Here is a 288,358-nt window from a genome sequence, read left to right as displayed (position 1 = left end):
AAGAGAGCTCCATCAGTGCGAGGGTCGTTACTGATTGAAGGAATTGATTCTGACTTTTTAGATGTTTATTTTTCCCTGTTGTCATCAATTTTAATTACATTCTCTTTATGGATTTCTCGTCAGGTGGTTCTGTCATTTGGGTTTCAGGATGCTTTGTAATCTCTGATATTTAATCATTTCTGTTCACAGGCATTTTTCCCTTTAAGACTGCCTTCACAATGGGCTGTGCTGTTCAGAAAACTACAAGTTTATTAAACAAACAGGGATCTCAGGGGACAAAAGAAACACTGCAGCTGCTGGCTATCATGTTCAGAGTATACATTTCCTATTGCGGCTCATTGGAAATGCAGCATGGGCTGAAACTCATCACTATCATTTGAGGAATACAATATGCAGCAGAGCAATTGAAGCCACCAGTGCTGACAGGCTCAGCAAAAAGGGAGCACTGAATTCCTCGAGGCTCTGGAGCTCTCCTCACAGGTTTGATTTCCAGCTCTGCACTGGGACACCAGCAAGCAATTTCCCAGTTCTCTGGACTCTGCTAGAGGACAAAACCAATGGACTTTGATGGTGGTTCCATCATCATGTCTGGAAGACTCCTGGGTCTAGAAATCAGTTCAACTCATCCCCAAAACAATGCCATGCTTATAAAGCACAGAAATGCTCGGAGGACTTCCATCACTGGTTCCCTTGTTTTGGAGGTGGAGGGAGACTCTGAGCTCTGCTAATGCGACTTTTTCTGCACTGTCTGGAGTATTAAATTGCCAGTCCTGACCCTGCTTGCTTGCTTTTTTTTTTTTTTTTTTTCAGTCCCATTACGGTGAAATCAGATTGCACAGTTTCATTTTAAATCCATTCCTGACCCAGCAGCTCAGCACAACCATTGATTACACCAGTGCTTTTTTATTTTTTGCTTTTTTTTTTTTTCCAAATAGGATGAAAACCTTTTCTATTCATAAAACATATGGGCTTTGTTTGGCTTTGTTTAACAAAGCTTAAATTTGAAGCTGCAGACTACCCAGTGCCTTCCCACAGCATACGCAGGCTGCACGTGTCCCTTGCTGGCAACTCATTCAGATCAGACATTGTTTGCCAAGAGATTATTCATCCAATATGCCCATTATTCACAGCATAATTTTCCTATTATTCATCAAATTCTGCCAGCCAAATTCCCAAACCTAGCAATACTTTCTGCTCTTCAGCATCAGAGTGAACTAGTCCATCTCCATGCATCACCCGAAGCGTCTCAGTCACTGATAGCTCCACCAAGGCCACCGGAGACCTTCCTTGCAGGTTCAAGAGGGCAAAGTCCATTGAAACAGCCCCATCCTTTGCCATTTGCTCACATCCTCACCCCAGTAGTGGCAGAGTGGTGCTGCTGATGACCACAAGCTCAGAAATGCCATATGATGCCCCATTGTTCCCATCATTGAGACCCAGTTCAGGTGTGGCCCAGTGCTGCAGAAGGGATCCTTCTTGTTGGGACCCTCAGTACATGGTGAGGAGAGCTGAGAGCTCTTCACCGCTTGACTTGGACAAACTGTGTTACATCCCAGATGCTTCCTGTCATTTCTTTCATAAGATATTAGCTAGTATTAAACCTAACCCGATTTCCTACATTAAAGCAGTTGCTGGCAGAGGTTATTTTATTAACACTTTATTTTTACATCTTAATTCTCAGATTTATTTCTTGATTCATTTAGGAGCACAATTGTCATGCAGCTAATGAAATAAGTAATATTTTCTCATTCCAAGAAATCTCATTAAGCTAATTAGCATGCTCCACCGGCAGGCGAGTTTGATTATACTCTTTTAAATGTGTATGTTATTTATTTCTTTGCTCTCTAGGCCCTGCCTTCTCCCTCCCCATCTGAAACTAAAGAAGGGCTGAGGCAATGATCTGTGTCACCCCCGAAGAAGTGCCACCAGTGCCTGGCACAGGCTGGCCAATGTTCACCTAGGGCAGGGGAACCTCCTGCATCAGCAGGTGAGCATCTCTGCTTCTGTAATAAGGCACTGCTGGAGCCCATCTCAGAAGCTCCCCTGTTAAACATGAGAGACAGAAGGGACGCAGTTCAGTGTCACTTCTTCAGCTCCATGCCATCTTTCTTGCACACACTGTTGGTGCTGTAGCAGTCTGTGCTTGGGGTGAGGTGCTCACTCCTTGGGGGTTCTGTAATGTGAGGACAGCTGGTCCAGTGCCATTTCTGATAGAATGAACTGCTTGTGCCTGTCCTTCCTTGTGGGTCCAGGCAGAAACCAGGACCAGATGAAGTGCAAGCATGTTGTTAAACCATGCAAAACTCTGTCTAGACATCCTCATTTCTGTTTGATTGTAATTCAACCAAGATCAGCTACTGATAGACTGACACTAAATCAAACAAAAAAAAACCCTGGATGCTGCTTCCTCCACCTATAAATTGAAGTCAGTGAATCAATCATGACAGTCACTCATGGAGAGCTCAGAACGTCCTGGAATTTCATTCCAAGCTTCAGGGTCCTCCAAGGACCAATTTGCAAAAGGGGTTGCAGGAGCTGGACAGCATTTTGATTCATTTATTCCAGCAAGATGCAACTGTGTCAAATGCATGAGAAAAACTGATAGGTGCCACAAGCACTATGTTACCCAAGCTGTGGTTTGACCAGTCAAATTCAGAGGTTAGAACTAGTGCTAACAAAAAGAACCAAACAGACCGGGTAGACTGGGGTTCACACCTGTGTGTGGCATAGGGAGGTGCAGAAATGGCTCTGTGTTTGGAGCAGAACTGGATGCCAAGCCATAAATGTGCTATGAAACAGACAGACCCAAAGCAGAGGAGCTGTGTGGAAACAGTTCTTTTGGCTTTGGAACCAACCACTCAATTCCCATTGGGTAACCTAAGAGTTTGGCATTCAGTACCACAGCCAGGACACGGGCAAGGCCTCGAGCAATCCAAGCACTGTTCTCATCATAGAATCACAGAATCTTTTGAGTTGGAATGGACTCCAAAGGCCATCTGGTCCAACTTCCCTGCAACGAGCAGGGACACTTACAGCTCCATCAGGTGCTCAGAGTGCTGTCCAGACTGACCTTGAATGTCTCCAAATCCTTTACATTTCTACCCTGAGAGCTTCCTTAAGGTCTTTTACACCCCGCATTGGGACAGATTACAGCTTCAGTTCCTTTCCTAAGGCAATCTGAAATGTCCTGTTTTTCGATAAACCTGATCAGGACATCCTGAACAGCAGCAGACCAGGATATTCTTTCTGCATCCTCTGGTTTTCACCATCTCGGTGCCCTTCTGACTAGAACATCCTTTTACAGTGCTTTAAGTTGTGGGATTGCAGCAGTTTTGCCATTCCTGGAGTTGCAAAATTTCCTTCTTGGAAATGATCAGCCCCTTGGCCTCACATCAGTTCATATAACATTGTTTAATGGGAGCTAATTACCAGTTTCTGCTGTGTTCTGCCCATCATCCTGACTGCAGCTTCTGGATATATGTCACATGGACCCTTTGGTCCCTTACAGCACAGACCACGGCATGTTCAAGGGGAGGAGATGTTTCTAGAAGCCCAGTCCACCAGAGGAGGTGAAGATTTGATAGAGAGCAGCTCCTGCCAGGCGGCAACCAGCAGAGAAATGCTGTTTGACAGGATTCTGAGCTGGTTTGATACTAACCAGCCCCATGTGAATAAAGAATTGAAACAATCTGACATAGGTCAAATACTCTATTCCCAGCCCAAGGGAAAATTGAATGTCTTTTAAGAAAAAAAAATGAAAATAGCTATTGGAAAAGGGGGAATGGCATCTCCCAAAGGAAAAATAATTGACAACATTCCTGAATGTGTCCTGCAAGAGGCTCAGTAGAGTCCAGCCAGGGAAATGGAACGTAGCTCCAAAGTCACAGGAAGGGCAAGCTCCCACCTGTGGGCAGCAGCATCCAGCTCTGCTCTGCTAAGTGCTTTGCTGCTGGCCATTTCCATTGGAAGCCTTGCCAGCACCCACTGCTGGATCTTGCATAAAAGAGCATAATGGCCTTTGTGCTTTCTTATCAGGAGAAAAATAAGTGATAACATAAAGAGCATTCCATCATTTGTCAAAGAGAATGCAGGTTCCCCATCAAACCCTCTGATGGATATGCTGGAGGAGCAGTGGATGAGTGTCCCTTCATTTCATGCTAGGAAGAAATGATGCTTGCCAAGTGGCTTCATAATTAACTTGTTTCTCCGTGCAGGTGGTGAATGCACTGTGCAGCTCACTCATGAGGCCAGATGGAAACCACATGTGTTTTGCTCCCAAGCAGAACACATTCCTCCCTTTGGGTTTCATTAAAAGGTGAGTGATGTTCTTGTAGGAGATCAGTGTGGAGAGTAATGAGGCCCCAAGGAACACATTTCCTGCAGGGCATTTTTTTTTAAGCTGAAGCTTAAGGTTTTCCATTTATCATGATTCTAAAAAGAGCTCTTGATTCCTGGTGATTTGCTCTAACAGGGGTGGTGGTATTGAAGCACAGATACCTGTACAAGGTGATTCAAAGGCAGAGGATTGCTTCAGCAGATATAACCACAAAAGGGCACTGGAGGGGGCTTCTAAGGGATATATTAATGTTTGCACTTACAAAACTGCATGTCATCTGCTACAAAACATAACAGAAGGACTGTGTCCTAAGAGAAGCACATCTATTCCTTACTGATCAGCAAGGAGAGGTGTTTTGTAAACACATGCTCTCTATCTAGAGACAGGACATCCATCCTCCAGTTACCTTCAGATGCATTAAGCTCTGCTGTGACAATATAAGGAAGGATGGGTTCTTGCGTGCTCAAGAATAAGACACAGCAGTGAGGCTAAATCACATGCAAGGAGTCAAAGATAGATTTACCATTCCATTATAAGATATATATTTGCACTTTCTCTCTTGAACATGCCACTATTATCAGTCCTTGCAGAGCTGTTACACCACTGCCTGTGCTTGGGAAGACCAAAGCCAGAATGAATGATTTCCTTTCAGTCCCTGGTTGCTCACACTTTAGGAACCAACCACTGATGTTTAAGCACAGATTCTTTAGAACAAATTTACTGCTTTGCTCTGCCCAGGACAGCAAGTTTAGGTTGGCTGCCACAATGAAAAAAATAAAAATTGTGGAATTACAAAGTCATTTTAGTTGGAAAAGACTTTTAAGATCATCAACCTGACCTAACAAGTCCCTTCTCTAAATTATGTTCCTTAGTGCCATGGCCATGTGTCTCTCGAATACATCCCAGGATAGGAACTGCCTCCTGGACAGCCCTTTTTAAATGCTTGGCACCACCCTCTCCATGAAAAATGTTCCTGATATCCCATCTAAACTTCTCCTAGTGCAACTTGAGAACATTTCCTTATACACTGAGTCCCCACACTCGGTTTCACCAATGCTTTCACCAGCAATAATTTGATCTGCAAGGCCCACGCTTCTGATGGCTCTTGGTAAAGACAAGACACTAAAAGTAAGTCAGGGTGCTGGAGGAAGGATCTGCCAATATTCCTGTTTCCAGATTGAAATAGAAGATGGAGTAGAATGCAAAGTAAAAGTAATAAGAAGAAACAAAAGTTTTCAGCTTGGATTGAGATCTGAGATCAGTATTTCTAGGAGAGTTCACGGAAAGGTGGCCCTCCAAATGCAAGGCTCATCCATCAGTCCTGCTGTGGAGACGTTCAGGATTAGTATAAGACCAACATGTAAAAGCTTAGCCAAAATTCTCCTTGTCCATTTTAATAATCAAGGAAAAGATGAGACAGGTCTGACTGAAGGTGATAGGATGGTTGGAGCACGTGTGATTGTCAGTCCAGCATGGCATTTGATATGAGTCCTCCAGACAGAGGAGCAAGTTCTGTAACACTGGAGAGATTAGACCCTGGTTTGTGATATAGAAAGAGCACGGGCAGCCTGTGTCCCACTGAGTCACTAATGCTGAGCCAACCTGGGCAGGGCAGCTGAAGAAGACATTGGTCACAGTAGGTGCCTTGCATGTCCTGGTCAGGAGGATATGCATACAGAACAGTGTGTTATTTTTTACATAAGGTCTTGTATAAATCAACGATCTTTTGCCAACAAAGCTCCTTTTCTGCTATTTATAAATGTGTTATTATACTGGAGCTATAGAGAGGGCAGCAGTAATGAGGGAGTGTGCCTGTTTTCTGACACAGGGCACTGAGATGCTTCCTGTTACAAACCTGACCACAGTGAGTCCTTATAAGGCTGAGGTGGAAGCTCTGTTTACTCTGGTACACACTCCATCATCATCTGTCATTAATTAATCTAGCGTTTCTGCAAAGTGTTAGCGATCCTTGCCCTGCCAAAATGCATTTCTCCCTCAGCTACTCTTTAGCCAGTGTAAGCAGAATCATATTGGCATGGTGATTAAGGATTATGAAGAGGAGACATTATCATCTCTGAATAATTTAATGAATGCACACTTAACATGAATTGTAGCTGTAAAATCAGACTGGCTGCATGTCAGGAAAGAATTCTTTGTTAACACATTTATGGCTTCTTTACTGCTTTCTGATAGCTCCAGGTAGGGCTATCGTAAAGGCTTAAGAATATTATCATAATTCACCACCAAAAAGTGTCATTAATGCAGATTTAGTGACACTCCTCCTGTGCTGCTCTGCCTGTTCAGGCACAGACTGCAAACAGAAGCAATGGACCCCAGCCCCCTCCTCTCACACCTCCCTGCTCCTGGGACAGAGATGCAGCTGGAGCTGCAGGTAGAGCTGTAGCTCTGTGAAGCATTCATTTTATGATTCATTGATCAAACAGAGACCAACTGCACTCACTAATAAATAATTATTCCTAGCCCAGCCAAAGCAAGACAAATCCAAACTTTTTTTCTACTGTGTAAGAGATGGAAAAAAACAGGAAAAGAGGAATCTCTGTGGCTTAGCTAATATTTTTTTGTCTCCTCTGGCTATGAAATAATGCATTTAGGTTTTGATTTTAAAATCTCAGAACAAAGTCTGTTTTACAGAGTGGTTTGGCTCAAAATCCTAATGGTCTCTTGTTGCTGGGAGCATTTGTAGGTGGTGCAGTCCAGTATGATCTGGAGAGAGGCACTGGGATGTACACAAATGATATGGAGCATACAGAGGTCCTGTGCCTTGTGCAGAGTGAAATACTGGGCTAGATTCTATTGCCAGTAAACAGTCTCAAAGAGCATGTGTTTCTTTCAAAGGATGTGTCCCCTTTGAACATCAGAACTGCTAAGAACAAGTTCTTGAAATCCAGCTCAGGTTGCATCTGTACAAGCCTCAAAGAACTCTCAAATGTTGCAGCATGCTGTGTGTCCTGGCATATTGGTCATCTCTTCTAATTCCTCAGTTCCAATGCTCACCAGCACACAGGAATCTCTTCCTGACACTCCACGTGGTGTAATGTGGTATAAAAGGAAATGAGAGCTCAGATTCCCAGCAGGAATGCATCCTTATTTAGCTGTCTTCATAATGTTTGCTCCCAAAGCTAAATTCATACATCTGACAATTCCACCAGCCCCTCTTCCCTGTCCTCCCCTGCTTTACAGACAACCTATACAGCCGACTTTACTGCCAGTTTTCCCACACTGCTGATTTATTTTTCATTTTGTTCTGCCTATTTCTATTTTTGTATGCTCTAACAACTGTTTTCCTCTTGTCCACCTCTTCAAAGCAAAACCCCCAATGCAAAGCTCATCTCCTTCAAAGCCTTCTCCCCATGGATGGCCACAGATGGTGTCTGACAACGAACAACAGCTTTCCTCCATCCATATTACCTGTGTGAATCCCTGAAGGTGACTGGGAAAATCAGGAGCTGCTGCCAGCAGGCACTTCCCATGCATAATAAAGCACAGGAGACTTTTTTCTGTAAGCATCATCACAGAGTCCTCAGCACTGCTTGTGTGCAGCGGGCAGGAAAGCTGGCAGCTTGGAGGCTCTGGAAATGTTTGTCTTGATTATCAATGTGGGCAGACACATGGGGCTTTTAGCAATAGGATGCTATCTGTCACATGGATCAACTTAAGGCAAATAAAGACTTAAGAAGATAAGAGTTAAAAGCTCTTCCCTTCTTACGTGCTTCCTTGGAATGTCTGCCTGCTTGCACTGCAATTAGAGCCACACCAGTTGGCTTTGGGATGTGATTTTTCCATTTGGGCTGTCAGTGTCCTGGTTATTCTCTGTGGCCCCTGCTCGCTCTGGTGTCACTCCATGGAAGATGACAGTGGCACCTTGTCCAGCTGGCACGCAGGGCTGGGAGCACATCCACTGCCAGCTCACACAGAGGTGTCACTGCTCACACAGAAAAATGAATGAACTCATGAGGAAAATTAGCAATTACCCCATGATGTCTTCCTTATGTCTCTGCTTCAGATTTCTCTCCGTGTGACACATGGCTTGCTAGGTTCATCAGGAATAAGAGGCTGTCGTAGTGCTCCAGCCAGCCACTGCAGCAACTCAAATACACAGCGGCACCAGCTCTGTGAAAATCCTGCCTGGACCCCAGAGAAAGCAGCAGTGGACACAACAGCATCAGGTTCGTACAACTCGCCAAGAGCTGGATTTGTTTCTTACCTGACAACTCCATTTATTAACGTCTCTTTTCAGGGAAGGCTGCAGCAGGTTGCTCTGTGATGAGCATGAGCTAAAGGACAGGTCTGCAGTGACTGCAGTACAGTATATGCAGGAGTTTCGTCGTGGTGTGAAGGCCTACGGCATTCAAGCTATGCTGCTGCAGCCCAAAAGAAATGTACTGGAGGAGAATCTCATGAGAGGAAACCCCCAGGCAAAATGACAGCAGGATTGGATAGCCCAGCGAAAGAGCTGCATGCATTCATTTGGTTATCAGTATCTTTACTGTGGCCTATGTAAGGAGTACTTTCCTGAAAACCTTGATATAACGATTGATAAATGTAAGAGCTTCATGTAATTCTTTGTTTTATCAGAGAAATCAACCAGGACTGATTCCAGCCAAAGCCTCTCCTGTCAAGGGCAGTCCAAACCTTGAGAACCTCCCAATCCTCACTGCACTGAGCAATAATCACATTTATGAAGGTCTTTTTCCATGGCTACACTAGAAATACTCAAAAGCCTATAAGATATACATAGTACAGACCACAGAAATGAACTCTTCTGGGAACTTAGGGAGGTTTGCATGTAGGATCAGCAGATGATCCTAAGACAGGGTCAAATGGAAACATGGTTTCGTATTTTGCAGACATTTAAGGAACCTGAGTCCATAATTTTTATTTGGATTTCTTCCAAGTATTTACTGGAACAAGAAAACCTTTAGAGATTCTTCCATCACTAATAGGTTTTCAACTGAATTGACATGAACTCAAGGAGCAAAGATACTGTATTCATAAAATTTAATAGCCCTTGTAATTAAAAATACAGAAAATATGCTTTTTTAAAAAAAGAAAAGAGGATAAGATCGCCCCTATAAATAAAGGTGTTGCTGTAAATCGTTAGCCTGAATCAAGGGCTGATGCCCAGCAGTTCAGCTGCACTGCCTTAACATTCTGAGCACTCACTTAACACTCTGCCCTCAGGTGCCCCACAGAGCAGCTGCAGAACCTCAGTAATGGCCAGAGAGATGCAGACTAAAGCCAGCTCCGTCCTCTGCAGCCAGCAGCCCTCAGGGCATCGCTGTCAGCCTGCATTTCTGAAGCATGCTTTAATGAATTTAGTATTTAGCATTTAGTGCAGCCACTTGACACCCAGACTTTCATATCCCCAGCTAACAGGGAAGGAGCTCAGGACATCTATGCTACGACTGTACTGCTCCGCCTACCACATAAATTTTGTGAGAAGGGAATTTTTATCTAGTAAATGTTGTCATTACAACTTATTATTATCATCCATCAATATCTTTCCTCCATAAATAACCTTCACAAACTTCTCCCTTCCATTCTTCAGAGCCTGAGAAGTTATGCAACTTCTGTGAGCCTCTGACAGGTAATTATACAGTGCCTTCATATTTATTGCAATAGGAAAGAAACAATCAGATCTGTCGTTCTTGAGGCTTTTGTACAGAATGTAGCTCCAGAGAGAGCCAATTCCTTAAAGCTGCTGTAGTGTGGAGCGGCTGTGCCATTCCCTTCAGTGCTGATCATGGAGCTCCCATCTCCCTTTGCAGAGGGGTGGAGGTAGAACCTTGGTACCAAGGCATATCCACCTGAATGAGTGTATTTGTGTCTCTTTCCAGCAGCCCCATCTCCACAGTGGATAGAAAGGCTTCAGCCACTTCCTTTCTTCCTTGAAGCATGTAACAATGCTAAGTTTAAGAAGCAGGGACACACAGTTCTCTTGTTCTGTTGCCATCAGCAGAGCAGAGGCATTCACGGCTGTGGCAGCAAGTGTCCATCACAGACTCACCATTGTGTCAAAGTGAAATGTTTGTGGCAACATCCCCATTCCAGTGACATTTGATAGGAACAGACTTTCTGATTTCATTGCAACACTGATGAAATACTCGTTCTTAATGATTTCTTTGGGTTGTCTTTTTATTTATTTATTTATTTTGAGCCTTTCTGCTTAAATATGAGTTATCAATATATTCTCTGCCCTAACACTGTTGAAAGAAAACATTTATGTCTTGATAGAGGAAGAAATTTTAATTACAACTGGTGGAAACATTTAACAAAACACATTTCCACAAAACCATACTGCCAGCCTGCTCTGTGGGAACATATTGGCTTGAGCATAGTTTTGGCAGAGGGTTTCTGAGTTTCAAGGTTCCCTTAGTGAAGAAACTCAGACTGAAACCCCTTCACTTCCCCTTCGCAGATGAATATTCAAGCAAATGCCATCAGCATGAAAATGCTGAAAGGTTTGGAGGTATTTTGTTTTTGTTTCCCCTTCATTACAATGTAAACAAAAATTTTGAAGCACAGAACACAATACCCATGTTCTATTGGTAAATTTTCTGTTATTGAAACATGGCAATTTGGCCGGTTCACTTTGGTGCAATCTTTTCTTTTAAAAGCCAGAAGACAAGAGAAGCAATGTAAGGGCACTGGTGAGCTGCCCATGATGCATAGGCATCCTATGAGAATGGAAAGCTTTCAGGGCCAATGCCCTGGTTGGAGAGTCCCAGCCATTCCCAGTTTTGCATGATCTGGTGCTGGCCCAGGGAAAGCTACTTCAATCTGCAAGGCTGAGAAAGGATGCAATGAAATGGGTTTAGACAGATCCCCAAAGGCTCTTCAAAGCTGAGCAAGCAACCAAGCCCTTATATTCCATTTAGACAACTTACAAAATGGAAAAAGACCAATGTGCACAGAGGAGGAAGGTCTGCACTTGGCTCAGTAGGAATTACGTAAAGGTTGATGGCTGCAAGCCAAGCTTACCTGTGAACCTTCACATGTGTGGCTGCCATCCCAGGCTGAGGGCAGTCGTGCACTTCTCAGAGCCCATGGAGGGGCAGTGGGAAGTGGGAAGAGGCAAAGGAAGCAGTGAAATCTGTCTGACTGTACCCCCGAAGCAGGATATGGAACTGAATGAGCACAGTAGGGGACCAGCAGAAACTAGATAGAGAAGAAACATCTCTTGTCTTCAATTTCTGGTTCCGTTTCTGATTAAAAATATTCCTCTTAGAAACTATTCCCGAGCAGTGATGGCAGTATTTTTGAGTTTTTTAGTATTTTTCAGTATCTTTGTAGGAGCAAAAGAGCCAGCAAAGTCCACCGCAGTGTAAACACTGTATTTCAAAGAGGAAAGCTACATAGAAACAAGGAAATTTGTTTAGAGGAAACTAAAAGGAACAGCTTAAGGACAAAAATATGCAGAATGAAATATAGCAGATTGAAAAGTGCTTAAAGACACTGGGTGAAAGGCCCAGAGGAAAAATATATCACTTACCATGTACACCAAAAACTGCAATATGGACAAAGAGCGTTGAAGTTTTCAAAAGCCAGGAAATAGTAGGGCTCTTGCAAGAGCCAAGAATAGCCTTTGAGGAACAACTTGCTAAAGGCATTATAAACTGCTAATAAATCCCTTTTAAATTCATAAAGAACTGAAAGCCAGCCAGGAAATGTAGCACCAATAGCAGACCCAAGTATTAACGCATCAAGGAAGAGAAAGGAACAGCAGAAAAACTAAATGAAGGTGCTTAGAGATGTGCTCATCCATCTTCATGGTGGATGAAGAAGAGGAGCTTTTTTGGACTTTTGGATCGGTAGAAGAGGCTTTGAACAATTCAGTAAGATAAACGGCGATAGATCAGGAGAAACGGGAACAATTTGCCCAGCAAACTGCTGAATTACTAACCAGGGAGTGGAGCATCCTGCAAAAAGTTTCCTTGGTACAAGAAGCAAAGTCAGTCATAAATGCTCTATCATCTCTTTGAAAATGATACGTCTCAGATGTGGGAAGCTGCAGATCAGTATGTTTGATCTCCACAGAGCAGAATTAGCAAAGAAGTGATAAACATGATATGATGAAAAAGAGCTTCATTGCAGAGAAATCCACCGGAGGATTTGGGAGGAATCAATGAATAATCGAACAAGAACAGGGATTTTCGAGAAACTTTTAACAAGCTGCTTCACTGAAGCATTGGGATAAGAAGGAAATCCCTTGCATGAACTAAGAACTCATTAAAAGGGGAAGCAGCGGGCCGGAAAAAATGAAAGGCAGTCCCAGGGCTCTGTGCAGTGACTTGTACTCTTCAGCATATTCATAACTGATTTGGAGAAGGGACTGCATAATAAGGGACCATAGCCTGCAGATATTTCATTATTCATGGGAGTAGAAAGGAAAATTGTCTAAAAGCAGTTGTAGAAGGACCTCATTGTAGTGAATGACTGTGCAGTAAGGTAGCATGTGAAGCTCAAGCAGTTGCACAGAAGGACGTGCAAAGGGGGAAAAGAAAAGTGGTGGGCTTTGAACCCATCACCAAGAACAGACAGCTGGGAGTCAAACACCTCAGAGAGCTACTGTGGGCCAAAAAAAATACTGAATGTGAATAATTATCCAGAAAGAGAGAAAGAAGCAGAAAATACTGACCTGTTTCTACGTATATCGAGAGTGCTCCCCATTCTGGTGTACACTTCTGACTGCCTGGCCACAAAAAGGCATGGCAGAAGTGGAAATTGTTCAGAACAAGGATGAGCAGAAGGGATCCACATTGGTAGTTTAAGTCAAAGCGACTAAAATCTTCACAGTCATGGAATCATAGAATGACTTGTGTTGGAAGGGACTCAAAGATCATCTGGTTCCAACCCCCTGCCGTGGGTAGGGTTGCTATAAATGTATGGGCAGAGATTACACAAAGTGAGAAGGCATATGGAAAGGAAAGACTCATTGAGCATTTCTCAGCAAGAAGGTGTACTGGGGGAAGGTGGTTTCTGTTTGTTTTTAGTTTCTCACTGTTCTGGTCTGTTAGTAACAGGCTGATAGTTCATCACATTGATCCTCCCTATGCTGACTCTGTTTTGCCTGTGGTGATAACTGGTGAGTGATCTGCCTGCCCTTATCTCAAGCCTTGAGCCCTTCTCCATCGTATTTTCTCCCCGTTTCTTTGAGAAGGGGCAATGTGAGAGAGGTGTGGTGGAGCTGAGCTGCCCATCAGGGTGAAACCAGCACAGATTCATGGGAGGAAAAGGTTTCAGGAACTTAATCACAAAGATCAGCTACTGAAGTTTCTGAACCCCAGTTCACTGGAACTGGAACATAGGAAAGAAGCATGGCTGGCTACTTTCTTTGTTTTTCCACTTCTCAGTAATATTATCTATCCAACGGGTTTGGTATAGGAAGGATTTCTTTCTGATTCACTGCAGCCAGTCCTATCTTCAGAGAGCAAGGCACAGGTGTGAGATGATCCTCGAGGTTCTGTGCTGCCCTGCAGCAAGGTCCTGTGTACATCCTCTGCAGCACTGACCCTAAGTCTAGCTACCAACAGGGGATTCAGGCAGTAGGGCTGTGCCCTACCTGCATCCACCCAAACTCCATACCAAACCATTACTATATGCCCACTGTGTTGCCATTCATGTGCCAGCTACATGACGTCTGAAGTTGAAACGTCCCTTGTTCTCCTTGGTGTTGCTTTTTGTTTAAGTGTAGTTCCAATACAACGATCCTAGCATGAAACACAGCTGCTGTCTGGGCTGACTGTGCATGTGTGTGCATGGAAAAACAGAAGATCTGATAGAATAAGGCCAGAGCATCTGTGACTTAGTGCAGAGTAGATCTGATTCAGCAGGGCTAATCTTAAATTTAGTGGGCGCTGGAGCCAGCTCAATACTCCATCTATTTATCTGGGAAGGTTCTCTTCTTAATAGGTCATTTGCCCATTTTAGCAAGAAAAGCATCAAATTTATGCTGTGGTGTGCTGTTTCTTCTGGGTGACCGCCACACTGTAGTGAGAATCTCAGTAAATCACTTTTCCATTTCATTGGGCAAGGCAGCTTTTCGGATATGATAATCACTTTGTTCCTCCCACACAGCACGTTTAGAGGGCTGGGAAGAGCTCTGGGGGACACACAGCAATGTAACCTTGAGGCAGGCTGTGGAGTCAATGCCTAGCACTCTGCTTGCTGAGCATGATGACGTTCACATCATGCTCTCACCTAAGAAGAGACAAAAATCCCACGCTGGGCATTGTATGGAGCAGGACCTGGACGTGTGACAGTAGCAAAAAGCAGGGTGAGATGTGGAAGCTGGAAGCCAAGTCCTAACAGAGCTTAGAAACAAGTTCTAGAGAAGCTACTTTACCAGCCAGTCATGGAATAGGCAGGCAATAAATCACGGATTATTTGAAATTCCTTTAATACAAGATGTTAAAAGCTCTAACCTTCATGAAGAAGTGACTCTTAAGGCTTTCTGGTCACTTGTGAAGGTCAGATGAGATAACACAACCTGCCATCACTGTTCCTGTGCTATGGAGTTGTCTGTATGTTCAGGAGTCTGTGAGCAGAGCAGGTACAGAGCTGTCTTACTCAGTGAGAATCATCCTTTCTGCTGTTCTGCAGTTCACATGCTGACTGCATGAGGTTTTTTGTTTTCATTTGCTAACCTGTCGTTCTACAAACCCAAATGGATGCACACTTGGATATCTCTTTTTATTTCAGTCTTTGTTGCTCCGTGGGCCTGTGACTTCCAGACCCATTCTCCATGCCTGAGCCAGTCTGACTGCTGCTTTATTCTTGACCCTCCATAACCCAACTGCAGGACTCTCTCGTTGAGACCACTAACAGCTCGTCACACTCCCAGCTCCATGGGTGGCTCCACGCATTGCAAACAACAGCAAGCAGAATAGGAAAAGCAAGAAGCCAAGCTGATATCCTAATAAGCTTCAAATGGAAGGGCCACAGAGTCACGATAATGGGCAGAGGGCTGGAGTGCAATCCTCTCCATATTCGCAGGGTCATTCTTCCAGTTGGCACCACACCAACAGGAGAAAACCATTCCCTCTTCAGTGCCTCTGTTTTCAAATAACAACTAAGAATGCAGGAACAGGACCACTGCATCACAGCCAAGTAGTAAAGCACTGAGTAACTGAATTCACCTGCTGGCCATCAGAGCCACAGCCTGGGAATGTGGGGCTGGACCTCCACTTTTTGTCTGCCAAGGAGCAAGGGAGCACTGCTGTGGATCTGAACCACTAATAACTACACTTTGTGCGGCTCTTTCTTACAGAAGTTCTGCATTAGCTCCCAGGGCAGTTCTCTGGCATGAAGTAATGAGATGTTTGCATATGGAAATGGGGGCAAAGGAGCAGAAAGGGCATTTCCTCTCTCTGGAGCAGCAGTGGTGCTGACTGTACTGTTCTCATCTATATCTGGCACTTACTGTTCAGGAGGGAAGATGAAAACACAGAAAGAGTGCCTACAGAGCCATAACAGGATGTGACTGCTGGACAAAAAGTGCTGGAGTGATGTGAAGCACTCAGTCTGACTTGCTTTTAGAAAACAGACTGAAAGTTGTCTTAATGAAGGATAAAGTTACCTTACGGAGAGAAAACTCTGAGTGCTAATGGAATTTTTGGTCTTGAAAGGCAAAGCCTAAATACATGTCTGGAAGCTAAAGCTAGCAAATTCAAACTGAAAGCCAGGCACATGGCCTCACAGCAAGAGGGACAAGATAAGGAACAAACCACGGATGGAGTAAGATATTCTTTTTGCTGGTATCTTCAAATCCTGATGGACCTTCATCTGGTTAGATATTCCCAGGGCTGCAGAGTCCCTTTGGTCCAATCTCTGAGTGCTACCCCGAAGGATTTCCCATGCTGAGTGTTCTGTTGTGTTAATGAGGATTTTGGCACTAGACTGGTGGGAAGACAGGATATCCACATGATGACAGCCCTGTGCTGGGATCCAGGACTGCTGAATGGTAGCTCTGACTCCCGTTGATGACCAGTGCCCCTGCAGTACAGTTTTATGTCCAGCTCCAGTCCTCAGGCTTACTCTGTAGTCAAAGGGACAGATTTACCCCGATCTTTGATATATTTTTATATATCTCACATTTCCTCCTTTAAGAGTTTCTACGTTCTACTGGTTGGTGTTGGACCTGAAACACTTCTCTGTTTAGGCAGAAGTTCACAGTAACACCCATCCACGTGTCTTCTCTGTCTCTTTGGGTGCAGCCTCTGTGAAAGCCCAACCCTGCTTGCTTTGCAAATGCACTTCAGCTCTTCTCACTGCCACCTTCCATGCTCCCTCTTTCCTCTGAGCAGACCTCCTTTCTCCAGGACTCTCACTTCCTATGTGTTATCCAGGCCAGGGACTGATGGAGTCCAGGCTGGCTGCCAACACTCCTAGATGTGGGAGCTGCTGATCCAGTGGCCTCCAGGCTAAAAAGGTGGGTGAAATCCACAAGAATGATCTTGAGAGTGAAGTCTGAACAAGCCAGGAATGTTGGTAAGAAGATGAAAGTCTCCTGCACAGGAAGGCAGAAGGTCTTTTTGGCTTTCCTTGGAAGAAGACAGGCAGAAAGGCAGTTCCAGGCTGAATGTGAAGGCACTATCTTGTGGTGAGGTCAGGCTGTGTGGTAGTTATGTGCCTGTCACCAGAGACCTGCAGGTCAGGCTAGACAAGCATCTGTCAGGGGTAGCCCTGAGAGGCTGGTCTCATCCTACCCTTCTGACCTGCAGAACTTTCAAACTGGCAATTAGCAATCACCATCAGCCAGCCCCTGCACAGAGCAGTACATCTGATGGCAGCTGTCACCAGCCATAGCATTGAAGAAAATAATACAAAACATTAAAAAAAAAAAAAAGGCAGAGCTTTCAGGGGAAGCTCCTGGACCCCATTAAACATCAGCAGCAGTGGGGGTGGAGGGAGATGTGTCCTTCAGCACAAAAATTAGAAGCTTCCTAAAATGCTTTCATGTGCCAAACATTTTGTTCAGACAAACCCATGGGTGCTGCTGCCGGGGACTCTCAGCTCGCTTTGGGTGGTTGAGTCAGCAGAGGTGAACCAGGTCGTAACATCATGACCCAGTGCCAGCAAAGTGCATCATGAAAACTTCATTATCAGTGAGCTTGTGCCAACTGCAAGGCCTCTCCCAGCCTGCTGCAATACAGCTGTCTCTGAGCTGAGTGCAGGGGATGGGCAGAGCCCAGCATGCAGCTCTCATCTCCAAGAGGCAGAATGCTGGGGTCAGGTCAGTGCCTGGCTGCCTACTTCTGCTCTGCCAGGAGTCCTTTGTAAGTCCATGCACAGGATTTTACCTGTCCCAGGCAGTTTGTGCCCTATGGGATAAGAGTTAAAGCACAGTGAGATGATGCCATTCTAGTGCATCATTGGATAGCCCTGGACAGTGATCCTCCTCTCACCTGCTGTTCTGACCATGGCCCAGAACTGGCACTCAGTTACTGACTGGGCAGTGCAACTGTTCTATCTAGCCCTTGAATATCTCAGCAAGCAAAGGATCCTGCACATCTGCTCTGAAACTGGCAGGCACATGGCACATGTTACATGGCTCTCCTCTCTGCCTGAAAAGACAGGATTCAGAGGAAGGTCTCTCCTCGGGGACACTCTGCTGTCTTGGAGCCCCCAGTGCAGGGCTGAGACCTTGTAGGTACTCTTTGGTCTGCTGCACTGAATTTGAAAGAAATCTGCAAGACAGATTCCCAGTCATTCCCATGTAGAAGGCAGTTTTAGACTATAGGAATCCAGAGGACAAGAGGGAAAGACAAGCTAGGAGACAACTGTGCTTCAGATCCTCCTTTCTGCAGGACTGCAGGCCCATCACCAGACCCAGCCAGATCTTTACCCTCCTTTGGGATTCTGCAGCTCTGAAGCAGCCAGAGAGCACTCAGTGCCTGGGCTGCAAAAGGTTAAGAGAAAACTGGGGCTCTATCACTCTACATATAAACCACAGGGGAGTTCTTTGTCCTCCACCCTCTGCTCTTTTTGCCTCAAACTTGCTTATTTTTCCATTGCTGGCCAGTAGAAATTAAGCACCACTGTACAGAAAAGTCTGAACTTCTACAGCAAGTGCTGACCAACCTGCTGTGTGCTTTGAGACTGACAGTACAGACTGTCTGTGCTTTTGTGCTGGAGTGTCCTGGAAAGGCTGTACCTAAGTCCGTTTGCATCTCTGTCTCCAGTCCTTCCACAGCATCCATCTTTACCTCCTAAAGCACTCTCCCACAAGGTTTTTGTCAGCTCAGGATGGAGTTGAAAACATAACAAGAAGGAGCATGCATGACACAGTCAGAGTGCAGTTTTCTGCAGCCCCAGTGAGGCTCAGGGCTGGGACGAGAAAAGACTTCGGGCTCTGTCCAAGGCAGAAATGTGTTTTGATGTAACCATGAAAATATGGTGTTTCTTGTATTGGATGTTTTTGTTTGGATTTGGTACTGACATCCTGCACTGCTCTGTCTTTGTCTGTCGGTGTCCTGGTCAATACCTTCTGGGTCTTGTTCACAGCAACACAGTTATAGACATTTATCCCCTAAAGAGCTATTAGAAACTGATTTTTCTTTCCTTCTGGATCTGCATTAACAGCCCTACACCAGCCTATAGGAACAACTACATCAAGCCTTGCATGAGACCATCTATTCTAGCACGGCATCCTGCTATTCACTCTTCATTGCAAAGGTGGCACTAGGTGCTCATTTTCTTGCTATCCTCTTCTAGCTCAACACAGACTGAATTTTATTTCCCCCCCTTATTTTACCCAGTAAGAAAGTCAGGAGCAGTTTTCAGTTGTGCTTGTTAGGGATGGGAAGCCATCCTTTCATCCTCCAGCAAGACCATGTGTGTTAATGATTCCCTAGCTAGTTCAAGGCACGTTCTGCATAATGAAATCAAGTTGCTGGGATGCTCTGCATACACATGCTCATACAATTTCATTAGCTTTTGGGCATAAAATGACAACATGCCCTCAAAAATACAAAACTCAGAACCTTAAAAACATGAGAATCCTTCAGTTGCACATTACAAAATACGTTTGAATCATGCTTTCTTGCTAGGAGATGCTCTGCATCCTATATTCCATGACTTCTGACCCTTGAGATCTTTCTGGGACCACGAACAAATCGTAGAATCAGAGAAGCATTTGAGTTGGAAGGGACCCTTAAAGGTCATGGAGTGCAACTCCCCTGAAATGAACAGCTCGACTGGGATGCTCAGAGCCCATCCAGCCTGACGCTGAGTGTCTCCAAGTATGAGGCTTTTGCTCTGGGCAACTTTTTCCAGTGTCTCAACACTCTTACTGTAAAAAAACCTTCTGTTTGTATCCCTTATAAATCTCTTTTAGTTTTAAACTACTCCCCTTTGCCCTATCACACCAGACTCTACTAAAAAGTCTGCCCCTTTCTCTCTTACATCCTTTTAGATACTGATAGGCTGCTCTCAGGTCTTTTCCAGGCTGAAATGCTCTCAGCCTGTCCTCATAGGTGAGGTGCTCCCCTATGAAGATAAGGATGAACTGTGATGTCAAGAACTCCAGCAAGTTTGTACTGCACCTTTGCATTGATAGACATCACTCATGGTATCACCTGCATCTCCTGGGACCTTCATTTAAGCTTGCCTGTGGCTCATGCCTGCACTGTGTTGATGGATGCCCCACTAATCCCCAGCCTGCCTCAAGGCTGACTCTGGGTCTGCCTTATCACCAGGGGCTTGTCCAGGTCTCTTGACTGGCCCTGATCCCTGTCCCAGCTGGTCACCTATTTTGGACACTACAGGATTGCCATACAAGGACACAGTCCTGCCTGCTTGCTGTCCTGATAGCAGCCCTTCCCCAGAGGAACCCACTCTGTGCACAGATGGCACAGAGGAGGCAGAGGAGCTCTGTGCTTACACCCAGCTGGCAGGGCGGGAGGAGGGGAGGATGCAGATTTTCCACAGCTTTGCCCCAGATTGCAGCTCACCCCAACTCAGGCAGCTGCAAAGGAGACTGGGCAGAAATGCGCCCCCTCCCATCTGCTTGGATGTCACAGTTGGGGGAGGCTCTTGCAGATGGGCTCTGTGCTGTGCAGTCCTCTGCACAGCTTTCTCATGGGAAAGCCTACTGCGTGCCGAAGGAGGCAGAGGGACCTGGGGAGAAATGGGTTATTGCCATGATGTGAAAAGCTGGAAAGACCCTTGCCAGGCTGCAGGCCAACACAGCGCTCAGCCCGCTCCTGCCTGTATGTGAGAGGGGATTTTGTAGGCATCTTTGACTCTTCTAATGCAACTTACACTGTGCATAATAACAAATAGCACAAAGGGACTGAGGTAAACTTTCACCTGGTTACAGTATTTATGGCCATTATTTACGGCAGCTCTGCACAGCCACAAGGAGACAGCGTGTGTGACAGATGCACAGTGCTTTCTGCTGTGCTTTGTCAATAGTAAACTGACTTTTGAACTATGTGTTTTTCCTGCAGGAGGCTGAGTGATTCATATTTGTTTCAGCCCATGTTAACCTTCAGTGGCCTCTGCACAGACTGCACGCAGGAGGCTGCAGCTGGCAATCATGTCCTTTTCCTGCAGCAAAGCTGTGGTTAATTAGTCCAGAGCTACCTCCCTGCCCTACTTTGGAAGTGACATTTACTCCTCGAGTCTCTTTGGCTGCTGATCTTTAGCTCTAATTAATTTCCACGCCACTCACAATGACCTGAGCTCTGTGCAGTGGTTGCTGCCTGCCATTGCTGGGGGAGCCTTCGCCACCCACTGTGCCCTTCCTGGGTGGTAAAGGCACAGCCATCCTCTTGCCCTTCCCATAATAGATGCGCTGTTAATTGGCCTGGCTCCCTTTGTCACTTCCAGAAGATTTTTTCTTCCTCGTCTGCAAAGCTTTAAGCAATAGGAAATGTTAATGGGCAAGTGATGAAGCAATGGGAGTTTCCTCCAGGATGCTGCTTAGACACCAACTGCTGCTGACTAATAGAGTCAGGCACTGCCCTTCCAGTGCAGGGCACTTGCTGACACTTCCCAATCTGCCAGAGAGATGCTGAACGCTCATCATTCATGAATGCTTTTAATTGCTGAAGATATCAGATCAAGGCACTAATGACCATGTTGTTTCTGCACATCTCAGGGCAGCTCTGATTTGGGAGAACTGAGAGGCTGGCAAGAAAAATCCCCTGTAGTAGAGGATGTACCCTGGAGAGAATCCCAGACCTTCAAAAGCGAATGCCAGTGATTCATCCAGCGGCGTGTGCTGCTTGGCTTTAAAGCTCTCCACAGTGTTTGGTGCTGTTATCATGTCCCGAAGATAAAAAGCGGGGAAATCAAATCTCCAGCAAAGGGAAATGAATGGTCCTCCTCCAGAAGAACCTGAGCTGCCTGCATCAAAGCCATCAGCACTTATTTTACTGGCTTTGAATGTACCTCTGCCGCTCACACTTGGTCCTCGATTCAGCTGCCTTCAGCAGGTGTGCTGCTTTACATCTTATTGATGCCCAATGGTATTTTATGGGGAAGGAGAGGGAATCTCCCACAGATTTTGAGCAGTGGATGAACCAAAGGCTCCGCTCAATCACCCATAAAGCAGAAGGGAAGTGTGCAGGGAATGCTGACACAGATCTCTGGGGCTGCCATGTTCCACTGCACTGAATGCATTGTGTTTAATTAACAGCTATGCTTTTGTTTCTGTGGGCTGCGTCTTTAAATCTTCACCATCTCTCTGAGACACTCCTGGATGAGACAGGGATCTCTTGGAAAGAGTCCAGCGGAGGGCCACGAAGATGGTGAGGGGCCTGGAGCATCTCTGCTATGAGGAAAGGCTGAGTGAACTGGGTCTGTTCAGCCTTGAGAAAAGAAGACCGAGAGGGGACCTGATCCAGGTCTATAAATATCTGAGGTGGGGGGGGCAGAATGGCGAGGCCAGACTGTTTTCAGTGGTGAGTGGAGACAGGACAAGGGGAAACGGACAGAAACTGCAGCATAGGAAGTTCTGCACCAATGTGCGAAGGAACTTCTTTACAGTGAGGTGAGGAGCACTGGAACAGGCTGCCCAGGGAGGTGGTGGAGTCTCCTTCTCTGGAGATGTTCAAGACCTGCCTGGATGCCGACCTGTGCAAGCTGGTGTAGGGAACCTGCTTTGGCAGGGGGTTGGACTCGATGAGCTCTGGAGGTCCCTTCCAACCCCTACAATTCTGTGATTCTGTGATTTCCAGCTGTTTTGAGCCACAGAAATGAGGAGGTGCAGGTCCTGCACAAGGAGATAGGCTCTGACTGGAGGGAGTTCTGGCTGCCTCTTCCTGCTGGCTGTGTGAGCCTTCATTCATAGCCCTGCTGAACTTGTGTGCAACCAACTCAGAAACCCCCTGAATGGCAGAGGAATGCACAGGTAGCAAAGGAGCAGGGCTCATCTCCTGCAGCACAACCTGGCAGAGCTCCAGCAGGTCGTGGTTTTGGTGTCAGCATCCCAAATTCATGATTTCACTACCTTAAAGGCTCAGGGAAGGGTTCTGCATGGAGGAGATTCCCCGTCTTCCTGCAGGCTTCATATGGTGACATGTCTGTGAAGCAGCCACCCAGCCCCATGGTCTCAGCTCTACCTGTGTCCCCTCAGGGCCTTGAATCTTAGCAGCTTCCAGATAAAAATGGACAATTGTTCAGGGAAGATTTTTTTCTCTACCTCTAGGGTTTCAGAATACTTGAAATCACTCGGATATGGAGGTCAGGTTTGTCAAACAACTGGGACAATGAAAAAAAATATATATTTTATTATTTTTTGCCAAAGGCTGTATGTTTCTCTTCTTGAAATGTTCCTAAATCAATTTTCTAAAGTTGATTAAAAAATCCAACTGGAAAACTTCAAGAACTGTTTCTGAGATTTCAGAATACAAATGGTCTGCAATTTGGGCATGGGGATAGGAGATTAATTTTCTACAGCCAGAAGAATGAAACCCAGCACTTAAAGCTGTACTGCCAACTAAATCCCATCCTACCCTCTGCATTCCCTCCTGGAGCTGCATCTTGCAGTACAGACCTGGGTCACAGGATGAGCAGCAGGAGGATGAGCAGCAAAACCTCCCCCATGGAAAAACCCTCCACACAAAGGGATGTGGTGCAGTTGATACAACAGAAGGAAGGGATGCCATCCAGAGGGATCAGGACAGGCTTCAGAAGTGGGCCCACGTGAACCTAATGAGGTTCAACGAGGCCAAGTGTTGCAGTCGGGTCAGGGCAATCCTAGACATGACTACAAACTGGGAGAACTTGAGAGCGGCCCTGCAGAGAAGGTTCTGGTGGATGAAAAGCTGTACCTGAGTCAGTATTGTGTGCTTGTGGCCCAGAAGACCAATGGTATCCTGGGCTGCATCAACAGAGGGCTGGCAGTGGGCAGGGAGGGGATTGTTCCTCTCTGCCCTGCTTTCGTGAGGCCGCATCTGGCCATCAGCAGAGAGACGTGGAGCTGTTGGAGCTGGTCTGGAGGAGGATCACTAAATGTTCAAAGGGCTGGAGCAGCTCTGCTGTAGAAAAATGTTGAGGGAACTCAGAGTGTTCAGCCTGGAGGAGAGAAGGCTCCAGGGAGACCTAACTGCAGCCGTCCAGTACTTGAAGGAAGCTTATAAAGAAGCTATGGGTGCCCCAACCCTGGAGCTGCCCAAGGCCAGGCTGGATGGGGCTCTGGGCAGCCTGAGCTGGAGGGCGCAACCAGCCCACGACAAGGGTCGGAATGAGAGAAGTTCAAAGATCCTTTCCAACTCAATCCATGCTGAGATTCTATGATTCTACGAAAGGTGGCATCTCCTCTCCTCACTTCTCTTTCACCATCTCCAGCCTTTGCAGCAAACCAGCTCCCTCCAGCCAGCACCAGATCTGTCACTGCAGGTACCAGCATGAAGCAGGGCTGGAGCAGGGCCAGGCTGCCCGCTAGCAGTGAGTTGGAGCTCCCTGAGCTTTGTGTGGGTTTCTCCCAGCACACGCTCCTGCAGCGAGGAGCAGACAGGAAGGCTCCTTTGTGCTGACTCCCGCACCGCCAAGCCAGCCTGCAGTCATTCTTTTTACTGCTGATGCTGCTTCCTATGGAAACAATTTAGTGCTAATAAGCTCCATTTACAATAGTAAGAAATGGTTCGGTGGAATAATTGTCACTAAATACCATTCAAGGCTTTGTTGCTTTTCCTGCATGTTGCTAATTATTCCGCATCTGAAATAGCACCCAGAGAAACCACTGAATGCCAGTGAATAGGGTTCTCAGCACTGAAAGAGGCTGAGGCAGGGTATGATTAGAAATATCAAGGCCCTAATCCACCAGACAATGCCTTCCTTACTGTATGTGTTTCTGCAAAATCATAGCCTTTGCAAAAGCTGGGGGAATGCAATGTCCTCCACTGAACCTCAGGGCCCAGCAAGCTCCTGTCCAAAGGAGCTGTGCTGCAGGATGGAAAAATGGGGACAAAGCAGCAGTAGGAGCAAGGAGGTTGGGCCTTTCTGAGGGTCTCACAGGACCACTAAGATCACCTAGTCCAACTGTCCACCAGTATTGCCCACTGTCGATGTCCCTAAGTACTACATCCACCCCCTGAATACCTCCAGGGACTGTGACTCCACCACCTCCCTGTGCAGCCTGTGCCAATGCATCACCACTCTTTCTGAGAAGTTCTTCCTAACACCCAACCTGAACCACCTGGTGCAACTTGAAGCCGTTCCCTCCTGTCCTGTCATGTTAAGGCTGGTGTTCCACTTTGTTTAATGCATTTATCAGTAGGCCACAGTCAATATGTGTGTCATGTGTGTAAATGAATCCACAATCTCTACTGTGCTGACAAAGGCAGCTGTGCTGTCATCATGGGGCTCTGAAACCTAGGTGACTCCTGTTTATCCTTTCAGTGGCGCCAGACTTAAAAAGCAGCAAAGGAAGTATTAGGAAATACTGTGCTAAAATAACGTCCATCTCCATGGTTTGGCACTTGGCCATCACTGGCATCAAGTCCTGGTTAGGTGCTGGTTTTAGGGCAAGACACTGGGAGATGAGGGAAAGGGAGAAGCCCCAGTGTTGAACACAAAGGCAGCATTTACGGGTTTAGCTGTCTGCACTCATGGGTAGCTCACTGATAGCTATTTGAGAAACTTTATCAGCTTTGGACCTCTTCAGGAAAAAAACTGGCTCAACTGAAACCTCATCAGGGCCTCCTCCTCCTCGTGGGACCTGTTCTACACCTCGGTTCTCATAGGATCACAGCATGGTTGGCTTGGAACGGACCACAAAGCCCATCCAGTTCCAACCCCTGCTGTGAACTGGTTGCCCCCCACCTGATCATGTTGCCCAGGGCCCCATCCAGACTGAGTTTTCACTGGGCTGCATTACACACCAGCAGAACAGTCCCTCCATATCGGCCATCTGCAATAAAGTCTTCTCCACCAGTGAAATCACTGCATGGCAGCCTGAGCACCTCTGGTACCAGTCCAGGACTGACATGCACTGGGTGAGAGCCCCAATCAATCAGAGGGGACCATCACAGGCTGTCAGATCATAATCAACACCCTGCAAGCTGGGGAGCTCTGCAGAGCTAAAACACACCCCAGTGGTGAAATGTCCCTCATGGGCTGCTCCCTTCTTGAACCAGACAAACTTGAGCTCTGGAAATTGAAACCTGAGCCTTCTTCATCCCACGCATGGTCAAGTTTATCTCATCCGACCCTCAGGCACAGTTGATTTGTGCAGACTTTAAGGTTTAATTCTCAGTAGGCTGTCAAAGGTATTTGCCATTTGACTTGCAGGCTCTTATCAGCGTAAGGAGCTGGGACTGGCTCCAGCATGCACTTACTGGTGAGGAAACAGACAACAGACAACTTCTCTTCGAAGTTGTATCCATGTATCACTATGGTAACTTCATAATTGACATTTCTGGGGTATTAAAGAGCCTGAAAGTCATAAACTTAATGAAAGTATGTTTTTATTGCACTTCAGCTTCATCTCTGATTAAATCAAATTTGCATAATGGAAAGTTATTACATTTCCATGTTTCTAATTTCCCTTTTTTTTTTCCCCTCTCCTTTTCACTCCTTTTGCTAAGGATGCGTAAGGCTTTGTTTATGGTGGAGGCTGCTGAAGGAGGCCGTGCTTTTTTATCTGAGAAATGTTTTTAATAATTTGTGTCAGAGGAGCCCGGGAAGCGAACCCCTGAGAGCGGGTTATGCTGTGGTTCTTTGAAACATCTCTCTTTCTTCCTTGTAATGAGAGAACTGCAGTGCCCGTACCTTATTAAGTGGTTGTTGCAAGAGAGAGGTGCTGGAAGCACTGTGAAAGGTAATTTATCAAGGAGAGATGAAGCGTTCCGCTCTTCCCCAGCCTTGCCCTCATGCCACCTTTGCCAAGCATTTTAAGCAGCGTGTATGTTTTTATTTTCAATAAACAAAAGCTCTGTTAGTGATAACGTGTTCCTTGCAGGACTGAGTGACGGCTGTTCCTAAACACCAGTTAATCAGAACAGCCCTGGAAGCTTTGCTCTCCTTGTGTTCTCCGGCACTGGGCAGCAAACAGCTCTCCATGCAGAAAAGACACTGCAGGGTCCCGGTGTCACGGGGCTGGGCTCAGTGAGGGTCTTGCTTCTGCTTTGTTCACCAGTGGTATCACAATGGCTTTACCTCGCTACTGCAAGTCTTAAGGTGGGCTCAGGCAGGCTGTGAGAGTTTGAGGGCAAATGTAGTCTCTCCAAGTGAAGTTGCAGAGTTTAGGTTCATCCTGGGCTGGCAGTCATTGCTCATCCTTCATGGCTGTTTCAACAGGATGAGATGGAGGGCAGCCATCCAAGGTGTTCGTGTGAAATCAGATCTCCACCATGAAACCCCTGATCCTCCAGCTGCTTTCTTCCCAAATGATATCTCATGATGTTCAACAGGTCACCCTCTGAGCAAGACGGAACATCTTCAAGCAACCTGAGCTGCTCTGCTCTATAGGAAGGCACTGGAGGGGAAAAAGAGATCTCATCTGCAAGAACAGAAAGATCTGCTAATGATCCAGCACTGCCCGATGTGACAAGCAACAGATCTCTGGCCCATCACCTGAGGATCAGACATCCTGCTACCTACCAGCACACTCCCAGTAATCACAGAATCAGAGAATGGCTTGGGTTGGAAGGGACCTCAAGGACAATCAGTTCTAATCCTCCTGCCACAAGAAGGGTTGCCAGCTGCAAGATCATGTACTATATCAAGTTGCCCAGAGCCCCATCCAAACTGGCCATGAACACCTTCAGGGATGGGGCATCCACAGCCTACCTCTCTGGGCAGGCCGTTCCAGAACTTCACCACTCTCTCAGTGAAAATCTTCCCCTGACATCTAATCTAAATCTCCCTCCTTTAGTTTAAAACCATGTTCCCTTGTCCCATCACTACCTACCTATGTAAGAAATTGATTTTCTACTTGTTTATTATCTCCTTTTAAATACTGGAAGGCCATAATGAAGTCTCCCTGCAACCTTCTCTTATGTCTTACCACATATTTTATGTTTTATTACATTTTTTTTATATTGACAGTATCAATCTGAATTGAGCCCACAGTTCTCCATTGTGCCTCGGGAGGACACAAGAAGTGGCAGAAGAGACTTTTAATCCCTTGGAACCTTCAATTATAGTCATGTTTTCCTTCCCAACCCTGAGCTGTTGCTTCAAAGGCAAGAAGAAATGCCTGGAATAGGTGAGATTGAAGGGAGAATTAACATAGCTATTGGCCAAACAGATGCAGCTCCCTCATTCTCACTTGTGTATTATGCCACAGAAGAGTCCTGTTTCAGGGTTGCTCTGAAGGGCTGTGAGTCTTCAAGATTCATAGAACCATAGGATGTATTGGATTGGAAGGGCCCTTAAAACCCACCCAGCCCCAACCCATGCCATGGGCTGGCTGCCCCCCATCAGCTCAGGCTGCCCAGGGCCCATCCTTGGGCACCTCCAGGGTTGGGGCACCTCAGCTTCTCTGAGCAGCAGTCCCAGTGTCTCTCCACCCTCTTGAGTAAAGAATTTCCTCCTACTATGTAATATCTAAAACTTGGAACACATCATTCAGGACTCCACCTCTTGTCCTGTTGAGCCCAAGCTTGCCATGCAGCACAGAGCACAGTCAGTGCCTTCCCTCTAACATCTCCACTGTGGCACAACTTCTCTCAGGTTTTTCTGTAGAAAACTTCACCTCTAGAGAATTCAACTGGGCCATTTGCTCTAGGGTTAAATGCAATTACAGGTCAAATGCCTAGGAGGTAGCAAGAAAAGCACGTCCACAGATGTCCAAGTCAATGAGTTGCACCCAATCAGGGCCACTTGGCCCCAAGTGATGCCCAAGCCTAAGTAGGTAAGCTGGGGTCCTGAGCTCTGACACTTGGCCTGGCAAATGCTGGCATTGCTTGTAGAGCCCAGTGCTTTCTGACAGGTCTTTATTTGCTGTCACCATAGGTGAGGCCCTTTTAATGACCTCTTAGAGATAACTTCACTTCCATGAAGAGGAAAACTGCAGAAGATCCCCTGGGTATCCCAGAGTTTGTCAGTGCTGCTGTTTCATTAACCCAGGGCACATTGATTTCTGCATACACAAATGTATTTGGACTTTGTGCAGGCATCAAGCTTCCAGGAGCTCAGAGAGCATTGCTGTCCAGGATGGAGCAAGCCATGCATTCATCACATCTGTCTCAACTTCTCTGTCTGTGCAGCTCTGTGTCTTTCCAAGCACACCTGGCTGTTATGGGATGGCCTGACACATTAATGCTGCCTCAGTGATGTTTGATCCCTTTCTCAAGCACAACAGGCTGACAGGTACGAAATCCAGGAGATGCACGAGCACCATGTTTTAGCAGAAGGAAGACTCATAAGAGGTTCATCTTGACCACTGTCTTGGAAGGTGGCCCTTGGCCAACCCATGGACTCCTTTGGCCCTGGACCCCACATAGATCTCCACACAGGTGAAAGTCACAGGTTATCCTCCCAAGAAGGCCCTATATATGTTGAGATCTTCTGGAAATTCCAGGCCAAATGCCTGGAATTTCTGTGCTTTGGATAGCAGTGTACTGACTCTGGGTAGCCTGGCATTAGATGCATTCCCCTGCAGCCCTTCATGGGCATAGCGCATGCAGAATGCAGCACAGCCTTGATAAGGGCGTGGTGGGAATAGCAGATGAGACCTGCCTGCTGGCATCCCTTTTCCTGACCATTAACAGCCTCATTTCTCCCTCAACGAGGCAGCACCTGGAGCACAGAGGCACTCTCTCTCAGAGGGACCGTGCGCTTGATCCCAGCCTTGCCCCAGCTTAATGAGGAGCATTTACTGAAGCAGCAGTAAATGATGTGCTGTGGGGTCACGGTGTGGGGAAGGCTGCCACTTGCTCACAGCAGAGCATGACAGCACTTGCCTTGGTCATAAAAATGAAAATCAATAAAACTGGAGCAGTGAAAAACCAAGGCTCATGCTTGACAGAGCAGGGCAAATCAGACATTGGGCTGACACCATGGGGGGAGAAGGCAGCTTTACTGGGCAGAAGTTAATGATCCAATTGAGCCCCACAGAGGACAAGGGCTGGGGCTATTGTTCCCTTGCTGGTGTCTGCAGCCTAGGGAAGGATAGCACTGGAGAGAGCAGCAGCACCAGTAAGGAAACATTCTGAACACAACCAAGCAACAAACACAGCCTGGGTTCCTGCTCTCAGTATGAAGAGATGAGAGCCTTTGTCCCGTGGCAGGGAGGACAGGTCCTTTGGAAAGAGTTTGAGCAGAGCCCAGTACCAAGAGCATCCAGCAAACAGCACTGCATCTGGCTCTGGGGCAGGAGAAGGGATGAGAGCTGCTTGAGCCATTTCTCAGCCAGTCCTAGCAAGGGGCTGGGCTGTGCTCATTGTTGCTGAATCTAAAATGAAAAGTGCATGAAAGTGATATTTCTTCATCCATTGTGATCTGCTAATGGTCAGAGAGATCTATCACTTATAACTGAAAATACAAACAGTAATTGCCCTGCATGTCCCAGTCCATTTCTAACGCTGCTAGGCAGATGAGCTCAATTTCTTAAAAAGGCATTTTTAATAACAATGATAAGAGTCAGAAACTGTCCATCACAAAGCTGGTGCAACTTCTGTAAGTGATATTGCTCAGGTGGAGGACTGAGGTGAGGGTCAACACTTTTTGTTGAAGTCTGTGTTGCCATGTGGTTCTATCCAGGATGCTTTGACCTCCAATGGGGACATGGAGCAAATGTGCAGCTGGAACCAAGGAATGTGATGTTGCTGACACAGCACCTTGCAAATGCCACAGTCTTAGAAGCAGCACATGGCAGGTTCAAGCTTCAGCGATTTGAACCCTAGCAGAAGCGTGACATGAAAATACAAGGTCAGGAGGAGGATTCAGATACCAAAACAGGTGCAGCTGAGATGCCTGTGCAGCTGAGATGCCATGCAGTGTTCCTTTTGGTACCCTGCTGCCATGCCAGGAAAATGTGGGCCTCCTGCAGGCCTCCCTTCATATATGACATCACTGTGGAAAGACCCTTGCACACCCTGGGTATCTCAGTGCCAGACACTGGTCTGGGTGACTGAATTCAGCCCTATGTGTCATATTTTGGTTTCTTCCTGCCACACCTGAGTGGTGTTACAAGTTCAGCATCTCCCACAGAGCCTCTCAGTAACATGCACCATGGGAAGAAGTGACCAAACCAGAAATGTCAAATTTGAAGGCATTCCATTTCTTGTAATTCCAAACCCATTCCTGGAGCCCATGCAAAGCTCAGCATCACCAGACCCATTGTGCTAAAGCACTTTTGTGCCAGTGACCTGGAAATCACCCCTTGCACTAATAAAAGAGAGCTGTGCTTATATTTCCTCATCTCACAGATCAGTTCCCAGAAGTTTCTTTCTACTCCGTCTGGCTGTCAGGGTGCTTACACAGCCAGGATCCAGCACTTGCAGTGAACCTGCCTCTCTAGTGCTGCTTTTGTCTATGATGGTAATTTGGACATGAGTATGCCTGGGTATCATAGACTCTGCTTTGATTCTCATCCTGTGGCCATAGAGGAGTCAGGCAGCCCAGTTCTTCTTAAGAATCAATTGAATTCTTCCATCTATCTTTAGATATTGCCTATGGGTAAGAAAAGGAGAGTTATCTCCCGTCTAGATATTAAAAAGAATCCGGTAAAAGGACCCCTGATACTTAACTGCAAGCATATCAGCAGCCCATGAGAGGGAAATGGTGGAAGGTAGAGGTCCATAGAGGAAGAGTTGTACAAATAGTAGACATAGAACACAAAGATATACCAACAGTCTGGGGGTGATGGCAGTTTGGGTAATGCACTGACAACTCGGGGCGCCAGAGAATGATCACAATCCAGAATAAGCCTTTTAGGGGCAGTCATCTCTTCATATCTGAAGAAACAAGGGCTGGTATGTTGCCCTCCGTGAGCGATCTGGTGTACCATAAAATAGCTTAGCTGTTCTCCTGTGACCTCAAGGAAGGTTTGTGGTGTTTGTGTGAAGAATGATGACACGTTGGACTAGACTGTCTGTGCTGGGCATGGTTCTGTGACAGCCCCTGACCGTGCATGCTCTGTTGTCAGCTAGGAATTGCCCCTTTTCGGTGTCCCCAGCGTGGGTGTTTGTGCACAGACACAGCAGACAATATGAGAAGGAACCAAAAGACTTGTCTGTTCTTTACCCCCACTAACATTGCTCACAGTTCCCATTTTCAGTCATTTCCCATCCCCAACACTGTTTGCCCATGGTTTTCACCTATGCATTCTTCAGATCATCAACCAAGTGGCTTGCCACCACTTGGACCCAAGGTGCCTGTGTCTCCGGGCTCTGGGCTAGACACAGGCAACGCTGGCTGCACTGCTGAGCTGCAGATCCCCTGACCCAGTGTGAGTTTTGCTCCCTTTCCTCAGAAGTCAGAATCAGAACAGGCTGTGGGTGATGGTAGAACCTGCCACCGTTTCTCATGCTGTGAGCATCTTCTCCATGCTGGGAGCACCGACAGGCCTGTAGGCTGCAAGGGAAACACCTACATATCACTTTGGGTTTACTTAATTAAAAGGTTATACGTTGTTAATAGATGTTGAAGGATTTTCAATGTGAAGCATTTCCACAGGGTTTCAGTGACTCAGAGTTGGATCTGTGTCCCTCTTCCTTCCTTCCAGAGCCTTGAGAAGTGATCCCATAACTCATCCTTCACAACATCAACTGTGTCTCCTCTGCTGCGACATCGGCAGCTCGTTGGGAAGGACCCTGGTCTATGTAGGAGCCTGCACATGGGAGAGAAGGTGCTGCTGGCTAGATGGGCCCAGGACCTCAGTGCAACAAGCCTGATCTCAGCTGTTTGAGACACAAATATAGGCAGGAAGTTGTGCTCAAAGCAAGAGAAGGCTGTGAAGTTGGGCCTCTGGGGATGAAGGAGTCCTGTGCTCCAGGCAGTTTCCCTCACTTGCTTTTCATGAAGAGAAGCAGACAGAACATCTGTCACATTTGTGGTCCACCAGGACTGAGGCAATGCATGAAACTGGTCTAATTTTGCTGGGAATGCATTTGGCTCTGCTTGGCTGCGTGGGGTGGGACTCAGTCACCCACACACAATGATGCCCACAGCGCTCTGACGAATCCATGCAGGGTAAACAGCTGTGACACAACAGTGGAGGAAGATCAATGAACCACAATAGGCCACAAAGATGATCAGGGTTCTGGAGCACCTCCCCTACGAGGACAGGCTGAGGGAGCTGGGCTTGTTCAGCATGGAGAAGAGAAGGCTGCGGGGTGAGCTCATTGCAGCCTTCAGTACCTAAAGGGAGCCTACAGACAGGAGGGGAGTCAACTCTTTGAAGAAGTAGATAACAGCAGGACAAGGGAAAATGGTTTTAAGTTGAGGGAGGGAAGATCGAGGTTGGATGTCAGGGGGAAGTTCTTAACAGAGAGAGTGGTGAGGAGCTGGAACAGCTGCCCAGAGAGGCTGTGGATGCCCCGTCCTTGGAGGTGTCCAAGGCCAGGCTGGATGGGGAGCTGGGCAGCCTGGTCTGGTGTTAAATGTGGAGGTTGGTGGCCCTGCGTGTGGCAGGGCGTTGGAGCTTGATGATCCTTGAGGCCCCTTCCAACCCAAGCCATTCAATGAGTCTGTGATTCCAAACAATTTGCGAAGGAGAGATTCACGTGGAGACGTGCAGTTTTTATTTTCCCAGCTCTATCGCCGCCACAAAGGGCAGTCGGTGAACGATGAGGGGTGATAACGATGCAGGCCCAGCCCGGTGCCCAAAGGCACGCAGCCCTGCGCTGTGAGCTCACCGGCCAAGGCGCTGTGACAGCAGCGGAGATGGCTGTGAGCTCACGGAGCCTCTCTGCAGAACCCGGGGCGCGGCAGAGCCCGGCATCACTCGTGCCCGGACTCCGGTCGAGCGCGGCAGCGAGACTCGGAGGCGCGAACGAGAGACTCGGTTTGGGCCGTGCTGCGGGGCTGCCGGCGGCAGCTCCCGGCGCTCAGCCCGCGGCATCGCCAGCGTTCCCCCGGCCCTGCCCGGCTCGGGCGGCCGGGGCCCCGCGGGGTGCGCTCGCGGCAGCGGAGGTGAGCGGTGCGGGGACGCGGCCCCGGGGCGGGCGGCGGGGAGCGGGGCCGGGGCTTCGTGCGGACGGAGCGGGGCGTCGCCCGGGGACGGCGAGTGACCGCGGCCTCTTCTCTTTCGCAGCTCTGACGGCTCCGGCCCGCCGCGGCGCCGCCGAGCGGAGCGGCTTTCCCGGCTCGGCTCTCCCCGGCCCACCGCACGCCCGGGGCCATGGAGCTGCCCTCGGACTGGACCTGCCCCGTCTGTGGGCGGAACCGGGCCGAGGCGGCCTACGTGACGCCCTGCCGGCACCAGCTCTGCTTGGGCTGTGCGCTGCGCTGGGCGAAGCAGCATCGCACCTGCGCCGTGTGCAAGGAGAACATCGAGGCCGTCCGGTACGCGGTGCAGGCGGAGGAGGATTTCCTCGCGTGCCCCATCCCGCAGCCTGCAGGGCGCTCCGAGGACGAGCAGGAGGACGAGCAGGAGGAGGAGCAGGGCTCTGCAGAGCCGCAGCTCGAGGCTCCCGAGCACAGCTTCCCAGCCGAGACCTGGGCGGACTTCTTCCGAGGAGATCCGGGGGACCTCGAGCCGCTGCTCCAGTGGCTCCAGCAGGAGCTCGAGGACATCATCGGAGAGGAGTGGTGGACAGTGGCTGCGGCGCGGGCTGATATCATGCACCTGCTGTGCCTGTTCGGGCTCAGCGAGGACACCCTGAGCCTGAACTTGGAGTCGTACCTGCAACACCACACAAGTCGTGTGTTCGTGGCGGGGCTCATCGACACCGTTACGGCCCTGTACGGCCCAGAGCTCCGCCGGCAGCAGGACAACCAGGCTGCCCGTGAAACAGGAGGGCAGGACGGCCCCGCGGCCACCCCCAGCCCCGCCACCTCCCCGCAGGAGCCTCCTGCCCCCAGCCCGAGCCGCTCCAGCAGCCCTGCAAGCCCCGGCGCCGAGCGGCTCCCCGGCGTCCCTCACGGGGGGCCCGAGCCCCGACCCGCCGCCCCCGTGTCCCCGCAGGAGCCGCAGGAGCAGCCGGGGCAGGCGGCGGCAGCGGGCCCCTCCGCCCAGGGCACGGACCAGCAGCCTGGGGGGCCCCGACGCCCCCCGAGGAGGAGGGCCAGCAGCTGCCCCCCGGATTTGCCCCCGTCCCCCAAGAGGCGGCGCTAGGCCGGCACTCACTGCGGTGCTGAGCACGGCTCGCGGCTTGGGAGGCCATCAGTGATCTTGGACTGCTTTTATAGACAATAAATTATTTCAAAAAAATGCAAATGTCTCCATGTTATTGATGGTGAAGTTGTGTTTGCTGTCTCTCCCCACGTCGGTTTCTCCCTCTCCTGATGCTGGGGGAGGACACAGAATCTTAACTTCCATGTTCAGAAACCAGGAGAGAGTGCTCCTGTTTGCAGCTCACACTGAGGTGGGTGAATGGGATTAACGGCAACTTTTTGCTCATTCGCTGATACCAAGCTCCAAACACCAACCTGCGTCTCCTACTGAAAAAAAACTAAAATGAAAGAATCTCCACAGTCACAGAAACGTAGGGGCAGGAAGGGACCTGAGGAAATCCCCCCCGTCCAGACCCCTGCTAAGGCCACCTCGTGAAACGCGGTAGGCAGGAAAGCACAGCAAGCAGCCTGCCGTGCAGTGTGCAGTGCTGCAGAAAGGAACCCAGGCGGAGGCACCGCCCCCACTTGGTGCTGCTTGTGAACCAGAAGGCTGGCTCAAAAAGAATCCAAGTGTCAGAAAGTGTAAACCTGTGGAACGAAGGGGTGCCATTCAGAGGGACCTCAACAGACTTGAAAGGCGAGCCCGGGAGAATCTAATGAGGTCCAATGCAGCAAAGTGCCAGCTTTTGCACTAAGCGTATTTCCAGATGGAAAGGAACAGTCCTTGGGAGCAGCCCTGCAGAGAAAGACCTGGGGGTCTGGTGGAGGAAAAACTTAACGTGAGCCACGTGTTAAGCACATGGTGTCCCAGGCTGCATCAGAAGAGGGGTGGCAGCAGGGACAAGGAGGTGATTGTCCCTCTCTACTGTGCCTTGTGAGGCCCCAGCTGGAGTCCAGGCCTGGAGTCCCCAGTAGAAGAAAGACAGGGTGCTGTTGGAGGGGGTCCAGAGGAGAGCCACGAAGATGAAGAGGGTGCTGGAGCACCTCCCCTACGAGGACAGGCTGAGGGAGCTGGGCTTGTTCAGCATGGAGAAGAGAAGGCTGCAGGGTGAGCTCATTGCAGCCTTCAGTACATAAAGGGAGCCTACAGACAGGAGGGGAGTCAACTCTTTGAAAGGGTAGATAACAGCAGGACAAGGGAAAATGGTTTTAAGTTGAGGGAAGGAAGATTGAGGTTGGATGTCAGGGGGAAGTTTTTCACAGAGGGAGTGGTGAGGAGCTGGAACAGCTGCCCAGAGAGGCTGTGGATGCCCCGTCCTTGGAGGTGTTCAAAGCCAGGCCGGATGGGGAGCTGGGCAGCCTGGTCTGGTGTTAAATGTGGAGGTTGGTGGCCCTGCCTGTGGCAGGGGGTTGGAGATCTTGATCCTTAAGGTCCCTTCCAACCCTGGCCATTCTGCAATTCTGTGATTCTGTGATTCTGTGAATGTCTTTCTCAAAGGGTGATGGGAGGATTGTTGCTATTCTTGCATGCAATGACAATGGGCACTTCTGTTTGGTTAAAATATGACACATACACACAAGAAAAGCTGGGAACGTGGGGTGAGCCCCTGTTAGGATACGTTGTGTGTGAGCAGCCACTGCCAGGAACAGTGCAGCTGCAGGAATTTGCACTAAAACCTTGCTGTTACCGGCAGAAGCTCTTTGAAACCCAGATTCCATCTGTGAATTTGATGTGATCCTTTAAGAGTTAACCAAAACAGTGACTACTGTCTTTTAAATAAAAGTGCCTTTAATCAAGTTTTTTTTTCCCCCCTAGGTACATGTTAATGTGTTTTCATATAGTTTTCTCATTTTTTATGTTTTGGGAGTATTTGGAATATGAGGTTTTAAAATGTTCCAGCAAGCAGAAATCCAATATTGACTGGAGGGTGGATTACCAGGGCTGAGATTCCTCTGCGTGCCCCAAAGACTGTGCAAACATCACCGATGTAAGGGAGCAGATGGCAGCAGTGCTCAGATGCAGGTGCACATTGCAAAGACTCATGAGAGGCAATCAGGGCATTTTTTTAAGAGGATCTGATGAGAATTCACTGTCCCCAGACCCTGCATGCTGCATTATCTCTACAAACTTTTATCAAATTGATGCCAACCCACAGCACCACGTGGGAACAGGTCAGTCAGTTCTGTGGGCTCCTGCCTGGGGTAAAAGCAGCTGGATTCTTCCCAAAGCTGCCCCAAGACCCACACTGAGTGGTGCTGAGAGCACAGCATTAGGTCTCTCAATAGCTGACACCTCAACCTTGGTCTTTCAAGCCACTTGTGTTCCCTCCTGCATGTTTCAGAGACGTGATTATAACGGTCAGTATTTACATGACTGCACAGCTGTGTGGATTCTCAGGATGGTGGGATGTCACATCCATAGCCATACGATGTACTCATGCTTCATATACATACGTACATGTATACAGAAGATGTGTCACAGTTCAGGTTGGTCAATAACTTCAGGCTGAAGCTATCTTGTCTCAGTCAGTGTCCCTGAGCAGCAGACTGTGGGCACAGCCCCAAGAAGCCCACCTTTATCCCAGTGGCTCGATGTCCTCATCTCCCAAGGAGTGCTCTATCTGCAGTGCTTTGAGATCGAGGATTTGGATGCACTTTCCTACAACATGCAGTGCAAAGCTGCCTCCAGCTGCTGTAATGTCAGCATTCTGCATTTCTCTGTGAGCATCTTCCATAGCTCACTGATGGGACAAACCCACAGCAGCAGCTATGGGCAAAAGAACAATGCGAAAAGGCACGTTATGTGGCTCTTCATGGGGGCATTTCTCAAAGCCAGCAGCCACTTTCCAGACTGGGGAGGTGTTTGTCTATGAGGGTGCAGTGGGCAGGCAGGGCTGTCCAAAGCAGACAAGGAAACCCTCACTGTGTGGGACCAGTGCCCAGTGGCAGCCACTCTCTCCCTGGTACCCTGCTGAGTCTGGAGTGAGTCCAAGGCACCCGGACCTCACTGGCATCAGGAGATGCAAGCAGGGAGTGTGTGAAGCTCCAAGATAGGAGTGATGGAGAGAGACCAAACACCAGGGAGCTCCAGCAGGAAGAGAAGCAGTAATCCCTTGGCTGCTTGACAGGGATGTGTCAGTCTTGCAGCAAGCAACGTTTCCAGCCTGCAGCGCAGGATAGGATTGTCCTGGAGAATCAGGTTTCCAACAGAAAATTCCCATTTCTCTGCCTTTTGGCTACAACACACAGCACCCCATCACACCCCGTGCTGAGGACAAGCTTTTGCTTCCACCAGCACTACCCAGAGAGCAGAGTTGGGTGGTGGAGCAGACATTTGTGTATCCAGAGAGGAGCCTCATGAGTTCACTGCAGCATAGGAAGTACAGGAAGACACTGGAATTGGGGTTGAACACCCTCAAAATGTCTTAAAAAAACATTCTGGGAAGTAGATCCAGCCACCTCTGCCTGCTTTGGAGACTGATGGGACTTGTTAGCATCAGATTCTTCCCGGTGCAGGAAAGGAAAGTCCTTAAGACATCAGAGCTGTTTGCATGAGGGACAACATTCTCTGCTCAGCTTCATCACTGCAAGCACCACGGGAGCTGGGCACTGAGGTGTGCCAGCACCATGGGAAAAGTTGGTATCATAGCAGCAGCGGCCTCCCAGATATTCAAGGGCATCCTGCTCCCAAGTGTTTGTATACACACGGCTTTCATCACAGCTTTTGTTTCAGGAGCTTTAAGAGCATATTTGAGTGTGGCTCAGTTTCCCTGCTTGTTTCTGGAGGGCTGTGATCCTGGTGCTGTGGGATGCAGTCTGATCAAGAGCAATGGGTGGAAATCATGACAGTGGCTGCACATGGGGATGCTCCAGCTCCCAATGTGGACAACAGTAGTGGCTGGCCATACCTAGCACCAAGGCATGCGTGCATCCTGAACCACGCGGCGCCATGCTGAGCCACGCAGCACCATGCTGAGCAGTGCTGTACCATGCTGTGCCATGCAGCACCATGTGGTCCCACGCTGTGCCATTCTGTGCCATGTCAAAAGGCACCGTGCTGTGCCGTGCAGCACCGTGCCGTGCCGAGCAGTGCCGCGCTGTGCCATGCGTTAGCAAGCCGTTCAATGCAGAACCACGCCGTGCCGTACCGTGCCGGCTCCGCGCCGCCCGGCGGTCCATCCCTGCCCTCTAGCGGTTCCTCCTCCCGCTGCTCCGGGCGCTGCCATTCCGCCAGAGCGTTTCAACCCGTGGACCCATCTGTGGGTCGTGCCTTACGGTGATATCTTGGGTTGTCCGGTTCCCCCGGGCTTTACGGTGGACAAAACGCGCAGAGGAGAAGAGAGGATCCACTGCCGCTATCACGCACGGAGCAGAGCTGCTACCTGACTCCAGCTGCTCTGAGATTTGTGGCCACGTCATCATTTTTTTTTTTTTTTTTCATATCAAAACAGGAAATTGGACAAATGGACAGCAGCAATGGATGGGTGCTGCTGCTGAGAATGACAGCAAAAGCCTTAGGCCAGGTATGCCCCTGACAGACGGGACTGGAAGAGGAGCTCGGGGAGATAATGGCTGAGCCCTGTTTTCAACGAGAGCATATCTCAGCAATTCAGGTCGCAGTTTCCCCCCTCAAATCTGTTTGCTGAATGAGATGGGAATGGGGCAGGACAATGAGTTTCATTCAGGAACAAGTGTTTCCTGAGCTGAATATGTTCTGCAGATAACTGCTGTGCTGCCAGCATCTGTGTGTGCCACAAAGCCCGGCTGGGAGCGGGCTGGAAATGAAAGTAACACGAAATGTATCGGAGCTGTATGCAGTCTTCCTGTAAGGAGAGGCACTTTCAGAGAGAAATGATTCTGGTATGTTAAAATATACAGTGAAATCAAAGGGGAGCCAGAAGGAGGTACAAAATAGATTGTAGGGATATGGAGGAACAGCTGGAGTACATTAAGTTAGGTAATTGGAGCAGGATAAGGTAGGTGAGCAGCAAAGCTGGAAGGAGCTATTCTTAGTACATGCATTTACCCATCAACAAATGCAATCCTCTTTCTGGCTTGTGGGTGGCCACTGTGCAGTTTGCCATTGGGCTGGGCCTGCTCTGCTCCAGGACTGGTGGAGACACTGGGAGGGGAACACAGACAGTGACTGGGAAGGTCCTTGGGTGCTCTGCGGGGGATGCAAGGAAAAGCACAGCTCTCCTGTGCCATGCAGGAGGTAACAGCCCCGTTATGGGGTGCTGTGGCCTAGAGGATGTGTTTAGCCTTGTTTGGACCAAAAGCTGTCAGGGTCTTGAACCAAATTCAGCAGCTTCAGTCCTGCAAGCAGAGGCACTGCCTCAGCTGGGACAACCATTCAGACCAGCTAAGCCTCCTCCATTTGATATAAAATGTCAATTGCTATAAATCGTTGGAATGAAATAGCATGCTGCAGCCTCTTCTTATCCCTCAACAGTAGAAGAAAATCCCAGCAAACAATTTAGAGTAAATACCGTCATTAAACACTTTAAGTGAAGCAGTTAGGATTACAACACATCTGTAAACAGGGGAACAAACACACTGATATAATCTCATACCAGAACAAAGCAAATGCCAAGGGGACAAATCCCTGCGCGCAGCCAAGGGAGCTCTCTAATAAATAGCTGATAAGTAAATAATAATAGGAAGGACTAATTCATAAATGTCAAGGCCTTGAAACTGCACAGGGTTTCCACTGATGTTGTGAGCAGAGAGAGCACAGGGAGCTGCTGGGGACAGAACCCAAAGAGCCACATGTGGGCACTGGGATGGATGGAAGCCTCCATGCATCACCCAGCAGCTGCCTTGTCCTCACCTTCCTCACTGTCCCAAATCCACCTGGGCTGGATGTGATGGTCAAAGTCCCCACGCCCATCTCAGAATGGCTTCTGGGTGGTTCATCCTCAGCATAACGTCACCTGGTCACGAGGTGGTGCAGCTCCAGTAGAGGTGAATCATCATAGCCTTGGACTTGACCAGCAGCAACATGTGCTCACCAGATCTCTGCAGCCTCCAGTGAGACCAATCCAGTAAGGTCTTGCTGCAAGGAGAGTGAGAGACATCTATCGGAGGGGGGGGAAGAGGGCTCTGTCACTCATTGCCTGCCCAAGGACCCGGGGTCATGGGGCACCTCTTTCATACTTGGTTCTCTTGCCCACTCACCCAAGCTTGTCTCTGATCCTCTCTGGACCAAACAGGAAACTCTGGGACTGGAAACTCTAAATACAAAGGGGAAGATGGGCAGGAACATATGTGCATGTGTGTGTGCATCCCCAAACACCCCCTCCATGCATCCCTTGCCTCCCTCCTCCAGCCCCACATGGCAGCAGCAGAGCTGGGACAGCTGCTGGCAAGCTGCTGCGAGCAAATGAACTTCATAAATCAATTTACTGCCTCTCCTGTTCCCCGGAGAACACCCTGCAAAATGAATGTACCTCCTTAAAATGTAAAGAAATAAATAAATGAAGGCAGCCTGGTGTGAGGCTGAGCCTCAGGGAGGAAGGATGGAGGAGAAAAGATATCTTGGGACTTGGAAGCAGAACTTTAAATGTTTTGAGATTGTTGTTTGTTTCTCTGTTTTGCTGGGGGGGGAAATAGGCTAAAGAGACCATCATTGTCCTGGAGTCAACAGAACAGAACTACCTGTTGTTGTGCACCATGTGAAATCTGGCTGGTTAACTTCTGTGTGGGGAGGGAGGTTCCTGCTTGCTTTTCTGACAAGAATCATATTGCCAGCATTTTGTCTCTGCAAGTCAGCCCTCAACTGATCACTCCATCAAAAGATTACTCCAATAGCTGTGGGGCTGAATAATATTTACTGCTAGTCCTGTTCTGCTTGTAAGTGCAAGGAGTGGGCAATGCCTATCAGCACCTCTCTGGCCCCCCTCACCCCGAGTAAAGTTTTGCTATTTTTCCAGAAAAAGGATTTGTCAGAAGAGGTTGCAGCTTTATTCCTGCAACTGATGGACTGGAAAGAAAAGGCCAAGCATCCAGATGACTTACCTGTGACACGGGGCTTGTCAGGCCTGGCACAAAGAGCTCCAAATCCCGAGCAGCACTGGCAATGATTCATCTCAGAATATCATGTCTAATGGTTTGTCCTCCGTGGCCTCTTGTTGGATCTCATTAAAAAGAACTAACAGCCAATGGGAATTTTCATCCAAAGAACTTCATTAAGGTGATGTTAGGGTTGTGAGCACCTAGAAATTATTTGCTGTCTGCAGGTCTGGCTTTCAATTAACAAAGAATGAGAGCACAGATGCAGGAAGCTCCCAGAGCTTTTGGGTGAATCTGAGCCAAGCTGGGGCTCTCCATTCTGCCATGGCTTTGTCTGACAGCCTCTTAACTCCACCTGCATTCCTCGTAGCAGTGGTTCTCCACCAACACCATGTCCAAGACACGTTTCTATTTGGATTCTGACATACTCATTTTTTCCCCTGCCAGCTTTTCAATGCAGAGCAAACCTATAGAAATTTCAGCACAAAGCACCCTTTTTTCCCCTAACAGATAAAATGGTTGGTGCTGGTTGGCTGAATCACAACAAAGGTGTGAAGACTTCTACGTGCTGCTGCTTGCAGCTTGCTCATGAGAAAACTAACTCTCCATCCCTGCTGGGCAAGGGCCTGTCTCTTGGGGTGGCTTTAGGTTGATACTTCCCGCAGGCTCTGTGCCAAGCTCTGCACAGACTGACATTTAGTCTGTCCCTTTGACTACCCTTGACTACCATTTTCCATTAATTTTGACAACCAGCAAAGTTTTGCAGCTGAAAAGAGTCAACAAAGCTCCTCCACCTTCAACTCCAGCTGCCATCCTTTGCATTTCTGGCCCTCCTCACCTCCTCTGACAGGTGGGTATCTCTGGGACTGCAATGCCAGATGGGGATAAACAAAGCTCCCATCGATCCCCAACTCCCACCTCCTCCCACTTTGTTTAGGAAACATCAAAAAACCTTGGGAAGCTTCTGAGGCTGCCAGGCACTCAGATCTTCCCCTCAGACAAAAATAAATAAATAAATAAAAATGGGGGGTGTCGGAGGGGGGTGGTTCTTTCTTTGTTGTTGCTAAAAAACAGGAGGTCTGGGAGGACATTTTGACCCTTTTTCTGAGAAACCAAGTCTCAGAAAATGCTTCTGAAACCCTACAAAGGAGAGCAGAGTTTTATTTTTGTGATTTCATACTCCAGTTTCATCAGTTCCATCAAAAAAGGGGTGTTAGAGCCTAGCCAGACTTCAGACCAGGTGATTACAATTCAACCAACCTAAAATTCTACCCCAGTGTCACTTAAATGTTTTATGTTTTTGTCTTTTGCTACCTATGCTCACTGAATCAAAAGTGTCCCAAGCAGTGTGGACTCTTCATCATTTTGCTCTCCTTCCAAGCTGGGCAAAGAAATGATCTCTACTGATCCCATGCGATGCTACACCTGGAGGTCCTTGGATAGAAAGCTGCTGCAGAAGCACAATGGATCATGGTGAGATGAAGGCTGTAGAGCTGTAACCCACCCACGTTTTCACCAAGACAAAATCCAGCCCCTTTCCCCCCTGATGCACAGGGCATGTTCTCTGTAAGCAGGGCAAAAATCCTTGGTGTGGATTTTGTTTTCACGTTCTGTGATGATGAGAGGAGATCCAGAACATGATCAGCTGAATCCCCGATGGAGTCTCCCCATTACACTACCTGTACATCACAGCAGGCCAGTGGTGCACTGTGGGAAGGAGCCTTTTCTCCCCAGTGCTTTTCTGTAGTCTCAGAGTCTCTGACTGAGGGTGTTGATAACTTATAAAAATAAACAGCCTTGAAGAGACAGGCAAGCTACCGGCTACCATGTGGCTTCCAGCCACTCCACTCCCACTCTGCCATATGTCACACAGGGACCTGAAAGCAGCATCTCCATGCTGTCGGGGAGAGGCACCACCAGCAGCAAGGCCTGTGGGCTCTCTCCTTGCATGCAGCTGCTGAGAGAGTACACTGGGCTGCTGCAGGCATGCGGACCTCAGGCTGGATCTTCATTCCCTCTGTGAGGATGTCCTGGGACCTGCTGAGCATCATAAGGGCAGGGACCTGAAGCTGCTGCTTCTCAGTCTCTCCTCCAGTAACTGCCCCCTCCTGTCTCTGAGATGCTGTTCTCATGGGGCCATGCGCTGGTAGAAGCAAGGTGGGGATCAAGCATGGTCAGCACACAGGAAGAACAGGGGAGCAAAAACATCTCTGCCTTGTTGCCTGTGCCTTATGAAACTCCTGCACAGAGGCCCACTGAGTCTCCCCTCTGCTTTTCAGCTCCCACTCTGCTCCCCTCCCTGCCATCCTCCATCTTGCCTGCACACTCAGAGGATGGCAGGAGCCTCCTTAGGCTGGGCATTGTGTTGAGGAGTGTTCCATGCCCACGACAGGATAAAAAGACCATTTTTTTATGCAGCCTATTAAGAAAAGCTATTTTGCTGCTGTACCCCATCAGTGCTGCTTTATATTAAGTGCTTTGCTGACTTGCATCTGCTGTAGTAAATTCAAGATCTTCTTGATCTCTACTTGCAATGTCCTGTATGTGTTTGCAAGAGCCGCCCTTCATGCTTCCTCTGTTGCTCTGTTGATCCTCCTTTTGCCTCCCTGGATGCCCCCTGCTCCTGAGCGGGGCGATGCTGTTTGATGGAGACAGCTGCTCTTGTCTGTTTGTCTCCTTGCTTTATGGTGTGTGTGAGCCAGGAGCAGGCAGGTCACAGGTTTGCAGATTTGCACATGATTTGTGTCAGCGCAGGGGTCAGTGGCGTTCAGATGGCATCTCCTCTTTCTTCCCTTGCCAAGATCAGGAGCAGCATCGCTGAGCATTGCCCTGCATCTCCTCCTGCTCCTGTGGGTGAGCTCTGGGGCCTGGTGCTCCTCCTAGGGAGTACAATTCTTCCTTCAATCTGGTATGACTCTGCATTTGCCTCTATGCTGTTGCCCATAGGTTTGGGTCTCCTTGCCCTTGCCATTACCTTTAGGCAGTAGCTCACCCCATGCTGTATGTGTGGCAGCCCTGAGTCCTGCACTCTTGCTGTAATACCTAACTTTGTTCCACGAAGATTCACCCGGTGTAAACACAGGAGTTCTGCTCTGCATCCTTAGCAGAACCACTGGGGGCTTGAAGCACCAGATGCCAGACTGCAGATTCCCCTGAGCTTCACATCTGGGATATAACCAAAAGCTATTTCCCAGGAGAAAAAATACCGCAGGGACCTTCTGTTTGGATGCAACCCCCCCACCTTTTGCTGCAAGCCTCAGAAATTCGGTCAAGCCCTGTGCTACTTCTCAGCGTGGAGCACAGAGGAAGACAGGCAGAGCCTGCACCAGCTCCTCCCTGCCCATCTGCAGGGAAGGGAACCAGGCCTTGCCTTTCCACATGCATGCAGGCTCCTGACTGGGGATATTTCAGTGCTGAAAAGTGAATTGAAAAAGTTCTGTCTTTTCTGTAATTGCATCAATGAGAAGGGGAAAAAAAAAAAAAAAAAAAGTAAATAAGAATTTTAATAAAAGCGTAACGGTAACCAGATCTAATCTCTAACCTTTTGAAATATAAAGAGGCTGCTTTATCTTCGAGGCAGCGCAATCTTTCCGCAGCCGCGATGGGAATTTGTGGGAGTTAAATTAACTGAGGCAGTGCTCCCCTCTTGCTCGTTGAATGTAAGCGAAACATATTGAGGATTATTGCAAAGGAAGAATTAATAAAAACTGAGTGGGGAAGTTCCAAAGTCCAAGCAGGTTTGCTCACAGCTCCCCACGCACAGGCGCACTGCATGGGGGGAGCAGCCTGCTTCAAGTCTGCTTCCACTGGGAAAGGGGGAGAAGCAGCGGGAGGATACAAACTGTGGGCTCTGCACTCCGAACACGCAGCTGCTGGAGTGACTGATCCAAAGCCTGGGGCTTTCGGCCCTCTAGCCCTGGAAATGTCTCCATTGTATGTTATGCCTGCCTGCAGTCATGCAGAGTGAGTGCAGGTTGACCCCAACCTGCTGCAGCTGGGGGCTGGGCAGAGGAGAGCAGTGTAAGACCCTCTGCAATGAATACTGAGCATGGAGCCAAGCAGGGCATGGATGCTCCTGTCATTGGAGAGGCATGACCAGTTCCACCCATCTGCAGTCTGACAGCACAGCTATGACTCCAAATTCCCCCTCCTTCATGTCCAGGACTCTGCTGTGCTCTTGGCCATGCAGTTCATGAATCCTTCACCTTTCCACACAGCTTCCAGTTTCCATCACTTGCCATCAGGTTTATCTCTCCAGTCCCTCTCTTCTCATGCCATACTGGCTGGGTGGCTGTTGAGGACAGTGCAGATTATGCTGTTGGCAGTGGGGCAGCCATGCCCGATGCTCTTTACGTTTGTTCAGCACATCATTGCTGTGCAGCCGCTTTCGAGTCAGACACAGTTTGGCAAAAAATGCCCTTGAAGCATGTGGGTGTTCCCAGGAATACCTCCACAGCATCCTGCCACCACACAGCCATGATTTGTGCCCATTTCCACAGCACACACCCTGCAAAACATGCAGGGAGAGAAAGGGAATTTCCAATAAAAAGCCCATGCTGCACTCACCCACACACAACAACACAAATGCAGCTTTCCTTTCATTCCACAGCAGCAGAGCACTCCTGGCATCAGCCTGTGGCTGCACATCCAACAGAAGTGGCAGCAGCATAAAGATTTAAGGCAGAGGTTCCCATCTAGCCCCGGGGATGTAGTGGTAGAGGCACTGCCTGAGCAGCTGTGCTCTGTGACTTGACATTGCTCACCTGCAGGGTGATGGTTATCCAGCCCTGCCATGCAAGCAGCGTTCCCATCCCTCTGTCTTTTCTGAATTTTGCAAGCCTGGGGCTTGGCTTTCTTTGGTCTTGCTCACAGCCTTAGAAAACATCCTCAACTCAGAGTGCTTCAGGCTCTCTTCATTATCAGCCACTTGCTTGGCCTATGGATAACCAGGGAGAATGGACTCATGTCTGAGGATTTCAGAAAAGGTATAAAATTCATCTGTGTAGAGAAACAGAGGGACTTACAGAGACAAGGATAGGATGTATCACACTGCCTGAAGGCACTGCCACGCCTGATGCCTGATGCACAGATCTCCCCTACAGACAGCCTGGCTGCAAAGAGGGGGATTGACCACCCAACGGGCTGTTCTCCTGAGCTACAGCTACCTTCTTTAAAGACAGCAATGAGAAGACCTGCCAAGGAAGGTATATTATTTCATATGAAATGATCTCCATATGAAAGCTGGGTCACATCACACCACCAGCAGTGTGGGAGCAGAGGAAACCCCTTCAGGACAGTTTTATGCCCCCCATCCTCCCCAGCACACCTGGAGGAAGCTCTGGGGAGAACTCAGAGGCTCACCAAAGCTCTGCTCTGTGCTGTGAATCAGGCAGCAGGAATGGCTTCTGGTCACAGCAAGGGGACAGGCAAGCTTCCAGCACAAGGCCTGTGCTGCAGCTGTGCACCGGTCAGATTTGGGGCCAGTATTCCTGCCCCGTCTCTTCCTGTGGTCTCTGACTCAGCCACAGGGCTCAGCAGGATGGGAACAAGCCCCAGCAGTCACCATCCGTGTTACACCCACTGGAATGACCTCAGGCTTTATTTTTCCCAGCACCTGAGTTTCTCCTTAAAGAGCTACTGCAGATCTGCTTCACAGCCTCCCCATCTCTGTGTTCTGACTGCAAAGCAATCCTGATAGGCTAGGCATCAATTACAGGAATTCCATTGTTTTGGCAAGCTGCAGACTCCATTTTAGCACCTAGTCCCAAAATACCCATGGCCTGGTCTACTTCTTCTGAACAACTGCTCTGTTTTTTAACCTATCTTATACCATCCCATTTCTTAGCTGTACCATCTTACGCTACACCCACCACTGTAGCTTCTGTGCATCCTCTATCATCTGTCAAACAGGATTCCTTACTGACCAGAAGTGATAGAAAGTCTGAACCGTGACCTCTGCAACTGAGAAACCGAAATGAACAGAGAAAGCAATGGCAATCCTACCCTAGAGGAGGTGCACAGTAGTTGTGCATGCGACCTTCCTTCTGATCAGGCTGAACTCTCTCTGTGAACCTCATGTGTAATTTGTTGGGAGTGGAAGGCCTTCAGGATTACAACTAAATAATGGATTTTTCTTCTGACAGCAGCTGGGAGTACCCTGCCCACAGCTCTCCTGAGATGCTGCCAGCCCAAGGCAGCATCTGTCTGGGTTGTTCTCAGGTTTAAGGATGGAGCTGAAGGCTTCCTGCAAATCTGAGACCAGACAGGTGGGATAGGTGGCGAGGAACTGGTGCTCTATGAGGACACGAGGTCTGAGAGAACACAGACAAACCCTCCACTTGGAAGTGCACCTTTCTGCAGCACTTCAGCCTCTGGATTTTACTATTAAATGAATACATCCAGATAAAACTCTCATAGCTGAAGATCCACCCTTAGAGGTGATGCTTGGAGAAAAGAAAGATGCCTGTTCACATCATCTTGAGGCTCTTCTGACCCTGTACTGTCATTCAGTATCCTGGGAAGTATGGAGACAGGGCTTTCAGAGTTTTAAAGCCAGAACAGCATCCAGGAGGGGAAGCTGCCTGAGATCTATGATCACCAACACCGGGGTTAATAATTCTCATTTTGAGTTATCATCTGCATCTGACCCATGGCTGGGAAATGACCGTGTAAGGTCTGCCATGTGTTGAGTCTGGTTCCTTCCATCTGCTTCTCTGCAGACTTGGACAGTTTCTGACAGTTTCTCCTGGCTCGGACTGGTTGGTGATGAAGGTTACTGAGCACGAGTGGAAGAACAGCTGCCAGCTCCAGTGGGACAATCTGATCCGTTGGATGTTCACAGAGCTGCTGGGAGGAGCAGGAGGAATCTGCTCTCGTGTTAGTGAGCTGTGCAGGCATTATCACTGTTCCATACAGGACACAGAGCATTTCTGGAGCAATCTAGGGGTCTGGTTGGTCAGCTCTGTGCCAGAGCTTCTTCCATGGGAATGCACCCAGCTGGCTTCTGTTCACGTCAGGACCTTGGGGTTTGCAGAAGTGCAGCCCTAGGAGCATTTTCTGAAGCCTTCCCTGTAAGTAAACCTGGATGATTAATGATGAATCAATCATTTGCTAAGAGGTTTTACCTCTGCTTACAGGCAGCCCATGTGGACTTTCCAAGTGAGTGCAGTGACAAGCTGCTGAGCCAAAGCTCTGGTGCTGGGACCTCAGGATGCACAGGGTCTGGAGAACTGCGTGCACATCTGCCAATGGCTTTGGCAGTCACTGCTCCCTCACCCCTCACTGAGACAGAAAACTCAGTGTGAGCGCTGGGAATGCTCTGCAGACAGACACAGACATCACTGTGTGTGGCATCACAGCCTGCGGCGCTCGCTGCCACAGTGGTTGGGTGGATGGACGGCAAGAAGGCCGTGTCATTTCTCGTGTCATTAGTGATAGGAGCAGAGGGAATGGCTTCAAGCTACAGCAGGGGAGATTCAGGCTGGACATGAGGAAGTATTACTTTTCAGAAAGGGTGGTCAGGCATTGGAATGGATGCCCAGGGAGGTGGTGGAGTCACCGAGCCTGGGGGTGTTCAAGGAAAGGCAGGATGTTGTGTTGAGGGACATGGTTTAGTGGAAGCTATTGGGAATAGGTGAACAGTTGGACTGGATGATCTTGAAGGTCTTTCCAACCTTGGTGATTCTATGATTCTATGATTCTATGATTCTAAGAAGGCGAGAGAAGCAAGATGTTCCCATGGGCAAAGGCAGCCAACGTTCCTCAAACTGCAGAAAACCATATAAAGCACAGGCTCCAGGGAATAAAACAGCCACTACAGGTTGATGGATTGCCCCCTTTCTGAGCTAGTTTGTCCCTGCTTCAGGATGCTGCAGAAGGAATGTATCTCACCTGGCACTGCCAATGTTGTGCCTGTGAGCCAACATCTGCTTTTGTTCCCCACACTTTTCCCTGACTGGTTTCTGTTCACTATCTGTTCTGCAGCTGAAACTGAGCAGCTTTCCAATTAAAACAGACCTAAGATCCACTCCCTATCTCACTACAGTCATAAAGCAAGCCTATACTGAGTCAAGCAAGGAAAAAAAAAGCTTCATAGAAATAATCCCCCAAACTCCTGTTACTGGCTTTTTGTAGCTACATTAATTTTAGAAGAAAAAATTAGGTTCAAAGTGCCGAGCCCATTTTAATAAAGATTCACGGTCACAACTGAATCCCCTGGTGGGGAAGAATCAGCTTTTGAGCACATCAGACTCATTACAAACTCCTCACAAAGTCACCAGAGTCCAACAAGTGGTGGCAGAGAAAAGAGGCGAAAGGTGAGCAGATCTGGGTACCGTTTAACAGAAGGCACTGAAACTGCACTTCCCCTCACTGCCAGCAGCCGCCGGATTTCCAGGAGAGAGATGAAAGCACCCAGCACAGCAGATAAACAAGGCAGCAGCTCTGAACCGTGCACGCCGATCAAAACAACCCGGGAGGATGGGATGTGAGATAAAAGCGCTGGAGATTTCGTAGTGACTTCTAGGTGGGAAGGCAGTCCTGCTCTGCTGCGAGCATCTCAGCTGCTGTCCCCCGCTTCTGCAGCAGCAATGCAGCTGCAAGCGCAGAAAAGTTCCAGAAATCAGATATAGCTCCTCAGGGACTGTTTCCTTCCTTCTGCAACACCTTTAGCTCTTTCCATCCCAATATTTTGGCTAAGGGAGAGGCAACGGGGTTATGAAGGAGATCTGTGGAGGCTTTGTTCTTCTTTAGCATGCTCATGGATAAATGGAGCAGGAGGAGGGAGAGGTGTCTGGGTATCTCATTGCCTCCATACAGTCTAAGCAGTACCACCCCAGCAAGTGGAGCCCAAATCTAAGCCAGTGCTGGAGTTCTGTCCAGGTGCACTAAAAAGGTAATTTTCTGACCCAAAATATTCTGTAGGGCAGAATACTTACTGCTCAGTGCTCTTCTCCAGGGGATGTTGTTTCACAAGACAATTTCTATGTCACTGTAACACTTGGCATAAGGACAGAGGAGTGTCAATAGAGTTTATGTCTCGAGAAGATAAGATCTCAACAAGTTCCTGACTGCCTCAGGCAGGGAGCTTTGCCCAAGAGTGTGAGGATGCTGGGTTTCCCCTGCAGCAGCAATTCTCCTCCCTAGAGGAGTTGCCCAAGGAGGCTGTGGATGCCCCATCCCTGCAGGCATTCAAGGCCAGGCTGGATGTGGCTCTAGGCAGCCTGGTCTGCTGGTTGGCGACCTGCACGTAGCAGGGGGTTGGAACTGGATGAGCACTGTGGTCCTTTTCAACCCAGGCCATTCTGTGATTCTATGATTCTAAAGCAATGCCTCTCTGCAGTCTTCAGTTCCTGCCCAAGAGAGCAGAAAGATATCAGATGTGGGGAAGATTTGAGCATCCTGGCCTTGCTTCCTCCATGGAGGATGAGGAGGAAGGAATATGCTTTGCAGTCTTTCCAATAAAGTTTTGTGAGACAACTAAAGCATCATCTCCAGAGGGAGGGATGTGAGCTGGGCTCATGGGAGGCAGAGTTCAGGAGGGTGGATGCGTTAAACCAGCTCAACCAGCTGCCAGCTCACCACTGAGACCTGGTCATGTCCCTGCACTCCTGGAGCTATTGGAGTGGATTGAGGAGGTGGCAGGGGGTTGGGAACTTGATGATCTTTGAGGTCCCTTCCAACCCAAACCATTCTATGCTTCCCCAATCATCCTCAGCACTGGAGTAGATGTAGATGGCAGAGCTGAAGTTTGCCTTGCCAACCTCATCACCCATGGGCTCTCCTTAGAGTGACACAAAGCGTGTTCAACCGTGAGCTGTGGGCACTTAAACCTATGTAGTCTCAGGCAATGATTCACTGTTGAGAGGTCCAGGGGAGGAGATTTTGGGGGTGGTATCCCTTCCCACTGCACTGCTCCCTCTCTCCCTGTTCCACCTTTCACTCCCCATGTCCATGACAACTGCTTGCCTACAGCCACAGGGTGTTATCATGGAATCACAGCACAGCTTAGGTTGGAGGGGATCTTAAAGACCATCGAGTTCCAGCCTCCATGCTGTGGGCAGGGTTGCCATCCACCAGATCAGGCTTTCCAGGGCCCATCCAACCTGGCTCAGCATGTGGCTGCAAAAATAGTTACTGGTTCAGCTTACCTTGATCATCCTGGGGTTTCTGCAGCCCACAGCTGGCTTTACCATCTTCTCTACCCCTCTAGTATTTCAGATTCGAGAGATGATTTCTGTAAGACAAAAACCTGGGCCTCCACAGCTTTATAACTTGTTCGATACATCTCTGCCTAAAAGCAGCACAGAGCTTTCTGGTGTATACAAGAGCTGAAGACGCAGAGAGAGAAAAAATGGCCTGTTCTCCTTCCTCCCCATGGCACCAACAACTGGGGCTGCCTGATGACTTAGCTGCCCTTTACAAGTATTTATAGCACAGAAAGTTGCTCCAGTAAAATCTCAAATCCTAGATACATAACCATATCTTTATTCACCTGTGTGTTTCCTTTTTGATACACATCATCCTCCTCTTCCTAGGAAGCTCGGTAAACTGACAGTCATATGCATGTTGTTCTTTAGTTTCTATACCAGGAGAATGACATCCATGTATTGCAATAACACTGAGGCTCCCTGTGAAGTCTCCTTCTTTCATATCTACAATTTCTTAGTTAATTGGCTTCTTCCCATCCAATCTTCTGCATTCTCCCCCCCAGAGGTGAACATCACCTGACTTGCCACCTGCAGAAATATTCAGAAGAAAGCATCCTTCAGACCTAGTACCATTGACTACCTATGCTGCTCCTCTAGAGCTGTTAGCAAGTACAAGGATTTGTTACTACCAGCTGTATTTCCTGTGGGATCTGATTCATTGCTCTTAGATACTTTTCTAACCTGTAACCCTTCCCATTTGGTTTCTTGACTGGCAACACAGCAGTATTATTTTTAGTTTACTAACAAGCCAAATTTTCTTAGAGAGTCTGCCTAACCTCTAGTTTGATTGTATGTTGCTTCTGCCTTGCTGCTTCAGCTCCAGGTTTCAAGATTATCTTTAGTGGCAAAGCTCACTTTGAGCATCCTGGGACTTCATCTAAACTCAGTATTTTCTCCGCCTGGCTTCTCCGAAACCTCTCTGTATGTCCATGATAAATCATCTCTTTCTGTGCTCGGCTGTCCCAAACTTGGACTAACTTCACTGTTTTTCTCTGCCTGCGTGCTGCTCCTCGCTGCGATTCCTCTCTGTCCTCTGTGTGTCCTTACAGCTGGCAGTGCCTTTTATGTCTTCGGGAAATGTTTATAAAGGCTTTCCTTCAGTTTGCAGTGGGACATGGGGGAAGCACCGGGACTTTGGACACCTGCCCAGCACTGCGTTGTATTGGGACCACTGTCCTGGGACAGAACTTCTGGAGGAGGTAATGGAGCTCTGCTCCTTGGTTGCCCAGCTCATAAACCTTGGCATCTCACACCTGATTGCACAGTCTCACACCAAACCTGCCTGCATTTATAGGTCACTCACACCATCCACACGGACCATACATCCCACTGTCGGGGAACATAACCAGCATACATCCACAGGGTCCTTAAAACCGATACACACCTACAAGGTCTTCATAGCCCCCCAAATCCACAGGGACCACCATAAGCCCCGCACACACTTACAGAGGCTGTAACTTCACACACGACCTCACGTGCAGTGCATACACACAGTGACTGCACAGCCCGCACAGCTACAGCCACCATACCCCCTCCCCACTGTCCCCCGACTCCTGGTCTGTACAGCCAGCTCTCCCAATGGGACCGCATCCCCCGTAAGGATCACACCCCACGCCTAGGGGCACCACGCATCACTGTAGGGACCAAACCCTCGCACAGCTCGATAGGGACGGCGGCCCCACGCTCCACATCCCGCACGCACCGGCGGGGACCACGCCCCCCGCGCTCCGCTATAGGGCCCTACGGGCTCCAGCCCGCGCAGCCCTTCGGGGCCGGCCGGACAGGCGGGACGGGGAGGCGGCGGCGGGCGGGGCTCGCTGCCCCAGACGGGCCGGGGGGCTCCGGGGTACCACGGCCCGGGCCGACCCGGCGGCGGAGCGGCGCCCCGCGTGCGGTGACGCCGGCCCCGAGTGATGTAAGGAGCGGGTCGGCGACGGGGGGCGGGCCTTACCGGAGCGCCCGGCGCGGCGCGGCTTTGCTCGGCGCCCGCCCCTGCTCCGCGCCCGGCTCCGCGCCGCTCCGCCCCCGCCTCCGCGAGGAGCGCGGGCAGCCCGCCTGCTCCGCGGCCGCGCTGCAGTCCCGCTCCGGCATGGTAAGGCCGTGGGTGGGGGACGGGAGGCGGGGGCGGGCCGGGGTGCCCGGGGCGCCGCGCTCTGACCCTCTCCCCGTCTCTCGCAGCCCCTCGCCGGAGGAGCGCCGGCCGGCACGGGACTCCGCCGCCTCGACCCGCACTCCGCCGGGCTCCGCCGCTCGCCGGCATGAAGCGCCCGGCGCCGGGCGGCCGCCGCTGAGGATCCCCGCGGCACGGGACCCGCGCCCCATGGGGCAGCACCGCGGCCGCTGAGCTCCGCGTCGCCGCCCGCCGCCCCCCACCCCGCGCCGGCCGCCCCGCGGCCCCCGCCTCGCCCCGCTATGGGGCCGCGGCACCTGCTGCTGCCGCTGCTCCTGCTCTCCTTGCAGCTCCTGGCCCTGCTGCCGGCCGCGCAGGCGGCCGGGCCCCCCCGCGCCAAGGGCAACCGGACCCAGGTGGCGGCGGCTCCGCGGCGGACCCCCAAGCCGGGCAAGGAGCTCCTGAACCAGACGCTGGCGGGCCCGGGGGCGGCCGCCCCCACGGCGCTGCCCGGGCGAGGGAAGGGCGCGGGGGGCGGCAAGACGCCCTCCGGAGGCGGAGGCGGCGGCGGGAGCTCGGCACCGGCGCACGAGACGTGCTGGGGGTACTACGACGTGAGCGGGCAGTGGGACAAGGAGTTCGAGTGCAACAACAGCCTTACGGGCTTCCGCTACTGCTGCGGCACCTGCTTCTACCGCTTCTGCTGCAACAAGCGCGCCGAGAAGCTCAACCAGAGCCTGTGCCGCAACTACAAGAGCCCCGAGTGGGCCCACCCCACCACAGCCAGCGGCGCGCTGCCCGCCGACGGCAGCAACGGCGCCGACGGGGACGCCAACAAGTACGACCCAGACAAGGACAGCACCAACGCCACCGTCTACATCTCGTGCGGGGCCATCGCCTTTGTGCTCATCGCCGGTGTCTTTGCTAAGGTGGCCTACGACAAGGCGCGGCGCCCGCCGCGGGAGATGAACATACACAGGTGCGATCCTCCCCCTTTGGTCTAGGGACACCCTGCTGTCTGAAGTTCCCCCGTTGCTCTGATCGCCTGATGAGCTTTCCCTTTGCGTTTCTGTCCAAGGGTTCCCCCAGCGCACTTCCCATCCCAAGAGTCCTCCTTTCAGCCAGCCATCCAAGGGCCCGTCAAAGAGTTTCCTCTTTGCACAACCTGTCCAAACATTTCCCTTTTCAACTGGCTGCCCAGATGTTCCCCTTTTTGCACCATCTGTCCAGGGGTTCCCCCGCTGCACTCCTGTTCAGGGGGCTGCCATGTGAACTACCCATCTAAGGTTTTGCTTTAAGTGTCTGGATGAGTTTCCTCTTTGCAGCACCCTTCCAGGCATTTCTTCTTTACACTGGCTACGAGCTTCTCTTTTGCACCAAGAGTCCAAATGATCTTCCACCGCACAACCACTTTGAGAGATCCTCCCCTTGAACCACTCACCCAAAGGTTTTCACCTTTGCGTCCAAGAATTCCATTCTTGCAGCACCCATCAAACGATTTTAAATTTCACCACTCATCCAAAGGTTCCCCCCTTGCTCCAGGGACGACACTGTCTCTTGTAACACCCCCTTTCTGCTCCCCGGCCCGGTGCCCAGCTCAGCCCTTCTTCCCCTTCCCTGCGCTGCACCCCGCGCATGGGGCAGGTGAGGCCGTGCTTTCAGCACCACGGTGGCGGACAGCTCCGGGCTCTGCGCAGCGCCGACCCCCAGGAATCGCAGCCGGCCTGGGGCGACCGCAGGAGCAGCCAGAAGTTTAAAAAGTGCTTTGTGTCCTGCAGGCAGGTGTCCTTGCCTTATAATCCTGAGGGGTATTAGAGAAAGCAGTGTTGGTTTCCTTTCCTTTCCTTTTTTTTTTTTTTTCTCTCTCTCTTTTCCCTTCTAAATCCAGATAACTGAAGCTCGTAGTCCTTGCTGGCTGCGTGCTAGGGAGGCAGTTTGAAATCCTTGTCTCAGTGGTTTTACACATTGCTGTTTTAACGAGAAAGCACTTCTGATGTGTCAAAGGGAATCCTGTTTAAAAGCAAAAGCTCAGGCTTCCATAATGCTCCTCCTTTTGGATAAATGCTTGTACACTCTCAGATCATGTTTATATTTGGTGGAAAAGTCCCTTCAAATTATGTGTGCTGGGAATGGAAGAGGTTCCCATTCTGAACATAGAAATTAGCAAGGAGCTTCTTTATAAGAACAGCTGTGAGCACATGAGTGGGAGAAGCTCTTACATCTTCCAGATACTTCACAGAAGTTATTTTAATGAAGAAATTTTAATCAATACCAGTAAAACCCTAGACAGCATTTTTGAAGTTGAACTTCAAATGCGGTCGACCGAGTCTGGGGGGGAAGAGTTTTATCTTTTTACACAGGAAAAAAGGTGAATGACGCAGTTTTTATTTATTTGGGATGATGTGCTTTATTTAGACTCCTTCCTACATAAGACTACACGCACAGAAGTGCTGGCTGGTGTAAACTGCCATTTCTTCAATGAGGCCAAGAAGTAATGCTGCTTTACGGTTGCTGAGGGTCGGTCCCACGCATTCCATTGCAAAGCCCATCTCTGCAAGAAAATAACTGTGAGGTGTTAGCAATATTGTGGTATCTCTTAGGTCACCTGTGTCTGTCCAGTGGAGAGTCCTGGAAGCAGCTTAGTCAGGAAATAGGCTCTTTGTAACATTTCCCAAACTAAGGGCTGGTTCCCAACAGCCCAGCTCGTTTGGCTTCAAGGCAGCTGAATTTGGAAAGCTGACTTGGCTGTCCATGTGTTACTTTTGCTGTAGCTCCGGAGCGTTACAGTGCTGGATCCTACGCCCTTTGAAATCAGAGACAGTGTTGCCAGACTTGTCTGAATTATTCCTGATGTTTTCATTTCTTTGATGCTTGCTTTTCTTTATTTAGATAAGTTCTGGTGAAATGATTCACCTGTGTGTAGAAGTATGAATGGCAGATTGAGTGCTTGGAAAGCTTGACTTTCGGTGCATTTTAAGGGATTGATTGACTTCTATAATATGGTAGCTGGTAAAAGATTATACCTTTCAGAGCTCTGTTACCTGAACTTGATCAACACTGCACGATGGTTTAAATATTATGAAGTGCATCTCCAGCAGACAGGATCTGCATCTGTCTGAGGAATTGTGCTATCTGCGCTCTAAGCAGAATGTAAATATGTGGAGTGGGGTGGTTTGTCTTTGTTTGCCTCAGAGAACTGCTGCTGAGTAACAGGGAGGGAGCAGGATGTAGTCAGATATTTATATCTATTTGAAGCGGTGTCAATGGGAGTTAAGTGTAACATCAGAAAAATTCACTGTAGTAATGGCACGTGTGCTAAATCTCCGCGTGCACCTCGCCAAAAGCTGCGGAGAAAGAGCACCAGTTCCAACACTGCTGTCCTCGAAACAAGCCATCGTGAGTGGTATCCTGCACCCAGGGAGCACCGAGCCATCTCCCTGCACGTCAGTGTGAGCAAGATCCTGCTTTAGAACGTATGCCCTCATCAGCGGTCTGTTAGCAGCACTGCGTGTAGATGCTGTTGCTCTGCTACCTTCTCATCCAGCTCTTACAGAAAATCCTTATTAACTCGGTTAGAAGCAACGTTTTGATGGAGGGCGGGCTCGTTTTCTGCCTTTTCATAGAAAGGAGGGTTTACAAATTCACAGGAGAGCTGTCACTCTCATGTGAAATGAAAGGCTGACTGTGCTCTGCGATATGCGTGTGCATTTCAGAGCTGAAAATGGGGGCTTGTTTTCAAGCATCACCACACACCTTTCAAGCAGAAGCACTGCTGTGATGCTGGGCTGAGCAGAGCCAGTAGCTGGTGCTTGGGTTCGTTTACGAGAGCAGTAAGTGGAAGTGCTTTGAAAAACAGGAGCTCTAATATTCATATTCTACAAAAAGCACTTGTAATATTTTATACCCAGCTGATTTTGTAATGATTAGAAGATCTTTCAGCCCGGCCAAACGTGGATGCTTCTTGCTTGGATCTTGGTGTGGAGTTACGCAGGCAGAACTGATGCATGCTGGGCTCCAGGTAGAGATGGGCTGATTTCTGAGAGTCACACCTAGCAGCGTTTCGCCCGTGCTTTCATCTGATTGCTTTTGTGATTTCATTTCAGTTTGTTTTCATCAGTTTGCTCAAGCGTTTCTTAAGTGAGCTGAGTGTTTGCTTTATTCTCAGCACAAAAAGGAGTTAGAGAATCTTTGGCAGCAAAGGAGGGATAACAGCTATTTGTTTTCAAAGCTGGTTATGTTCTTCAGCAGCGAGGAGGGGTGACCCGGAATATTTTCCACCGGTGCTCACGACCCTAAATCCCCGTGCCACAGTCCATAAATAATTCACTGCTCGTAGTATCACTCCGTGACCCCTGTTTAGCTCTCAGCAGCGGGAACCATCGCGCTCACTGCTCAGTTAGGGATGCACAAATTAGAAAGCTGCTTATAGTTTGCAGCTCGGGTTGGAAATGCTGCCTCTCGCTTGCTGCACGGGCAGCCGGAGCCTTTGCTCATCACCATGGAGAGGTGGTGGCATGGGCGGCCCCGGGGCAGCGGTGGGAGCCCAGCTGTTCTCACCAAGCTGTGAGAAGCAGCGCCGGGATTTTTCCCAGCAGATGAGCCGTGTGCTCTGCTAAAAGGCTCCGTCCAAGCACGGCGTGTGTGCCGATGAATGTTTTGGCTGCTGGGAGGGAGGAGGGACACAGGTGCCTTCTGCTTGGGTGCCCCGCTGCCGGGGAGGCTTTGTGCTGTGAAGAGGGATGGTGTTTGTGCTCTTCTTCAGTCCCTGCCCGCGCATCCTCTGCTCTGTGAATAACAACAGGGAGGTCTTTATTAATGAACATCCTTTTCCCAAGTAGGGCCCCGGTGAAACTGATCCGTTCCTTACCATTCTCTGAATTTCCACAGGAACTGGAGGCAGCGGAGCTGTTTGCCCACAGCTGCGTGCACTGCTCTGCACCGTGCTGGCTTAAAGCACGGGAGTTTCCCCTTCCTTCAGGCTGCACTCAGCACATCTCCTGCACCCCATGGCTGCTGGGGGGCTCACAGGAGGGCAGCTGGTTTCAGCTCTCTGTACCGAGGCGTGGGTCACCACCACCCACCCCCTGATGTGGTTATGTGAGCCATGATCCCAGCCGGCTCATTCAGCTCTTCTCTCTGCTGCTGTGCATTGCTTGGGCCAAACAGTCCAACTTTATAACTCTCCAGCACACACCTGGCCATGGGATCCATGCAGAAAATTTTCTTTCTCAGGTTTCACCATCGTTTTCTTTCTCTTTCTGCTGTTTTTTTTTATACTCTGCTTATTTTTACTCCACTCTGTCTCATTCACCCAACACTCGCATGCCTTTCAGCTGCTCCTTGCCCTGCTTCCTATCACGATCCCTGGTGGCTTCTGAGTGTTGTGTTGCCTCAGATCATTTGCCCATGAGTTGGTTCTTCTGCCTCCCACCAACACAGCTCCAGACTCCCAGTCCAGGAGAGCCCTGAGCCCTGTCCTGCTTTGCTTGATGAATCTCCCACTCCCAGCTGGCCCAGCTATAGCAGGGTGTGTGTCTGTGTGCATACACCAGGACAAATCTGCTTCAATTCCACATCCTGGGCTCAGTCTGAAGCTCTGATCCCAGTTTGGTTTTTGGGGTTTTTGCTGTGCTTCCCACTCAATCTGTTTTGTGCAACCTCTGCCTTTGGTAACAGCACAGATTCTGGCTGCTCCTCAGTTTTCTCCTTTCTTTTTGAACTTCTCCCAGTAAAAGGCAGCACACACAAACTGCTCTCCCTCCACTAAATCCTTTCAGTGTCTCCGCTTGCACACATTTGATATTTTTCTGCTTTCTAATTAACTTGCTCTTTTAGCAACCCTCCATCACAAAGGTGTCAAGGGATTCCAGCCCAGCTCTGAACTTCTGTTTTCTTTTCGCCTCATATCCTTAACTACCAGTTGATCTCTGTGCCTTTGGAGATCAGAAGCTTTTTAAAACTTCTGTTTCACATAAGAAGATCTGAACCTTATCAGGAAAACAAGATCGTGGTGTTTTTATGCCTGCCTTTGCCCCTACTCACATGGGCAATCTGTGTTTCCTTAGATCTGGGTGCTCTGTATTGTGCAGAGGTCTCAAACGTCTCATTACCCGGGCAGATAAGCCTAGAACTCTTTCACAACAAATAATTTGTTGTAGTTTAGCCCTTGCCAGATCTCCTTTGTTGCAACAGTAGGGCTCTTTGGAGAAAGTAGATTTTGCATCAGTTAGTGTAAAGCACTGTAATTATACCTGCAGCATAGGCTTTGGTGCAAAAGATACCTTGTGCATGAGTCTGCTTCTGTGTGCAGCTCACCCACGTGCTTTACAAAGTAATTCGTATCCACCAACTGCTCTCGCTGGCTTTGTGCACTGAGGCACACGAGCACAAAGCCATGCACTGCACGCTGGAAAGCTGCACCAGCCGAGCTCCGAGCGCAACCCCTGCGGCTTTTCACGCTTCTGAAGGATCTGCTTTTCCTAATTCTTCCTCTTTCCCCAACCAGGACGAAGTCTCGTTGCCTCCCCGGTCCTCCCGTGCTCTCCACACTCCCTGCCCCGCTCCCCCTGCGCGCTGCCAGGGCTCCGGCGTACAGCAGGTGGCAGCCGGAGCGCTGCCGGCGCGCTGGGTGCGGTGCAGGGGGCTCCGATGGGCTGCTGCCCTGGGCTGAGCCCGTCCCTGCTGGCCTGTCGCCTTGTTACCCTTCTGGTGCCCCATCCCTGGAAGTGCCCGAGGCCATGGATGGGCCGCGGGCAGCCTGAGCTGACAGCCAGCACGCAGCACAGGGTGCGGAAGGCTTTAAGGTCCCTTCCAAGCCAACCATGCTGTGGTTCTGCTCAGGGTAATTTTGCTGGCAAGCATCACTTGAGAAGCTTTAGCTTTTACTTTTTGAGGAGGAAATCATTGCGTGGAAATCTCCTTCTCTTTGGATGCGATGTGCTGCTTTCCAAAGATATTCATGTTTCCCACTGTTCAGTGATTTTAGCAAGTTCCTTTCCCACGTCACAGCAAGAATTAGAGACTTAATCAGTGTGTATATGAAGTATGTAAACTGCTTGAGTCTGAGCCTGAGCACTGCTGGCAATTTGTAGAACCATAGAAGCTCAGAATGGCTCAGGTTGGAGGAGACCTTTGAGATCATGTAGTTCTTGCCATGGGCAGGGTTGCCACCCACTGGACCATACTGCCCATCCAACCTGGCCTTGAATGCCTCCAGCAATGGGGCACCCATAACCTCTCTGGGCAACCAATTCCAGTGCCTCAGCACCCTCTGAGTAAAACATTTCTTCCTGAAAGAAGACTGTCCTCTATTGTCTTTGATATAAAGAACCTGTCCCAAAGATAAGAACTTGGTTTTCCTGAGGTTGATTCCACTGCACCTTAATGTGTTGAGCTCATAGTGCAATTTGTTTTCTTGTTTTGGTACAACTCCTATAATGCCACGTCTGCTTCAGCTGAAATGTGAGTTCCACATACATACATCCATACCTATAGGATAGTTATGCCACCTGTGTGCTTGTTTTATTTATCTTCACTAGGAATGGTGGTTTAGGAACATTTCCAGCCTCATTCTGTAGCAGTCTTGGCTAAGGATCCCTCAGTATGCCCATAGTTTTCAGTGAAATCTGTTCTTAAAGCTGCACTAAATTCCAGGAGCTTCATAGGTAATTCTTTCTTTGATGACATCTGACCTTTCCTTGTAGCATTTATTTTCAAGAAAGAAAATTTCCTCAGTTTTGCTGGCTGTGGGAACACAATTGCTTCATGCTTAGAAGGGTGTCCTCACGCTTAGTCCCTTTTCCTTTTTAGCTCCATGTGTGCAGTCACCCATTCCCATGCACACACACACACACGTGCATCCTCAGGCACCCCGTGTGTCCCCCAGGTTACTGCAGCGACCATTTCCAGAGCTGCTCCTCCCCAGAAACCCAGCTCTGAAGTTGCAGACGTTTCCATTTCTCACTGCAGGATCGTTACCTCTTTTGGTGTTGGGTGCCTCCAGCTGCTGCCCAGCCCCTGCACCTTCAGAACAGCGTCTGCTGTGGGAGAATCACATCCAGCCCCATTCAGCCCCATTCAGCTTCTGGTGCTGAGAGCAGAGCTCTCCTGTCCCTTGGGGTGAGCTGGTTCACTGCTGGATAAATCACCTCTCACGGCCGAACTGCCTTTCTGTCTGGTTAGTAAGAGGGCATAGGGGAGTCTTTAACCTCACTCTTTTTTTTTAAGGACTTGTAGTGAAATCCTGGCCGTGCTGAAGTCAGTTGGAGTTGTGCCACAGGCTCCATCAGTGCTATGCTATTAGCAGGCTTTTAGCTCAGGCAGACGCTGCTCTTTTGATTGTGCTCTGCCAGATCCATTTGGTCATTCTTTTTCTATTCTTCCCCAAACTCACAGGGACTTTGGAACAGGCCTTTCTGTTTTCTAACACTCTCCTCCTTACCCCACACACGAGGAAGTCAGATCCCCACGAGCTGGGACTCTCAGAAGGTACTACTGCAATGAATTTGTGTGTTCTCTCTCCCTGTTTGATTTCATGCAGACATCCTGCCTTTTGGAGTGCCAGCTCTGTCTGGTGCCTTCCAGAGCTCATTGCAGTGGCAAATGCCAGTGTATGTGGCAAACTCACTTCTTAAAATACGCATTCCTCGCTATTTCAGCTTTTTACTTCTCCCTGACTACCCAGGATCTGTTTAGTTTTATTTTTTATTTTTTTATTTTTTTTATCTCTACCCTGAAAGGAGAGGGTTATACATGGACTGGAGACATCCCATTAAAAACAGTCCTTCCCCTTTGCCCATATGGTCTTTGCCAGCCCTGGGATGCTGATGTTCTGTATTACTATAGATATATCCTATGGAAAGCTGTCAGGCACACAGGGATAGCAGGGATATGCTTATCTGAGTGCAGCATCCTTGGCTGGTGGAGAGGGCACTGGGCTGGTGCTGTGGTTCGTGGTGATCCCAGCCACATCTCAAGCTGAGAGACCACGATGGGATCAGTGTACAGGATCCTGAAGGATCAGTTTCCTGATGAGAATTCTCTCTGCTGTGTTTTGAGCCCATTTCTTTGTGGTATCATGGGGCTGTGCCCTATGGGAGAGCTTGGTTTGGCTGCACAGCCTTCTCAGAATAGCTGAAGGCAGAGGCAGTTCTGGGGATCTGTAGTCAAATCCATAGCCATGCGGGCTGCCTGCAGTGATGGCCCATTGGGTTTTGAATATCACTGTGGATGGACACCAACAAGTAGGAAACCTGTCTCAGTCTTCTGTCACCCTAAGTGCAAAACATTGTTTTCCTGTGCATAAATAGAATGTCCTGTGTTGAAATTTGTGCCCGTTACCTCTTGTCCTGTCGCTGGTCACCACTGTGCTCCCTTCAGGCATCGGTGCACACTGAGGAAATCCTGCAGAGCTCCAGGTCGCTCAGCCTCTCCTCCATACACAGTGCTTTAAGCTCCAAATCACTGCTGTGACCCTTCACTCACAGGGAGCCCAGCACTGCATGCAGCCCACAGGGAGCTCTGATCAGCACTGAGCAGAGAGGAAGGCTCACATCCATTATCCTGCAGAACCTTTACTGGTTATTTACTGCCTTACTGAATAGAGGCTCCTCCAATCCCTCCCCCATGTTGAGACCAAGATTGAAGCCCAGCTGATCATGCCCTACCTGTCCTTCATTGTGGTTTGTTCCTCTGTGTTTCCCCATTTTATCCTCTGCCCACTTTCTCGTTGTTCTGTTCTGGTTTTCGTCGCCCCTTGCTGTTTCCTCTCTCCCACCTTGCATCACCCTTGAGTCGTCTCCTTACCAAATTCTGTTGGTTGCATCTTTTGGCACCAGAGTCCCATCTAACACCCAGCCTTGCCACTCTCCTGCTTCCATCTCATTCGTCCCATTGTATTTACAACAAGCCTTTTTCTTCTCCTCTTCTAAAATGGTCACAACTACTTCTTCACCCCGTTTTCGTCCCACTGCGATCCTTTCCAAGGAGCTCGCTTAGGCTACTCCTTGGAGTTAGGTGACACATTCCCTGCCACCATACCCACTACCTGGGACACCCTGTCATCATCATAGCTCTGCTCCCACACTGCCAATCCACCCCGATGTCAGTATGCCTGCTTTGGCTTTACCTGGAAAGAAGCGTTGCTGCTCTCACTTAAATGACGTGAATGGAAATGCTGTCAGAAATGCTTATCTGGGGATGTGATGGTGCAGCTACGCAGCTCTGGCTGCTCCCTCTGCTGCCACAGGTAGCACGTCCTGGTGAGTGAGGTTTGTTTTCCTGAGATAAGAGCTGTGTCATCACAGAGCGACGTCTGGATTGCTTTGGCGGGGTGCAGGTGTGTAGGATGCTGTGACATCAGTGAGACTAATTGCACCTGAATGGCTGCACATGCAAGACCCAAATATTTCAAGGGAGTGTTAACCCTGCTTGAAGCTTTTTCAGAGGGTGATTAGAGTCGCTGCATCTGGAAGGCTTAATTTGACCACAGCTTTCCTCAGTGAGGTGTGATGGACCTTCCACCGGCGTGGGGATCAGCCCTCTGTGCTGAATGGAAATAAACTGGATCACACACAGCGGTGTGACCGAGTTGTCAAGGAACTGACCAGCTTGATCCAAGTTTAACTTTTCCTCCACCTGTTCTGCTGCTTCTGAGCAGGACATTTTTTTCTCCACAGACATTAAAGAAGAGGACAAAGTGAGCACTGAGGACACCCTGCTGTGTCCTGACCAGTGTGCCTGGGGTATAGGACCATTACTGGTGCTGGTGGTGGTGGTGAACAGTGGGTTCAGACCTTGCCTGTACCCCAGCATGGCTCTGTCAGGGGCTGTTCACAGAGCTGAGGTATTACCCAGACGTGTAGAGGGCAGCATCCTCTGGGTACAGCTTTCAGGTAGACAGTGACCAAGAGGATGGTTGGCTCCAGTCTGACCGGAATGTATTCCCAGTGATTGCTTCAGTTATTTTCACAAAGGGAAGCAAGCTGTGCTTATAGGAGGCAGGGAAGCTCTGTTCTTGGGACTATATCAGCCCCCTGTCAGGGAGGTGTAACACTAGGAAAAAGGACAGCTGTATCAGGAGAGGTGTGGTGACAAGCAGCATGCGGTGTGAACTCATCACAGAATGATGAAGGTCAGAAGGGGTCTCTGGAGGTCCCTCAGCCCTTCCTGCAAGTTGTTCTGTTCCCCTCGTCCTTCCGCTGTGCACCTCCAAGAGCAGTCTGGTTCTGTTTGCTCTGCTGCACCCATTAGTGGGCTGTGGATCCTCTCTTAGCTTGTCCTCATCAGATTATGAACAAGCTCAGCTCCAGGGAGAACTGGTCTGTACTCTGCCATCTCCATCCCACTGGTATCTCCTACTCCATTCCCACATCTCTGAGTTTTCTGCCCTCTCTCTGCCTTATCTTCACCTTGCATAGCCCCATCTGAGTGACCTGACCCTTTTGCCCAGGCTGTGTTATATGAAGCTAAGTGGTATTTTAGTGTTATCCGTGCTCTCATCTTTCTCTGTCCTTTGAGTGATTGCACTCTTGACACTAAGAGTCTTTCACAAGTGCTCAGAATGAGCCCAAGCTGCTATGGGCCAGTAAATAATGGTCCTAATACCATCCATAGGATTGAAAAATTATGCTTTGCTTTTCTGTCCTGCTGATACCATCAGATGGGCGCCTGATGCTTAGTATTTCTTGGAGGTGTGCACTGAGGGCTCAGTTCTGCCAGCCTGCCTTCTTTAGGGAAAGCGTTGTCTCCATAGGGGCATACTGGGTGCTGAGCTCTGTGCTCTGATGCTCCCCTTTAATCCCTACGTGTAAGTAGGTATGCGCATATATACATCGTGCACTTGGTTGCAGCCTGTGTCTGCTCTCTCTATAAACAGGCAATAATCAGATAAGGATCGAAAGTATTCTTATGATGCAGAGGGTGGTTGTGCACTAATGCACTCCCCCCGTGAAGCCTCTGAGGTCTTCCAGGAGTTCCTTTGGTAGTGCACATTAGTGTTGCGATTCATTATGTACAAGGATGGCAGCCTGTAAGGGAAATGATTTGGAAAATGGAACAGTCTCGGGTCCTACACTGTTTCTTACATAAAAGACCAGAAATACATCGTTTAAGGAATGCCAGAGGATATGAGCAACACCATAATCATTCTCATCAATGTGCAGTGAAGGAATTTCTCCTTTCTTGGTTCCTTGAGGTGACATTAGGCAGATTCTGTCTGCCAGGAGAAAGGAATCTTTCAAACTCCATCATTTTAAAATGCCCCTGTCCCTTACAATCCACACAAGCCACCCCCTTCCCCTTTTCCTGGCTCAAGAGATAGCTTGTGGTTACACTGGGAAAATCAGTGCATTTCACACTATGAATGTTCCACTGGGTCTGTGATATTCACAGAGAAAAAAATCTTTGAGTCTCCACCCATCCAAGGGGAAAATGTTGGATGCTGCTGAATTCTGTGACATTTCTTTTCTTGGGGAATAGCAGTGAGACCTTAGAACCATTAAAGGAGTCTCTAATGGACAAATAGCTAACAATGGGAGACATTAACCCATGAAAATGTTTTTAGTTCTTTTCTTATGGACTGCTTTTTCTGCTCTGAGAAACCCTCTTCCATCAGTGCTATGTATTGAGGTACGAGCAGGAAAAGCTATTTATGGATTTATGGATTTATGGAGAGTGGGGACTGCAAGTATGGAGAGTGGGGTCTGGACTTGTTGTGTGATTCAGTCTTAGACCAACAATAGCCAAGTAAACCATAGAATCACAGAATGGCCTGGATTGAAAAGGACCACAAACATCATCTGGTTCCAACCCCCTGCTGTGTTCAGGTCACCAACCAGCAGCCCAGGCTGCCCAGAGCCACATCCAGCCTGGCCTTGAATGCCTGCAGGGATGGGGCATCCACAGCCTCTTTGGGCAACCTGTGCCAGTGCCTCACCACCCTCTGGGGGAAAACTTCCTCCTCATATCCAACCTAAACCTCCCCTGTCTCAGTTTAAAACCGTTCCCCCTGTAACTTCGTGCAGCAGACATTCGCACACACAAAGAATCTGAGCTTTGAAGACAGATTTTGTTGTTGTTTTGTTGTTGTTTTTTTTTTCTGCTTATGGTAGGAATCCAAGCACTGCGGGTTTCATACAGCGGCTCTGCAGGCGGAGATGCTGAATGCCATTCCGTCCGTTTTGTGAAAATATGTTTTTTTTCCTCTCTCTCTCTCTCCTCAGGGCTCTGGCTGACATCTTAAGGCAGCAGGGACCAATCCCAATAGCACACTGTGAAAGAGAAACTATCTCGGCCATAGATACCTCCCCCAAAGAAAACACTCCAGTCCGGACATCTTCCAAAAACCATTACACCCCTGTGCGCACCTCCAAAAGCAATGCAGGTGAGTGCTGTGTTCTGCTTTCCCTTTCGAGCTGCTTGTGCCAATGCTTTGTTAGAAGTCAGCAGGACATCACACTTGGCTACAGCAGAGTTTGAAACCTAAGATTAGGATTATAAATGGTTTTCCAAGGCGATCAGATAGAGCGGAGCAGTGCAAGGGTTCTTGGTGATGATTCTTTAAGGTTTTTGCTGAGCAGAGTAGCTATTCTCTCTGGGCGTCTTAAAAATTCTGAATCAGCGAGGTATGAATTCAGCTCGTACCAAAATGCTTGTAATAAGCTCAGAACACTGTGTATTTCCAGCCAGACACACATGCTGTAAAGCATAATTGGCCTCTCCACACGCAGCAGCTGAAAAGGAAGGCATCCACACAATGGGGCCCATCTCTTCCATTTGGGTGAACCACAGGCGTGTGCCAACAGCACAGTGTGGGAGGTGACCCTGGTGGTGTCCAGGACAGTGGCTCGAGGTTTTCCAGTAGCACTGGCCTGGGGGTTTAAGACACACAGATGTTTTTCTGAGTTCTGCTGCTGGGTAAACTCAGGCAAACCACTCTGTTCATTGCCTTGATTTCCCCCGTGGAGCAGGATGCTTGCCTCTTAGGTAAAGAAATGGCTCTGATTTGTTTAATGCTTTATGTATTGATAATTGTCAGAACAATGCCTCGGTGGTTGCTGACCGTCTTCGTTAAGTGGGATGTGGTAGGCTTCCCATCACTTCCCATCTCTCAGCTGCAACTGGATGTGTGCCTCAAAGATATGCCCTCATTCAGTCACAAGCTATTCGGCTTCCCACAGAAGTTTCTGGATGGCATCTCCTGGCCCGTGTCACCCAGAGATCAGAGGGCTTTTGCTGATGGTCCCTTCTGGGGGAGCAGGGCTGCTCTGCGACCTGCAGGACTTGGTGTGCTCCCCTCTGTGCAGGAGGGGCCGTGGCTGGGGGCACCGACTGCTCCCATGGCCTTGTTACAGTCACTGTTGGAAGGCTTGGGCTGCACTATGCGTCACCCTACGGAGACACAACCAGGTGACTGTGTTCTCTGGAAGGCTCCTTTGCTACTGGGAACAAAATAATTTCCCTGAGAAGACAGAAGGATTTCTTTTCTTTCCAGTTTTTGCTTAGAGGCCAGTGAACTCTACAATTTTTTTTTTATGCCAGGGAATTATACATGTGAAATGAGATGTTGGACTGGAGAATGGTACTTGAGCTGAATTGTCTGCAATAGGAAGGTGCTTTTGCAAGTCTGCTGGCTCATGAGAGGCTGTGTGCTTCTGCCCCAGGGAGAAACACAAGAAGCGAGGATTTATGGCCAGGGAACAGGTACAGGCTCTCCTAGAGAGCAGCTCTGACACACTGCTTGCAAGGAGGCAAACACCTTGTTTCTTCCCATTGGCTCCAGTTGTGGAGCAGGCATTGGTCAGGGAAAGGTGGAGATGCAGATGGAATTCCTTGCTTCCAGCTAGATGCTGGAAGCCTGAATCATGTCACATTTGTGCGCTGCCAAGGCTGATAAAAGGGAAATGGGAAGGTTTGAAAGGGGGAATGGCTTATTGCAGTACTGCAATGGTGTCTTCTCTGGTGTCGACGGCTTCAATGGATGCTCTTAGGGCTTAAGAGGCACCCAAAGATGCAAGGAACAGAGAATGGGTACATCAGTGGGATGCTGGCACAAATATTCACAAATCCAGGTAGGGAGGACAGGGACTTTGCTTCCAGCCCAGCCTGCCACAGCCACTGGCAGCTGGAGGGGCCATCGATCTCATCTGCCTGGGACAGCCACTTGGACTCACTGTCCCTTTGAGCCCTGGCCAAGCTGGGAAGGGAAATCTTGCTCTTGTAGTTTGCTCAAAAAGAACTTGTTCCTGGCTCAGCTTTGTCCGTTATTAACATGTTCTCATATATCAGAGGAGACAGAGAGCTAATCACTTACAAAAGATTGTGAGCTCATAAAACAGCTTTACAGTTAATGCTTTTTTATACTGTTTCATTTGCAGAATAGGGCAATGCTCCATCACAACTGTGCTTGATTACTTAGATTATTGCGTGAATCAGAAAATTGTATGAGTGGATTCTGAAATCTTTAAGGTTGGGGGAGAAGGAAAAGTTGGAGAACAAGATCGGGTTAGATCATGCTAGACTAGAAGAGAGCTATTAAGCTGCAACATGGCAGTAAAAGAGGGCTCACTATCCATCCTTGCTTTTTGAAAATAAGATTTATTTTTTTTTAAGAGAGAATGAGAAAAAGCTGAGAGTGAAGAGTGAGACAATAGCACACAGTAGTAGGACCCAAGTAAAGCAGTGCTCACTGGTGCTATAAATCGATTTAAGAAGACCACAACTGTAGTGGGGTCTGAAGCATCAGCTCTGCTGGCTTTACTTTGTCTCAGGGCTCCACAGTAAGGGAGGTTAAGCGACCAGAAAGGGCCATAGCTCTTATACATAAGCTGAGACTGAGCTTTGTATTTGTTTTGCTTGGAACTGGTGTTTCCAAACCTATAACTGAAAGAGCATCCTTAAGTCCTGCTAAATAAACCGTGGCTTCATTTTGTCATCAGCCTTGTTTGGTGTCATTGAGCAGAATGGTGGTGGGTGACAGTGACAAATTGAGGTGGCCCGTGCCCAAGGCAACAGAGTCCAAGCAAAGCAGCGTGAGCAATGCTGTGAGGGCATGGCCATGGTGCACAATGTGCTGGCACTGCCTGTTCCTTCCTGGGGCAGTTTTGGAGCAGTGCCCACCTCCCACTGCCTCCATCCATCGCAGGTGCCCAAAGCGGGGCTTAAGACCAAGGCAGATATGGAGATGAGTCCTCACTCCTCACTTACGTGGTTTTAGAGCAATCAGAGCTCTGCAGTGGGGCGGGAGGGCTGATGTTAGGTGTGTTTTGCACTGCTTTGCTGAAATTTGAGACAGAAGAACTCAGATCTAAGTGATGCTTTTTGGAAGGGAAAGAGAGTAAGTAGGGCTCTTTGTCCTGAACGTGGGAACTATTGCCATGGGGACCATTCTCTTCTGGTAAGAATGCTGGCTTTCGAGGCTTCAACCTGCTGCCTTACAGCTGCCACTTTCCCCAGGTGTTAATCAGAAGAAAAATGCATTTCTTCTTGCTGGTCGCATGTGCCGGTAGGGCTTCCTGCCAAAAATTCTTGCCTCTGAGAATCCAGCTGAAGTCCTTTTGGGATAGCAAGGAATGGTTCATCTCTTCTTTCTTCCACCTTTGCTGCTGCTGACATTTCTCTTCCTGGCTTTTACACGGTGCTGCTGTTTTAGTGGTGGGAGTGTTGTGCAGATAAGGGAAGCTGAAAGCTGTGCCTACAGATTGCTTGGGTCAGAGCACACTTCTCCAGCTGTGCACCGCCTAATTAGTATGAGCTACAGTGCTGTCTGTAGACAGGAACGTTCCTGCAGCCCACACAGACCTCCTGTTAGTTCCCTGTTTGCTATTGTGAGTAAAAGGTAAAGTACGATGAGGCTGAGATTACAGAAGATCTATCTATAGCTGTCTATTGGCATTTTTAGTGTCGCCATCACAGTCGCACCTTTAGGGCTGTTGGAAGGAAAGCTCTGATCATGTTTTCCCAGTGCTCTCTCCTTGGCCTCATTACCTCTCTTGACATCTGCTGTGAAGGTTGGTGCCATTCCTTTGTTCAGCAGATGGCTGAAACGGGTGGCATTGCTTCTGCATTGTTCACAGTCCTCTGATGTGTCAGAAAAGGTGTGGGCAGCACTGTGACAGTGATGCTGATGGCCCATAGCATTTGTGGTTGCCGTAGCATTTCAGCTTAGACCATTATTTCCAGTGCCAGTGGGTACTGGAAAGCCTTCTGAAAGATGGATGCAAGGAATTGGTTGGCTTTCATCCCAAAATGCAGTTGAGCAAAGGAACTGCAGGAGATGTCAGATTGGAGATTTCTGACTGCTTTGGTGAGTGAGCAGCCAGCGTCGGACTGACCGCCATGCAGGCGGGCATGGGCCCTTTCTTCTCTTGCTCTCATTCTGGTTCTTCTGTTCCAGCACTTCTTCATACAATGCACTTGAGAAAGGGGGATACTCAGGACCATTAGGCTGAATGGGAAGCTCTGGGGGAGAAGAATCTCTCCAAATAAGTTCAGGACAAGCATGTGCTTGCTGCCACCGTGCAGTGCTTTCAGTGATGGAGATGTCATCTACTCAAGCACAGGACAGCTGGGTGTAACCTGTGCCCGGACTGATGCTGCTGCTCACTACCTGCAGGATCAGGAGGCTGAAAATGCAAAACTTCTTTTTTTTTTTTTTTTTTTTTTTTTTTTGAGCTTGGAGAAGGGAGTCTGGCCTAATTTTATATTCTTTTGTTCTATTAATTCTCTGAATACCACATGACCTCACCAACAGAATATGCTGAGTTAGGTCTGAAACCAGCCCCAGACGTGCAGGTGAAGAGCTGACCTCGGGGCTAGGCTGAGATCATTTGCCAGTACAGAAAATTCACCTGCCATAGGGCTGGGGGTGCCTGCAGGTGTGAAATGCAGCCTACAGACAGGATTACAGCTTTGAATGCAGCAAACAACACAGCCTAACGCTCTGATTAGCCTGATATATCTGGGAAGGCTTTTAATAAGCCATTTGAGTCAGGATGTTCCAGAGATGTACATATTCAGAGTGCTGTTTTCAGCGGTGCCTTCCACCCAGAGGCATCCTCTGAGCTTGTTCTGCATGTGAACGAGCGCAGGAGAGACCTTCAATCTTTATGGAAATTGTAGCTAACATCTCTAACCAAATTTAGACAGAGCAGCACAAGGAGTGCATCCATCCCAACCATAGCACAGGACAGGAGCTGTGTGGCCAGCATGCACACCCCCATAGGGGCAATGTGAGCCGAGGCTCAGGTCTCCTCCACGTTACCCAGTTCTCATTCCGTCCACCCCTCCTCCTTCCCCATCCCTCCTCTTCCCCAGGGCTCCAGCTGCTCTCTGCTTCAGATTGCTTCCTTTATTCATTCAGCGAATCCTCCAGCTTCTCCCCCAAATCCCCAGCAAGTATTTGAATTAATTTACCAAAGATCAGTGTCGAAATGTATGTCGAAGGCGTTCAAATTCCCTGCTGCTTCACAGTTTGTGTTGTCATTTACAGCTGTTCAGGGGAATACAAAGCAGGTGTAAAATGATCCCCCAGTCCCTGCAGAAGCATTTTACAGCCCCTGTGCTCCATTGTAAGAAGCTAGTTAAGGTGCAGGGGAGGAGAAGAATTAGGGAAACTGCTTGGAAAATACTCAGAGAGTTCCAGGGTTTTTCTTTTCACTGTACTCCTAGAGAGAAGCAAACAGCTCCAGAACCTCTAGGATCTGCAGAAGATGGGGCAACTCGAGGCTCCTCCATCTGCTCCACCTCCAGGCACACCTCTGTTACGGTTATCCCCAGCCCTTCCCACAGCTTTCCCACCCAGGAAAATCCCAAATGGGTTAATGCTCTTTCTGAACAGCCAGGAAATGTCAGCTTTTTCTGTCTCAGAGCATTCTGAGTTACTCAGCATCCTGGCATTTGGGATGTCATTGCCAAAGGGAGGATCAGACCAGCAGAGAGTGGGGATGAGGGGGTGCTGCCAGAAGTGGGGCAGGGCAGCTGAGCTTGGGCACTGGCTGCTATCCCCTTTACTGTGGGATGCTGGGCTGTTCACCTGTGTAGGAGCTGTGTTAGACTGTGTCACACAACTCAGATGTTCACTCAGTTGTGCTGGGCAGCTGAGCCCCTCCTGCCTTTTGTGGCAGTGCCAATCTCAAAAGGTGGGAAAAGGGATCACAGAGAGGCAGGCAGTGTTACTACCTTGGCTTCAAAAGAAATGCCCAAAATCTTATCCCTGGGTCATTTATGCCTCAGGACCACTGCCTCCCCACCACATGGTCCTGCTGCTGGCCATGTGCTGCTGGGTGCATGGATCCCACCACCCTGCTCTCAGTGCCTGGAGAAGTTTCTTTTGCATGCAGCTCCCCAGCACAAACCTGGCTCCTTTGGCCTTGCATCTTGGTGGTCAATGAGAGCTCTGATAACTGGTGCTGGAAAGCAAGCACCTTGCACCTAAGTATTTGGAATCTGAGAGGAGTGGCTCAGAGAGTCAGATAAGTGAGCCACAAAGCTACCTCTCATGAGCTTCATACATGGGAGATCCACCTGATTTCAAGCGGTCCTGTTAAATTGGGCACTCTTTCTTTGCTTATCTCATTTTCTGGACATCTTCTCTTCCTCCAGCTGCAGCCAGAGGTTTGAGAAATGCTACCATGGGGCTGTTCAGCTGCGGATAGTATAGGGACTTAGCACACTTTGCCCACCAACAGCAACAAATCCCTGCACCGTGCAGCTGCCTCCATCCTCCCCCCACCAGGCTGGGTCTGCACCCACCTGCCTCCAGCCATTGATTTATTCTGCTCTCCCGAGTATTCCACCAAGCTGTGAAGTTTTAGGGTAATCGGTGAAAAGGAACCTTTGGGAAAACTCTGCCCCACTAACAAGCCCCATGAGACAGCAGAATATCCCCACTGCAAATGTACGTTGAGGTGAGTGTATTGGAGAACGAAAAGCGACAACGTTTGCAGCGTCTCGTGTCTCACTTCCAAATATTTGTGCTGACTGATGTCAGGCTTTCATGCATGAAAGCAGCTAACGAGTGACAATGTTTTAAGAAATTTTTAAAGAAGTCTTCACTGCGGAGAAAAACATGGGTAGGTGGAGTGCGTGTGTGTGTATACACACAAATAAATATAGGATCTGGGTAGTCTTGAGACTCGTGTGAGCCACATAGCCCTGACAGCAGCAACATCTAGAGCTGCAGGATAAATATTAGGCCCCTGGTAAAAGTGTTTTGGTGGAATTTAGCATTCGTTGGGCAGAGTGCAGTCCCAGAGCCACAAGGCCAGGCACGGCAGTGCTTATCATCCACAGCGATATCCAGAAATGCAAGGTTACTATGGGAACAGCATCCTTTTTTAAGAGAGACTAATACAAGTTGTGAGCAGGAGGGAGGATTAAGCACATAGATTTACTTTGAAACAAAGCCTCACTGGGAAACTCAGCTTGCTGAAAACAAGATAGCAGAACGCATGGGGAAGGGGGAAACTGACTGAATCAGACTTTTCTAGCGTTAATGTGGGAAGAGCATCTGGATGGCTGATCGCAGAGTCACAGAGTAACAGCACTGTAGGGGTGGCAAGCGGCCTCTAGAGATCTCCCAAAGCAGGTTCCTTACTGCAGGTCATACAGGAAGGTGTCCAGATGGGTTTGAATATCCCCAGAGAAGGATTCCACTACCTCTGTTCTGGTGTTCTGTCACCCACAGAAGCTTTTCCTCATGGTCAGATGGAGCTCCCTGGGTTCCAGTTTGTGCCCGTTGCCCCTCGTCCTGTCCCTGGGCTCTGCTGAAAGGAGGCTGGCCCCATCCTTCTGATTGCTGCCCACGAGATATTGATAAGCACTGATATGATCCCCTCTCAGCTTTCTTTTCTCCAGGCCCAGCCTCTTGGTTTGAACCTGCATGCTTGCCTATTCCCAGCCCCAGGTTCACAGGCAGCTCTATGGCTCCTCTGCTTCTGGGCAGAGGTGTCCATGTCCTCCCTCCCTGCATGCCGACTCCATGCTGTCACATCCAGAATTTTCCAGAGTTCATTTTTGACCCCACCGGTGCCTTGCAGTTAAGTGTTCTAGTTTTCAGCTTCTCAATACTTTCCACAGGGAAAAAAAGAGAAGTAAGCCTGCTGCTGTGCCCTGTGCATCCCGCAGTGCTGCTGGGCACTGGCAGAGGGTAAAATCATTCCTGCAGCAGGTTGGCTTGTCCCTGTCTGCCCCCACACGTAGAGCTGGATCAATTATTGTTTGTAAAATGCATTAGATCTTCAGATGAAAGGCAGAAACACAATGTTTTCTTCCATTAATCAGAGCAGTTTAGAGAAAACATCAATTTAAAATGTTAAAGCCAATTTGCAACTTGTATTGACAACAATTAAATTGGCCTCCAGAAAGTAATGCAAGTGCTTGATTTTGACACCGTGAGGAATGAAATCTTTATAAGGACTTTTTACTTGTTGACTTTCTCCCATTTCATGATTGCTGATCCGATCACGCTATTATAAACAAAGGTGAGGAGCTGGAAACAATCCTTCAATTAAGAACATATCTTCATCACTAAGCTCTTCTTTCCCTCTTATTGGACCCCAGCCCAAATATTGTGACTCAATCTCTGCTCTGCTTTCATCGCTCTCAGCTTCCATTTGTTTTTTTTTTTACTGCCCAGCTGGCTTTGCTGCCTTAAAATGATGCAGAAATGTTCTGAAGCAAAGCTTCGCCCCTTTCTCCTTTATCCCTAGCGTTACACCAGCGGCGATGATCTCACAGATGACCACTGGCCACCACCTCCACGAAGAGCAGTTCCGTGGTGTCCATGCCAGTTCCCAGCCCAGTTGCAGAGTGTCATTCCCAGTTCCCACCCCAGTTCTGTGCTGTCCATCCCAGTTCCATGTCATCCAGCCCAGTTCTATAGTGCCCATCCCAGTTAACATCTCAGTTCCATAGTGTCCATCCCAGTTCCCTCCCAGCAGTTCAGGGCCATCGTGGCCATGGAAGTCTTTCAGCTCAGCATACAGAGGTGTAAAAATAAATTTCAGAATATTTTATTAAGGGAAATGGAAGCATCTGCAGCAGAAGATTTTGCTCACCACACTGAAAACCTAGCTGATTTGTGGTTTTGGTCATCTGAATCCTTAGAAGGTTTGCCTGTTCTCTCTTACTGCCGTGTCTCAAGCTCTGCTCAGCCAAAGCAATGAATGAGGAACGTCTGCAGGGCTGCCCCCCATTCCTTTCAGCTGGAATGTACACAAGGCAGTGGGTATTCCCACCTTCTGTGATACTCCAGGGCTGTTTTCTGAAGGCTTTCAGCGGGAAAGCGTTTCTGGATTGAATGACAGCAGGGAGGTTTGGCTCACATTGAGGATCTGGAGGCAGCTTTTATTGTTGGCTGCAAACAGCTTTTATCGTCGTGCAAATCCCTGTTCCTTCTGGCAAACCAGCCGTGTGTGTGCAGCTCAGGGACTTTGTGCATCTTGCCTCCCTTCCTCTGCTTGGAAGCTTTATTACCCTCAGACCATCCTACTTGTTTCAGGTAGCTGGAAGGACTCCCCTGTGGCTATTTATATGGGCATACTTAAGAAGGAATGATCCCCTTCTCCATAAAAGGACAAATGTAACTGCTCTTTCTGATTGATTTAAAATATTTGAGCAGAAAGGAAATGGGAGTACATCTGTCACAATCCTACTTACAATCAGGGAAGCTAATGGAAAGATCCCTTCTGACTCCTGGGTTTTGGACAAGGCTTATGCTGCAACATTAGCAAATAGTGTAGCTCACATCTCATCAAACCCTTCCCAGGAAAATAATTCCAATGCATGGGGATGGCCTTTTGCCATCTTCCTTCCCAAATCTGTCCCTGGCTTGTCAGCTGTGCCAGCACCTCTATCTTCCTGCGCTAAATCACTCCTATGGATAACTGTTGCTCTGCAAAACAAACCCCACAGATGATGTTCATTTACTGCCAGTCACAGACCAGTGCACCAGTGCCTGGAATAAGCGTGCTGAAAAGGCAGTAAGATAAATATTCGTTCCCAGGCATGTGTCTTCTTACCCAATATCTCCAAACTGCAGGGATGCAGCCTCTGTGGCACTGCCTTTCATCTCACATCTCTTTTCCCTGGATCCACAGTTTTTCCTACCAAGAAATCATTTCTCAGCAAGCTCCACAGGCTGGGTGCAGCTATACTGGCTACATCTTGTTTGCCAGAGGAATGTGAAATCCAAATCAATCCTGGAACCATACAACAAATCTCTTTACTCCTCATGCAGGCAGCCTGCACTCAGAATTCAGACACCTACCTACACCCTTGTAGCAAGCAGTGCTATGGCCTTTATAGCTGTCTTCAGGGAAGTTTGAGAGGAATTAGCCCTCGTGTTAGCTAAAGGATGCAAGAAGGGTGATGAGGTGTCCATGCTGTACACTAAATACAGTATTAGGCACACGGAAGTTCTCAGGCTACTGGAAATCATAGACAAAGAGTGTACATCCACGTTGCCCAGCTCAGCAGAACAAGTGTTTCTACTAAATCCCACTTAAATATTAATGTATTCAGTGATCAGGAAGCAGGCAGGGGAAGGGAAGTTGAAAGGGCTCTTTGTGTGCAGGATGCACTCAGGTGGCTCCAGCTGCTGTCAGCTCCGAGGAATCCCTCAGCTGCCCTGGGGCTGAGCACTGTGGATCTCAGAGCTTTTCACCCCACTTCTCAGGCTTCTGAGTGCCCTCACTGCATCACATCAGTGCCTGGTGCCAGCAGTGCTGCAGTGTGCTGGTTTCGCTGATGTCCTCTTCATTCTGAGGCTGCTTGCTGTGTGGGTCATGCTACTCATAAGCATCTGTGAAGTATAGGGATGACCTGAGAGGAGTGCAGGTGCTACTTGACTGAAGATGGTAAGGTGGAAGACGAGCCTCCCTGTTAAACCCACCTACCTTCATGTCCTTTCCTTTTTGCCCTCAGTCTCTCTGCTGTGGCATAGGGCAGAACTAAAATCTGGGTTAATCACAGAATTGTAGAATTACAGACCTTGGAAAGGACCTTAAAGATATCTAATTCCCACCCCTGCTGTGGACTGGCTGCCCCCCAGCTCAGGCTGCCCAGGACCTACTCATGCCTTGGGCACCTCCGGGAGTGGGACACCCATAGATCTGGGCAGCAGTGCCAGGGTCTCACCACGCTCTGAGTAAAGAATTTTCACCTAACATCTAACCTAAATCTTCCTTCTGTAAGTTTAAAGTCAATATCCTTTGTCCTGTCACCACACTTCCTTACAGAGTCCCTCTCCAGCTGTCCCGTAGGCTCCTTGAGGCACTGAAGGCCACGGTAAGGCTCTCCTGGCGCCTTTTCTTCTCCAGCTGTGTGTCCCAGCTCTCTTTATTAATAGAAGAGGAGCATCATCCGAGCACCTTCATGGCCCTCCTCTGCATCCCTCCAACAGCTCCTCATCTTTCTTGTGCTGGAATCTCCAGGTCTGGACACAGTGCTCCAGATGGGGCCTCATGAAGGCAGAGCAGAGAGGGACAGTCACCTCCCTGCCCACTGCCAGCCCTCTGCTGATGCACCCCAGGATACCACTGGCTTTCTGGGCTGCAAGAGCACACTGCTGGCTTATCTCCAGTTTATCCTCCATCAGAACCCCCATTTAGTCCATTGGTGTTCCAAACAATCATGTTACACCTGTACTTCAGTTGGGTTCTGTTTAGACCGTCTACGTGACGCAGCCAAACCCCAGTCCCACAGCATGGCCTCTGGTGGTCCTCCTGCCTGATGGAGAAATGTGTCAGTTGCTGCATCCAGAAAAAAGCTTTCCTGTTATCAATGGTATTATTTCTCTGGTCTGGAGGTGGGAGTTAAACTCTCCCACAGTGACGCACTTCTCAGTGGTGTATAACTGAGAACATCACAAAGGTTTCTGTTGAAACTTGTGTCCCACTGTGCAGGCTCACAGCAGGCTTCAGGTCCTACAGTAACCTCCTTTTCAACATCTTCTCCAAAATTATTTCACCCATGATATTTACTGAATTTTCCCTCCTCTCCTAGTGCTCAGTGCCATGGACACATTTCTTTGCACCTCTCTCAAGGAGCACGCAGCTCATTGTGCCCAATTTCCCCTTTGTGTTGCTGCTGCAGACTCTGCTACCTGTGCTGTGTCCTGAATTCCTGAATTCCTGTGCACATCCTGAATTCCAGTTCTGCTTCCTTTTGTTCTGGGTTCCAAACAAAGCCATTTGTGTCACTCACTCCTGACTACACCCCACAGCTTTGCAGCCTCAGCACACTGCTATTTCATCTGATTGGGTTTCTCCCAGATGCCTCCTCATCTCCACTTTGTGCACTCCACATCTCATTGCTCCTTCCCTCCATGCTGTTGTCTCAACTCCTCTGTCTGTTTCTGTTTATCTGAGCATGCTTTGTATGGACGCAATGTGAAAAATCAACATTTTGCATAGGATTGCTGAGATTTTCAGCCAGGATCTCAGGGGGTGAGCACCACACTCAGCACAGTGTGAACAGGTTCAGCATCAGTGTGAACAAGGAGTACAAGTGCCCGAGGCAGGGCAGGTGAGGAGCACCAGCACCAGTGATAGCAAACTTACCCAGACAGTATGTTCCATCAGAAGTGAGCAGATGGCACAACGAGCGGGTCCTGCTGCTATCAATTTGTGCAGCTTAGTGGCCAGAGGAGCAAGGGGCCAGCAGCAAAGGTCTGGTTCTTTTCTGTAGGAGAACCCCATGATTTTGATGCATTTGGTTCTCCCATGATTGGACTTCTTCAGTGTTCATAACCTTGAGGCAAAGAGCTGCTTCCCTGCCTTTGGCACTGAGGGACATCCTGTGCTGCTTTCTGCACAGAAGTACAAATGTTGCTCTTTCACTCTCATCCTCACCTTTCTGCTGTCACCACATGTCTGTGTGTGTCCAAATTCAAAGGCATATGTGCTTTCTTAGGAGCTGACAGAACCCAACTGTCCAGTCATGCCACAGGGATTTAGCTCTGCTCACGCAGATGTGGTCCCAGCGTTGCGTTAAGTTGCAGGATGACACCTGTGAACATGGGCTTAACATAATTGTCACAATCATACTTGGTGGAGCTAATGAAATATTTACCTGTGAACAGCTGTAAGATCATAAATGTTTCACTGTCTGCTGCCAGCCAGCCCTTCATGATTTACAGTCTTGAATTGTGTATGAGGCTAATTGCACTGCCCTCCATAAATCAGGCACTCAGGCTTTCCTGGGGCACTTTTAATTAGCAAAAAACCCTCCACCCTGCTGGTGAGGACATCCATGGCAAGCAACCAGGAGATGGAGGCTGGCCCAATCCATGGCCTCCCATCTCAGAATGCTTCTTACCATCAGAGTGGGAGAGGTTCCAATCCGGGATTGCTCTTAGTGTTGGGATCAGGACAGTACCTCCAGCTCTACTGCAGGGAGCTCTGTTCCCAGGCAGCTCTGATGCATGATGCAGGGACTTTCCCTCTGCCAAACAAAAGGGGGCTTGATACCAGAAACATGTGTGATTTTTTTCTTTTGTCTGATGTCTTGGGTTACCTTTACTGGAGTGAGATATGGAATGGAGACCAAGGGGGTTCCCAAAGAAGTTTTTCCAAAGAAGCAGGACACCAAGGATCTTTTCCAATTTTTCTCAGAATTCATGATTAGTGTTGGTGATGCCATGCTTGGAGAACTGTCCCCAAAAGCAAAACAGAGTAATTTTATAGCAAATAACATGTTTGGGGCATGCAGTATTGCTGGAGAACTGAGGCAGTGTGTGTCTTCAAAACAGGAGGATTTTCAAGGAAGACAAAACTGTTGGCTTGATGAAATCTGAACTGATGTTCCGTGCAGCGGAGGGATGGGAGATTCCCACGTACTGATGGTGCAGGGGCTGCTTCTGAAGGCTCCATGACACTAAAGGGCCACTGATGTTCTGTACAGAAAGAGAGGCGATTTTTAAGGAGTTCGCTGTAACCATTTAATCAGCCTTTGTGCTGGATGAGAGGAAGGAGGTGAATGCAATGCTCGTCTATAGAAAGTCTTTAGAGATGATGCTGGGAAGGTGAAAGACGAGCTGGCAGAGCAGGTGCGCTGCGAGGGATTACAATAAAATGAGGCAAAAGAGTTGAGATGGCTTTTGTGAAAGGAAGGTGTGCATTGTGAGTCTGCCGGCACACTGCGAAGGTGTGACTGACAGGTGATGGAAGTGGTTCTGTCAATGCAGCGCAGACATTTTCCTTCAGAAATTGTCAGTGAGGTCTTTCATCAGCAGTGCTTGCAAATACCATGGGGTAGGAGGAAAGGGCTTCTCAAGAATTAAGAGGAGATGAAAGGATAGAAGGCAATGAATGAGGATAACCCGTCAGGTTTTACATGGGGTGAGCGTTATTGGAGTGCTAGATATGCACACTTCAGAGATATGTGTTGCTCAGTGTGCTTTTGAGTGATCCAGAAAAGATGTGTGGTGTGGTGACAAAGGGTTGTGTGTGATGTGGGTTTATTCTGAACTCTCACATGTGACAGCTTGGACTTTACTGGATAGAGCCAATCACCTAATAAAAAGATTTCCAAGGGAGGCCGTCCTGTTGGTCCACAGCACAGGAATGCTGAGCACCTCAATAGGGATTTATGCTGCAGTAGTTCTGACTTCCTCTTTGTATTCAGTTGTTCAAAATGAGATGTCTTGCAGAACATGTGCTCTGTATTTGCAGTAGCTCAGGCTGTCCAAGTCTCCAACTAATCACGCCTCTCTGAGAATCAGGATAGCTTCATCAGCTGCCTTTCCATCAAGGCCTCTGGGCCAGAAACTTGTGGCCTCTCCTTGCAAGCAGGGAGCTCCTGGATGGCTGAGCAGCACCGTGTGCTGTGTGAATCAGTGCTCTGAGGTGTGTGCTGCAGCATCCCCAGTGCATGCAGTTCCCAGGAGGGCTCTCTTGCTTGGGAAGTTTGCACTTCTGATGTGGCTTGGACCATAGTCCCATCCTTCCCCAATGGTCCTTCAAGGCAGCCAGCTTTGCAGATGCTCAAAGAAGCGGCTCCTGTTTGTAAAGCAGACATTGCTCTCCTTGACCTATTTGCTCATTACCTCCATAAATGTGATTTTGATTAAGGATTTTTCCTAAGTAATTAGGGTGGCATTAGCAATGCAGCCAAACAGAAAATAGTCCCACAAGCAAGGTTGCATGGTGTCTGCTCCCCAGGGCTGTTTGCTGACTGCCAAGTGGCGGTCAGGAATGGAGCCAGCACCAGCCCTGTGGGTGGGAGAAGTGCCCCAGGTGAGGGAGGTGGTGAAGGTTTGTCCTGCCCAAGGAGACACAATGTTCTGCCCATGGGGACACAGGGTACTGCCCATGGGGACGTGGTGTTCTGTCCTTGGGGACATGAGGTCCTCCAGGCCACCAGGTCTATGAGCAGTTCTGCAGCTTCGCATTGCAGCTCCCTGCAGCCAGGGAGAGTTTCTGCATCAAGCTGCAAATTCATGGGTTAAAACTACTCTTGCTTACAGTTGCTTGTTAAAATTAAAATGCCTGCTGAGCTCGTGCTTTGAGCAGCAGGAGAGGAAGATAATACAGGGCTGGATGCGAGGAGCTGGCTCGATGGTGGCCATCACATCTCCCAGCTCCGGTCACAAGGAACAAGCTCAGTGTCACTGCCCATGGCTCTGCACAGACCAGGCTGCTGATCAGACTCGAGCTGCTAATGCAGCCCCCACTCTGCAAGCTGCTCTCAGCATCCTTCCACATATGGCACCGCAGTGATTTTACTGAGCCACCACGTACTTTCTTGTTAAGACTTTGCCACCAGAGAGCTCTGCCAGGGTTTTTCCAGATAGGAAATGACCAAAATCATGTGCAAATGTGGCCCAGGACTAGAGAAGAACAGGCTCAGAGTGACTCAGCCCAAGAAAACTGTTGTTCTCAAATAAAACTATTTGACAAAGGGGCCAAAGCTGAGCTCACTTTCAGGAGAGCAGAAAAATAATGGTGTCACCTTTAAGATCAAAGCGGCTGGCTGAATTCCTCCGAGTGAGAGTAACTACCTAGTAAACAGAGCCAGCACTTGCTTTCTGCAAGCATCTGCCTTAGCCTTCAGCAGCTTTCTAATGCAATTCTGGGGGAGTGCTGCCAAACAAGAAGGGACTCATTCCAGAGCTTCGGCAGCGAAAATATAAATATCCCTCTTGTTAATTTTGGGTGCCATAATCCATCAGTGGCTGTCTTGTGCGATTTAACTCCCTGACATCTCCTGACAGCATGGGCACTAAAGCACTCCCATGCTAATGTAGGGCAGACAGGTGCCAGGTGCTTATTCCAGCTGCCCATTGTGCTGAACAGAAGGATCCATGGGTGGTGGAATGGTGCTGGTGTATGGAGAAAGGAGAGAAGATCCCATCAGGAAGAGAGGAAAGGAGTGCATAGCATGGAGAAAGCTCAGAGGTGGTTCTGAGGCGAAGTCAATGCTGTGCTGTGCTCACAGCAATTCATCAACTCGGGCTTTTGACAGCATGGGTGAAGAACAACAACCAGAACCCTGTAAGATCCGCAGAGATCTCCAGTGTGCTGAAATCCCTTGCTCTGGCACCTGGCATAATGGGTGTGAGCCCTTTGGTGTCCATAAACTTGGGCTGCAGCTCAGGAAGGAAAAGAGAGGCAAAAGTAGAAGAGCTGTGTCATGTCAGCCTCTCACCCATTAGTTCTTACAGCCTCTTCCATCAGCACAAGCATCCTATCAAGCATCTCCAGTTTGCTTTTCCAGTCTGTTTTCTTTTTCTCTTTTAACTTACTCTTGGCTTTCCTATTTATTTTTTTTTATTTATTTGTATTATCACTCTTTTAAGGCTTGGCTGTAGATATTTGTTGCCTTTGTTTCTGTTCATCCATTTCCAACCCACTCTGAACTGCACTACAAACACCTCTAAAACCTCTTGAAGCAACGAGTGTCAAGGCTGGAATGAGTTTGAGGTGTCAGTGCTGCATTTAGCCTATTTAACTTGTGATCACAAGCATGTTACCAGCTCTCTGTTGTGATGTGCACAGCACATTATCATGGGCAGTTAAAATACATGGCGGGTCTGGAAGCAAGTCACTTTGTGAAGCTACCTCCCTTTGGTTGGACCCTTGAATCACGGCCTCTTGGCAGGCAGCATCTCAGCAGCTGCACAGATCATCCATTGCTTGTCAGCACAACCTCTTGTGTTAGAGGACGGAGCCATCCTCAAGGGCCAGTTAGCCCAGTAATTCAGGGAAAGGTGAAAATACATCAGCTAACATCAGAAGTACATGCTATCAGCACGTCTGATAGTTATGCAGCACTGACATCCTTGTTATTCAAAAGCCATTTTCTAAGCAGTGCTTTCTTTCCAGAAAGTTACTTTTAAGCATTTAGATTCAACAGCCATGATTTTTTTTACAGATGGGGAAACTGAGGGGGGCAATATGAACCAGTTCCCCAAACTCAGTGAGCCATCATGAAGCCAAAGCAGAACCAGCAGACAGGTCTTCTGAGCCCTGGTGTCGATGCCTGTAATGTGAAATACGCTGCATTCAGAAGCAGTGTAGGGAATATTGCAGGTGGGTGAGTGTTTGATGGGTGACCTGGATGATGAAAGCACTGTTCAGGACAGCTCCCTTCAGAAAAAGAAACTTTGTTTTCTGGTCCTTGTGGAGTAGCTTGCATAGAGGAAGGAGTGAAAAGTGCTGTGAAAGGACCACTACATGAAAGAACTGCATTTAGGCAGTGGTAGCAGAAGGCACCTGAGGCTCGAGGAGCTCTACTGTTACATGAGCAGTGAATTTCAGAAGGGATGAGTTAAGAAAAGTGAGCTAGCAGCTGTCTGCTGAGTTGGAAACAAGGATGAGGACAGGGTCAAAGCTGAGGACAGAGGAGGATGGGAAGATGCAACTACTGATGTCACTGGAAGATGAGTGGGTGAGAGGACCCCAATCCTGTTGAATACTTGTGCACCATGTTCCCTCTCAAAGAGATAAAAGAAAAGAACAGGATACTTTAGCATTTCATAAACTTCAGCAGGCACCTGTCCACATCTTTTGGCATTTGAAGTACCTGCAAGAAGTTTCCAAAGTCTTTCCTGAAGACAGTGAGATTTGTCTCCTTTCTTAATTGGGGCTCAATTTGAGGTGTGAGAGTTTTTGAAGAGGTTGATGCTGACTTCCTTGCTTGAAATGAAAGCAGAAAGAAGTGGCTGCATTTAGTGTGTGAAATAGGACAACTCGTATCCTTAGACTGTCAATTTCCATTTATTTACTCACAATTATAAACAGAGCTGTTCATAAATATTAATAAGGAACATTCCAAAGCCCAGCTGAGAAAATAAGTATTATCACCGTTTACCAGTTGTCAGACTGAAGCACAGGAGGAGACGTGACTTGTCCAGAGGGACCAGGCAGGCTGACATCACAACTGTCAGCTTCCCATCCATCAGAGCTGCTGTGTCCCCTTCCATCTCTGCTCCCGCGCTCCGCAGTGCCACCAACCGCTGTGCTCGTGTGGCTGAACGTTCAAACACTTCCTCTGTAGCACTGGTTTTAACCACCACAACCCTTGTAGGAAAAATCTGAATTATCTTGGGTTTGGTGGCAAGTCAGGACGCGGGGCATTTCAGTCATGCTTATAGTAACCAATCCAGTGAAGTTAAATGACATTATTTTCCTAATAATTTCTCAGAGTGGCTGACATCCATCATGTCCCTGTGATGCTTGGGTCTTTAGAGCCTCTCATGTCCAGAGCCTCAAACATTCAAAAGCCACCTCTCTGGCAGCTGCATTCAGACCTCTGAGGCTGAATGGGTCACCAGGGCTCCTGCTGAAGTGGAGGCAATAGCAACCTTGGAGATGGCTTTATCAAATGACCTTGAAATGCAGGTGTTCATTTCTTTCCACTGAATGTAGAAGGGAGAGGATGGGGAACAACTGGATGTCTTGAGGGCTGAGTTAGGGCAAATGAACCTGCAGGAGGCTGAACTTTTGTTTTTCTGTGCATTGCCTTCAGAGCTGGGTTAGATGACCTGCCACAGCAGGCTGTATTACACTGCCGAGGCAAGACCTTGATACTTGGATTGGAGTGTGAGGAAATGCAATTCAAACTGCAGTCTCCCTTCGTACTGACATTTGGGGATCCTTTGGAAATTGTCAAGGATCCTTCTGGATTTCAGAAGTGGGTCGTGTTGGATTTTGGCACAAATAGCACAAAAGATGCAGAGGCACAGAAAGTGATTCAGTTGGGGTTCATGTTATGGAGCTCGTGACAGCTCCAATAGGGCTGGTAGAAATAGGAAGGTAAGCAGTGCTCAACACTGATCCTGCTTGTAAAACTGAGGGAAATGCAGTGCTGGATTGGGTTCCTGAAAGCAGGCAGAGTTTTGTGGGAAAAAAAAAAAAAAAAAAAAAAAAGCCTTGTGTTTCCTGAAGACAGAAGAAAATGTCATTTCTCTGTGCGAGGTGTAATAGTCCAAGCCCCATCCCAAATGCAAAGCGACGTAAACCTGCAGTGAGCTTGAAAAATCCCATTGTTTTAGATGTGGACATTGAATTGCTTGACTCCTGGGAAAACATTTGCTCTCAGCCTGCTCCTGCCTGGGTGAACATGGAAATCTCCAGCAGCCTCATTTTCTGACCCCCCCTTTCCCAGTGACTGGGATAGGGATGGGAAGGCTCCTGGTTCTGTGTGGGACACTTCCCCTGGTTGCTTGCCTTTGCACAGTCCTCTAATTATGCCCCTTCCCCTCCTCTAAGCTGTAGAATACCCTTTCCCTTCAGGAGCTGCTCGTGACAATCTTTAACCTGAATGCACAGGGCTTCTCCTGCTAAAGAGTTTTTGGCTGAATTGCATCCATCCCTTTTCAGTCTTCGTTTCTTCTCTACCTTTCTGCCTTCCCACATTCCTTTTCATCCCTGTGTCTCTCAATGTCTCCCATTCTGTCTTTCCTACTACTCCCTGGCCATGTATTAGAAAAAGGAGGGAGGAACTATGCAGATATGCTGTTGGATCTGTTGGGATCAAGTCTGGGAAGTCAGTGGGACTTCCTGACATTTCTGGTGATCTGAGTCTGAAACTGAGGAAAGGGGGCAGGGAGGTCCCCACTGTTTGCACACAGGGACAGTGACAGGTAACCCCACCGCTCCAGCACCCAGCGTGCCTCGTTGGGTTCCATGTTGCTCAGGCTTCGTTGCCTGTCCCAAAATTCCCTGGCTCCTGGAAGCGGTGTGCCCAGGGAGAGCAGGAAGCTTTGTCGCTGGGAACACTTTTTTCATTAGTGCATCTGAACAGCACGCGTTGCTACTGGCAGATTCTCATTAAACAGCTGAGGTTCCCTGAGGACTCGTTTCCTTCCTCCTCCAGCAGCAGGGCTGGGAGCACGCTGGGGTGAAGCAGTGGCTGCACAGCACGGTGCAGCAGCTGCAGCGGTGCAAGAGAAAGCTGCCCATAGTTCCCTGTGGTTTCGTTGCTTTTAAAATGCAGTTGTTGTGACACTGATGCCACGTTTAGAGCTCTGGTTATTTCATGCTTTGAGAGCTTATCAGTGGTCTGCACCAAGTACTCATCAGTGTTGTGGGGTGATCCTACACAGCACCAAGTGCTTTCTGGTATATGCAAGGCAGGCTCCATCCCTGGGCTCTCTTTCATTCACAGCTCAGCAGCACTCAGACATGAAGTTCTGTATCCTTGTCTTTTCTCTCCTTCAAGTAGCATACTAAAATCAAGGGACACCAACACTGACTTGTGCTGGGCTCTGACAGTAGCCAGCTTCTCCCTTACAGCAAGGTGCAAAGCCACCCCATGGCAGATGGAAGACAATATGCCTTCCTGGAAGCATTATCTCGCTGTCCTATGGAGTTTACAAAGTACAAGTTACTGTGTTCTTCTAAAGCCTTTGGTTAGTTTCAACTATTTTCAGGATACCTTGGGACTCCTGGATCAATTTTCCTTAGTATTTTAGGCTTATTGCACTCTCCAGATCTCATCTTCAAAGCACCACAATGTATCTTTTCTGGCTCCTGCCTGTAGGGGTAGGCCAGAAGGTGACCATCAGATAGGAACTTTTTATAATTCTCAATGTACATTTTTTCTTGGATTTCCTTTTCTACCAGGCTGATGCATTTAACACGGACATTCTCCAAAAGAAAAAGATAAGGTTTCGTGCACAAAATAAGTTGCAACATCAACAGCTTCTCATCTTGTAAGCAGTATAAAAATAATGGAAGTCTAAAGTGAAATGCTTGATTAAAGTTATAGAATGCCTTATTTTCTTTGTGATGATGAGGCTGTGCAGTTTTGTGCCATTTCAGCCCTAATTTCCATCCAGTTTTGTCTGCTATCTCCAAAGCAGAAAGCCTTCTTGATGTCTTCTGGTCCCTTCTTTCTTGTGGGCCAGATGCCATGAAGTCAGTCAGCACCATGTTCAGCAGCTGGGTGTCACATAAACCCAGTGTAGATGTAGAAACATTGTCTCCAGATATCTCATGTGTTAGTTTGCTCCTGCTGCCAGTTCTCTGAGCACAGAGGGATGCTGACCTGGGATGACACAGTCTGGGTGCAGCTGCACAGCTCCATGTGCTGGGGTTTGTCACCGTCCTTCATCCCATCATGGAGAATGGTCACCAGGCATGCCTGTGGCTCCTCCCAGCAGGCTGCTTTGCTCGTACTGCTCCTCTCCTGCTTTGGAGCCCAAATTCCAGCTGTAGACGGATGTAAAATGGGAGGAACTGCATTTGAGGCTGGAGGGCTCATGCATGGTGGGCTGGAGGAGCATAGAGAAGTCATAGTACTGCTCATGCAGAAAAAAAGCAGTGAGAACTGGTGCTGGGACACAAAGTACCACAGGCCACATGAGAAACCTTTGTTCTCCTCCTAAAAAACACCATAACGCTACTGAAAAATTTCTCAGACTGAACCTGTATTGCTCTTCCTCCCACAGCCTGTTCCTGTTTCAACAGTCACTGCAACTTGCTGTGTTGGGCAGCACAGGCACGAGAGTAGGGGTAGACATTAATCCCAAGAGATCATTGTTGGTCATTATCATCACCACTGTCAGGGCTGAGTCAGATTTGCTCTGCTCGTGATGTCAACAGCCATAAATTGTAGAGCTAGTAAATAAACAAACAAAACCAGCCAATAACCTTTGGAAACAGCAGAAGAGATATACAACTCACACTGGACAGTTTAATATACTGTTAGCAGTCAATGTCAAATCATTCTTTCCAGGTTTCCCAGTTTGCACATTCTCCCCAGTTTACACCTCTCTCTCTGTAAAGCAAGTTTATTGCATTAAATCTCAAACATGTGACGAGAGCCCTCATAAGTACTGGAAAAGGTGAGACTGGTGCATGCTGAGGGGCAAAATCAAAGACCATTTCAATTCCACCTAAAGAATTTAAATGCCAATTAACGCAGCCTTGGCTGTAGATTGAAAGACAGTGTAGGATATGTTGTGCTGTCATGAAATCAGTGCCCAGCACTGTTGCTCTTACTCTGTAATGGTGAATCACAATTCAACATGCAATCCCGTAGCCTGTGCCCCAGCTGCAGTTGACTGAGATCCAAAGACGTCAGAAAATGTCACAAAACTTCTTTTATTTCTGGTCTCTTACTGTCATGTTCACATGCAGTTGGATGTGTTAGTGTTTCCTAAGGAGAGCAAGGCTTAGCATTCTGAGCCTTAAAAGATCTTTCCAGGAATGTGGCAGGCTCTGAGTGCCAGTGCTTTAAGCAGCTTGTTTAAGGCAAAAAGCTTTAAGATGTTTTTCTTCCATTTCCCATTGCTTACCCTGATGATGCTGTATGGGTAGGAACGTGCAGCCCAGAAGACCATCTCCAGCAGATCTGGGTCCATGCAGCCCGTCCTGAATCTCTGGTCCATCTTCACAGGAGGATCTCACTGCTCTGAGAGCAGAGACAAATTCTCTGCCACCTTTCTGTCCAGTGACTTTCCTTTGCAGTCACACCTTTGCCTGTCCCTGGGTTAGTGCTGTGGCTGGGAGGTTGCAGCCACCCTTGTCATAGGAAACTGATACAGCATTGGGTATCTCTGGCATTACAGATATCTCCATCCCTTTCTCACTGCTTTGGAAGCCAAATCCATAAGGGATCTGCTGGCACAGGCTGCCTGAGCATTGCTGCTGCTCGAGTACCTTGTAGGGCAATATGAGTGTGGAAGTTTGTGTACACGGTGCTTTATACAGCCTGAGGGGTGCTCCTATCCACAAATATCTTCAGCTGTGTGACTTTCAGCAGTTTCCAAGAGTCTAACAGAACAATTTCTTGTGATAAAACATTCTATTTGTCCCAGTTCTCAGTCTCCACTCCTTCCTCTGCTATTTTTCCCTTTTGTGACATTTCACTCCTTTTCTCTGACTAATTGCAGAGAAGGTCATGGCTGCGGTGACCAGCACTGGTGCACTGTGTGCAGTTTTGCAGAATATGTCTTGAAGTTTAACCTAGGAGCCCCGCTGCTGAATTCCCTTCACTTTTAGCACCTCAGGTAACTCTGTTCTCCCACTGAGAACTGGAATATAAGATCCAGGGCTTCCCAAGCTCCAGGACAAGCTGGCCCTGGCAGAGGCCAGGAGCAAAGGTCTCAGTGCTGAGCTCCATGGGGACTCTTCCCTAGCTTGCTGCTCTCCATGCTGTGGGAGCACAGAGCTCCAAGGGGATAAGAGAGCATCAGGAACACAATCTGCTGCACAGGGCCAAGAGTGAGGTTCAGACCTGTTTTCACTGAAGCAGTGTCTGAGAGAGATGCAGCCACCACAGAGTAATTCTCATCGGACCCTTGCAAAGGCATCTGGCTGTCACAGGAAGTTTATCTCTACCCTTAAAGTTCTGGCTGGAGGCAATTGCTCCTTGGTGTTCTCCCTCCATCCGCGACAAAGCAGCCTCCACCTTCCCCTCTGCTAACAGCCTTGAAGCCGTGTGCTGTGCCATCAGCCCTGCCTTTGCCCTTAATCGCTTTCTCCCAGCCTATATAATTAAATTCCATCAGGTATTGCATCTAATTTTTGAGGAGCTCCCAAAGAACAAAAGCCAGTTCAGTTGCAGGCGAACAGAACAAATTAATTAGAAGGGGAATATTAGGCCCTCTCTAAATTAGATCAGCAAATCTCCGGCAGAAGAAGCGTAGCTTGACTGGCTCTGATGTTGCTCACTTCCCAAGCAGCTGCTCAGCTCCACGGATCGCATACAGCATTCCGTGTCTCTGAAATAGGCTTGGAGCAACCCATGCTGAAAGGCACTCCAGGGCACAATTTCAGAGCGCGACGCAGGGAGTTGGTGGCCTTGTGCCTCTCATTACTGTTGTGCTGTTAGATTGCCTCGCTGTACTCGGGGAATATCTCCCTGTCATATCCCTGCCTATGTAACCCCAATAAAGGAGGATGTTACTTGATTGCGGAGCCCTACACAGTGCTGTTTACCAGCATTCCTCCCAGCTATGGAGATTGTTATGAGAAAGCACTGGAATTATCATATAAAACCAGATCAAATACCCAGAAGCGACTCTTCATAAGCATTTAAACAAGTAAACAGATGGCACCAGCACAACTTACTTCTACCTCTAGGAATCTGCAATCCTGGGGGATGACTGCACAGTCCCCTGTAGAGTGGGGGATGCAGATTGCGCTCGGAGCTCAGGGATTGTGCTCTGCACAGATTGTGCTTGTGTCCTGTGCTCCTGATGCAGTGCGGGGAGCTCCAGCTCTCCTTTTCCAAGTTGGAAAAAGACAACTAAGATATAATCAAATCCAACTTTCAGCCCACCCCCACCATGCCCATAAACTGTGTCCCCAGGTGCCACATCTCCAGGTGTCTTGAACACCTCCAGGAACAGTGACTCCACCACCTCCCTGGGCAGCCTATTCTAATGACTGATCACTCTTCTGGAGAAGAAATTATTCCAAATGTCCAACCTGAACCTATCCCAGCACAATTTGAGGCCATCACCTCTCATCCTATCACTGCTACCTGGAAGCAGAGATCGACCCCCACCTCACCACAACCTCCTGTCAGGAAGCTGTAGAGAGCCATAACATCTCCCCTGAGCCTCCTCTTCTCCAGACTGACCCATCCCAGTTCTCTCAGCTGCTTCTCATCAGACCTGTGCTCCAGACCCCTCACAGCCCCACTGCCCTTCTCTGGACATGCTCCAGAGCCTCCATGTCTTTCTTGTATTGAGGGCCCAACTGAACACAGCACTCCAGGTGCAGCCTCACCAGAGCTGAGTACAGGGGACGATCACCTCCTGCTCTGCTGGCTGCTCTATTACCATGCTCCCTATCATTTTACACTGTGCTTTTACCCCAGCTCTTTTCCTCCAGCCAGAAAAAGTCTTTTCGTTACTACCAGACTCTCATTCTTCAATAACAAACCCCTGTCTTTCCACCTTCTGCCCTCTCTGTTCCTGCCAACAGGATCAGGCCCCTCAGAAGGCCACTGACTGAGGCTGTGATGTACATTCAGATATTTCCTCTCCATTCATCCCATGACATCTCCTGTAGGTTTCCTGAGTTGGCGTGGTTTAAGGACTCAGCTTCTCAGAGCTCACCGAGACAACAGCAGCTGCACTGCCATTAACTGCTTTACCCAACTGGCGTTACTGCTGCTTTCCCATGAAAGTCACTGCAGAAACATCAGTCTGAAGGGTCAGCATACGTGCACTGTGTTTTTGTAAAAGTTCTGTTTGCTCACAAACAGCCTTGCTGGCTCACTCTATGTGAGGATTGTTTCTGGAGTTTTGTAGCTTTCCTATTCAAAGTAATTATTGTAAATGCTGTCATTTCAGGCAGTTCTGAAATGATTATCTTCTTATCAAAATGGCTGGTTTAGGATAATGTGGGCACATCAGTTTCACCAGCTATCTCAGGAGATAGCATTGCTTGGAAATTAAGGGCCACAGCTGCAAAAGTCCTTACAAAACACCATCCCGGAGCAAGGCTGGGAAATGTTGTAGTTTGATTCAGAGATCACATCACCTCTTTTACCCTCTGGAGACTTCCCATTTCCAGCATAATTTGGTAATTTGTTCTTTTCCTTTACAGAAGTGCATCTCAATAGCGCATAGATTCTTGACATTATTTCTGAGCACCTGTTGTAGCAGAGCAGTAACTCTTCCCTGCTGCTTCCCCTTCAGAAGGCAGATTAGAGAGAATTGGAAAAGCACTCAGCACTTCCCCCAGGTTACTCTTCTGTGTCAGTAATTGCTGCTGTTTCCCTAGGAAGGCAGTGGGAGCGTGGCTGGGGGTGAGGGGCTGTAAGGCAGGCAGCAGGCTGAGCGGGATGTGCCTGTGTGCCTGTGGGAGTGGAGGGGTCCGCTGCCATCTTTGAGTGGAAATGGGTAAAACCTCCCTCGCTGTAGGGTGAATGGAGTTCTGCCGTGTTTGTACACTGCCCACAACATGCAGACCCTTTAGAGAAGGAACGTGAAAAGCATGTTATATAGACTATATCCTAATAGCACAGGAGCAGTGGCTACAGGTTGGACTAGGGCTCTGAACAGCTTGCTCTCATTCATCACCTCTTTAAGCCCAGTACAGGTGCTGCAATCAGCCTTCCCTTACTTCTCATCCCCATGTGAATCTCTGTGTGTGTGAGTTGTCTTTATGAAGCAGAGGTTCGGTCCTTTCTCATAACACAGTAGAAACAGCTGAGTCGTGAGTAACCCCAGCATCCAGCTCACCCGAGGTGCCCCCAGCTTTGTCCAAGAACAGAGCAAGGCACACCCAACCCCAGAAGGGTGAGACTTGGCTCAGCAGGGGAAGCTTGTGGATCTGACTGCAAGTGAGAAGCCCAGCTGCACATAAGAAGGATGGTTTGAACCCTGGACTGTGTTGCCTGCAAGTGGTCTGGTAATGAGAGGCAGGGGAAGCAAACAGGAAGCTTTGAGCAAACATCAGAGCATGGTGGTGTGACACCATCAGGACTGAATGGGGCCAGGGCCACGGGGCAGGTCCTCCTGCTGAGCACGGCTGGGGAGAGCTCATGAGACGTGGAATTTAACTCTGCAATAGGGAAAGCAGCTGAGATATTTATGAGATAATTAATTAAGGTGGTTTCTGTAAATGTGTCATCCAAAAGGCTTTATGTGCGTCTAAGCTGGCATTTTCTCTGGCTGGAAACTTTTGAATTTCTTCCACATTCAACTGGGAATTAGTGCTGGGAGAAAGAAAACAGATTTATGCCCCAGCTGCATGGATGCAGTGTTACACACAAAATCCTGCACAGCCCACAGGAGATCACCTTGTGTGTGGAGCTGAATTTGTATGGTTAGTTAATTAGTGTCTTAGCACTCTAATCAAAGCACAGCAGTTGCAACAATACTTGCTCAAATTAATACAGAAAGGCTCATTTATAATGCCCTCAAAATGGATATATAAAACTTCATACTCATAGAACCACTGAATAGTTTGTGTTGGAAGGGATCCAGTACAAACCCTGCCGTGGGCTGGTTGCCTCCCACCGTATCAGGCTGCCCAGGGCCCATCCTCTTGGGCACCGAAGGGCAGACCCCTGTGACACATGGCACTGCTGCAGCCACCATGGCCTCATGGGGTGAAGCCATGGGGCTGATGGCTCCTTGGGTGATGTATTGATCACCTTCTGGTCTGTCACACCTGCCAACCGTGCCCTGGAGATTTTCTTCAAGAGATGTTCTGTATTTTTCTTTTATTTCTGTGGTTTGGGTTGTTTGTTTTCTTTTTTAATGCTGTGAAGTAGATGGAAACAGAGAATTATTGAAACCAGAAATCTCCCAACAGATGAGTGCTGTGTTCAGTGTTGGGCCCTCGCTACAAGAAAGACATGGGGGCTCTGGAGCGTGTCCAGAGAAGGGCAGTGGGGCTGTGAGGGGTCTGGAGCACAGGTCTGATGAGAAGCAGCTGAGAGAACTGGGATGGGTCAGTCTGGAGAAGAGGAGGCTCAGGGGAGATGTTATGGCTCTCTACAGCTTCCTGACAGGAGGTTGTGGTGAGGTGGGGGTCGACCTCTGCTTCCAGGTAGCAGTGATAGGATGGGAGGTGATGGCCTCAAATTGTGCTGGGATAGGTTCAGGTTGGACATTTGGAATAATTTCTTCTCCAGAAGAGTGATCAGTCATTAGAATAGGCTGCCCAGGGAGGTGGTGGAGTCACTGTTTCTGGAGGTGTTCAAGACACCTGGAGATGTGGCACTTGGGGACATGGTGAGCATAATGAGCATGGGCTGGGTTGGGCTTGGTGATTTTCCAACCTTAATGATTCTGTGATTCTCAGATGGGTCCGGGGTTTGGAGCTATGGGTACTTCTGGACATCATGAGATTCCTGGGCTCACAGACCAGCCAGCATGCAGGGATCAGGAGAAGAAGCCTGGACTGTGTGGACCGTGCTGGGTTCAGAAGAGCCATAGGCATTTACATGCTCACCCTCAGTGATGAGGCAAAGCCTTTGGTGCTGTGTTGCAGGAGGGAAAATAAGAATAATGCTTCTGAGAGCTGGGGGAACAGGATGGCCACTTAACCAGATAAAGCCATGCACACATTGATGTGCCAACCTGCAGCATTTAATCAGAACTGATAGTCTCAGTGTAGAACAGTTGAGATCAACCTGCAGTAATTGTTTCCTTGCAGTGAGTGCAGCAGGTTGATAAAGCAGCCCTTGGGCTCTGCTTCCCTCAGAGGGTGTTATGTGCTAAGCATGACTGTGTGTGTGCTGGGGAGATGTGAACTGATTCATGGCCTCATTTAAAAAGCAAAATACAAAAAAATAAAACAAAACAAAAAAACAGGAAAAAATAATGTTTTCTTCCCCTCCTGAGTCATGCAAGATGTGAGCTACCTCTGCATCCTGTGCAATTATAGGGTATGGTGAAGGACGCAGAGGAAGATGAAGGGCTGCTTTGTCACTAATTTGTGACAGGATCCCTCGACACGTGGCTGCCCTGCTGCTCCCAGCACGTTGGGTTGCTTATGCCTTTGGTAGGGGCGTTTTTTGCACTCACTGGGCAAGGACTGCTCCCAGAGTTGTTTCCTATGGAGGTGTCAGCCTGTTGGGTTTTGCTCGTGGTTTGGGTGAGTGCCTGGTGGTCCCATCCCATCTGTTGGATCCCATCTCTTTGCTGATGGAAGGGTGGTCCCTGCTGGGTGCCAGGGGTTGGATGCTTGCTCTTTGTGGAGCGGCAGGGCACATCCCATGGCATGCTGATGGGAAGCAGACCACAGGGAGCATCGCTGCTTCCTGCACAAACCAGGAGCTGCACTCAGTTATTCCACAAGCCAGCATGCATGTGTGTGGCCTTGGTGAGGTGCTGCATTTTGTTCTTCTGTCAGTGCAATCCTCTCCCTTTGAAGGTGTTTTTATTTGGATGTTTCAGCTGAATGTGAGCTCACTGCTGTATTTGTGTCACCTCCAGCAGATGTTGCTGGTGAGACCCTCCAGCACTGCACTCTTTTCACAGATACTCATTTTTTAAGTTAACAGAATAGCAGAAATTGATATTTTCTGAAATCTTGTGTGGCTTTTTGTGGCTTCTAGGGAGGCTGCAAAACCAAGGACAACTGCTGTAGTTAGTAGAAAAAAACAATTAAGAAAAGGAGGTATTACCTTGATCTCTAATTAGGAAATCTGGTACAGCTATTAACTTTGCTTTCTTCATCTTTTACGTTGCCAGAAAAATATATGAGCATGACCAGCACTTGTGCAGCTCACTGCACTGGATTTGGCATGGCTTATTGTGTAGTAAATGGGCGTAATTTAGGGCATGTCTATCGGTTGGGACTAACACAAACCTTGTGCCAGGAGCTGTTTCCCATTCCTGCAACGTTGGGGGAAGTCCTTCAGTCATTTCAGTCTGCATCATTTTCCAAAAATCCCTGGTTTTGGCTAATAATTGCACTTGAGAGCTCCAGCACTCTTGTGGGTAGGAAGCTTTCACCCTCTGTGGTTGCAAAGCGGACTGGATGATGTGATGCAAATGCACTCCGAAAACTGATAAGCACAGAATCATAGAATTGGGTTGGACAGGACCTCAAGGATCACCAAGCTCCAACCCCTGCCACACGCAGGGCCACCAACCTCCACATTTAACACCAGACCAGGCTGCCCAGCTCCCCATCCAGCCTGGCCTTGGACACCTCCAAGGACGGGGCATCCACAGCCTCTCTGGGCAGCTGTTCCAGCTCCTCACCACTCCCTCTGTGAAAAACTTTCCCCTGACATCCAACCTCAATCTTCCTTCCCTCAACTTAAAACCATTTCCCCTTGTCCAGCTATCTACCTCTCAGTCATCAGTTATCTACCTTTACCCTGATAATCCAGAAGTTGCCCTGAATAAAAATGAAAAAGAAGAATATGGATCTTCTTCTTCTGAACCTGAAGTTCTTCCCTGGCTTGGCAGTGCTCCTAGGCTGTCCTTAAGGCCTTGTACAGCTTGCTGTGCTCAGCAGCCACATGTGGAGAAGAGCCAGAGAGTGGGACAGGGGCAGGGGCTTAGGAACTCTGGAGCTGCCCAAGGCCATGGCAGGCTGAGCTGTTGGGGACAGGCAGCCCGTGGCCCAGGCATTACATGATCTTTAAGGACCCACCCAGCCTATGCTGTGTCCTCAGCAGACACCTTGCGGTCTTTTTGTCCGTTCACATCCTTTGTGCTGATGTGCTGGGGCTGCTCTCTGGGTGTAGTTTATTTCCAAGGGAACCCTGGGACGGGGATGAGCTCAGCATCACGGTGTGTGTCACCCCAACGGCTGTCCTCAGTGGTTCCTGCCTGCCCTTCCACGGGTGATGTAATCTGTGCTCAGTAATACCATTTCTGAAAGGTGGATAGCAGCATTTTAGTTCAGCTCTAATAACTCTGTTAAATCAGAGGGCCTGTAATTGCTGTTTGTGGCTGAGTCTGTTCCATATGTGTGCTATGCAGCGTGCAGTCGTAATGAAACGTTCCCTCTTTCAGCTGTATGCCCTAAAGAATGTCTTTGTTGTGGGGAAGGCACAGCGCTCACCTGCTCTCTGCCTCTGCTATGTGCTATAAGCAAAGGAAAGGGGGAAAAAAAAGTCATGTTCTCTCCTTGTTTCAGTTTTTTTTTGAAATTTTAAGTTGTGTAAGGCCTCATTTGATTAGTAACATTTTGCCTTGCTGGACTCCAGGTCGTTTCTTTTAATGGAAAAGCCTGCGAGCCCCTGTGTGTCTGAGAGTTTACATGCATTAGAGCACAGGGATGTCAGTGTGAGAAAGAGTGGGGAGTGAGAGAGCAAGAAAAGGCTCTTCCAGGCACTCAGATACTGTGCTCTGAAGCAGCATTTTAAATTCCATCTCAACCATAGACACTGCAGATGCAAAATTGCTAGAGAAATACTGTATTAAAAGGCAACGTGCTCCATGCCATGAGATGGGTGGTTGTGTGGCTTTGGAAATAGGGTGTGCTAGAGGGCTCCAATCTGCCTGTTCAAGGGACAGAAGAGCTCCCTTCAGTGCACTGAACTGAGCAATGAGGAGAGGAGCCCCACTGCCCATCCCTGTGGCTGCTTGGGCAGTGCTGCCTGTGACCTTCAGTGGCTGCCAGCGTTTCAACTCCCAGATAGCTGCAGCCCATGGCACATCTCGTCCCAGGGACATTGCCTCCAAAGGGGAACTGTGCTGTGATGCACTGTCACACCAGGGGGAGAGAAAAGCAGTTGGAAGGAGCCTCGTGAGGCTTCAAAGTGAGATCCTTTGTGTCTTGGAAAGGCAGAGTTTGCTCAGTTGGGTGTCAACAATCAGCAATAAAAATATCTCAGGTGTCTAAAATGGATTGAAAGTAGATGAGTTTGCATCTGTTTTTCAAGAAATTGGTCCATCAGCTCTGTACCATGGAGAAGAGGGTATGACCTTTTTGGCCCATGGGACACTCATCTCCATCAGCCCAGCTCAGCTCATGCTGAGCCCCCAGGTCACAGGAGCACACAGAGTAGAGGGGAAACACACAGCCCCAATAAGGAATGGGGCAGGGATGCTTTCTGCTGTTCTGTGGGAGCTGCACAGCCCCAGCAGCTCCCAAGGCACTCCTACCAAACTTGGTGCCAGACTTGGCCATGGCGGGGGCAGGAGGAATGATCAAAAGAAGGAAGAAAGAACCTTGTAAAGCAAATGGAGTGTCCTGTAATGTGCCCGTAAAAGGAAAAACTCCGTGCTGCTTGAAGTCTACAAATTCAGGTTTCCCATGGGAAAACATGACTCCTGTTCAAATGCTAATAGGATGTTATTGCAGGAATCTTTTAATTTAACTGTTATGTAGTGCAAGAAGGGGCAGAGCAAGGTTCAGAGAGCAAATGGGTGATGAATGATCTTCAATCTGCCAGGCAGTGTTTGCTTTTTTTTTAAATATACTTCCCCTCCTTGATCTCTGACTTAAGCAGATCCTCCAAAGGGATATATAAAAGACAGCCATGGCTTCAGCTGGGGGTAATGGCACATATCTGTGTGTTTCTTTTATTCTCATTTAAAACCGCTAAGTGATGGCAGTGCTGAAGTGCCAGTCACCTGCATAGCTGACTCTAAGAGCATAGGAGTTGATGATGTCGGAGCAGAAATCAGCTTAAGGCCCATTTTTGAAATGCAGTAGAGAAAAAGAGAAGAATTGGGCACTGTGACCACACACCTTTTCAGGTTAGATCTCACATGAAGCAGGAGGAGCTTGCAGGCACTCAGAGGCAAATTGTGCCATCCTCACCCTGCAACACGGCACGCAGGGCATGAGGAGCAAGGTGGGAAGAGCAAGAGAGCAGCCCAGCTCCTCTCTTCTGCAAAGAGAAAATTCTTTTTATCCTGGGAACTTCTTGGTGGATTTATGGCTGGAAGCATCCACGTTTCAAGGTTTCTGCTATCACTTTGCATTGCTATAAGCGTAAGAAGGAAACTCTTGCTGCTAATTCTCCTGAACCTGTAGAAACACTTTGTGTGTTTTGAGAAGTTTACAGGGAGCTTTTGGCTGACCTTGACCAGCAGTGCTGCGTGAGAAAAAGGAGTGGGATGCTTTTTCTAGCAGATTGGAATAAACAGTTTTTCAGAACTCTCAGCATCTCCTGCCACCTCCATACGTGAGCCTTCTCCAGGGATCTTCAGCTTGCTCCTGGGGTGGCACAGACCCACAGGTAGGGGGTGGGGTTTGCAGCCTGCTCAGCTCCACAGCAGGGCATATTGTAGGGCAGGTTAGACCTGGAAAGGGTGCTCACCTTCAACCCAGCCGTATGAAGGGTGCACTTTGGTGATGGGAAAAATGGCTTGCAGCATTGAGAGCTAATGGCCTTGAGTTGTGCAAGGGGACGTCCAGGTTGGATATTAGGAAAAATTATTTCTCAGAAAGAGAAGTGAGGCACTGGCACGGGGAGGTGGGGGCACCATCCCTGGAGCTGCTCAAGAACTGTAGAGATGTGGCACTGGAGGACGTGGTCTGTGACCATGATGGGGATGGGTTGGATTTGGTGATCTTTTAGTAGACTTTTCCATCCTTAATGGTTCTGTGATTCTGTGATTCTGTGATCACTAGGATTTGTCAAGGCACTGTGGTGGGAGTCACTGGCAAAAAGGGAAAGAAAAAGACTTTGCAGACTAATGAGATTTCAGAATGTGTTTTAGTCTTCACAATGTTCCCAAAAAGCCTGAATATGTGTGAGAACACACAGCATTTTGTCTCCGTTTGAAAAACAGGAAAGGGCTGTAGCATCTGTCAGAGGCACCGTCAGCCAGCCAGAACACAGCCTTAGGCTGCATTTCCACCTGGATCCGGGATCCCATGTTGCCTTCCCTGTTGCCTCCTGACTCCGTTCGGGTGCCATGCATTGCACCATCTGCTGAGCCCAGCTCACAGCCACCGAGGGTTGGAGGAACAGAGATGCATCCCAAGCATGTGCACCCCAGGCTTGTGCAGAGAGGATGGGAAGCTGGAGTCTAGTAGGGCAGGAGCTGCATTCCCAGCCCCCAGTGCTGCCCTGCTTCCCTCCCCCTGCACCCACCTTATCTTTGCAAAACAAAAGGGATAGCAAAATTAACAACGTGAAAAGGGGAGGAGATGACAAAGAGTATCTGGAAAATTATCTGTGTCCTCATTTTGGAGCTTTGCATGGTAAGCAGAAGCCCTTTTTCCTTATTAATGTATGAAAACCTTGAAAAGCTGGATGACTGGTGAGCAGTTGGTACCACTCTGTTGTGATGGACTAAGAGAGCTCTCAGGAAGTGTTCTGCAAAAGACTATCACGCTTGAGAAATTATCTGGGGATGTTGTTCAAGGACCAGAGCAAATAAATCAAAGCTAAAAGGCGAAGTCTGCTGTTGTGCTGCTAATGGGCACTTGGGACAAGAGAGATGCTGGCAACTTCACTTTTGGGCTGCAAAAAAACTTCAGCAATTATGGTGCAAATGCTGCCAAGGGCTTGTGTGATACCTGTGGAATTTGCTCTGGGATGTTTGCTTAGCTGTCAGACTCCATTCATGCTATGGAAGTATCAAAATACTCAGTTGTTCTTCCTAAGCCTTTGCCCACGTGGAAATTCAGTATTGCTGCAGTTAGTTCTGCTGTACCCCCTGCTTATCATTCGTAAGGTAACCATGTGGTGGGGCCTTGGTGCTCGTGTACGGGGGCAGCAGCGGGGCTGCATGGCACATACCTGCACCTGTATAAACCTGCATAAAGTTGTTTTCTTTTCTTTTCCTTGCCAGGTCACTATGGGAAGGATATTTATCGAAGTGGAGGGCCAGATCTCCATAATTTCATCTCCTCCGGGTTTGTCACATTAGGACGAGGACACACAAAGGGTACAGTGGAAACAATTTTTTGCTAAATAGAAAAGATTCTTTTAAATAAATAATAATAATAATAATAATAATAAAAAAGATATAACTCAAAAGCTGGCTTCTAAGTGCTAGAGCAGTATTGGACTGCAGTCAGTCGCTTTAGTCTAGCAAATATTGCTGCAGGTAAAATACTGTGCTCCTGGCAGAACCTTTTAAATCGTAGCAGGGGAGACAGTGGGAGAGTGTTGAGTGGAACAGCCAGCCTCCAGGCTCCGCTCTGACTGTGCAGTCCAACAATTTATACTTCTTTGTGTGTTTTCCTGGGTGCATGGATGCAAACCACCATTGTGCTGCTGTACTTACAAAGGGAAAGGGAAGGAGTGTCATGCTGTCCCAGGGCAGGCAGTAACAGTTCCAGAGGGCGTTTATGGATTTCTTGTAGTTTCTGGGCTGCTTTTCTTTTTTCTTGGTGGGGGGAGGGAGGGGGATATTATGAATATTTTATAAAATTATTTCTTTTTAGGTCCAAAACGTATATTTTATGTGCTCATATAATCTGTGATATAATGTACAAACGTGAAAACACAAAAATATACATATACTGCTCTGTGTATGTTCTGTGTATATGTACTGTATATATGATATATGTTGAGAGACAGTTGTAGCTATATTAGATACGTAACCACATATCCCAGGAGTTGTGGTGACGAAAAAGCTGTGTGATTTGACTCAAACCTGGCTGGTCACCAGAACCCCGGGGGAACGTTTGTTTTATGACCTTGTTGCCTGTTTGGTGAGTTTGTATGGTGCACGGTGAGACCGTGTTGGGAGCACCTTTGTGTTTGCGCCCACAGCCCGGCTGCGTCCCACGGGTGCAGTGGCAGCGGGTTGTGGCACTGGGTGTGCCAGCATGTGCCATGCCAGTGCGCCCCGATCTGTGTCCTGCTGACTACTGAGACCGCTGTACATCTCTATAGACACAATGTATGTGGAGATTACCTATATAGACACAATGTACTGTATGTGGAGATGTGTCCATGTGCTCGCCTGGTTGAATGCACCTGTGTTGTTTCTGTGGATGACCACGAGTCACAAATTATTAAAATACCTTTATTTTTCCTTACATTTCCTGCACTTTTTCAAATTCTCCACGAGTGTCATCCAAAGCAGTGTTGGTCCTGTAGAACTGTCAGAGAAGAAACAAATATATGTATATTGTCTGTGTATGTCTGTGTGTGCTTAAATAAAGTTTACTGAGGCTGAGGCAGCACCCGTGGGACTTGTAATACAATACCCTGCAATTCCAGCCTGGCACTGCACCGGTGGAAGGAAAGCAGAGGAAACCACCATGAACCTTCAGGTGGGCTGGGAACTAAAGTGGTTCAAGGAAGGACTCATGGATGGCGTTTCACACAACATTTCCCTTTCTCCTCTCCACCCGAAGGAGGTTTTACAGTCATGTCCTATCACATTAGGCCTAACTTCGGGTGTAGGGTAAGGCAGCAAGAGGCACGTCCTACTGAGTGGTGTGTCCTGATGGCCCCGTCAAGAGCATGGTAACCCTGGGCAGAGGCTTACGACCTGCCTCTTTCTCTCTGACACTTCACTTACCTTTGAGCAGTTTTCTGTACCACATGCCTTTTCCAGTTCCTTCTCAGATAAAAATAAAACCTGCTTTCCTTCTTCAACTGAGGAGGCTTGGGGGGTTTGTTCTTCCATAGGTGGGCCACTGGTTGTCACACCTTCCCCACTGGCTTTGCTGGAAGCCCCGCAGAGCACCTTTCCCATCCCTGACAAGATGGTAGAGTGGGCAACGGGAGCCAAATTATGTATGTATCACAGTGCCAAACAGCCATCAGATAGAGTGGTGCTTTCCACCCTATCGGATAGAAGTGAATAACAGGCTTTTAGTTGAAGAAATTCAACTAACTCAGCTTTTTATGTACCAAAAGTAATGGATTGTCTTTCCAATTTACTTCTAAGCTACCTGTAAATTCACATTTTATTTGAACTGTACCATAGTGTTAATTTCTGACTTCCTAATGGTAAATTCACATGCCCACGTTTGACTGGTGCAAGTGATTAACGTGTGCACACATTCTGCAGGCAAACTGTCTTGTTTGCTTGAGTAAATGTGTAGGTTTGTCTTTGTTTGTGATCTGATTTAATTGCCTATTTGTGCTGGGAAGGAAGGGGCTTTGTGTGTAGCAAGTGATGTAGGGTCTCTGTCATTATGATTGTGCCCTGTGTGACTGGATTATTTCTGGAAATATTACATGATAGACTCCCTGTATAGTGCTTGAGCTGGCAGCACAGTTGGACACGTAGACAGAAAGGATGAGTGCACCAGCAAGGGATGCACTCCTGAGCTTTAGCTGAGCTACTTTGTGCTCAGATTTCATCTTACTTCAATTCCAGTGAATGAATGAAGATCTCCACCTCAGCTACTGTTAACTTAACCATGTCCTGTGTCGTCATTACCCTACCATGGAAGGGGGTCCTTGCTCTTAGACTGAACAAAGCCAGTGAAGTTTATCTCAGTATTTCACATTTTTGGTGTTTTCTCAACCGTCTTCTGTGCTGTAGCAGGACTCACAAGTGCTGAGTGATATTTAAAAGCTAGTAGCTAGTCTGTTTTGGGCAGAAGACAAAGATTTTAGACATGCCGAACTACCATGGCTACCAAATCAGCATATTCACGTCTGACATCCACAAGCTACTTCTAGACTGTGATTTATGCATTTTATATGACACTCCACTGGGCACTGTACCACCGTCTGACATTTAAATATATCAAATCACTGCACAGTTTGTTCTTCAAACCACGGTAAGGGCTTCAGTGTCAGCCTGCCAGGGTGATCTCAGAATTAATCCAAAGGCTGTAGAAGCTCTCCCAGGAGAGACACACAATGCAGATAATTTAATCTAGCTTTAGATAGCCAAAAATTAGACATTTTCTTCTGAAATGGTAGCCTTCAATTCCATTGCAAAGCGTGTACCTCTAAATGAGTGCCAGTGTCTCCTGGATGGTAAGAGGTGCTTCTTTTCCCAGTCTAGCAAGAGGTGGAGCTGTAAGGGGTTGGGTCTTGTAGCATCAATGGCAGCTGAATCTCACCTGTAGTTGCTAGCATGGGAGTAGTTACTATTGCTCTAATTGCCATGGGATTCACTAGGAGAGTTCAGTGCTCCAGTGACATGAGCAGGAGCACTGAAGACAGGAGAAATCCCATTCCTCTGTGTGCACGGACCTAATTAAAGAAGCAGCTTCTTCAATGAGTCTCTGTCAGACCATCCTGCTAATGGGTTGAGGCAGTCCCAACAAGGACCATGCTCACAGTCCTGCCGGGGCTCTGCTTGGTCACACAGGCTGGTGCAGAAACTCACCTGGCTGCAGCACAGCAAGCAGCCATGGGGATTCTGAACTGTAGTGAGTCCATATGTCTTAAAGAACAGTAAACTCAATTCAGATCAAGATTGTTGAGTTTTCAGGTAAAAAAAAAATGTAGTCTTTATTCCATTTCATTTCATTTCATTTCATTTCATTTTCTCACTGCCAGCCTCACACCCTAAAAATTGTTTCAGAATTGAATTGGGCTTTCTGTATTTCACCAGTCCTTTCTGTATTTCACCAATCTGTGCCAGCAGCAGAGCTTCTGTAGAGCAGATGATGAGCTTGCTTTATAACTAAAACACTTCTTTGTTTTCCTGGTAGCGCTACAACAATGTTAAATGTAGTGAGGCTTTTGCAGGAAAAGTTGAACTCAGCACTGGGGTGAGGGAATAGTGAAGCAAGAAGAATGTGGGATTTCAGAATCCTCTACTGCAGAGTCATCTCTCAGGGACAAAAAAAGACTTTTCCTAGAATTTGCTACCTCCATGTAAGCTCTTGCCTGTAGGAAACTTTTTTTTTTCTTGAAGCATCACTCTAAAATTTGCGCCAAAGTTGTTCTCCAGTGGTGCCAGTAGGCAGGAAAGAAAATCAAACCGTATACACGAGACAGCATGATGTGGCTGTTGAAGCATGACTATGCTGCTGGCATCGCCTTGGAGCATCCTGCAGTGTGGGCAATGTGAAAAAGATGTTGGTGTAGGGTCTGGTGACTGAGCAATAAGAGCTACCCACAGTTAGGTTTTATCGTGTGACATTTGGTGTAGATGTGGCAAGATTTACAGCCTGAATGTGGTATTTCCTGATGGGGCTTCTGTTCTCGCTTTCCTGAAGCACATTTGGTACCTCATGCAGTCACATATTTAAAAGGAGAAAATGGTCCTTGAGGTAGACTTACCTTGGAAAATGATCACCTTTTCCTCCCAGGCCACATGCAGGTGAATGAGCTGCTGTAAACACAGACAGCCCGTGCATCCCGTGGTGTCAGAGCAGTGGAAGATAGCTGCTGTGTGAGTTTGGGGTTTGGAAATGGTGGCGTTCGTGAAAGTGAGAGGAGACAGAGATGGGGGCAGAGCTGATCTGAGCCTCGTGGCTGCTCCTCCTTGGGCTCAGTTTAGCGTGAGCTGAGGGAGGTGTCGTGCTACCATCTGCTGCCAGTCCATGGCCAGACCTTCACCCTGCAGCCTCCTGCAGGGATTCCACTGTGCTCCCACAGTAACCCAGTGTGCCGGCACCTGGAGGTGAAGGGCCTGATGTCATCGGGGTCAGCACACAGGTTTACTGCAAGACAAGTCTCAAGAATAAAGCAGCAGCTCGCTCTTTCTGACAGAGCAGCATTCATGTTTGTTACAAGGGAACCTCCTACAAACACAAAAGAGGACAATGCAGCTCTAGATCATACTTAGCAACCAAGATCTTCCCGAGCTGCTCTGCTGTCTCAGCCAGCGGAGGTGGATGGCAGCTCCACTTTCTCATCTCTTTCTGCTCTCGCAGCTGCAGAGCTTTGCCAGCACTGTGTCTGGGCTGCTTCCCAGGCGAGGTGCCGCCCTCCTGCTGGACGGGCATGGGAAGCACCAGGAGGTGACTCATGGCTGTGACAGTTTCCCCAAAACACAGCAAGTTGGTGTTAGTGTGACACTTAGAAGAGCGTGCTGATAGTGACAGGGCCGTGGAGCGTCCCATGCCAACGTGAGGATCAGATCATTTCCTTCCTGAGATGTCTTGACCTACCCATCTGCTGTATTCCCTCATCTGCACATCCTTTCCACCTTCCTTGGTTTTTCTGCAAGCTGAAGAATATCCGCGACAGGCTCTGTGTTTTGTAAATGACATATCTGTATGCAAACTAATCTTTATGCAGACAACTCCGTGGATTTATAGCGTTCAGCATGACGCCAGCTTTGCTTAGGCGCCAGATGTGATACAATGTGGGGCAAAATGGGATCAGGTTTTTATACTTGCTGGCACCATATCCTCCCCGTGTACACATGCTTGCGTGCATTCCCCTTTTCCACCCACTTTTGTTCCTTTTGGAGAACCCAACATACAGAAGGCTGAGCTCCTTTTGCAAGCATCAGCTCAGAAACCAATAGTTTTACTGGTCCATTGGCGTGTAAATGTGAATCAGAGATGAGTGTGCTGGGGGAAGAGATTTATTAACTAATTTGTCATTAGCAGTTTGAAGGATCTGTCTTCTCTCTCTCCAGCACTGTCCTGGTTCCCTGCTGTTGTAGCTGTTTCCCTGTTGCCATCCTGGCAGCCTTGTGTTTCTTTCCCATAGCCCAGGTTCTTACCCTCAATCTGTTCTTTGGGGGTCTTGATTTGTATCTGTTATAACCCTGCACTGATGCCCTACAAAACATGCAATGAAGCATCTACAAGGTGGAATTTACTGCCTCCCCTGTCATTAGTAATCCTCATGTGCAGCAGACTCATTAAAATCAGGAAAAAAAAAATGAAGTTTAAGGGTCATTCTTTCTTGCCTGCATCTGTAACACGCCATGAATAGATTACGTGAAAATTGAGGGTTAGGTGCGTTGAGTCCTTTTTCTCATTAAACACTTGTTACACATATCATATCAATGGGGAGATGTCAAAGCCAGAGCCTGCAGCATCCCAATGAATCATTTTATGTTCATCCTGGATGATGTCTAATGACTTCGATGGCGTCTTGCAGTGTGTGTGCGCTAAAGATCCCTTGCATTCTGATTCCAGATTAATTTCAACGATTGCATATTCTGACACCTAATTGTATTGACTTGAAAATAGGATCATTGGGATGTGGAAACTGCTGCACGGCTTTGCCAAAAGATTCCATTACGCAATAGGGCATTTCAATCCGTCTGAATTATTTAGCCGACTCCAGGCGCAACCGTCCATTTCTCAGCAGTCTGGACAGCTCTTTTTTATAGCCCTCCGAATATCTGGCGGGGAGGAGAGCAGGAGGTCGCTGAAACCATAGCAGTGCCTGCAGCAGCTGTGCAGCATGCCACCTCCATGGGCTTAGGCAAACCCAGAGCAGCCCCTGAGGTCACCTTCTGGCCTTGAATGCCTTGAAATAAGCAAGGTGAGGGGCTGGAACCCTTCTGCCTTCTCATCAACTGGCAGCAAACGGGGCATTAAGCACAACACAGAGAAACTTTTAGAACAGGGATCTCAGTGAGCGATGAGAAGGAGGATTGGTAGCTAATCTGAGAGCTTATTAAGCAGCAGAAAAATGACCACAAGGAGGGCATGGGGCACATACATCACTGCCAAGCCAGGAGGTGCAGCTTTCTGGGGCAAGAAGCCCACAGCCCGCTACTGATCAGAGCCCATTTCCTGCAGCAACAGCCAAACCTCCTCCTGCAGGCAGCCTCTGCGGTGTGTGTGAAGAGGCTCTTGTCATTCAGAGATCATGTTGCATCACCTGTTGATGGTGTTTTGAACTTGGCCTCATGAAGCATGCTTCCTGGAGGACACGGGTGGGACTGGATCAGGAAGGGAGGATGGATCAGGTTGGGCGGCTTCTTCTTTCTTACTGAGAGAGCATTAAAACAACATGTTATGTTTCGACAAGAAAAGACCACCCTGCCACTGCTGATACCTTATGTTTCCATGGCAATGTAAAGCACAGAAGCTCCACTCATTCTTCTGTGGTTTGCAAACTATTTTGCTGCCCACTTGTCCTGCAGACCCAACCACAGCCAGCATTCTGCTCAGTGCCTGGGAATGGTTTTCAGTAATGTGGTGCTCTGGAATGGATTTCTCTACTTTCTGCTGTGTGCCAGCATTATATCAAAATAAACAGCAATAGCTGAGAGGAGAAGAAAAAAGCCCTGCCTATCGGATGCCCTTTCACAGGGAGTCTGTCAACTTTCTGCAACATTTTGGCAGGTACCTTTGAAAGCTGAGCTGAAGGCTGGTGAAAAACTGGCAATCACAGACCAGCTGCCTGTAAAACAGGGAGCTTCAGCTGCATGCTGCAAACTTCTCTTTGAAGAATGTGTTTTTCTGTATTTATTACCTAGAATTGGTGTATAAAATAACCGTATGATTTTCTACTACAATGTTACTGAGCACCTCAGGCTGGTTATCTCTTCACAGAGGGCTTTTAAGTGAAATTAGGAATCCTCTTTGGATTTGCAATACTGTTTCTTTAGCAGGTCACCAATCAATTGTAATGTGTTTGCAGATTGTAAATAAGGAATTGAAGTGCTATGAAAGAGAATCTGTGATTCCTGGGGGCATATGGAGGACTGAGCAGCGAAATCTGTAGTTCTGATCTCTCCTGTTTCCTCAGAACAACCAAGTCCCATAGTCAGAGTTCAGCAAGGGAAGAGCTTGGGTGTGCCAGATATGTTACAGCAAAGCCAGTATATTATATACAGTTGATCTTCTTAATGCCTGTGGAAGGAGCATTGGCTCATCATCATCACAAGCCCTAGATTTGTTTTCCAGATTTGCTTTCCAGGTTTAATACTCACTCATAGGAAAAATTGATCCCAGGAGTTTCAGTTTACTTCTCAGTAGTCAGTACAAAATGGTGGACAGTTGTAGGGTCTTCAGACGACAAATGCCATAAATGTAATTGCAGACAGTCTTTGAGAGACAGACTTCAGCTCATTTATTGACTTTTTCTGCTCTTTGAAGCAGATTAATCTCCATCTGTCTGTGCACAGGCCCATGGCTGCGATCATTTCACACTGTGGTACTGTCTAGAAGTCACAGCATGAGGATGGGAACCACAATTCCTAAGTGGGGATAAACCAGGAAGAGTCATACACCAAATGTTTTCTTCCTTCTGAGCTGACAATAACCTGGAGGCCAGTTCTTGGCACAGGACAGCAGGAACGTTAAGTTTCACAGCTTATAGCATCACTTTGTTGCCCCGGACTTTTTCAGAGCTGAGATCACCAACAGATGTGGCTTCCACTTTGCTTCTTTTCTTTGCAGTGTGCCAGTAATCAGTGTGGGCTGCTGGAAGCCTTGAGCTAGAGAAAGAGAGAGTGCTCCCATGTGGATGGCCTGTGCTTTCATAGGTTGGCACAGCAGGTATTGAAGGAAGTGCTAAGAAGTTTTCATTGTGAAGCTCAGATCTGAGAAATCAGAGCCATTCCAGAGAAGGAGGGGTTTATCTCTGGCAGTACATGAAGGGTACTGCTTCAGCTGGAAGACATTTCTATTTGCTGAGCTACTTTTTGGGCATTCAAGGAGACATAGGGCTTAGCAATTTCCCACGTGCCAGAGTGGCCTTGCTGTGAGGCAGTTTAGGTTATGGAACCAGGTTGTGGCATACCTCTTCTGTAGACTGGGGAAGTTTGTGGAGTCCAAAGTTTGCTATTATTCTCCATGAACAAAAATTGCAGGGGAACCAAGGAGCAGGAATCTCAAAAAGAAATGGGTAGGAAGTGATAGGACAAGTGGGAATGGTTTTATACTAAAGGAAGGAAGATTTAGATTAGGTGTCAGGGGAAGTTTTTTACTGAGAGAGTGGTGAGGTGCTGGAACAGGCTGCCCAGAGAGGCTGTGGATGCCCTGTCCTTGGAGGTGCTCAAGGTCAGGTTGGCTGGGGCCCTGTGCAACCTGATCTAGTGCATGATCCACTGGTGGGCAGTCCTGCCTGTGTCAGGAGGTTGGAATTTGATTGTCCTTGAGGTCCCTTCTAACCCCAGCCATTCTAGAATTCTGTGACTCTAAGGATGGATCTTACTGGGGCATTGGGGAGGGCTGTGGGAACATATTTTTTTTCTTTTTGCACATACTTTCCAGAACAACCCCCCTGCCTCTTTTCATAGACCAGCAAGAGCCGTAAAAGTTATGGTCTGTCAAGAAGGATACAGGTGTAGGGCTGACCAGAGACACTGGAAAGGAGAGGAGAGTTTGTACTGAGTCCCCCACAGCTCTGCCAAAAAGCATCTCTTTTGGAGGGCTGAGACCGTTCCCACTGCTAGGCTACTGCTTCTTGCTAGGATAGACGTTTCCTTTCTGAAAGCATCCTCATTTCTTCTCAGAACTTGAGGAATCCCATTCTGTCTTGCATACTCTTCGAGGTATTGGTTATAAAATTCCCCAGGGTCCTGAAATCCCTCATGCCATGTCCATCATGCTCCTGAAAATAGACTCACTTACCATAGTGGTGTGCTCTCATTTTCTCATATAAAGCAAGTCATGATGATTTCTCTAAAGAATTTTCGAGATGAGGGCATCATTTCCATTCAGTGCCTTGAGGCTGCTGCTGGTGCTCTCCCAGAACCTGGGACTGCAACAATTTCTAAGACTTGTGGTTAGACTGAACCTATAATTTTTTATCTGACAGGTGAAAAGCAGGAAGCATCTCTTTTTCACTGATTTTCTTTCTAGATTAACAGCTGTGTTTCAGCTGGTGGCAAACGATGAGGCAGTCCCTGTAGAAACAAGGTGCATGGAGCAGGAAGCCTTCAAGCAGGAATAGATCTATTCATGGCATTTTTTCTGACTCCTGGATAGTCGTAGCATTAAGTGAATGAATAGAGAGGCTGGGGATTTGCCAGGAGTTCATATAGCTGACATACAGTTTCTGGACCACAGCCTAGTTCCTCAACTAAAGAGCCGATTCCAAGCCCACTCTCTGCTAATGACTGGTGTTTTTGAATCGATTTCAATGGCATTGGCTTGGATCTGTGGCAGAAGATACACTCATGTATGCCAATGCAGACTGTACCACACTGCTGTTGTACAATTGCCCTGTTCTCCATCTTGCATTTGTTTTCCCAAGGTACATTTTCCCCTCTGAGCAAAGATGGCACAGTAGAGTCTTTTTCTTTAAATATGCTTGGGCAAAACGTGCTTCTGATATGAACAAAAAGGAGTTTACTGATCAGACTGAAAATTTATCTCCGGCTCTAGGGGTCAAACTGGATTTTGCTATCAAATTCTGTGGATAAGGCATAGAGATGGAGCGAGCTTAAGGGCCTGCCCTCCCAGTGGGAGTAAGAAAAATGCCAGTGCAGACAGCAAGATGTGGATCTGCAGTGTAGAAATCCTCGTCCTGCACAGTCGTGGTTCTGAGCAGATCTGTTCTGTATGTGTGCCCATATCTGAGCACACAGCTCACAGATTTGTCTCTGGTAATGCAAACCTTCAACATTTTATAAAGGTGCTGTACTCTTATCTATTCTTCTTATGTCATCACCCTGCCTCTGTTGTTTAAATGTAACACATTTTATTCTAAAGAACACGTTACTGCCATTAATTCAAGACATGCTCAGATACTAAGAGCGTGCTGTCTATAAAAGGCACGTCCTCATATTCATTTTGAATTAGGAAACTAAAAATAGAGCCAGTTCAAATATAGGTGATGAGAATAACCTGAGACTCATGTTAGGAAGCAAAATGTGAATGAAGATTTTAAAAGGGCCTGATAAAGTGTGTGTGCTTCAGCAGATAGAAGTCTATAAAACAGCTCTGGGACAGAGAAAGTAGTTTTGGATACTGTGCATCCTCTCTGCATAGCACCTGAAAGGCATTGATTTAAAAGTGCTCTATTGAGCACTACAGCAAGAAATGCCTTTCCATGCAGTGTAATCATTGCCTGTGAATCTCACAGATACAGGATGCTGTTGGGAGTGCAGTAAGACTGCAGCCCAAAGGGACACATGTATTTGAACCCACAAACCGCCAGCACTTTACCTTGTACCTCAAGCACTGCCAAAAGCTCTGCTCCCTGCCTCCAGGCTGGCTGCAGATGAGGGCATGGTAGCCACAGCCAAGCTGTCCCCTTCCCACATAACATAAAGCAGAGAACAAGTCAGGTCCTCGAGCAGCTCAGCATCCTTTAGCACCATCAATGTGTGGTGGAACATCCTGACACCAATTCTGCCATGAAAAACAAACACTTGGCCCAACACCTCCATATCTCACTCCTGAAGCATCCTTCCATGACTCACCAGGGCAGCTCCTGATGACAGGACGTGGTCAGTTCCAACTTTTCCTTTGGTGAGTGATGGGAGTTCCTGCCGTTCCTCAAAGAAGCTGTCTGGAAAATCTTGAGTCTCTGGTCTTATTTCTTAGGATTCCTGAGGTGACGGGTGGTTCTTCTGAAGTTTTTCATGTGGAAGTAGAAGGGGAACAGACCCTGACAGTATGTGAAGGATGCAGAGAGCCATAGCTAACAGACAGCCACTGGGGCAGCCTGTCCAGGTCCCATCATGGCCTTCATCACTCACCTCCCTCCAACCTGCCACCAAGAAAAGCTTTTCTTCCTGCTCTCAAGAGTATCATGCATTCCCATGATCATTCTCATTATGGAGCTTTCTTCCTTAGATGCGAACAAAGATTTGAATAGAGTGAGTGAAAACCTAATAGATAGCTGCTGTTGGAATTTCTAAACAAGCCCTTCAGAGCTGCTGGCTTCTTTTCATATGCAGATAAGAAGGAAGTACCTTGAAATATTTGGGCTGAACTCAGAAGAGGCACTGAACAGGGGGGATGGATGGCAAAAGTAGAAATAATTTTAACCATTTGCACAGCATTTTCCTGCACAATTTTTCCCGAGAAACCCAACATATAATTTGGGATTACTAACTTAATTTTTGAAACTGGGGAAACAGAGACAGGACAAGAAAATGTATCTGAAATGATGCAGAGATGAGGAACTAAGTTTGGTGACCAGAGGGGGAGAAGTGTCAGTGATAGGAGACACAGTGACTGAATCTACATGATCATTAGTAATGATCAGCACATGACTGAGGTGACTTTCAGATCATATCAGAAAGGTGCTGATCTGCAACATCCTGAGGCTGACGCAGTCAGCATGGGTGGTACAGTCATGGACCTATTCAGGCTGTCCTTGCACCGAAACAGCAGGGTTTGCACTATCCTCATGACTTGATGGCATCCAGTTTCTCCATTGGTCACTTGCTTATGCCAACATGAGTGAACATTTTTTCTTCAGGAGGATGCTGAGGTACCCGTTGCCATCCAGGCTTTAGGACAGTCTCATCCAGAAAGCATTCAGACACAGATCTCTGTGCTCTGGTAACAGTACTGATGAAGCTGAAATAGTGACTTTTCTTTTTCCTGTGGATTTTGCAGCAAGTCTTCAGCAGCATTTGAGGGGAAGTGAGAGAGCATAAGCAGGGTTCACTTTTCAGGTTTCCTCTCATCATCCTGCACCATGGGGACAATTCCCAGCAGAAGCCCCATGTCTGCACAGATGTCAGTTCAGACATATTTATGAGCAGAAAAATTGCTGGAGTGGGACTAGGACCCCTGCCAGGTTAAGTTGCTGGCTAGGAGAGAAGCCCATGTTTGTGGCTGCACATTTGCTCATGCAGATTTCCCAGGCATATGTGAGTCACAGCAGATATTCCTCTTTCCTTTCTGAAACAAGCAGCAAAGGCAAAATAGAGTCAATGTGGCCTCTGCATCTGACTTTGCTGCTCAGTCTCCCTCAGTATGGCCTAGGGAGAAGGAGACCCTGCTGTGTAGGACCTAGAATCATATCATCATAGAATGGCTTAAATTGGAAGGGACCTCAAAGATCACCTGGTTCCATCCCCAACGGGTCAGGCACAAACTGTTCCTGGTGAAGCCGTGCTGGTGGTCTTGGATCCTCAGCACCTCTTGCAGGAGGAACTGCTCTATGATATTCTGAGTCACAGAGCTGGGGTCCCCTGTAGTTCCCCAGACTTAAGAAGATACCTCTCTAATAGATCCACTCTGAGGCTCTCTACTGATTCTGATAAATGCATAGTCTTGGCATTGATCAGATACCCTGAGACAGAAACCTCCAGCCCTCAGAATGATATAGGCCATCCGCTGTCTTGTATTATGGGGGAAGAAGAAAAGAGGGGAAAAAACCAAACAATCTGGTGTCTTTGAGCTATTATTTAGTCTTCTCCAGGTAAGAAATGACCCACAGAATTTACAGGAATCACTGAGCAGCTTCTTTTTGTCTGCTGTGTTAAAGGAAGATTAGTTCAATCTCAAGCACACACAAAACCATGGCACAAAGAGGATTTGGTCATGTCAAGCAAAGTGAAACTGCAGCAGTGCAGCTTGCATAGCCCAGGAAAGGAAAGGTAGGAGGCAGGGGGACATCCTACACAAACACAGCAGTGACCTAATAGTTGTGAGGGAAAATTGTGTGTAAACCAGAGGACAATACCAGCACAAAGACAAGTAGGTGAGACTGGTTATGGACAAGATTAGTCCAAGAGGTTTGAAGGTCAGAGCAGTGAAGTTCTCTGACAGTCAGCAAGTATTGCTATGCGCTGAGACGAGCGTGTTGGCTCTGCAGCACGGAGCTTGGTCGGTGCGTGAAGGAGCCTTATATCCCAGCATTCATGAAACAAGGCTCAGAGGATGGCAGCCTTCCAGTTCTGGTTACCTTTTTCTAACCTAGGAACGCTGAGAGGAAGCTTGGAGCCCAGCAGGGACAATGTTTCTGTAATAACCCTGTGCTGGCAACCGGAATGCCTGATGAGAGTAGAATAAAGGACAGTTTCTGTGAGAAGGATGGATTATTTGAGTCTCTATAGCTTTGTTCTGAAAGGACAAATAATATCCCCAAAGAAAGAGCTGCTGTCCTTCTGAGTACATCAGCTTCCAACTGCTCAGATTTTTCATGAGAGCTGTGTCTACTTGCAGGCTTATTCTGCAGGAACTGAATGCATCAGAAGTAAAGCAGAGTAGGCTGTTGCATTTCTTGTCTGCCCATTGGTTTCTAGCCAAGATAGGACCCTTGCCCCAAACATTAGGCCCCAAGGCTCTCTAAAAAGGAAACACTCCAGTGCAGCCTCCTTTCTCAGGTGCCCCACGTTTCGCAATGATGTTGAAGTCCTCCATACTGCTGAAGGACATGGGATTTATATCGTCTTGTTTACAGCAGCAGTTAAAAATTGGGCTCTCAGCCTAAGCAAATCATGTAGGCTCTCAAAAAGCCCATGTGAGAGGTGGGCATCTCTTCAGTGGGATAGATGTGTATCTCTGCACGCACAGCATGGATGATTAACGAGACAACGTGTCAAATTTCACAGCTAAAACCAGGGGATTTGGATATAGTTTAAAGTTGCATCCCCCAGCAGGGCAGCTAGGATAGATATTTTGCTCATCCTCTTCCTCTCCAGTGCATCTTCTTTTGTGCCACCACAAACACAGGTGTCACCACACAGTGGGTCAGGCTGGAGACTTCAAGTGGGACGGAACCAAACCCAGACTGGTTTGAAACTGAATCAGTTCCTGCTGTGTCTCCCTGGATGCTGCACTGCCTGGATTCCAGGGAAGGAGAGGAGTGATGAGGCCATGTCAGTAGCATCATTCCTTAAAACGAGTATGAAACTTCAGCATGAGTTGAAGCCCATTCTTTAGATTCACAACACATTGCATTATGAAAAGAGCATGGCCCTATAGAACGACCAGCCTGGATTTGTAGCTTGCATCACATTTTGAGATTCGTGTTATGAAGTACGAGCTCTGGCTAACAGAAGCTGTATTTATCTTGCTTGTATTGATCCTTGCTGTGCCACAGTAATTTCTTGTCTTTAAGGATTGCAGGGTGTTTTAATTTAAGTCTTCAGTGATAGCAGGGAGAATAGCAAAATCCCTTGTTGTTGTGTGAATACAGGAAATTTGGGCTGGTGGAGCCAGCTGGCTGAAGCCACTCGGAGAACGGGGGTTTGCAAGGTGTTGGGGTGCTGGAGTGCACAGAGACTGAATTTCTTTATCTGCATAAGTCAACACAAGCCGCTCTCACAGAAGGGCAATTTTCTCCATATACATCCTCGCTCTGTTTCTGATATAGAGAGCTAAAAAAGCTGCAATCCAGCAGTTGTGCAAATGGTGCACAAAGCCATTCTCCATCAGGCTCCGAGGCAATGGTGACTTTGAAGGAAATCACTTAGGAGATTCTTCAGCACGCTTTTTCCATAAGAAAGAGGACAATGCTAGCATGGCTGGGGGCAGATTGGTCTGAACTGTAAGGCTGTGAACGTGCCCGTACTTCCCCCCACCCCTCTAAATCTGCTAATGCTGTCTCATCAAGGCTGCATGCAAATTTACAAACCCTAGGCTACTAAATTACTCTCACCACCCAGTGTGAGGAAAGTTCAGAACAGGCTGCTTCTGCTTTGCATATCTACAACAAAGAAAAGAGCCCTTTGATGGACGCCTCAGATGTCCAAGAGCTGTGAATATTCAAGACGTCAATGCCAAAAAAAAAGTCTGATAAAAACAACAGAAAACATGTCCTGTCAACCACAAAGAGCAGTGCTGTCTCCCTAGCAAGGGCTGACATGACAACAAAGCACAGCTACCACTTTCTAAATAGGGTGAGGCCAGTATAGGCCATTTATCCCATTGAGAACAGCCATGGGCAAGCAGTAACAAGAGCCAACAAGCTCCAGCTTAGTAGACAAGCGAGAGCCATTTTTCAGGCTTTTGCCACCATTGTGCTATTTTGGACTATTGAGGTAAGGGCAAGAGCAAATAGGAGATGAACTGGCCAAGACTGTGAGCTGCAGGCTTGGTCTTTGTTGGAAATTCCTTTCTTTTTTGTTGTCACCAGGGAAACAGAAGCAGAAATGACAAATGCTTTCCATTTGTCAACATTTTCCATGGGTATTTTTGGTTTTCTAGTGAAAAACAAAGCGTAGATATTTCCCAGTTTAAAACTATCTGATTCACTTTCCAAACTGAAGGTGGAAATGTAGTTGATGGGCTGAAGATCCAGCTGGGCTTCCTTACATCCACTTCACCACTTGGGACCACCGTATCTGTGGAGTCCTTGGCTGGACTCCTTCCCACAGGGAACATCTCAGCTGCCACTGTGTGTCACATCCTGGAGCTGTCATCTGTTAGGGCACTGTGACCCAGAAGGGAGAACAGGAACACGAAGCAGCTCAGCTGCAGCTCAGTTCTTCACTGTAGACAAATTCTGATTTAAAATGGTTTCATTTCCGGCACCATTTTGAATTTTGAACAAGCCTTACTGCTGTCTGGAAAAATAGGAAATTGCGGAGAGGTGGGTTTGACAGAGAATGTGTTTTCTGCATGTTTTAAGAGGCAAAACTACAGGCTTCCTTTCCTGTAAAACTCTCTCAGCACAATCATTTGATTTGTGAAGTTAATCTGGAAGAAATCCTCGGAAGTGAATTGAGGCGCTGTGACCTGCCTGGACTTTGCTCAGCTCAGAGCCATGTCTCTGGAGATTAGGTTTGGCTGGGCTGATAAATCCTGCTGAGATTTCTATGCAAGCGCCTTGTGGAGAGCAAAGCTCTTTGATTATCCTGTTGCTATTTGCCAAATGCAAAGGACCATGTAAAAAAATTACTTTCAGCCTTCAGAATTGCTATACTTTCCCTCTCCTTTTGATGTCTGAGAAGAAAATAGCCCTGTGAAGCAACTTGATTTGTTCAGAGCTATTAACGAATCTTCCCAGGGTCCCAGGGTGACATAGCAGGTCTGGTCTGACTCATTCCATTTAAGAGTGTCTCCTCCCAGCTAGAAATAGCTCTGTGTGCAGCCGTAAAGCACGTGAATCAATTAATGTCTTTTATTAACTAGAAATGCAGATAAATCCCCTGCATCGGGCACAGGAAAATTGCTGGCTGCCGCTCCTGCTCCCTCCCCACTCTCCTCTTTATCTGCTTTCTTTTATGAAAGATCTTTTTGGAAGTAGACTCCAGTTCACGTGGATACTTGTGCAGCTGAATCTCAGACATTCTGGCATGGAGAAAGATATGTCAGGAAGATGCTGGATCGTGCTCCAGGAGATCATTAGCTGGCGGGGAGAATGAGGAATTCAAGAAGCATCTTGGCCAGGGAGCAATAAGTTAAATAGGAGCGTAGGCTGGACTGGGAGAACGAGGCAGAGGTAATGGCTTCACATGGAGTATGTGGGTGTATCGTACACGGGGAACTCAATGAAAATCCTATGCACATACGTTAGTGGTATTTATATTAAAGAACGTGGCACACTCTGCTCCTGGCTCAGCTGTGACTGCAGCCTCTCCTTTGCCGTGATCTGATGAACTGAATCCCAGCAGCTATTTCCTGGCAGCTGAAGGAGGAAGAGTGTTCCTTCATCCTGTGCTCTGGGATGTGGTGCTCCCACATCACGTGCCCCACAGCTGCACCACACTGGGCTCCTTTGGGGACGGGTCCCATTGAATCCAGCTAGTGCAAGCTTGAGGACGTGAGGGAACGCTCTGCTGCATTAGGGCTGTACTTTTGGGTTTCGTATCCATTTTCTGATACTTTAAAGATCCATATTTCCATCTCAGTCTCTTATTCAGTGGTCAAATACCATCTGCAAGGGTGTTTTAGCATCCCTGCCTTTTGCTCAGCTTGGTGCCAGTGACTGGCCATGCACACAGGTAAGGCTCGGTCCAAAAACCTGCTTGCTGCTATTTTTAAAGGTAGAGGAAAAATACCTTTACTAAATAATCTCTACATCAAAATAGGTACATGAGTCAGAACACACATTGAGAAACTTGCAGGAAAGGCTTTAAGTAATAAGATTCATTCAGCTCAACCATCTAATCACCCCTGAAAGTGAAAGATTAGTTAAAACAAAAGAGTTATTATCTGGGAAAGTAAAAAGGGAATCTGAATTTGTTCACTTCCGCATGTGGGGAGTACAGGGAGTCTGCGTTTCTTTATACGCCAACCCAGAGGGCTTCATTAGCCCCCGCAGTGGAAGCAGAACTGCAACAATTTATGAACACCTGCTTAAAGATCTCCCTGCACCATTGCTTCGGTTTAACCTGCTTGCCAGCACAGCGGCTGGAGAGGGAGCAGCACAGGAAACTCCATCCAGCCTCTTGTCTGGGAGCGCATGAATAAAAGCAGTGCAATCCCCAAAGAGTGGCTGAGCCTGAGGATTTTAAATCAAATGCAAACAGGCTCCACTGTGCACTACATGGGCAGAAATGGGAGTCCCAGGCAAGGAGAACATTTAGAAAATGTTCGTTTTACTTCTTAAAAAGACAAATGAAATCTGCTGGGCAATAGAAACAAATGATACACAAATAAAATGATTTTTAATTAAAAACAAAAGCTCCAATATGGCTGTTGCTAACAATTTGCTTTGCTTTACTAGATTGAATTTTTTCTCTGACCTTTTCCTTCAAATTTAAGATTTGGTCTGGTACATTTTCAAATGACAAATATGAATCACTTGAACCTTCTGAGTTCATTTGTTATCAGCCCAGGCTGAAGATGTTACTGTAGCCTCTAATCTATGTTGACACTCAGTGGAAAAATCAGATTTTTTGTTTTTCCTCAAGCATGTGAACCTTGAAAACAGTGGAATTCTGCCTCGCTGAGAGGTGGGAGGAAAAAAGGAGGAGAAGGCAAGATGATACTACCAACAATTTATGCACAGTGCTGAAATCTGCCTTCCCTGCACTTCCGTGCCTGAAAATTTCCTGCAGCTGTGCAAAAGCCCTTTTGACCACCTCCTTTGTAAGCAGGGGGCAGACATGGAAAAGTAAGGATATCTACCCATGGTTGTGTGGCTGGGAATGGAAACCTGCTTGGCTTTCATGATGCTGGATGAAGCCAAACACTACAGGTACTGTGGGGAGGAGGCGAACACCAATGGAGATATCACGCTGTCGGTATGAGGCGTGTGTGCAACAGCCTGCCCTTTGATCTGGTGATTTGGTTTGTCAAATCAAGAAATCCGCAAGCATATTTTTACTTATGAGCCTAACACTATATTCAAAGAGAGATATTAGAGAGATATTATTCATTGTTGTCATTTCTGCTGTTGTTGTTATGTCCACTACTACTGCTGTTATCACAAAGATAAGGATGCTGCTTGTTGGGCAGGTGGCAAGGCGTTAGCTGGCAAAGTCAGAGGCCTCTCTTCCTTGAGAGAAAGAAACAATTAATAGTCACACTTGTATTTAGTCCGTGGATCTGGATAACCTGCACTTAATGCGTCAGTAGAGTTAACTGATAAGTATTCCACACCTCCACCACTCCGCTGAAAAGCCAGAGAGAGCAGCAAGGTAGAGGAAGCAGTCACGTGTAGTGACAGCGCTTGGAAAAGGGATGAACAGTTGTCCTGCCACCAGTCACCTGGTAAGTCTGATTTACTCCTCAGCATGTGCTTCAATATAGCAGGCAGGAAATATCAACAGCAGTGGGCACAAAATGGGGTATTGCAACAGAAATGGTGGATGTCTTAGGTGCATAAAGAAGGTAAGGAATACCTCAGAGGTCAAAATAAGAATTGCTTGAGAGAATTAACGGCGCCCTCCGGATGTGTTTTGTGCTGGTGAAATGCTAGGTCTGTGGTACAGTAAGGTAGACGCAGGCTTTCCCCTTCCTTGGGGTAAAGAGCTGTAAAATCCATCAAGCCTTGAAAGCTTTGCCACCTCAGACTGCCTGGGATCAGAATCAGCCCTGCTCTGTCTTAATTTCAGTTGAATGTTTCTGAAATCCTTTACACAATTAATTCAGATTGTCTTGGAGATGGGTGCTGACTGGGCAAGAGCAAAAACTGGGCAGAAGACTGCAATCAAAGGATAATGATACGCTGCAGAAAGAGCTGTAAAACCAGAGCTGTAAAGAGCGCTAAAAAAGGCCAGCATTTGCTCCATCTCTTCTCACTCTCCTGGTAAGCATCCCATGGAGAGCAGGCCATTAATTGTTAATTGCATCCACACCAAAAGCTGGGAGCAAAAATGTGACTGTGGGCTCACACCAGGGATAAGGATACAAGAAATCTCCTTTCTCAGCATCCTCTCCTTTGTAGGATCCCTGAGCAGCTGGATGAGGACCTTTGCCACCTGCTCCTCCTTGGGCAAGGCCTGGCCGTGGGGCCTCCTCATCTTTACTGCAGACCTGAGGAGCCCTAGAAGTACTTAGAAGAGCTTCTGGGAAAAGCACAGCCTGCAGGACACTTGGAGGGACGATCAGTGCTATTTCAGGGCCAAGGAAATGTCAATAGGGCTGAGGCCATACCTCCTCCAGCTGTTTGGCGCCTGCTCAGAAGTACTCCCATTTTGTGGAGAAGGCATTCAGCTCTTTAGTGACCACATAATAGGCCATGTGGCTCACAGGGCAAAAAAAGGTTGAATATCAGTGATGTAATTACAGAGCTGAAAGAGCAGCAGCAGCTTACAAATTGTAGTTAGCCTCTCATTAGTATGGTTGAGTGATGACTGCATGTACGAGCAGGGCTTATTCAACAATAAATGTCATACTTAAATAACATATAGAATGATACAGGCAGATGTAATCTGGAACTAAAATAAATTAGGAAAGAAACATGTGGGCTGAAAAGCAGGAGAATGAAGGTTTGCTGGTGGATGCTGTAGGCAAAAGCAGTGTGGAAGCATTTAGAAAAATTTCCGGCATTTGGATTCTAGTGCTATCATTGGCAATCAAGGTGTTTAAATCCCCCAGACAGCAATGGAATTACTGGCCTTTAATTCACTGTGATTTGAAGTATGTTATTGAGGCTGCTCTATTTTAGTGAAGGGGAAAGAAATTGTGTAGTATTGATATTGTAGCCACCTTTGGGATTTATTTTCAAGAAAAAAATATGGTGCATGAGCGCAAAATTCCTATGCAGTACCCCTTGTTCCAGGAGAACAAAGATCTGTCTGAGTGCTGAGTGCTGCTATGGGCTGTTATCCCATTGCTTTTATAAATGACTTGGAAAAATTCACTCCATATTATCTCAGATCAACAAACCTTCTGTATATATAAATCATGCAAGGTCATCCAATAAGTAAACCAATTAGAAAGGCTCTCAGCAAAATTACCAGATATCAAGCAGCTATTTTACCTAATAATTCCTTTTGGAGTGATGATGTAGTTATAGCTTGTTCCAGCAGCAACTTCACCTCATTATGGACTTGATTTATTACCAGCTTCAGCCGACCAAAGGGACTAAATCAGCATCATCCGGATGGGTCTGCCAGAGCACCTCGGAGACCAGTTAGATGAATGATGAGTCTGAGCTGAGGACCTGTGGCAGCAGCCACACATGACGCATCAGCTCCAGCTGGAATTATGTATCTAGTCCTCCTCCACGGGGTTTTAGCTAATTGGCACGAATAAGAGCTACAGATGACATTACTACTTGCACGAGATGGATAACAAAGACACTCCACTTCATAGATTTCTCAGTTCAATGTCACTTAGCTACGTGACTACCTCCAAAGCGTACAGATGAAAATCTAGCTCAAGTCATACAGGACTTGTAATGCTCTGCATTAGGTTTTCAGCAGAACCTGCATTACCTAGCCATGTGTTTGGTGTAAAAAAATAATTGGTAGTTATGTGCCATCTGGTCCACAAGAAGCAGCAGGACCTCATGACTAGGTGATGAAGGGCAGCTACATACAAAGTGGTGTCTTTGGGGTGAGACAGAGGCATCCAGAGGCCTTCTACCCCTTTGCCTTGAGGCAAGAAGACTGCTTCTATACACTGTGTATCAAAATACTGAAGAACAAAGAAAACCCTTACACAGAGCCCTTACCCATCAGACAGCATGTCTTGGTGTCTGAGTCTCACAAGCCCAACAGCAGAGCACAGCAAGACTTCAGCTCACCTAGAACATCTCTTGAAGATGGCAATGTGGAAGTCCATGTATGTACCTCTGGTACACTAACCTTTGTGTTGGATTGACAGGCACAACTTAGCATACACACACAGACTCACAGCTCTGTTAAGGAAATCAGCATGTCCATGGAGTTGGCCATGGCCTTATAGGTAGTGCAGGGGGCTCTTCTCCTTTATCGCATCTTCAGAAGCATCGAATACCTGGGCTTAATGGCAATAAATACAGGTGGGTCAAAGTAGTGAAATTTCTAAGACATTAAGTAGCTTAAAGTGCAAAGAGCATCTGGCTGCATTTTCAGAGGACTATTGCAAATTTCACTAGGTGCTTTTTAGTCTGACTTTAATTGCATTTGATGGTGAAATTAACATAATTTCTATTAATATCATCATTCAAAATGAGCAATAAGATGACAGAGTAGTTTGAGAGCCAGGATACTTAAAGGGCGCTGCTGGGTCATGGCAAGCAGCCTGGCCACATACGTACACTGCCTTCCACTCCCACTTGGAGGAGATGCTAAAATTGGTCCATATAGTCAAGCATTCTTTTCGATGCCAGTGACCAGTCTTGACTGACAGTTCAAAGCAAAGGTTGTGAGAATGAGCAGCAGCCTGAGTGACTTCTCTTTTTATTGAAGTTTTTTCTGTTTTGTTTTGTTTTGTTTTCATGAAATGACCAGCCTGGAAACTTGTAATTGCTGCTATCTTTCCTTAAAATGAAAAGAATTAGCAAACCAAAATCTTACTGCTAACAAATACAATTACTTACTAAAAATGTTCTAAAGAAGTCAGGGTCATAGGAGCATGTGAGGTGCTGTCTTCATCTCTAGACTTCCCTGATGGTCCTACCTGATTGACTTATCTCACAGTGTGACCAAGGCTCAGTTTAATTTCACATTTCCTTTCAATCCTTTGAAGAGGAAGAAGCTTTCTTATCACTTTCCTGGTGCAACAAAAGTCATCCCCAGAAGTTTTTTGGATTTGAGCTCTTTTTTTTCCCCCTCCCCTAACGCCCAGTGTGGAAGCAGGGCCGTCAGGGATCTGATTGAACAGCAGGCTGCCAATATGCAGTCTGGAACTCAGGTGTTGCTAAAAGCAATCTGAACCTGGAGTTTCCATAAAGCCAGCTGGATGTGCTTCTTGTCAACAGCAAGGTGCTCTTTGTAGTCAAGGCGTAACATCTCATCTTTTAAAAGCAGACACTTTCAGCCTGTGTTGTGAAACCCAGTAAAGGCACACAGAGGCTTGACTGTGGCATTTTTTTTTTCACCCTCAGTCACTGCATTAAAAAAAAAAATCAAGGTTGTAATTCCAAGTGTGTGTGACAGAGCTGAGGTAACTGGGCTCATTTATATGTAATATTTTGATTGGGGTTTTACATGGTTGCACACAGCTCTGGTCTCATCCTGGGCACAAGACTGATGCTATTTCTGATTCGGTACCTGCTCAGTATCTCTCCATGTATTTGTGGTGCCAGGCATGCTTTACTGCATATATTCCATGCTCTGCACTGAATACAGAAATATCAATTTCCTCATCATCCTTTCTGGGATGATCAGAGCATATTAATTCTCCCATGGTATTTTTCACTTTCTTTCACACCATTTTTAAGGGAAGAAGTGGTATTTTTATTACAGCCAGATAGGTCTGCTCAGGTTAAAGCCAGTGTTGTCACCGCAGACAATTTACTAATGCCAAATTAGAGATTTCCACTCTTAACATTCTCACATACTCCTGCCTGTTTTATCAGCCAAGTTTGCTCCACCAACTCCTTTCTCTATGTCAGCTATTGCAGCTCCTGCACAAAATACTTCTGCTTGCATTTCCGGCACTTGCATTCACAATTGAGTTCTCATTGCCTTCCGCTGTGGGTATGAGAGCAGAATGCTTTTGTGGCTCTGCTCCTGGAATCCCAGACCTGCTTTGCAGTTTCACATAACAATAAAGAGTAGTAAAAGAGAAACTTCTACCACGTGTCCTGCAGGGTATCAAACCCCTGCTTCAAAACAGACAGGTGGAGTTATTAAAATACGAGCAAACCCTCTCCTTGCTGATTTTCACTTGGAAAAGGATGAAACATTTCTGTGCAGAAATGATAATAATAATGACGATAACAACGATAACAAAGCAACAATAATAGTAACAATAATAATAAACTCTTTGGAATAGCTTGCCCAAGGAATTCAAATTTTCAGTCATTGCCATATTGAAACAAGTCACAACAATACAAGAAGTATAGGGAAACTTAGATTTAGGCCTTGGCTATTGTAACTGGGGAAATCTGCTCTTCAAGTATTCCCATCCAGCACTCAGGGAAGCATGCAGCTATACACAGTGGTTTCTCATAGCTGTTTTGTACCATGGGTTGAATTTTGTGCTGCAGTATTGCTCAGTCCCTTATGTTAATTGCTCTAAATGTCATTGGAATTATGTTTTTTCACACCTAGCTAATATATATGTAGACATTTATTAGCTGCATGGATTTCTTGCAGTAGCAGGGATTTGTGAAGCACCTTGCAGCAAGTACTTGGCAGTGCTGATGAAACAGCACCTGCCAGGAGCTGAGATCACAGCAGAGCTGTATGAAACAATATGAAGTGTCCCCCCCCCCAAAAAAAAAAAAGAGAGAAAGACTGAGCTGTCGTAGTGCCTGGCTAGATGTTGTACTGAGGGACATGTCTTGGCGGGTATACAATATTGGTGGGGAGCTAATCCCTGCCCTGGCCACATCTGACTGCAGCATTTATTTTTGTGTGGTCACTCTCATCTGCAGCTCGAGTTGTAAACCTGAGCATGGCTGTCTTTACCTCCTACTTGTAACCTTATTTGATGATATGTTTTAAGTTGTCAGAGACAAGCTAATTAAACCCGAATTCACTGCTAACTTATGCATCAAAATGCTGTCCTTGGAGCCCGTTCTTCTCCCCGAGGGTTCACGTACTTAAGATACTGCTCTGGTAGTCTGAATCATGATCTCATCAGAGACAATAAGATGCTGAAGACAGTTCTTAAGTGCTCTGTTTAAGCTCCTGTCAGGGAATCCATCCACCAACGTAACTAACATGTCCTCCATTTCCAAAGACATCATTCTATTTAGTCCCAAAGCTATCTTTGCTCCACTGTAATTTGGGGTCAACCCAATTTAAAATTGAGAAAAAAAAAACGTATTTATGTCAATCTTGTAGTTTTGTGGAGGAGGTTAACAGTGAATAATCCCAGTTAGACAACATCAGTTATTCACAAATACGTGTGCCCACAAGCACAAAACAAATGCAGCTTTCTGAACAAAATTACAAAACCGCAAAACATGGGGAATAAAATCACTGAAAACAGAACGTTTTGAATGTAGAAGTTCCAAATTTTCATTTAAAATACAATTTTGAATATATATATATATATATTTCTTTCATCAAGGTCTCGTTTTATCATTGGATGAAAAAAGATGCCTGCCCATAATATCTTCTGTATCATACATAGTTTTACTTCCCAACTTCCAAGGCTTCCAGTGAAGCCTACAGAACTCCACCACAGGCTATTCATTTGCCCCAGTTCCTCTCTTATTGTGCAGCAGGGGAGGAAAAGGTCTATCAGCCTATCAAAGGGTACCAGCATAGCACAGTATGCTTCACTGTCAGTGATCTCCAAGTAGAAACTATGAATCTTTGACAGACTGGTCTGAAGTCAGTGTTTGTTCAGTGAAGGAACAGAGAGGAAAAGGCTAAGTAAATGTGCATCCACGTGTACATCTACTTTGCAGCAAGAGCTGGGAAATGGGCTTCTTAATGGAGGAGTCACATATAAATGAAGATTCCTGCCTACTTTGTGGCCCCTGAAAATATTGCTTTTGAAGGAATCTACAGGTCATGGTTTTGCTAGCCTTATCCTTGATTCCTCGTGAGGTTGGTATGGGGAAAACTACTGCTGGCAGACACTCCACAGCAAGTCTGAGAAGCATCCGTGCAAGTGCAACATCTCTGATGCTGCTGCATCAATCACATTCCCTCCATGACAGTGGCACTTGGCATTGAAGCACCTTCAGGCTCTTGGTGAGGAGACAATTCCACCTGCAGCTGTTCCCATTTTGTCCAGCAAAGTGTAAGTGCTAAAAAATTTTGGAAAGTCTGTACTGAAGAAGCAAGGGCCATGTTCCTACTCATAGTTAACAGAGTACACCTTCCTGCCATCTCTTACAAGGACAGTAAGAGGTGCCAAGCCAGCTGGACACTTCTGAAAGCTTCTGATTGTCTCCAAGTTTTTTAAGATAATCACTTTTCAGCTAAAAATCCAAAATAAAATAATAATAGGAATGAAGCTGCGGCTGGCTGTGACTTTCATAGAGGGATGTTCCTAGCTGATACCTCTTTGTTTCTATTAGTTCAACATGAATTTGCTTCTGCAGCTCCCAGCAGCTCCCAGGCTCTCCAGAAGGGGAAATATCTCAGAATTCCCATCACTGCTCCCTGCGTTGGGTGAAACCATGACATGCCAGTGCAGGAGCAAAAAAAAAGATTGCCATTGCTCTAGGTTGCAGGAGGCATTGCAGGAAGCTGCTCTCAGTTCATAGAATCGTAGAATCATTAAGATAGGAAAAGAACACTAAGATCACCAAATCCAACCATCAGTCCATCCCAACCCTGCCCACTAACCCATGTCCCTCAGTACATCTACTCTTTTCTTGAAAACCTGCAGGGATGGGGACTCCTCCACCTCCCTGGGCTGCCTGTTCCAATGCATCACCAGCCTCTTTAAGAAGAATTTCTTCCTAATATCCAACCTGATATTATTCTACACTTTCCAGCTGTGCCAGGTTTCTGCCTGTTTTGGTGATCAACCAACCTCTGCACTGGTAGATATATATAAATTGCACCAGTGCTCACAGATCAGTAGCAGATTATTTTATCTACTGCCAACATAAAGCTTAAAAGACATTCTTCAAATGAAACCGGAGGGAGGGTTGCTCTGTACTTATCTAAGGAGGGCTTTGTTTGTATTAATTGTTATTACAGATTAATGGTACTTCTGCAGGACTTACTGAATCCAGGAAAAGTCAGAATTTTGTTGTATAGGTGTTGTGCAGCTGCAGGCAAAGGAGTTGGGTGATACCATGGCGTGGCAGTGCAGGAACAAACAAAAATGATTACCATTGCTCCAGCTTGCAGAGGAGGCATGTTAGACACATGGGCTAAGTTCAGACGTGCTTGTATCTGATGAAAGTGCCCATTTCTGTTCACTACAACCAAAGAACCTTAAATTACTTCTTTAGATTGGTCTCCTTGGAGACGTGGCTTAGCAGAGGATCCCCCGGTGGCCCATTTGAGTCGCCCACACTTCTGATTCAGACACCACAATCTGACCCCATCTCCCAGCTGCTGGCTTCCTGTCCAGAGTTGTGACAGAGACATTCAAATGCACCCAGCCACTTGGGGACAAGTTGCACAGAGATGGAATCTCCCCAGCCCACAGCTCCTGTCTGGGACTCCCCACCTGTGGGTGCCATGGCCTGGTACATTTGGACTTGAACTCAACCCTCCGATCAGACCTGAATGCAGTCAGATAATTATAATTAATAACATGGCTGTAATTACTGCTATTATCATATTACTACTGTTACTTCTTGTTCCATCCTATCATTTTCATCTTATTATTATGCTATTTATGATTTGGTCATTATTCAAATAATAAAGTCAGATGCTCTGTCATGCTTCAGAGCTTCATTCTGCTGGATGCTGTTGTATCCCCAGTGAAAAGTCAGTCCTCACCCCAGAGCACTTAAAAATCTAATTAGAAAAGACGTAGCAGCATTATCTTTGTCTTCAAGAAGCTTCAGTAGCAAATCTGCACTCCTTGGGATGTTCAAGGTCATTTCAGTAGACTTGCTGAACTGTTGGTAGGACTCCCAATGTTCTTAATGCCTGTGCCAATGCCAGCTCCTACACAGCTCCATTATTTCCACCTTGTTTTCCTCATTCCTCCCGAACCACGTGCATGCAGACCCACACATATGCACCCTGCCTCACTCATTCTTTGATGCCAGACACACTGACTTTGCAAGAGATGTGGACTTTTCTCCACATCTCTATTTAATAAATCTGACTTGGCTAAACCACCAGAATTAGAGCCTCTGTTTATTTCACCGCTTTTCCAAAAGGTGAATGTTTGAAATGATGTATGAGCCCTGAGCTATAGTGCTTATTTATGGCTCTTGCAATGCTTTCCCCGGGACTGGGAAGCGCTGGACATTTGCAATCAATTAGACTTCTTAGAACAGCTCTGTCCTCGCTTTCATTAGGAGGTTGTCACAAAGTTATTTCACAACCTTGCTCAACTAAATTGGCTGCAAGTGGTGACTGCTCAGCCTGCTGCCACGGACACCCTGCTCCAAGAAGCAAAGATCCAGAAAGGATTTGTTTCACCTCAATATCAAATTGCGGCACGCAATAATACTGCTAAAACTCTGTCTCAGAGAAATCTGGGATTACCTGCTGAAAGCATCACATGTAACTACTTGCTGCGTGGCTTTGCAATGCAAGGACCTGCAAAAAGGTGTCCTTGGGTGTGATGCCAGCTTACCTGTTGGGACAAAAGATGCTGATCCGGCACTGCTGGTGTTCCAGCTCATTGCTCTGCTGTGAGATCCTCTTAACACCAGTCCTGATTTTTTCCCACTCAAGTTGGCAATGCAAGTCCTACCAGTTCCAGTGAGATAAGAATCAAGCTGTATTTTTCAAATATTCCATCCAGTTCTAAATCCCAACCCTTTTGGAGGACAGACAATGTATGGAGTAGCTGTTTGCATTCTAATAAAACATAGAAGGAATTATTGTTCCCTGAAATCCATATGTATTCTCAAAATCCACCACTTCCTATTAGAATGCTGCAGAAGCCCATGGAGAATGATGACTTTTTTACCCAAAAGGTTAAGCAAGAAATAATAAATGGAAAAAAGTTAGCCATGGTAAAATGGAAGCAGAAATTCTGAAGACTCGGAAAACATTCAGGTATCTAAAGGTGCTTTTCTGAAAGAGCAAATGCACGTGAGATGTCTTATGAAATGTGTTTTGGGCATGAATGCTGCAATATAATATTCAAATTTTGACCAAAGTCACCTCCTCAAAATACTCCACAGCTGCTTTAAAACCTAAGTCCACTGGGTCTGAAACATTGTCCTTTAAAATGAAAATTGGAAATATTTGTTTGCTGTAGCTCTGGTAGCCAACAGATATCCTGAGAGCAGCTGCCAGGTTTTTTATCTGGGTCGTCCAAGTGAGATGACACATTTCATAACATCAGCTTTTTGACATCATTGTAAAACCCTGGGAAGAGTTTGAGCACATCCCTTCAGTCCAGCTTCCTTTCCTTCACACGGCACAATGGAGATTACCCATTTTAATTTGATGTTACATCTTGCTCTTTTACAAGCTGCTTCTTGCAAACAGGGCATCTTGCTTAATTCTTTTGTAATTTCTTTCTCTTCAAAATTCTTGCCCAAGAGGAGAAGCAGGAGCTAAAATCATGATATTTACCTGTTCTACAGGTGCTCAGAAGTTTGTCTTATGGAAGTTCAAGGATGCAAGTGCTACACACTTGATCTGTAACAGATCAAGTTAACAAGTTACTGACAGCAAAATCTTCTCCTAAAATTCGGGGCATATTTGTCCATTAACTCCAGCTGAACCCTAAGTCTTCCAGGTAGCGTTCCAGATTCTCCTGGGGGTTTTAGAGAATATGGCTCACGTGGTGCAGTGGTCATAGAAAGAGAAGTCAAGAAATGCCAAGGAATGCCTGCTGCTTGACATCTTCCACTTGTTTCTCCATTCACTTCAGCTCTCAAGGGAGGTCACCTCAATTCACCTGTGACATCCAGGAGGCACCTGGTTTCCTCACTGCTGTCCACAAGGAAATCACCTCAAATAGCTGCCCAAAATACACAAGGAAATCACCTCAAATAGCTGCCCAAAATACTCCGATGGAACTGTGTGCAGGAATCTCAGGGTATGAATGTGGCGGCAGCCATGCAATAAGTGTGTCTTTGTGTCCCAAAGTCACCTACCAGCCATGAAACTTGAAAGAGGGATGGTAACTGTCCTTAAATGCCCTGTCCTGATAAAGGGGCTGATGGCAAATGCTTGTCATCCAACACTGACACAGCATATGGCCAAGTGCAGCCGCTCAGAGACAGAGGGCAGCAACTGGTTGCTGTTTCATCCACTGCTTCTTACTTGGTATAGACAAATGTTGCCTGTACGTCTCCAGAAAAAGTCAGCTCATGCCAGACATTCTGGTTAACAAAAGAACACTGTCAGTCTCGCTAGAAACCTGTGCATTGTCAGTTGTGCAAGGCAGGGGAGAGAATGAGTTTGTCTGGTTGGGATTCAGCCCCTGCCAAGAGGAAACCTGGAGCTTCCCACGTTACAGTCAGCATTTGAAGTGGCAGGTGGATGTGTGCAGCAGCAGAACCCAGATAACAAAGTGTTACTTGCCTGCATAACGAGATGGATGGAGGGATGGATGGATGAACCAGCACTCCATCTCCCTGCAGATGTATCTGCTTGCTGATGGGAACACAAGAAGCAGCAAATATCCCTTGAACAGACCTAGGAAAGGAGCTCTTACTGACCTCACAAGCACCTAAAATGCTCCAAAGATCACAGAATCTGCACTTCATAGCGGCTTTTGCTCCAGGAGACTTGGATGGAACCCAATGGCATGGGATTCTCCAATGCTGCAGTGTGAAGAAGCTCCTTCAGCAGGTCCAAAGGAGAACACACATGAGAGCTCCTCAGTTCTGCTTTGTGGCAGTGCCATGAGCACCCATTTTCTGCATTTCACAGGGCTGTCAGGGAGTACTCAGTAACGCACTGGCAGCATTGCAGCAGTCCACACCTTCCTGTTTAGTTTCTTGTCTTTCACTTAGGGTGAATGCCTCAGTGAAAGTGCCCCAGATCTAACAGAGTCATGTGGCTCCAGCTTTATTTGCTGTTATTGCTGCTTTCAAGTGGAAAATTGATATAATAGCAGTCCTTTCTCAACACACAGCAGTCTGCACATTTGTACAATGTTCTTTGAGGACGATCAGCATCCACTGGCATAGAAAAGTGACAGATGCTGTCTGCAAATAATGAGCTGAAGCCGTTTCCTTTGGAATGGAACTTAAGCAAAGTCCCTTTGAGTATGAAAAGCCAGTGAGGTTCCCATGTGGAATCAGAAGCTGCTCATAAGCCTCTGCTGGAACAGACATATTCTGTAAGTTCATGTGGCATAATTATGTGTTAAGTCTGTTAACTCTTTCTCTTATGCAGACTTCTCTGGAGAGAGAAAATGACCAATTACTAACAAATTTACAGAGCCTTTTCTCCCAGGGACAGGCAAGAAAAAGAATGAAGCTTATGTCTTCTTCTGTTCATCCCTGCAGTGATCCATGTGGCATCTGCACAAAGTGCAGCTGTGTGATGTTTGACCTTATGGTGGTACATTGATCACATACCTTTGTGATCCTCATCTCTGCTCTTTCCATCTCACACAACGACCATTTTAACCATTTAGCTACGTCACGTGCAAGGTTGAAAGAAGACCACTGAGATGTTTCCTGCTGAGCCACTGATCCTTGCTCCTGGCTTTGTGCTTCCATCTGATTCAGACACAGAGACACAGTCATGTACAGGGGAAGTTTTTTCCAGACGTATCTGTCAGGTGTTCAGTCATCCCATCACCTCCTAGATGTAAATCCAGATTACTTCCCAGCCAGGCATTTTTAAAACATGTTAGTGGAATAGAGTGCACAGTTTTCCTTTAATTATGCAAATCCACTTGGTTTCTATTCTGATGCATATATTTCAGAATTTCATAATTTGTATATTCCTGAATATAGAATAGTTCTTAATCCTGATACAAAAGTATTTTGCTGTTGAAACTTTAGCTCTTGAGATTTTATAAAAAGACAGTTCAGTTTTTGTTGCTTTCTACATTTACGTAGATAAGTGAAACTAGCAAAGGTTACCAAATGCATGTGGTTTCTTCACAGCAAAACTAGTTCTTGATTTACTATCAGTCTCATTAGAGGGTTTAGAAAAGTCTATAGGAATTGATTTTCTTCTAGCATGGCCTGTTCTCTTGAGTTCCTTCACTAGTGGAAGTTCAAGCAAATCCAAAACAGGATGCTGTAATGTACCTCACATTAGATGGTATGAATAATGGAAGTTGCACTGCACACACATTGAACTGACACACAGATGTATCAAAACAACGAGGCACCATCCTTTGAGACGTCAGGAGACAGAGCTAAGGCACGGCCTCAATCTTAATCCTTGGTTTCTTATTTCGGAAAGCACAATTTCCAAAACTTCATAAGGCATTTCTCCCTGGAATCATTTTATCTCTTTACCTGTTATGTCTCTGCGCCTTTCTTTCTGAGCATCTATCAACGAAATGCATCTGGGCACATTTAGAGGTGCACAACGTTGTGACAAGTTAATCATGACCAATTATTGTCCATAGGTTCTACAGATGTAACATTTAAAAAAGAGAAGGAAAAGAAGGGGATCATGAAAATGATAATTCCCTTTGGATCTAACCCTACACATGACAATGGCAGAGGGTTTGAGCAGTTGCAAAGAACAGAGATGTTTGTGCTATGAAGGGATGCAGAAGAGAGGAAGGCATTAGCAAACAGCAGAACTGCCCTTGCTGTCTGCTGCCTCTGCTGACACTTCCCTGCTATCCTAAAATCCCCCATGGTTGCTACTGAATGTAGCTGTAGCACTGAGGCTGCCCGCTGATAAATAACAAATCAAACAAGAGCTCTGCTCACAGAATGTTCAGTTCACATGAGCTGCAGTTCTGCTGAATTTAAAATCCTCCAGCTCTGGACCTGAATTCTGAACATCCTTTTTATTCAGGCTTGGGGCTGCATTGTTGGGTTTTTTTTGAGCTTTGTGGTATTCAGTGAACTGTATACCCTGTGAGTCGGAAAACCCTGGTGCAGAAGGGATAATGATTTAGTGACAGAGAAGGACAAGAAGGCTGCAGAGTATGGAAGTTAAAAAAAAAACAAACGAAACACAACACAAAAATATTCCCAAATTGACAGACCAGGTAAAATATGTCTTGCTGCCTTTACTGTCAGGTAGTTGCTTGAGTGGGTTAGACAGTCAGTATAATTAATAGGAGGAAAATGAGCATCTACAAGGAAAAAAGAATCTAGAGTTGCTGGGGTGAAAACACAGTCTCAATGGAGGCAGGGCTGCAAGCAGTAAGGAACTGGCAAATAAATCCAAAAGCAAAAAAAAAAGGGAAACAAGTGACCGGAACAGGATGTGGTTTCACCTGACATCACATAGAAATGCTGAGAAAGAACCTTGGTCTTCAAAACAGCATCCAGTTCTTTAAACACAAAGCCATCTTTCTTCGCCTGCGATCCCTGTCATTATTCTCCTTCAATTTTTATTTTTTATTTTTTTCCACAAAAGAAAAAGACATCTCAAACCCCAGGCACTGTGAGGACAGAGAAGTGCATTCAAGAAAAGGGTATTTTGTGCTCACGGAATCAAACCATGCTTTCCATTGCAGCTGCCTGGAGTTCTGATGACCTGGACATGCAGGTCACACGTTTTCCCCATCAGAAACCATATGAACCCATATGAGAATGGGATCAGGCTGATGCAGAGGCTCTGTTAACCCTTACTTTAGCAGTAGAAAGGAATAGAAGCTTTGGTGAAGGGTACAATGAGGGAATGGATAGTCAGCTCTGAGGCATCCCGTCAGGTTGGGAGTGAGATCAAATGATCAAGGTTGGGTCCCAAAGAAGACCTGCATTTGCAGTGGAAGGTCAAAGGAGGAGATGGAAGCTCTACAAAAGGCAGTTCATGGGACAAGGGCTTAGCCACAGCCCTTGGCATGGAGTATGAGATACACTGCATTGTTTTATTTTTATCTCTATTTTGATGTTTCTAAAGAAAGGCTTGGGCACCCAGGCAGGAGTAGTGCTGTCATAGGAGCCATGCTTTTCCTTCTCTGTCTCGGCATTTTCTCAGTTGAATGGGCCAAAAGGTATCTTGGGAAGATGGTTCCCATGGGAAAGATGCTGGGCCTTCTCTGGGGCTCTCGGTGCACAGCCCTTCCTCCATGGGCTGTGGCTCTGTGTGCAGGGCATGGTGCTTTTGGCCGCCATTAGACCAAGGCCTCCTTCCTGCGGGGGCCTCCATGTGGCCATAACCTGCTGTGTCCCTCCCTCGTTCTGGTGTCTCTCGGACTCTTCAATCGGCTCCCAGAAGACAATCAGAATCAGAGGATCATAGAATAGCTTAGGTCGGAAGGGATCTCAAAGATTATTGATTACTCCAACCACCCTGCTGTGTGCTGGTTGCTCCCCCAGCTCAGGCTACCCAGGGCCCATCCATGTCCTTGGGCACCTCCGTGGATGGGCCACCCACACTCCTCTGGGCAGCAGTGCCAGGGCCTCACTGCCCTCTGAGTAAAGAATTTCTGCCTAATATGTAACCTTTATCTCCTCTCTTTTAGTTTAAAACCATTCCTCCTTGTCCTCTTACCATCAGACCACATAAAAATTCGGTCCCCTCCTGCTTATAAGCTCCCTTCAAGTTCTGGAAGACCGCGGTGAGGTGTCCCCAGAGTTAAACTTGCTCAGCTCCCTCAATCTGTTTTAATGAAGGAGGTGCTCCAGCCCTCTGAGCATCTTCATTACCCTCTTCTGGACCCCCTCCAACAGCTCCAAATCTTTCTGGTGTTGGGGGCCCCAGGTCTCGGCACGGTGCTCGATGGGGCCTCACGAGGGCACGGCAGAGTGGGACAGCCCCCTCCCTGCCTACTGCCGGCCCTCTGTTGATGCAGCCCAGGGTACTGTTGGCTTTCCAGGCTGCAAGCACACAGTCGGTGCTCAGGGACAGTTGGAGGTCACCACCTCCTCATGGCTTCCAGATTCCCAGGTTTGGGGAGGTGGATGGGGCATAGGCCTGAAGCATCCCCAAGGGCTGCTGGTTTTGGGAAGGAAGCTGGTAAGCATCCGATGTTCAAAGCGAGAGTATTTGGGCTGAGACAGGGAAAAGCATGAGGAGGCAGAGAAAATGGTGGAGGTCAAATCTCCTGTCGTCCCCAGTTCTCCACCCAGCATCCCTGCCCACAGCAGCCTCAGCACCGCTGTGTGCCTGTGCACTGCAGGCAGCCCCATGCTGCTGCCTCCCCCTGCCAGCCCTGCCTGTGCAGAGGCCTCGTTCTGCCTAATTGCACGGAGAAGAACGAATGTGAAACGCTGTCTTACCTTGAGCACCACCCGCCTCGGGAGTCGTGGAGCAGAGCCCGAGGGAGGCAGAGGGTTGGGATGGTTGGGCCCTTCAGGCAGCTCTGCCGTCCCGGTGCTCCCTGCAGCACTGCCACTGCTTCTCTGCCTCTGTGCAGCAGGTTGCAGGCACACAGCAAGCGCGTTTGCTGGACAGAGTCCACCATCTAGAAAACACGGTCACTGTGAGCAGCATCAGAGCAGCGCAGGTGACGCTGGGACAAGCAGGGCTTCTCCCTGGGAATAAAACCCACCCGGTCCAGGCTCCTCTGCTTGCTCCTCATTATCTTGTGTCTGACTGCAGCAAAGCCCTTGTAAGACTGCTGCCAGAACAGCTGGTTGCCAGCGATGTACGGAGTGATCGATATGTTTGGCTTTTCATGTTCATCCATCGTGTGAATCTGCTTTCATGCTTTCATTATGTGAAAGAGGTTTGAAGGCGGCTCTGAACTTTGCTCTCATGCCATTTACTGCCTTTGGCCTGAATCCAGAGTCCGTGCAGCTCCCTGCTGCTCACCTGGCTCTCTGCAAAGCAGGGTTAATTATTCCTCCTCCTCTCCATCACGAAAAAACAAATAAAAGTGCCGGTTTTAGAATCTGAAAAATGCCCAGTGCAGCCGGGCACGTTCCTCCACAGACAGACAAGGCTCTGGAGTGAAAGCCAGAGGAAAAACAGAGCTCCCAGTTTGTTTACTACCTCCTGGCACACATCCATGCCCGGCGTTTTATATAGCACTTCCCCAGCTTTGCAGCCTGGAGAACAAGCCGCAGCATTGCCCTAACTATCAACACACCGATGGCGACCAGCAGCATTCCTTGCTGCTCCTCCGACAGTGCACCCAGGTCCCTGCTGTGCCGAGATCTGTGTGTGTGTGCATGCTGCAAAGGCAATTTGCAATCTGTAAATAGAGGACTGTGAGCGTGCGTGCGTGGTGGTGGGAATAAGGGATTTTGATACAAGCTGCATCGCAAAAAGTTTTGTGATGAGTTTTCATGGGGAGGAAAACTGATGGCAGAGGGATGTTTCTGAGCAGGGAAATTTGAGGAGGTGTCTGAATATTGGAAGGGGGGAAAGGCTGATCTGGGAGTAGTGGCAGACAGGAGGTCTTCCTAGGGGTATCCCAAGAACACAGCAAGTTGCATTTTCGGAAAAGCCTTCAGTCCCTGGGATGAGGGGTTGGCCAATTGCAAATAGTTTTTCTTTAACTCTCTTCTCGCTGTGACATAAAGGAAAATGTGATCCTAATGCTTTGTAACACCAGAATGCAATTTTAGTAAGGCTTTAGGAGCAATAAGAACAAAAAGAAAAGGAAAACACTTCTGAATTTAAAGTCATTTTTTCACCAAGGGCTTATGCCAACCTTCTCCCAGAGCTGGAAGAGCAGCCTCCATTCAGCTGCTGGATGAGGCTTCCAGGCTTTCTACCATGACCCTGTCGAAGTTTTAGTCCCCAGGATTTTTCCTGCAGTGCAGAAGCCTGCTTTCCTCTTGGCATCATTAGAGGCATAATGAAACTTCACAGTGACCTCTCCAGCTCCCTGTCCTCTGGTCTCTGGTTTCCCCACTGTCTGTGCTGCCTGTGGGGATGCAAAAAGGGTTGGAGCCATTAGTAGGTGGCAATTTCAATTGGCAAATGGTCCCCACTTCTGTGCCACATTCCCCAGACAGGCATGATGAGTGGGAGTCATTTTTCTAACACTCGCATTAATTATTTTGAGTCAAGATGGCAAAACCACTGTATTTTATGGTGGACTTTTTAATTGGGTTGTGATTGAGGTTAACAACATTAAATCAGTTACCATAATAAGCGGAGTAAAGAGTCAGGGGGCTGGAAAGAAACAAAGCTAATTAAAATAATCAGCTTGACTTTGATGGGAACTGGCCTGAATCCTGCAGCACGTGTCAAGGCTCGATGCTGTAAGCACCATCCCTGGCCATGGGTGTGTGTTGTATTAGTGGGAATGGTGATAGAGGCCTGTGCAGGAAGGGGCATCCACACGTCAGCTTGCTTCTTGCAGTGTTTGTGTTCCATTGCCTTTCTGTCTTTACCAGGAGCAAGGAGAAAAAATGTCCTTGAAGCCTTTCTTAGAGAGTCTCAGGAGGAAACATCCAAGCGTGGAGTGTGCTGGGTGCTCAGAGCAGCCTCCAGCCAAGTTAAGAGGTCAAGTGTGGCTTAGGACTGTCCTCTCTGTTGCCTTTGGGATGACTTGGAAATAGCCCAGAGGAGAAACAGCAGATGGATGGGCCTGAGCATCCTGTGATTGGCACGTCTGCCTCCATCCGTCCTGCCTGGCATTGAACACATGTGGCAGATATTGGGCAAACACTGAGGCTAAGGGGGGTTGTGAGATGCACCCCATTGTAGAAGGACTGTAAGATTTGCTGTGTTTGAGTCACCATGAAGATGTGCCGTACGGTCTTGGCTTTCAGAGGGTTCCAGGTAGAGGGTGGGCATGCAACAGTATCCTGCCCACCAGCTGCTACAGCATCCAGCAAGGGTCTGCTAGGGTGACCTTGACAGTCACTGGGAGGACAGTGCATGGCATCCTTGAGAACTTGTTAGAGACGTGAATGTATTTGTAAGTAATGTCCTAGTTTGAAAGGGTGCCAACTTCTCTTAGGTGTAAGTAGTTATTAATTACAATGCAACAGTAAAACTCATTAGAGAATGGAATCAAACTTTCAATGTCATTTTCATCTGGGAAGATTAGATTAAGGTGGTTTTTTTGTTGTTGTTGTTTTCTTTTTTTTTTCCTTTTTTGCTTTTAACAAGGATCTAGGAACATTTGCTTACATAAAAAACACATGATGTTGATCTTCCACTTGCATGTAAGAAAACATTTTCTGTGTTCACTCTGACTCTGAGCTGCCCAATTTGTAACAGTAAATTGAGCTGAAGGCTGCCTGCACATTTAAATAGGAGTCTTATGCAGAAATGCAACATGTTTTACCAGTTCCTTGGTGAACAATCCAGCATTATTTCTGGGGTTTATTTAGCCTAGTCTCTAATATCAGGCTGTGCATGAGTCTTAGCAGTGTGGTTGAGCAAAAAGCCCAGCGTTGTCTCTTGTTGTTACACAGACATTTCTTTCAGTCTCTTTTTTAAATGCTCACTTCTTATTTTCAGTCTTTTACTTTCAATTTCGTCTTCAGTCTCAAAGTAAAAGCTTCTTAAAATAAAAGAGTTTTCAGATGCGAGGCATGAATTCCATATCATCAAAATTTAAATGAATTAGTCATTTCCAGACTCACTTGGTGATAGGCTTGGTTTTCTCTGTGATCTGTGGACATGATTTTCGGGCTTGGAATTTGGTTCTGTTCTGTTGTATATCTAAGAGGACCATCCCATCATGTCCATAATTGCCATGTTCCAAGAAGCCCGATCTTCATCTGCAAAGGATCAACCCGGTAACGTTCTGTGTCTCTGCAAGCTCTGAATAGGTGTTTTTGGTTGTATCAATGTTCTTCTGATGAATTATAAGCTACATCTTAACAAATAAAATAAAAAAAATAAAATAGCTCACAACATCTCTCTGTGCAACCAAAACGAGGGGATCTCATATAAATGTTTCCTCTACCAGATCTGTGTGTTTATTGTTGTTGCAAACATCAGAAAATCAGCTGTATGAAAAGCAAACAAAGAATACAAAACCACACAGAAATAGCAATAATCGTTTCTCTAGTGGTATTGATCGAAGGAACACAAGGGAGAGCAAGCCAGGTGAGCTACCTGACTTATACAGGGAGTCAGTAAATCTCTTTCCAAAGGTTGGAAACTAACTGTCCTATCTCCGAAACTGTGGTGTCCATCAGGGCCATCTTATCCTCTAACACAGCTTCTCCCACCATCTCTGGAGATCCATTCTGCTGCATTCTTCCACCTGTTGCCCCAAGTGGATTCCCCAGGTAGAACAGCTTGGTTTCACATCTCCAGTGTTACATTCTGGATCTTCTGATGTGCCTCTCATGTCACTATCTCTGTTGGCATTGGCAGATGTTGGAGGCAGGTTTCCCACTTGCTTGGAAGAATTCTCCCCAGTCATATGGAGGCAGAAAGGCAGAAAGGATTGGAAAGGAACATCGGGTCACTCTCTGCTCATGACTCTCCCATAGAATGGAAGAGTTGCATTAAAGTTGTACAGAATGATTTTGGAGAGCTAGGAAAACAGCTTTGTGCAAATGTATTTTAGTGGAGAAAAATGACAGTGGTCAGGCAAAGCAGGCTGACAGACCAGGACTGGCATAGAGGAGCACTAAGAAAATTGTTTCCTTTTGTCTGTTTTGAAAAACAGTCCAATTTTTCATTTGAAATATTTCAATCCTAAGTTAGTTTAAAACACCTAAAGAGAAAAATCCATACATGTTTCATTTGACCCTAGACACCTTTTGCTTTTTCATTAGTCCCTGATTAAAACAAAAAAAGTTTCAGATCACAGCAAAATCATTTTCTTGTTAACTTTTTTTTCCTAACATTATGGAACAACAACAACAACAACAAAAATTAGTAACTAAAAAACTCACTGTTCCCCTCTTCATTAGAGCCGTTATATTGGTAGGCAGAGTTGCCCTCGGCCATGTGATGAATGTGAATATGAAACTGAGGCAGCACTCCTGAAGGCAGAGCTCAGGCTATAAATCTATAGACCAGGCTTTCTGTGGGAGTCCTCATTTTTGGAGAAACCTCTCGATCTCTAAGCTTGGAATTCAGTGATCAAACTCATTGCAGTTTCACACTGATGTCATCAGAATGAGCTCAAAGTGGCAGTGACCAGAACTGCTGTGACCTTACCAAAGTGCCCCTTGACCCAGTGGGTAAAGGAAATGGCAGGGAGGAAATGTCACGTCAGCCTTTGAGGGAGATGATGGGGGATGGATGGGTGGGCTGCTGTGGGCATTTCACTCTGAGTCCACATCCATGTCATAGAATCATAGAATGGATTGGGTTGGAAGGGACCTTTAAGATCATGAAGTTCCAACCCCCTGCTGTAGACAGGGCATCTCCCTCTAGACCAGGATGCTCACAGCCTCATCCAGGCTGGCCTTCAGTGCTTCCAGGGAGGGGGCATCCACAACCTCTCTGGGCAATCTGTGCCAGTGTCTCACCTCTCCCACAGTAAAGAATTTCTTCCTAATATCTAATCTAAATCAACCCTCTTCCAGTTTAAAGCCATTTCCCTCGTCCTGTCACTGCATGCCCTTAGGAAAAATCCCTCCCCAGCTTTCCTGCAGGCTCCCTTCATGTCCTGCAATAGCAGGGTGCCCCAGGATTGCGGATGTTGCCACTGCAGCACCCTGCAGGATCAGGGGCACAGATTCTGTGTGTACCCAGGAAGCAACTTGCTCTCTCAATGCCTTTCCCTTGCCCTTCATCTTACACTCAGCTACTTCTCTTCCTCCTCCTCATCAAAGCCTGGTCTGGGATTTTGTTCCTTTGATGGCTGAAAACTTCCTTCAATTTCCCAGCCTGAATTTATTCACAGCTAGCACACACTTTTTGTTCGCGTGCCAAGTTTGTCTGCTGGATCTTCTCCCTCCCCAGCATTTTCCCTCTCCAGGTTTATATATAGAAAGTGATTTTCTTTATTTCATTTTTTCTCAGAGCCCTCTTAAGTTTCAACTTATTTTTTTCAAAACTCTACTTGTGTATCACCACCCAGTCCTCCTCTTGGCTGTCTTTTACAGAGTGAACCTCATCGCTCCTTGGACTTTTGGGATTCATTTGCACAAACCTGGGTCAAGGATTACGTCTCAGGCTTGTTTTTCTTGGTGAGACTTCAAAGTGCCTTTCAGCCGTCTCTGAGCCCTGTGTTTTTCTTGTCAGTTTAATATGCTTAGTAATAACACCTACCACTTTCGTATGTCATACTCTGCACTCTTTAAACAACTACACATTGACTGGCAAAGCAACACAAAGATACCAAATTTAACCAGAAAGGAGAAATGTTGCTTTCTTAAATAACCTTTGCCTCCTCCAGGTGCTTGTGCGGGTCACAGAATTAGGTGCCTTGGTGACTCACAGCTCTCCTGCCTGGCAATTATTAGTCTGTGGAGCTCAGAGCAATTACCGAAGCTTTAAACAGACCTTCTCTGGGTACAAAAACCTTGGTGACACTATTAGCATCTTGCCAGTGTCATCGAGAGTGCGAGTGTGCTGGGATTGCTGCTGGGGGATGCGCAGTGGGGCTGGCAAGAATACCATGTGCTTCAAGTGGGGAAATATAAATAGATGTTTTAATATAACTCGGTAATACAGATCTTCACTGATGCCTTACAGACGAGGAAGATAAGACATTGTAATAATACGATAACAGTTCCTGTGAAAAGGGTATTTTGGGATGAAAAGTGGGAAAAATCCTGTTTTGAGAATTGAAAAATGCTTCAGGTTTTCAAAACACAAAACCTACTAGGAGAATGTTTCGAAAAGAATTCAGATCTTCAAGGGAAATATTTGTTCCTTTTGGAAAGATGATTTCCCTTCAAAAACTATTTTTGGCAAACCCTGTACAGATGGCTCCATTTGAAAAAAAAAATGCCAAAGGGGACTTGGAAAGGGAAACTGTGACTGATCCCAAGCACAGCACGATCTATAGGAGTGTTTCTGTTTAAAACAAGCTTTGGATACGTTCCCACTGGTATTTAATGTTATAACTGCATCAGCTGGACAGATAAACGAAGCTGCATCTTTGGTGCATCCGTAGCTGTGAACTGTGTCCCCTCAGCTTGGCATCCCTGGGACACGGAGCAGATCCTCCTTGGTTTGGTAAGTGCAAGGAACTTGTGAGCTTTGAGATTTTGCTGAAAATGGAGGGCTGGGGAGAGTTTGGGAGCCAGAGGGAATGTGAGCTGCAACCATGGGGGCTGCCAGCACTGGAACTGCAGAATGAGGTGAGGAATAGCTCAGAGTCTTCCCCACTGTCACCCAGAGAGACACAGGAAGGGCTGAGGATACCTCCCAGGTCCCTTTCCCAACTCCTGAACCAACACTGGCTGCTATTAAAGATGGTTGTGTTGCTTGGGGTTATTCAACCTAGAGAACAGAAGTCTAGACCTTACGGCTGCCTTACAATACTTATAGGAGGCCTATGGAAAAGGTGGGCAGAGACTCTTCCCTGAAGTGTGTAGTGATAGGACAAGGGGACATTTTTAACAAAAGGATGTTAGGTTTAAATTAGATACAGAAATTCCTGTGAGGGTGATAAGGCACAGGAACAGTTTGTCTGGAGAAGCTGTGGATGCTTTATGTCTTCCTGGATGGGGTCCTGGGCAGCCTGACCTGGTGGGGGTGTCCCCATCATGGCAGGGAGTTGGACCTGGATGGCCTTTGAGATCTGTTCCAGCCAAAACCAGGTTTTCTGATTCTATTCAGCATGCCAGCTTTAGCAGGAAATGTGGAATGGAGGTCACAGGCTGCACATACAGAGCAGAATGAGGGAAGGTACTCAATGCAAATGTCTTTTCGAACCAAGCCTGTAGGGCTGGCAAAGAGGATTTTTGTCACGTTATGAGGGGCTAAACGTGGAGAATGTGAACTGGCACACAGATAAGCAGCCCTAATTGCTACTTACCTTGTAAATGTCATATTTTGTCTAGCTAAGATAGAAGAACACTGTGAGATGTTAGCACAAAGATTTTAGTGCTCAACTAATTAAAAAAGTCATCTCTCACTCCTAGGGGATTTGATTACTTTTTTTTATGAAGGCTCGAGGTATCACACCATTTTCAGATGATGTAATTAACCTGACCTATTTGGTGGCTCCATGTAATGTTTCTTTGTGATGGATTTACAATAAAACTTCATTATTAAAGACTTCAGAACAAGATTTATTATGATCTTGATTCCTTCCATTCATTATTTCGTTCTTCTCATTTGGAAGTGAGTCAGGACCCCTGGGCACTTCTCTTGCATCTCCCAGTAATCTGCATGTTGCTCTGGAGAAAACATATGGGTTTGACCTCTCCGCTTTGCAATTTACTGTGTTGCAAAGCGGGTGCACAGATAAAACACTGAAGAGTTTTGTGAGGCTTATGTAATTCATCCGTGAGCACCGAGCACCAGGGAGGAGGCAGGCCAGGGGAGGCAGTGGGTTTGTGGCCGGTACGCATTGTTGTTCCTGGCCATCTTTCTCCTTGCAGCTCTGATCCCAAATCCTCTGCATTTAGTGTAATGACTCCCGCTGCCTGCAGTTGCTTTGATTCACCTGAAAAATCTCAAAGGCACTGAGAATGTGGGCACCCAGCTGCCCCGCGGGGCAGGGAGGGGTTACTCATTAATCTCCATTTGTACCTTAAAGAAATACCTATACAATCCCCTAGTAGCAAGTTTTTCAGTCCGAAATTGGTTTAGAGAGTGTTAGGATCGGTGTAGAACCTCCTTTTTTTTTTTCTTTTTCTTTCCTTTGTTTTGTTTTAGAGCAAATAGTTACAGGGGAAATTGCAGATAGATTTCCATACCTATCTTAACTTGAAAGGTTGAAAGCAGTCAGCCCGAAGCCCACTGCCTGCATTGTTTCATTGATTGCCAGGAGCTGGGCACCCTTAATGTGTTGATATTAAAGAAACAGGTGTAAAACTGACCAGAGACTTTCGTTTCTGTTGAGCTTTGAAGTAATGACAAACGTGTATCAACTCCAAGGGTAACACGGATGGAAGTACTGCTACACATCAAGAGCTGTAACAAGGCCTTTTGTAGGACATGGGGAAACCTACCTGATATTTGGATGCCACGGTTGGAACTGAGTTCTCCTAAAGCTCTGCTAATTACAGATGTGCTTGGTTTGCTCCACTGGGAACCTGCCTTTAGACACAGCATCACCACTGCTCCCCACCAGCGCAGATCCCAGCCTGCAGGGCAAGATACACAGCTTTCCTGAGCAGAAAGTACTGCACAGTGTCTACACCATTCCTGTGTCAGAATCCCTCTCCTACAGTAGACAAAGTTGTCTTTCCATTGCAGTGTGCTGTTTATGGAATAAGAACTTTCTCTGTCACTGGACATATTTATCTAGGGGAGGAGGTGGTCCTGAAGCACCATCCCTGTGGTAATTAATTGGCGAATGCTGTAAAGCACAGCAGAAACATTTTGAGGGACATTATCTGCTGTCTTGCTTGAATTAAGAATTCATAAGGGCACAAATCATTCCACAGGCTTTGTTTAGCTTTAAGTTCTACTGTATACAAATGACCTGTAAAGAGAAGCTGATTAATGACATAGAAAGAGAGAGCCTAGCAGACTATATCTCCTCTCTATCTCCTCTCTTCCACCTTCCCTCCTGCAGGACCATGCAGTGCAAACAAACTGAGGGCTCCTCTCCCTCCCTGAGCCCCTTTCTCATCTCTCTGTGTTATGGGTTATGATAAATACATGCTGCTGTAGAAAGCTTTCAGTTCTGGGGACAGAGGAAAGCAACTGTCACCCTCAGCAGCATCTCCGCTGTGTTCAGGGCATCCGTCATTGCTTTCTGTCCTCATCGCCTCCCATTTGCACCAAGTATTCATTGGGTTGTCAGGGAGGAAGATGGATGTGATTAGCTTGTACTTATCCTACAATCCATTAGATAACCAGGTTTTTCCTTTGTCCACCCTTTCAAGACTTCAGATCCTGTGTCAGCTTTCCAAATCTGATGACAGTGTTTGCTGTGAGCTGGAACACTGGGTGGAACAGATGAGGGAGCAAGAAGCTCATTTGCCAGATGCACTCAATTCTTCACTGAAGAATTTACAGAGCCAAACAAGTCCTCACAACCTCTTTAGACAGTCAGGGATGCAGCTCTCTGAGTGTCTGAGCTAAGCTGATGTGTCAGGATTAACACAGATAGGATCAGTGCCTCGGAGCAGGATGGTGAAATAGACGTCCTGGTGAGAGCCATCCCAGCCATTTCCCTATGAGTAATTGTCAATGACTTCACCTATTACAGCACAGACCAGCAAGTTAAGATTACTGAGTGCAACAGCATCACCTTCCCAATGGTCTCACATGCCATGACACAGCCTGGCTTGGTTTATCGTGCACAGATCTGGAGGATCACAGAAAACAGTGTGCTCTGGCTGCAGAATGATCTATGGAGCATCAACTGAAGTTAAATTAAGCTCACAAAATAAGCTTTTCGGTGGGAACAGAGCTGATCTGCAGAGACAGGAATTAGAGTAGACCAAAAGCGTCAAGGGAAGAAGCAGGCTGAACCACAGCTAATTTGCAGAACTTAAAATGAAATCACTACTTACCTCTTTCCTGAACTGCCACAAGGATCTGAGCTGGAGTCTCTGACCCACAAACTACAAATGCAATTTGCCACCACTCTGAATGCCTGGAGAGGCCAGAGCTGGGGATATCGTTATGCAGTAAGAAATCAAAGCAATAAATCTGCTAACAAATGAGAGTTGCAGGAGTAATTGATTCTGAAAGAGGAACACAGCAAACAAAGCTCAACACATTTATTTCTGCTCAAAATCCTCGCTTCCAAAATAAGACCTTTTGGAGGCTCACGAGAAACAGGGACAAGGAGAGGTCACCTTCAATCAAGACCCTGATCTCATATCGGTGGAGGAGTTAGCAGAATGCAGGTGAGGTTTGGGGCAGAACCTGTGCCTCAATACTGAGATGGTTGCTGCAAGGTTAAGATGCAAAAACAAAAAAGAGAAGGAGGGAGGAAAAGGAAGGGCAGAAGACCTCTGACAACCCCGAGATGGAGAAGTGAGCACAGTGCAGCCAGAGAAACTCTGGGTGCATGCAAGTAGGAGAGAGGCAGAGTAGCAGACGGTGCCAGAAGCCAGACACAGTGTGTTCAGACACCTTTATTCCCAATAGATGTACTACAGCAATGGGAAGGCAGGTCTTTGGCTATGTAAAGAACTCAAAGCCTCTCCATGCCTTCCACAGTGGCTCTGCCCAACCTCGTGCTCATCTGTGAGTCTGCATACCCTGGACTTTGCAGTGGTCATAGAGTTACACATTATTGTTTAAGCTTTGGGTTGTTTTTTTTTTTTTTAATACATAATTAAAAGTAAAGAAACAGCATTATCTCCAATCTAATGGGGAAAGGGTGTCTGTGATTCTTCATATGGGGTTGCTGAATTAACTACAGAAAAGAAAAAGAAACAAAAGTGATTTTCACTGCTCAGAGGCACTAACTGGAAGACCACAAGGGAAGCCAAAGTGGGATATTAGCTCTCTGATTTAAAATTAAAACAATTGATCAATTGTCCTCACTGGAATTAATAGCAAAACAAATAGAACTGCAATACTGAACTGAAATTCATTGTCTAGATCTGGTCAAATCCAAATGTCTATGGTCTCGTGGGATTCGTGGATATTTATTGTGGTTCAATGAATTGTGTTTTTTGGTACATAAAGCACAGATATCGGGCAGTTGAGAAGCAAAAGCCATTCTAAAATTGAGCACTTTTTTATGTGTGCACGAGGGGATTGCAGAGCTGGTCAAACTACATGCTGCAAACAGCACACAGACATGGACTGCAGTGTCTGTAAAGGAGGTGGAATTTCATTCAGCTTTTTGTGTAGCAATTACAGTTTTTAAAGGTGCATCCTTTCTGATCTAGGTGGGTAAAGCAGCTGCTGTCAGTGACCACTGTGGTCTCATTAACTCATTAGCTTCTGTGTAAGCCTCGGTGGCAGAAGGGTTGTGTTTCCATTTCTCCTCCCCTGTTCCTATGAAAGCATCTGCTTATTGGTAAGCCAGGCATGTTACCATCAATAGAGTTCACACCCATATATGCACCCTAAATCCCACCTGCACAGCAAATGCCTCACTGATGTCCACGAACACATTTGCTGGGGGCAGCTCAGTATAATTACCCCAGAGGTTTCTGTGGTTGGGTGCAGAGCAGCATCCACGCCTGTCCTGCAGTGTGGAAGTCTGAATCATAGAATCATAGAATCACCAAGGTTGGAAAAGATCCTCAAGTTCAACCATCCACCTACCACCAATATTTACGCACTAAACCACGTCCCCCACTACAACATCTGAACGTTTCAACACCTCCAGGGATGGACACTCCACCACTTCCCTGGGCAGCTGTGCCAGCACCTGACCACTCTTTTGGTGAAGAGATTTTTCCTAACAGCCAGTCTGAATCTCTTCTGGCTCAACTTGGCCATTCCCTCTTATCTATGATTCTGACAGCATTTGTCCCTCTTTCAGGCTGCAGTATCTGGGCACAGCCCATTGCAGACAGCCCAGGGCATGTAGCTGCACCCCCCCACAAAACAGGGCCTATACAAGGAGCTCCACAAAGCATACAACTCATTGGAGGTGCTGCACCAAAAATCCTCTTGAAGTGAACAGCAAGTGGGAACCTCAGGGTAGGGTTTGGATTCAGTAAAATACAGGGTAGCATCATGTACCTGCACTGCATTTGAATGAAGGCGGATAACAAGGAATTAATGACCCAGGACCCAGGCTTATTACAGTGTCCCGCCTTGGTTATTGCTCTGTGCATTTTCCCTGTTGTATTTAATCTCTTCTCGGATGCTGACACATCCTTAAAGCCTGCACTGTTGCACGGAGGGGTTCTTACTGGAGTGTCAGTGCTGCTTGTGGATCGTGGCCCCGGGTGGGGTTGCAGAACGGGACTCCTGCACAGCTGGATGATGCAGTGGGATGGGGTTCCTGTTTGCTGGCAGGCAATCAGATGGGGCCTTTTGTTGTGTGTTTAACGATATGTGTTGTTTCCAATTCAAGATTTTACTTTAAATGACAATTGAAGGATGTTTCCTAATGAGCTAGCTCTGAATGAAAATCTAAATGATTTCCCTTGAAGTATGTCAAAATGAAAGATTTCATCTGGAATTGCTTGTTTGCTTCTCTTTTCCTCAAACAGATAGTTCAGCAAAACTGAGATGAATTAATTAAATATTTCAGATTCTGCCACTTTTTTGGCAAAAAGAATCAAGCACTTGCAAAGTACTGCAGCTATCCAGGACCCTGCCAGCCACACTGACCTTAGCAGAGCTGCTTTACAATCCTGAGCAGGTTTTCTGCTCCTCAGCTCTGGACCCCCCGTTCCTATGCTGCCTCTCAGAGCTCCTTCCTGCTGACTTCTTGGAGCCACAGGGGTGAGTGTTCAGAGCTGCAGAGAAATAAATATGTCAGTTTCATGGGTTCCCTTTTGCTTCTAGTTGCATTCATATAGTAGCTCAGCAGAGAACGATGAGGTACAGCAGTTGAGGGAGGCAATGTGGCTGTGGCTGTGCAATCCTGGCAGGGGGAGGAGACCATTCTCGCTGTAGTATCAATCACAGACTTCTGAGCAGGCAGTGATTTTACTTGTGCAATCCTTAGAATCAGTGAGACTGGAAACAAATTCAGGGAGTGGTTTTTGAAAACCCGTTTCTCCTTCTTTGTATTGTTTGATCACCTGCAAGAGGAGGGAAATGAAGTGCAAGAGCTGTTCTAAAACAGTGATGAAGTATCTGGTATATTCGTGCAATCTGTCACTGCAACCCTGCAAGGATATGGCAGGCACCTCCCTGTGCCATCAGGCTGGGAATAGGCAGCAGCACAGCACTACTGAGATGCTCAGCCCATCCATCCAGGTATTTTCCTGCCAGCTGGGTGAAGCATCCCACCCCTTTCCCGCCCTGCTGATCACAGGAACAGTCTTGGTGGATCTGGAATGGCTAAACAAGGCACCCCTGGGCAGAGTCAATCACATCTTTTGCACTCTTATCTTTTTTTTTCTCTCAGTTTTTCACAGCATCCTTTTTGCTGTTTTTGTGCCTTTGCAGACTCACCCTGGCCTTCTCCCATATAAAGAGCTTTTCCCCTCTTATTAATCCCACCATAGTACCAGTTTTGCAATATCACATCAAAGTTTGGTATTTCTGCTAGAGTTACAAAGGAATTCTTGGCAACATGGTTACGCTGATGCTGTTGACCTTGCATGATTGTGCTGCCCAAAAGCCCTCAAGGCCCCCCAGCGACCTGAGAAGTTGAGCTGTTTCTCACATCGTCTCCCCTTGATCTTCACGGGACTATCTGTCAGTTTTGTCACTTCTCACACTGTTATGTGCCACATCTTGACAATTCCCACATGTTCTCGAGCAGTTTTCCAAATCCTGTTCTGTTAGCATAGCCACAGCCCTGATCATTGGGCTGGCAGCCCTGGTTTCTCCTTGTGCGGTGTGATGGATGCCCAGCCATCCAGGCAACCACCCAAGAGGCAAAGCCTTCCTGGCAGATGCTCGTGAGCAGCACGTGAAGAAATAAACTCAGCAGTTCCAACAGCAGCATTTCAGCGTCTCTCTGTGTTAGTGGTGATACTCAGACAACAGCATTAAATAGCTAATGATAAAACGGGGAGAACCTCCTTCTAAGCTGGACGTGCTGCAAGACCTTGTGAGACATGCTGGGACCTGGGGCCTCTGGGACCCCTGGGTCTTCAGGCAAAGTTAATAGGACACAGCCACCTCGGGATGGTGGAAGAGCTGTTTTTAAATCTCTAAATGAAGTCAGAGAGAATACCTTGCACTGAAACCTCTGAGGGGAGCTGGGAGCAATGATTGAAATTTAGTTCAAAGTCCACACCCAGTGCCCTAGGGAGGTAAATAAAAGAGAAATCAAATACTTCAAAGCTCCCTGTACTCTTTCCAGAATGCAGTGTGCTGTCAGGCTGAACGTGAGCCACCAGGGCTGGGGGAGCTGCGCCACAACTGGCCCTGTCTGAACCTCTTTGGCTTCAGCTGGAGATCTGCTCGATCAGCATTTCCAAACGTTCCACAAGGGGCAGCCCCCACCATCCAGTCTGAGCCCCTGCAGACCAGCCAGAGGATCTCTGCTTGTGATGTCTACAAGGCGATAGCTTGCTGGAATCATGATGTTGTATGAATATCTGGTTAGATTTAAAGGCTTCATCTGATGGAGACCCAACAGCATTCTCAGATGATTTTTTCTGGTTATGACTCTCCTTCACTTGTACGTAGTTGCACCCCATTCAACTGTATTCATTTACACCCTACTTGTAGAAGCGAGTGATTTCAGGTTCCAACTTTTCCTACTCAGTAAAAGTATCTCCTCACTACAAGTCTTTTACCTGCGTAGAAATCTGTGAATCACAATAATTCCTTTAGTTTGATAAATGCCATAAATTAGAGCCGTAGAATCAATCACAGAATCATAGAATGACTTGGGTTGGAAGGGACCTCAAAGATCATCCAGTTCCAACTCCCTTGGTGTGGGCAGAATCCACAGCTTCTCTGGACAGCCTGTGCCAGCTCCCAGCCCACGGTGTGCTCTCAGAGCAGGTGGCACCACTGTGTGCCCCCCATATGCAGAGGCTGGTGGGCACTGGGATGTGCACCCTCTGCCAAGAGCAGATCGAGATGATTACTGAGCAGGAGATTGCTTTCTTCCGACTTGATTTGCATCTGGATCTTGGTAGTACCAACAAGCTTTGCTGTGGCTCTTATATGAAACTTCAGTGAAGCTCCCAGGATACTCGGAGAATTTGTATAATTTCCGGTATGTAAGTTCAGTTTATGAGGGGAATAAGCTGGTGTGGGACTTCTGTAAGCAAAATGTTATTCCCAACTCTCAAGCAACATCTTCCTGAACGACTGTGTTAATAGGCTTCAGGCAAAAGTGTGCTGAGACCTGTCCTGTGGAGATACCTGTTATGGATTGCTACCTAATGAGTTGGCATGAAAGTTAGGAAAACCTGACAAATTGATCATAATAATAATTGGTTAGTTTACTTAATGTTGTTTGTAGGTGCTCTCCAAACCTGCATAGCTTCTGTCTGAGTGCCCTACCAAGCACTGCTAGGCTGAGCACAGCCACCGCCACTGATGCAGGCTGGGTGCAAAGGCCATTGTAGGCAGGTAGAAGAAAATAAGCTCAAATAATTGAGTTTATAGCTAGTGGTAATGGGAAAGAAAGAGAGGTTGTCATTGAAAAGAGGACTGAAAAATGTAGGGAGAACAGTAAATAAGCTGGTAATTCCATGCCATGGACCAACGCAGCGTGTCCCTGTCAGGACCTGAGTGCTTCTGTCCAGTGTGCACTACAAAGAAATCTGTTGCTCACACTCAAAGTATTTTATAATTGCTGAAGTCCCACCCAAAAGCACTGCATTTGGTGCCACATAAGAAAAAATAAAAATACAAAAGCTGGAGTTTCCCAGGCCAGGCTTGTATGCAGTAGCATAGGGAGGTTCCTGAGGCATGTTGTCCTAAAGAGAATTTTGTCTCTACTGTATTTCGGTGGGTTGTAGTGAGAAAAAATATTCATGGTGGTCAAGAGATACAGCTTGCAAGAAATCTGAGCATTTCTCTATTGTTCATTACGCACTTAATTGGGTTATTCTGCATTCCTCATGCACTGCAGTATCACACTGCAAAACTGAGCAACCAGATGGAGACAGGAAAACTTCTCTTAGGACTACAGTAGATGAAAGAGATTTAAATAAGGGCTGTGTACCCAGTGTGCAATTCACAGATGAGCTGATGTCTGCTCGTGGAGACCAGCTGTGAAGTCTAGGTGACCTCCTAATGTCAGGGAACAATCCATCTAGCAAGGTTAAAGGACTGGATTTAGATTAATTGGAGAGCTTGTCCAATAAGATAAAGCAGTATAGTGAAGGTAAATATTTGCAGCTTTATTTGCTATGAGATTAATGTAATTGGCTTGGATTCCTTCACATCCTCCAGCCTCTTCATAAACACTGCACGCTGTTAAATGCTGCAATAATGAAGGCATTTTGTCTTCATCATAGTGGAGGGCAAGAAGCAGGGGAGAGCTATTCTTGCAAAATATTAGCCCAGTTTTGCAGACCCCAGAGGATCTATTAATTTAGGTTAGAGGCTCTGCATCTAAGCAGGGGTTGAGCTTGGTAAGCATGTGAAGCTTTCCATAGCCCCACCTCCATCTCCTCCTGAGCTTTTTCTTTTTTTCTTTTTTTCTTTTTTTCTTTTTTTCTTTTTTCCTTCTTTTCCTTCCTTCCTTCCTTCCTTCCTTCCTTCCTTCCTTCCTTCCTTCCTTCCTTCCTTCCTTCCTTCCTTCCTTCCTTCCTTCCTTCCTTCCTTCCTTCCTTCCTTCCTTCCTTCCTTCCTTCCTTCCTTCCTTCCTTCCTTCCTTCCTTCCTTCCTTCCTTCCTTCCTTCCTTCCTTCCTTCCTTCCTTCCTTCTTCTCCTTTTTTTCATGCAGCTAGCACAGGACTTGGACACAGAGCATTCCAGGCACTTGTCCAGGTTGCCAAGTAGGGCTTCAGTCCACTAGGAAAATTCCACAACACTGTTATCTATCATCACTGCTGTAAGTTACTGCATACGGAAATCCTGAAACTCAGATGTCAGATGATAAATGTAGTAATTGATCTTAAGGAACTGGTAGATCAGAGGGAATGAGGAAGGGAGAGTTTGATCCTAGTCTCGTCCCAGAGACTACTGCAGGTTTCTGTCTTCTGTTACGTGTCATGAGAGAGGAGAACATGGCTTTTCTTGTAGAAACTCAGGATAAACTCAGCATTTGCTCAGGACAACCAGTACTTATTAGCAGCTCTCTCCCTGCAGCCAGACACAGCACCACAACATTGCTAGGGCTGGAGGCACCTCTGCAACCACCTGGTCCCACCCTTGGTTCAGTGCAGGTCACCTAGTCCAGGCTGTCCAGGTACGCATCCAGCTGGATGCAAGAAAGGGGAAAAAAAAGAGCAACCATAAAAGCAGCTACTTTTCTTCTGTATAAGTGAAATTTCCTGTATTTTGATTTATACTCGTTTTCTCTTGACCTTTCAGGGAGCCTGGCTCCACTGTCTTCACTTCCCCCATCACTGCTGAGTCACAACAGCGCAGGCAATCAGCCCTCCCTTCCCTCTGCCCAGGTCCTCCCCTGCCACTTTCCTCCAATGCAGGCAGCAATGGACTTGGGTCTGCTGCTCAGAGTTTGGCTTTCCACACGTTGCCTGTCCTTCCAATGCTAGCCATTAGAAACACAGATGGACAATGACAAATGGAACAGAAGCAGCTCTATTTCACTGTGCATGCTGCTGGCAGCAGCTTGGCATTCGGGAAAATGAACCCAGCCTCAAAGGATAACAGGATCCAGAGCACACAGCCAAAGCACGATCTGTGCGGGTGTTGATAGGCTCGAGTCCCAAACGGACTGTTAGTGGAAGCCTCTCGGTGATCAGGAAAGTCAATCTGTACCAAGTTATGTAAAATCAATTAAAATCTGCATGGCTCCATTGCAGGCCAGCCACTGGAACCTGCCCTTGTTTGTTCAGCCCATCATGACAGTCCCTAATTAATGTTTTTTTTTATGCTGTCATACTTTCTCAGTGCTCAGAGTCTGTTAAACACTTTTGACACAATTTTAGACCTTCACTTGTCTGTACCACTGCTTTGTGATTTACTTCCCATCCTGGAGCCATCCATTAGAGGGGTGCTTTGTACATATTCTATGGCTATTGTTGCCAAAATGACAGTGTCCACATTGGCTTGTGCAACAGTAATGACACATGGCTTGATGAGCTCCTGAACGAGGCCCAGGCAGGGGTGCTGATTAGGTGGCTTTGGCTTAGTTATTAAAAAGCAACAAAAGTTGCTTATTGCAAATACCCTGTGCGGCAACAGCAACCGTTGGTATCATACAGCAAGCCATTATGTGAAAAAGCAGAGTCCTCTCTCTAATCTTCCTCTACCCCAAGTGCATGAGAACCATGGGAGCCTGCGGAGCTGCAGGGGGGTTCCACACCTGGAGGTCCTCTGGGAATGGTTGAGTTGAGGTTGAGGAAGGACTCGTGCAGAATAGGAGTACCTCTATTCACCTGCCACCATCATGCATTTCCACACTTCTTTTTATGGAATAATACCAAACTTTCCTAGACCATAGATGGTTAGATTTTGTCTTTCCAAGATGCTGCCTATTGGGTGACTTGGACACCCAGAAGGACTCTACAATTTCAGTAGTGACTGGAGGAGATGATTTAGTGATCAGGACGAAACACCAGGAAGCACTGTGTTGTTGGCACTTTGTTTGCCCACTTTAAGCACTGTCCCTGCTGATGGCTGGGGGTGAAGGAGGCCCTGCTGCTGTAGGCTCACTTGCCCTGCATACACTGTGCATGGTTATGGCTTCATCAGCCTGCTTGCACAGACCTGGCACTTCAGATCCTCCTTCAGCTCTAAAAGTCTCCACTCCAACCCATAACTGGATGTCAAGACGTACTCAACACATTACTATTTCTACAAGCTTGCTCTAGGAAACTGCAGTGTGGATCACATACAGGCCAGAAGGTGAGCATAAGCTAATTTCAGGTCTGTGATTTCTATATAAAAATTACTACCAAATTTAGATCTGTTGCTGTCAGCACAAACCACCCACCCAGAAACCTGAAGAAGTCTTTCTGAAGTATTACATAAAGCCTTTTCCTTGTTGTAAGCTCACCCTGATTCCGTGTAGCACCAGCACTACTCTCCTTGGCCAGATACCTACTGTAGGCCTATCCAGTGCCATCCATGCCATACCTCCTCTTGGACAGAAGAAGCTCAGAAAAAAAAAGTGTAAAACTCTTGAAAGCACAGAACAATATTTCCTTCGTCTCCACACTCCTCCTACCATTCCCAGTAACGGGATGTTCAGGGATTTCCATACCTGACAGTGTAGCTGGACTGCCATGCGGCTCTTTGCCTGACTACTTTGTGCTGTTTGGGGATTTTTTTTTGTCTTTTTTTTTTTTTTTTTTTCCTGCCTGTGTTAATGAAATTCACAGTTTAACGAGGCGCTGCATGAGGAAGTACTTCCTTCTGTTTTCTGTAAACTTGCTGAAATGATAGTTTCCTTGGGGCCCCTCACGCCCGCTTCTTGACTAAATGTGAATAATCTGTCTTCACTTCCTCCTTCCTCATTCACAATTTCAGAGACCCTCCGTTCCTGCTTTCCCAGGGTGAGCCCATGTACAGAACTTCTTGCAGTGTAGCTTCCCAATCAAACCCATGAAGCACAATTGGCATAATATTGGAGCTGAGGAACATCTGTTATCTGCCAATGCCAACAGGGAGAATATAATGGAGATAGGTGGACTATAGAGAGAAAGGAGCTGAAATTTAAAATAAGGGGAACTGAAACATATCAGAAACATTTGGTGGCAATCCAGCCTAGAGCCTTGCTATGTAGCTCCAACTCTGAGCTGTGCACTCTATTGTACATAGGTGTATTCTGCTCATTTAAGGAGCCATTACTGATAGGCTGCTTCACATCTGCAACTTCAGTGACTTAGTGCAAGTTCTTCTTATGGTAACAGCATGCGATCAGAGCTGGTCCTGCTGGCCTGGGAATCTGCTCAGCCCTGAGAGTTACATTCACCAAAGCCTTGCTGGCACCTACTGAGAATTCATACAGAACCTCCTTTCAGGATGCAAGCTTAGAGTTTCTGCTGGATGCTTTTGCTCAGTAAAGTTTCCAAGTGACCATCGGTGATCAACAGAATCTTTAATCAAGACCCCAGGTAGTTCAGCCCTGCACTGATGACCACTGCTGGTGGAAGCCCCCAGGACCACCTGGTTCTGATCCTCCTGCTGAGTGCTAGAGGACCTGTAGCTGTCATGTTAACCAAGGCCTCCACTTCTTCACAGCAGTGGGAATTTCCTTGGCCCCATAGGTACAGAAGACATGGTGGGGAAAAGCACTGGGCTAAATTCGTTTTCTCTTGTCTTGTGCAAAATTCATACTCCTCCTATTGCTGTCCTGGCTCCCTGAAGCTGCAGTGCTGGGAATTTAATAGGAGATCCAGCAAATTTACTAGGAGTAGCTAGCAAGACACATATTTCACTCCCTGAGATATTGTAGCTGAAGTCAAACAAATCACACGAAGGGATAACACTTTCCTTTTGAAAGGGAAGCCAGCATCTGATCTACTTAGAAATATCTTTATCATTCTTTAATTGCTGCTTTTGTTTTTAAATAAAAGGAATAAACATGAAAGTAAGACAAGAAAAGCATATATTTACATGAAAGTAATTCAGATACATGAATGAAAGGAAATGAATCAGTTTAACAGGCAAGAAAGGTTAAAGATGATTACATGCCTTGTCATCTATGCAGTCTCTCTGCAACACTTCTCATTCTAGAACGTGTCTACTATAACGTAAATAGCCCCATATTTCAGCCATCCCTTTTAAATCACTAAAGAGAGTTTTTCTGCATTAGGTGGAGAATGATGATATTTAAGGAAACTGATTGGTGCCAGGGAGTGGCACCTCGCTTTTTTCCATGCTGTGTAGAAATGTCCCCCAAATGTATTTGAGAACTGAAATTTCGAGCCTTGCTAAGCAAAATATCATGAGGCACAGAGAGAGCTGGAGAGGCTGTCTAGTCTTTTCAGTGAAGATTTTGGTCACTGGAAAGAAGACTTTCCAATAAGACTTTGATCACTGGGATCGTTGAGCCTGGCATCTCACAGTGTTTCTGCATGGCAGCTTCTTCTTTCCTCTCATTTTCCCCATCAAAGCCTTCCCGAGTTTCCTCCTCCATTTTATTTCTCTCCTCACTCAAGTTTTCAGTTTTCTTCCAGACTGCTCTTAATAAAGTTTTAGCCAGGGATTAGGAGCAGGAGGGCTCTCCATCTTTCTTTTATTCAAATCCTCATTTAGGCTGCCAACCTCATCCTCAGGGGCCCTAAGGATCTCCAAGTCATGGAGCACCTTTTGGGCACTGGAGACCCAAGTCCACATCATGGAGCTTGCTTTGATGTGACTGCCCACCTGAGTCCTTGATGCTCTCTGGAAGCACGGTCTGTTGATCCCATGGTTGTCTTCCAAGCCATACATCCCAAGTCTGTCCACTTCCTGGCCTGCAGGCACTGCTCAGTCCCATCCACAGTAACACCCCAAAGAATGAAGTTGTTCCCATCTGCATTTTCATCCCACGTTAGAAGCAGATAAATGATTTCACTCCCAACCCTCTCAGGGGACATCATAAATGTTTGCAAGGCAGTTCAGAGAGCTCGCCGCCACATGTTCACGCACATTGCTTCGTTCTGTGAAATTTCCAGTTTCGTGAATGCCTCAGGCATTCTCCGTACTACTTAACCTCAAAACAGGGCAAATGGAAGCAGCCCTCTGAAATTCAGGCAGCAGTTCGCACATTTCAGACAGGAAACTTCAGAAGTGCACATACTTCAGTAGTTCGTGGAAAAATATGAATGAAAAGCGACACGTCGAAGCTTGAAAATAGCCTGGGTGAGATCTTTCTGATGAGGAGGAGGGAATGTGAAAAAAGAAGGATAATTTTAATGCACAACCTGAGATAGAGCTGGGTGCCTTTTTATGTCAAGAACTGATCATCCTATTTTTGAAGCGGTGCCTCCTTTTTATCTACACCATGGAGTCCCAGCGAGGGAGGACTGTGGCTGCACTGTTCTCTTGCATGTTTCTCACAAATCTGTGCTATGAGTGTAGGTGCCAGTGCAGTCGTTCTGGAAAGAAACTGAGAATTTGGTGCTAGAAGCACAAACCAGCATGACTAAGAAGAAATCCCCTTATGGCGCAGGAAACAGGAGTCATTTCTTTGTGGAATTCAATCACTGGGAGGAGGTAAATGTCATGGCCTCAGCTGGAAGTCTTCATGAAGGTCATTTGTGATGTGCTAGGAACAAAGGCCAGAGCTATATTTTCCTTCAGTCTCAGGACTGCACAAACCACACTCTATTTCCTAGGAAATGCCCTTTCTCACTCACCTCAGCTCTCGCCTGTGCAGATTAGCTCAGTATTTCTTTCCCAGAGCTGCTTGCCCAGCTCCTCATTGCCATTTCTTCTGTCACTGTCTTTTCTCTTGCTGGCTTTACAAAGCCCAGAAGTTCAGTTCCTCCAGCCCTCTGAGTATCTTTGTGTCCTCCTGTGGACCCAACAGCTCTGCACCTTTCTTGTGCTGAGGGTCCCAGGTCTGGTCACAATGCTCAGACGGGGCTTCACGAGGGCAGAGTACAGAGGGACCATCCCTTTCCTTGCCATGCTGCCACCCCTCTGTTGATGCTGCCCAGAACACGGTTGGCCTTCCAAGCTCCAAGCCCACACTGCTGGCTCATGTCATCCACCGGAATCCCCAAGTCCTTCTCCGCAGGGCTGCTCTCTAGGGGTTCTTTTCCCAGTTTGTACTCATGTCTGGGATTGCCCTGGCCCAAATGCAACAGCCTGCACTTGGTGTTGTTAAACCTCATCAGGTTCATGTGGATCTATTTCTGAACGTTGTTGAGGTCCCTCTGGATGGCCTCCCTCCTTTCTGTTGTATCAACTGCACCACTCAGCTTGGTGTCATCAGCAAACTGCTGAGGGTGCACTCGATCCCACTGCCTGTGTCACTGACAAAGATATTGAAGAGCATCAGACCCAACGTGGACCCCTGTGGGACAGCACTTGTCACCATCCTCCACCTGTACATAATGCTGTTGACAACAACTCTCTGGCTATTATCATCCAATCAACTCTTTATCCACAGAATAATCGAGTCTTCAAATCCTTATGCAATGTAGAGATAAGGGTGTGATGTAGGACCATGTTGAAAAGCTTGCACAAGTCCAGGTAGATGACATCAGTTGCATTGCTGAGCAGCTGGGAATAGGCTGATCACGCTGCTGTAATGGCATGAAAGTCATTAACGTGTTGAAAGGCACCGTCAGCTGGACAGCAAGGCAGATATCCAGTAAAAGGGTATTAAAATTATTATTAATTCATGCCTCAAAGCCCAGACAATGCATTAAGCTATGGGTGTCCTGCACTGCAGAAGATCTTTTAACCAGACAGAAAATAGCAGTAGCACAAAACACTGCAAGTGGTTAAATTACAGAGCAAGCCGCAGAGTCGACATGATTGATTAATCTCTATCAGAGCATCAAGAAACTATGAAACAAGCACACACTCTGGTGGGCTTTATCTCCCACACAACCAGCAGAAATATCAGGTTCATTTGCTGTTTATCAGGAAGGTGGTTTGTATGCAGCCAGGGTAGCGGCACAGTTAGGAATCCATGCAGAACGCTCCCTGAGATATGTGTCCAATACTGCAGACTGGTGATGGAGACACAGTGTCAGGCCCAGAGGATGGAGCTCCTCAGCTCAGGCAGCTCTGGAGCTGCTGCATCTTAGCAAGGCAACTGCAGATCTGAATTCCTAAAGCAGCAGGGGTTTCAATGGAAGCAAAGGGGAAACTGCAATTCCCCTAGGGCAGCTCTTTATTAGAATCTTGGTACCTGTTGTCACTTGGTGACACATTCAATAGCTGAGTAGAAAGAGACATTTTAATACTTAGAGGAACAGCTAATCTCATGGAGAGCAAAGGGAATTTTCACTTGCAGCCTGCTTCTTGTGCTACATGGCCCCTCCACACTTTGGCTGTGCAGGGAGCACTTCCAGGCACAGTGAAGACCAGAGCATGTGCTGGAAGTTTCTTGAGTGTTCCAGTGGGTCCCCACTGGACCCCCTCCCCTAGAGCTCCTCCAACCTGAGTGCACTTGTTCTCAGCAGAGCGACAACAGTACCAGCACTCTAGATACTTAATGCATCAGGTTGGTGAGAAGACATCCTGGAAGCATTACTGAGGCTGATACAGAGCAAAGATTTGGAGGAATTTTCTGGATCTGCATGCTAAATGTAGAAATATTGCAGAAAGAAGGGTTTGAGAGCTTATAGGCACTGAAGAGAGCCTACATTGTCCTGCACAGCCTCTAATTAAAAACTCTGCTTGGGTTATCCTCTCAGTGGCATGTCATTATTTCCAGCCAGTCCCAGAAGGTGACAAAGGATGCTCCTCTCCAGCATGTTGGTAGGAGGAGCTGTAATGATCCAGCATAGTACCAGGAACAGTGCAAAAGATATGAGTCTTGTAGTCTGCCCTGCTGTAGAGCAGAGCTGAGAGGCACAGTTGCACAGAGTGGAAGTACTGGCTTCTCCTTTGAGAGAATTCATACTCTGAGAACTCACCAGGTAATTTTTTCCCATCAGAATAGTGTGTATTGAAAAACTAGTGCTGAATTACAGTGGAATTTCATTGTAATTACTTAAGTCTTCTGATCACATGGTGAGACTGATCACAGTAATGTAAATGTTCAGTGAGTAAGAAGCTGATGATGGGAGGGCACAAATCCATGCAATATTGCACTGTAATGAGTGCTGTATCTGTTCTTCCTGATGAGTCAGAGCAGAGAAGGAAAGCACAGCAACCCCTCTGCTTCTCCCAGGCCACAGGAATGCCACGTTACTTCCTACAATCAAGCAAAATCCAGACAGACTCACAGCGACGTCCTGCCTTCTCAGGAGTTTCACCCAGAGCATGGCAAGGATCTGTGACCCAGTTCACTATTGTAAACTTTGTAGAGTTCAGATAGCATCTCTGTGCATGTACTGCTTTCACTCCAGACAACACTGTGGTTGTCTTAAGTAGAGCTGAGCTGGAAGTAAATTCCTTGTCTGATTTGCTCAGGACTGCCAGGAGTCAGAGCTGGGTCTCAGTTCTAGCATTGCAGTAAGGTTTAATCTCTGGTGGCCCAATCTAACAAGTGGGTGAGAACTTTGGTATCATCATCGAGATGACAGGTCCATGTCTGGCAGATGAGTCTGAGACGAGTGCCAGCTGAAATATGTCTTCTTGGAGATGATCTTTTGTACATGCACGAAGGATTAAGAGTTGCTAGAAACTGAAATTTTCCAGCCTGTGTTGAAGCTTGTTTCCCATATACAAGAACAAGACTGGGAAACCCTCTGTACTCTGCTGTAAAATTGCCTGACCAAGAAAAGAGGAAAGATCCTGCCAGCCTGTGAAAGAGATGGAGAAAGTACAAGAGAGAAGCTCATGCAGTAATTTTTTGGAATTACACATAGTGGCAATGGGAAATGCCTGAGGTACAGAGAGAACTTGGTTTTGCTGAAATGCCCACAGCTCTTCCCCATTTCCTCTGCAAACCCATACACTCTAGGAGGTCAGCAGAACCCAGTGATGAGCTGAGGGAGGATGAGCTCCTCAGCACGTGGACTTTCAGGAGAATGTTTGTATCCACAATGCATGGTGAAGGTGGGAATCTTCACTCCTCTCATTCTCAGCTTCTGTTTCACTCATAGGCCAAAGCTGTTCTTTTCTTTAGAATCATAGAACCACTATGGTTGGAAAAGACCCCTAACATCACCAAGTCCAACCATCAACCCATCCCCATCATGCCCACCAAACCACGTCCCTAAGTTCCTTATCACCTCCAGGGATGGTGGCTCCACCACCTCCCAGAGCAGCCTGTGCCAATGCATCACCACTCTTTCAGAGAAGAAAATTTTCCTAACATCCAACCCAAACTCCCCTGGCACAACTTGAGTCCACTACTTTTTGTCTTAGCACTGTTACCAGGAAGAAGAAGCCAACCCCCACCTCCCTCCAACCTCCTGTCAGAGCGAGTAAAACGCTCCCAGGACTTGGGAAGATGTCCTACAAAGTCTTCATTGGGATCCCTTCTTTCTTACAACAGTATTTTATTTTTGCCTGTGGAGGAAGGCTTCTGTGCTTTCATCTGTCTCTGTGTTCTTAGCCTTGTTCCACTTCTCCAGTCCTTTACCTATTTGGCTCTGGCTCTGTATACCAGGAGTAAAACATGTATTTATGGAATGTCATTTTCAAATTCGATCTCGCTAATTATTACCTTCATTATGAATCAGTCCTGAGGGAGAAGTTAAGGTTTTGAGAGCTTTCTAATCAAATTGTTCCAAAGCTCATTTTGAGATCTGTTAAGACACGCAAGGATTTTTCACCTTTATATACATTTTGAAATTGCTCTTAGAAATAGGACTCTTGAGAAAAATGAAGCACAGTACCGGATATACCAGGTAGGTCTTCCAAGAAAGGGGTGTAGAGGGTGGCCAATTAAAAGGTTTGAAGAATAAAGTTTTTCAGATTAGTTAAAGAAAATGAAGTGAAACAAGTTCTGTGGGTTCAACAGAGAGCAAAAGTAGCTTCTGGTGAAGGAAAGGAGTGAACTTGGAAATGACCTCAAGTGGCTATTTAATAGAATGATGACTCCTTGACACAAAGTCAGCAGGACTTTATCCTGTTCCAGGAGGACCATTTTGTGCAGTGAATTGGGAAGGAAAACATGCCATAACGGAGGAAGGTCAGCTATATATCAGGTCACCTTCCTTCGTAAAATGCTGCTTTGCCTGCTAGGGTGGGATTTTGGGAACCGACTTTGTTTCTTTCCAAGTGAATTCTGCACATCACCAGTTATTTAATAGCTTGCATGTTTGTAGCCATAAGGGAATGATGACCATATTTTTCCCTTTAATTTACAAGATTGTTTGTACACTGGGATGCCAGATGGCCTGAACTTTAAGTTAGGAGATAATGAAGTCAAATACCAGCCTCTCATCCTGAGAGGAGGAAAGAAAATCCCTCGGAATAGATGGCGTCTTGCTGAGTGCTCACAAACATCTTCGTGCAGGGCATAAAGCCTCAGCAGGGGCAGCAGTCATACCAGCTGGTTAAAACATCACTCCAGCCCTTCCTTATGTACAACTGCAGGCTTTATCGGTGAGCAGCAGCTGTAGACCCTCCAAATCTGCTATGGGAGGTGAAGTCCATGAGATACACTGTTATGGATCCCCAAAATCTGACTCTCAGGTAGCACGTCTTCTCCTGAGACATGCCCAGCCCTCCTCCAAGGCTGGAGCAGTCAGAGCAAAGGTCCCAAAGACGTCTTTCCTCTGCAGATGTGAACTTCATCATGATGAGCAACTTTTCCAACTGAGACACTGCTGTTCAGAAGTTGCATCAAGCTAATGGTGATCAACAGAGGGAGTAAGGAGAGTTTCTTAGATGGCAGATAAGGAAGGTGTTTGTGCCTGTGAGTACAGAAGCCCAGATGGATGAGTCAGATGCAGAAATCTGTGCCACTGTCACTTGACAGAGGACATTGCCCTTGCCCACACCACATGTTCCCCTCCAACCAGGACTGAAGCTTAACTGAGCTGGATGTTGAGGCCAAGCTTGGTAGGACCAATCTATAGGTATGCTGAATCAGCCCCAAAGGGCATCTCTGACTGTAGGGAATGAAATTTTGTCCTCTGAAACCAAATCACTAGAGTACTCCCTGCAATACTCCTTATTGCTAGACCTCATGCCACAAATCTCCTCACTGCCTTCCACAAAGCCTACTTAAGGACCGTCACTGCAGTACAGGAGGTAGCTGTCTTCAGACTCATCCTACGTTCCTCTCCCTTTCTTCCTGTATTGCTGCAGTTACAATTTGGTTTTCAGCAGTTTTCAGTGCTTGCTATGGGAAAACCATCGGCACTAATTGATAAAATGCTTTCATTTACTTGGTGACAGAATTATTAGAGGCTGATAATTGATGGAATGATATCACATGGCTTTTTTCCAATGATCACATTAATTATATATCCTTCCCGCTTTCTTGTCTGCAGCACTGTTGCTTCCATTCATGTTCATTTAACTAGATTGCACATTTCATTAGAAAACAATGAAGTATGATTAGATATAGGAAGAATCTCAGCCATAAATTGGTGCCTGAGCTTCACAATCTAACATTAGGAAGGCGATCATTTTTAGAAGTGCAATTTGGAGAAGGGGAATATTTATTTCATTTGGTCAATAAAAGGCCCAGGGTCCATTGAGCTGGGGAAACCATCCTGTCACTTCAGTTTGCTGCAGACCTGCACGGTAATGAGGTCATCACAGTGAAAGGTCCCAGCAGGAGGTCCATAGCTCTCCAAGCTCATTTTATTAATAATTAAGGAAATGCTCAGCCTTGGGAAGACACACTGTGTAGTGTAAAGGATTGATTACAGAGAACTGTAGCTCTGGGAAAGGGGCTGTGTGAGGGTTGGGACAACACTACGGTCTCGTCAGAAATTAAAGTCTGGTGTCTGAGCTGAGATTCCTGAAAGAGAAAATTGCTTCATGCTGTCAGTGATGAGCTCCACCTCAGGACACATTTTGTGAGTGTAACATCACAGCTGGGCTGTAGTCCAGCCCTGTTCTGCTCATTTCCCTTCCACTGCAAGGTTCACGTTACCCCTCAGCAGGTCAGCACTCAGAGATGCACTCCTTTTGGTTATCACGCACTGTGCATGGGCACACAGCTGCTTTACAGCTGCTGCTGCCCTTCTGCCAGCATGCCTGGATGGCCACCAGCCCTGTCCTGCCCTTCTTGGACCTCTGTCATTTCTGCTCTGTATATCCCATCCTCCCTGTCCTAAAAGTAGGGCAGAGTCTCCAGGATGCCTTGTTCTGTGCAGTTTGATGGAGTGTGGCTGTATGAGGAAAGATGCTGTGCTGTAGCAGGGGTACCTCTCCCTCAGAAGCATTAGGGGCCTGAAAGCTGCTGACAGTGGCCATAGGGTTATTGCTGCTCCCTGAGCAGCTGTAGTGCTGCTGCCCGTTGCAGCATGGGGTGCTCAGTTCTGAGTCATGCACAAAGAAAGCAGATATGCAGTGCATTCACACTAACTGGGAAGCTGAGCCCATCAACCCCATTCGTACAGGAGCACACAGCAGCTGTGTTCTGTGGGGAACTCCTTTCCAAACCACAGGAACAAAGCAGCAGTGTTTGTTCTGGTCTGGCAGTGGTGGCACAGGCTGGTCCTGCTCTGAACTGTTGCATTCCCAGCATGGATTTCCACCACGCTGGTCCCTGTAAGGATATATCCCATCCCTCATTTTGTTAGACATGAAAAACAAGACATGTTCCTATAGACTGGGCAGTTTGGGGGAGTCTGCAGTGCTGTTAGATACATCGATGTCTTAGAACCACAGCAAAGCCTTTAACTGGGTCCTGTGCCACCAGAGACAAAGAAGTGCTGACTTTGGGTTTCTCTCTCAGGGCTTAGTGGTTTTCTGCATTTTTAAGCACTCTGCTTATGCGTGAAGAAGAACAGATAGCATTTTATGTGAAGTTCTGTTCACTACAAAGTCCACAATGCCTCTGTCATGCTGCACTGAACCTCTTTCTCCCTTTTCTGGGCAGTGGAGTGAGTTATATCCACTTTCACTACACATGGAGGTCCCATCTACCAGGGGAAGTTACTCCAGTTTAGAAGAGTTCAGGGAAATGCTTTAGTAAATTAGGTCATATTTACAAAGAAAAGAAAAAAGACAGTGTGTCCTTCTCCACAGGGCTAACGTACTTGTACTGGGATCTGCACAGTCACCATACGGGCACTGTGGTGTGGCAACCTGCAAATCTCTGCTGCAAATGTCTCTTCTACTGAAGCATTTTCCTGCTGTTCCCTGAGACAATGGCTGTAGCTCCCAGCAGTCGTGGCAGAGGCAGAGCTCCTTCCCAAACAGCAGCACTCACTCAGCACACATCCCATAGGGAGGGGAAAATGCTGCTGGAGTCTGCAGGCAAGAAAAGCGCAGGGAATCCTCCAGCTCCTCCTTGGCTGCTATCTCTGTACTGCTGTGTGTGTCGTCTGGGGATCTGATGGAGAGCTGGGCTACATCTGGTGTGCTTTTAGGCTCGGTTCTTAGAAGGCAGTGATTACAGCTTTTATCTCTGATCTTGTCTTTCACTTAAAAAAGAACGACAAATTTAATTTTTAGAGCTCATGGTTAGTGAAAAATGAGCCGTGAAAGCATCAGAAGGCTTTGTGCATGACCATGGGAAAGCCAGTTTGGGGTTAAATCACAGAGAAATGAGCTTATGTAGTCGTAGGCCATTCCACAAGGAACTTGGAGTATTTCACAATCAGACGGTCATGAGCTGAAACTTTTTCCATTGCATTTTGTATGGAAGGATAGAAACTCACGAACTGCCTCCAAGCTATGGAACAGCTGTAGGTCCCTGCAAAGGCTGGGATGGCCAGCAGCAGTTGTAAGGCACGATGCTCTGCCTGCATTTAGCCACGGTCCTACCAGCACATGGAGGCAGGAAACACAGCTCTGCCATTTCAGTTCACTGGACAATTTGGGATGTGATGTCAAATCACTCCTAATTGAATTGCAGTAGATTTGGAGGCTGTTTTTCCTTTCACTTTCTTTGACAAAACCAAATTAAGCAAACTGGAAAATGTAAAGCGCTGCATTCTGAAGATGTCAAGGGAAACTGCTTCTGTTGTCTGAAACGAGAAAAAAGATAAATATATGTAAGTATATATGGGTAGGGAGGTGGTGGAGTCATAGCCCCTGGAAAGAGTGTTTGTAGTACCTAGGGACATGGTCAGTGGGCAGTAGTGGTGGTAGATGGACAACTGCATCAGGTGACCGTAGAGGACCTTTCCAACCTTAATGACTGTGGTTCTATGATGACGGAGCACGTGGTCTCAGCCTCAGCTTCTTTCATGCCCTTGGATGACTGCTGAAGCTGTTTCCACACAGAAGGGCCTAATCCTGCTCCTGCTGATGAAGCAGTGCATGCCATTAGCACTGAGCGGCTCACAAGCTGGGAATGTTGCCTGCTAAGCTCATCCTTCTCAGGAAGGACTGGGCTGGGTTGTGCCCTAATACAGGGACCACCGTGCCATGATCGCATCCCAGAGTCTCCAAGTCTTCGTACCACAATGTGGAACAGCCCATCTATTTACTGCTCTGATCGCCAGGCAATTTGCTGAGTTTGATAGGCGTGCTCACAAACGATTGTAGCATTGCTAATTCATTTACAAGTCACTGCCATGCCAAGACGAATGCTTCATTAGAGTCAGGGAACAAAACATGCTGCCTTATACACAGTCACTGTGAGCCACACTGATTTTGCATGCTGTATCATATTATGCATGCTATCCTGCTAATTCGATTTAGCATAAGTAAAAAAAGTTGTATAGAGCAGAAATTAAATCCAAATCCTAGTATACAAATTTTCCCTGTAGGGAAAACAGCTGTAGGATCTGTTTCCCTTTCAGCCATTCTTCTTTGTGTCATGACCTTTGCTAGTTTTAACCACCTTTGCTTCCCTGGGATCGGTTTACTCAACTGTAATTACAAATCATTCGGCCACCATGTTGCCTGTAGCTGTGGCTACAAATTGAGAAAGCTGCTCAGCAGCTGTATCAGTGCAGTTTGGCAGCGCTGTGCCTTTAAATCACACACCCATCATCCCTTCGATTTGTGCTGTTCGAGTCAAGTCGTGGTGATGTGCGTCAAGGAGAGCTTCTGGGAGTGGCAAAGGCTCCCAGACGTGGATTGGTGATGGGGAGCAGGGGAACGATGAAGGAAGGAAGATTGAGAAAGGCAAACAAATGAGGTGCGTGGCACTGTGTGCATCCCAAGCAAGGCAGTCCTGCAGGTGCAGTGCTGGGCTGAAAGCAGGGGTGGGTGCAAAGCTGTGCCGAGGGATCTGCGATTCCTCTAACACTCAGTCTGTGCTCTTTTCGATCTGCAGATTTTTTATTATATGAGCAATCCTGAGTGCACAGAACCCAAGCACAAAGGATCTTCCAGGGACACCTACTCATGAGATTAAGGAATTCAACACATTTAGTCAAAGAATATTTTTGCTGCCTGCATTTTGCTGCTGCTTTGGCTTGGGAGCCAAACATATGGCCTTTCCTACAATGGGAATGAGGACTCCCCTGATGGTTATCGCTGACATATGAGACAGGACAGATTCTAATTTGCAGTCCCCTGGCAGTTGGAGGCATCTGTGGTTCTGAGAGCCCTGGGACAAGGCAGAAAAGCTGCAGTGGTAAAGGGCACTGTAGAGGGAAGAAGAGAAGAACTGTAACTGTGCAGAGGAACTGAAATAAATCCTTTGGCTCAAAGTGAGCTGCTGCGATGGAGGCCCTAGCAATGGGCAAAGTTGCTGAGATAATGCTAAAAATACAAAGAACTAGAAAACTGTTTGGAGAGAGCTGCCTCTGAGGGATGAGATGTGTGACTTGACCTCTCCAGGTGGGCACTGGCTGAGAACCCAATGGGAGCATATGGTGGAAGAGTGCCTTTCATAGGCAGCTGTAGTCAGAGAGGGTTCACAGGAAGCCTTCTTCCTGGCTTTTCTTACTGAAGCACTGACGAAGCACCAGGGGAAAATGCTGCCAGGGCAGGGGAAAGGGCTGCCAGAAATTGGGTGCCCCCACCATGGAGGCACTCAAGGCCAGGTTGGATGGGACCCTGGGCAGCCTGATCTGGTGGGTGGCATCCCTGCCCGTGGCAGGGGATTGGAACTGGGTGATCTTTAAGGTCCCCTCCAACCTAAGCCATCCTGTAGTTGTATGATTCCATGAAGCAGACAGACCCTGCACAGCGATGTCAGCAGTCCCAGCTGGGTTCCCACTGGTGGGCACTTCTCAGCTCTACTCTGAATAAGGGGCAACAACAACCCTTCTTCAAGGGCTGCTGGAGCAGCAGTTCTCCTCAAGATCAGTTTTATAAAGTGTTTTGTAAGGTTTGGTCAGAACCCTGGTGGGACCTCAGGCATTCCATGTTTTGGCAGAACAAGTCACTTGGCATTCCTTGAACACATAGTGCTAATCCACATTACAGAAAACAACCCTTCCTTTTCGCCCCCTTTTGCGCCACTGACCCAACAGGCAGAATCCTGGCAGAGGCTGTAGAGATGCAGAAATGGACCTAGACCATATCATTTTAAAATTGTCTGTGATGCATTTGGCTCCTTCACCTGGAAGCAAACCCCTCCTGTTGAGCAGGACAGAAGTGCCTGGCTGTTCCCTTAATGGAATTAACAATGGCTTCATTCAAGTTTTTTTCATGTAGCCTGTTCAAAGCACAGTGCCTTAGGAGAGGTTTTTAGATTGGGAAATGAGTACTCAGACTTCCAGAGGCAGTGTGTGCAGCGATGAAAAAAAGCCAAGGCTTTATGTGCTTGGTTGAGGACGAGGCACGTCGTGGAGCTGAGGCACAGCGGAGCAGATATTCGTGTTGAGAAAATACAGCAGCACAGCAGTGAGAAGCCTTTACAAATAATGTTCCTCCCAGGAATGCCACACATCAGTCACACTGACTCTGGGTTTATAGACTGTGTGCTGTGCTGTCTTTAAGAACCAGATTACACAGACAGGAGTGGAGTAGTTGCACCAAATGCCACGGAGGTGGCTCCCTGTTGTTTATTCTGTTGCACAATGCTGGTACCCCTGGAGATAGAATAGGAGCAGTAGGAACAACCTTCTTCAGGGATGTCCATAGCAGTCACTGATCGGGCAGGTGGTCCCTCACCACATCCTGCTCTCTAACGTGGAGAGGAGTGGATTTGAAGGCTGGGCTGTTGGATGGACTGGGAGTTGTCTTGGTGGCAGCCAAGGGCTGTGATCCATGGCTCTGTGTCAGGGTGCTGAAGCCAGTGTCAGGGGCTCGGTAAGGGCAAGCGCAGGGTGCTGCCCTTGGGTGGGGGCAATGCCAGGTATTGATAGAGACCGGGGGAAGATGTGCTTGAGAGCAGCCCTGCGCAGAAGGACTTGGGGTCCTGGTGGGCGAGAAGCTGGCCATGAGGCAGCAGTGAGCGCCTGCAGCCCGGAAGGCAGCTGTGTTGTGGGCTGCATGAAAAAGGGGCGGCCAGCAGGAGAGGGAGCTGATCGTCCCCCTCTGCTGGGCTCCTGTGAGGCCCCATCTGCAGCGCTGCGTCCAGGCCTGGGGCCCCCAGCACAGGAGGGACGTGGAGCTCTGGCAGCGGGTCCAGAGGAGGCACTGAGACGAGCAGAGGGCTGGAGCAGCTCCGTGTGAGGCAAGGCTGAGGGAACTGGGCCTGCTGAGCTTGGGGAAGAGAAGGCTGCGGGGAGACCTCACTGTGGCCTTCCAGTGCTTGAAGGGAGCGTATGAACAGGAGGGAGAACGGCTGTTTGTGAGGGTGGATGGGGATGGGACAAGGGGAATGGTTTTAAAGTGAGACAGAGGAGGTTTAGGCTGGATATGAGGAGGAAGTTTTCAGCCAGAGGGTGGTGAGGCACTGGCACAGGTTGCCCAAGGAGGCTGTGGATGCCCCATCCCTGGCGGCATTCAAGGCCAGGCTGGATGTGGCTCTGGGCTGAGCTCTGGGGTGGGGGTTGGTGCTGCATAAACAACTGCAGGTCGTTGTAGCAAAGAGGATATGACACATTTAATAATTTAAATAATTTAATGTAATTGAACATAAAATAACATAAAATGACATAACATAATCTGATGGAATCCCACACTGTCGCCGTCCAAGGTGTTGTTGGTGGACAGCCCAGGTTTGGAGGGGTTGGGCTGGGGCCGGTGCCGGTGCCCCTGGAGCACTGCCGCTGCTCTGTGCGAGGGCCGGCGAGGAGCCCGGGGCTACAGGTAGCCTGATTTGTTGGCTGTGTCTCCTGCTGTGGCCGTGTCTCCTGCTGCACCACGTGGGCCGGTTTCTGCCGATGCTCCCGTGTTGGCTGAGCCCACCCAGCTTCGCCTAGCGCGAGCGCTTTTGTTCTGGAGCATCCTGGCTCTGCGGCAGCTTCCTCTTGGTGGCTCGGATGCTGCCAGCGCTCTGCTGGTGCCCGCTGGGGGTGCAGGCAGGGGCTGGGCACTCGGCCGCGTCCTCATCCGTGCCCGGGATGTCGTCCGGGACCTCTTTGGGTGCCAGTTCTGGAAGAGGAAGAAAATCGCCACAGGGTTAAGGCCAGCTTTCCCACAGCAAATGGGTGCAAACGCTCCCCCGCCAGCTCTGCTGCCCCCAAACTCACCGCTGTTCATCCAAGCCAGGAGGTCACCGATGTCGGTGATGTCCTCCGGGATGTCTGCGCTGGTTGTCGCTGCTGGAAAGCAAGAAAATGCGCCGTGAGGCAATGCCATCTTTCCCACAGCCACCCGGTGCGGCCAGCCTGCCGCCCGCCCTGCAGCCCCCAGACTCACCACCTGATTCCAGCGCTGCGATGCTGCAGCTGAGCGGAGCCGCGTTGGGATGGGGGCACACGCCGATGGGTGCTGGCTGCCCCTGGTCCTCCAGCTCCTCGGGCTGCTCTAAGATGGTGGGCAGGGTGCCGGGCACGAGGCGCACCCGCTGCTGCACCGGAGGTCCTTGGAGGACAGTGGAGGGGCCGGGCTGGCTGGCAGCCTGCAGCGGGCAGCTGCCTGCGGGCTGCGGGGGCTGCCCACACTGCTGGGGCTGCATCGTCCCTGCCACCGGGGGATGATCCCAGTAGTGGGCAGGGGCATTGGGGGGAGGCATACCTGGCTTCATGCCCCCGGGTAGGAGCAAGAGCAGGGGTAACTGCTGCCACCCAGGTGGGAGATGTTCCAAAACAGTGAGCAGCCCCTCGGGAGTGAGCTGAACCACAATGGGAGGCACCCCCTGAGGTGGGAGCTGACCCACGGTTGGGGGCTTCCCCCCACGTGGCCGCTTGCCCACAGCTGGGGCCTTCCTCCCACGTGGTTGCTTACCCACAGTTGGGGGATTCCCCGCAGGTGGGAGCTGACCCACGACTTGGGGCATCACCCCAGCGGGCAGCTGACCCACAACTTGAGGGACCGCCCCAGGTGGGAGCTGCACCACTGTTGTGGGCATCCCCCCAGGGGGCAGCTGACCCACAACTTGGGGGAGCACCCCAGATGGGAGCTGACCTACAACTTGGGGGAGCACCCCAGATGGGAGCTGACCCACCACTTGGGTTGTCACCCCAGGTGGGAGCTGACCCACCACTTGGGTTGTCACCCCAGCAGGCAGCTGACCCACAACTTGAGGGACCGCCCCAGGTGGCAGCTGAACCACTGTTGTGGGCATCCCCCCAGGTGGGAGCTGACCCACAACCTGGGGCAGCACCCCAGGTGGGAGCTGACCCACAACCTGGGGAACCCCCCCAGGTGGGAGCTGACCCACAACCTGGGGGACCCCCCCAGGTGGGAGCTGACCCACCACTTGGGTTGTCACCCCAGATGGCAGCTGAACCACTTGGGAGATCCCCCCAGGTGGCAGCTGAACCACTTGGGGCATCCCCCCGGGTGGGAGCTGCACTCCCTGTGCCTGGACACCTGGTGCCCCAGGCCAGACAGAAGCCTGAGGCACCACGTAGGTGACACTGGGGACAGAGAGGGTTTGGGTGGACACTGGCACTGCTCCGCTGCTGTTGGTCTGCATTGCAGCAGTGGCCAGTGGACGCACAATGGATCCAGGGATAATCGCGTCAGGTGTCGGAAGCACCGTCGGCATCCGTGGAGAAATTCTCTCTATGGAGAAATGCCCAGATGGGCGCTGGGTGAGATCTGGGGCACTGGCATCCCCTGGAGGGCCGCCGTGCCAGGAGCAGAGGGAGCCTGCTGCCTTACCTGCCAAGGTAGCTCGAGAGTGGCAGTGGGGGGTTCCGTGACCGCTGGGGTCAGCCCCTCTCCGCTGAGCTCACAGTGCGCCTCTGTGACACGGTCCCGTGGTGACACAGGCATTGCTCTGTGCCTGCCCCGTCACCACCGCTTGCTGTGGCCACTCAGCACCACAGTGCAGCCTGCCGTTGTTTCAAAGGAGATTATAAAGAGGAGGGAAACGAAGTTTTTGTGTGGTGATGGTGATTGGACAAAGGGGGAATGGTTCTAACGTAAAGGAGGGGAGATTTGAGTTAGCCGTGGCGTGGGATTCCGTCCCAGTGCAAGGGTGGAACAAGGCCGAGTCCTCCTGGTGTAACTGAATGCATGTAAATCCGTGGGGCGGGATGATATCCATCCTGGGGCTCTGAGAGAGATGGCTGATGTGGCTGCCGAGCCGCTCTCCATCGCATTTGAGCAGTAGCGGCTGTGCGGTGAAGTCCCCGGTGACTGGAGAAAGGGAAACGTTGCTGCCATGGTTAAGAAAGGGTGAGGGCGGTGAGCCTGAGCTCTGTGCCTGGGCAGATGATGGAGCAGATCCTCCTGGAAGCTGTGTTAAGGCACATCCAGCAGCAAGGAGTGATTGGAGACCGCCAGCGTGGCTGCGCCAAGGGCAGATGGTGGCTGAGCGATGTGGCGGCCTTTGATGGTGGAGGGACGGCGTTGGTGGACGGGGCACTGAGATGAGCAGAGGGCTGGAGCAGCTCTGTGTGAGGAAAGGTTGAGGGAACTGGGCCTGTTGAGCTTGGGGAAGAGAAGGCTGCAGGGAGACCTCACTGTGGCCTTCCAGTGCTTGAAGGGAGAGTAGAAACAGGAGGGGGAACGGCTGTTTGTGAGAGTGGGTGGTGGTATGGTAAGGGGAATGGTTTTAAAGTGAGACATTAAATAATTTAATGTGAATGAACATAAAATGACATAAAGTAACATAAGATAACATAATCTGATGGAGTCCCACACTGTTGCCGTCCAAGGTGTTGTTGGTGGACAGCCCAGGTTTGGAGGCATTCAAGGCCAGGCTGGATGTGGCTCTGGGCAGCCTGGGCTGCTGGTTGGCGACCTGCACACAGCAGGGGGTTGGAAGTGATGATCGTTGTGGTCCTTTTCAACCCAGGCCACTCATTCTGTGATTCTATGATTCTGTGATCTGCTTGTAATCATTCCTCAGCACAGGAGTCTGCACTTGGGTATAGGGTGCTGGGGCCAATAATGCACATGAATTTTATAAAGGTATTTTGCCATGGGTACAAACTGTATGTACTGCACAGATTCTGATGTGGAGTCTGGCGGTCTGAGCGTACGACTACATACACAGTGTTCCCAAAGTGTTTGGCGATGGGAGGCTGGAAGCGCCTCAGTCTGCAGCTGGAAACGAGCCCTGCCATCCAGGCAGGTCTTGAACATCTCCAGAGCAGGAGACTCCCCCACCTCCCTGGGCAGCCTGTTCCAGTGCTCCTCACCTCACTGTAAAGAAGTTCTTGCACATATTTGTGCAGAACTTCCTATGCTGCAGTTTCCAGCCGTTTCCCCTTGTCCTGTCTCCACTCACCACTGAAAACAGTCTGGCCTCGCCATTCTGCCCCCCACACCTTAGATATTTATAGACCTGGATCAGGTCCCCTCTCAGTCTCCTTTTCTCAAGGCTGAACAGACCCAGTTCACTCAGCCTTTCCTCATAGCAGAGATGCTCCAGGCCCCTCACCATCTTTGTGGCCCTCCGCTGGACTCTTTCCAAGAGATCCTTGTCTTTTTTGTACTGGGGAGCCCAGAACTGGACGCAGTGCTCCAGATGAGGTCTTACCAGGGCAGAGCAGAGGGGGAGGATCACCTCCCTCGACCTGCTGGCCACGCTCTTTTTAATGCACCCCAGGATGCCGTTGGCCCTCTTGGCCACAAGGGCACACTGCTGGCTCATGGCCAACCTGTCATCCACCAGGACACCCAGGTCCCTTTCCGCAGAGCTCCCCTCCAGCAGCTCATCCCCCAACCTGTACTGGTGCGATGTGTCCTGGGCGATGTGTTGGACTGCAGTGAGGGCAGTGATGGGCAGCTCTGGCTGCAGGGCCACTGCTGGGGAGCAGGTCAGGAGAAACGTGAGGAGCAGAAAAGAAATATGTGCATCTTTTTCAGATTGCTTACCCCAGCATTAAAACATCAAAAAGTTGTTCCCCAAAACACATGAAATTTTAAAAGACACTTCTTTTTTTTACTATATAAAGCTGCTGAGTTTGTGCATACTGTGCAGTAATCTCTCTCCAGCTAACAGTACCGAATGCTGACATTTGTTAATAAGGCTGGATTACTCGTAGAGTAGATGGAGTCAAGAAGACGGGGTTTTAAAAACCAGCTGCAGAAAATACTGCATTTTCTTGGGCAGAATCGTGGAATTCAGTACCATTTTATTGTCTGTAATCAAAGCACAGAGCTATTGTGATGCAGTAGGCAGTGCCACAGCCCTTGTGCCAGGCAATGCCAAGCCAGGCTTCCTAAAGAGCTGCAAAACCATTTTAACCAGACAGGCTCAGAATTGGCCATTGCACTTTTTTTTTTTTTAATTGAAACTTATATTTCATCACTCACAAGAGACATGAAAAATCAATTCTGCAAGACATATTTTTTAAAGCAACATATAATTGCTTGCAAATAGGGACTTAGACCAGAAGTGCCTCCTTCAATTATACAGTGACGGTACTACAGAATTAGAACACAATGTATATTACTTTCTTGGCAAATCAATAAAAAATGAATAAACAAACAGCAGTAGATTGTGCTCATGCTGATGCCAAGTCCACTCTCAGAATGAAGTTTTATAGGTCTTATAAAAACCAAGTTTATATGATGGCATTTTAATTAGAGCAGCACTTCCAGTGCCTCTGTGTATTTATGTAAATTGTTGGTCTCTGTAGACGGGACAGCCAGGCTGGAATTGCTGCTCCTGCTGGCACTTTCTGTAGCTGTAAGAGAGCTGCTTTCTCACAATTTGAGCTTCTTCGAGAAAAGATGAGACAGAAAATGGAGCTGGGAGTGAAGATTGGGTGAGAAATACTGAGATGTAGATGTTTTTCTTTTCCTCTCCGAAAACAGAAGAAATAAAAGATATTTAAAAATATTCATTGTGACTGACAACAGAAATTTGGGACGGATCTCGTAGCACTCCTCTTCCAATCTTTGAAGATATTTATTTCACTTGCAGTGTTTCACTTTTATTTCACTTTTCATTATATACAAAAGTTTGGAATAAATGTCATTTAGAATGAAAAAAAAAACAACACCCAACCAGATCTTTTTCAAAATCTGATGAGATTTTAAAGAGTTTATGTCTGTTTGACATTAAAGGAGTGATTCAAGTTTGTCAGAATTATCTTTTCTCAGAAATCCTCGTGTTTCAAGAAGCCATCATTTATCACCTGTAGTAAATGATGGGAGAACTTGGAATCATAAACTCATAGAATCAATCCTTAGAGTTGGAAGGGAAATTCGAAGGCCATCCATCCCAGCGAACAGGGACGTGCACAGCTAGACCAGGCTGCCCAAGATCTGGTCCAGCCTGGCTTGAATGTCTCCATTCAACTCTGTGCAACCTGTTTTGAGCACTTTGAGCCCTGGTTAAAGATAACATATAACAGCATTGCATTTGGTGTGCTTTATCCAGAATTTGAACCAAAACTTTATCCTAGGTAAAGGAGCCCAGATCTTTAAAAAGGTCTCCTCAGCTCTATTGGGAATTGATTCCTGTTTCCGAAGAAAATAATATTTCCAGTTCTAGTCCTACAGATGCACCTGGAGCTTATTTTGTTGTAGTAGAAAGTAGTAGTGTGCAGGGTTGAGTGAAAAGATGCATTTGCACCACATTAACAGACAGGCGTTTCATAGACTCATAGCATGATTTGAGTTGGAAGGGACCCTCAAAGGCCACCTGATCCAATTTCCTGCACTGAACAGGGACACCCACAGCTCCATCAGTGCTCAGAGCCCCGTCCTGCCTGACCTTCAGCCACAATGTCATGCAGAACAGCCAGGCACCCAACAAGAGAGAAGACTTTTTGGCAAACCCAGTGAATCCAGGTCGTTGGATGTGTTTTGGCATGAATTAAACATTTTAACTGCAGGCATCAATCTAAGATTTTTCACTGGGTTTGTAGAGAAAAAGAGACTACGATAGGACTTGGGAAAATAGATATTCCCGTGGACATCTGCTATTTCCCTTGCCCTGAAGCGTCAGGCACCTGCAGAGCTGACTGTACCTGCTGCTCCTGGCTTGCAGAGGGCAGACTGGAATTTTTTCCACAAACAGGTGGAGGGATCCAGGATGGGGCAAAGATGGGACTGGACAGAAGTCTCGTGTTGAAGAGAATCCTGATGGTTGCAGGTCAAGAAAAATAGCTGATGAAGTATAGAACCTCTTTGGAAACTTATCTTCTCTGAGATGTTTTGGGCATAAGACATCATTTAACAAACCCTTGCCCCCCAAAAACAAACACAATAGCCGCCAACACATCTTTTTCTTCTCAGAAAGAGTGGTGATGCACTGGCACAGCTGCCCAGGGATGTGGGGCAGTCAGTGCCCTTGGAGGTGTTCAAGAATTGTGGATGTGGTTGATGGGCATGGTGGGGTGGGGTTGGCCATGGTGATCTTAGTGGTTCTTTCCAATTGTCATGGTTCTACAATTCTACATAGCCCTGGAAATGTCAGAATGTCTTTCCTGGGATTTTGAGCTGGAAAACGATCAGATTCACTCAGATCAGCCAATGTGCAATTGAGGCTCCCTACATTTGGGAAGTTTCCTTGGCTGACACTGAGGGCCAGCTCACGCACTGGGGGCAGGCGCTGCACTGTCCACCAACATCACAGAGCTGCTCCAACACCTGCAGTTCTATCGTGTTTTGTGGGTGCTGGAAATGCTCAAAACTTTGCCTAGCCCATTCCGGTGCCTCTTCTGGCAGCAGCTCTCCATGCACTGGCAGCTATCCAGTAATAAGCAGAGCCTTTTCCTGAATGTAGAGAGTGTGCTGGAGTGCTTTCTCCTCTGAACACTCTGTCTGCCCCTCTTGCAATGAGAGTTGCCTTTCAGGCCAGTTGCATAACAGGCAAGGTGCAGATTTAAATGTACAAATACCTAGACAGGCAGAGTGAAAATCTCACAACATTTGATTAACCTGAATTATTTGCTTTCATAAACAAGTAGGTTTTGAAGATCTCTCCAGGACTGCAAACGATTTTGGCAATTATCTCAGAGAGATAATTACAGATTTCAAAGGAGGATGCTCTAACAGGGATAAGGGAGGATACAAGGTGACCTACTGCAGTAATCCACCATGAAGATTAGGGAGGAAGACATCAAAAGGAGCTGGGTTTATTGATGCAATTTCTATTAACAGGATTAGTGGTGATAGCAGAAAACTACCCTAGAAGGAGACATCTCAGAGATATGGAAACCAGGGGTGTATTTACTGTCCTGGAACCCATCATGTCTTTAGGCACCTCCACCTGGGAGAGCTCAGCACCGCTCTTCAGTCCTCTTCCTCCAGAGGAATCTCTGCAGCTCCACGATGGTCTGGCTTAGGATAAGTGATGAGGTGCTCACCACACCGTTCGTTTTTATCTGTCAGTTCTGTGGCCACAGGGAGTCTTCCTGGGGATGAGATGTTGTGAACACGTTTCTGTAGTAGAGTTTTCCATGAAACGCCTGAGAAATGTCAGTTCTGTTGGATTGCAGATTGCCCCTTCCTGGGTTTGCTCCACGTATCTGTGTGCACTCGTTTGTCCTTCCAGAGGCTTTAATGAAGGAAAAAGTGCCTTGTGTTTTCTTTTGTTTTGTTGAACTAGAGGGGAAACCATAGAAGCATAAAATCCTCTTGGCTTTTCAGGAGAGTGAACTGATAGAAAGAGGAACTGCCTTGTTGGAGATGTGTGGGTTCCTGGCAACTGAGGGATTTTTTAGCCATTCATGCTGTGTGTTCTGCCAACTAACAACAATTCTTATTCTTCTACTAGTGAAGCTGAGTGTGAACACACATCTCAGGCCCACACAAACTAGTTTTTTTTTTTTTCCTACGGCAGACCCTTCTAAAAGTACCCAGCAAAGCAGTTCCTGCTATTGGAACTCTGGCCATGAGGTCATGAAACGCCAAACACGATCCAGAGGAGCATCCACCATGCCTTGGCTTTCCAATCTGTCCTTCATAGTAAAACTCCCAACAAGCAGTGATGAGAATTGTAATTTATTTCAGTCTAGGGTATTAAATTTTTACCAATAATTCCATTTTTTTTCCCTTTAGAATACTTGAAAACATCTGATAAAACACATGAATCATCCTCAGTTTAGGGTATGGTCCCCCAAAGCAAATATTGATTTAGGGATATGGTGCTGTGCTCAGAGAGTCTCTGATTAAATTTCCAGATTCTGTGCTGAAATGTAAATGATAGATGGCAAAGAATAAAGGTGTCAGTGTGGGAAATGGTCAATACATTTCCAGGATAAGTTTATGTAGAGGGAAAATTGACTTTTTAAACAATAAAAATTTTCACAAGCTAGTGAAAAAAAAAAAAAAAAAAAGTGCTATTGGAAATTGCTTTGATTTCAAATTTCTTTTCCTTTATCTGATATCCTCTGAACAAAAACTCAGTTACTGTATGAAAAAAAATATTTCTTTCCTACTGCTGTCCCCGTGATGTTGTATTCTAGATTAGAGACCTTTGCCAAAAAGCCTCAGATAGTTCCATCAAGGAAAGAAGTGACCCCAAATTCCCCACCTCCAAGTTCAAATTGGCAAGAAAATGTCCAAGGGGCCTTAAAAATAATAATAAAAATGACAGATGGGTTTGCCTCTTAAAAAATACCACCAAAACCAAGCAGAGTCCATAATGGCCATTGATGGGTGGGACAGTCAGCTGAGATGAGTTTGCTGCTTCACCCAAAGCTGCATCTGCTGAAAATGAGATGAAATCAGCGTGGCTGTAATTGCTCCCCAGCAGAAGGAGAGATCCAAAGGCTGTGTGGCTGGTAGGTGGATGTTTGGAATGGATGATCTTGGAGATCTTTTCCAACCTTGGTGGCTCTATGACTTTATATGTGCCCTCCCAGTGCTGTGCTGGCCATCGGAATACTTTGGTAACAGTCTCGCTGTTCAGGAGCTCAGGGTGCAAAAACAGTACCATCAGTATCTTCCACTCATCACAACTTTTTCCATCTGCAAGGTGACTGAGCACCAGTGAGAAATTATTAACAGAGGCAGTGTGTCAAAACACCTCTTACACACTGCCTGTCTCTGGGATGCAGGGACAGACAGACAGACCTGCAGGGCTGCTCCTCTGGATCCTGCAGTCCCTCAGGAATCAGAGCTCGTGGTCCTTGGAGGTCTAGAGATAGTTCTCAAGGAGGTCTAGAGATTTGGGGTCTGGGTTTTAGAGCTCAGCAAGCATAGGGAGTGCTTCCTTGTACGTAGATCACTCCAAAAGTAATGCTTCCTATTTATTTCCACAGAATCTACAACAGATACAAAGAGCACAATAGCACTGATGGATAGAGCAAATTCTCAGCTACAAAGCATTAATTTTCAGTACACCATTAGCTATGCATTTTTGCCAGCCATGAGTAAAGAGCCTGCACACGGTGCTTGTAGATGTCTTTACCAGTGGAAGTGACCCAGTGTCACTGTCACCACTGAAATGTACCACCCACCACTTCACTGTGCTGACACCCATGCCATCCTTTCAGCAAGTGTCGATGAATGTCGGTGGATGCAATTGTTTCTGCAGAGAGGAATTCAGTTCCACTCCTTAGGTTCATCTGCACTGCCGTGTCTCATGGCATTTTGTCAGAGTGCCCCCCTGTTGCCACATGGCAACAACACATAGTGGGATATCGGAGGGAAGGTTCAACCTTTACTGCCATCCCACCAACATCCACCTCTGATGCCGTGGGCCAACATCATAAAATTGGAAGCATTACTTTTGGAACAGCCCTTGTATATCATCAAGGTCAGTTTAGAAGGTGGAGATTTCACCTGCTGCAGTACCAAGTCCGGCTGCAGGATGAGTTTCCCCTCCAGCAGCAAGCCAATATAATGATGCAAGCAGACATGCTGCCAGCCTCACACCCAACTCATCTCTCCTGCCTGCTGCACTGCCTGCCCTGGGAAAGAGAGCTGCTAAGAGCAGCCCCATTGCAGGAGCTGTGCAGATCACCCGGCATCAGCTCAGGGCAGGATCACACGTGCTCCGTGTCGCCATCCCACCCCATCGCCTCGTTGGACCCCTGCACCCCTCCCCAGACCCGCACAGAACTGACTCCCTTGCGCTGATGTGATTCTCTGAATAATTGATGGTCCAGTTTGCTGACTGAACTGAAAAATTGCTTTTTTGGGTCAATCCAAAATGAAATTCTCTTTTCTTTCTTTCTTTCTTTTTTTTTTTTTTTAATCTCCCTTGAACCAAGTTCAGAAAAAGAAGCCCACAGATGAACATATATAAGAGTAAATCGAGCATTTTGTTTTTGAAGTTCAGTTAAAACACTTTCCTGTGTCCTCTTTGGTTAAAAGAGGCTGAAGAGGAACAAGGGGAGAATAAGGAGAGACAGGAAATGACCAGGTTATGTCCCTGGAACCTGAGGCTCCGTGCTTGGCCACCCACAGCCTGGGCTTATGCGATGTGACCTTATCAGCAGTGTGGTTTCCTAGAAAACTGCAAGGCACAGCTGAGCTCCACAGCATCCTTCACTGACTTAAAGCCTTGTGAGAGGAGCCTGACAAAAAGGATGTAGAAAAGATGGGTGGAAAGGGCACAGGCATGCAGTTTCCTTCAAAGCAAAACTCTTTGCTTCTGCAAAGAAAGGCTGTAAGGAACAGGGCGTTCAGGGAGATTGTGGGTGCCCCATCCCTGGAGGTGCTCAAGGCCGGGTGGGATGGGCCCTGGGCATCCTGATTAGTGGTTGGCAACTCTGTCTATGGCAGGAGACTTGGAGCTAGGTGATTTTTGAGGTGCCTTCCAACACAACCCATTCTGTGATTCTATGATTCTATCAAAGAGATGAGCTTCCCTCTCCCTGAAACAAGACAAATGCTAAGCTGAGATAAGAGGTGAACTTAGAATTAAAGGCAATAAGAGAAGACACAAAACAGAGTTAGCTGTTATTTATATCCCACTGCAAAGACTCCTGCTGAGTTTGGTGCTGAACAGACACATCATGAAAGGCCTCTTGCTTTTATACCTAAAGCTTCCTGCTGCATAAGAACCCAAGAATATTGACCCCCTTAATCATGCTATAATGGCATACATATTGGCAATCATTGAGGTAAACAACAAGGTTTATGGACCAAGGTGCAGAAACCATCTAGGTTTACAGAACCAGAGGGCACAGCAAATCATGTTTCATGAGACAAGCTGTCAGCGCAGACTTTTATCACCCACCTGATCCGGTGCTGCCTGCCTCGAGCTTTCAGGCACAGGGACGTTTTTCAGGCACATCCCCTCTCTCAGAGCTCTTAAGCCACTGCTGGAGCTGCTCTGGCTGTGGCTGAGCCCATTCCCCCTCGCTGCCCCATGGCCACATGCCATCACAGCTGTATGCTTTTCAAACACCCTGTGTGCATATTCACTTACCTATTTACATGCTGTTTTGGGAAGCTTAGATAAGCTCCACTGCACGCTTTGCTTGTGTGTACACATAGGAAATAGTTCTGGGTCATAATCTGTTATCTCTCAGAGCCCAAGCCAACCACAATGACTGAGACAGTTCCAAGGGAACATTTTCCCCAGGCACTTTATTTGATAATTGTCCACTATGGGGTTCCTCATCTGTTATTAGGCCCTGTCTGGACCAGGAGCCAAGTTGGGAGGGTCCCGCTGTGATCAGGTCTGGTGCTTTCAGTTAGCAGGGTTCCAGCATGATTACCTTTTCTGAAGTCTTTCCTGCTCTGAGCAGACATTCCTGCTTGTCACAGCTCTTCCCAGGCACTCACCACTCACTCCTTTTATTCCATGTAGGAGTGGGATATGAGGATGCCTCAAAGCCTCCCACATCCCTCCTCCATCCAGATGCTCACGTGCATTTCCTGAATGTCTAAATATCACTCTGCAGAGCTTTTCCTGGTACTTTTTCAAGTCTGAGGAGACAGAGCACAACGAGAGGATCTCTGTCACTTTGCAGACCGAATCCTGCAGCTGCCCAAACACATACATAACTATATAAGTGGTGGCAGCTCTCAGTGTCAGGTATTTCATTTCCATGCACAGCCTCTGATGACGGACTGGTCACTATGGAAACTCTCCCAGCCTCCTTCCCTCACCTTCCATTACAGATTGTCACTATCTGTTTGCCTCCAGGGGCAGAGATCCTACGCAGAGATGTTCAAGAAGTTGGCCTGGGAGGTCTGGGGCTGCTGAAGGAGAAAAAGAGAGGATGCTTACATGCCTGCTTCCCTCCCTCCTACCCACAGCACATGTCCATCCTCCCTGCAAGAGAAAAAACCCTTCTGACTTAATGTAGATTCAGTAAGGGTCATGAATATTCAACAACCCCCAAACAGGAGAGATGGAAGCACTATGAAATTTCAGGTTGAATATTAAGCAATAATTCCTATTAATTAAAATTAGACTCCAAGGATTGGAACAGAGATTGTAGATGGAACTGAATGAATATTTAGCATCTCTTACTCGTAGGATTCAAATACTCACTGAGCTGTGTAATATTTGACTCTGACTGTCCAGAGCAGTAGTTTGAATTTAAAATATATTATGAGAATCATGCAAGAAGTGGCAGAAACAGTCCTATTATGGCTAATACATATGGTTAATACATTCTGCTTTCTGCAGAAAAAATAAAAGGTCCCAGATTTTTCTGTTGGTTTTTAGAATACTTTCCTGCTAGTTTTGTTTTCATTATTATGTCATTGCTAATATTGTTATTTTTACTTATTTAGTTGTTTTCCTACAGCTTCTACACAAGAATTGTTACTGTTATTCCCCACATTATTTATTGTGTGTAGTATGTAATCTGCCACCAGTTATTATATAGTGTCTGGGATGGATCCTTCAGTGAGGACAGATTCAAACTTCTTTCATTGAAATCTCTCTCTCAACCATTTGTAAATCTGCAGAAAGTAGGAATTCTGCACCACAGCAGAACATGCCTTTCCTAGTTGCAATGATTTGTCCTTGAGTCAGCCCAGAAATCTGGAGGTCCAGATTGCCATTCAGGTTGTTTAGCCTGCAGAAAGTTATAAAATATTCAGTGTTTCTTTGCTTTTGCTGTAATTTTTTGGGGGCGTTCACATTTGCCCTGCAGCCAGCATGGAGCATAGCTCCCAGTGCACCGCAAGGACCCAGCAGGATACGTCCTTCAACTGAAAGGCTTCGTGTGAAGCACCTTTAGGTAGTTCATTGGATACCAGTCTTTTAACTGTTGTTAGCAAGGCAAGGCCCAGAGCATTCCTCACTCCCACAGACCGAGCAGCACAGCATAACTGAGACACAAGATTAAGGCTTGTGCTGAACAGGGCGTCTGGAAGCCGTGCGGACATCAGATGTCATTTTCATCCATTGCAATCTCGGAAAGATTTCACCTGATTGGCCCCTGACCCTGCTTTGGTGCAGGCTGACAAGCCTTGAGGAGAGATGGGTGTTGAACCTGCCATGGAACAAAGCAGAATTAATCAGGAGAACCTCTTTGCGTGTGTCTCCTTTTCTCAAACGCTGCCAAACTACATCTCAGGTACGGAATTAATGAGATGACTTCGTACTGAAATCACATTTACTTCCATCAGCCCAGCTCAGCCTCACAGCATGTGTGGTAGCACCAGTACAGGGCCAAATCTCAGCACAACAGAGGCAGTGCCTGGGTTGGGATACGTAACCTTTGCCCATTCTTGAGTTTGAAGATCTGCCTACACTCATGTCATGACAGCTGGGTTACGATGGGTTAGCTGGCACTCTGGGAGTGACGCAGGGTCCCTCTCTTGCAGTGAAAGCCTCTGACAGTCCTTCTATTCTCAAGTTTGGACTTCCTCATTCTGTTGAATTGACCTCAACCCTGTTTGAGGGTTTTCATTAAACACAGGCAGCCTCCACTTGAAAAACTGCTATCCTGTGGTGAGCAACACACACATGGTGTAGCTCTGCGTTAACTGGTCTGTGGTCCTCCCCATGAGCCATCTAGTTCCAGTGGTGCAGAGCCCTACATTTAAGTGTTCCCAATCAGACAAACTGGTAATCTTCCCAGCAATGGCTGCAGCAAAAGACCCTGCTGTCAGAGCTTGCTAAAAGATGCACGTCCAACCCTTGAACTTGTCTGCTGCAACTCCCACTCACAGTCTGCAAAGCATCTTGAAAGCTTTTGTGAAAGCTGGTTAAGATCAAAGAAATTTGGTTGCATAAATCATAATATTTCTGGAATACTAAACTGCAGAAGAACGAAGGCAGCATTGCAAATGGGCAGAAATGTAAAGGAGGAAAGTTGAACAATTTCCCCTAATGGGCCCATCTCACTCTCACCAACCTCAGCCACCAAATGGCCAGGGCTGTGCTCACAGATGAGCAGCAGTGAGGGTGCAGTGCTATAGCTGGGCTGAGAGGGAATCCTGCTCACTGTGCCTGCAGGTAACCTTGCAAGCTGCTGTTTAGCCCATGCTAAAACAGAGCTATGCATTAGCATGCTGGATGCTCTTATGGAAAAGGTGACCCTGCTGCATTGAGCCCACGGGATTGACTTGATGTCTGTTTAACATGCTGAACCTTTACCAAGGTGGTGATCCCTCCCACCTCCCAGCACTGGTGAGACGCATCTGGGTCCGGTGATGAGCTCCATAGGAGAAGGGACATAAGGAAGATGAAGATGAGTCCAGAAAAGAGCAGGGGAGATGACTGAATGCCCAATGGAAAACAATTTCCCACCAGATTTTCAGTGCAGCGCTTAGTTCTTCAGAAATGATATGAATTTACTGGTATGGCCCAATGGTGCTCTGCATCCATTTCTGACCGTAGCAGACAATAACAGTGTCACTTCTGCAGGATTAAAGCAAATAATTAACTTGAGAGCTCTCTTAGGTTGGTACTTCAAGTAGATAATAGGTCATAGAGCCGAGCAGGAGATTACAAGCAAAAATGCAGTATTATTAATCCCAGATGTAGCATCAGTGTTTTACCTGTCCAATCACCTTGTATTACTATTCTGACTACCTCCTGAAAGCTAAAAATGCTCCAGGCAAACCCAAGCCAATAAATTGTATATAATAATGAAACACGTTTTGGAGAAATCAGTGATCTTAAGAACTGAGGCTGTCATAATAATTATCAGGTCTGTTCATAAAGAGACCAAAAGAGTTATTCTAGGCATGCAGACATCAGTGTGTAGGTATCAGCTGAAGCCACAGAGCCTAAATTTCCCATATTACCTACTCTTTCTGTGGGTTTTTTGGCTGAACATCTGTGTAAAACCAGTTAACTCCAAATTCCCTCTAAAGTCATAACTGCTCTGCGCATTTCTACCAGAGCCCAGTCAGACTCTGTCCCTCCATGAAATTATTCTTCTGTAGCAGGACAAAACCGAGAGCTTTCAGAATAAAGAACACAGAGGAACAGTTTGGATATTGGGAAAAACTTCTTCCCCAAATAGTGGTTGAGCACTGGCACAGGCTGCCCAGGGAAGTGGTGGAATCAGCATCCTTGGAGGTGTTCAAGAAACATAGAGATGTGGTATTGAGGGATATTTGATAGTGAGCAATAGTGGTGGTAGGTGGGCGGTTGGATTTGATCTTAGAGGCCTTTTCCAACCTTAATGATTCTATGACTATGATTTTAAGAGACAGGGTGGGATCAGCCAGGTCTCCCATTGCTTTGAGGAGATGTGGCTGCACTGCAGTAAGCTCTGGGACAGCCACAGCATGCTGGGTCTTCCAGCCCAACCAGCAGCCTTCCTCTGCTCTTAGAGCAGCTGTGCTTGAACACACAGGAGCCAACCTCCATGCTCCTTACTGAAGGTGAATAACCTCACCACGAGACTTGAAATACTGTCTCCGCTCAAGCTTCAGCTCAAGCTTCAGCTCTCTCTTTTCTGATTTTGGTCTAGAAATTCCATCTAGGTGCCAAGAGGTGTTTTCCAGTTAAGAAAGTGTTGACACTGGTACCTTCCCACAAGCAGCATTAGTTTAAAGACACCTACAGTTTTTGAGGGAGAGCTGATTCTGGAAAGGCTCAGTGCTCTGCTGTGACCCTGCACCCTGCTGTGAGCCAGCTGGGTGACATTTCCTCCCATGTGCTGGGCAGCATCATCCCTCTGTCTCTGGGCAGAAGGTGCTTCGTGCAGTCCTGCAAGTGACCGTGCTCCCTTGTCTGAGCACGCAGCAGCACACAGATTTAATTTGTCTTCCACAGACCTCGCTGATAATGATCTGCATACAAAGATTCATTAATAGGGCAACACACGATTTGCCCACATTAAGGAAAATGAGAGCAGTGTTGGTTACATTTGCATAGGCTGCGAGATCATTTTACTTTTAATTTACATTCCTACTGAGGACATGTGTGGATCTGCAGAAATGCAAATGCATTGGCTTTTCTTTTCTACAGGGGTGACTTTGTGAACTCAGAGCTTCCCAGAGCAAACTATCATGCTGTTACAATCAGACACCCCAGCAGAACTGTCTGAATGGGAAAAGAGTAGCTGAGGAGATCACCTTTTGTCTCTGGTGAGAGGACAGAAAGCCATTAAAAACAGTCAAATCCGAGAAACAGAACAGGAAATCAAAACATCTCTTGCAGTGTCCAAATAGCCCACTGAGAGGCTGCAGTGTGATTGAGTCTTGAGGGATCCTGCCAGCAAGAGTTCGACAATTTCCTTGACCCTGTGATCTGTTTGCACCAGACCACACTCCTCAATGAGGCAGTCACTGAAGCAAAATCCCACTTCAATTCCACCAGCAGAAAAGAAAATAAAATAATGAGAAGAGGAGTTGGTCTGGCTTCAGAGGGACAGAGATATATTAAGGTAATTGCTGAACTTAATACCTAAACCTGACGAAAGGCAGAATTCACAGTTCTGCTTTGAGCACACTCTGCACAGTGGGTGAAATTCAACTACATTGTGCTGTGGTGCTGTTGATTCAAGCAGGTATGTTTGACGTGCTCAAATATATTAGGGCTGATTTGAGACTAATTTGTCCAGGCTGATCTGGAGGACTATCTTCAGGACTGGGGAAGATGCATCGTGATCAGATCTCTCGATGTAGTGCAGCACTCAAGGTCGTTCAGGTTTATCTGTGACTGCAATCTCTGCATGCTTCATCAGAGTGTTTTCACACACTTCTTTTCAGCACCCAGCAAAGATCCTGGGCTCCCCCCGCTTTGTGAATACTTCATGGAGACAGAGGCATGGCCAGATGGCCATTCACCCAGCCTCACCTCACCAGGTATACACTAACCCTCTCAGGGAATTTGATAGGCACAATTTTTAAGCCAATGCTGTGCTTTTAAGGATATATATTCCCTGCTATTTAAATGTCACACAATAGTTTTCAGACAACTGGTGTCTGAGTGAATCATATCCTTTCCCTCATCACTTGTTTGGTGATGCAGAGGCAGGTTAACAAGAACCGAGCAAAGTTCTACCAGATGTTCTGTCCAAACACATGAAGTCGTGATAACTTGAGGTAGAAAAGAAGGAGGCAACAGCTGTTGCAGCTCAGAGGATCTATCAGTCTCCCTTAGGGAGCATCAGAAGACAACAGTCTGCTGGCTTTTTGGTTCTGAGGTCATTGAGTCCCTTCCAGTGCAATTAATGTAGCCAGGAGACAAGGAATGAAATACTAGCAACGAGACTCAGAGGGTTATGCCTTGTGCTTTGGGTTCAAGAAAAGCACGCCTTTGTACCGAGGCATAAAGGTTGTAAGGAAAAATTCACTGCTGTGCCAACTGTATACCATGACCACCCAGACCTCCTGCAGCGGGTGACACAAGGCTGGGGTACTCGATCAAATCTCTTCTTTTTGTAGGACTGCTTTTGGGCTGGCTGATTTGATTGAGTACCCAAGCCTTGATGGATGGAGAGGCACAACAGGGCTCTTTTCTGCAGGATTGTGCGTGTAGTGTTGTCTGGTCTGTGTCAGGACACTGGTTCTGCCTCTACTTGCAAAGAGTGGTAAGAACCAGATCTTAGTGCCATAAAACTGCAGCTAAGGATAGAGAGGACCCTCAGGGCTGTGCTGACTGGCCCTGACATCTCTAAAAAGATGCTGGCAGGTTTTTTTTCATTTTTTTCCCCTATCTTCATTTGAATCAGTGATTCAGTGTATTTCTCACTGCTAAGCCCACACAGTACTGCTGTCTTATTATCCGCCTCAAGAAATTGTTTTTGATCGGCATTGATTCGTGTTTGACAGAATTGTCACCTACAATACTGTTCATCAAGTTGTTTTCTCTAGGTATTAGTAATGGCCTTGATCTTATTTCGCACATCAGTTAGCAAGGCCCCAAAGTTAAATGCAGAGTTCTGCTATTTCCCGAAGCCAGGTGCTTGTCTTTCACAACTATATGGGCACTACTGGTGATCAACCCTCTGTTCTCACAAAGATTCCTAAGTTGTTAACCACAGAATCCTGCATTCAGCCTTCCCCTTCCACTGCTTGGGGTTCATTCTCCTCTTCTTCATTTCCCTCATTTTCATTCACTCAAGTCCAGTTTGTTCAGACCGGATTTTTGGGCAGCACATTTTCTTTTCCTCAGTATTGTCGACGCTCCAAAATGGCCCTCCAATCCACATATGAATGAACGTGAATAGGAATGTTTAGCCTTAGTCATTTTTTTAAAATGAAGAATTCTGTGATATTGTTTTCCACTGAAAATAATAGTTCATACTGAAATGTTCAGCCAACTCAGACTGTCCTGTTACTGCTTCTGGTTTATTGAACCACGTGTGCAAACCAGGAGGGAACTTACCAGAACAGCTTTCAGTACTGGTTATAAACTGGGAAGTGTGGAAGGAAGCCAAATACCCTACGGGGTCTCTTTGGAAGGATTTGGGAAGCAGCAAGGACAGTGGGAGGCAGTATTAGACCATAAGATGACAACGAATGAGAAAAGGTATCATGACCCACTAAAGACTGGAGAATGGCGAAGAGCAGCCACTGCACAACCCTCTATGTCGTGTAAGAATCTCTCCCTCATGGACTCTGGGAACTGCAGGATCACAGTGACTGCACCTCAAGAGCATCATGTCCCAGAATGGCCAGCACCAACAGGAGGGAGCCATGTGCTTCCCCTCCCACCCCAGCACACAGGGCAAGTGACACCAACCTCCATGTGACATCCTGAGCAGCTCCTGGGACAGTGCCGTGCTGCACTCTCTTGTCTCCCTCTGCAGAGTTCAGTGCTGTCATTTAGAATCACCGAATGGTTTGGGTTGGAAGGGATCTTTAAGATCACTCAGTTCCAACCCAGTGCTATAGGCAGGGACACCTCCCACTAGATCAGGTTGCTCACAGCCCCATACAGCCTGGCCTTGAATGCTTCCAAGGAAGGGACATCCACAACCTATCTGGGCAAATTTAGGATAGTGAAGGAAGAATGGTTGAAGGAGTGGAGAGGGTGAGGCAGAATGAAAGCCCAGAGAGGGTTGTTACTGGGGGTGCAGAGCAAGGACAAAGACAACAAAATGTATAAAAATATTTCCCATCCTAGATTCATTCACTTCTATCTTTTCTCTCTCTCTCATATTTGCATTTCTAACACAGTGAACATAGAAGAAGCTCTGATTTCCCAAGGACTGGCAGGCCCTTTATTTCCCAAGACATTTTCTGTTGGGTGGTCTGCAGAACCATGGCAGTGCTTGGTCAGGCATCAGTCCACTGCTGAGTATGTAGGAAATAAGATTGACTTTTACTTTAACTCATTAATTTGAAGAGACAGAGGTGTAGTAGGGCAAAACAGGAGCACCTTGCTTTGTAGGGCACATAGTGGCTAGGTGTGGAGCCCTGGCTCATCAGCTTGTGCTAATTAGCAGGTAACATTACTAGTAGACAGTTATCCAAGCTATCTTCCCATTAACTATTTTGAGAACCTTCAAGGTTTTAGTTCCTCCAGAGAACAACTGATGTGCATGTGTTGGAGATGTATTAAACCTGGGTATCTTTAACAGGCTCCCCAGACAGCTCTGAAGGTACCCAAGGCCAGGCTGGAAGGGCCCTGGGCAGTCTGACCTCGTGGGGGACAACCAGAGCATGGCATGGGATTGGAACTAGATGATATTTAAGGTCCCTTCCAACCTAGGCCGTTCTATGATCTTGTCGTTGATTCATAAAGAAGAAATAGCTTGAGGACATCCTTGCAGTTTTGTGGTTTAAGACTTCTGGTGTCCTCTCCACTTGAACTAGCTCCCTGGTACAAGAGGTCCTTTCAAATCTCTTTGTAGTGAGATCCTCCTATCTGCTGGTGCTCTGTGTTCACTTTTAGCAGACTCACAGCAACTCTCTCATGATCCACTTAAAAAACGAGGCATACTGCAATGGATAATTCCTGGAAATGTTTGTTTGATTGCATAGCTTGGCCTGGATGAACCTTGTATCTGAAGGGGTTGTGGAAAGCGTTTAATATTCCTTAACAACAACGTAATTTTGTTTTCCTAACAAGATTTAATAATGCATATGCTTCTGTGATTCTGCTGCTAATACAGGTTAAATACTGAACTATCTGAGATGCGACAATAGCGTTAGAAAAATGCAACAGGTTTATTTTCTGACATAAACCTCTGAGGCTGTCCACACTAACTTTAACTTGATGGAAAACTTAGTATGTGTGGAAGGTGTATGCACAGCTCCCAAGAGAAAGCCCAGTCCTTTTCAGGTCAAACAGATAACGGAGTTGCAGCCACTTAGTTCAGAGGGTAATGACAGAAGACAAGAAAGTGCCTGCAGACCTTTAGCTGAACTGCTGGATTTCTTTTGTTGCACTTACGATAACATCTTCCCTTCAGTTCTCAAGTGCTCTTGTCACCTGTGCTTATGAGGTGCCACGGGCTCGGAAAAACTTGGTTGGCGTGCAGTTTTGAACGGAGGCATCAGGAGATGTGTGCCAACATCCACAATGAAATAACACAGCTCTTCCTCTGAATTTAAACCAATCAGCCACGAAGTGAGTGAGAATTGTGAATATTAGAGCTGAATAATTTCTTGATTTGAGAAAATTGGGCTTTGTTCCACAATGAAATCAGAGATTCAGACAGCAGTGCATTTACTGAATATAAAGCTGGCACACACATATCAGGCAAGCTGCGATGAGATGACAGATCTAATAAATTGTTTCTCTAATAACTCAGCCCAGGCAGAGAGAAAAAAACAGCTCATCTCAGGAAAGCAATAAGGGCAATAAAGTCTCAAGATCCTCCATCCCTGGAGGTTTTCAAGGCGAGGAGAAAGACAAAGTTCACCTGATGTAACTGCAGCCATGCAGCAATTGGGATCCGAATGATCACCACAGAACTGCAGGAATTGGCTCCACGTGCCCATGTTTCCACTCTGGTCTAAATTGGGAGCCAATGTGCCTTCTGCCAATGGATCAAAATGAGACCTCGCTAACAAAATGCATTTACCTAAGATATGAATTACTGCCTGGAGGGGTCTGCAGAGAGAATGTAGAATCCTGGGTTTTATTTGGGTAGCATTAAGTGGTACACAACCCATCTGAGTCTTTTCCTAGCCGTGCAGTGTTTACTGAAGGAGTGTTCTGAGAGAAGAATTGTGCCTGGGTTTTACTCTGTCTTCTCTTATTGGGAGCTCAGCAGGCTCCTCTGCAGTGTCCCAGCTGTTTGTGATAGGAAGTTAATCTTTTAATGAGATTTTAGAAGACTTTCTTGCTAGTTGTGTGTAAGGAATCCAGAATCCCAGTGTCAGGAGCTTAATAAATAAGGTTTGTTGGTCTGGGGAATTCCACGGATCTGGAGCAAAAATTACAAGAGAATTTACTCATACATTAGGCTGTCTAATAGTCAGGAGCTTATTCTTCTGTGCAGTCAGTGAAGAGAAAGAAGCTCCTCTATTTAGCAATTCAGATCTCAAATGGAGCCTGTTTTCTGTTGCTTAAGCAGTTCCTATAGTGTATTGGCCTTGAGCTCCATTTTTATAGCAGAGACACTGGGAGCAAAACCAATACATACGTCTTTCCTTTACACTACTATTATACTGAACATGGAAATGGGTTCCATGGAACAATAAAATCATGCTTATTAAATATTATTAATCAGCTGTAAGCCCCACGGTGTCTTACTGCTTCACGCAGAAGGAAGTTTTCCACTTTGATATAAGATTAACTGGAAAAATTAATTATCTGCTGACTGTACCTGGTGGGCAACTGGGAGGGTTTCAAGAAGGAAAATTCTCCATGAATTATCCTCACTTTTCTCTTGTTGTTTTTCATTGAGCCTTACATTTTTCAGGTGAAATGGGAATTGCTTGAGAAGCATATTCCTTCTCCAGCTGCAGAGATTTGAAAGTTGCTGGCAAGGCACATGTTTCTTGTTTTTATTAGAGGGCCATTTCTATATCAGTAAGGAAATGCAGGCATGATGGACTGAGAGGAAAAATGAGGGTTCGTTTCCATTTTTCACAATAAATTATGCATTGAAATCAGTCACTGCATTAAAACTCCTGAATAGCTGCTGTCAGGTGGAGATCAGTAAAAGCCAAGGATGGTTTTGCTAGGAAGATGGTGACACTTTGCAAGCCTATAGGATCCCAGTTGGCTAAACAGAAAGCAGCTGCTGAACTGTTTGTTTAAACCCTGACTTGGAAATCTGCTGTTGCATTTCCTATACTTTCTAGGAATGGCTGTCTGGAAAAGGGAATTTCCCTGGCAGCAGAGCTGGTTTTCTGGGCCCTTGCAAACGAGAAGCTAGGAGCGATGTGCTCTTACAAGTCATGTCCTTTACAGCACTCCATTGCCTCTCTGTTCATTGATCCCAGCCTTTATGTGGAGTGATGCCACCCACCCTTCTGTCCTGATGTGATTTTGCAGCATACTTGTATTTTGGCCCAAACTGCAACATGATTACTCCCAATGAACTGTTTGTTGTATTTCCAGCCATCTTCACTGATTTTCTGCCTATGTTGCTGGCCTCACTTCATCCTTCAGTATTATTTCTCATCCTTTCTCTCTCATGTTTGGATTAACTCTGTGCTCAGCTCATCTGTGAATTTAATTAATGGGTGGTTGCAGTGGTATGGAAAATAATAGATACAACGTGACATAACATATTCTGTCCTGCATACACACGGCCTTATCTGTTCCTGTCCCTCCCCATCCTTCCCTTGCAGCCCTTGATCCATTATTCAGAGCTTGCAGCACTGCCCATGGATTTTTCTGTTGCAGAATTGTGAGCTGTGACCTCAAATGCCCTCACCCAGGAGCTGCAGGCAGACCCCACACAGCTTTGGGGTCTCTGAGTGCAATGGGGCTGCTCCAGCCCCACTGCCTGGGGCCCCCACACCCCAGAAATGGCATCCATGGGGCAGGACACCAAAAACCGAGCTCATTGCTGGGCCTACATTGGGTTTTGGATAGAGTCCCTCCATCAGCTGTAGAGCAGGATGCCTAACTGATATCATTTGGGAAAGTTTCTCTTCCAGCTGCAAGTGTCAAGGTTGCAACAGCTGGGAACAGCACCTCCACAATTTCTGAGTGCCAAGCTGTGAACACCACTTTCCTTTCAAATATTCACTTTTAGCAGAAGTACAGTGACCACCCCCAACAAATTCCCACTTTTTCTTTCCACCTTTTCCCATGACTTCTTTTTTTTCTTTCTTTTTCCGCCTTCCCCTTCTTCTTTTTGCTTTCCAGGAGATTATAACACAAGTTGACAGAGTGCTAATCTTGCTGAGGATTACACACACGGAATCTCTATTGATTTCCCTTTTTCTTTTACAGAAATAATAAAAGCCTGCATTGCAGGGTTTCAGGAGCTGCTGGGGATGATAAGGCACTTTTTTCTAACATTAACTTTAAGGTTTTTACTTGCATAACATATTGATTTATTAGAGAACCAACAAAAAATGCACTTAGTAGAGAACAAGTTACATTTCTATGACTGGAAATCCTCATTAGTGTACATAATAGCTAAGAAATAATACAAGGAGAGGAATGCCATTACTGTTTTTATAAGTGCTGTACGTTTATGTGGTGCTGTACAAACTGTGCATGCGCTCCCTCAGACACTTACTGTTCAGTGTGGTTTGTATGTCCTACTGGGTAAATATTTGCTTTCTAGCAAGTGGGTCTAATGCTGTAGTAATTCCTTTTCCTTTTTTTGTTTCCATTGCATTTTCACAAGAGCTGCACCAGCTGAAAGGGAAATCTGCTCCACTGCCAGTAGTTACTATGGCTGGACAGGAGAGATTGTAGAGCCGAATCTGTAAGAAAGATTATCTCATAGGCATTTGGCAAAAGTGCCTTGCACTGCATGGATCTCATTATACTCAAAATCTTAAAGAATGCTACGAAACAACATCGTGAAGGCTATGGCTTCAGACCATTGATTTCTAAGTGTGCCCAAAGCTTCACATATTGATGTTGCAGCTGAAAATTGTAGAATGGCTTGGTGTGGGAGGGACCTTAAGGATCACCCAGTTCCAAACCCCTGCCATGGGCAAGGACATCTACTAGATCAGGTTGCCCAGGCTCCCATCCAGCCTGACCTGGGTGAATTACTCCAACCTATGGGTCAGAACCCAAGCCTGAACCTTATTCACAGAAATGGCACATGGGAATGCTCCTTGAAATAGTGGCAGTGTTTCTGAATGAGAAAGGAGATATTGAGGAGACTTTGGTCACCCAGCTTAGCCCTGGCTGTGCGTGCTGGAAGGGGTGTCCTGGTAGTGCTGATCACTGGAAACACAAATGCATTCAGGGAAGTGGGGAAGAACATTTCTCCAAGCAGCAGAAAGCTCTGGGTGAAGCATGTCATGGCAGGACCACAACACCATCCTTCTCCTCCCTTTTTGCCACTAACCTTTCCCTAACAAAATCTGGACAGGAAAACAGCGAAAGGTCGTGTGTCTTCGTAGATAATCACAGAATCATTAAGGTTGGAAAAGACCTCTGCGATCACCCAGTCCAACCATCCACCTGCCACCAATACTGCCCACTAAACCACGTCACTTCGTACCACATCCACACGTTTCTTGAACACCTCCGGGGACAGTGATTCCATCACCTCCCTGAGCAACCTGTTTCAGTGGAACTAACTAGGAAAGAGTTTTTCCTAGTAGGCACAGATTCAAAGTCAGAGCTTGCTCTAGGAAGTATCCTGTCACTGAAGGGCAGCTCGTTTCCCTGCCTTTTGCAGAAGGAACCCCTCCAGCACTTTGACCAGCACATCCCGTACAGGATGGGAACACCCCGCACATGGTGCTCTGCAGATGTCTGACACACTGTCAGTTGGGACTGCAACTTGACAGACTGCCACTGACATTGTAGATGCTTGATAGGAGAATGGAAGATGAGCAACCATCTTTCTGCAGGGAAATTCTGGTGTCAGGGTGCCCTGCAGGATACTGGTTTTGAAGGACTGGTGTGTTTTTAAGGTCCTTCTGCAAAGGTAGGACCTGTAACAAAGACATGGCAGTAGGTGGTACGGAGACCAGTCAGTCTGTCCTGGATGGAGAGGGAGTTATAGTGCAGCAAGTAACTACAGGCCTCTTGCAAGGACTTCAAATGGCAGATGATGGTTCCTGTCCCCAGTTAGTCTGATCTGATTCAGAACACCACAGGACACCAGCGGTGTAAAATTGGGTGCGTGCTTTCTCCGTCCCTAGAGTGCCAGTTAGATCTGCAGCAGCAAGGTTTACCTCTGCACAAGGTTTATGTGTTTCCTCTTCTTGTTTTAATTAAATGAGTCTCAGCCACCTATGCGGAAGAAAACACCTTGTCAGCTGGAAGCTGAGAAAGACTTGGACATTTAGCAATCTTGGGATGGTTCATGTACAGGCAGTCATTTCCCCAGTGATTTTGGCAGCTGTGCTGTCAGCTGTTTTCTTTGTTGCAGACTCCAAATCATATCATTTAAATGAAATATTTGCAATATCCATATTGCCTCTTTTGCTCCAATAATAGATTGTTTCTCTAGAATGACCACAGAAAAAATGAGTACAACTCACACCAGTAATCCTGCCTCAGCTGTTATCATTCTCTTTCAACTTCCCATTAATTAGATTTCTATCAGTAGCTCCAGTGGCTGAGTCTACCCATCTGAAAGACATATTTGCCATAGTGAATGGTGTGGTTTTGGAGAACTTTCCCACCTATTTCAGTAGGATAATAATCAGCAGATTATTGTGAGAGATGTGCTGTTTACTGCTAGAATTCCTCACCATTTTCAAGACTAATAAGTAATAGTGATGGCTATCAATACAGTTATGAGGCAGCCACAATTGTTACTCCAGGGGAAGCTGTCTGTCCAGAGATCTTCTGAAGCAGTTAACCTTGAGTTTGTGAAATATATAAGAAAGTTATTGCTATGGAGAGATTATTATATTTACTACTATGACCAAATGCAGATACCTCTTAAAGTGAGCCTCATGCCCCCAAATTTGTAATGTACTTAAATAAATGGATCTCATTTACCTGCAACTCATGAATTCAAAGTAATTCCAAGTGCAATCAGTACATAAAATCTGTTTCTTGTGGAGACTCGGAGAAGAGACATAATTTGTCTCTTAATTTCCACGTGGGGTTTTGTGCTACGAGTCCCAGACACACTGCTGTCTCCTGCGATTAGATCTTTATAAATGATCGTGGCTTCTTTTACGTCTCTTTCGCTGTATGGAATGAACGCCCATATTGAGCTCGTGTCACCTACCCAGATATCACAGAATTAATTTCACTAACAAATGAGCTGTTCCCACTTATGAAAAGAAGTACTGGCTTCAACTCAGGGAGCTCTGGCCACCTACACGAGCTGAGTATCTACTCAAAAGATAGTATCCAAGACTTCAGCCACCTCCTGATACGATCAGGAGGTGAGCAGCTCTGGAGGACAACATATCACACTCTTGACCATTCTCTGGAAATACCTTTTTCCTTTTCCTGTAGGATGAGCACAGAAAACTACCTGAAGATGTCAAACTTTAAGGTGACTGTAAGATACTGGGATGAAGCCCGCACTGTGTCTAACAGATATGTCAATGCTCATGCCCTTCTCTCACAGTAGGAGTGGTTTATGAAGACTGAAGAACAAGAAGCATGGCATGGGAAAGGCAACTTCTGATCGTTTAGATCATGCCTCACATTGAACTCAAAATTCAAATGTTCAAAATAAGCGTTATTCCATTTTTTCCTAATCTTTCCTAATTATAATGAAACTACACCTAAAAATAAAATCTTCCTATTAGGGGAGGATTTGAAACTAAGCTACATCTTCAGATTCTGGTACCAATTAATGCCAACCTTTAAAAAGCGCTTGTTGGAGCAAATTACATCACATTCAGACATTGAGGTACAATAATACAACGTAATTGCACACATGTGCTTCCCTAATAACAGAGACAGTGGGCAAGCAGTTGCCCAGAGAGGCTGTGTATGCCCCCTCCCTGGAAGCATTCAAGGCCAGGCTGATGGGGCTGTGAGCAACCTGGTCTAGAGAGAGGTGTCCCTGCCTACAGCAGTAGGGTTGGAACTGGGTAATCTTAGAGGTCCCTTGCAGCCCACGCCATTCTATGATTCTATACCGTGCTCACAGATGCTACTGATAAGGTTCCAGTTGTACACTTCATAATGAGATTCACAGAATCAAAATCATAGCATGGCTTGGGTTGGAAGGGAGCTTAAAGATTATCCAGTTCCAATCCTCTACATGGACTGACTGCCCCCCACCAGCTCAGGCTGCTCAGGGTCCATCCATTGCCTAGGGCACCTCCAGGGATGGGACACCCACACTTCTCGGGGCGGCAGTGCCCACTGGCCTCACTGCCCTCTTCCTGATCTCTAACCTCAGTCTCCTCTCATTAAGTTCAAAGCCATTCCCCCTTGCCCCATCAATATATTCCTGTGTAAAAAGTCAGCCCCCCTCCTGCTTGTAAGCACCCTTCAGGTACTGAAGGTGTCAGTGAGGTCTCCTGGACCCTTGCCTTCTCCAGGCTGAACATCCTCAGCTCCCTCAGCCTTTCTTAATAAGAGAGGTGCTCCAGTCTTCTAAGCACCTTCATGGCCCTCCTCTGGACCCTCCAACAGCTCCTCATCTTTCCTGTGCTTGGAGGCCCCAGGTCTGGACACAGTGCTCCAGGTGGGGCCTCATGAGGGCAGAGCAGAGGGGGACAGTCCCTCCCTGCCCACTGCCGGCCCTCTGCCGATGCAGCCCAGGGTGCCGTTGGCCTTCTGGGACGCAAGCACACACTCCTGGCTCAGGTACATCTTTTCATCCACCAAAACCTTCACTGCAGGGTTGCTCCAAGACTCACGTCTGGGATTGCCACAACCCAACTACTGCACCCTGCACTTGGTTGAACCTCGTTAGGTTCATGTGGGCCCATTTCTCAAGCCTGTAGGTCCCTCTGGGTGGCATCCCTTCCTTCTGTCCTATCAGCTGCACCACTCAGCTTGGTGTCCTCAACAAAGTGCTGAGGGTGCACTGAGCTCTTACTGCCGTTGGAGTCAGCAAGGGTTTTCTAATTGAGACTTGCCAACACGAATACAAGAATTGCACATTCTAGCCATAAACAAGTGAAAGTCAAGCTTTTGGCTGCATTTGTTTACTTGGGACCTAGTCTGTTTTCTGTCACTGCACTGGATTTCTAGAACACTTTGAAGATAAAAGTAGTCTGAGGGCAAATCTTAAAAAAAGATGACAGGGAGGGGAAAGAAATGTATCACAAATACTTTATCAGTCCTTTCAGGTCCCGTTTTGTCAGTCTTCTATATATATATCAAAAAAGAGAACCAAGATGCCAGCACATCTCTTGATTGCATTATGTTAAGATGGATTTATACCAAATACACAAATGAATTGATTTTTTTAAGTCAACTATGCAGATATTTGCATAACGTTATTGACATTTAAAGAGGCTCGGAATTTTCTGTTCATTAAAAGTATTAAGGAAACCATTCTCCCATTTAATATCCCTTTAACAGACTGATTTACTTTTCTAATGCATTCTATTAGCAAACATCAGTACATCAGCATTTTTCCTTCTAGTCAAAGTTTGGAAGGGTGATGTTTTCCAGATAATTGATGGACCATTAGAAGTTATTATAGGGAAGAGGACAAAGTGTAATCGTGTTGGAACAGAGTAAAGGTATTCTGGAGCCATTCCGAAGATACAGCCAGAAGCGCTGGAAAGCTCAATCCATCTGATATTTCCCCAACAAGCCCTCATATCCTCTGACTTTGGTGAGACTCACGTGATCAAAAAATGAGACAACTGTCATCCTTCAGTGTCTGTGTAAGGAACTGGTGATCCCACTGCAAGAAGGGCTGCTTCTTGGGTTGCTTGGGTCCTCAGCTGATCCTAAGTGATGTCAACAGACTCCAGGGCTTTATTTCCCAGACCAACCATTTCATCACCTTGATCTCTGAGTCCAAATCAAGCTTGTACTAAAGGAAAGCATTGAAGAAACTATTCTTTTTATGTTCTCACCATTCCTCTAGCAGCCAGTGGCCAGCTATTGAAGAAAAGGCAGGAAAAGGAGTAAATTCTTGGAATTGGCAGAAAAGATAAAAAATTGAGGGAGAATGACCAGGTAACTGAACAGCTCTGAAGGCACAGCTATTACATTTAGGGTTGGGGCTTGGAATGCGGTCTTTCACAAGATTTACTAGAGCTGATGAATATTCAAATGTACATAGGTCACTTCAAAAGTAATGCCTCCTATTTATTTCCATGGAATCTACAACAAATACAAAGAGCACAATGAGACTATCTAATAGAGCAAATTCTCTACAAAACACAGCTGTTCATCATAGTCACCACCAATAGCTATCCAACAGCAATGAACAAGGACCTGCACGCCATGCTTGTAAAAATCTCTGCGGCCACCCAGAATGTGGCTTCTCTTTCACATCACTATCACCACTGCTGGAATGCATCACCTACCTCCTCGCTGTGCTCATTCCCGCTGGTTGGTCTCCATAAACATTCAGCAAGCATTGATGAATTTCAAAGGGTGTGATTTTTTCCACATTGAGGAATTTAATGACACCCTTTTGCTTCATACATACTTCCATGTCAGGTGCCATTCTCTCTGACTGATGCTCTAATCACACAGCAACAACATGTAACAGGATATTGGTGGAAAGGTTCACCATCTATTGCCATACAACCAACACCTGCCTCTGATGTCGTGGGCCAAAATAATAATATAGGAGGCATTACTTTCAGAGCAGCCCTAATAACAGAAGGCATTATTTTCAGAGTACCCTAATAATAGTAATAAAAACAACGAGAAAAACTAACAGCCCCACTTATTTCTGATGGATTTTATCTAATTTTTCACCACGTTTAATTGTGTCTTAACGAAGGGATAACCTTTGTTATACTGGAGAGAAGAATGGTGTTAGCTGTGTCTTCCAAGATAGTCGTAATCAGTGATGGCGAAGATGTTCTCAGAGCCTTCAGTGAAACAGAAGAGTTTCCTAGTCAAGAGCCACTGGGGTTCTGTGGGAACACCCAGGCTGACTTCTCACCTGCCCAGGCCATGCAGTCGTCAGCCTGTGCTCCACTCCTCTTTCATACTTCTGCTAGCTGAGCTAGAACAGTTGTCTTTGTAAGAGAAAGACAGCTTCTTATCAAAGGCCTGAAGGGAAAAAAAAACTCCAGAGTCCTGTGGGAAGCTATTCCTTTTATCTTTGGACATACCCTTCACTTACTGCCTTCTGACTATTTTCATCCCTTGCCTGAAGAATGTGCAAACTAATGTTCAGTTTCCATCAATCCATTATGAGTTTAGATCACCAAATGGATGCATATGGTAACTGAGATTCACTCTTAGAGAAGGCTGTGTGTATATATTACTGATGGGGTAAGACAGAGGCAACTGCTTTCTCTTTCTGGTGTGGGTTGAGCTTTTCCCGTAGCTGGGCTGTGTGAATGGGTATTCGCATGCCATTTTTTTTAGTGAGGGATAAGAAATAGCCCAGACTCGGGGCTGAGTGCACTGAGATGGCTATGTTCCATTTCAGAAAAGAGAAGGCTGAGAAATAAGAGACCTTATCTGGGGACTGAGCTGAAGAACTCCTGGACGGTTGCTGCTGAAATGGGAGCTCGATTTGTCAAGGCATCCAGGAACCTCTAGCTTTTCCCAGGCTTTTACTTTTATTGTGAATTCCTAAAGAAATCTGTTCCCTGGTAATGCTTATTAGTTACCCTGAACGTCAAGAGTACTGAGTCCAATCAAGAAATTATTTTTTGAAAGTACTATTCCCAGAATGAAAACTGTGTGTAAGATAGTTTATTTCAGAAATGGCCAGGGGTTAAATATGTGTTTATCACCTTTAAATCAAAGCACGTGGTGTGGCTCACCCTTGGCCAGCTTCGTTGCTGTTCTCATTTATAGCATCTCCTACAAAGGTCACATTTAATTACCAAAAATAAATCCACAGCCCGAAAAACATTCGTTGTTCAGCAAACAGTTTGAGAAAATATAGGCTACTCCTGTATTAAAAGTACAGATCCAGGTCACCGAGCTGACCTACTTAGGGATATTTTAGGGCTTCCCAAAAGACTTAATGTCCTCCAAATGTCAATCTTGTTTCAGTTCACGCATCAGCATAAGTCTTACTTCAGAGAAGACTGTTATTTAGACATAGATTTTATCAAAGTTTAACCAGCTTAACATTTCTTACGAGCAGCTCATTGGAAGTTGAGATGAACTCAACCTGGTGTTTAACGGGAGGAAGAGGACTTGATTAAAACTTTCTAGTTTGGTCCCAAAAAATATGACTGATTCATATCTCAGTCCTTTGGACTAGATAGTGGGTAATTCCACCATAACAACAGGAAACCTGGGTGTGAGCAGGGCTGGACCTCTCTGCTTAAATGTCACTATTAGAGCAAGTTCCTTCTGAACTCAGACGAGGGATAGTACTCAAGGAGGAGCCTTCATGGCAAGGGTGCTAAACACACAGGCACAACTCAGGGAGTTACAAGAGAAATGGGAATGGGAAGCTTTCTGCCATCAAGGAGCAAAACTGGAAATAACACTGGAGGACTGAGGCTTAGGTCTCACATTTCATCTCTTCTTACCTGCCCCAGGTGAGAATCTGCTCTGTGCTCTGGGTTCAGTGCATCCCATCCTGAAACTCTCAGCTTTCCCCTTGTGTTGTATAGGAAGTCTGGCACTTTGCTGATGTTTGCAGGTATCTTCTGTGAGCCTAACTCACCTGGAAAGCAAGAACATTGCTTCAAGCTGAGTGGATCTTAGTGAAAAAAAAAAAAAAAAGGAAAAAAAACCCCACAAACCAACTCAAAGATGAGCTCCTCAGTACTTCTAAGTCTCCATTTTCCCTTTTTGTGACATCTCACCATCTTTCTTTATTCTGTGCCCCATGAAGAGCAAGAACCTGCTAAAAACTCAGATCGATTTCTGACCTTCTGCTTCTAGGGTGTGAACTATTTTATTGTAAAGTCTGAAGCGCATCATTTTGAAGAAATAAAGGTTTCTGGGACATCGTGCCAGAGTGAACAGAGTCAGGTGGCAGTTTAAAGTGTGGAGGACACATTGCTGATAGGCGAGTTGCCTGCTGGAGCCTGCTATAGGGCCGTCTCCTGGTGGGAGAGAAGGATAGCACAGCCATGGTATCAAAAGGGATTCTAATTAGCCAGTGTCATTACTAGAGCAAGACCATTAAACCCAGCCTTGTGTGCTTCAGTCTAATCACATCTTCAGATGGAATAATACTTTAATAAGCCTTAAGCTAGAATTGATTTTTTTTTTTTTTTTTTTTTTTATACAACAGGAATGGAAATCAAGACAAAAATGGTTGGAAATCATTTAGCGGTTACCAAGAATTAAGGAAAATCCCTTATTGTGAATCAGAATGGATTACTTTTTTTTTTTTTTTTTTTTTTTTTTTTTTTGGTATTGAGAGGCTGTATTTTACCCAGTTTATCATCTATGGTCTGCTGAGGATCAGTCTCCTAGAATGGCTGTCATTGAAGATGACTGCTGTTTGCTGTTGTAATATTGTTTGTTTATCTGCTTGCATCCAAGTAGTGCTCTGATGGATAAGTTGCCTTGCAGTGCTTTCAATTTGTGTAACAGCATGGTGCATCAAGATGCCATTAACACTGAACAAAAGAAATCTATTAATAGAGAGGTCTGGATGGTCAATAACTCCTCAGCATGTATGCATGGTAAACACTGAAGATGCCCGTACTACCCGTAGTTTGTCGTGCTTTTGGTCTCTGGGGATTACTTTCAGCAGACCAGATATTTTTACGTGCCCTGCTGCAACAGAAGTCTGTCTGTCCAGGTCATACCTAGTGTGAGCAGTGCTGTGCCTTATAGTCCCTTCATTCATAATCTCCTCTTCCTCTACAGTTCTACCTAGATGCTTCTCTTTAGACATTTTGCATACTCTTGTCTTGCTGCATTTCATTGCTTCCACAACATGTGCCTCACCAAATGGCAGTGGGATTTTATTTTCTTACTTATTTATTTATCTGTTGATTAATTTACTTAGCCTTCCCTACTCACAGTTCTGCCTCCTGTCCTCACCAAGGAGTCTCAATAAACAAAACCATCTTTTCTGGCCATTCTCTGCAGAGCAGCCCTCCTAGGCACCACCAACAGGGCTGGTCTTCACCGTTCTATCCAAATCCACATGGAGATTTCCTGGAGTTATTCCATTCCTCCTCAATACTAACAATCCTTTCTCTAGAACAGTATTTTTTCCACTTCATTCATGACAGCTTTTCACATAAGAGACACTCACTGTAGCCACTGTCACTATATAGGTCTGCACAAAGTAGACCTACTTTACCAACACCACAAAACTCTCATTGTCTTTCTGTACTTCCTCACCTCAAACCATTTTGCAGGATAAAAAGATCTGCTGTAGATTTCTATGCTTACAACACATTACCATGTGGCTCTGTGGGCATTTTCAATTTCATAACTCTTCTTGCCCACTTCTTCCAGGAAGTTTGCCTTACATATACTAACTGGTGATGAATGTTTCTTGGCAGGATAGGGACCAAACCATATTTTTACCCAAGGCCACCTGCTTCAACAGGCTGTGCACTCATCTCATGGTGTTTCCTGCATGACTCATGTCAAAGGAACAGTTGATGGTGAGAGTGTATTTGAAACCACTTAGATAATATAAAGCTCCTCTACCCGCTATCACAGTATTCTGATAAAAAAATTTCATTAGTAAATAGTGCTGGGGGGATTTAAGACATGTGAAGTCACTTTTTCACAGTCATCCTGTCACAGAAAGTGCTGAGTAGCCTGGTAGATTTACTGCATGGCCCAAGAGTCTCTGATTCAGATGCATCACTTTGCATGGTGATCCTGCAAAACCCAATCTCACCCTGGAGCCAAGTCTTCCCATAGTCTATAATTTGGCAGGGGTTTATTCCTGCTTACTACAGCTGGGTGACTTTTTCTACTTTCACTTCTTTTTGGGAAACTGGAAATTGGCTTTGCTGAGGAGGAAAGTAAGTTTGGGGGCTAAACAGATTGGAGAGTCACAGCAAGAACTAATCTGGATTTTCAAGGGCACTTAGAGTGGTAAAGTGCATAGAGAAGCAAAATATAATTTACAATAACACCGAGGGAAGCTATTGTCTAATGCCACAGAAAATCAATGCCTTAGTTGGAATATGCTTCGCACTGCTGAGATGCTGCATGATAAGAGAAAAATGTCTCTTGGAAAAAGAGACTGAAGTTAAGGCTTCTCTTTCCTAGGGCTGGGCTATTCCCACTAGGATCCATAGTATTTCTTACCTTCCTCCACTTCCACAGCACAACTTGAATTTTTATGCAGCAGCTTTTGCAAGAGGCGTGTAGACTGTAGGCAACTGGATGTTGTGTATGATCTGATGGTTATGGTGGATCCAGGTGACCAAGCAGGAGGAGACATCGGCCTCTTGTTCTGAAATACTTGTTGCATGGAGTTTTTACAGGTCTTGGGCATGGGCTTGACCCAGCTCTGTTTATATGCATCTTTAGGTGCGAGATGAGATATATGAGATGCTTATCTTGAGCCCAGGTAGAAGGTGCCAGCTCCCTGATGAATGTGCACAGAAATTACAAGCACTGAGCTGTGAGCACACCAAGAATTAGGTGAAATCCTGAATGGTGTCTTTCAGAAGAGTAACTTCAAGCACTGACCTGTTGTCCTTCTTCCTAAATCATTATGAAATGGGGATTTTAGGAAATGGACAGCATTACAGTGTTGTTTTCAGAGAAATGTGTCCTGCAACCATACTAACATCATTGCCACACCATGCACTAATTATTCATTTCCACTTTTCAATGAGTTTGGATGTACTTGTATTTAAGCTGCTGCTTGCTATTTTCTTATTTCTTTGATTGGATTCTTTGTGATATAAATCCATTGCGAGATAAGGTGATCTTTATGCTAACTGCATATGCTTTCACGCTTTGTCAAGTGCTCATAAAAACATCTGCAGGCTATTTGTTGTTCTTATCAGTCAGGCTGCAAGATGCACATGAGCTGTGGGACACACTGCTTACTTTTCTCATCACTTTCTTCATCTCCCATCTCCTACTCCATCAAATTTATTTCTATTTTCTTAACTGTTTCCACTGTAACCTCATGTCCAAATAAATACAGTATTTCAGGTGGCTATGATTCTCACGAGAAGCTATGTGAAGAGTACCAATAACAGATTATGGCTGTTTTGCAGAAAACAATATTGGCCTCTTTTGGACCTCTTTCATGGTCAAAACTTTATTGCAAACTTAATCAAGTGTTTTGAAAAATACTGAAGTAGTATAAATAGAGATTGACAGAAAAATATCTTTGAATAAATAGAGCTGCTAGTTCTGGTCTGTGGGAGAATGCCAAGCTCACAAGCCGGCAATTTCAACCAAGCAGACTGCTGTGAGTGAATATCTATATTTGCAATTATCCGTGTGGACTGTGGGTGGGAAAAATCGCTGGAAACTGGGTGCAAAAATGCATCAATTAATAGTGCAAGCTTAGATGGCTCCAACAGAGCAGTATCAAACTTCAGAGTGCCGTGTAGATAATGGTAGTGCAAATAACTGATCCACCTGCTGTATGTCGGGTCCCTCCTCAGTCCTGCTTTTGAGCACAACCATTTGACAAGGGTTGATTGGATTCTATTGATCATCCCAGCATGTTTTCCCTTTCTCACACTATTTCTTATTCAGCTGCTTTAACAAGCTGTGATGCATCCACAGAAATGATGGTGCTGTATATGATGTGCACTGATAGCCAGCGAGCATAAAGGATATATGGAGGATTTGCCACTGAGCACTGATTAATAATTATCAAGCTGAAGTCAAATGAATACCCCCAGAGAGCATCCTAGGACAGCACACCCTTCCAGTCACTCTCTGAGTAAGGGTTACCTGCTAATTTGGCATAAACTCTTTTGAATGATATTGCTAGAGAGAGAAAAGGCTCAGGAAGTCCTGATATTTCCTTTGCTCATAGACAGCAATTTTTAAGCAGTGAAGGAAACAAACAGGAGGGAAAGGCATCTTAAGGACATGGACAACGTAGAACCAATGACTCAAAATGGCACTACTTGGAATTCCTAAATCATCTGCTTTGTAGATGGCCATGAGAAGTCATAACTGTATGCTGCAAAAGCCAAGCACATGGAACATCTCTCTCTAGCCAAACTGATCTGACCTGGACAATATCATTCCTTATCTAAGACCAATCTCTTAGATTAAAGAAGGATATTAAAGAAAAACAAAACAAAACAAAAAACAGAAAAGGTCTATAGAACTGTGAGAAAGTGAAAACCTGGAGACCCAACCCAGAGCCATCAGTCCAGGCTTCCGTTGGACTAGATGTCAAAGATAATGGAAAGTAACAGATTCCCACTGAAGCACTGTATTGCACGTGTTGCTTGTTGACCAGAAGTCAGAAGATTTTAATTGGGTTGAGCTATGTCCAGCACCTTCCATTCAGTGACAGGTTGGTGAGTAGACAGGCAAAGGTCATAGAGAAGGCAGTAGAAGTCAGAAGACACATGTAACAGCAGGAATAGCAAAGTATTGAGTTTACAGTGCTTACCCCCAATCTCTAGTTCATATTCATACACACCAAAAAGAAATAGAAAGGCAATGATAATAATTGTTTCTGAGTTTGAGTAAAGGAGTCCAAGGAAGAAACTTGGAAGCCAAGCCAGTCAATCCAAATTGGATCTGGGTAACTCAGGCTCTGTTGCAAATATCTCCCTAAAATAAAAGCCTTGCAGAAGAATGCAAAGAGCTGATCCAACAAGATTTTATTTGACACTTAAGTTCTGCATAAACTTCTGCAGGAAGTTGGAAGCTGAGTGGGGAACTTGGGAAACTTGACTGTCCAGTACAGTATAGCTGTCCACTGAAATGGAAAGAGAAGGGAAGGGAAAGGAAGGGAAAGTATTTCATAGGAAGAATTCAGAAAATACTTCTCTCTGCAGTGGTCATCCCAGTTATAATTCTGAATGAAGCCATGAGGAAACCAGTCTTGTGTTGGAAGACTGTATTTCAGTGTCTGTCTCTGGAGTCTCAAAGCCCTCAGGACTGTATCTCTGAATCTTTTTCTCCAGAATAAGCAGGGATAAGGGAGCTCCAAGAGTGTCTGCAAATAAGGACATGAAATTCCAGGAGCCTGAGTCTAATGAAGTGCTGAGCACAAACCCCAAGCGAGGAATAGGCATCTCTGCCTGCTTCACTGCAACTCATAGCAATCACACTGAGCAGCTACCAGGAACAGATATTGTTTTGTTAACACTGCATATTATTGTTGCCAAAATGAATTTTTTTCTGTGTATTCCTCATTTTCAAGATGTTAGTTCAGTCAGAAACCAAATTTCAGAGAAACAGCACTTCCTGTGAAGTGCAAGTCATGGCCTCGTGGCTGCTCTTCCTGAAGCCTCACGTGCCAGATCATTTTGTTGTGATCAAGAATTTCTGGACCTCAGCTCTGTGTTTTGTTTTCTGTCTCACTGTGCATCTGTTAGTCTCTGTCAAATTCAAATGCTGTCTTTTCACTCACAAATGAGAAGCTGCTGTCTCAAGCCTTAAAGAAATCACAATTACTTGGAACCTGTTGGGTACCAATATGGAAGTGGACCAACCAAACCTTTCTGTAGACAGCATGAAGCTTGCAAGTGCTTCCTCCAAACAGCAGGAGGTGTCACAGTATGTGGGGAGGGAGGGAAGGATCCTGACCCAGGGGCCTGGTTCCCTTATCAGGCTGGAAGGAGAAGGGCTCAGATCCCTCATCCCAGCCTGCAGCCTGGCATCTCCTCCCAAACAGAGTGAGTTGTCTCTGTTCTCTGTTCCTCTGTTCCTCCTGTTCCTCTCTTTGGGGCTACAGCAAGGTCCCTGCTTGCTGACTCCACTTACTCAGAGTTTATCTTGCCTACAGCAGGGAATAACTTCAAAGAAACCCCACCCACCTCCAGACAGCTCTTCTGCTGCCTTCTGCAGAGTAAAATAAATGGCTCAGCATTGAGGTGACTGCTTCGGGGCTGCTTCCTGATCTCAGCTGACTTGTACCAGCTGAAATGTATGCCTGAATGCCTGATGTAAAAGTAGATGATTTCAGGCTGTTGAGCAACCAGCTACATTCTGCTCCCAGGGATGAAAGGTGGAGTAAACCTATGAGGGCACCAGAGCATCCAGGGCTTGCAACATCTGCACTAGGCACTGTCACAGGTATTGCCCTTGTGCTAAACCAGTTGCATGGAGAAGGAGGTAGGGGCTGACTTAATCTTTCACCTTCATTTTGAGTTAGCAGTGAGAATAGGCAGAGAGAGGAAAGGGATAACCTACAAGAGAAAGCTTCCCAAGGTTGCTTGTCTGGGACACTCAGCAGAAGATGGAAGGCTGTTGCTGTGTCCCTTGGGGAAATGGCAGTGAGGCACAGAGGGAAGCAATGGGACTTTTCCCCCCATTAAACACATCTGCTTTGACCAAATCAGTGTGGACACATCAACAGCCACTGCACAGCTGGGCAGTGTCATGCAAAATATCTTGCAGACCTGGTTTTGTTTTAAACAGGTGGAACAAAATCTATGCCATGATAACTCTGCATGTGGCATCTCCAGCTGCACGACTTCACCTACTGCTTCCCTTTGGGAGCAAGGCTTCTGAGGGCTGAAGGCTTGCTGCTTGAGGCCAGCAGGGTTGTGGTGAGCAGACCATTGCTGTCTGCTGTGGGTGCTGTGCTATGGAATAGATGTTAGGCAGGTATTAGCCTTCATCCCACAGAGTGGAAAATGGCCACTGCCATTGCCACTGCACTGAGTTGTGAGAGCAGTGTCAGGTCAGCATTGCAGTCTGAATCCTCCATAAGAGATCATGCAAAGCACTGCTGAAGGAGAAGTATGGCAGTTAAAAGCATGGGACAAACAAACTTATTTTACAGTGTGGGAGTTCAGTCATTGCTCATTAAACAGAGGTTATGGGGAAAGTATTAATACCATCTTAGAAATGCTCTCAGTCTGGAGCCTCAGGGACTCAGCCCAGCCTTTCTCATCTCAGAAATGTTTAGAGATGGTTTGAGAAGGGCTTAAGTCTTCTCAATAGGTATTTACAGAGAGAGCTTCTCTTCTTCCTCATTTCATGCCTCCTCTGGCCTCGGTCTGTTTCAGTTTCTCACGAAGGATAAGATGGCTGAATTTGGTAGCAAGGGACTGCAGGGGAGCTCTGTGAGCAGAGTCCAGCACTGTCCCATGTCAGATCAGAGCTGCTCCAAGTGCTCCAAAAGGGACCGGAGCTGATCCATGAAGGATGCTGGTTGTGCTCTGAATGAGCAGACTGAAGAAAGGGAAAGCTGCTGCACAACAGCAGCTGGGACCTCAAGAGATCATTGAGTCCAACCCCTCTGCTAGAGCAGTTCCCTACAATAGGATGCACAGGTAGGCATCCAGATGGGCCTTGAATATCTCCATAGGAGACTCCACCCCCTCTCTGGGCAACCTGTTCCAGTTCTCCATCACTTTTACCAGAAGGAAAAGATATATGCCAATGTAGTTAATTTTCTAACTTCTTTTGGATTCTAACAACCCAAGAATTTACCTGTAAGTGGGTGTTAGTAGCTTTCAGACAAGTATGCAATTTCCAGCTGTAGTTGCTCATAGCAGCAAGCAAGTTTAACATGAAATCTGCATGATTACCTGTATTACAAAGATTTAGTTCCTGCTTGCAGAATTGAAAATATGGTTGTAAAAGAGCAGAATAATTAGGAAAAAAAGTGCATTCTTAGAGCTCCCTCTCTACTCAAACCACTTTCCCTACTCTCCCTGGGTTTCTAAAGATCAAATCAGAGTGAGAGAAGGCCTTTCCCTTCCCTGACCAGTTATACTCATATTTTACTTACTGTTGCATTTCCTGCTGTTGCATGAAAATGAAGTCTGAAAACATGTTGGAAGAGCTGCCTCTCCCCACCCATCTCTCCTCTTTGAGGGAATCTGGCTGGGCTTCAGCTGGTTGTGAACTCTCAGTGTCTGAGCGCAGACTAAGCATCCTTAAGCTCCTCTGAAACAACTCCCCTCTGATGTTCAAAAAGACTTTGAGAAATGTTGACTCGCTGCTTCTGTTCTGTTCTCTTCCCTGGGAAGTCAATTGACAGGTAGCCATATCTGCTTACCTCTGAAATCCTCTGGATTCAGTATCATGTGTCAGCTATCACACACATGCCAACGGGCTTTGCTGGTTCTTTGAATCCACACCTTGCAGATTTACCAAAGCAGATGCTGAATCCATGGAAGGATTAATCTGCCTGCCCCATTCACGTGCTGTCAGCTGCCAGGACGCAACCAGGAGAGGTTTGGGGGCTGTAAGGGCCAGCTTTGTCAACCATTGCACACAGGAATGCCATTGCAGGTACTTGTAAAGACAAGGGCACCATTGCAGGTGCTGATTCCATTCCAGATGCCAATAAACATTAATTTCACGCAGTCATTAGAAAATTAACTGCAGAGATGGGTTTCTTGGGACTCTGAATGCCCCCCTCGGGTTGTTTCCCAGGGCACTGAACCCACGTGGGCCCCTGTGTCAAACTCCACTGGCACACATTTCCAAAGAGAACAGCAGATGTATGATACACAACTGGAGTACTGTTCTAAATGTAGAGGGTTTCCCGAGCTCTGCAGAACAATTGCATAATGAGAAAGAGCTTTTAAACCCCTCTGTGTTGGTTTTTTTTCTTTTTTTTCTTTCTGCAGCCATAAAATGAAATGTTTTATTCACATCCATGCTCCCATGGGAACTGTTTCTGTAATAAAAGACGCCACAAATGAAACTCACCAGGATTGGATTAGAGCATTTTGTCATTAAACTACTTAGAATTGTTTTCAGTCTTCTCCTCTAACTTGGATAAATTAGTTCATCATTAGTTTCCACAGCAAAGTTTCCATCTTCCTTTCTCTGTGTTTGATACCAAAGCGCTTCAAAGCAGCTTTCCTAGTGAGATACTGTATCAGAGAGGAGACATACTGTTCCCCAAACAGGGCTGCCTCTAATTTCTTAACCAAAGTACGTCAGAGAGAACAGTTTCAGAGAAAAAATATTGCTCTTTCTGTTATTAGGCATGCATATCTCATTTAATATCGGTGTCAGAAAGTGTGAATATGTCAAAAATATTTTATTCTAACAGGAAAAATGCATTTCTCTTTTGATATTTGTGATGTAAAATAGCTCTGAGTGCTCCCTGGCACTGAAATGTTTGCCTTGCTCAGCAGCAGACACGAGGCAGAGCGTGCTTACAGGATTTCCTGCACTGCAGCGAGCGCCCAGTTGTGCTCTCATGAAAGGAGCGTTGGTGTAACCTCCTGCTTACTTAAAGTCACCTCTGAAACCTATTCAGAGGACTGTGCAATTTGAATAGTCTCCTTCCCCATCATTACATCACCCATGTCTGTAACAAAAGGCAACATAGGACAGCTGGAGGAAGTGTTGCCTGGTCATTGCTTGGCTGGTCTTCTCAGCTGGCTGTATTGGAGGCCCTTCTCTGGGTGCCTCACAGATACTCATTGCTGCCCCGATGCTTTCCTCTGCTCCTTCACTTCTTTGGTCCCAGTCCAACAGATCCGTCGCACAGAGAGGGAGAGGTTCCATCTAGGCTAATTCTGAGCATTTACTTGAAGTGCCTCGCTTAGGATTGCGTTGTGTGATGTGAGGTCCATAAGCTCCCTCTTTAGTCAGTGACAAGAAATTGGCACTTCCAGGAGAATGATGAATTGCATCGGCAGGTTTCTGTCAATCTTGGCCCAAGCCGAAATCCAAAGGTACAGAGGGCCACTTAGGTTGGTATATCGGGGATATCACTGCTAAGCACAACTAGAAGTAGCTGGGAAGGAAAAAGAATATATTTTAATTGGGAATTTACAGGACTACAGGTAGGAATAGCCAGATCGTTTTATGCACTATTGAAATATCATTTCCCAGGATAATTTTGCAGATTGCTTTGTGGAGGGATCCTGATGCTTACTTGAAGCCTTGAAACTGCCCAAAGGCCTGGTGGGGTTGTTTGGCTTGGATAGGAAATATGTTCTTGTGATCACGACGTGATGGGGATGTGTGTCAGCCCGGCACCACGTGGCCAGGAGCACCCTTGGTGCAGAGCAGCTGCTCTGTGTGCTGATGCAGGATGGCCAGCTCTGCTCTGACACTTGGCAGCAGCACACCATCTGGGCTGAAGGTGACCTTCACTCTCAGCCTAGTAAATGTAGTTGTTCTTGTTGGGGATAGTCACTCTCAGGAGGAGCGCTGGTGCTTTCAGATGTATCCTACCTCTGAAATTAAGTCTCTTTTTTGGATTTACTGACTTATACCAGTGCAATTTCATTGTCCTCATTTGTGTGGCAGTGAGGCACGTTTTTTTTTCCCAACTCTTAGCTTATTTAATAAAGAAGAATGCCTCTACTTTATTTGTATAAAAGCAACCATCCCATCAAGTAGGTGGGAGGTGCCATGGTTGACATGGATGCTGCAGGGTTGAACATAGAACCATAGAATCATAGAATCACCAAGATTGGAAAAGACCTTAAAGACCATCCAATCCAACTGTCCATCTACCACCAATATTTCCTCACTAAACCATGTCCTTCAGTACATCTGAATGTTTCTTGAACACCTCCAGCGACAGTGATTCCACCACCTTCTTGGGCAGCTGTTCCAGTGCCTGACCACTCTTTCAGAGAATGATTTTTTCCTTATGTTCAACCTAAATCCCCCCTGGTGTAACTTGAAGCATTCCCTCTAGTTACATGGGAGCAAAGGCCAACCCCCACCTCATCATAACCTGCTCTCAGGCAGGTAGAGAGTGATAAGGTCTCGCCTGAGTCTCCTCTTCTCCAGACTGAGCAATTCCAGATCACCGATGGTATCTAAAGCCCAGGAGAGGGGACCCATTGGCACCTCAAAGGGAACTCTTATAGACTGAGTAGGCTGTTGGGGTTGAAATACAGAGGAAGAGGGATGAGAAGGTGTGCAATCATCCTATCAACGTTCTGTATGGTTAGAAACGTGCCTGTCCCTGGCCACATTTGTGCTTTGGTCCTCTGCCATGAGCGCTCTCCTGGAGGGAGATGCTGATAGCTTTGGCACAAATGAGGTCTGAGCTGTTCATTATCTGTGATGTGCAATGGGATCACAGTGGAAACCAGGCAACCCTCAGGATTATCTCTGTGTGAACAGTGGTTCTCTGCTATATGGCCTTAATTTCCACTGAGGAAGGAATACCTGAACGCACTGGAAAATTTAAGGCTTTGTTTCTATGAGGAAAACATCCCATAGGTCAGTTGTGTTGTTAAATACACAACAGGCTGTGAGATATCTGGATGCTGCCTTAATGGATACCAACAACTGTGTGAGCTGAGAAGATATGGCCCACAGCAGAAGCCGAATGTTGTATTGATTACAGACATAAATAATGAAAGTCCCTTGAAAGATCTACAATGATATTGAGCAGAAAATTTTACCTAGTGATGTAATTTTTAATCAGTAGCCAAACTGTGTGCTGTAGCCCAGTTTCTAGTTACGCTTTTAGCATATATTTATTAATGTTAATTAGCACAAGTTGTTCAAATGTATCTGCTAAAAGGCAATATCAGCATATCTTATACTGATGCATTTCCCAAGGAAGACTCTATGAATACCTGAGAATAGTCATGCTGGTTCAGTAATGAGATCTTTATTATTCTAATAATTATCATGGACATGGGTAATATTTTACCTTCAGACAGAAAAGTTATTCTTAAAGGATCCTCCTAAGCATCCCAATCCTCTTCATTTCTGCAGTACAACCTAAAAAGCTCAATGATTCAGCCATGTAGGCTGCCTGCTGCCTACTGCTAGAGCTCATGGACCTCAGGATCCTGCAGCTGTCCAGCAACCCTTTCTTTAAAGGCCTCCATATGGAAAAGACCTTCTGTTGTTATTCTGTTCTGTTGTTGTTTTTTAAGAAAGCAGTGATCATTGGAAATCATCATAAAATTGTGTGTCCGTCTCACATTCTCCCTGCAGTCTGAGCGTATCTGTGGGGTGTTTGGATGTTTGCACGTCACCTGGTCCAACTCTCCTGCAGTGAGCAAGGACACCTACAGCTCCATCAAGTGCTCAGAGCTTGGTCCAGTCTGACCTTGAATGTCTCCAGGGAAGGCACATCCACCACCTCCCCGGTGGAGGTGCTCCACCATCTTCCTTGGAGGTGTTCAAGGCTTGGCTAGGCAAATCAAGAGAGGAGAGGTCTTCAACATGCAGTTCCGACTTGTGCCAAGGCATTTTATTATTACTGACACTGTAGCAAAAAGAAACAACTTTGGTGAAGATTGAGCGTGTTATTGATTTGCCTAGCCAAAGAGCTTTCCTTAGACATCTTTTCCTGTTGAGCAGTTTCCATGTTTCACTATCAATCTCACCTTTTAACTTAAGGCTGTCCCTCATCAGACTTCACTAAACAATTTTGCTCCTCGCCTGGCTATTTAATCACTGTTTGGCCAAGCCATGCATAATTTAGTTCCTTTAATCTTTCCTATTTAGCTTGTCACTCAATCATTTTGCGGCTGTTCAGAATGCCCTCTGCGCTGGCTGTGACCTTGTGCTGCCAACACACCCAGCTCTCCTGCTGTCAGTATAGCATTGTTCTTTCATGTGGCCTCTATGTAGATTTGTGCCAAGTTTCCTATCTCTTCTACTCCAAGATCTTCTTACCCATAATTACTGCATGTTTTTTGCTTCATCGCAAGGATTTTATTCCATTTCTTCAGAAGTTCTTGAGATATTTTTCCAAGCTTATTCTCTCTTACAAGCTGCCCTTGCTCCTTTGTATTTTGTTCTCCCTTTGTATAAGGGGTGAGCAACAGCCTCATTCAGTTACAAAAATGTAGCTTATAAAAACCTAAGCCTTTTGCAATGAACCTTTTGGACAAAGCTGCCATCAGTCTAGACGCACCCCTTCTGGCCATTCTGCTGATAAATGGGAAGTGAAGCATCTTACAGAAAAAAGATAAGTGGTTATCTAATTCATCTTGGTTGAAATTTTCTGGCTAAGATGGAAAAGAAAGAATGTGAAAGTTAAGGAAGTCTTGTTGAAAAGGAAGTTACAGGTCCTTAAATGTAGACTTTGACAAATCTGGCTAAAGCAGAGCCTTCCACATTGAGAAGAGCTCCTTTGGAGAGTCCCTGGTCTTTGAGAAGGTATCTGGAAAGCTACTTTACTGCATTAGGCTTCCAGCAGTGAGAAATCCTCTAAAATAGTTCATATATTGTGTATATATTCATAACAGAAACTCCGCAAAACTTCTGCCACCATAGCAAGATTGTCCACTTGTAGAGCACAGGAAAGGACCAAGAGCGGCCAGGAAAATGCCAGGAATCTCATGTTGACACCATGGAGATAGAAAAAATACAATAAGATTTTATCTTGCACTGGTCCGTGTAACCAAGTTGGTGAGAATGCAAATATTTGTAGTGATGAAGAATAAGTGCGTGTTAATATGGGGGCCAACATGAACAAACTCTTGGAGACAGTGAGTCCCCATCCAGAGGGAATGGCTCCTCCTGCTTCAGCCTTCCCATGCTTTGCTCCACTGTACTGCTTTTGCTCCCAGGGACTGATCCCCAGCCACAAGGGTACCTCCTGTCCCTGCCTGTCGTGCTTTGTGGAAGCATCCATGCACTTCCCCAACAAACACCAGCCACTGTGGCAGTTCTGGAGCTGGTAAGCATGTCAGTCAGGCCATTCAGCAAGGCCCCAGCTACACCCGGTGCCGAAAGGACTGAAACAGTTCCACAGTAAATACAAACATCTAATGGAAAGTAATTACCATCTGCTGCTTTCCAAGGCAACACATCGAAATTACCAATTGGGAAATAATTACAGCCCACAAGTCCCCATCACAAGGGCCTCAGCTTCCCTCTCGAATCTGCGTAACTTCCCAATTTGTCACAAACTGCAGCCCTGCAGCAGGTGCTGATGAATCTGTTACCTTCTTCAGTTGCTGAAATGCACCAAAGATCAAGAAAATATTTGTTGAAAGAGTAAATAGGGAAATTTATTCTGGAGGGCTTCTCTTGTATTAGCCAGAGGCATTTCACCAGCATTTGTTGCTACTTATCGCTTGAGTGAGCATTTGAAGCTGAGAGAAGGCAAGGCACTGCACGCCCAGCTCCTGTTCGCTGTTCCCAGGAATTTTAGCACCTACTTCAAAATCTAAAACAAAGAAGGGAAGCTTGTTGGCTGCAGCAGGACCCACTGGGACATGAGTTTCACCCCACAGTTTGCAGCTCCACGTCCTCTGCGCAAAAGACCCACTCACATCTGCCCATAGGCTGAAAAGCCTGGGTTTAATTTACATGAATACTGATTAAAAAATGGGCTCCGTTGCTTTGTCTTTGCCTTACCTTTCTTTCAGCCTGGCAGCAAATGCTGTCAACTGTGCTCCCTCCCTACCAGCACCGCTGTGAGCATCAGGCATTCAGCTCTGCAGAATCACACCCAAGGCATCTCTTGAGGGGCGTTCAGCTCATCCCACAGCAGTACAACAGAGCTGATTTCATTGTGTTGAAGCCTCTCTAATAGCTGGCTGTATATCAAAAGGGAGGTGGAGAGAGCAGCTTCTGATCTGTGCTCTGATAATGGAATGATTAGCAAGACCTTACTCAGATCAGTGCTCTGTTCCCAAGCTGAGGACTTCATTAGCCCCACAGTTAAGGGTGTAAATATCTGGCAGTTGCTTGTATCTTGAGGCTTTTAACCCTCCTGAGAGCACTGGGCTTTTCTTGTACGTGTCCCTGTGTTAACAAGCCCAGACTGCCAGGGAGGCTGGAAAAGTCCTTTGCAGGGAGCAGCTGCAGAAATGAGGACCTTTGCACAGCAGATTTCTTTCCTCTGTGATATGCAAGTTACACTGCTAAAGTCTTAAAAGCATTTCTTTTGAGACTTACAGTTTGGACAGAGTTATCCTCAGTAGGACTGTGGAAGAGTATCTTTATTTGGTGACTGAAGAGGGAAGGCCTTAAAGGCCTATGGAATTTTCTGTACGGTGTGGAAGTCTGTTCCAGTTTAATTGCCAGCATCAAGTCCAGTCAGTTTCTCAGAGTGAGGCCAGTTACACGAAGCTCCCAGATGCCAGAATTGCCATGATGTGTTGTCTTTTGCTAGAAGCTGAGCTTTCAGCTTTTCTCCATAACCTTCAGAGTGCAGGAGATCGAAGGCTGAGCTACGGTTTGTGTTCTCACATCCTTCTACGTGTTGCTTACAATTTGTAGACCTGGGGAGGTGGTAATGATCTGAAGCAATATTAGTGTTCAAAGGAATGCTAAAAACTGGAGGGAAGAACTGGGCACGCAATCCTTCATGACTGCCCTGAAAGGCTAAATATGTTCTGAGCTGGAGGAAGACATAGACTGAAACTTTTCAGCTGATCAGGAGAACTTGACGGCCAAAAAGCATAAGAAGACAGATGCGGGTAAAGAAACAGCTCTGAGGAATAGATTAGCTGCAGCAATTAGTATGCAAAAAAGAAAAAAATCAGGACAAATGCAGATGAGGTCCCTGTATAGAGGGAAGAAGCATCCCATCCTAGAAAAGTAAAAGGGAAGAGCAGAAGTGGCATGGATTGGAATCCAAGCAAAACAGAACAGTGTACGGAGAATGAAATAGGAAAGCAGGAAGGAGAATGTTCTCAAAAAGACAAGGGAAAAGGACTTGAAAGACACAAAGAATAGCAGAAAGATCTGCGTGGTTGAGGAGAAAAACAAAAAGAAAAGCTTCTTGTAGGACTTCGACCAGAAGGAATTAGGACAGAGGGCACATGATGTATACATGATGGGTTCTGTGGGATTTACAGGATGGGGCTGGAGGGGAGAGGAGGGGAAGACAAAGTAATTAGTAAAAGACAGCTTCAATATCAGTGCCAAGAGGAAGGATCTGAGGTGTTCATTCTCTGGAAGGAACTCAGGATGGGCTCCACCTGAGGAGAAAGTTGGTACGACTGAGAGAAAGCGGGAGGGAGAAAGCTGGGAGAGGCTCATGTGTTCTCCACAAGTAGCAGGAGCACACAGGAGAAGGAAATTTGGGCAACCAAAGACACCAGGAATCTCAGCAGATAAAGTGTGGTGGTAAAATGGAGTGGTTTTAATTTCATAGATTTACAGAATCAGAACTCACAGAGGTAAAGGTCTGATGTCTGGGACAAGGCAACCAAGCAAGAGGCAGTGCCTGCACTTGTAGTATGCTTGGGGCTGTGAGGCTTTGCAGGTGGGTGGCTGAACAAAATAACTGTAAGCAAAATGATCACAAAAGGTTTCAGCTGAAATTAAATCACAGCAAAAAGGATGAACCTGGGGGTAAAGGTGTTCCTTTCAAAGGGGAAACTTCTCATAAACCCAGGGAAGTGCTGAGCAAAGCCTTAAGAGCTTGAGGAGTTTGAAAGCTGCAAATCAAATTGCAGGTGTAAAACAATTAGGACACTGTACCCAGTAGAGTTTGCAGGGAATGGGGATCCACGATAAACTGGATTTTAAAAGGGCAGATGGGAAGTAAGCAGAACCTGCAAGGGAAGAGAGTAACATTCTGCAAGCAGAGCCACTGCGGAAAGTGTGAATGCTTACAGAGATGTGCTCTGTTCCCTGTATTCCACGTACTGAAGAAGACCAGAAAACAGCTGATACAACAGACACCCCAACCTTGAAACTTTAAGTGTATTCTCCCGTGCCACTTTTCCCCACTGGGTAAAGCTCTGCACTGACTGCAAATCACCTGAGGGCACGTGCCTGCAGAGCATGGCAAAGCAGCTTGCACAAAGTGGCAAGAAGGCAGCTGCCAAATGGAATATATAATAGCTGATAGATGCTTCCTTTTCCCTAGATGGAGATGCTAATTTGAATATCTCTCATCTATTCCACTCTTTTTTTTTTTTTTTTTTTTTTTTTGGTAAAGCTTTCAGGGTCTTAATGATTGCATAGGTGCTTCTGCTGTCCTTTCAGGTAGGGATGAAATTGGCCGTTGAGTTCAAACTTAGGAAACTAAGCTAAAAAAAAAGATTTCTCAGCAAAAACATCTTAGAGGTCCAGAAGCATAGTGATGAAGGCTGAACTGTCAAGTGTCAAAGTGATCTACATATTAGGCCAGAGAAAAAAAGCTCTTCGGTTATGTGAATGAAATAAGGATGAGGAAGTAATAAGTGAGGCCATCATGAAATGAAGGGGAGGCCAAATTAAAGCCATCCTCAGTATGGCTCTAAAACAAAAGGAGGACTTATCTTCCTTTTTTAATGATGTGGATGTTGACAAGGGCATCAGAGGCAGGATGGACAGAGAGAACATGAGGACAGAGCTATAGCAGTGTGACCAAGCCAAGGTCATACTCCTGCAGTCAGTGCACACCTCCAAGAGGCACCAAAGGTTTCTCCATGGGTTCTGAAACAAACTCACGTTTGAAGCACAGAAGGCTTCAAGGTCTGTTAATCTTCCACACTAGGTTAAATACTACATCTGGAAAATAGGAATTTGTTACTGGGTCCGTACCCATCCCCTGCTCAAGGTGATATCTCCCTATACGTTTTCCTTAAAAGAACCTGTCCAAAATAGACAAAACCAGCTGGGTTTTATCTGAACAGCAACTGGGACAGCTGGGTCCCTTCTGGCAGACCTGGTGAAGTCCCATTGCCTGAAAGAAATATCAAACTTAACACAGTCCCTCCTGGGCATGTACCTTGGTGCCACCTCTGCAGTCTGTCTGGGAGCCCATTTCCAGCTTTCTGAGCAGCTTCTGCCACCCAGGGCCCCTCCAGGCTGTGCCTCACCAGCTGTCCTCAGGGAGCTTTGGTCCCTCTTCTACTGGGAGCCCCACAGGTGCAGCCTGACTCCTCTGGGGACAAAGCCGAGACAGAAGGTCACAATGCAAAACGGTGAAGAACCTGATCTGGAGCCTGAAAAATGCAAGATTTGAAACATTTTAAGGGCAGAAGTAATTAAAGGCATGGATGTAAGTGGGAAGCGGGCTAGCATGAAGCACGGGTTTATCGGAAGGAGATTGTGGCAGACTAATCCGATATCTGTCTCTGATAAAGTAATGGAGTTTTCAGACAAAGAAACTTATTAGATACCGTCTTTGTGGACTCTAAGAAGGCATTTGATATGGTGTCACATGAGGAGCTGATTAGTGATGCTGAAGATAATGAGGATTACAGAAGAATTATAGGGGAAGGGAGGAGCTGCACAGACAAGAGCAAGAGGTTTCATTGAAAGGGAGGAGTGAGGCTGGAAGGAGGTTGCAGAGCTCGTCAAGGGCTAGGTGGAAGGCCAATCCTATTTTATATATTCATTGAAGAGCTCACTGCAAATACGCAAAGTGCTAATTGCAAATGGCTGGGGAGTTCTGTCAGTCCAGCCACCATCTGGACACTGTAGGAAGAGCCACAGGACGAGGGAAATCAAAATTGGAAGAAACATTACAAAAATATATAATTGGAACAGAACCTGGTTGTGGCTATATCTAAGGTGAGAATAAGCTGTTCCTAGCCACTGAAGCAGTGAAAAATATTTGCATAGGAACAGTAAATGGGAAAGTCACTACTGTGCTGCATCTTTCCAAGCCAATGAAAGGAATGGTGGTATGCACTGCTTGTAGCAGAAATGAAGGAGCCTTGGTGACCCAGCTGTCTGTGCCTAAGCCCTTCCTTAGCTGCCTTCTCCTACTTCTCAATTTTCCACTGCAGCACCTAGCCTGGTTTGCTGGAGGCCAACTGTATGGCCAGAGAGCCAGCTGTATCCTGGGCTGCATCAAAAGCAGCGGGGCCAGCAGGGCAAGGGAGATTGTGTGAGGCTGTACAAACCTCAGAAATCCACTGCATGATCAAAAGTATGCAGTACCTAGGGCAATTCCTTCTCTTTTTCTTTTGTTCTGTAGAAAATCTTCCTGCTGATCTGAATTTCTGTAGTTCTGGGGACTGACCAAGGTTAAAGCACTTTAAGTTTATACATCTTTAGCCCCTTCTGCTTCTCACTTACAGAGAGACATAAACGGACTTCCAGCAGGGGAAAATCATAATTATATTGAGTGGATTCTTCACTTTATGTTTATCCTGCAAGCATGCTAGGTTTGGTGTGGGAGCCTCAGCCATACTGGGAATCGCCAGTAGAGCTTCATTTCTGTTCCCTTCACATTCAGGAGAATCATTTCAGCACTGGGTCCTGGATGTTAAGTCTGAGTGTGAATCCAACTTCATCCTGACTACGTTTTGCAGAGTCACTTTGGCACATATCTCCCTGTTTGTGCTGCTTTCTATTTGGAAGCAAAGTCTTTGATCTGGAAGGACGCTTACAGCAAACCCCCAGCCCCTGTGTTTGGAGGCAGTTCTGCAGGTCTCCTTTGCAGGTTCCATAGAGTCATCTGCAACTACAAACCCATCTCCATTTCTCTGAGATCATAGGCCACTAAGCACAAGTTGTTTGCATAGGAACATCTGGCACTGCAGGTCAATCTCAACAGGCTCTCTTCAGAGTAGTCGGAAAGAAACAGGCATTTCTATGGTACCGTTCATCTCACATCTGAATGCAGCACTTCCCATTTCTCCTCCTGCCTCCAAAGGGAGCCTGAGTGGATCAGCTCAGGGGAAGATGTCTGCATCAGAGGTATCAGAAAGCACAGACCTGGAAATCGAGGTTCATTTCACCCAACTTTCAAGTGTTGTGATGCTGAAAGAGCCTCCCATTGGAAAAAAGGTCAGTTCCCTTATCCCTCATTACTCATTATCTTTTCATATCTATTTAACATCAGCTGCTTGAAAAGCCATTATTCCAGAATGTTTAGTGGTGAAATCAATGAAGTGCTCTTCTCCCCCCGTGTTGTGACCTCTGTGATGGTCATGAATAAAACTAATGACAATAAATTATAGAGGTATTGCTGGCTATTGCCAGAGAAGTGATAAAATGTGATGGCAGTTAATAGAACACACTTAAGAGACACATGGCAACTGTTTTCTACCCAGAGACACCCATGTGCATTAGTAAATAGAGGGAAGTGGCATTCCCATTCTCAGGGCTACCTCACTCAGAACCTCTCAGCAGCTTTTAGCCCTAACCTCTCTGGTGCTCCACCTCATAGGGCATCTGCTGCACATTTCCATGCTGCTTCTCACCCTGAAGCCTGATAATGACACGTCTAGACATGGAGCTGCCAATTACACCCAAACTCTCCAGCACTTCACACTGTGTCAAGCATATGTGATGCATACTAGAGTGGGGTGTGTGTGTGTTGATCTGTAGTATTCCGATCAGCTGTAATTAATTGCCTTAATGAAAAATAAGCGAGCCTTGCCCCAGTGCACAGACTGGCAGGATAAGCTCTCAGTCTACCTGCAGAAAGTTATATTCTCCTGTGCTCAGCTTTGCAATTGCCCCTTTTGTAAACAGCTGGGATGATGTCCATTCATCAGCCCAGTGTGCAGCTGGGCTCATCATTCATACAATCATAGAACTGGTGAATCACCAAGTTTGGAATAGACCTCTAAGATCACTCAGTCCAACCATCTACCCACTACCACTATTTCCCAACTAAACCATGTTGTCTCTCAGTACAACACCCAAATGTTTTTTCAACACCTCCAGAGATGTTGACTCCACCACCTCCCTGCACAGCCCTTCCCAGTGCCTGGGGAAGTTACACTTCTCCCCTCCCACAAAGCAGTGACAGCCTGCCTGCTTGGCCAGGACGACACCGTCTCCCACCCGCCTCCAGTCCTTGGCCTCACCACCCTGGCAGCACGAAGCAGTAATACACAAGCTCTCTCTTTGCTGTAAGATCTTTCCCTGCGGCATCCAGTCTGCATCCCGCTCGGTCTGGGGTGTGCAGTGTTTGTGCAGGAGCCAGGCAGCCAGAGGGGCTAAGGGAAAAAAGATCCCTGTCCAGGATTTGTCACATGCTCCTGCATGGCCTTAGATAACGTTTTACAGCTGCAAAGGTGCAATAGGCCATCCCTAAAAGAACTGATAGCAGACATCTCTGCCACAAAGGGCCTGGGACTTCTGTATCACATAACCTCTGTGCATTACAGCTGTGAGTGTGACTGCTTTTAAGGAAACTCTGCTTATCCCCAGATGTTTTGGTCTGGGTGAGTTAAATCAGCCTGAGGGCAGATTATTTTTGAGGAGCTGTGTTAGGTCTTGATCCGAACAGAGGAAAGCTGTGTGCTTTGATAGGAGAGTGTGTGTAAGCTGAGGGTGGCTGGGAGGTTTGCTCCAGCTCCATAAGAGTTCCTAGTAAAACTCTGTCCAGTGTAAGAACTTTCAAATAGATCCTTCTCATTCTCCTGGATAGTCTGGGAATGTAAAGAGAATGAGGCAGCGGCCAAAGCTGTACTGAAAGCAGCTACTGATGGAGGGTTGCACATCGATCAAATACAAGAGAGGCTTCTCTCAGCACATAATGCACAACAAAAGGGCTGCACTTGTAGCTCAGAACCTAAATAGAAAGTCTCTGCACCCAGCCTGTGCAGGCAGGAGATGTCCCACAGAAATGGTGTCAGTATGGCTGTCACCCTGCCAGATCATGAAACAGCTCTGTGCTCCTTGGGCTGTGGGAGTGCTGTCCACATTAGCAAATGTGGTGGAGCAGAGCCTCTGGTTGTTGTATGCGAGTCCCATGTTGCCCAGATGTAGGCTTCAGCTGTATGGAGGTGTTGGAGGGCGAGCTGCTTGTGCTGCACAAATGATGAACCAAATGCTGTGCTCCTCCCTTAAGATCCTGTCTGACAGCAGAAAATCCTTGTGCACCTCTGTAAAACAGCTCATTGTTCTGCTGCAGCAGTGGAGGAGCACAGATGCTCTTTTTGGTGCCTGTGACTCTTGTCCTGATGGTTAACCATGGCCTGAACTCCCCTGTCTCACTGCCACATACTGTGGTCTTTCTGAGTCTATCTAATCTGAGATATTCCCCCAGAGACAGGGGTACTGTGAATATATTTCTGTCACTAGCACCCCATCTGGGTGTAAAAATCACGAGAAGACAACATTTTTGGATGCTCTTGAGAAAAAAGAGAAACACTTGTTTTTTACAGGCTTTGTCTTTTTGCTCTTCGGCAATAAATTCCCTCAGCAATAGAAGCAAGAAGTGTGTCCCTGCCATGATCGAATTGAGAGAAACAAACCCCTGCTGACAAATTATTGCTTCAGAGTTTGGTTTGTCAGAGCATGTACAAACCTCCCGTCTGTACAGACAAGATAATCAGGGGCTGTGTCTTTAGAGCCTGCCAGGGGGTTCGAGTAGCTCTGAGTGTGCTCAGCAAACAGCAAGGACAGCAGAGCTGGGATGCTGGAAGAGGCTCACAGGCAATTCCTCATTGCAGATCCCACTCAAGGCTGAAGAGCAAAGTGCAGGTGTCTGTTTGATCTCCTAGCAAATTTAGGAAATTCTGAGGTCTCAGCAGTGCTTTGCTCTTGTAGGTCCTGCCGAACTCTTTGGATGTGCAATGGCCTCAAGAACCTCCAATATTTGAACTGTACTCCCTTCAAGGGAGAACAACATTGTTGGTATAGATGAGGAATGTGAGGGCTTCAGCACAGTGGCCAGGAAATGTTGTATAGAACACAGCTGGAGACTAAGGAACCACCACTGGTTGTGGTGGTGCTGTACAAAGCTTGCAGATCCCTCGGTGTCCTGTTTGCTCTGTGGGTCTGACAGTAACTGCAGGTAAGGAAGATCTGGCCACATCCCACTCCTAAACAGGAACTGGAGAAGAGGGAAGGGTAAATAAAGCACAGCAGCACTCATCTCCTGTTCCAAACAGCAGCAGCCCAGAGGCTGTGATTGCTAATTAAACAATATTTCCCATGCAATGCAGGCATTGCACCTCTCACAGGCTATAAATATCCAGCTATAAGCAAACATATCTAATCAGTGATTATGTCTGAGATTATTTTCCATGAGTTTATAAGTGATTATTTGTTTATGCACCGTTAATGGGCAATATCATTCTGGAGGTGCTGGCCAAGGATTCAGGCCTTGTGTCTGCATCGGCAGCATGCTGAGCTGGAGCACCAGGCATAGGAGGACACTTCAGACCCTCCAGCACAAGCTGCAGACCTTGTTTTCAAGATCTGCTGGGCAAAGAGTAGAGCAGCAATAACTCCATCTCAGGATCAGATGTGCTATGTGGGGAGAGTGCTGAAGTTGCCTCCCCAGCCAGGCTTGAATGCGTGGAAGCTCAGCATTGCTGTGAAGTGAGCAGTGCATGGGGACATTGCCCTTCCATCTCACTGGTGCAGCCCACTGCTCAGATGGGGTGAAAGCAGACACAGGGTGCTTTAGAATAATCAACCTCGAGACAACTGCGGGTTAGAGGAGACGTTTGCCCTGTCCATGTGCAACTCACACAGAATCTGCTCTTGCAGGCTGCTGCGTAACAGCTAGACACGGAGCGTGAAGCTGGTAGGGCCAGTGAATGTGTTCAGATCAGACCTTTGCTGTTGTTACAGCCGTCTGGGGAAGGAGAGACATTTTCACTGCACCAGCCTTTTCCACTCCAGTGAACACTCCCAAGCTCCCTGCACCACCTACTGCCTTCAGCCGCTGCACAGCGGCGCATGGCAGGGTAATCCACAGGGTCTGCCTGGGTAAACTCCTGCACAGTGACAAGCAACGCCAACAGCCCTGCGAGGGATGCAGGGAAATATGGAGATATTCATGCTGTAATGATTTGTGACAGCTCCCTTCTTACTTAAGGGAATGGAACACACCAGCGTGTGGGGACCATGTGGAAGCAAATACAGCAAAACAAGCTCAGAGAGTTGGGACCAAAGGGAGCTAGGGGAACTCCTGTGCCAACAGCATTTTTCCTGGCTGATTTGTCTATATTTTATTTAGTATGCTTTTTCTCAAGGAAAAAAAAAAAAAAAAAAAAAAAGAAAAAGAAAAAAGAGAAAGAAGCTGGAGGGACAGAGACAAAGCTATGTTCAGAGACAGGACAGTATAACTGCAGGGCTGATCCTTGCTAGCATGAGTGCCATTCAAACTCTCCCTGCTGCAGACTTGATCATAGAATCATAGAATCATAGAATTATAGAATCATAGAATCACAGAATCACAGAATCACAGAGTCTGGGGTTGACCCCCACTAGCTCAGGCTGCCCAGGGCTCATCCATGGCCTTGAGCACCTCCCAGGGATGGAGCACCCACAGCTCTTTGGGCAGCAGTGCCAGGGTCTCACTGTCCTTTGAGTAAAGGATTTCCTCGTTGTGTCTAATATAAATCTCCCCTCTTTTAGTTTAAAACCATTCCCTGTGTCAAAAGTCAACCTCTCTTCTTTTTATGATTCTGTTGATGAATTCATCAAGCAAAGGACTTTGATCAAACAAAGCACCTTCTGGACTCAGTTTTTCTAGGATGTTTATGTGTTCATCACTGACCTGTCCATCTTCTATCTCACCTAATTAGATTGGAAGTTTGCTATTGCACACTGCTTGCTTAGGATGCCCTCCGGTGCTTGTTTCCAAATGGTACAAATGCCATGCAAACATACTGACAAATAGTTATTTCACTGCACAAAGAAACCAGTTGTATATCCCACAGATGACCACTCATCTGAAAAAGAAGCAGCTAGGTTCTAGAGAGCTGATTATTTTGCTGCTGGTACTGCTGATGGAAAACATCACTGTCAAAGCAAGCCATCTTGGGTGTCACATGATGCCACTGAGTAGAATTTCAGAGACCACCAGCAGCTGCCTCCTGCCTACAAGAACCTGGGAAGACTTCCTCTCCACCTTCCACCTCACAAGGACCTTGCTGGTTGTGTGAGCCCTGAGCCATTCCTCTTGCAACAAAGATTGCCTGCTGATCATGAGATGACACCTCAGCGGCCGCGATCCGGGTGTGATGGATTTCTTGGATGTGTCTGCTTGCTCTTCAAGACAGGAAACAGATGAGGTGAAGAACTTTACTTCGTTGGAAGCTTGAAGCTAGGATATAAGTCGTTTTTATTTTTCCTTGCATGTAGCTTGAGTTGACAGTGCTGAGAATGTCTGTGTCCTTGTGGGGCAGTTAGCAGTGGAGCCGGTCCATCTCAATTCCCATCTCCCATGCCTGGAATCAGGATTCTTCTTATGTTTTTACAGTTCCAGTGGCTTGGCTGTATACTGAGCTGTTTGAAAAATTTTTTGAACAACTTTTTTTGGAAACTGAATTCATAGCAAAAAGAAATTTACCATAAAAAGCATCTGCTGCCCAGGGAAAAGGTTGAGTGTTTTTTTCCTGAAAAAGGAATGCCTCCAGAATCAAAGCGTTTCTGATTCCTTGCCAAGTCACATAGTCATGGATCCCTATGATATGCACTCTTGCTCAGTTAGAGGGAGAAACTGATGAACATGGGGAAGTCATTGCACCTACAATTGTCTTTGTGCATGCACCATGAGCTAAGTGCTTGCTGCTTTTGCCAAGTCATGAGTGGCAGCCATCATTTTGCTTTACGTTCTTCTCTTAGGATTCTTTCTTCTGATTTCTTCCCTGGAGTAACAGTGGGGCCTCCAATTCTGCTTAGAGGGCCAAAGGCATCTACAGTGTTTCAAAAACACCAGAATCATCTAAGAAAGATCTTCTGCAGCATGGTAGTCTTCAATATGCAGCTGCCTGCTGTTTCCCATCAGCCATTGTCTCAGTCAACCAGCATTTGTTTCCATGATAAGCCACTTATGATGGCATGAGAGAAGCCACTGGATACTGGAACCAATTGTCATCCACCTTCCCAAACTCTTTTGCATGCTTGCTACAGAAACAGCTTATATTGTAGCATAGTAACATTACTTACTGCTTTATTTCAAGAGCCAGTTTCTCCATCACAAGAGTTATTTTCCTCGATCAGTTCAGTGATTAGCACTGCTGTTAAAGAGATAATGAGAAGATAAATTGTGCAAGGCAGCTGACAGCAAGAGCATGAAATTATGTCTCTGAGGTCTGTTGTCCACAGGGAAAGCGGCCCTGCTGGCTAGCACTGATTGCAAAGCTAATTGGGTTGATAGGAGTGCTAGGGTTGCCCTCGCAAGATCCTCCCTTCATTGTCCACCAGGGCAGTACTGAGTCTAGGGAGAAGTTTAGCACATACCTTACCCATACCAACAGATTAGGTCCAGCTTGGACCTCCTCATCCATGCTGGGCAGAGTCCTTTGCATGTGCAAGGCAGGACCCAATGCCTTGGTTGCTTTTGAAGTGCTGGAGGCAGACTGTGGCCATGCCCCACTGAGCCCAGTTACCCTGTGTCCGCTATCCACAGAACAAGTTGTCCATCATCCATGCTCCTGCAGGAAAGTTGCCTGCTGCCATTTGTAATTGAGCTACAAACCACCCAGCTGCAAGAACATTTTGTTCCTCTCTCCTTTCTGACTAGATAATCTCCTGAGGTCCCTTCTCTCTGTTACTGTCATTCTGTGTGATTGTGATTCTAGGAGGCATCCAAGGCCACAGACATGCAGAGGATGGTGGTGAGAGCAGTGTGTCATGGGTGACAGGGTGGGTGCATGCATCAAGGAGAGGAGCCTTGTATATACTGTGTGGGAAGGGTTGTAAGCATTGTGGAAAAGGACGTGCATAGACCATGAAGGGTGTCTATGGGGCACCATAGTAATAGTACAGTAAATAGCAGTAGTAAAAGTAATCTGATACTAAATATATAAGGAAAACAGAGGGAAGATGCTGGTCTCATGGCTCTGGGAAGCCCACAGTAAAGAGCAGGTAAAGATTTTGTTAGGCAATAGCAGTTTGCAATGATGCTGGCTTCCTGATGGAGACCAAGTGATGCCGCTGGGCTCTGCTGTCAGCCTGAGTGCTGCACAGCCCTGTCTGTTTTCCCTGCTAATAACTCATCTAGCAAGGGGGATGCATGGAGGAGTGGTACAGAGGCTTCATGGAGAGACTGCATTAAGAGCTTTGAAATATTGATGCCTCCGTGCTCTGCATAAACCACCCCTCCTCCACCCCCAGGAGGGGAAATGTGGCTGTGGGGGGTTGTTCGTGAGCAGAAGCCTTCTCAGTGCTGGAAATCAGGAGATGCAGTGCACTGGGTTGCAGTGCTCAAAGCACAAAAAGGGCTTTTAGTTCTGGAGAGGCAGGCAGGAGCAGAGCAAATCTGTGGATGACAAATGGGAAATGTCACGGGACTTTGAAGCACGGAGCTTGTCAGGCACCTGCTTCTCCAAGGCAGGGCTGCTGACCAGGGCTTTCCCAGCACTGCTTTGTCACCACAGTGAGGGGACATGCAGCAGGGCTCTGCTGCTTCATGTCAGTGGCAATGAGCTCATGTTAGCAATGATGAGGGAAAACAGATGAAATGTGCCCAAAGAGGCTTCTGTGTGCAAGCAGCTGCCTTTGACACAGAAAAGGCTGTCAGTGCAGGGATGTGTGTCTGTGCCACAATGGTTATGTGAGTTCTAACCCAGTGTGAACTGCACATGTGGAAACCCCAGCACCACCAGCAAAGTCCCCCTGGGCCTGCTAGGAGTTTGGCTTGGTACAAAAAGGTTGCTCTGAACCCCATGAAATGATGTGCAAAGGTAGACGAGCCACACACAGGACTGTCTTGTGACTGTATGGCAAGCACTGAAATGGTCCTTACTGCCTTCATCCCATGCACTGAGCCCAGAGACAGGTTGACACTCCTGGGACACAGCTATCTGTGTCTTGACTCAGCGAGAAGCTTCACCAACCAGTTCTCCAAACCCTCATCAAACTCCAGTCTGAAAAGACAGGGAGAGCAAGTTCTATTAGAAATAGCGTGCTATCTCAGGACCCTTTCACAGGATGAAGTTCAGACCTTCAGAGACTTAAAGCAAATGTTTAGTGGGTCTGCAATCTTATGATTCCCTTTATGAAATGGTGAGACCTTTCTCCTGCATCAAAGACTCTGGATCAGGCCCAAGGAACCTGATGTGACTGCTCAGAATCTGCTGGAATGGGTCCTCATGGCTTTGGGCCATGTTTCAGCAAGAGCAGGCTTTGCTGCAGAGAAGACTTACTGCTCTCCAGGAAGCCAACCCTAGAGACCTTCCGTGCACAGCAGAGCTCTTGCTCAAGCACAGCTCCCTGGTGTGGTTGCTGCAGGAAGAAAACAAAGTGAATGGGGAGGTATTCAAGACTCCCTGATTGTTCAGGTCCAGGGCTCCCCTGATGCTTCCCCTCAGCACCCTGAGGCCATCCCTGGAAACCTGAGACCACGGCAGAGCCCTCCTGGGCCAGTGGTTGCATCTCCACTGAGCCTCCAGGATTATTCCAGATTCCCCAGTGGGATGTCATCTGTTCCAGATTGTCTCATCTGCTCCCACTGCAGGCACTGCCAAAGCCTTTCTGCTCCCCAGGGCCCATTTTTTTTTACCTGCTGGCACATCTGCAGTGGCAGATGGGACACGGCAGCTGCAGAGTCCTCAGATCCAGCCACACCATAACAGCATTTTGAAGGACATCCAGGTAGAATAGCTGGGTTAACTCATCCCTGGCCCCAGGGGCAGGCAGTGTTTCAGTCTCCAGTGGAAACACAGCTGATGACGCTGGATGGTGGCCTTATCTGTAAGACCACAGGGTGCACAGGGAAGCGTCTCATCCTTGTGCCTGCTTTTAGATGGAGGTGGCTGAGCTGGATGGAGAAGGCAGCATGTGACAAGCATCTAACCCCATACATAGAGATAGAGCACGAGGACTAGGAGCTGGTGAAAGGATGGACTCAAGTGATGTGGGGAAGGGGAGATCTGGAATTGCAGGGAAAGGGATGCATTCTCACTAGGTCATTCTCACAAAATGTCTGCTGTGCTGATCTGGCTGGCACTTCAGGCAGAGGGCTGGGATGGATGGCTGAGGGCACACAAAGCTCACATGGTACAGAGACCACTCAGAGCCTCGTTCAAAAGTTTGTTTGTTTTGTTATTACTATTTAATTATTATTATTATTTTGAGTTATTTCCATTAAAAACAGCCCCTGACCTGGCTTGATGCTGTGTTCACAGGCTGCATGTTGCTCACATTGCAGCAGGCTGGACTTGTGCCATTTACAGCAGCATCAAAGCCAGATGTTGTGGCTGCAGTGCTTTCCCAGGCTGGCTCTGATGAGCTCAGCACCACAGAGTGCTCTCTGAGGATGAGCACCTTCCCTTGCCTTGCCCACAAGTGCTTCTTGAACCTCCACAGCATGCTGAATCCGAATCCACAGACCTCTGTCCTGAAAGAGTACTGAGCTCTGGTTCCAAATCCCATCTCAAAAGCAGCTATTAATCCTTCAGTCAGTAAAACTGCCATGGTGTTGTTAGCTCTGCACTCCACTTTTCATTAGGGCATCCCAGCCCAAACCCACAGTCTCTCCATCACCTCGTGAGTGCTGGGGGATGCTTGTATTATCCCACCTTTGCATCCCCCTCCAGGGTACATCACCTCTCCACCCTGCAGCCCAGCTCTGCACAGTGGAGCAGTCTCTGGAGAGATATGATTTTGCCCCTAACCATTTCTACAACTCTGTGCCATATTTTCTCCTCCTGTGCTGTATGGTGGTAGGAAGATGACAAGTCCTGATAACTGCTGCCATGGACCAGATCCCATCTCAGCCCATCCTGTATTGCACAGCCTGATGCCCACCTTTAATGCTCTTCTCTCTATTGCCTGCAGTCCACATTTTTCTGTCTGCATGCTTCTGGAGAAAGGAGCATTTCTGCAAAGTGAGAGAGAGATGAGAGCAGGGGGAGGAGAGATGAGATTATCCAGACCTTTTTATGCACCCAAGTTGTGTTTCTGCATTAGAAACTCTTGTCCTGAGCATCATTCATAGAGAGTATGACTTGAAAGTGCTTCTTGTAGTCCCTGTCATGCCCCCAAGAGCCTGCAGAGCTGCTATCTGCATTGACATCTCAGCAGTTGCATCCTGGAGCAAATTGTACTCGTGCTTACTACGATCCCATTCATCCATTTTTAGCATTGCCATGAATTGTTGAATGGCTGCGGTGTTCTACCACAGCACAGCTGTGTTTGGTGGTGGGTGTTAAAGATTTAAAGCCATTTTTTTTCAAGTGTGCTAAAATTCTTTGTAAGATGCCATGTTCACGCAGTGCCCATCGCTGTGCTGATGAGTGTGAGGGGCTGGCCATGCAGAGCTGCACAGTGCTGGGAGGCAGTGCGGCATCGCAGCCTGGCACTGCACTGCTATGGCATGGGAGGGAGCATCTCAGCAAAAGCATGGTGTTTTCATCACCTGCTTTTATTACTGCCAGAGCCAGCCTTTGCATTCTGGTCAGGAGCTAATGAATCACGATACATTGCTTCACTTGCAGAATGCAAAATATCCAAGGAAGAAGAAATAGGAAAAATCCCAAGGCCAGCACACAGGATTCCTCTCAGCCTGCCTCTGCAAGCAGCACAGAGAAGTGCTGGCATTCACTATGTGCAGCAGGGGGATGCCACCCCTGAGGCACCCATCTGTGCTGGGCCACTTGGACTCTTTCCTTTCTGCCATTTTTCACTTTAAAGGCACCATCACTTTTCTCCTTTTTTTCCTCTCACTCATTGAGTTTCAGAGCTTCATGCTGTGGATCAGATCAGATCCACTTGATCTTGTATCGGCTCCTCCCCTATTGCTCGTCAGGAAACAAGAGACACTCATTAGCATGTGAAGAGACAGATTTAAGTATTATCTATAAATCTATTTACTCAAGCCAAGTTTTGAAGCCAAAAGTTAATTGAGGCTTTTCTTGGAAAGAGATTAATATTATCAACAAGAATCCAGGCTCTTTCCATTAATTAATAGTCATTAATGATACGAGGTATAAAATAGCTAATAAAATAGAGGGATGTGTGATCTGACACCATCATCCACAGTGCCCCTCAGTGCAGACAGGCAGTGGATGTGGGGCACAGGGGTCCCTGGGCTGAGCAGGACAGTGAGAGATGAGATCAGACTTTCATCAAACTGTCCCCATGGAAAAGGCAAAGCAGTGACATCAGCCCTTGCAAACTGCAGTCCTGCCCAGCAGGGCACAGGCTGCTCTCCTCTAGATGCAGAGGCCTGGTGCAGAGCTGCCTTTCTGCAGGGTTGCGAGGGGAAGGTGGCCCACAGAGTCCCCTGTGCTTTTCTGCAGAATGCCCAGCCCCTTCCCAGCTGCTGGGGGCCTCAGAGAAGATATGGGGCTGCTCAGCCTACAGAGTCTCGGGGAGACTCACAGCTTGGGAAGGCCTGGAGCAGATGTTGGCTCATCCCTAGGGCAGCCCCTTTCCCTGCAAAGATGCTGATCCTGCATTTCTGCCCAAACATTTCCAGCTGTGTAATCCTTGGGAGGATGTGTCACCTGATCACAGCTTTATGGCAGCCAACTGCAAAAAGGCACGTTGTTGAGGAATGCCTGATTTCAGCTTCCACTCAGCCTGGCTTTTCCAAGCCTATGGGTTTACAACGCTTACTGCAACATGTGCAGCTTCAGCCTTGCCTTCTGCTCCCTCATTCCTTTATGTGCTGAAGGATCTCCAGTACTTCTTCAAAAGTGAGGCGTTTCTCCAGTGGAGCTGGTTCTCCTGAATTTAGAAGCTGAAGGTGGAGGTGGCCTGGGTGAAAGAAACCAGAATGAGTAAATATAACACCAAGTAAAAATACTGTGTGAGGAGAGGAGAGCCCGTATCTGAAACAGCAAAATGCTCATGTGAAATGAAGCTGAGTTTGCATTTGGTAGAATTCTCCCAGTTAGATTTTGGAGAAGTGTATCTCTTCTTCCAAAATGCTCCAGAAAAGGGTCTGGGAAAGGAAACCACCAGCAGGAAAGTTGTCTCCAACTTAGCTGTCCATCTGGACAGCAGCACAGCATCATAGGGGGAAAGCAGACAGAGAGTAAAACAGAGAAAAGAGATGTTCTGCATTGGGAAATGTCCTGCACACTGTAAAGGCATCCTGCAAGAAGCATTGTGCTATCTGGGGTCTTCTCCTCTTCCTTCTCCCAGATTCTCAGTCTGAAAAACAGGTAAGGGATTTCCCCACAGTGCTGGATGCTTTTTGGATTTAACAAGGGAAAAAAGAGATGTCTGCATGTCTACAGCTTGGCAATCTGCTTTGGATCTCAGATGAGAAGCATCCACAGACTGCGAAAGGATCCCAAACCAGCACAGGGGAAACAGACACCGGGACAGAAACATCACTCCGGTCTGCCCACATCACTCTGCCCTGGTGTGCTTTCACTTACGTTCAGCCCTTAACTTTCAGCATGCTCATTTCTTAGGTGAGTGCTGTAGGATGAAGGCAATGTGGTTGTCATGCTTTTGCAACCACAGAGCAGAGCTTTCCCAGTCCTGCCATCCCAGCACACCTTGCTTGACTTCAGTTATGTTTCCAGCTCTCCTCCCATTTTCTTTGACTCCTTTCTCACACCTTTGCTGCCCACCCTTTACAAGGACAGCCCTTACAACAAGCAATGTAATTAATTACTTGGCATCCCACGTCTCAGGATTGTTTTACCCAAGGGCTGCAGATGGGACGGCTTGCCACATTCAGAAGGATGCAGTCAGGCTGTGCTAATTTATCCGAAATGCCTTGGTCCAGCTGAGCCCAGATTTCCTCCAGCTACAGCATAGTCCTTGAGCAGCTTCGGAACTACAGGATTTTGCAGCTCTTGCAGAGAATGGGGTTGGGAGGCTTGAAAAGACAGTCTAGCTTGGACAAACATCATTTTTTTTATTGAAATATAGTTGTGATCTTTACTCTGACCACACAGACCACTTGCTCATGCAAGTTTGGTTCCTGAAGCAGCTTCACATTTGATCCAGAACTGCTGAAGCAAGCCAGTCACTTGGCGTGATGCCCCAGTGCCTTCAGTCTGACACAAATAACATTTGTCTCTGTGAGGGGCAGCTGCACCCTCATTCCCACCTCCAGCTGCTCAGCACTACCTCCATCCTTTGAGAAGAAACGGAGATCAGGAAAACGATCTGGTCATAAAAAGCGTAGAGGATTTCCTGCAAGATCATCTAGACACTGCCATGATACATCTGTACACAGGCACAGGAGATGCAGAAATACATTGGGGAGCAAGACCGTCTTGTTAGTGTACTCACATCCAGTTGATAAGGCTACAGAACTGCTTTGCTTGGCCTTGGTGAGCATGGTGCAGATATAAAATTAAACAGCAATAAAACTATGTTCCAACAAGCATAGCTAAGCATCAAATTTGCTAATGTAAGTATTCCTATGGAAGGCAGCGAGTGACTAAAGAGATAGAAATTGCTTTACCTACAGGAGAGAGCTATGAATACTATGCCTGGTCATATTGCCAGGATTCAGTATAGGAAATACTGCAGAAGTTATTGAGGAAGCTTCAGTATTACAACCCCATGTGTTAAAGAAAACATAGAATCATAGAATCATAGAATGGCTTGGGTAGGAAGGGACCTCAAGGATCACGAATCTCCAACCCCCTGCCACACGCAGGGCCACCAACCTCTCCATTTAATACCAGACCAGGCTGCCAGGGCCCCATCCAACCTGCCAGTGAACACCTCCAAGGACGGGGCATCCACAGCCTCTCTGGGCAGCTGTTCCAGCTCCTCACCACTCTCTCTGTTAAGAACTTCCCCCTGACATCCAGCCTAAATCTTCCCTCCCTCAACTTAAAGCCATTTCCCCTTGTCCTGCTGTTATCTATCCTTTCAAAGAGCTGACCCCTCCTGAAACCACAAACGAGGTCTGAAAACAAACCTGAGGTTGTATTAAAAAAAAAAACACAAAAAAACAACAGGCTCAAAATAAATAAATGTTGAGTTCTTTTCTTTATCTTTTTGCCTTCAGGGCCTTGGAGGTGCAGTTTGCTGCTGCTGCCTCTGCACTAATGAGGACGTGGGGAGCTCCCTGTAATGAAAAGGACAGATGACATTCCTACCTAGTGAAATGATTCAAGGACCTGGGGATCTTTAAGGACTTGTGATAAAGCACCACACTTTTGCTGAAATTGGGATAGTCCAAAAAAAAAAAAAAAAAGCTTTTGTGTCAGGTAATGCTCATTTTCTATGCAAAGATATGCTGGGGTGCCCCAGAAACGTTGTGGAAAGACAAACTAATGATTAACATTAACAAGGGTTTTAAAGTATTCCTTTAGTGGTTAGCAGAGGATTTCCAGACAAGAAACCTATTTGAGCAAAACTAAATATACAGTGAATATTCCTGAGCAATTCTATGATTCTTTGTGGAGGGTTGCTCGAGTTTGGGTAGTATGGTCAAGTTGCAGTTGGACTTGATGATCCCTAAGGTCTTTTCCTACCTGAGCCAATTCTATGATTCTATGATTGTATTGTAACTTACTGTCAATAGAGACAAATTAATTGTTTAAAGAGCTTTCGAGTTGCCAAGCTGGTGCCACGTTTGGTGCACTGGAATGCAGGCAGGTTTTCTGCACTGTGTGGACTCAACACTCTTTGAGATCAGTGTCAGCCACAACGTGCTTTATTACATCTCCTTCCTGCAAAGAGGAAGGCAAGTTCCTCGAAGCACATCCAGATCTTCCCATTTTTCACGACAATTTCTTTTTCCTTTAACATTAATCTTCCAATTTTCCCTACATCTAAACCTCCCTGCAACTTACAAGTACACCAAAAATAATAATTAAAAATAAAAAAAATTAGTGGTTCATCATCACTTCAGCTGGTTTTGAGTTGGCCAAGCAGAAAATTTCTAATTAGAACATATGGAAAAGGGCTATTTCATTGAACAGTTATTTTTAAGAAGTTAAAATAAGAGGCGTGCAGAATGTATCCAAAGGTCTGCATTCATGGGGGGAGCACAGCACTGCTGGTCAGAGCTAATGCAGCTGTCCTCAGCTATTTAGAGAGCACGCATTGCTTTCTCCCACATCAGATCAGGTGGAATGGAAAGGCTGCAAGAATAGAGCAGGTGATTAACAGCAAAAAATGAGATTTTGATGCTGGCATATAGAGATAGTACTACTGGAGTTCTATTTTGAAAGCCACCGTTTAATGTGACTTCAGTTAGACTTAAGCAGATGCTTAAAGTTAACCGCCTGCTTAATTGCTGCTAGGTTAGGCATGGATTTAAAGAGAGCTTTTAGTTCTTCTTCAACACAGTGCCACTCTCTTTTTGCCCCAGTGAAGCACTTCTGTCTGTGGTTCATTTTAAGCACTTCATTAGTGCTCGTGACTTCACTTGTGTGCTTAAAGTTAAGAACATGATCAGTGTTAGACTGCATCAGGATCTTAATTGTCTGTGCAGTGCTGCCCCAAGCAATGCTCAGCAGTTAACAAGCATGCAAACAAGTCCCGCAGCAGGGAACAGAAAATGCCAGAAATCAGCAAATGGAGGAAAGAGGCTTCAAGAAATCCTGACCCACCAGTTGCTGCTCCTGGCCCATAGCAGAGAGCTGTGCCATGTCACACGGAATCCCCATGTGGCTGTGCAGGTGCTGGCAGATGAGCAGCAAGGGAATTTCCGTGTTTAAAATCAGTGGGTTGTTTTACACATACATACATATAAAATATATTTATATATAATATATGTAATAGGTGCTGGAAAGGAGCTTACTTTACACCTGCAATTGGAGCAAGAGCACCTTTCTCAAGGAGCTTTCTTCTGCTTTTCCACCTGGCTGGCTGGACAACAAGTGGTTGCATAGTGGGAGCTCCCTGCTTGCAATCTGTAGAGATATGTTTTTCTCCCTTGTCAGTAGTATGAATGTCATATTCACTTATGGATACAACTTCTATGTGTAAGGTTTCTGTATGTTAGAAGTATAGCAGAAGTGAATTAATTAGTGTCCCAGCTGTGCCTGGATAATCAGGAGACAATCTCATATGCAGTGGATTTTTACTTTTGGGGCTAGAAGTTGCTTTTCCTTGCATTCCATGAGTGTTACGGTACACCAGTTAGGTGTGCTGAGAATTTCCAGCCCCCACACAGGCTCCTTTCTCTGCCCCACAGAGCTGCAGCTGAGCTCCAGCAGCCTCCTGGTGCTGCAGACCTGCACTCCCCTGCTCCTCATCTTCCTTCTCCTGTGAGATAACCCCAAACTGCTCTTTGCTCTTCTGCCTAACCAAGGGAGTTAGAGCACTAGGATGTGTCAGACCATCTCTTGGGTTTTCTGTTTTTCCACACAGTCACAGAAGACCCCTAACAACTGGACACACTGTCAGTGGACCACGTCATACATTGGATGCCCCATCCCTGGAGGCATTCAAGGCCAGGCTGGATGTGGCTCTGGGCAGCCTGGGCTGCTGGTTGGCTACCCTGCACATAGCAGTTGAAACCAGATGATCACTGATCACTGATCATTTCAACCCAGGCCATTCTGATTCTATACACGTTCTCAGGAAACCTCATTTGGTTACAGGGGAAATCATATAAGGTTCTTTTTGTGCCTGGAGTGTAAGAAGTAAGGTGGCCTCGAGTTTAGCTTTCTGCTCAATCCTTCGTATTTTCTGTGTAAAGAGAGGAGGATGGGACAGCCAGGCTCTTTTGGGCTGTTTCCTGAGGCTCAGCTCCCTGCTCACACAGCAGAAACACTGACACATGGACACACCTTCCTGCAGGGATTTCATCCTTACTTTTTGTTTCTCTTGATACCTCATGAACGAGGGATACACAGGGGGAAGACTTTGTGTTCACATTCCTTCTCCTTCCTGCCAATACCATGGGGTTAAAAACAACCACGTGTTTCTTCCCAAGGCATTAGCATAATTATCTCTCCACTCTGAATGTGTAATAGCTGGCTGTATTCCACATAAGACTGCATTTAACTAATCCTGCTTTAGAGACTCACACTATTTATACGCTCTAAAATCAACTTCATCTTCAGAAATGCCCTTTAAAGGACACGTTTTGTTCTGTTCTGACCATATGTTTTCACTGTGATCTGCATACTTCCAAAGGTTGGCATCCAGGACTGCTCCCCCAGATGCTGTTTGTGCCGTACGTTAGTCATGCAGCCTGCTCAGCTGCTTGATTTCTGAGAATCCCACTCCATATTTATCTAATTACTTTGCGTTCAGAGGGTTGGTGGGAAGTCCTCAAACACAGAGGAGATCCCAGGCGCTGATTGCCAACACCAGCTAAGTTAGTCCAAGAGGATTTGCCTCCAGCTGTGCAGTTTTCTGTCCCAGAAAGATGCTCTCTGCTCTCTTTCTTTTTCTCTTCACTTTCATTTCACTTTGTTCTCCTGGTCTATGCTGGAACATGCAAGAAAAGGCAGCCCCAAATATACAAAAATCAAAGAAAATCGGTGCAAATAAAGTGTGAAATGCTATAGGGAAATTTGAAACTCTGGGTCAACAGTAAGTTCAGACTTCCCCATTTTGGGGTATCATTGTCTCTATTGTTTTCTAAATTAGGATCTTGGAATAACCTTTATCTTCACCATAGCATTGTTCTTTCTAAATATCATTTTAGCCAAGATTGGGAAATATCCTTCTTGAGCCCTTGTTTTTGTTCGAGCTTTTGTTGTGTTCTGCTGTTGTTGTGTTCTTGGGCAGCCCAGTAAGTCACCTACATTTCCTGAAGCAGTTGGGCTGGTCAACTTCAAAGCCCATTGCAGCTGAGTATTTTCCATCTGCAGCTGCACGCTTGCCTCTGCCTTGCTTTCGTTCCTGTTCATTTCAGTCTCCATTTCCAGGAGCATTAAAATAATGAAGCAGTTATGGCTGCCATGCACAAACCAACCTGTTGCAAAGCTGAGTGATGGGGAACGTTTCACTTTGAAGGAACTGAGATGGCCACCATCACCATATGTGCTTTGTTTTTCTGCATGAGGATCACTTCTCACTGTGGTAGTCCAAGCACTTCAGCCTCCAGACTGGACAGCCACATCCAGCCTTTGAATTACCCACTTCCAACACATCCTCCCCACAATATCCCTCATACAACCCAAATAGTGAGGGGCACGTAGTGACAGGACAAAGGGAAATGGCTTTAAACTGGAAGAGGGTTGGTGTAGATTAGATATTAGGAAGAAATTATTTACTGTGAGGTTGGTGAGACATTGGAACAGGTTGCCCAGCGAGGTTGTGGATGCCCCCTTCCTGGAAACATTCAAGGCCAGGCTGGACGAGGCTGTGAGCAACCTGATCTAGAGAGAGGCGTCCCTGCCTATAGCAAGGTGTTGGAACTGGGTGATCCTAAAGATCCCTTCCAAGCCAAACCATTCTATGATACTATGATTCTATAAGTGTCTGCAGAAATTCAGACAGAAAGAATTGAAACTACAGTGCCATCATCACGCCAAAATAAGATCCATCTGGGAAGACCAGTGCTTGTATGCATTCCTTCTGTGTGCATGTAGGCAGTAAAGAGAAGTTTAGAAAGACTTCCACTGAAGGTGGAAAACCAAGAAGTCAGCAAGTAGCTAATGTTGGAGTTGAGGTTTCCTGTATTCCTTAGCTCATACAGTCTTCATTTTCCCAAATGCAGTATCTGTACTGAGCACTGCTAGGACAGGGTAGCCCTGGGCGTTAGCCTCTGCCATGTAGTGCTCACCTTGCTAAGGCAGCTGGTGCCCTGATGCTGCCTGAGGCAAGAAGGGTGGCAGGAGGGGATGCTGGGTTCTGCCGGTGTGACTCTGCCCTGTGGCCTAGAGGAAGCTGAGTTAGTTAATCATAGCCTTACAACACTACCTTGGTTTTTTGCTGCTTAAGGCTCCAGCACCTGCAACGTGATATTCAGTAGTGCTGAGCACCTGCGAGCTGCTCCAGCTACAACTTGCAGGATGTGCTTCCAGCCTGGTGCTGTGCTGGGGGGAAAGGGGCATTCCCAGCATTCCCATCCTCCCTGTGTTGCTGCGTGGTTGCATGGAAGTGCTTCCATCTGCCTTCCCTGCTCTCCTCACCTGTAAATCAGAAATGATTGCACCTGCCCCACAAAAGTGGTATGATTAATTAGCATCTGATATATGCTTGCTAAATCCTATTACAAAATCCCCAGCGTAATCTGCAAAATCTGACCTGCCAGTTCCTCCAAGTAATAAAACCTTGCAGACACAGGTACAATTGCTGCCTGGCTCAGCTTAAACAGAGCCCACCCTACCTTCAGTGGGAGCCTGGAAACTGTTTGTGAGATTCAGATGAGCGCTAAAGGAAAGCCTGCTCGGAAAATAACAGTTCCGTAATCAGTGCAGTATATGGATGGTGTGGGATATTAAAGAACAGGGCCATTCACTGCTTAATGAGGATTAAAATAACTCTTGAATAGCTGCCTTATTCCCCGAGCATCCTGTTCAATGAATGAGTCACAGGATTACAGTTGAAAAATAGGCTGGAACGGTGGAACAAAGACCTGACATAATGAATATCAAATTAAGGATTTGGGGGCAGCCTTTAATCTGGCACCTCCAGCCCCTTTAGTGACTGACATTCTGACTTTATTCATAGCTTGTTTTTGGTTTTTGACTTGTGTGTTCCTTGTTACAGTCCCTTTTTTGGGTGTCAGTTTGTTTGGGGATTGTCAGCCAGGTGCTGGACACTGCCAGCTGGATAACCATAGCATAAAGGTATCAAGTAATTAGTTATTGGCTAAGGTATGTGAAAGACACTGGGATTTAATGATCATTAGGCTTAGCATTCATTTGCTCAGCACCTTGCTAAGGCACCACAGAGTTCTGGCTGGCTGGAACCTCACAGAGGCACCAAGGGCTCAGCCTCCCCAGTTCAATGTGTTGGTCCCCAGTGCTGGGAGATGCCTTCCTCCTCCATCCCTGTCTGATCTGGACTAAAGGGTCAATGCCTCCTCTCCTCTCACAGGCGACCAGCTCGGATTTGCCTGACCAGCATGGCAGCAGTTAAAGGACGTTGGCTCAAAGGTTCTCCTCCAGACACCAAATTGTGAACAGACTGTGCCCAGTGGGGACAGGCAGGTGAAAAACTGGTAGCTTTGTACCACAGGTATTTACATTCTTATCATCACCTCTTGGTCCGCTTCTTTCCTTGCCTTGGAAGCCTGCATCTCGTTCAGTTCCTGAAGCCTGAAGTCTTTTGTAGTATTTAAGTACTCTGGAAGATTAGGCTTGAAGGGGATTTTCATTTCATTAATGCAGACGCAGAGCAGTTATCTTGTCATCTGAAAAATAAACTGCTTGCTAGTCTTTCTTTTGCTGAAAATCTCAGCTGGAAAAAAAGAGTTGAAGGTAGGCAAATGCTGAAGTTGCTGAAAAGACCAGAGGGGCAGAAGGCAAAGTGTATTTCCTGAGGGAATAGCTCCTGTTGAGCCCATTTCTTTTGTCCTGTAAAATAAAGGTGGTCAAGCAGTTCCCAATGCCTTAATAAGTACTGCAAAACTAACACAAAATATTGCATGACTTTCAGAACCATCGTATATCTGCACTACAGCTGGCATATATTAAAAATATCCTTCCTTTGCAGTTTTTATTAGGGAAGACAGGCTGGAAAATACAGCGTTTTCTTTCCATATTCTGACACTTGCTATTTTTTCCATTATAGATCACAATAAATCTAGTTTTTATTAATAATGAACACATACAAAATCCCTGAGACTGAAAAAATATACCCTAGAATAAGCTAAAACAAAGTATAAAAGGAAAGGTTAAGTCCTGGCACAAAGAAGATCCTTACTTCAGAAGATCTCCTGGATAAGAAGAGCAGAGGGAACTCTCTAGTGGATATTTAAAGTTTTCTTCATCACTGACTTAGAGTTTTGTGCCTTGAAGCACAGTTTGTTTTGTGTCCCCTGACCACAGGGAGATCCCTTCAGTGATACCTCAGCAGATGGAGAGAGCCAGCTCAGAGAAGAGAAGAATGGTTTCCATCCATCCATCCACCCCAGAACCGGCCCAGGTGCTCTGATCTCACTGCCCACCTGATGAGCTCCAAGCACGTTGCCCAGAAGCATCAGAGAGAGTCCTTGTCCAGATGCCAAAGTTGCTCAGCTGCAATATCAGGACCATGAAGCACTATGCACATTCGGTGGGAAAACTAGCCTCGTGTTTTATTATCCACAGCAGAAAAGTTTGTGTTTCTTCAAATCAATCACTGGATGCCACAGCTGACACCAGACTGTCTTTTCAAAAATGCACATGCACTTTCAGTGAAATCTGAGGGATTATTAAATGAGTGATCCCTCCTCTCCATCTGCAAACACTGGCAGGAGACACTAAAGAAAAGGATTTTGGGGAGGTCTGTTAATGCAGTTTCTTAGAGGTAAATCCTATGCAGAAGCATTAGAGCTTTTGGGGTTCTCAGACAGACTGACAACCTATCTGGTGGATGGCCCATCCATGGAGGTGCCTGAGGCCAGGCTGAATGGAGCCCTGGGCAGCCTGACCTGCTGGGGGGCAACCAGCCCAAGGCAGGGAGTGGACTGGGGGAGCTTACAGCTTACAGGTCCCTTCCAACCCAAACCATTCTATGAGTCTACAACTGCAGCACTTGAGGATCACTTGAGCAAGGCAGCACAGCTACCTAGACAGGTCCTTGTCCCCTAGCACTTGCCAGTACCAGCAGATTTCTTCTTCCCCCTAAATGCTCCATCTCCTTCCCCTCTCAGAGGGACTCAGCCTTTCCAGCCCCCCCTTTGGCCTGTGCCACTCCTCACACAGCCACCACCCCCATACAGACCCAGCATCCCACCCCTCCAACCCCACGTTCCCTTCTCCTGCCATAAGTTAACCCTCAGCCCCACGTGGGTTGCACTTCCCAGAGCAGCAGTTGGGGGATTCACATGTAGACTACGGGCACAACCTGATGGGATGCAGCATTTCACTCTGTCCTAACTACTCAAATCCATTTCCTTTGCAAAGAGACATGAAGCCCTTAACATCCCTGCGTGGGAGCACAGGTTTCTTTCCCCCGTAGAATGCAGCTTTCTTTCCGCTGGTTATTGTATCTGATAACTACTCCAGCTGTGCTCAGAAATTTTGCATTGTGGTCTGGCAATTCAGAGCTCTATGAATTCTTTATTTCTCTAATGCAGTTTCCTAGTAAATAGCTTTGAACTCAGATCCTTGTCTCTACAATAGCTATGCTTCTGCCTAGCTGGCACTTCACAATTAACAGCATTATCTTGTTAAACCTGGAGAGGTGTAGGAAGGCTCACCCATCATTTTAAAGCATTTTATTGCTTAGAAACTGTTTACAATAGGCTACAGAAGTTGTAAATGCGGACCAGCACTGCATTCAGATGCCTGATTAGCTCAGCCATGTGAAAATGCCAATAATTCAGGGATCTATTTTGGACATCATTTCTTAAGCTGTAACCTGAAAGCACCTGGGATTTTTGAAGAAAAAAAAATGGAAGGCAAAAAATAAGAAGTAGGATGAGATTTGGGGTGAGATGGAAAGCTGTATCACAAGGCTGTCGTTCCTATTCACGTTGTTCTAATCACTGCCCTCAGTGAAGACACATCTTGCTCTGGGAGTTGCCAGACCAAATCACTGCTCGAGCACCCCATGCCTAGAGAAGAAAAAAAAATGTTGTTTCCCTTCTGGAACAGTTACTGTGCTCAGGTTTTGTCAGCTACTGCTTTACGTGCTTACATTTCACACCCACAAGCATCTCCATCAGCACCGTGTAACCTTTCATCTGTTGGCTCCTGTAGTGTGCGAGCTGCAAAGAGAACAAAGAATCTGTATCTTTGGGTTTTCAGCAACTTGATTTGAAAATTGTCTCTGCTGTAGCCAAGCTGGAAGTCCTTGCTGTGCTTAGCTACCCTGCATGACTGCAACCCTGCCACACCTGGATGAAACCCACAGGAACCAGCATAGATACAACTGGCTACTGTACAAAGCAGATGGAAGTGTGGAGACCTCCTGGGGAAACATCTCCCTTTCTAAGGCTTTTGGAAGGGAAATGGCTGTGCAGATATTCAGTCATGCTCAAGGAAGTTACCACCTGCAAACATCAAGGAGAGGGCACCAAAAATAGAGCAGGCTCGTTACTCACTACCTAGTTTGCACCTCTCAGAAATAGATTTTGTATCTTATAAATAAAGTTATGTATATATAATTAAAAATATTATGCATATAAAAATTATATGTATATAAATTAAAAAAATATATAATTAAAATAATATATAAACGATGGATAACATAATGGATAAAATACAGAATGGACACAAAGCTGAACATGATCCAGCAATGTGATGCAGCTCTTGTGGCATAGAAGTCCACCAGCACCCTGGGCTGCATTAGAAGAAGCACTGACAGTAGGATGAGGTGGGAGACCCTGCCCCTCTAGCTAGATGTGTGGTGAGACACATCTGGGATGCTGGGTTCTCCAGTACAAGAGGGAGGGATATCCTTGGGAGGCCCCAGAGAAGGACCACAAAGATGTTGAAGAGACTGAAATCTCTGTTATATGGGAAGAGACTGAGAGACTCGACTGCGCAGCCTGCAGAAGATAGGGCTCAGAGAGATCTGATCAATGTATAATAGCTGATGGGGGAAATAAAAACAGTCAGATATTTTTCAGTGTTGCCTGGTGATAGTACAAGAGGCAATAATAACGAACTGAAAAACAGAAAGTGTTGATTAAACTTAAGAAAAAGCTTTCTTAATGTAAGGGTGGTTGAACACTGGAAGAAGTCTCCATCCTTGGAGATCCTCAGAGTCCAAATGTTGAGCAACTTGATCCAGCTTTGAGAAGGGAGTTGGGCTGGATGACCTCCAGGGGTGCCTCCAGCTTTGCAGTCCTGTGATTCTGTGAACACAGTGGCAGAAAACAAGCTGTAAAAGAAAAGCAGTGGTTCTCAGGGCACAGACAGCCCTGATTTACACTGTGTAAAACAGCTGCCTTTGTGACCTTACAAATTCTGCATAGAGAAGACTGCCCCAAAGTTGTGTATCTGACTGTCTCAGCACCCCAGCTGCTGGCTGTAATGACTGCACACCACTCAGATGGTTAATACCCAAAATACATTTCTGCCTGAGAGCTTCATGAACCGATCATCTGCCCAAGGAGGCTGTGGATGCCCCATCCCTGCAGGCATTCAAGGCCAGGCTGGATGTGGCTCTGGGCAGCCTGGGCTGCTGGTTGGCGACCTGCACACAGCAGGGGGTTGGAACTGATGATCACTGTGGTCCTTTTCAACCCAGGCCATTCTGTGATTATGACTGAGGTCTACGGATAATGGCCCAGACCTTTCTCCATAGCTTTTTCAGAAGCACAAACTGTTTAGATTTTTTAAGACAATAGTCAGGTTGCTGATTGACAAGCCTCATGAGCTAGAAATATCTTCCTTTGGAGAAGTTTTCTAATAATAAATTGTTTTCTTACGCTGGCCAAGAAGTTTGAAAGACCTAATAGTTGTTGAAAACAGAGAAATGATTCAGTTGAGAACTAAAGTATATTGTGTTTCTGGTAAGAGAGACTAAAAATACTGCAGTTATTTCTTTTAAGTATTTGTCAGAATTACCATCACATAAAGTCTTTCAAAATTATGTTACTAAAAATGTCTGAACTCCAGAACACATTAAAACCTACTGCAGAAATTACGAATGGAATTCTGTGCTGTGCTCGCTGAATACTGGGCAAGAAGAGTCCAAGGTGATCCTAAACCTCTGATGGTCCCTACAGATAGTTAGGATTCCAGAAAAATTCAAGATTTTTCACATTAGAGGGCAATGAGGCAACTGAGAGAACAGAAACTGGAATAAAAGCAGGATTTTTTGCTTGCAGGATTTTTTGCTTGCTAAAAGCAGTGAGCAGTGAAGATCAAAAGGGAAATTCCGCCCTGGTAGAGCTGCATGCCACTTAGTGGAGGGCACTTCAGTGCCTATGTGACCCTGGCTTCATATCAAGATTTGTTCTTTGTATATTGGTAGCCAGGGTAATAACTTTTCTGACCTTCTTTGGTGTATTCAGTGAGTGCCTGTATTCTAGATGGAGATGTAAGTTAAGCTTCCCAGTTGGTTGAAATCTGAATAAATAACCTCTGATTTTAGTCTTAAGGGTGCACAGAGCTGAGCATATTGTGCAGAGAAATGAGTTTCCAACAGGAATAAAGCAGCAGCCAGTGTGAATTTCTCAGAAACACATCATATCAGGATATTCTTTTAATTACTGTTATTATTTACCATGTTCTGTGGTAAGGGAGAAATAAGTTGTCTCAGGGATGATGGCTTTTGCTAGGTTTTCAGTACTTTCAGGAAAAGTAATGTGAGACAAATGGGAAAAATATGGTCCTACTGAACTTCTATAAGGTAGATGTCACCCTGGCTGCCTAACCACAGAAGGTGAGTAAACATCAGCAGAGAGATGAACGGATGTGGTTCTGCATTTTGTCTTTTTGTTCGTGGTGGAAAAGAGATTTCCTTATTAAATTTGCAGATGGTGTGAAGCTTGGATGGCTGTGAGTCTATTAGAGAATGGTATTAGAATTTAAAATATTCTTTACAAATTGCAGAAATAGGCCGAAAATAAATTGATTAAATGGAGAAAAATGCTAGGTATTGGACTGAAACAAATACTAAAATGCCTTTTGTACACTGAGCATGTGAACAAGAAGCCGTTTGAAAAGCAGTAAGGAATCATAAAGGATCATAAGCTTGCTCTGAACCCAGAAATATGGCCCAGGTTGTGTACTTGAGAGGGACCGAGGTCAACAGTGGAGCAAGAAGGACACTGGACTGAAAGCAGTCAAAGATAAAGCAAACATTACACCATTGCAGAGAAACATGAAGGAAATTACATCATTTAGCTTGAGAAATAAGGGAACATACAGTAACAGCTTTGTCACAAAGTACCATTGCAGAAAGAACAGGGATTTTCTCCGTGTCCCTGGCAGACAGGAAGAAGGAATTGTCCTTAAAAGCAAGGTCTTAGGGAACAGACCTCCTGGGGAAGAAACAAAATATCAACGAGAGGTTTTTCAGAATAGCAGACTTAACATCAAGCATGAGGTGTAAGTTTCTTGAAATCACCTCACCACACTTTAATACATACCCTAACCAGGCCAACAGAGCTGGACAAAGACATTTCATTCCTTATCAAAGGCTTTCTGGAAGCTAAGGATGACCAAAGTTAATCAGCAGTCACTTGCTTAATGTTTTTTTGTTACAGTGAGAAAAGAGAACGGTGTTTTCCACCCCAAAGGATGGCAGCAAATTACTGCTGCCATTGACCACTGACCATGCCAGCACTGCTGCCATCGACTGTCCCTCCTCCTTTTCAGCTCGGTGCGTTTATCTGAGAATGCATCAGGTCCTGTGGGATCCTTTCAGAGAGGCAGAGCTCCACCCAGGTGCAGCTGTTGAGCCCTTCTGCCTGCATTTATGAAGCTATTAATTTGATCCTTCCCTGTACTCATGTGATGTTGCTGTGGATGGCTGTGGTCACAATGGGAGAATCTGTTTTCCACGTAGTGGGGGCTGATGTCCTGAAAGCTTCATGTTGGACGGAGAAGGCATGGAGCTGGGCTCTGAGGTTCCATCCCTCCCAGGAAGGCATCACTGATGCCTGCTAGTCCCTGTCTGGACATGCTTCTTACCTTTGCAGATTACTTTAATTTGCAGGCTCAGCAGAAGGGGAGCAGTTTCTTATTATCATGTTCTTCTTGCTTCTGGAATTTTAAGTGAACTGTGTAACAGACTCTTCTGCTTTCTTAAGCATTTTCTTCTCCTTTCTTTAATCATGCTGAGATTTCCTGTGAATGCTGTGAGCTGTAATTATCATCTGCAGATCAGTGGGTTTGCTAAGCTATTTCTTAAAGGGATCTTTTTTTTTTCTGTGAATTTCAGATGACCAAGAACAAAATTATAATCACCTGATACTAAACAGTGCCACCCAGACACCTACACATGGTAAGAGAAAACAGAGCAAAATTACACATGTTGTAACTTTCCTCTGCCAGCCAGTAACATTTACTGGTATCAAAGTATGTTTAATGTTAATTGAATGGTTCCCATGGCAGTGATGCATGAATGATGGATTCCATTAGCATTAAACATAGGACCATATTTTTCATTAGTGCACACAATTAAATATGGCCCAATCTTGTATAACTTTAATCATCATCTTTGTGTTTCCCCCTGTCTGGTTGCTCCCTTCTCACTTCCACATCAGCAAAGTGCTGTCAGATTTAAACACACAAAATGACACCCAAAGAAAAGTCCATCTTGTTGACCGAGCCACTCAACTCATAGTGCTGACTGTAAATTTTTTTCAGATAGGTTAGAAGGACACTGAACATGGAGTAAGGGCCCTTAAGCTGACATGATTTTGGCATTAATGGCCAGTATGTGACCAGTGTTTGGTCCTCCAAGCTCTCCAACCCACACTTGCATGGGTCTGGCTGGGATAATGTACTGAAGCCCCTGATGTGCAGTGGCACAATACACTCAGAGTTTGAGTTTCTTGTATGCAAGGTAGATAAGGACTGTGAAGAGACCTGGGATTCCCCCTGCTCACTTTTCATAACCAGAAATACCCCTTACTGAACAATTTCTGATGTTTGCTTTCCCACCCCTTTATTTTACTGTGGGAATGTGGACGTTTCCCCACCCCTAGGAACTTATGAAACCCATTTGTCATGTCACTACACCCACAGCAAGGGGGATTGTCACTGAGCTATCCTTATGGCCTCAGAAGTGACACCTCAGGAGTTGTCTGGGGCAGCCTATCTCCGCCATATATCCTGTCCATCCTCCAAAGCTCCCCTTGCTTTGGTTCTCAACACAAACAGCTTCAAATGTGTTGAGTCTCCTTCTAACACTGCTCTTGCTGAGCTCCATAAAACGACGATTTTCATGTGTTACCTCTGTACATGGTTTAACATTTAGTGACACCTTTCTCTCCAGCCCCTGTCCTCTTGACCAAGTAAACTTACGAATGCCCTTCATCAACCTTCAGCCACTTTCAAGAGTTCTGCTGCACCTCAGAGATATTCCTTCACTGTCCTCCTACTTTCCACTGGAAATATTTTAACCTGGAGCTGTGCCTTTGCTTCCCCTGTGGCCAGAAGCCCTGCCCTTCTTCCTCCTCTGCCTGAGCTCCTTCCTTGCTTTGACCTCAGCCCAAGATGAGCAGTCCCTTTGGCAGCATGTCCCTCCCTGCACTGCAGCAATCACAGACCACCAGCAGAACTCCCTGCATCTTTCTGGCTCCAACCAGACCCGAACCAGTCACTGACCCTCTGCCTCTGTGCAGTCAGCCCAACCTCTGAATGTACCCCTATTTGCTGTGCTTTCTTCCCTCTTCACCTGGTGCCTTGTCTCAATCTCCTCCTTGTTCTTCCCTTTACCTTTGAATGTGAGATATTTCTCCAGCACTCATGGTGGGAACCCCCCCTTGCTGAGGAACCAATAAGTGATGACATCTCATCCTAACACATATCGGTTCTCTCTTCTTGTAGCTCTAAACTGATGTGTTTGTTACTCTTTTTGTTCTGGTGTTTGTTTTTAACTCTGTAACTTCACTTTGACAAATATTCTGGAACTGATTTATTGAGAAAGTCGTGTGTACTCCTATAAGAACTTCCACATTTTGTTATAAAAAATGGTGGGAGAGCAATTTGCCCTTGAAGAAGTCTCCTCCAAGCTTTGCTGTTTCCCCTTCCTATGGGCTGGGTCATGCTGCTGCTCAGCCTGCAACTTACTTTCTGCTGTAAGGATGCATTTTTTTTTTCCATCTCCCAAAGAACTCAGTGGCCATACAGGAGTTGATTGAATGTGAATTGCCAGCCTCAAACACTGTCCAAAACACTGTTTTTTCTTTCAATAATGTATTACTTTCATAAGAATCCTAATAGGATTGGAATTGTATTTCCTTCTGTCTGCCTCTCTGCCTCCTGCTACTTGCTCCCCACATCCCCAACATGCCAGGTTCCCAGAGCTGCCCCTCCTGACCCAGGTGAGCCCAGATTGCCTGCATATGTGTGCAGGAGTGTTAATGTAGTTCCATCTCTAGAACTCTACTGCAGTCAGTAATTCAAACTAACAGCATGTGCTCAAATGGTTAAACTTTGCTCTGGGCCTGACAGATGCCTTTGTTTTTTATTGGCTTGAGAGAGAAAATCAGAACAGACATATTTGTGCTCTTGGCGTAGAAACTTTTGCTTTTGTTCTCCACTACTGTTATCTGAGGATTTTGGTTGTACAAAGCAACTCGGATGATCTGGTACAAATAACAGCATGATTTGGAGTTCTCTCTTGTTCCTGAGTTATCTGTGTGGTCACGGCCACTTCCGTGTGAGATACAGGAGTGCTGCTCTGCTGAGCCATTGCTCGGTGACTTTAAAGAGGTATTCGGACTTTTCAAATAAGGGATCAAAAGAGCATTCAGTATTCATAATTTATTGCTGAAATTCTGAGATAGTTCAGCAAAGCCACAGATCTAATTTAATTCTCTTCCCGGGTAAGACATGGCATACATTTTTCTGTGTGATTACGCAGATCTGTAGCTGGACATGAGCTGTCTCTCTGAGCACTGTTTGTGAGCTCTGCCCCTCAGCCTGCCTCGCACCCACCACAAAGGGACACCTGCAACAAACAAGAAGAAGGGAAGGAAACCAGTGCAAGGTTCAGGACGTGCCCTGCATCACACATGGACCAAGTTCACTCTCTGCTGAAGCAAAAAGACAGAGAACAGTTCTCATGCTACCAGCAGACTGCAAGCAGGGCAGAGGATGTAGGCAACATGCCACTTAACCATCAGTGCTGTTAACACAGGAAGGCATTTCAACCTGAGCAGTCAGAAAATCCCTCCTGTGTGGAGGAAATCCTCACAGCCCCCCAGGGGCTGCCTCACCCAGCAAGGATGCACTTCATCTGGTTTACGTGAAGGGGAGGGGAGTTGTTGCAAAGTGGAGATGCCTGTAAGGACTAAAGCTCAGAGGCTGATGATCTTCCCATCTTCCTAGCAATGTTATCATTCTTTACTTTCTCCTCCTATTCCTATTTTAGCAAGTGTCCAAAGTCATGTAACTGTGGGAGTATGCAGAGGAGGTTCTCCACAACCCAGCTGTGGTAGATATGGGGCCCAGGGCTCTGCAGGAGTCCTCCTCACTGAGGAGGGATGACAGCCAAGCCCCCCATGCTCGCCTTTCCCTGCATTGTACAGCTAGTCCTTAGTAAATGCAAAGCAAACAGCACCAGATCATCAGTATCCCCAAAAGTTTTGGGAATCATAACAAGTTCTCAGCATGCAGGAGTGACCCAGATGTGCTGTTGCACCGGAGCAGCCGTTCTGCCAGTCAGCATTTTGGAAGCAACCCACAGTACCTCCATTAGCAACACTTTTGTTCAGCTGGTACGGTAAGAAGATGGCCAACATCCATTTCCATGAGCTGATATTACCTGGTGGCCTATGTCCTGCTGCCTGCAGATGCCACTGTGATGAGCCCTCTGTGATTACAGGTAATGTCTGTCAGTTCCATATCCAATCACTCTGTTTTATTACTATGGCAGATTTTTTTCCTGTAAAGAAACAAATTGAAAGACGATAAAGTCAACCCATGGCCACCGGGATCAAGAAGAAAAAAGATGACAACAAAACAGACTGGACTTGGGTTTTGTGAGAATCTCAGGTTCATTCATCAGGTTCCCAGAGCTGAAAAACCAGGAGTCTCTGGTTTAACTTGCCTTGGGTAACAGCACACATTTCCTCAGTGCCCATCGCAGTGGGCTGTGTGGCCATGAGATTACACTGAATACTTCCGATGCAGGAAAGAATAACTACTGATTAATGATGAGATTGTGTATAATCTGTTCTATCAGGCTGCTATCATTTAATTAGCCTAGTGCTGGTAGCACGGCCAATACTGGGTGAGAAGAACGTCTTCCTTTTCCTGCTGCCGGGCTAGAATGGAGGGTGTACAGAGAGGTGGCACATATTTATCCTGTTGTGGATAACAGGACATGGCAATTTCAAGGGAAGATCAAGAGAAACGACCGCAGGGCTGTTGAGGGCCCAGGGTTCAGCAGCATGTCTTCCAGTGTCCTGCCCCTGTAAGAAGGCTGTTGATTTTCTTGTGATGAGGGCCTGTTTGTGTACCTAATTCACTCCTAGGGCTCTGAACGCCCCATTACAGGACAGGACCTACAGTCCCACATTCTGCTTTCAGTAACCTTCAGACCTCAGTTCCTCGGAAATCAGAAGTTTGATCGTGGTTTCCTTAGCTCTGATTTTACAGATTTTAGCTCCAGATGAAGAATTCTACAACTGTTTGTGGAAACGTAGAGATTTTGTATGTAAAAGCTGAATGTGAGTGCTCAAGTACTTCTTTCTACAATGTGCAACTAAGTTCTCCATGTGAAATGCAAAAACACCTTTTGATACACTCATATATCTCATTTAGCTACTCAGTTTTTATACAAAATAAGCAGACAAAATTTTTTTTCTGAAAAAATCTTAAAATATGAAAAAAATAGAAGCTAAAGTACAAAACTGAAGCAATAACAAATACGTGCTGACTGCTCAGGCTCAGTTTCTGTAAAGCTTATTACTTTATTTTTTACTGCTACTTAAGTTTAATTTCATTATATTTACTGCATATTTAATTATGCTAAACCACTAAGAGCCTTGTATAAACATTTTTTTATTTCCATATAAATAACAAGGAAATTGCTAAATAATATAGTTAGTAGGAAGTTCATATCATAATTTTTATGTTAGTTCATTGCCTTTGATGATCATCTCAAAAAATACTTGGTAAAACATAAGGAACAAATGGTTTCACTTCAAATTTTGAAGTTGGTCAAGTGTTTTTCCAGATAATGTCTGAGTTTGCTCTTGGGGAGGTAAATTCAGTTGTAGCCATACCCAAGTGAATTTCAAATGAGTTTAAATGTATGTGAGCATCTTTTTTTTATATCCTTTCCTTCCTTCCTTCCTTCCTTCCTTCCTTCCTTCCTTCCTTCCTTCCTTCCTTCCTTCCTTCCTTCCTTCCTTCCTTCCTTCCTTCCTTCCTTCCTTCCTTCCTTCCTTCCTTCCTTCCTTCCTTCCTTCCTTCCTTCCTTCCTTCCCTCCTTCCTTCCTCCCTTCCTTCCTCCCTTCTTTTTCTTCATTTAGATATTCAGGGCATTCCTTCCCACACAGTAACAAGACTTTGGGGGATATATTGCTAAAATAATTCATTTTCTAACATCAGACCCAAAGCTTCAATGTGGGACAATCCCAGAGGATATGAAAATGATTCCCTGTACTGTCACATCTCCTCCAACAATTTGTTGAGAGTTCTGTATCTATTGTGTTTAAGACACTGTTTACAAAATCATAACAATTAAGGACTGTTTAAATTAGATTTATCCCCAGTGGTAATATATGTGAGGAAATTAGAAGATAATCAGATCTCTGGAATATAACCTGCAGAACGAGTAGACACATTATGTTACAACGTTCTTTCTGCAGAGCAGCAGATCTTTAATGAAAGTGGGGGTAGAGATGAGCCAGGTGATCTGGGAGGACCAGGCAGCACAGTGCCAACTTTCTGATGCGTTCCAGTCACCACATGTAATGGAGATGTCAGAGGCAATCAGTAATTCAACCACCTTATGCACAAATCCTGCTAATCAAATTGCACAGAGATTGGTGCACTACACAAATACAAGGGCAGATTGAAGCCCTTTAGTGAATTTGGAATGTCATCTACTTATCTTTACCCAAAATGTTGCTAATAATATCCTACAGTGATGTCCTACACCCTCCATAGGGAACACATTGGTTTGCTGGGGCCATGAGTGCACGTAAGGGGTGCAAGCAGCCTCTGTTAGTGTGTGCTGAGCTGCAGGGGCTCCAATGGCAACTGTCTTTGTATTTAGCATTGAAGCAACTGGTCTTTCTATTTAGTCTAGTCTAAATACTCAGTGCTCCAAAGAACCACTGTTTTCATGGCTTTGGCATGGAGGGGCTGAGCATGGAGGCCTCAGCTTGCAGGTGAAAGCTGTTAGGACACCAATTCCATGGCCCACCATGGCCCAGCACCCAGATAAGCACTGTGTCTCCACTCTTCCCTATGGGAAGAACCTGGGAAGCTCCTCTCTTTGTCAACACCATTGTAAGCACAGGGCTACGTGTGCTCAGAAGCATCTTCGTGCCATTACTGATAGGATTCAGCTGTGCCATTTGTGCATTTATTGTAGGGGCATCATCTTGCATTGTGCTGGTGTAGTTCACTTGGTTTCTTTAACACCTCGTTACTCTGCAATGAGGCCTAAAAGACCACCTCCAAAAGCCATCCTGATATGCAGATGTATTTCATTCTCCACTAACTGAATTTAAAACACCACATCTCCAACTCCTACAAAAGAGGGCAGCTACCCTCTGGGGAGCTGCTGATTTACACCACAGCAGCTGAGCTGGAAATGTACGAACCTCTGTGAGATTCTTTGTGAGAGATGTAAAACATGATTAATAATGGTGTTTTTAACAAGAAAAAAAAAGAAAGATGTTTGAAAACACAGATAGTTCCACCCTTCCCACCCACCCCTTCCACAGTGCACACCAGTTCTGTGCCTGCTGTAGCAGCATGGCATTCCCCGGATGGCTCAGGATGGCACAGGAGGTACCAAACACCAACTGATACAGGCAGATTTTCCTAGGTAATGTGTCCCTCTGTATGAGCTTGCATCAGAATCGGAGAAGACTTTGTGTCTCAGCCTTCAAGTGGCTGAGCAGAAGGCGGTGCTGGGGGAGAATTGCATGCTGTGACAGAGGGCTGAGGCTGTGACGAGCTGAAGCTGAGCAGCAGAAGGCTTTGGTTGTATCAGCTTCTTCTAGGTGACATTGTTTGCTTTCCCCGGGTGAATGTTTTAAAAGGCATCTGTTGAAATATGCTGCAAAATTCGCACAACATATGTGCAGGCTCATATGCAAATATGGAGCACATCCTTTTTGCCACTTGAGCTTTGTTTAAAACTTTGCCATAAATTCACTTTTTTTGTTGTTTTGTTTTGGGTTTTCTTCCTCCTGGTTATCATTTGCTCCTCTCCTTGTTGTCAGAAGGCTCTGCGCCTTGTGTAAACACACTTAGAGACAGAAACTGCTGCTGAAGAACAAGCTGATTTGCAGGGACTTCAGGTCTGCTTTCCACAACACAAGCTTCCAGCTTTAAAAACCCTGAGTCTGCTTCTCAGCCCTGAGTGCTGGAAGTGGAACAAGGCTCTCACTCAACAGAGAGTGCTTTTCCCTCCTTTGTAGATCATAAAGCCATTGGGTGTGTGCATAACACAGAGGAATGAACCCATAATTGCAGAGGGAGGTTCTGCAGCCCCTAAATCCTCACAGGTGGATCCATGCTCAGCAAAGGGGAAGTGCTGCAGGGCTGAGCCCTCTCCTGCTGAATTAGTCAGAGAGATGCTTTCAGAATCTTAAGATGTTGCATTGGTTGTAAAGAGGTATTATTGATATTCAATGCTATAGCAAGGAGAATTTGGAAACTAGAAGAAAAGAACTGCTGGGTGATGTTCCCATCTCTGTAGTGTGTGCTATGCACTGGGATAGCTTTGCAAATTGTGCTCAGAAAGCATGGTGTGTCAGAGGGGCACAAACTGGCACGTGGCTGCAGGATGGAGGTGAGGCAAACATGATCAAATACTGACTTTCAAAGGCAATTCCAGTAAGCATAGGACATCCTCTGTTTTCCAGTGAACATTTGCCATTGCCCAGAATGTTGAATTGAACTGGAATGAGTGGCAGTGCTGGGGAACGGAGCAACCTCAGCTGCCATGCAGGAAATGGAGGGATCTTTTTATTTATATCTTGTTAATTAATTAGGTCTAGCACCTTCCGTAGAAGCCTGTGAACACCACAAAGGAAAAAGGGAGACCAGGGAAAGGTGTGATTCAAATTTGGTGTAGAAGCAAAGAGTTCCTGCTGAATTAGTCTCAGAATTTAAATTGCAGAAGAGGTTTCTCCTTCCCAGCACCTCTCAGTTCTCCAGCGTTGCCCTCAGACTACATTACACATAAGACAGCTGAAGCCATCTTGGTCATTTCAGGTATCCCTTATTTTGCTGAACAGTAGGGAGTGAATTTCAAGGTGACTTCTCGTTTGCCAAAATACCGATGGTCTGTTCCTGACTGGCTGGATGGAAAAAGCGATATGAAGATGCAGTGATTCTGCAGAAGCCTGTTGGATAAACGTGTGGCAGTTTATTTCACACTCTCCGTGCAAGTAGTCAGTTCATGCTCCTTCAGCACTGAACACGACTCCATGCATATAACTGGGCTTATTTCAGCTCATCCAAACCTCCATGCAGAATGAAGATTAGATACAGGTTCTAGCTGAGAAATTTGCAAAGAGATGTTACCCCAGGGTCCTTGCCCTACAAGCACAAATAGGAGTGGGCATATTGTTTCAATGCTGATAGAGTCTCTGTTTACTGGATAATATCTAATCAATTGTTTCCACCTCTCTGATGATGTGATGCACTTCCTAATCCTGCAGTCAGTCTATTAGACATGGGTTGAAGTCATCAGCAGGAAAATAACGCTCTCAGAGAAATGATACATTAGCTATATACTCACTTGGGGTTATGTTCCTTTTGCCAAGCAATAACAATTCCAGGAGTGTAGAGACATACGTAACCAATAGGGAGGAAGCTTTTATTAACCAAGATGGTTATTGCATTTTAAAGAGGAAATTTTCGCCTTTGCTAAATTCTGCTGGAAAGTGCCTCATATTTTCTCAGAGCGAGGATCAAAATGATGCTCTGGCAGAGAACTGGGCTTTTCCTTTTCGTTCAGGTGCCTGTCACTGGCTGCCGGCTGTCGAGCCCAGAAGAGAGCACGCATGTGTTTGATAAGTGCCACAGCAGAGACATCTCCTTAACCCTCATCTTTTGGTGCTCCCCGCACAGGATGTGGTGCCCCATGCTGGGTCAGGGGGGAAAAAGTTGCTCCTTTACTTGCTGTCAAACCTCACAGATAGATATTAAGGAAGAAGACCCTGATATGATGCTCTGCAGCAGGCTTCCTCATGTGGAAGAGTGCACGGTGTCAGTGACAAGAGGGGCAGGAAGGAATGACTTGGGGTTTGTTTGACATGGTGGTTGTTATTCAAGTGCCTGATAGTTCTTCCAACTCTGTGTACATCGCAGATGCTCTGGCATCGCCCACATGGTTCACTGCCTCTGGACTGAGCCCTGTGGGAGCTGCACAGGAGCACTCTGAGGAAGCTGGCTTTAGGAAGCCCTGAGCAGCCTTCTTCAGGAAGATAGGACTGTCGGTCTCTCCTTGGCTGAGAAGCATGCAAAGGATAGGGGATAGAAGTTCTAAAATATCTATCAGGAGTCTCAGTGGGAGGAAGGTTGTGGAAGCAGCTCTGCTTCCCCACACACATGGGAACTGCAACACCATCCTTACGCAACAGGGAACACCAAGGAAGTTTGCAAAATGTGGGTGCTCTCAGAAGATATCCTGTTCTCCAGTGCAAACAGGACTCCATGCAAAACCCACACACTGAAACCGCTGAATTTCAGAATCAAGTCTAGAAAATATCTGCTGAAATATCTGCACTCGGGTAGTTCTCATTTAATTTTTCTCTGGGAGATGAGAGAAGCTGGAAAATGTTGTGCAAGGCTAGCACACTTGCTTCAGTTTTGGGCAGAAGCTGTGACTTAGCTCACAGCAGCCCATAGACCAGGGGGGGTCTATAAGAGTCTAAAGGCACATGAATAAGTGCTGAGTTTATATTGCATTGCTCTTCATGAGTACCCTATGGAGGACTGCATGACAGGGAAGGGTGAACCTAGGCATTCTGCTGCTCCTCAGCTACATCGGAACATTTTGCCCTCTCATTTCCCTGTCAGATCATATCACAAGTGGCCAGCTCCTTAGCCTACTGACCCAGCTAATGCATTCCAACATTGATTCAAGCCCCCACAGAGCCCCTTTCCATGACCTTGTAGCCTGTTATAGCTTTGCTCCCAACAATTGCAGTCCTTGCTATTTTCAATACTCTTATCCCTATGTTAATACTTGAACACCAGGAGTCAAAAATGCTGTAATTCAGCAGGCCTCTGTCCCTCAGCTGAACTGATGAAAGACCATTTTCCATCCAGCTTGTGGCAAAAGGATGTGATTTCAGTTACACGGCAAACTCTGCAGATTGCTTGGACTTGATTTCTAACATCCCAGCTCAGTGCTAATCTTTACTGACAACGCCCTCAGCATTAGCATCCCAGCAGAGGGAGTTTTAAGCTGACCAGGGGCTCCTTTAGTGATCAGCAAAGTGAAGACAAGCAGAGGGCAGTATCCTCCAGCCCTGCTTCTGTGCTTCAGGAACCCCTCCAAGCCTCGCCTCATCTTCTGACTACAGCCAGATGCAAACTGCACAGCAGCACTTCATGCTTCACCACAAACAGGGGATGTATGGCCACCCCCAGCTCCCACTAGAACACTGGGGCCATGGACTGGGTTTTGTATGGAGCTTCCAGGTTTGGAGCAGTGACCCGAATTCTGGCATGATGAAAGAGCAATCTGATTATTAAAATGAACTCACAGACACTTCTCAATGGCTATGGCGAATGGAAAAGTGTAGCTTGCAAGGCAAAGGTAGGTGATGGTGCATGAGCTTGTGCGGGATGCAGTAGGGTCAGTTCACCATATCATGATGGAGACCTCCATGGTAAGTGAGCTGACTCATTCCACCAGAACCATGAAATGAAGGCTCGTCTGTCTGGAGGCTTCCAAGGCACCGGTTTGCCTCTCTCCATGATCACTGGGGACAAGGAAGCAAAGCCACATCCATTTTATATCGACTCGTTGGAGCCACTTCAAATCCTGTCCAGGAACTGTCGCTGAGGCTGGCTCAGTTACAGCACTTCTCCCTGTCCAGAGCTGTGGGAACAGCTCACCCCTCTCAGCTGGTTTTCATGCATGCTCTGGACATGTCTTATTTTTCTTTTTTCTTTTTTGCAGACACGCCACGGATGAACAACATCCTTACTTCTGCCACCGAACCTTACGATCTGTCCTTCTCCCGGTCCTTCCAGAACCTCTCTCACCTCCCACCATCCTACGAGTCTGCCGTCAAGACAAACCCAAGTAAATATTCTTCTCTGAAGAGACTAAGTAGGTGTCAGCTCATTTCATTTCCTTTGTATCTCATTTGCTTGTAAGCCACAGCGGGCACAACGTTAAGGCAATAATCTTCTTCCCTCTGTTGTTGTACTGCCCAAGTTGGCATCTCCGGTAATGATTCTCCTGGATGTCGCTTCCCATCAAGGAAGAGCAGAGAGAAAGAGTCACTTCATTACTGTGAGAGCACATGTGGTTATTTGCTTACTGACCTCCATCCTGTGCTGCCTCCCCCAGCTCCGCCTCTCTCTGCTCCTGATAGAGACATCTGAGAATCCTTTTTTGCTTTCTGGCTGTTCACATCAGCCGAGCTCAGCCCGATGCACCCAGAGCAGATATCTCACCATCTGCAGGAGCAGCTGGAACCAGATGACAAACCCAGGCTGATAAAAAGGTGCTGAATTGGCTGGGAACCTCCATTTCAGTAGGAGCACATCTGCCTGTCCCCAGCAGTGCTGCAGTCCACCATGTTTCATGGTCCTGAACAGCACCTTACCCCGGTCTTTGGTGCATTGCTGATGTCTTTATGTGTTGCTCTCTGACCTGTTCATGCCAGTTAGTATCTATTCTTTCTTGCTGTTTTACATATTGCATTGTTCTGTCAACTTTTCTGCAATGCTCCAACTCACTGCTGCTCCTGATGGCGAATATTCACATGGAAATATCTTCAGCTTCAATGAGATTTAGAAATAAGTGATATTTGTGATGAAAAGTGCTCTCTCTAGACTGAGATGTCAAGTCTATAGTGTGTTAACATGGGCATTTTCTGGGTGCAGCCAGGTATACGTGCTCCCTCAGTTGGAAAAATAACTTCAGTGTCTATATTTGCAATAGCTTCACTGAAAGCAGATCGGGACAAAAAGCAGATGCTACATCCTTGCTCTGTCTAAAAGCTGCATTCCCAAGTTAGCCTGCTACGAGAGATGTACAAAACGAAGTGGCAGAGGAGCCCTTGGACTGTCTGTAGCACATCCTCATGCAGAGGATTTTCCAGAAGAGAAAATGCAACAGAAATGTGGCACATAAAAATCTCTGCCCACTCCTTGGCACTTCACTGTGGAATTTAAATCTGTGTTTAACATTTAGGCAAGTATATTTGACATGCTGAAAAGTAAGCATGTGCTTAACCATGTTGCAGAGCAGAGATAAGGTATTTAGGGACTGGATACTGCCATGTATGTGACTTTTGCCTCCTGATAACTTTTGGAGTCACTCTCCTGACCAGAAGCATTTCCCTTTCCCTGCATCCCTGTGATCAGCTGTCCATGTTCTTGAGTAGCTTTGATGATGTTGTTCAATACTGGGAAACCCTTGAAATCATGACACTGAAACATAACTGCTTTAAAATGTCCTCATTTCAAGGTCATGATTTATTTTCATTTTTCAGATGAAATAGTGTAAAAATGGATCAACTGGATAGCCCCCAGATTGCTCTTTCATTTCTAATTGATTTCCAATGCTCAGGATTACCTGGGATAAGTACTTCCAGCTCAGAGGCTGGGGGATGTCTGTCTTGACATTATTGGGAACACGTTAGGGAAGCATCCACCAGGAACTGCACCAAGGACTCTTACTGTGGCTCTTACTGTGTGAAGGAGATGGTCCAGACCTCTTCCAGCCTGAGATTCATCTATTGTTTTATATATTGTGCATAGATGCTCACTGAAAATGCCTTGAGCTTCCTGCTAAGGATATTGATGTATCTCACTGGAACATTAAAAAACAACAAACGAATGCTAACTGATCCTCCCACATCTTCCACAGCCAACATCTGGAAATGTACATCAGATCTGAACACTTCTGTATCTACTCCTGTAATGCTTACCCAGCTCACACTGAATATGAACTCTCTGACCAAGCAACTCCATCCATGCACTGGTCATTACCTTACCAGGTGTCTGATCCATGGGGTCTCAAAAAACTTGTTTTGCAGCCGAAGAAAAGACATCTCCTTACGTGTCCAACGTGCCCCTCAGCAGGTCACAGGAGGAACTGTTGACTTCCTGCATTGTTTCCTAGATATTTGTTTAAAGAGGCAAAAATAGATTTGTGTTAAGGGGTCAAGCTCAAATGCCTCAAGAATGTGCTGAGCAGAGTCAACCTTCCTCTTCATAGAATCATAAAATGACTTGGGTTGGAAGAGACTTCAGGGATCGTTAAGTTCCAGCCCCCATTTCCTCCCCCCAGGCAGGATTGCCAACTGCTATCTCATGTACTACATTACATTGCCCAGGGCCCCATCCGGCCTGGCCTTGAACACCTCCAGGGATGGGGCATCCACAGCCTCTCTGGGCAGGCTGTTCCAGCATCTCATCACTCTCTCTGTTAAAAACTTCCCCTGATGTCTAATCTAAATCCCCCTTCCTTTAGTTTAAAACCATTCCTCCTTGCCCTATCACTATCTACCCAAGTAAAATGTTGATTTCCCTCATGTTTCTAAACTCTCTTTAAATAATGGAAGGCCCAATGATGTCTCCCCACAGCCTGCTCTTCTCCAGACTGAACAAGCCCAGTTCCTTCAGCCAATCTTCATAGAAGAGGTGCTCCAGCCCTCTGAGCATCTCTGTGGTCCTCCTCTGGACCCTCTCCAAAAGCTCAGCATCTTTTCTGTGTTGAGGTCCCCAGAGCTGGATGCAGTACTCCAGATGGGGCCTCATAAGGGCAGAATAGAAAGGGGCAATCCCCTCCCTTGCCCTGCTGGCCGCCCTCTTCTGCTGGAACCCAGGATACTGTTGACCTTCCAGGCTCCAAGCGCACACTGCTGGCTCTTGTTAAGTTCTCTGTCAACCAAGACTTCTAAGTTCTCCTCAGCAGTTCCTCTGGCCTCCTTTTCATCTGGGCATCTTCTTAATCAGCAACAAAGGGCAGCCATCTCTGTCATATCAAGGTGCCAGTCTCTCACTGACCCCCGAATTGCTTTGGCAAACTATCAAACCCATTGCTGGATAACAAGCCACCTTTGATGCTGGGCTTGTGCATGGGAAGAGCAGCAGTGTGTGGAGTGTGGGAACATGCAGCTGAGCAAAAGCATCTGTGTTAATTCTGCCCTGCCCAGCACCCCAGGGAACTGCTGTCCCAGCTGAGTGAGAAAGGTCAGTCAGAAAGGAAGCTAATATTTTCAGGCATATTAAACCACTTGGTATTGGATCATCACAAATGACTTGGCAGCTTGAAAATGTTAAAGAGGAAAGACAAGGCCAACGAGGGAATACACTGGAACTGCTGAGAAAGAAAAGCAAATAAATTGCTCTGATGACCTTACATACAGATGAACGTGCATATGTTTTAATCATACTAACCACAGGGAGAAAAATCATCCTTGTCTTTTCCACTCTCTTTTCTCAGAAACACATCCATGTACCTCATTTCTCTAATCACACATTGGAGGAGCTGTGCTCTGCCTTCCTGCAGTGGCTTTGTCTCACTCATCTTAGGCAGGCTGAGGTGAGATGTGAGGAAATACTCATTTGGGCTTTCCCTGCAAATGAGAGAAACAAAAATCTCCGGTGCAGGTCAGCTTGTCCTAAAGCAATCAGCGGTCTGGATGTTCGGGGAGACAAGCCCTGGCAATGTCCCAGGAACTAACGTGAGGGGAAAAAATGGGAAGAAAAGAAAAAGAGATTATGAAAAGAAATTATGAAAAGAAAAAGAAATCAGAAATTCCACCGCTAAGCATTTGAAAAACATGAGCAAAGCCCCATAAATATGAGGGTGGCTTTTTTTTTTTAAAGAGAAATCTCCATTAATCAATAGACCAGTGATATCCTCCTATCTGCTCATCATTTCTGGCCCTTAGAAATCCACTCAGGACAGCTTTTTGAATTTTATATATAAAATCTATAAGAGAGAAACATTTATTTTGGCTAAATTAAAAAATGCCAGCTATCACGTGAGCATCAATAAAACAATAAGGAGTAGCAGTATCAGTGTCTCGTCATCCCTGTGAACTTGCTGATGCAGCGAGGATGGGATGAAACAGACTGGAAGGTTTCAGGTCCTGGGCACGTGGATATGCCCAGGGAGGTGGTGGGCGACCCATCCCTGGAGACATTCAAGGTTAGGATGGACAGGGCTCTGAGATCTGATCAAGCTGTAGCTGTCCCTGCTCATTGCAGGGAGTTGAACCAGGTGGCCTTGAAGGGTCCCTTCCAACTCAAACCATTCTATGACTTTGGTTTTAGCAAACTAAGGTGACCAGACATCAGCAGTTCCTGCACCACCAGCGCTTGGTGATGCACTTGAAGCCTCGAAGATCTGAAGCCTCAAGCCATGTATGTTTCACTGTTCTTCTCTGGTGTGGAAATGCTGCTGTAGAGCTTCCCCTTCACACACAAAGGCACTGCTGTGATACTTGGCCTCTCGTGGAGCCATGTCCTCCATTGCTGCTCCAGTAACACTCAACCGACATCACCTTCCAGAGTCAGCAGCCTGCTGCCTAATTAAACCAGCACATTGTTGACATTTTACAATTTTGATTCCTTTAAGAAGATAGGAAGTTTGTCCACACCTGAAAATATTCCTGGAATAGCTGTGCCAACATCTACCTGTGTCTCTCAGCAGCAGAGGAGGAGACAGACAACGTGAGATTAGGAACACCTTTAAAGTGCAATCAGGACCTGAATGGGTTAGCAGCCGCCAGCAGAAGGCCATGCAGACTTCCATCTCTTAAAACAGTGCAGAAGGGATATTTTTAATGAAAGGATATTTGTAATGTTTCTAATTAGTAAAACTTTTTGGAGTGTAGGCCGTGCTGCATTGTTCACCTAAATTAGCAAGGAGCAACTTTGAACCACTTTTAATCAGCTGATTCTTCTGCCTCAGTAGGAGGCTCAAACCACTGCAAACCTCACTTAAGCTGGTTAGCTCCTCTGGCAATTACCGTGGCCAGGTGTGAGCATCCAAGCACATCTCCATTTGGGATGTTCTCTGCTTTAATTACATCTATTTAGAGTCACTTGGGCAAATCCAGCAGCAATTCTCTCATCCAGAGAGCAGAGGCCAAGTGCCAGTGTGCTAATTGCTCAGCTCCTATTCTGCAACCAGCCTCACACATCATTATCAAGTCCATGCACACTATGTGTGTGCAAGTCTATCTGTGGCCACAGGATAGAATACAAATATCTAACATTGCTGTGGCCATATCAAAATTCCCTAGTTCTTCCAAGGCTTCCAAAAGGTGGTTTTAAAGGCCCGAGGGTTGGATGACAAGAGAGTTGCTCTCTGACATTTGCAACAAGATTCTTCCTAGAAGTTTTTTATTACCAAAAAAAGGACCCATTCCTACAATAAATACTCTGCTGAGCAAATCCTGTCCACAGTGAGCACGCCAACAGAGGAGAGCTCTGGGTAATCCTCATGTCCTGGCAGAGTGTGGGCTGTCAAGAAGAGCTCAGCACCAGAAATGGTGCCATCAGGGCGTGCATTTCAGCACATGCATTCCCAGCTTGGATTTTTGGATGCAGAAGGACCAGCCATCTTCCTCATGGACCCACTGGGTTGTGTGGACTGTTTGCAGGAACATGAGAAACAACACCTGGGGGGAATCAAAGAGCACTGAACGCGCGGGAGCGGAGGAAATCAGCGAGTGAGGTCACCCAGCACAGGCTGCTTGCAGCGCCGTGAGTTCTTTCTGAAGAGCCCAAGGCACTAATTTTAAATGCTCTCTTGTGAACAAACTTCTGGGATTTGGGTGCTGTCAGCACCCAATTAAGTATCATAAAGTGCTGACATTTCCTCAGCTAACACTACGCCTCATGGGACAGCCAGCCAATTCCTCCCCTGATGTGTTGTGTAAAAACTACAGATTTATGTCTGTGTCAGAATAAACAGTTTCTGCTTAAGTACATCTCACCAAGTTTCTGCTTAACTGCTATATATATTTAATGTCTACATAGAATCCAAGCACTGTAGAACAAGGTTATAGGCCCCACCATATCATCAGGGCCATGTCCCAGAACAGGATGCTGTCCCACAAGAGGACCATCTACTTCACCCACTTCATGATTGCCTAACAGTTCTGATTCAGATCTTTGTGATTTTTATCACTTGAACATCCTCAGAAACTCTACGTGTGCATTTTTGCTCTTCCACCATTGTATACTTTCCCATCTAACATCATCTGTATCAGTGGAGTGAAATACTGCAGCTGAGAAAATGAAAGGCCTTCCTTTTCTTACGATCTTTATCGTAGGTGTCTTACAGGCAAAAGATTTTGCAAAGGAATTTGTATGGTAGGCCGTAGGAGTGGCATTTAGATGATGTCCACCAGCACTTGGCTTGAGATGATAAGTGCATGCTGGGTTATGCGTGTGTTCCCAACTCTGTGGTCCCTGCACCAGCCTGTCCCCATCAGATTAGTTGCAAGAAACCTCGTTCTCTCTGTAAGGTGGAGAACTTCACTTCATTTTTGAATGAGGAAGACACTTCTTGCACACCAGAGGATGTTCTGTTGTCTTCTCCATGGAGATGAAGGCTGTTTGCCACGTGTCTGGGATGAGTCTTTCTCTGAGCTCTTCTGCAGCCACTGATGAGCCAGAAAAGATGGGGCGCATCAAGAAAACATCTCAGAAAAGGAAATGAAGGAGAAAGACACATACAGATTCTTAGTGCTGAGCTCTGGACACACCTCCACCTCCTCCACCCACCCCATGGAGACACTGTTGGGAACTTCCATTTAATGATAGCATTTCTGATAAGGGGTTGGTGCTCCATGCTTTATGCCTGCAGTCACAGGCACATCATGATGGTCCACAAGCTGTGCTGTCTTGAAACCCAAAGGCTGATGATCCTCCTTCCAGCTAGGCAGTCCTACTCCCCCAGCATAAGGCATATGAACATCAAAGTTTTTTACTGGAAAGCTGGGTTTTTCCTTCATCTTCAACCCACAGGTTGTTTGAATCAGGTCATTCCATCTGCTCTGGGATTTAAGTAGTATGCTGGGACGTATCTGCAGTAGGTAAAATCCTCCCTGAGGCTGAAGCATTTGTTTGAAATCCAAAAAGAACTCTGCAACAAAGAGATCATTTAAGGCAAAGAAGCAAACTGATCAAGCAACTTTCCATGAGATAAACTCCACAATATCAAGCAGTGTATAGAAACACTGGTAAATAAAACCTCAGGCATATGATTCAACATCTCAGAGAGAACATCCCATATTCACCAGAGACACTTTGTAAGCACATTTACAAATATTCAAGAATAGTAATTAACAGTGTTTTGAGGTAGCGTAGGGGGTTTCACAGCACATCCATATTTGAGGCCAGAGGTATGAGTTCCCCCAAATGGGGAAGTTGCCTTCCTCACCCTGCTTCCTCTGTGTTTTCTTTGTAAGTGCATTGTGAAGGTGATGTTGGATCATTTCTCCATAACTTGCTGTTTCTGCAAATTGTGTGATACCATGGTCTGGACCCAGCAGCACACAGAGTCTGTTGTGTCTGTTGTGTCTGTTGTGCAAGAAGGTGTGATGTATCATGAAAGGAATTACACCTGTCTGCACACAACTATTGCTGATAAACCCATGGCCACACAACCCACGTGGGGCTGGTGCCCCTCCAACAGGCAGCATCCGGACATGGACGTCCATGCCCAGGGCCAGCTGCTAGCAGACAGCCCTTAGGTCTTACTGGGAGGCTTCTACACAGCTGTGTGATACGCCGCCCATTCTCACCCTGTGGGAGAGCACTCTGACATTTTTAACCGTTCCCTTTCTTTTCCCACAGCTGACAAAGAGGCTGATGAGTACTACATGAGGAGGAGACACCTGCCTGACCTGGCAGCCCGGGGCACGCTCCCCATCAACGTCATCAAAATGTCTCAACAGACCAACCAGAGGGACAGGCCCCGCCGCCCCATCAGGGCCATGTCCCAGGACAGGGTGCTGTCTCCTGAGAGGATCATGCCTGAGGAGTTCAGCATGTCCTATGAACGGATCCTCTCAGATGAACAGCTTCTGTCCGCGGAGCGTCTCCACTCGCAGGACCCTCTGCTCTCCCCGGAGCGGTCGGGATACCCCGAGCAGTCCATGTCACGGGCACTGTCACACACAGACGTCTTTGTTTCAACACCTGTCTTGGATCGCTACAGGATGACAAAAATGCACTCCCATCCTAGTGCCTCAAATAACTTGTACAATACCTTAGGGATGAACCCAACATCCGCCAAGCGCCAAGCATTTGCCTCCCGACGGCACAACACGGTAGAACAACTGCATTATATTCCAGGACACCACCACCACTACCGCACAGCGAGCAAAACAGAGGTGACTGTTTGATATGACCTCGAGCATTGTAGATATTCATTAAGGACTGGGGTGGCCACGGCACCCCGTACTGCAGTGGCCTTATAGGCCAAGATAACCTCTAATAACTCAGTGTCTGAAAAGATTTCTCTGACAGTCCCATCCCATTGTTTTTAAAGCCGCCTCTACATTGATTACATAAGAAGAACCCAACCAAACTGAAAACAGTGAGGGATAATGGAGGAAACTTCCTGACGTGCATCAGTTTCTGTCAAAGAAAGCCATAGTAAGTAGATGGCTCCTTCCAAGGGCTCACCTACATTATCTGATTATTTTCATCAATTTTAGACTTTTCAGTTGCTACAAGCAGAACCAGTCTCACGCAGCCCGTGACAGGGAGGAGGAAATGCAGCGCTCCATCCTGGCAGGAAGGGGCCCTGTTCTCATCCCTCATGCCAGTCCTCACGGTTGACCTTTGAGTAGCAAATAGGTCAGCTTCTGGCTGGGGATCACCTCCAGACCACTCAGTACCAGCCAGCACCCATCCATCTGTTCTTCCTCACCCTTGGAACAAATTCAAGGGCAGGCTTTCCTAAGGGACTGGCAGATCTAGGGACAAGAATAGCCTGGCTGAGAAATAAAGATTTAGTTTATATTAAATATACTCATAAGATAAAAATATACTAGTGCCTACAAATCGCCTGCTCTCTCAGTGTAGGAAGTAGTGGGGTTGATGTGTTCAATAAGCACAAATATACTGAAATGCTTGTTAGACCCCTTCTCCACTCATTCTAGTATCTTACTATCTCCAACATGTAAATAGGAAGGAGGAACAGCTTATCTCTCCTCCAGCTTCTTGCCACTGCTGAGGCTCTAGTGCCAGAACTTGTTCAGCTTCACTCTGCTGACCTGTGCTGGGGGAAGTGCTGACTCCACCAACACCCCTGCCAGGAAAGTCTACCGTGGGTTTCATCTGAATTTCTCCCCATGAGTTTCTTTTCCTGATAGCATTTTCCACCACTCCAATTCGCATTTCCCAACATGTTTCTTTCTTTCAGTTGCGACCTAGAACTCTGTATGCAGCAAATCTCTTTCCAGACTTAGCAGAAGCTCAAAGCTGAGAGTGTCTGTCTACAGAAAAGCAAGTTGGTAATTTTCCATGGTTGTCTTACCATAGAATGGCCCAAAAAGAAACCTTCCAAATTCCAATTCCACCGAGTCCCAGTTCTAACCATGCAGACAGTTCCATTTCATGCATATAAATTATATATCCAGCATAATTATAATAAACGGGCATGTTGTATATCTGATATAATGGTAATTAGATAATGTATATTTGTAAAATCTTTTAAGGATAGACTCGTGGGCCCAGAATTTGTGAGGGTTTTATCTCTGGCTTTCTACACAGATTAGGATCTGCTCTGGATTTCTTTGTTGTTCCTTTTTGTTATTATTGTTTTCCTTTTATTTGTTCTCCTTTCAAATCCTGCAGAACCAACTCACACCAGAACTTTCTTTGGCCAGGAAAGGGTCTGTGGTTCTGAAGGCCACACAGCCCCAGTGCTGTAACTGCAGTGGTGCTGGGCACTATAGTCCAGCAATTCCTGTCCGTGGTGTGAACACAAAGCCCCAGCACATGCACGCACCCATGCACCAATCCAAAAGACAGGCATGACCCCTCCTTGGGGTAAAAAGATGACTGACTTTAGATTGTAAACAAGTTTCCACATGGCGCATCTCTCACATCCTCACCCTGAGTCATTTTCTACTTTCTCCTCAGCAAACTCTGTCTAAATTAGCTCTGTTCTCCTCTTCCCCACAAATACCTCCTTCCTCTTGGCCTTAGTGATGTTCCCAGCTCAATACTGCATACACTGATTGTAGGTTGTGAGCTTGAGTTCATGCAGGGGCTCATGATGCAGCACTGGGTTCTTCTGGTGCAGGACAGGCAGGAGGAGCATGCTGTCTGTTCCAGGTGATTTCAGAAATAGGCTTCAATGGGGTGGCTGTGCTGTCTTTCACTGTGATAGTTTTCAAAAGAGAACCAAGGCCTTCACTTTCCCAGACCATGCTGGGTTTGCTGCTCCTGGTTCATGGGCTTTCTTCCTCAGCTAATGGAGACTGCGTTTAGAATAGACTCCATCTGAGAGAAGTACTGGGGCTTTGTTTGATGGAAACTGAGCAGAAAAGGAACAAATAAGAGCCTATGTGATCTAAGTGGCCGTTACCACGCAGCCTTGGGCAAAGCCGTTCTGGGCAAAAAACAGAATTGTGCATGGATCAGGGTGGAAGTTCAGTGGTGTGGGAGGGACAAGTGAGAAAAGGCCTCATCTTCTGACCCTTTTCTTTGATGGACACTCCTCTTCCCGACTACCTCCAAGCTCCTCAGTTCAGTCACGGGATATTTCTTCACAGAGCGCACATCTCTGTGCAAACATCGCCCTGGTGACTTAATTCCTTGCAGCCAGAAGTTTGTGACTGATTTGGAGAGAAGAGGAATGTACACGACTGGCAGGGAGGCAGTCCCTGCTAATTTTCTGGGGCTCTTCCATTCATTTTTATCCCAGACAAAGCCAGGATCTTCCCCTCTGCAAGCAGAGAGATGAATGCTGTGGGTGAGGAGAGCCCACCCTAAAGTCTGCAGGAGCTGAGGTGGCAGAGCTGGAGGAGCAGAGGGGACCGTGTGAGGCTGTGGGTAGGTCAGCACTCTTTCCATTTCCTTAGCTGTTTGTCCCAAGCTCTCATCTTTGTCTAAGTGTTCAGTTCACCAACTAAGAAGCTGCTGGACCAGATGCGAACATGGAAGTTCTCGATCCAAGTAGCCCACGCAGATGCTGTGCCCTGGGCCTTTTGACCTCAGAGCCGTCTCTTATTCTGACTGACCAACATCACAGGCCTTCTGCTAACTTGTCAATAATCCTCCAAAGAAATCTTATCCCCATCTCCTCGCCTCTTCCACCCACACAACAGTTTCAAGCACATGTGTCCCATTAGAACCATTGAACAGCCTTTCTAGGCCAAATTTCTCCTGGGACTCTGCCACTACCACAGAAAATTTTCAGCAAATTTCTTTCAAAGGCACCAAGGCCAAATGGCTGCAACTTCTTCTGGGCACTGTGTGTTCCCCTGGCTTGCGCTGTGTGTTGGAATGGGTTGGTGGCTAGAGTAGTGGCATTTCAGCATGTACAGGTGTTCTTACATGATTTTATTCCTTTTTCTGAGTGTGTCACCAAAATGGCACTTGGTCCAAGACTGGGAGTTGTCATACAAGGTCTGGTCCCCAGCATTTCTGTTTTCTGTGGTCAATAACAGCAGCACTTTCCTATTCCACAGAGGCATTGTGAGTGTTCGTACCATAACGTCTTTGAAGTGCTTTGAGTCTCTCTCACAACAGGCACTGTAGAAGAGAGAAACATTTTTATTACTGTCGTTTGTCATCATTCTCCTGCCACATCGTGTCTGATGTGTTGCAATCCAGTCCGTCCAGAATGAGAGTGCTGGGGTGGGGGATGCAGCCCCCAGACCTCACACTGCTTTCCTTCTGGTCGTGGTCCCGCTAGCAGGCAGCAGCTCTGAGGAACACTGTTACCTGCACTGTGATTTTTCTGCTTTCTCCTCTTGTCTGAGTCCCCATTTCATTCTGCACTCAGGACAAAAGCAGGAAGCAGTCATATTCCTCTGTACAGTAAAATATGATCTGCCTTGATTAATCTAGTGTACTCTGAAGAATTGATCTGTCTTTTTCTCCAACTCACAGGTGGAAACACATCTGTGGAGCATCCAGTTCCAAATGTGCATGTGCAGGGACTGGGGGAGAGTGATGTAGAAAGGTTTATATTCTTTCCTACAAACTGATAATTATTTGCATTCCCCAAGCAGCAACACTTAATAGTGAGCTGTGCTGGGTTTTATATGATTACATACAAATATCTCATTGATACAGATACGTGTATGTTTATGAGTATACACATAAACACACATGTATATGTGTATGCTGTAAAACGCAGTCATAAAGTGCTAATTGACCCTGTATCAATCTAAGCTTCCAAAATGTATTGACCCACTCTTTGAAATGTGGAAAACTGTTTTTAATGAACCATGCAGATCACCATATGGAACAGAAATTTTGTCAAAGAAGACTTCTAATGACAGTGAATTGCGTTTTAAGGAAAAACAAAATATTTTTCAGTGTCTTAATGTTCCTTTTATAAATGGTATTCTCTTTCTCTTTCTTGGGGATGGGGTGGGTGGGAGGAAAAGTTATGTGGAATTAAGCCCTCCTTTCCTGGCCTAGATTTACGTTCTGCTAACCTAGCTGGCTGCAATGCTAATCCCATAAATCTGGGCTTCGAGCATGCATATTTCTGTGCTTTTGTCTATCAGAAGCTTTCTCACCAGGAGCCTGCGAGAGCCTGGCGTCATTTTTCTAAGGGAGGTGTAGGTCCTAATAGCTGGGAAGATTTCTACATCTTCTTCCTCCACATCAAACAAAATCACCATGAAACAGGGTGACTTTAATTGTGTTTGAAGTAAGCGTTCTGGTTTGTTAACAGTTTGCCATCTGCAGTTCACCTGATGGAGAAGTAGCTTAGTTTTGCTTCGAACTCAGCTGAAATATGTTTAACCCACACAGATTTCACATTCAAGTATATTTCAGTCAAGTAAGAAGTTTGTAGGGGGAATATGTGAGAAGGAGGCTGAAATATTTTTCCTACAAAGTGCTGCTAGCAATAAGCCAGTGCTGGGGCTGCTTCTTAGGGAACGGCCGCTCGTGTGTTGTGTGCCTGTGAGCGGATGGTGGAAGGTGCTGCTCACGGCCTCTCCTGACCGGCTGAAGGCTGCCAAAGAGATGCCCTCAACGAGCCCAGATCCCACGTGGGGACACCAACCTACACTTCACCTTTCGGGAACGAGGGGAGAGTCAGGCCAATGACACGAGCACGGAATAAATCTGGAAATGAAATCTCAGCAGCGAGCAAGGCAACGTCTCACGTCTCCACCATGACCTGTGATGTCCAGGAGGTCTCGGCCGGAGGAGGCGTGCGTTGCCCCATTCCCACCCTCTGCCCTGTGCTTCGTATCCACTCCCAACCTTCTGTCTGTAAACCTGTTAGGCATTTTTGTAGCAAGAATTTCTTGGCTCTGAGAAAAGACACTTCTTACTGTAATATTTTTAGTTTGGGGGACAATATTTCCTAAGAGGGGTTAAGTGGATATTTTTGTGCTTTAGCCCAGTTTATGGATTCCATGTTTATTATACGGTAGTACTGAAGAGGAAGTACATTTGTATCTATAACTTTGCACAGACTCTTGGTTAACCATTAAAGAGGCTTCAAGATGAGCAGTATTTGACTGTTTTTCTCTGTATTATTCTTGTTGTTATACTTACCCGTAAAAGCACATTCTGTATGTACTGTAAACAAAAATATTATCAGTTTAGTAAAATTTAGTCTTAAGGATTTTTCCACTTTTGTCAGTAACAAATATTTATGGATTCAAAAATAAAGGCAATTTCAACATACAAATTGTTTCCTTTTGATATCTATTGGGGAAAAATAAAAGGCCATTTTCCTGGCAGCCTTCCCAACCTTTGTAACCAGCGTTTGAAAGGTAGATATCTATATTTCTGTGTGTACTTAAATAGCGTCTATTAAAATGAAAGCTACAAGGTCTGGAAGAGTCATTATTTTTATGTATGTATTTATTGCATTTCATCATCATGCCAGAAAATAGCAGGGGGAAGGAGCGAGATGTTATTATATGCTGTAAAATTTTGTCATGCCAGCCTGTAAGTTTTTATTTTCAAATCGGCCTCCTTTAACTTTACATTGGCAAGCCATGATTCACTCTCCATCTAGAAAGCCTCGTTCTGCAGAACCGTAACTCATGAAATGCCCCATGGTGCTGGAGGCTTCAGCTGGGGCTTGGCTTCTGCCGTTGGCAGGACTGATGCAGGAATTTCCTCATTACTCCTCTGAGATGCTAGCCAATGAAGCCAGAGCATGTTCCTCACTAAGCATCCCTCACCACTACCACCAAGGATGAAAGTGGAAGAGTATTTCTCTCTTTTTTTTTAGTGCAGGAAACGTAGGAATTTGTATTTCGATGTTCGTATTAATTTGCTTTCAGCATTATGCAAATTTGCTTGCATTACAAAAATGGGATCATTGGTAATTGGGAAGGATTTCTGGAAATGAACACTGTTGAGGCATCAGAAGGCTTTCAGAGTACGCTGCGGGGACAGGATGATGGAAGGCAGGTGCTCCCCTCCCAGCACGGAGCTGCTGGCAGCCAGTCCCCATGGTGCTGGGCTCTGGGAGAAACTCTCCTCATGCTGATGTCACACCTCTGTCCCCTGTCCCTCTCTGCCCTTGTCCCTCCTCTGCGAACTCACAGCTCAGACAGGCTGAGGCATGAAGCTCTAGAAGAGTTCTTTGTTCTGGAGATCCTTCCCCTCCACCTCCTTGGTGCAGAGATGACCACATCACCTTCCCTCACCCACCTAGATCCTCTTCTGCCTCTCCTCATTGCTTTCTGTTTCCTTTGCTGCTCAGCTTAAATAGATTAACGAAGTTCTGAGATGCAACACCCCACTAAGAGAAGATAATCATTTTCCAGGGCAGGTCCAGGGGGAAGATGTGTCTTTTCCTTTGCCTCTGGCTGGGTTGGTGCTTGGGGTCTTCTATTGCTCTAAGAGCAGAGCTCAAAGTCAACAAGGAATGATCAGCAGTTCCTAAGAAACACATGAACCCAGCAGAGTTAATTAAAAAGCATTTTTAATGGCAAAGTTTCATTTTGCCTGGCGGTTCCATTCATAATTACCCAATCCTTTGTAGCACTAATAAGTGGGGAGGGAGCAATGGGGAATTAGCTAATTTTTCCACTTCCCATAAAAGGCATTGAGGAGAACAGCAGGATTTATTGTGCTGAGAGCCAATGATGACTGAGATGAAGCCAGAGCCAATTCTTACCTCAAAAAAGCAATAAATCCTGCTGCTTCCAGTTCCAGTAACAACTGAGTTCAGTACTGTGGTGAAGAGCTCAGGCCCATTCCGATCCCATGTTGCCTGGGTAAAGTTAGGCAGAGAAGACCCATCTTCCCTCCAGGGAACAGCACAGAGAGCTGTTATGGCAGATCTGTCCCACAGGGACAGATAGATAGGATCTGTCCCAAGGGCAGGACAAAATGGTCCCCATCACACAGTAGAGGTCCACGCTCTGAGGCAGCAGAACACGGGAAGAGAAAGGCCAGCGACTGGCAGGGGAACCACCAAACAAAGGTCTTTGGTAGGACTTGAGGATGGATATGATGGCATGGGTGTGGAGTCACCTGGGGATCAACAGGGCTGGATTTTCCAACTGTCTCTTTTCTTTCATAGAAACAGCTTGGTCATGAGTCACCCTCACAGCAAGGTTCTGCTGCTTCCTCCTCACATGGCTGCTGGCACAGAGATGCAGGGGGGTAAAACTCTCCATAGTGAAGCAGCGACCCTTCCCTATGGAACAGTAAGATCCACAAGGCAAAAGGGTCAGGGCTCCGTCCACTTCTTGAAAGGGAAAATCCAGAAATGCTGCTGAAATCTAAAGGAGGACGAGTCCAAGTGAGAGAGGTGGCCAGCCCACAGGTGCCATCTTCCCAGCAGCTGTCCCACTGTCCCTAGCTCCAGCCCCACAAATGTGACTGTTTGCCAAACCTAAGCATTAGCCCTGGTCTCAGTTGCTTTGGAAAGATGTTGAAAAATCAAGAATTAAAGGAGTTCAGGATAATTAACACCTGACAACATTCACTTAGGGAAAACAGATCTTGTCAAACAAACTTGAATTCATTTTTTAATATTACTAAAATTTGAGCTGTCAAAGACACAGTAAATTGAGCCTTTTCCACAGTATTGGATCATGTGCTGCTTGACACCCAATTAAGCTTTTATCACTGCACGTTATTGAGAAAGCTGATGTTAAAGGGGTGCAGCAGCAGATCTCAAAGTGGGAGCTTCCGTGGGTTTTGCCTCTGAAGTGCTATTGCCAGTGGTAAAGACAACATGCTTTTCAACACAAAGCTTGGCAATCCGGAAGTGAAATTGTTGCTCCTAGAAGTTACAGGAGACAGAGAGGGTTTTGCAAGCAAAGAGCAACAAAAGAGGGAAGTTGTGAGCCAAGGGTGCTCGGGTCCCTTCGAACAAAAAAATGCCATAATGCAATAAAGGAAACCAGACCTCCAGGAACTGGAGCAGGGCTTCTAGGGCAGACAGAGATGGAGAAGCAGTCCAACCCACAGCTGAGTAGCAGAAATGCTCTTCAGTGAGGTTTTTACAAAGCTGGGTATTTTAATTCATAGCAAGAGGCTAAGAGGTGCAAGCACCTGCAGAAAGCGGAAATGAAGGGTATTAAAGAGCTCTTTAATCCAGCATCAGAAGAACCAGCTGGTGAAACCTGAAGCTAGAGGTGCTGGTGCTGAAACAAATTATCAACGAAAAGTGAAGCTTTGGAGTATAGACAATTTCAACAGCTGAGTGGTTTCTCCTCTGAAAAGCGAGTCTGCTTCAGCAAACTCCATTTCTTTGGTTGGGAACCAGGTACAGTTGTGGATTATATTACATTCAGACTAGATCGGAGATGTCTCTTGTTGTAATAAATGCGATGTGGTTGCTAGTGCTAAGCCTTATTGCTTCAGTAATCCTTTGAAGAAAATATCACCTTTCTCTCAGCTATTTTCATAGGCAAAACCCACAATTTGTTGAGCTCTTCTGTGAGCAGAAGCTCACTTCAAACACGGATGTGTTTTCTGCCCATGAAGGAGGGCTCTGCTTCCACAGGGCCCTTCCTGCAAGGCATTTAATAGCACACTTAAAGGCATTTAATAATGAATGGAGCTTTGCAGGAGCCTCCAGGAGCACTGTCATTCCCTGCAGAGCAGAGAGGACATCGGAAGGAGAGACTTTTGGAAGTGGCTCACCCCAGTCACGCAGTGAGTCAGGAGCAGACTGGGAATACGACCTGGTTCCCCTTCTCCCTCCTCGTCAAAATGCCAGCTCTTCCCTTCTGCCTCAAGCTTTGGGAAGCACTCTGAGTTTAACTTAGATTTCAGGCTGCTGACCAAGCTCGGCATCTGCCAAAGCAGCAGCACATCTGAGTCCTGCAGTAAATACTCATGTTTGCTGTAGGAGAGGAAGAAATCTTTTTCTCTCACCTTCTCAGTGTCTCCCCTTGCTTGGCACAAGACTGCATCATGGTAGGAATAACCTCAGTGGTGACTTCGTTGTCTTTCAGAAGATTTACTGCCAAACTGCTGTCTCAGAACTCCTTTGGAGCGGAATCTGCTCAGAGATTTTGTAGAGTTTTATGTTGGACAGAGGTGCCTGCAGTGATCAAAACTGTTTGGCTGCAGGAAAGCTCAGGAGCCATCTCAGTCCTTTCAGACCAACATTCATCTGTCCCTACTGAAAGTAACTGAACAGCTGAAAGTTTCATCTCTTAGTGCAAGATAAAATAGATGTCTAACCCAGCTGCCTTCTGAGGCTGCTCATACAAGGATTATTTTAGATTGAGACATCAAATTCTGATCTATTCAAAAAGTGGACACTAACTGCACTGTTCATGCTCCCTCTGGCAAAGTCCTCCAGGAAGCAAATTCTTTATTCAGGCCCTCTATAGATCCCAAAGGATTTCCTATCAAGGAAATCTTTCTGCTACTTCACCTGCCACACCTGCTCCATCAAACTTCCTTCAAACCAGTGGGACTTCATTTACCCAGCCCTTCTCAGCAACTTCACCTGTGTGCTGACTGGAGTGGCACTTCCACTGCTAGTTATAGAATGTCTGAGAAGGAAAGAAGCTCACTGATGAAAGAAAAAAACCTTAAGTTGTGCCAGGAGGTTCAGGTTGGAGATGAGGAAGAATTTCTTCTTCAAAAGAGTGGTCAGGAAATGGAATGGCACCACCAGGGAAGTGGTGGAGTAACCGTCCCTGAAGGTGTTCAGGAAACATTTAGATGTTGTGCTGGGGTTTAGTGGGAAATATTGGCGGTAGGTGGTGGGTAGATGGTTGGAGTAGATGATCTTGGAGGTCTTTTCCAACCTTGGTGATTTTCTGATCCTAATGCCCAGATCCTGGGCCTCTTGATTTCACTGCTGTCCTGAACAGTGGAGCAAATTTCATCTCTTGTTGCTTTCTTCACTGCCCACATGTCGCATCCTCCACTGAAAAAGGAAGGACTCCAGGAAAGGTCGTAGTACTGTGTTGATGCACTCTGCAGGCAGCAGTGTCCCTTTAGCACCCCTCTACAGAGAAGTTCTGTTCTGTCAGGGCACAGTATGCAATGGACTGCACAGCTGCTTCTGTGTTGGTGTTTACTAATTGATTTAGAATTTGACTTCGCATTTGGTGTGAGGACATCTTATGCAATCTTGAATCACCTCAGTTTTGCTCAATAAATACTTACTGAAATACCATCCCAGCTTCATCTTTTACTCCTCCTCTATTTTTCATGTCATTTCCCAGCATAGATACCTACCAGCTCCTCCCAGTCCCTCTCCTGTCCCAGTCTGAACATGCTTCTCACTGTTCCCTGCAAGCCAAGCAAGTTCAGAAGCTGCAGGCGCAAAGTTTTCCTCCCACTGTGTTCCATAGGCTCAGCAGTGGTTCTATGAAGGCACGGGATTGATAGGAAACCCCTGCTTGTTTCTGGAGCAGGTGCTGGGCTGGAACAGGTGCTGGGAGGCAGCCAGAGCATCCTGAGAAACAGGAAGCCATACTTCCTTTATGCAGGCATATGAAGTCATCTGAATGTAGGTGTTTTCTGTGTAAGATCAGGGAATCTTTGGCTCTGAAGCTGTCATTTGGACAGAGCTCCTTCCCTGTCCCCATTAGCTCCCACACTCAGTGTTCACATTTTAAAACTTTTTTGAATATCTTTCAGCCAAATTTTGTCCAGGATTTGTTCAGTTTGATGTTGAATCTTTCCTGAAAAATGCCACCCTGAGTGGAGCTTGTAGGAAACGCTGAGCATCAGCATCATATCTCCCACCTGCTCTGTCTGCCATGCTGATGCAGAGCACAAAAGCACAACCCCAAAGGCACTGAGGTAGTTTTAAAACCTGGGCTATCTCTGCTGCAAAACACAATCTAATTATAACAAAAAATCCACATCATTTACCCAGCAGCTATCCTATCAATAAGCCATTGCTCTGTTCCAATTACTGTGCTGTCAATTATGATATCTTCTGCAAGAAGCCTTCCTGTTATAACCTCCATCTTTGATATGTGGCTGCTCTTCTCCATCTCCTTTGAATCCCATTATTAAGATTCATTCAGGATTCTTTGGCTCCTTGGCTGTAACACTCTAATAGGGACAAGCTGAAGCAGGTGGGCTGGTGCTTAACATGCAGTGTATGCTCACGTGTCTTTGGTCGGGGCTGAAGGCATGTTCCCTGCTGGCTTCACACATACTATTCACCTTTTTTTTCTAATATTTTGAGTAGAATATTATTTTGGTTTTGGTGAGGCTGCCCTTTAGACCTGCTGATGATCAGAATAGGAACACTTCTGAAATAAACCTCAGGATTTTTCTGATATCCGCAATGGCTCAAACCCCTGCTCAGCTCATCCCTGTACTCCCTGGGAGGCTGATGGTGCTGCAATCCCCCTGTGTCTGTGGGAGAATTGAGAGGTACCATACAGGACTTGCAGAGAGACCAGAGTAAGACTGAAAATGTTCATTAGCAGTTCCCCAGAGACCTCTCGGCAGCAGCTCAGTGAGGATTTGCTGTGTTTTCATACAGACAGGCCCCATGAGACCACACAATGCAGACCTATGCCAGCGATTTGCTCTCAGCTCTGCCCATTTGATCTAAAGCAGCCACAGCTCTCCTGTTGTCAGCAGACCACTGGCAGCAAATTTCTTGCCCCAGGTGCTCTGTGAGAGTCTGCCCTCACCACTCCTCTGCAGATCCAGGCGATCCACAAAAAGTCTACTATGTAGTGCTAAGAAGCACACAGATGCAGAGAAGTTCTCAAGGGAGGAAGTTTCAAAACAGACAAGGACAAATTCTCCTGTTCCTGTGCATGCAGGGCCATTGATTTCTCTTGCCACAAAACCATGCCTCTGCGTGCAAGCCCAGGGATGGCAGCAGCTCCACAAAGCCTGCTGTGCATCAGTAGAATGCACCTCAAAGTTGCCAGCATGGCAGGGACCCCACTTGCCCTTTCACTGCGTGGCAGCAGCCTGTTCTAACCCACTATTGCAGGTGGGCAGCCAGCTGCAAAGTGCCCTTCACCTGCAGCAGGAAACCCAGGGTCCCCACGCCTTGCCCTAAGTGTCCAGATGAAGTCACTGACCGACCTCTTGCTGTGTGCATGAGGGCCTTGGCACAGTGTCATTTGTTGCCACTGTGTGCTTTGCTGTGTGGCTATTAGCTGGTTATCCAAGCTTTCTGTATGTAACTGATGAGTCCAGAGTAATTGCTATGACTGATAGCAGGAGAGCATGCTAGTGCTCATTAAAGACAAATTGAGCTGCCTGCTGTGAGCAAAATAGATGCATTTACGCAGGCTTTCTTAGTGCCTGTGTTTACACAGAAACATCCCCTGCCTGTAGGATCTGAAGAGATGCTCATATTCTAATCTGTGAGGACCAGGTGGGAAACCAGGACTGTATGGGGAGGTGGAATATGGGTGGAGCACATTTCAGGAAGCAGAACCTGGAGACCTGGATAGCTAGCTTCAACAATTAGCCAGCCATGCCAGAAAATCTTTACCAACAGGGGAATCTGGCAGCCAGCTCAGACTTTGGTGTAATGTCCTTCACTGGCTCAGCCCTGCCAGGCTGGTATTTGCTGGAACCAGGTTACTGCAGGTAGGTCGTGTCTGCCTCTCTGGGCTGGGCTGTTTCCCCATCCACAAAGCACAGCCATCTCACTGCTGTCTTCATGTGCAGGTGAGTGGATGGGAAAACATTACAGCTCCGATTTGGATGGAGAAGAGGAACCAACACATCTCAGGACGAGGCTGAGTTCAGCTGCTTGGCAGAATAAATTTCCTTTCTGCTCCTTGGGCAACTAACTTGCTGCTGCCGACTTTGCAAGGCAGACGCTGGACAAAGCTGGAGTCCTGGTTTGCTGATTGCTGCCCCACACACCAGTAGAGGTCCTGTCCCTCCTGCATGCTGGGAAGTCAGTCTCATTCCAGCACAATTCCCTGGAGATCTCCAGATTATTCTTGGCACTCAGATGACTTTGCTGCCCGGATTTCAACACATCCTATGGAGTGTTTTTCTCTACTGCACCTTCTCTCCCACAGCAGCAGAGAGCAACTTTTCACCCAAGAGAAACTGCTGGAGACATTTGACTGTCAATCACATGACAGCGCATAGTGAAATGGAGGAAGGAGACTAGGTGTCTGCTGGCAGAGGAGATTTGGCTGCAGGGAGGCTGGACAGCTTGTTCAGGAGCCCTGCAGCATACTGGTCACACATGGCTGTTGCTGCAGGGCCTCTGTTCTAATTCTAACCTCTCATCCTAATCCTAACACCATAAACCTACCCAAAAAGTTAACCCTAACCCTAATAACTTGCTACAGCCATTTGTCTCCAGCAAAGTGTGTGCACTCAGAGATGGCCCTGCCTGCAGAAGGCACGGCTTTGCACTGGCTCCAGCACCAGTTAAGGGCTCATTTTTGCCTTCCAACAAGTCATCCCAAGCTGTGAGTAATCTCAGGAGATTTTAAGAACAGCGAGATCTGGGGGCTGCTGCAGCCTGCAGCATGCTGGTTAGGACATGGCATTGATGGAATATGGTCAGCAACGGCAATCATTCATCTCCAAGACGTGTCAGGCTGTGTTGGGCCTGCTGCCCTCTTTATTGCCCTAATCATGAGCACTGAGGGTGACAATTCATGATTTTCACCCATTCCTGCTAAGTTTTGAATATGTTTTCCCAAGGCAGCTTGGTAGCAGATAATTGGACAGATCAAAGAGCTCAAGAAATGGATTTAGTCAAATGTTGGATTATGTGATTCATCTGCCTTCCACATCACGTATTTTCCCCAAGGTAAATTCAAATTAGCACCTGTTGGAAAGCCTATTAGTCAATGTCTGGGCTCTAGTGCATTGGAATTCAAAGGCTTTCCATTTAGCGGGAGGCAATTTCTCATTGTCTAAGGAGCCAGCAGCCATCTTGTTTGTTGTTAATTAACAAAACCCCTATATGACCACAGCACACAATTTTTCCAGATTCAGGCACGGACATCCACGCTGCCCTGTGCTAATGCAGCCTTGCCTTGAGTATTGGGCACCACAGTACAAGGACATAAACAGCTAGAGACTGTCCAAAGGTGGGCTGTGAAGGTGGGGAAGGGTCTGAGGAAAGATGTTCAACTCGATGTGCACAAAGTCTGCAGGACAGCAGGAAGGAGGATGTGCTGTGGGAGCCCACAGTGTGCCAAGTGGCCAAGAAGCCCAATGGCATCCTGCCTTGTGTCAGCAATAGAGCAGCCAGCAGAGCAGGAGGTGATCGTCCCCTGTGCTCAGCACTGGTGAGGCTGCACCTGGAGTGCTGTGTTCAGTTCTGAGCCCCTCACTGCAAGAAAGACACAGAGGCCTGGAGAGTGTCCAGAGAAGGGCAGTGGGGCTGGAGCACAGGTGTGATGGGCAGCCTGGAGAAGAGGAGGCTCAGGGCAGAGCTCACGGCTCTCTCAAACTCTCTGACAGGAGACTGTGGTGAGGTGGGGGTCAGCTTCTGTTCCAAGGTAACAGTGATAGGAGAAGAGGGAATGGCCTTGAGTTGTTCTTGGAGAGATTCAGGCTGAATGTTTGGAAGAATTTCTTCTCGGAAAGAGTGTTAATGCATTTCTGCTGTTCATGGAAGTGGAGGAGTCACTGCCCCCATAGGTTAAGGAAAGGGTAGGTGTAGTACTTAGGGACAAGATTTAGTGGGCAATAGTGGTGGTATGTGGATAGTTGGATTGAATGATGTTGGATGTTTTTCCAGCCTTAGTAATTCTATGATTCTATGATCACCTGTGAGCATTGCAGGCTGAGGTGATGAACAAGTGGGACAAAGCTTTGGGGAAGCCACCTTCTCTCAAGTCTACATCCTGCTCTGCTCTTCTAGCAAAATCAGCTCAGGAATGTATAGATTGATAGAGCTAAAGAAAGTGCCTGGGGAGGACCATGCACCCTGCTTCTCATCCTTTCCTCCCAGCATCTTCCACTGCAGCACACCAGCCAGTTCGGGTTGGGATGAGGAGGCCTTTTGTGTGCTGTGAGGTGAAGGTGACTTGGCATCAGAGAGAGAACCACAGGATGGGGCACTGGGGGCTGGACATCCTGCATGACACAGCAAGGGCTGCTCCTCAGTCATGGCTACAGGCGAGCTGCCAGCTCCTCTGCCCCACAAGACAGAGGGGTAACAGCAGGCTGGATCAGACTCAAACACACTGGTTTTAAAGCTGATGAACAGGCAAGATGCAAACTACATTTCATACGTATACATATATATACACATCTATTCTTTTATTTTTTATTAAGTGAAGCTACCTGGTGTCGTTTCAGAGAGTTCTGACATGGCTTTGCAGCTGATGCAGCCATGACTGCAGCTGACCCCAAAAGCCCCAACACTGACCTGGGTTTAGGGAGCACTGCAGCTCCATATGACTCAGCAACAAGAAAGCTCATACTGTTCTTAGACGTAGGAACAGAGGAGAGGGACAGAGGCAGGGAAGTGACTTTAACCTCGGGATGACTGTGCTGAGGACAGCCTAGGACACTTTGAAGCAAAGGATTTAAAAGCTTAATCTGTTTAGTTAATTAAAGAGACTTGAAAGGCAACGTGCTCGCAAAACACAGGTAACTTAATGGGGAAAAGCTCCGAGTTCTGAAAGGCTCTGCAATATACTGGGAAAGACAACAATCTGACAGATGTCTGGAAGCTGAAGCCAGTTGCTGTCAGACTGGGAAAAACGTGCAGATCTACTGGGGAGGACCAATGAAGTACAGAACTAGTGAACTACCTCTCAGCTTTTTCAAGCTGCCACTTTTAGAAAAACTTAACCTGGTGTGATTTCATCCATCACACTGCTCACCAGAGTGATCCCAGCTGCCACCCCTATGGTAACCAGCCCCCGTGGCATTGTGGAAGCACCTCCAGCTCCCAAATGGCCTTTGCAGAGAGAGAGAGCTGTTTGCTCTTCCACCTCTAACTAACTCACCACCAGGGGTCCATCCATACACGCACACATTTTCCAGTCCAGTCTCCACAAGGGAAAGTTAAAAGATGAGTTCATCTTCTGTGGTTCTTCAGTTGTCCATGTTACACTGACAAAACAATCTTCCTGGAAGACAGAGCATTTGCTTATTGTCTTCTTTCAAGGTGGACAGGATGCTTTCTCAACACAACCCTTATGTCATGAAATCATCTATCAAAAAAAAGGATTCGTGTACATATATCGTATACATGAACAAAATGACAGAAGGGGTTAGCAGGCACGTGAGGATGGGGCTGCAAAGACTATTTGGAGAAACTCCTGCTACTTGATATTAGGATGAGCTCGTCGTAAGCCCGTGAATGAATAAGTGCAGTTGGGTGATGTGTGATGACCAGGGCAGGGAGGCAGCTGTCTTGATACCTCCCATATAACAGCAGCCCTGGCCTATTCTTTACATGCAGATTTAACCTTAAATCAGATAATCCACTGTGCACACAGAGACTGAAGGGCAAGAGATTGCCTCCAACAAAGCTCTTCTCTACTTCCATTCCCTGTCAGTGTTAAAAGAGCTTTTTATTTTTCTTTTTTTGCTTACCCACACTAATCAATGCCAATTATTCTGTTCTTCACCCTACTGGCATTGCTCCCAGATGCAGAGGTCCTCTGAAGTCAAGTATATCCCAGCTGGCAATCAAACGTCTCATTAATTTGTGGAGATGCCTCTTGTTCCCTCTCGTTCTCACACATGTGTGGCTTACCCTGTTCCTCCTGTCCCACTGGCCCAGCCTGGGTTGACACCAGGTGCAATCATTGACCAGACCAGATGTTCTGAAACTAAACAAGCTGGGACCAAATGATTCCAAAGAACAAACTGATAGAGAAAAGAGCCTGACTAGTATGGAAAGAGAGGGGTAGGATCAGATGTGCAGG

At 46.7% G+C, this 288,358-nt stretch overlaps 2 protein-coding genes across 3 annotated transcripts; one reads left to right on the top strand and one right to left on the bottom strand.

The window, feature by feature from the left end:
* Positions 1–54,594: 54,594 nt before the first annotated feature.
* On the top strand, positions 54,595–276,861 carry SHISA6 (shisa family member 6). Of its 2 annotated transcripts, XM_052688169.1 has the most exons (6): positions 54,595–55,280; positions 67,522–67,682; positions 101,931–102,026; positions 251,719–251,781; positions 262,837–262,989; positions 270,714–276,861. In XM_052688169.1, the coding sequence occupies exons 1-6, from the start codon at positions 54,604–54,606 to the stop codon at positions 271,262–271,264; spliced, it is 1,701 nt and encodes a 566-aa protein (XP_052544129.1). In that variant the 5' UTR covers positions 54,595–54,603; the 3' UTR covers positions 271,265–276,861. The 2 variants fall into 2 exon arrangements, with proteins under 2 accessions (XP_052544129.1, XP_052544130.1); XM_052688170.1 differs by lacking the exon at positions 251,719–251,781.
* Positions 172,525–174,189, bottom strand: LOC128083177 (basic salivary proline-rich protein 2-like). Its single transcript, XM_052688174.1, has 3 exons — positions 172,968–174,189; positions 172,799–172,870; positions 172,525–172,700 (listed from the first exon to the last, which is right to left on the bottom strand). The coding sequence occupies exons 1-3, from the start codon at positions 174,187–174,189 to the stop codon at positions 172,525–172,527; spliced, it is 1,470 nt and encodes a 489-aa protein (XP_052544134.1).
* Positions 276,862–288,358: the final 11,497 nt, after the last annotated feature.

This window comes from Tympanuchus pallidicinctus, unplaced genomic scaffold (assembly GCF_026119805.1).
Source record: "Tympanuchus pallidicinctus isolate F22 unplaced genomic scaffold, pur_lepc_1.0 scaffold23, whole genome shotgun sequence".
In the NCBI taxonomy this organism is placed as follows: Eukaryota; Metazoa; Chordata; class Aves; order Galliformes; family Phasianidae; genus Tympanuchus; species Tympanuchus pallidicinctus.
This window is presented reverse-complemented; position numbering and strand designations above follow the sequence as displayed.

What these genes read in the sequence shown, in the direction of transcription:
- SHISA6 (XM_052688169.1), top strand. Translation starts at nt 54,604, where the DNA reads ATGGGGCCGCGGCACCTGCTGCTGCCGCTGCTCCTGCTCTCCTTGCAG. An exon ending in CGGGAGATGAACATACACAG is followed by an intron (nt 55,281 to 67,521) that starts GTGCGATCCTCC and finishes CTCTCTCCTCAG; the next exon opens with GGCTCTGGCTGACATCTTAA. An exon ending in CACCTCCAAAAGCAATGCAG is followed by an intron (nt 67,683 to 101,930) that starts GTGAGTGCTGTG and finishes TTTCCTTGCCAG; the next exon opens with GTCACTATGGGAAGGATATT.
- LOC128083177 (XM_052688174.1), bottom strand. Translation starts at nt 174,189, where the DNA reads ATGCAGACCAACAGCAGCGGAGCAGTGCCAGTGTCCACCCAAACCCTC. An exon ending in CGCAGCGCTGGAATCAGGTG is followed by an intron (nt 172,871 to 172,967) that starts GTGAGTCTGGGG and finishes CTTGCTTTCCAG; the next exon opens with CAGCGACAACCAGCGCAGAC. An exon ending in CCTGGCTTGGATGAACAGCG is followed by an intron (nt 172,701 to 172,798) that starts GTGAGTTTGGGG and finishes TTCCTCTTCCAG; the next exon opens with AACTGGCACCCAAAGAGGTC.